Source organism: Pseudopodoces humilis, chromosome 17, assembly GCF_049639895.1.
Source record: "Pseudopodoces humilis isolate 2021_Gansu_Grassland_sample_001 chromosome 17, ASM4963989v1, whole genome shotgun sequence".
NCBI classification, from domain to species: Eukaryota; Metazoa; Chordata; class Aves; order Passeriformes; family Paridae; genus Pseudopodoces; species Pseudopodoces humilis.
In genome coordinates, this window is record NC_142216.1 from 7637018 (window position 1) to 7895334 (window position 258317).

Below are 258317 nucleotides of genomic sequence, written 5' to 3' on the forward strand. Positions count from 1 at the left end.
GATTGTAGGTCATCATAGCCACCTCCTTGCCTTGGATGTTGGTGATGATGACATTGTTTCTGCTTGGCATGACAGAAAATGTAACAGTCTGTGCCATGCAGGTCAACTTGGGAGAGCTGAGTGGGACTAGAGTAAATTCCTTCTTCCCACAGTACTTACCATCCCACAGCTTCAGAGGCAAAGCAAAGACGTGGCTGAGTGTATCAGCTAAGCAATGCAAATCAAAGGCAGATGGGGGGAGAAAATTTTATATGCTGCTATAACAATAAAACTGTAACCATAAAACGGTTCTATCGAAATTAGGGAAAGATGGTGTGCTCTTACTTACAGAGTGCTCTTAGCTGTTGATGTAGGTACTGAATTTTTTTGTGCTTGGTAAAGGAGATACAGCTTAGCTGTGTTATAAAGCCATGTTTAAATTGACTTTCCTTCCTGTAAATTTAAAAGCACTATCAGAAATAGTGTGGCACCTGCAGCAAGGTGCCAAGTGCTTTTGCAGGCCTTGCAGCATCTGCAGCAGTGTTGGTTTGCAGGCACAGCAGGCCAAGGCCCCTGGATTCCCCAGGGAAGCTGGGTAGGGCTCCAAGCAGCACCCCAGCACAGGGGCTGGGGCTGTGGGGTTGCCCTCGGTGCTTTAGTCTTTAGTAGGGTTTGGATTTTTATGTGTACACACCACCACCCCCATTGTCATATTCATACTTGAAGTTTGTAATTTTGGCATCTTTGGGTCAAGCTCTAGCTGTTAAATAATTAGAAGAGCATTCACATCTATTTCTGCATTTCAGATTTCCAGCTATTGTCCCTTCAAAATATGGCCTGTGTCTGGATCAGCCAGGCAGACCGGACTAACAGTGTGCATTTCCATTATGAACCACTCTTTTTACTAAACGTGGAAGACAAGACAGAATAAGCTATCTTTTAAGGGAACAGCCCAGGCTTTGTCACTCAAGTGCAGAGTGTGATCTAGGGCTCCAGAAGCTGATCCAAGTGAGGGAAGAGTTGAGCTCAGGGCCAAACTACAGCAGAAAGGGGCTTGGATTTCTGCGGCAGGGAGTGATCAGTCCTGCCTGTTCCTTCAGTGTCTGGATATCAGGGCTGCCTGGAGGGCTCAGGTCACACAGGACGAGATGCTTTGCACCCAAGCATCTCTCCACAAATGATGGCACTGTGCTTCTACCACTCTCATGGAGCTTGTAAGAAAAGTCTTGGCAAGCTCATACAAAGGAGAGTGGGAAAAGGAGGTAAGAAATAGGGTCTCACAGAAACCTGGAGTTTTTATCTTCAGGATATGTAAGAGAGCAGGAACTGCTTGTCAGCAAATGGTATGGATTTTCCTTGTTTAACGGCTTTGGAAATAGCTACAAGAAGCCTGATAGCTACACTGTCCCTGTGTGCGTGTGTGTGTTTTATTAACAAACTTAATTAGAAGCTGACATTGATAACCTTACTGACACGGTAGCATTTCCTTACTCTGTCCTAGGCTTCAATCACCTATCCTAGAAATAAGAATTGCACCTCTAAGGGTGTCTTTGTCTAGAGGGAAAAGAGTATGCTGGGATTTGTATACCATGTGCTTAGAATCTTGACAATCATTAAGTTGCAGGAGGATGTTTTATAGGTAAGTTGAGAGTTTTAATGCTCTGTGTAACAGCAAGGAAAACGCACGACAATATGTGGATGCTCAGTGCTTATCTGTGAGCAGTTTTCTCTCGTTCAAAGGCTGCCGACAGTGGATGGAGCACTCCACTGAAGTAACAGCGAGTTACAGCGCGTAGTGGGGTTCCGGGTACGGTCTCTTCATTAGAACAGATCGCGGCGCAGACGGGCTGTAGGGCAGAAGGTACAAAGCTCCCGGCCGGGTGACACCTCTCGGAGGTCGCGGGCTCCAGGGGAACCGGGCCGAGGCCGCTCTACCGGCGGGGGGAGCCCGCTGGAGGGCGCCCGGCCCGCGCCCGCCGCCGCCCCCGCCGCGGGCAGCGCAGCTACCGGCACCGGGGCGGGGCCGCCCGGCCGGCACCCTGCGCTCCGGAGTGGATATCGTGCAGCACGGGCGGGACACCGAGGGCCGCGGGCGGGCGGGGACGGGGCCGTGGGGAGCGGTCCCCGCGGAGGGCCGGGCAGCGGGGGTGGGATCTGCTCCGCGTAATGCCCCATGGGGGGCGGCGGACCGCGCTCGGAGCATCCCCCCTTCCCCAGCGCGGGGGGAGGCGGCGGGGGAGCCGCCACCCCCCTCTTCCTCCGTTTAAGACCCGGGCTGGCGGGGCGAGCGCAGGAGAGCGGCCGCTCCGCAGCTCCGGCCCCACGCCCGCGGCGCGCACGGGGCGGCGCTGGATGCGCCGGCGGCGGGAGGCGGGCGGCAGCCGAGCGGGACCCCGCGCAGCGGCGCGGAGCGCGGCGCGATGAGCGCGGGCAGCGGCAGCGGAGCCGCCGGCGCGGCGGGCACCGCCACCTCCGCGCTGTGCCTGCTGCTCTCGCTCACCGCCGTGGCCGTGTGCCTGCTGCTGGGCGCCAAGACGGCGGAGCTGCAGGGCCGGCTGGCCGCGCTGGAGGAGCGGGGCGCCGCCGGCCACGGGCCGCTGCTGGACGCGCTGCAGCCCCGCGTGGAGCAACTTTTCCGCGAGGTGAGTGAGAGGCGGCGCGGGCGGGCGCGCACGATCGGGGAAGGCGCTCCGGCCCCGCTCCGCCGTGGGGTTCACTCCGTGTTTCACCCGCTTCTCCTCCTCTCTGAAAAACTTCTTCCCTTTTACCAAACTTTACTCTTTTTGTTGCCGTTTCCATGAATCAGGCGTAGGGCGAGGCGTGGCAGAGCCCACCTTTTTTAGAAGAGAAAGCGCCCCAGGTGAAGGGCCGGTAGTCGAAGGTTAGAGGACATGCGACTTTCCCCCCTATTCTATTCACTGACATAGGTAACCCGAGTACTTTAACTATGTATCTTGGGATTTAATGGACCATAATTTCCTTGTTAGAAATTATGAACGTGATCCCCGCTATCTGGACTGTCTGTCACAGAGTATTGTGGTCTGGCAGTGCAGAACTGATTTATGGCAGGCAGAGGATACCGCCACTAGTTACTTCACTTTCAGTCCTGGGGTTTTCTGAAATTATTCAATAAATATTTCTGTGCTGAACAATTTCCCCTACTTGGAGAACTATTATCCACACTGATGCCCTTCTCGGTGCCTAACTAAACCAAATCTTTTGGAGAAGTTACACTTTATCCCAGGGTTATCTTTTTCCTGATTCTGGTGTTTAGGTTTGGGGCTTTTTACAGGCAAGGGGGACGTGAAGGGCTCCATCACTCATAGGAAATACTTGAAGATCCCACAGTTGGTTTGCTGGATTTGTATAAACAGTAGTTCATAAAGTTCAGCATGATTCAACACGGCTTGTGGGGCTGCTGAAGGGCACCCCTGAGTGATCAGTTCTGACATCTGGGGAAGGTTTTACACTGGGATTTTATTAATGGCCTGACTGGGATGCAAAACATGCATTAAAATCATGACAACCACGAAGCCTAAATCATGCAAAAATGTATTTCTGTGTGGAGCTCTGTGAAAGCTCTGGGGCTGTGAGCAGGGATGGAGGCAGTGCTGGGGGCATGGAGAGACAATTCCTCGTGCCGTGTGTTGCTGTTGGAGCTAGGGTGAGGGTATTGCTGGCACCACCACGGCATGTCCTTTTGCCTGGAAACTTGGTTGCATTGATGTGCCTCGATAAAAGTGAAATGTTAAAATATTTTTGTGAAAACCCTGAATACCAGACCAGGGGGGGTGCCTGTGAGGCGTAATCACAGCCTCTAGTTAACGTCTTTTCTCCAGGCAGGAATTAGCCTGCCAGTTGTGGCAGTGGTTCTGTTCCAATTACTCCAATAAATGTGCTTAGCAATGGGAATGGTTTCTGTGGCACTTCCTAAGATCATGTGCAACCTCTTGCTGAGATTTAGTTAAGTGTGGAAAGCTTGTTTTGTACTGGGAATGCTCAGATGGAGCTTGTACAGGGGAAAATAAAGCAAAACCACATAATTGGGTTTCTAATGGAAGAGTGAGCTTGTTGAAACATTTAGTATGACCAAACTTTTGTCAATACTAAAGAAAATTCTGAATCGGGGAACAAATTCGAGGAATTCATAGTAGTAATTGCACTATCTATTAATGGTCATTTTAAATGAACCTCTTAATTTATGGTAAAGTTTCAGAAAGTGTTTCTTGCCCAAACTGTTACATAAGACCGCTCGCTTGTCAAGCAGCTCCTGCCCTTTCTGTGCTTGAGAGTTTCTGGAGAGCCAGAGACTATTTCCATCATCATGAATATCAACTGATGCCTGGGGTCAGTTTTTTTGTTAAATTCTGAGTTCATCCTCTTTTGAAGTTTACCACAGTATTTCAGAAGTGAAACCAAAGCTCCATATGCTCTCTGTGCATGACCCAGCATCCTTTGTTCTCTGCCACGACCCAAAAAGCTTTACTCCATGTACCAATCAAGGGCTTTGCTGGCATAATTTACGGCAGAGCTGTGCACAGAGAGCAGCAAATACAACACCAACACACTGGCTCTGTTCCTTTTAGCGCTGTTTAAATGTTTGGCAAGTTAAAGAGGATAGGAAATAATAAAGGAAGGATAAGTGTGTAGTTAGGGTAATGAAAGCCAATTTGGACAGCTAGGATTTAGTTTCTGGCTCTGTGACAGGCATCCGTGTAGCTCAGGAGAAATTGCTGATTTGACTGTGGCAGGACCTTGCCCTTCCCTTGGCTCGTCCCGTTAGTGGGACACGCTGCAGGCTCCTGCCTTCATGCCCTCTGAAACACTGCCAACAGCACGGTCCAGACGTGGCAGCATCTCCACTTGCTCTGTGTCAAAAACCCCAGCTCCAAGTGTGTAGTTTTCACACTGGAGGGAAAATATTAACGGGAGGACTATAGTAACATCCAGTTGTTGTAAACAAAGCTGGACCGTTTTGTTCACAAAGGATTTATTGTCTGCAGTGTCCAGATTAATCAGTTTCACGACAAGAACAATTCAATGGGAGAACAGAGGATTTGCTCCAGGATTCAGATCTCCTCTGCTGTTCCCAGTGATGCCTGCTGAACTAAAAATATGGGAGAGCTTATTTACATTTCCCCGAGCATCTTCATCATCCAAATTACTTTAAGAGTAATATATAAGTAAACAGATAAAACTTGATCAACTCTGTAACCTTTAGACTTCAGGTGGATGTTAGAAAAATCTCCTTAGGTGTTTTTTTTGCCACATTTTCTCAAGGAAAGTGTATGTTTTGCAGAAGGCAGCTGGATTGTTCTGGTATTTATACTTCCCTTTAAGACAACTTCTCTGACAGGTGATATGAAACCATTTTGATACTTTCAAGACCTCTTAGCATCTCAGCCAAGCAGATAGAGGAAGCATAGGATTTCAACAACAGATAAAACTATTTAATCCTCAGAACAGAAAGAAAATAACCTAATTCACAGGCAGCCTAATTCCTGAATAGTCCAAAGTGTTCAAATATTTGAAAAGGGACTGGGTCGTCAGTTGTACAATGTCAAGTCTTAACACCCTGAGCTATTCACTAAACTGAATAAGTACTTTGAGTTTTTTCTCTTTGAAATGTAGGGACTCCAGTTATCAGATCATTGGTTTGTCTTTTGGCAAGTACTTTAGGTAGGACAGGGCATTCCTGGAGGACCTGGAGAGTGAAGATTGTGGGTGAAGATGAGCTGTTCCCACCCTTGCTGGGCTGTCCCAGGCAGGGAGTGTGCCTGATCTAATATAATGTACCTGTCATCAGGCTCATTAACTTGGGCTTGGCGGTGGGCTAAATGCAGGCACGAACAGTCTCGTTGGCTTAGGCAGAGTGTGCACACATCTGCCTGCAATATGCCACGTAGACACTGCTCTAGTTTTGTGAATCTTCATGTGTTCTAGTTGTCCCATTGATGAGTTTTTGACTTTGGGGATGGAAACACTGGCTTTGGGTAGGCCTGAGAGTGGGTGAGCACTCCAGTCTTGACTGTCCTCCACCTCATCCCCCTGCTAAAGGAACTTCTAATACTCCACAGAGCATGAATTTTAAGTACAAAATCAGTCAAATCAGGTCATGCCTGGACATGGGACTTGTAAAGGAGCTCAGGATGAATCCTGCCAATGGAGCTTAGCACAAGGGACTTTGGGATGTGCAGGAGGAGTGTGCCTGCTCCACGTGAGGGCTGTAGGCTGCCCCTGCTCCGAAACGTTTAATATTTATGTACTACCATAGCATTGGGTATTACCTAAGGAGGCTGAACGCCACAGGATGAAACCATTACCCCTCCCTGGAAGGCAGCTGGATGGTTTGGATGTCGGCATGCGTGCACAGTCCGTGTTTAGGTATAATGCACTCTCTAAAGGCTGTTTTCATTCCCCCTCCAAACAGAAACTTGGCGAAGGACTTGCGAAGCTGCGGGCGGCGCGAGAGGCCCCGTCAGACTGCGTGTGCCCCCCAGGTAGGTACCGAGGTTCCAGCACAGCCACACCACCCAGGGCCACCTGCCTGCCCACTGCACCCACTGAGCTCCCCCTCTCCTGGTTTATATGCTCCTTTCCAGGGAGGAAAACGTGGTAAGAAGTGTTTTTCCCGAGCTGAAGCACTCTTGTGCTTGAGACTGTTAACATCTCCCAGTGCCTTGCTTTGGCCTGTTAACAGATCAAGGAGTTTGAGGTTTGGACAAAAGCGACGTTTGGCTGTAAGAATAGAAGAGTGAAGAACTTGACTGGGTTGTTGAGCGCTGGGTGTTGGGCCAAAACAATTTAGAAGTAGTAACAAAATCACTGGGGCTTAATGCAAGTGTGATAATTAAAAGCTGCAGCCTCTCTGCCTTTTCAGAGGGCAGCGACTTCTTTTGCTGTAGGAAAGCTGTCACCGATTGTTTAAATTTCCTCCCAGAGTTTAATGAACTTCTAAAACTGTCAAAACTTCCTGTTCTGCCGTGGAAGTGCATGCTCCTTGGAAACAATAAACAGCTTAGATTAGTTTGTAAAGGAACCTCCTTTATAGAAATGTTCTATGAAGTGCTCTGCTGTCACACTGAAGGCTGAGAGTGCCTTTGAGCTTAGGGCACCTTGGAGCTTTTCTATTCTTTTTTTCTTTTCACAAAAATAGCAAAAGATGGGTGAAAGATGTGCAGCACTTTGATGGGGGAGAATTCACAGGCGTGTTAGAAGGACTTCCAAGCAGCAGAGAGTTCCACTCTAGTTTTAAAGAAAATACACAAACAGTAAATGCTACATGAGGATGGCAGACTAGGGAAAGGGGCAGGGTCAATTTTTCCTGCCACCCTGGATACGAATTGTACCAAAACACAGTGTTAGTCCATATTCACAGCACACACAAAAGAAAAAAAAAAAAAAAAAGCTTTTTTCCTCCATAAGATTATGTTTAATCTCAGAAACATTTTACTAATGATGCTCTCAAACGTACTGCTTTTCTGGTGGAAAGCTCCCTGTGTGCCTCACTGCCTGGTAACAAAGCCCATCAACTGAGAAACAAATCCTGCTTATTTTCAGCTCTTTTCAAGGTGGTCAAATCAGATTTCCCTCTTATGATGCACAGACCCATCAAGTCCACCAACCTTATGGGACTCTGGGGCTGTGCCTTTCTCTGGTCTGGGCAAACAGGGTGCGCTACTGGTGTGCTTAAGTGGTCAAGAGGCTTTTCCTTTGCTCTACAGAAAGCAATTGGGATTGAAGAGGCTTCTTTTGTCCAGGAAAGTCCCAACTCTGTTCTGGGTCACTGGGTTGCTGGTTGCTGTGTTTGGGAGATGGGGGAAGAGAGGAAGGAGAAGGTTTTCCCACGTGCTGCTGAAATGCTCGTTACAGTCATTAGTAACAAACGTCAAAGAAATTTGTGTGCAGAGGGAAGGAGAAGTGATTTCCTGGTGGGTAGGAAATGTCCCATCGGTGGCTGCTCCTGGCCACCACTGCGGGGAGCTCAGGTAAGGATGTGCTGCTGGACTGTCCTGAAGCCTTTTGGCTGTTTTTGTGCAAATCAAAGACATCTTTAGCTGTGTTTCATTTTTTTCCTCTTTCTCCTGAAAAAGGCTGAATTGCCTTCTGATCTGTAGTTAAAGAGCTTGGTCTGGAAACATCTGAGAGCTTGTGGCCCTCACTGGCATTCGCTGCTGAGCTATGCCAGGTTGCAAACCGACAGCTAAGCTTCAATTTGCACTGGAAAAGCAGCCCCTGGAGAAAGGAAAATTTCCTTGTGGAGGGGATGGGGAGATGCTGCCAGCCCCACTCCTGCTTCCCATGGGCAGCTGGTGGGTATCCTGAGCATCAGGGCTGGGGAGCTTTCCTCTGCCGATAACGCTGCTGAGCTTAAGGATTCCTTATTACGACTGGATTTAAAGGAAGCTGGGGAGGGAGAGCCGGGGATGAGGATTGTGTCTGTGCTGCCATGCAGGCGTGGGCCCTCCCTTGGTGCCTCTCTGGAAACTCGGGACCGGCTGCACCGCAGACCCACCCCTGGGCAGTGCAGGAGCAAACGTGCTCAGAGCTGGCCTTGCCAGCTGGGCTCCTTTTAAACAAGTCCCCATTTTTCCTAGAAGTGAGTTTGGGGTTTTCTAAAAGCTAGTCAATTTGGGGTTTGTTTGGATTTGAGGGGGTGGGGGTTGTTTTCAGGGCGCTGTTTTGATACAATTGACTTGCTACATATCCAAAGCAGTTTTGAACAAGATGACAACGATCCACTTAAAAGTTAAATGAGGGTCAAGTTATTCCGACTACAGAGAAATCATATATCACTACTTGTAAAACACACACGAAAGACAAACACCCTTCCCTCCCAGAAAAACCCCCAAACTGACCCATTTTGTGCTTTGTGGTCCGTAGGAAGTCACCTATTTGGCCGCAGGGCACAGCTGGGTTGGTTTCTAGAGTGGGACCCTCGGGTTTTTTGCGGCTCCGAGGGGCCGGCGGCCGGCAGAGGGGGCCCGGCGGTTTCGGTAGGGCCACGGAGAGATCGCGATCGGCAGAAGAAATCAAAGAAGGATTCTTCTCAAATCATCTAGTCCAACTGCCCTGCAGCAATCAGGGACATCTCCAGCTAGGTCAGGTTTCTCGGAGCCCTATGCAACCTGACTTTGGAAGTAATAACAATTTGAAAAAAAAAAGATAATTAAAAGAATATATTTTTAAAAGTTTGGAAAATAACATTTCTGTCTCTAATGCTGAGCATGCTTCAAAAAGTTGCTTCTGCAGTTGCTCTGAGCATCTGTGCACTGCTTTGAGTTTTGCTTTATTCATTCAACCAAGGCGATGCGGGGGAGGATGACAACAACTTTGTGTCACTTTGAGTCCTTTGTGGTTCGGGCATTTTTGTGGCTGAGGGAGAGGAGAGCATCCTTGGGGAGTTGAGGCAGCTGGACTGAGTGTGGGTCAGGCTCGGGGACGCTGTGACAGCCTGGTGACCCCACTCTGGGGACGAACATGGCCTTCGAGTCCCCTCAGCTATTTGGGACGGGGTGGCAGCGGTTGGACGCTGCGGGTGCCAGGACAGGCTGTCCCCATATGTTGTCTCACAGGGAAACAGCAGCTTAATACTTGTGCTATTGTCATTCCCAGGCTTGTAATATTTTGCAGAGAGGCCCCTCGTCCCCTTGTGTTCAGCCTTTCTCTGGTGGGATCCTCACAAAGCCTTTGCTGCAGGATGAAGCGCAGCAGGTGCGGGGACGCTGGCATTTGGGACAGCCTTCAGCTGATGAGCACTGGGAGGTGGCTGGAAGGCAAGACTAAAACTTCACACTGGTAAACAATTTGTTTATCAGTCGTGTGGGATCTGGCAGCCTTCTCGTATATATGTTTTTTTGAGGATTATTTTTTATTTTTCCCACTTTGTAATTTTAACAGTCTTTTAAAGCCTCAGGTGCAAAAGGCTCTTGTTAAAGGTGGTATTTGCTGTGCCCAAAGTCTTCAAGCTCTGTGAGAACAGGTCCCTTGAGGTTCAAGGTACTGGATGTACCTCACTAGAGCCTGAGAGCAAATGTTTCCTTAAATCCAGTAAAAAAAGGCTTAAACCAGCCCCAGTCCACAGAGCATGCCTTGCCCAGCAGCTGGTCCTTGCTGAATTGTGGACTGAGGGTGTGAAAAGCTCCAGCTCCATTGGCTGCTCTTGCACTGCGTATTTCTACGTATGCATTGTGTTTCCTTGTGCCTTTTTTATTTAACAGTACCTCTGGAGCCTTAACTCCAAATTTCCTGGCCGCTGGATGATGCATATCCCTGTTTTCATCTTGAATTCATGCTGAGATGGTGTCATATGCTTTTGAACGTATGGATATATTACAAAACAGCGTTAAATGTTCAGTGTAGTAATCTGATGTTCCAGCTAATATGTGACAAATATTTCCCAATAATGGCTTGGCAGCAGCAGGAGTGCAGTGGTGCTGCAGCCGGCAGGACGGCGGATTGCTCCATTTCTCAGCAATTCAAACCATGTGTACTGGGGGAAGCTGAGCATGGCAAACCCTCTCTACCTCTGCAGACTCAGCAGCTCCAGAAGCTGTCTTGCTTAGATTATTTATAGAATTTAATTTTTTTTATTATTACTTTTAAAATATTTACCCTAAATTTATACCCAGGGATCAGTGTTCTCCAGCTTGTCCTGGTAGGCAGGTTGTGGCACTTTTTGTGATTTCCAGTAACTTGAAATATCTGCCTGGTTTTTACTGGTGTAAATGTTGCCTTCAAGTGTCACTCGCTATCTGCCTTCTCCCTGTGTTGTCTCCCCAGGTAATTAGCACAACAGAATTTCCCTAATTGCTGGAGATCAAGGGGGAGAGGCTTTGTAGTCCTGACAAATGGCAGATGTTTTCCAGGAGGCCAAATGGGATGCACCCAGCTCTGCTAATTCTGGCTCTTTGTTTTGTGCTCTGCCGCGACAGCAGCTCTGTTATTACATATTCAGGGTCTGGGCCTGTAGTGCCACATTTCTGAGTCCTTCAGGGTAGTTCAATAGATACTGAAAAATATAAAATATAAGCAAGTATTAATTTTTTTACCTTTAATTATCAGTGTTCTCTGCTTTTCTGAGTTGCTTTGTGTCTACTGACCTTAAACCTCTGAGGTATTCCTTACACTCACCTCAAGATACCCTTTTCTGCCTACTGAAGACATGAAAACTCAGTATTTTTCTGTAATTTCTATGATATAAAGTGAGACAAAGAGGTTTACAAAATCTTTAAGTTCTAAAATGTCTTCTGAATCCCCCTTTGCCTCTGTTTTCTGTCCCCTGCCAGTCACTTTGCTTCAGCAGGGTTTGCTTTCTCCATCTGCCTTTGCCCACAGGAGGCCGGGACATTGGAATTAATGATTAGTATAAAGAGATTTTTTTTGGGTTTATTTTTTGTTTTTTTTACAAATGCAATCAGAATTCTCTCCTGCACAGAAAAGACTGTGCCAGGATTTTAAAAAACGAGCCAGAAGCCAAGTGTTAAAGCATCTAAATAACAAAGAACAACTGGCTGGGATGGACTTTTGACAAATGGTGCCATTTAAATGCAGGCACTTTCTTTCTGTTTCACGTGTTTTCAAATCTTACTCCTTCAAAAATCCAATCTGCAGACCTTAGCAACTTTTGGAAAAATGCTCTTTGAGCACAGAAATGACTGCTGGCTACCTTCCATCAGCTCCTTCCTGGCGACCATTCCCCAGTCCCTTTTGGATATTTGTGGAAGGCCCCAAGGACATCTGGAGCCGTGTCTGCACGCCACATGTGCAGGAGCTGCCCACTCCTTCTCCCAGGAGCTACCTGGGATGGGCCCTGACACCCTCCATCATCTTACTGGAAGGTTCTGGGAAGCAGCTGCCACAGAGTGATGGGTCCCCACCTCATTCTTGGGACCTCAAAGCTTTGGCTTCAGGGTTCTTTATTGATGGAAACCTTTAGGTCAGGGGGTTGTTTTCTCGAGTGGTTGCAATAGATGGAAATAAATGGAGGAGAGAGAGTCTTGCTTGGTTTGGCATCTCCTCCCAGCCATGGGGATGCCAGCCAGCAACGGGGAAAGGAGCCCAAAGTCCCTCGGGAAAGAGGAATGACTTTCTGGTGGTCCTCTGGGTTGCTGTGTGTCCTGGGGGGGTTGTTGGGGTGGTAGCAGCAGCCAGGTGTGTCATGGGAGTGTCAGGGGGGCTCTGCTCACTATTTTGGCACTGCTCCACACCCCTGCAAGGAGCTCGTGGTGGTGGGAGCAGGAGGCAACAGCCAGGTGTAGCAAAGGGAAGGTTTGAGTCTGCGAATTTGGGGACACTCTCAAGCTGAGCTCCCCCCGTGTGCTGGAGTGTGAGGGAGGGCACGTCCTCTGTTCCACACCCATCCACACAGCACCTCCCAGATCAGCTGCTGTGTCAGCCAGCAGTGACATTTAATGTCCTACCGAGGTGACTTTAAATGCTGGATGTGGTCAGGACTTTCTGAGGCAGGAAATAGCACAGAACCAGTGTTATTCCCAGAGCTGACGGCGCCTCTAACACCGAGGCAGAGCATGAGCTAAAAGGCAGTCTGGCCTCAAAACCACTGTCGCAGGGAAATGGGCTGGAGGCATCTTCCAGTGAGGCTGAGGCAGGATTTATCCTGGTGGTGTTTGGTGCAGCCCCAGCATTTGAACACAGAGGCCTGGAGCAGTACACCAGGAACCAGCCCATCCCAGCAGCATTTGCCTTTAGACCACTTCAGCAAAAAATAATTAAAACTGGTGACATCAATAGGAGAAGGCTTTGAAAATTTATTTTTTCTAAGTCTGCCAAAGTTATTTTGAGTGTAATGAAAACTACAAAAATAAACCTGATGACCACGTCCTCTGCAAGAGGCTCTGTGTAACTTTATCTTTGTCTCGACATATGAAGTCATTTATCCAGGCACATATTTTTTGCTGCCAACCCCTTCAGTGCTGCCTTTTCAGAGATGAGCAGGTTCAGTGTTCATGGACTGACTCACCTGGGAAGTTCCCATTAGTTTCCAGTTGTTTTCTTCCTCTTTCTTGTTCAAATGATGGATCAATGTCCCCAAAGTGAGCAGTGACTTGGCTGTGCAGAGCTGATTACTGAAAACAGACAGTGCTGGCGTGGTACCTCCTGTACCTCCATCCCTCCTCAGCAGTGCTGTCATCTTCTGTCTACCCTGGGTGTAACAGGGTGAGAATGTATCTCACCCCAGCAGGCCTTAGGTTGAATTTTTTCAGTCATGCAGTGTTGATAGAAGCAGGTTCTAGCACAGAAATTATTTTGGGACAGTGAGCTACCACTGATGTACTCCTGAAGCCACCTTATTTCTTTGGGACAAGAAGCTCCAGGCTGACATTTCATGACTGACATAGCACAAATACTCTCTGCACAGGAAGTACCATCACCTGTGCCTGTGGCTGGGGGTGTGTAGGTGACAGCAACCAAAACCTCGAGCAGAGGAGCTGTTAAGAAAGTTTTTAATCTGCTCTTGCTGCCCTGGGTGGGTGCCACATCATCCATCAACAGGTAACATTAATTAACCTTCCCTCTGGCCTCTTTCAGGGAGTGCCAGCTCAGACAAAGACTGCACAAATAGCCCCATTTGCCTCACCAGCTTCTTCCCTTGGATTCCCACCTGAGATATCCTAAACTATCCATAAAACTGGTGACTCCTGATTGCCATGACCAGAAACACTTCACTTCCCCAATGCTGTTTGTTTGCTCCTGTTTCATTGCTCCAAGACATGGTCATTTGTTTGACTTATGTTGACTGCAGGGGCTGTAGGTGTAGTGCCCTTTAAAGGATCCAAATATAATTCTGTCACTCCTGACACTCTAATAAAGGCTGGAGCAGCAAAGAGCTCAGTGGTACTTAGTTGCCAGCTGGGGTCAAAACGTGAGCAAATCTATCAGTAGCTTTTTTTTGTTATTTTACAGATTTCTGGGTTAGACAGTCCCTTTCAGCACTTGTTAAATAGAGTTTTCTTGAAGAAAAGTGTTCTGAGCTCCAGTCCCTGAACAGTGGTGTCTTCACATTGCAAATTTCCTCATGCTTTGACCACCACATTTTCAGGAGGGTGAACTGGAGAGTGATACCCATAGTTGGCTGTAGCTGAGAGTCCTAACAGGATTTTAACCAAGTAATTATGTTGCAACAGTTGTTCACTGAGAAGTGTGGCTTGCCTGGATTACAGAGACCAGGGTGTGAATCCAAATACCAGCCACAAGCGTGGATCCCTTTCCCTTCCACTACCACCCAACCCAACACAAGCCAAGAGCTGATCATACCAGTTGTGATCACACTTAAGAATCCAGGTGTTATTTCAGACAGAAAACAGAGATCAGGAAACTGTTGTCTGTAATTTTCTGTTACCTTTATTGCAGTAGCTGTCTGTCTAGATCGTCTGATACACAGAGCACCCAGACCTTGCTCCATGGGAAGGTGCTGTGACACCAGCAGGTTTGTCCCCACATGTGCTAAGGGAGAGGCAGTTCTGACATTGTGTGATGGGATACTCCTGCACCTCGCTTTTCACAAAGCCAGTTTTTCATGAAGCCAAGCTGCCTGTAGAAAATCAATGAATAGCTATTTTCAAAGCAGCCAGAGTGAAGAATTTGGTCACAGGCTGTGAAGAATTTGTCCATCCATGGTTGTGAGGAATCTGGAAACAACATTGCTGCAGTGGTGTCCCTGGGTCCCTTGGCCAAGTGGGGCTGGGTAGGGTGGCAGGGATGCACGTGGTGGCATCCTGGCTGGAGCAGGTGCAGGAACCAGCAAATGAGCTCAAGGTGCACCAGTGTGAATGGCAGGTCCTTGTGGAGATGCACTGCAAGGAGAAGCAGCACGAGGACACAGATTCAGTTGCTGATCTTTTTTGCATTGCACCTGTCCTACCATGATAAACTAGACTGTAAAAAGGCTGGATTGCTTTCTGCTTTTCTAAATTGGACCCAGAAGGCAACAATTCTTGTCACTTCCCAGCATGAGCCCAGGGTAATCCCACTCAGCACCCAGCCTGGGGGGAGCAATGGTCTCTGCAGGCTGTGCCTTCCCACCCCAGCATGGGCTGGTGGGTATGAGCACTTGGCTTAATGCAGTTTACAGGATGCACTCACGTGGTTAACGACCTAATCAAGCCTCCACCTGTTCCTTGTTGTCAGCATCAGTCTGTTTCATCATGTGGCAGAAGAGGTGCTGGTGCCAAGATGCCCCTGAACACCCGGCTTTGGCAGCCTGTGCAGCACAATGTGCTTCTTGGGTTTCATCCCTGTGGCAGATGGAGCAAGCTCACGGCCTTGTGTAGGAACGAGGCACAGAGCTGCTGGAACTGCAGGAATGACAGATCCCCAATGCCCCCCTGCATGTGCTTGTTTGCTTTTTAAAATGTGACCATTTGGGGCAAGAAGGAGAAAAAGCTGCATGTGCTGGAGGAATTGAGTGTAGCCAGAGGACTGACAGAAGAGGGCTCTGGAGAGCCCCACCACTGCCTTGAATGCTGATTTGGTGTCAGGAATTCACTTTTTTTCCCACAAATTTGAGGTAGGGATGTGTTTGTGAAAGACCTTACATTCATGTTGTATGCCATACAGAATCTTGGTTGGGGTAGGGTTGTGGGGCTGTGTTGGTTGAAGTTGAAGCTGTTGTTCATGTTTCTGGCTCACTTTTAAATTGGGTCTATTTATATAATTACATATTGAAGGCATTAAAAGAACTTGGCTTCTGCTGAATGGGAGCTGCCCTTGATGGTTTATTTTTTCACAATGATTGCAATCATGGCAAGACATGAAGGCCAAGAAAAGCCAGTCTTTACCTGAGGCTGGTTGTGTGACACAAATTGCTTTTTAACCCACTTGAGCAACCCTATGGCAAGAGCCACTGACTTTGGGACTTTGTTTATCTGAAGGTTCCCTTCAGTGCAAGTTTACTGGGACCATTTATGTCAAGGTAACTCCAGTGGTGGACTGGGCTCCAGCCCATGTGTGATGTTTCCTGTACATTGCAAGAAATTCCACATTTCTGCCTTTGTTTCTGGCTCTCAGTGGCACAACTGTGGATGTTGGCTGTACAAGCAACAGAGAGAGGCCATGAGCCCCTGAGTGGACATACAAAATTTTGTGCACCACATAAAAATTTTACCCCTCATGTCGCAGGCTCTTGGGTGGCTTCTCAGCAAGGGTGACATGTTGGAGAGAGAAGTATTCACAAAATAAAATTAAATAGGTTCGATGATGTTCCCGACCATCTGTGTGTTTGTGGTCAGACTTCGAAAAAAATACTAGTAGAGATGAGATCTGTCAGAGCAGTACATCTGGAAATGTTTCTTTCTGGCTCGCCTTTGTCTGGGTTTTCTCCCCATTTTGTGCAGTCTCTGAGCTGTCCCCGTTCGTGCTATTCCAGCGCACTTGGTGCAGGAGGATCGAGCAGGTTTGTGCTGCTTCACTGCTCAGAGACACTGAAGAACTTGGAGGAGATGTTGAACAGATTTTTCTTTTTTTTTTTTTTTTCTTTTCCCCCAGCAGATCTGTCTGGAGGATGAGAACAGTTGGTATTGATATGATCTGCTTCATATTTTGGGAAGTCTTGGCAGTAACTAGTACCAAATAATGATGCTTCTGGGGCCCTATTGTGCAAACATTTAAATATGTTCAACCGTGTTGCGCAGAAGCCCTGTCAAGAGACTGACACGCCATCCCAGAGGGACTCGAGGGCATGGCTGATGGCAAAAATGGGCCTTGATAGGGAATTGGGAATGTATGTTCCCATTTCTTAGAAGAAATCCTGGCTTTTTGGCTACTGGCAGCTGCTGGTAGCTTGCCTGAAAGCTGCTGGTTATTTACTGGATTAGATGGGAAGCACGCTGTTGCTGGAGGATTGGGTTCTGTTGGTGTGGACAGTGTTGCTTATCTGTGCCATGGTGCAGGGATTCCTTGTGTTCATTTGCTTCTTTCAACTTTTCTCCTAAACTTTGCATTCTAAACCAGAGCTTGTCCAGCTTGTCCACCTCATTACTGGGGTGATCACTGCATGTGAGTCTGCCCCATCCCTCATCCTGGGCAGGGGGTGCTGGGGGAGTGCAGTGGTGCTCTGAACCTTCCACATGCTTTCCTTTTCTTTTTTCTTCCTTCTTTTTTTTTTTTTTTTTTTTTTTTTAATATATATATATTTTGAATCTATCAATTTTGTAGATCAGGACTGTATAAAAGCAGGTTTTTAAAATTCCAAAGATATGGTTAAATTCCCCAAGAAGTGCTATTCGACTCCACTTGGGAGCTTATGCAAACCAGTTGACTTTAAGGATGAAAGCACTGTATTTGAGCTCTTCAAGGGTTGCTTTAATGTGAATTAAGCCAGACTTCAAGGAGCTGTGCTTCATTTTCAGAGTGACAAGGTTCCCAGTCTTTAAACAATTTCTTCACACAGGAGTGAGGTCAGAGTGCATCGGTGCCTCGCAGCATCCCCGGTGCCGGGGACAGGCGGCTGTGCTGGAGATGATCAGACACACGAGGTCTGCTCTGTGTGGAGCAGCAGCAGCACAGCCACCCCCCTGGTTTGGTTCCCTTTGGTTGTAGTGACACAAAGACACATTAAGGCCCTTTGATAAAAGCCAGGCTTGGCTGCTTTTACAAACACAAAACAAAACAGAAAAACAGCAGAGGAGAGGAGGCTGGGTTTTGTTAAAGTGGGGACTTGGGATTTAGCAAGAAAAGAAAACCCAAACCTCCACTACTTTCTGAATTAACAAGGGAGTCTGAAGTTGGAAGCGCCCTTCTCCATTTCTCCCACCCTGTCAGGTCAAAGGACATTTCCATCCCATTTTTCTGGGAACATCTTTTTCCTCTTCAGCCCCATGGTGGTGTTTATAAGGAAGAAGGAGTTTTATAGAAATACATCTCTCTCTGTCTCTCTCTCTCTCTCTCTCTCTCTCTCTCTCTCTCTCTCTCTCTCTATATATATATTCCTTCCCATATATAATTCCATAAATATTTATATTTACTGCTTGTTAAGTGGCAAAGCAAAATGAAGTGAAAACCAGCAAGTGACAAACACATTCCTTCTCTGTGGTAACTAAATGCCCACCCTCTTTTACTGGGGTTTATTCTGGGCTTTGCTGATTGCAGGTTTTAGCTCCTCTTTGCTCCAGACTGGCCCTGGCTGCCAGCTCAGTGCTGAGAGCTATCCCCAGGGGATCCCACTGGTGGCAGTGGGTGAAATTGGGTGGCTTCATCCTGGTTTGGTTTAAGGTGGTAATTATGTGTTGGTTGAACCCAACAGTTTGTTGAGCTGTTTTGCTTTAAAGTTATTTAATACCTTATTTTGGAAGTTTTTCTTGCTGTAGGTGTGGATTCCTTACAGCTATTCCACTGCTGTGTGTCTATATTCCATTACTAGCCTGAATTCCAGCTCCTCTGCAGAGGTGGAATTCACTGCCAGCAGGAACTCCCCTGTGTGGAGCCACCCTAATGAACTGGTGATGTCAAACCTTGCACTGATGCCCTGAGGAGATTGGCCTTTGCCACCAAATGCTGAAAATGTTTCCTTTTTCCTGGCTATAAAACTGTGCATTGTGGGCAGAGGGAACACACACACTGAAGTTGTGTCACTTGTGACAGCTCATCTGAGAGGGTGCTGAGGCCCTGGCAGAGGGTGTCCAGAGGAGCTGTGGCTGCCCCATCCCTGGAAATGTCCAAGGCCAGGTTGGACAGGGCTTGGAGCAACCTGGGGGAGTGGAAGGTGTCCCTGCCCATGGCAGGGGGTTGGAACGAGATGAGATTTAAGTGAGATGAGTTTTAAGCTCCCTTCCAACTCAAACTGTTCTGTGACTCTACAGAAACTCTTGTTTCCTGGGTTCCCTGAGGTAATTTGTTCAGGCACTGCAACTGTGAGAGGCTGAAACCCTAACAGCGAAGCTGTATTGGCAGATTCTTCCCTCAGTCACATCCCCTCTGCCCCCAGGAATGACCCCAAAACTGGCCTCTGCCTCGCTGCTGAGGAGCCAGGAAGGATATCAGGAATATCTCTCCCTGTTCTGAGTATCTTAGGGAGGGGACAGAAAAGGCAATAGGACTGTTCCCCTGTTTTAGCCGAGGGGAGCATTCTTTGGTTCACACTCTCTGTCTGTACAGAGCCTGGGAAGAACCAGAGCTGCCGGGTGCCTTTGCAGGTGAGTGGGGGCAGCTGCTGCTCCTGGCACACACACAGGGGTGTCTGGGGGGGCTTCTGTCCATAAAGCCTGGCTCAGGGGTGGGCTGGGGCTGTCCACTGAGCCTTGTGGGGTGTCTTGGCAGCATGTGTGGGGCTCCAGGCTGGGGCATGCAGCTCTGTGCTCTCTGAGGCTGAGGGGAGTCTTGTGCCCTTCACTCCTTCTCAATGAGCTGGGATTGCTGGTTAGCTGGGTGATGAGAGCAATGTGCAGGTGACTTGAAAATATCAGAATCCCCTTGCCTTTTCAGCTGCAGGGCAGGGATTGATACGTACTGGAGTGAAGCAGACAAGCAGAAGGGTGTACGTATTTATGCACATGTGTGTGGGAGAGCTTGTGTCAGGTCTGTCAGGCGAGGCAGCCTGGCTGCCCACTTGAGAAGCCCTTTATGATTTTGTTGTTGGAGATGTGGGGCTGTAGCAGAAATCTCTGTGCAGTCTTTGTTGCAGGAGGTGTTGTAATGGCTTTTGGTCTGATCAGGGGCACAATATTGTGTGATTTTGAAGTTGGTTTTAACTCATCTGCCCTGGAAATGAATGTCTGCTTGACCATGCTGTAACTGGTGAACATGGGAAATGTCTAAAAAATGTGGACCTTAAGGAGAAATCCTGTGTAGAAGGGTGAAGTGGCCCAGCTTCAGTGTGTTAAATCACAGGATGCCTTTGAGGGGTCATCATTCTTTTGGCTGTTATTTTTAGTGCCTTTCTTGTGTAAAGTACTGCTTTTACACACAGGCTGTGCAGCTATTCCAGTGCAGTTGAGGCGTGGTGGGGAGCAGGGGCTGAGCCTGGTTGCTGGCCCTGGTGAGACACCAGTATGGGGTTGTGTGAGAATGGTAGGTGACATACTGGGATGCAATCACAAAAAGGTGATTCCTAGAGGTGAAAAGATTCATCAGGTAGTGGGGGCAAGATTAGTAATGACACTAATTGGCTTCTGTCTGTAAGAGTCTTTCCAGCTCAGTTCCGTGACTGCACTATTGTCTTTAGTGCCTTTTTTTCCCTGTGGTGTTTGTTTGTTTGTTTGCTTTTATGGAATGCCTCTGTTGGGGCTGGGAGGAGGCAGACCTTTATGGATGAAGGAAACATTGTCTTGCCTAGGTCTTACAGAATGTGAAAGGAGAGGAGCCCCAAAATTCCTACAAGCAAGCCCTGATTTGAAGAGGCATCTCCCTGTTCTGGGCAGTGACTGCTGATGGTTCTGCTGCTCAGCCACGCTGAGAAGCACGAGCTGGTGGCTCTTGGTGGAGCTGGGGGATGCTGAGGTCGCTGCTGATGGGCCCCAGCTTTTGTGGGGTTGGTGCCAAATTCTGCCTTTAGATCTCAGTGCTTGGTAGAATTTAGCAATAGCCTGGCCTAATGTGAAATGGGGCCCTGGGTTTGAGCCATTTATGTCTCCTGCTTGGGGCTGTGCCCTTGCCAAGGAGCCACCAACAGCCTGAGGAGCGGGGGCAGCTGAGATACGACCTTCAGCTGGGGGATGGAGAGGGATCCCTCTCATCCAGACCACTGACTGAGGCTGTTTCCACTCTTAGGACATTCCTGATAGCACCTGGGATGCTGAATAACAACGCCTGTTACAGGCAATTTGTCCTTATCTGATAACCTGAAGTGTAAAAGCTGAAAGAGGGAAGATGAAGGGACAGAGGCTCAGCCCAGGACCAGAGGGTTTGATTTCCCTCTCCCAGCTGCCAGCATTTTGATGGGGAGCCAGGAATGCTGTGGGCTGTGAAATGTTTTTGTTTCGCTTCATCGGGTTTGTGCAGCCAAGTCCTAATCGAGGTTGTCATTTCCAGAGAGGGGAAAGGGGAGGTCTGTGTTTGGAACAGCTCTGTGGGACTGTAGTAGGGGAAGGGTCCTTCCTGGCAGCTTTAAGAGCTAAATTTTACTTGATGTTTGAGGAGGTTGTTGTTTTTGTTTGGTTTGGCTTTGTTTTCCTTGTTTAAAAAGTTTTTTTTAAGCAACACTGAATTGCTGTTTAGAGTCTGAGTGGTATAAAATGGGACTGAACTGAAGCTTTCCAGTGCCAAGCATCAAGCACAGCTCTGATCAGCTGGAGAGCTGCAGCCACAACTTGCTCCTTTCAGCTCAGTCAGGTAAAAAGACATCAGTGATTACCACGATCCCCCATCTGCATCTTTCTTAGGGACCAGCCTAGAATATCAACATCACTAATGTGTTATCATTTAAGTCTCTTAATTCCTGTTCACATGCAACTCTTCAGCTCTCATCTGTGAATAATTCATCTGAAATTCAGAATAGCAAACTGACTTTGTTTGCAGATATTCTTGGAGGAGCCCTCCTTGGTTTGCTTGTCTTCCTTACCAGTTTATGTATCTTGACATGTCATTTCCTTCATGATCTTCCTCCCTCCTAAAATGATTTGCATATGAATAATTAAAAACAAAAGGAAGCAAATCCCCATCATAAATGTCTTTCACATTGAGTTAGACACGATTTTTGGGGAAAGAATGGCTGATGTAGCCTGTAATTCAAACATCACAAACAATGTACCTGTGCATGGAAGGGAACCTGCCCCTCTCAGCTCCTGCCTTGCTTCCATCTCATCCTCTCTTGCTCAGTGCTCTGCTGCCCTTTCTTGAATCCTCCCTCAAAAGAGCAGGAGGGAACCATAATAATTGAATTAGACAGGAATACATATTTTTGCAGCAGGCTCCTTGAGGACATGAATTTAGACATCAAGCCCATCCTTCTCCCACAGCCTTCAGTGCAGCCCCTGCTTGCTGAGGCCTTACCCTACACTGCCGAGTGAATCCCTGGTGTCTCTGCTGTATGCAACAAGACAATTGTAATTTTAAATTAAATATCCTCCTACACCAGCTCTTAAAGGGAATGTAACTTTAAATCCTTGGGTTGCAGTCAGTCCTGGTTCTAGTTTTTGTTGGTCAGTATTATTTTGGTTATTGTTAACAGATTTCTTTTTTCTTTATTATGATTGAAAGGTTTTTATTAGGACATAGAGATTTTTATTAGGCTCATGTATGCATTGATTTGCCCAATGTTCCCGACAGATCATCCAGAAGATGATCATATTTCCTGCAGGTGGTTTAACTGTAGATTTTGTAGTGTTGTGGTACCTCTCCTGAAATAGATTGACCTTTCAGTTTCAGTTCTGCTCAATTCTGCCAAAATTATTTCCTCCTTACTCTGGTTCACATTATCGAATTGCAAAGCCATTAGTTCTAGTTCTTGGTAAGGATGCTGCTGTCCAAATCTGGCCTTCACTTAGGCTGAGTGAAACTCGTGATTATTTACTCAGCCCGAGGCAAAGTACCGGGAAAATGAGATACAGCATTGGCTTGAACAAGTCCCATCAGTAAGAAATTAGTGTGTTTTAAAAATTATTTTGATTATATTTGAACTACAGCAACGTGTCCTGGAGAGCTTGGGATGTGGTGCCCATAGAGACAAGGCAGCCTGTGAACCCGCTGTAAGAGCTGCAGTGGTGCTGGCTGTCACTGGTTGTCCCTGTCCAGTGTGGGGACAGCAGTGATTTGATTTTCAGGAGGAGATAAATTGATTGCATTTGGTAGAAATTCAGGTGTGTGAAATAGATGTTTGTTTTGGGTTTCCCCCCCGCAGAGTTACTGGATAAAAATTCAACTTAAAAAGGTAGAAGTTTTATTTCAAACATCGACGCAAGGGAAGTTTTCTCGAGCTAGAGTTCATCGCTCCCCTTCTCTAGCTTCATACAAACACAGCCAGAATGAACAAGTGGTCCTGCAGGAACCCAGGCTGCTCTTGTGCTCTGCGTTCTTCTGGCCCTGCAGGTCACTGAGTCACATCACTGGAGCAGAGGTGCTGCTGCCGTGACCTAACTTTGCACCTCCTCTGTAGCTCATAGGACACCCTGTGGAAACCATGAGCCTGTTGGGATCTAAGGTGTCCCTGACTGATTTATTTATTTTAAAAAACCCAAATATACTACCCACAAAACAACCCTCTCCCCCCATCCCATAGTTGAGTATTTACTTTATTTGGCTTTGAGTGCATTATTCTGCTGCAAGTCTGCAGGCTGCAGTGCAGGGCTGCAAAGTGTGGGTGGGAACCTCCTGCACTGAACAGCTGAACGTGTTTTTTTTTGCATGGCAATAGCTCTGATCTAAAATTGTTACTGAGAGTTCAAGAAACACGGTCCCTGTGACCCAAGTGTGAGTAACGCAGATGCACTTCTCCAGCTGATGTCAGACCATCAGACACCAGACTTTCTGCAGGTAAATTCACCTCCTGAATCCAGATTTCTCACCCAGCAAAGCCCAAGGTGTGTGCTGGTGGCCTGTTGGAAGGCACTGTGTGTTGTGCGTTGCTGCAGGTGGGGCAGAGGAAGAAATCTGGGGTGGGAAGGGGGTGAAGTGGCTAAAAGATTTTAAAAACTGGCTAGATCCTGGTAATAGCTGTAACAGTACGTGAAATATTGGCTCACACTGAATGAGGAGATAGTCTTGGCATAATTCAGCAAAAAATTACTCTTAAAATTGCGTGGCTTTTCTTTAGATTTACTCTTAATATCCTAACTAATCTCCAGCTTTGACATTTTAATTGTACAGCACAGATGTGAAAACTTTCCACCAGGTCCTGGCAGAAATCCCAGCAAACTTCTTCAACTAGGAAAGTTTAAAAGGGGGAAAAAATTGTTTCTTGCACTTGTAAACCCTATTGTTTCAGAATTTATGAGGTAATATTGACCTCTCCAGGCTTTATAAAAGGCAGGATAAAAATATTGCAAGTGATGGTGTGAAGGAGATGTGATGGAAGGACTTTGTGAGCATCAAGTAGTGTATTTGATGCTGAGGAAATAGGAAGCTTTTGACATTTGTTTGGTTTCTGTAAGATCAGAGGGAGGCAGAGATCCAGTCATTGGTGCTCAATACTGGCCTAGATGTTACAGGTTTAGCACTGCTGCTTTGAATTTTATTCAGTGATACTTTCTTGCAGGGGACAGACTTTTCCCATCTGTTTAGCAAGTAATCCTGGACCTGATTCCTTTTGTATCCACTCTGCTGCCAGGAAATATAGGAAATATGCATAAAATCTACTGAATATGCATAAAATCAATTATGTAGGGTTTGGTGATTCTTTTGAGTCTGCTGTAATGGACAAGCTCCTTGAGAGGGGCCAGTACAGCCCCAGAGCTCTCCTTGTGTCTGGAACATGTCTGGGGAGGCAGACCAAGCTCCTGCAGCTACTTCTTCCCTTAAAGCACTGTCCTGGCTCTGTGTGTGCATGGTGAGGCCTTCCCTTGCCAGAGGCCTCTCTGGGAGATGAAAATGGAGTTTTAATTGGTTTTGCCAGTTTCTGTGCTGGATCCTTTTGGCACTGAAGACTTTGAGACAGTGGCTCCTGTCCCAGGTGGGATGGAGGGGCAGATGTTCACGTCTGAGAGCCAAGTAGAGGCTGATCTGTGCCCCCTTTGGGGTCAGTGGTCAATCACTTGGTGTGCAGAGCAGGGAAGGGCTGTGGTACTGGAGGAAGTGGCTCTGTCAACCCAGCATCCATAACCTGCATCTCCCACTCTGCTCTTGTGGCTCAGGCTCAGCCCTGTCCCTTTGCAGCTCTTGCTGCCCCTCCTGGGTGCTGGGGTGACCTGCTCCAGAGCCTGCCTCCATCCCCAAAATGCTCTTTAATGTCAGCTCAGCTCTGATTACAGGAGTGTGGGGATGGCCTTCCCTGTCTCTTGAGGGGGAGCTTGTGTTGGGCTGAGCCAAGCAAGCCTTTGCCTGGAGCGTGATGCCTTTTAAGTGCTGGGTCAAGTCAGTTCAGCAGCTCCTGGGGGAATCATAGGCGGCCACAGGCTGAGCCTTTGTTGTCCAAGTATCTCCCCTGTCCCAGTGGAAAACCATTACAGAAAGACAGAGAACATGGAACCCTTGCAATTGGGCTTAAAGAGGATCCAGACCTCACCCAGGCGTCTTCCTCTTATCGCACGGAGTTTGAACTGATGAATTAATTGAGTCTGCAGAAGAGGGATGGGTGAGCACAGAGGGGCTGTAAATTAAATTCCCATGTGGGAATGTTAATGCTGGAATAAACTGGCAGGGAGGATTGGTGCACACATGGCCACTGCTGTAGGTGAGGGGAGCTTGTGAGGGCTCATTTATGGAAGCAAAGAAACATTGCTGGGAGTTCAGTGCTGCTGTTGCAGGAAAAAGAGAACAGGGATAAGTTTGAGTTGTCAGATCTCCGGTGGTGCTGCCAGCCCACTCATGATGGTTCTCCACTGACATTCTGGCACACTGGAGCTCATCACATCCCTTGGAGGGTATTTGGACCAGCAGCACTATTTATGGAGGCAGAAGCACCAGCAGAGCCCTTTGGCTTGTCTGTCTCTGCTCTATACCATGTGGTTTGCCTTTGATGCCAGTAAAGTATTTTTCTAAAATTTGGTGGGTTTTTTGTGGCTGCTGGGCTCTTCCACAAAGGTCCAACATCTGAAATTACAGCAAGGCATCTCTGGAGCTTTGCTGATGTCTCAGAATTTCATTAGCTTGGAATTGCTGTTAGTGCACTAATTGTATTTCCCCCCACTCTTTATTTTTTTTTTTTTTCTTTTTGCCTGCAGGAGAATGTATGGTTTTTACCAACACTGTTTGTTATTTAGCTCTGGCTTCACAGAATGCCTGTGAAGATTAGTCTCCATGAGAATCAATTGCAGATAATTTTCATTGCAAACAAGATCCTGCAGCACATACATGTGCAGCTGGGTTGGCTTCTCCTTGGAGCATATGTAATGGTTTCTAGATGGAAAGGAAAGTCTGAGATGAAATAGATCATGACATGACATTTTGAAAGTTTATGAAACAATAAAACACAATAATCATGGTTAAAATTTGATAAATGTGTGGTGCTGTTTTTCTAGCACAGAATACAGTTCTGCAATAAACTCTTAATTAATACAGTCTGTGGTAAACAGATTAATTCCTGTTAAAATCAAACTTTCCATGCCCTGAACTGAGACAAGCATGCATTTTAGCAGCCAGTGTCTAAACCAGGGAGTAAAAATATTTCTGTTGTTTTATTTTTTTTAATTGTTGTTATATTCATTGTGTGCCTTGAGCAAGGCAAAAAAAAAATAAAAAAGTTCTGAAACTGCCCTGGGTGACATCGGGCCCTGGCTGTGTGTGCACAAACCCATCTCCCTTGCTGTGAAATTCTTACAACTTCATGTCTGCCTGTGCTGGATTGTGTGGGTTTATTTTCTCAGGGAAAGGGTGATTCCTTTACCAGTTTGGATACATTTTCCCCAGCAGGAATTTCCCTTTTTCCCGGGGCTGAAGTGAGTGGGAAGGGGACACAAATGTCCTCAGAAAGCACCACCTTGAGAGGAGATGTGCTGGGGTACTTTGAACTGAATTTAATGTTGGCTTCAGCTGTGAAGATGCATGCTTGCTTTAGTTAGAATTAATTAACTTGGAGAGTCATCCCCTGGTAAATCAGGCTCTGGGAATCTGAGATGCACTGAGTGTCATTGTGTGGTGGTTTCTGTATGAGTTTTGGGACCAGGAGAACATTTGCCTTCCCAGGTCTGAATTTCCAGGGCTACTTGTGAATCAATAAAATGATTCCTTGATGACTAAATCTAAAATTGTTGTATCAAGTTTTTTAATTTTTGAAAAGTAGAAGATGGCCTAAGTTTTTTCCATTTTGATAAAACATACTTCGTCCTTAATGCAGTGGATCTGCACTGAAAATGCACTTTTTCACCTCTGTCCAGCTGTGGTTTTCTTAATGTGTTTCTGAAATAGACTTGACTGCCAAGGAAAACATCAACTATTACACTTGCTGGGAGAAGAGGATTAAATTCTGCTTCCTGGTGGCTGGATTTCACACAGGTAGTTTAGGCCTAATAAAATTCCATTCTGGTTTTTACAAAAAAGGAGAGATTTTTGTATTGACACTGAGTTGTGGCTTGAAGAATGTGTACTTTGGCTCTGATCATATGGGTTCTGTTTTGCTGGAGCAGGGATGCCCAACCTCCTACACCACAAGAAGGAAGCACAAGAAACTTCTCAAAGGCTCTCATGCAGCTCCTGCTCTGGTCTCCAGAGAGGATGCTCTGCTGAGAAATTCATCAGCAGTGTTGGTATGTAAATTTAAAAAGAAAAAAAGATTAAAATCACTGAGGTGAATGAAAACTTGACAGAATTAGGGCATATTTATCGAAGCTCCCACAGTTTTATTGTGATTATTGAAAGCAGCAATAGCAAACTCTGGTGCATCTTCCATGTGGCAGCAGTGCCTGGAGTGCAACTCTTGGTAAAATCCGGACTGGACAGCAGAGTTGGGTGTGATGGGGTCTTTCCCCACTTCAGCAAGTTCAGTGGAGCTGAATGATGCCCTGGCTCGTGGGGCTGCGGGCACAGCAGCAGTGGCTGCTCACCCACAGCCAGGAGCCCCAGCAGCTGACGCCTGCTGCAGAGAGCCAAAGGCAGGATTCCTGCTGGGACCAGGGATTGGAAATAACGATTTAAATGAATGTTCCTGTGAAGTTCAGCTTACTGAGCTGGCTCTGGGCTGTCTCTGCTCCACAGGCTTAATTATTAAGTTGTCCCAAGAGCATGGGATTTGCTGCAGAGGAGTTCCAGGCAGCTGTGGGGTTAAAGAGGAGGGTGTGAATCTTTACATGCAAAAACATCTTTGTTTGTTAATGTAGGATATGTGACTCAAAACCTGATAACGTGCCTCTGAAGGTTTTCTAACTGACTATATCAGTGACTTGTTTACTGAACTAATTGAGTTTATCATGTCAACAGTGTTTATGGCTGTCCCTGGGATCTTTCTGGCAGACATATTAATGTGTTTCCACATACCTAAAATTTGTAAAGCCAATTGTTTATTGTCCACTTAAACATAAACAATTGTGCCAGACTGAGTTTTCACACTGATGTTTGTAGACACCATGAGCATTTCTGCTGTAAATACCTTCTCTGTTACAGCATTTCTTAGCCTGGACTGATTTCTCTGCCTTTAAAATAGCAGTTACTTCCTCTCATGACTCCTTGCATAGAATTGCCTTTGAATGGGGTGTGTATAATGTGCAATGCACATGTGTGAACATATATGTGTGTGTAGTCATATTAAAAAAATAAGAAATATGTGCTTTTCTCTCTCGAGAGGGTGTGCTTCAGTTGGGCTATTTCAAAAATGGTAGCGAATCCACACCTGGGAGGGTGAATAAGAAGTGTATTTCAATAGTGAGATAAACTCAGCAAGAAGGTCTTGTTTCTATACTGCCCTTTTTTCTTTTTACTGTAATACTCTGTAAATGCAGTGGGTAGGCATCCAGGTATACTGTGTCTTATTATGAAATAGTCCCAAATATTTCAGACTGGACTGTATTAGGAACTGAAATATATAGGTATTTGTGGGGGGAAAGAGACCAAATGGTGTTAAATATCTGCATAATCAAGTCCCAAGCCCTGGGTGAGCTGTGTGCATGCTGAGCTTTGGGAGGGCACTGCCAGGTCTGTGGCCAGGAGGAGTTTGCTGGGTTAGGATCTCTGTGCTTATGACAATCTCCTGAACCACCGAGGCTGAAGGAAACAGGAGTCACCTGGCCTGTTTTGGGGACTGACTGCAGAATTGAGCCAAAACGTGTAAGGCTCAGACTGTTTCTGAGCAGTTATCCCCAGGAAGCAACAGGTAGCAAGAAATCCAATGACTGAATAATTCCTCTGCTTAGGATGGTTTCCAGTTTTCTTTCTCCTCTGAGCACCAGAAGGCCTTCAACTAATTCTGACCCGAGTTAAATGAGTGCTTTAATTAATGTGTGTGTCTGTTGCTTAACCATGGGGAAAATCAGGTTGAAAAAGGTTTGGGGTTGTTTGGAAAGCTCTAAATGTCCTGAATAGTTTCAGCCTGAAAACACCCCTGTTCACATTATCACAGCTCTTATTTCCCCAGCCCCCTGCTCCTTTTCCTTAGGAAGTGCAGAACTAGAGAGGGACTTTGGAAATTAAATGGGCAACAGTGCAGGCCTGTTCCTGTTGGGACAAAACACAGCCCTGAATTCCGTGATGAAAGGGACGGTGGTGTGGGATTTTACCCGAAGGTCAGACCGCATCTCCCTGTCCCTGCACAGTGAGCAGAGCAGGGGCTCCTGGAGACCCGAGTGTGGCACTGAAAACTGCTCAACACAGCAAAACTCCAGTCAGGAGCTTCACACCTCGCTCCCGGGGTCCCTTCAGAGGCTTTCATACCTTCAGCTGCAGAGCAGGTGGAGGTGTTTTAAATGCCTGAACGCTCCTGTGATCACCGGGGAGGTTTCACTGCGGTAAATGTTCCTCCCGTCCTGCAGCGGTCACTGCAAATTTGAAAAGGAAGCGATTTATAGAGCCTTCAAATGCCTCCTTCTCCTCCTCCCTGGGGGAATTGGAAAAGGAGCTGGGGAAGTCTCACCATGGCACCCTCGAATGCCTTGAACGTGCCTACCTGAACTGAAATTTTCCAAGTGTTAAATGATGGTTCTTCTACTTAAGGGACTTTGCCCTGATTGTATTGATGGCACCAGCATAATTCTCCAACCAAAGTCCTTTTTCTCCCTATATTTCTGTAATTGAGATGAATGACAAAATTATTTTATGCATGAAAAGGGATTACTCCTTTTGAGTAATTTTTACTGAAGAGCAGATTGTTTAAGTAACTGTTTATGGTGATTAGTTGTGAGTTTTCAGACTGAATAAATAGCAGATGTTACTTTAGAATGACCTTTATGAAATGTGGATGTGTTTTCATGCTAAGTTGACTCTTCAAGGTACCCTTGAAGTAAATCAGATGTCTTAAAAACCCCTAGCCTGTGCTGTGCCAGAATGCCATGCACTTAGGAAATAAATGACAGACAACTCTGCAGGCCAGAGCACCTTGGGATCTGCATAAGTGATTTTATGCTCTTGCAGCCAACAAACATCAGGATGTGGTTTTCATACAGGTTTCCATGCTAATTGAGTTATACATGGAAAAACCAACATGATAAAAAAATCAGCTTCTTTTTTTTTTAATAACCTCTGGCCAGGTTTGGTTTTTGTTGTTTTTTTTTTTTTAATGCAGTTATCTCTGTGGTTTGTTTTAGAAGCTATGAATTTAGAAAATAGGAAGGCTTTATTTCTAATATGTGTAGCTGGCTGCTCATTAGTAGGTTTATAGATTTTTTTTGGCAGTGCAATTAGCAGATATCCACATGAATGGAAAGATCAGATCTTTATTTAGATTAATATTTAAAAATCTGTTCTTTGTCAAAAGTATTTTATTTTGATTTGTGTGGTTATTCTTCAGGGTTTTTTTCATGGCCTTGACAAGTGATGCCGATTCGGCTGCTCTGAAACCCGGCATCCTCATCATCTACACCAGAAATGTGATGCTTGAGCTGGGTTAGCCTGCCTTGCAAAAACATGTTTGAAGTGGATAATCAGTGAATATGCATCTCAAAATTCTCCCACTCAAGTGTGTGAAAACCTCGTGTGCTGGGGACTGGGGTAAGAAAAAGCACTTTGGGAGTCTTTGTTTTGCCTGCAAGCAGCAGACCCCACACTGGGGTCTTCATTTAGAGGTGAGGCTTCTTGGTATGCTGCACTCAATCAGCAGTAACCTGAGTTTCTGGTGGACTACAGTGACTTTTATCTCTGTGTGTCCCAGCTCCACCCCCCACTGGAGTTCTGTCTCAAACCAGACAAGAAATTACATTTTTTTAAATCAATAATGATTTTTCTGAATCAATTGCTTTGTTTTGACTTGATTGCAAGATTGGCTTCCAGCTTCAGGTATTTAGTGATATCTTTTGAATATCTTTTAGTAGTATCTTTTGGTTGTATCTTTGTTTATGGCTTTCTTTTCCTCCTGTCTCTGTTGTTGAACAAAAACCATTCATAATCTTTAGCAAGGGAAGATGTTTCCTGACCAGTACACTTTTGTTGGTAGGAAAATATCCAGATCAGCTGTAAAACATGGATGAAATCACAGGTTCATTTCCTCTGGAATGACCCTCTTTTATAATGAACACTGAACATATTTGCAGTATGGCACCAACTGGCTCTCATTTGCAGAGCACATCCATGCCTGTGCCTGGTTCACTTCCAGTGAGAAATTTTCCAGACACGTTTTTTCCTTGGATATGTAATACACTAATATGGGAGTGCTCAGCAAAACTGTCCATGGTATTTGAAGTTAGAGATCTCAGGGGCTATCCCAAGATCTCTCATTAGGTACTTAAATCTCAGCTGTGGAGGGGTAGTGGGAAGGAATAAAGGGAAAACACCAATAAGTCCCATAGAATGATTTCTCTGTAAACTTCTTTGTCCCGGTTTGATGGGTTGGGCTGCTCTGAATGTAGAAGTGCAGAAGCACTCAGAGCTCACCGGGGTGCTTCTGAACCTGAAGAAAAAGGCAATAGAGTAATTTTAACTGTTGCTGAAGCTTTCAGTGAGATAAGTGATTGAAGTGAAACATCTTGAAGCTCTGGAATTTTTCTGTGGAGTGGGGGTGTGTGTTTTGGGAGAGAAATAACAATGCATTGTTATTTCTTTGGTAGCAGTTCTTGCACATTTAGTAATATGTATGTAGCACCCAGAAACCTCAGTTAAGGACCATTATTATCCACAGCCTGGAAGTGAAGTGCCCTGAGGGCATGTAACTCACCTGTTACTGAGGCAGGTAAAAAAAAAGTGTGACACAGCAGTATAGAAAGCACTTGACAAATTCATTTCTGCCATAAACGGTGGAAGAGGATAATGAGATCTGTCAGAGGCACGTGTGGGTGTTTCACTCCTGTCTGTCCTGAGCATGCACATTGTAGTTCACAGTGTAATTGTGTGTAGGAACAAGATGTTTAAGTGTATTTGTTCTCTGACAGTCTGGCCCATCCTCTCAGCCTGGGTGGACAGCAGGGAAGGAAATCCATCTGGGTCTCATTTGGAAGGTGTGTGCTGCAGTGCTGGGCTGCCTGCCCCCAGCACAGGCTGCTGGGCACCTCCTGCTGCCCTGGCCCTTCTCCTGGCTGGCTTCTCCTTTGTTTCCCACCATGTATATCAAATTTGTCATGTTAAAATCCATTTCCAAAAACTCAGTTCAGGTCCAATGTCTAGAAATAAATAATGGCGCTACAAGTGAAAAATGGATTTTTAAAGCACAGTGAATTCTGGTGGTGTCTCAGGCCCTCTCTGTTCTAACTGTGAAAAGTTATGAAGCATGGAGGAAGTTGTGCTGTTGTGATTGCAAGATTTAGAAATCAATGAGATGCACAAAATACATGCTTTTAACTCTGTCTCTTATGGTTTTATATCCTATTTTATATGTATTTTTGAAAAAATTGTTTTTGCCTCACATTTTTCTTTGAGGAAACGTAGCAATGTGACTTTCATATATACTTGGGGTAACTTGCTGAATCCTGCCCTGTGATGCAACACCTACTTCACAAAATTTAGTGAAAGCAGGTGTAATTGAATAATTTGTATTTTTTAAATAAGTATTTTCTTAAGAATGGGTGAAATTAGTTAAGTGGAAGATGGATTTTTAAAAATTATTTTTCTTTTTCTTGGGCTCATGTACCATTAGAAGGGTTTTCCCACCATGTAGGAAGGACCTAATTTGGCTTCTCGATTTTGAGGGACTGGGAGCTGAACTTCTTTTTCTTGATATCTATAACTCTGAATTTGAGTCAAAACCCCCCAAAAAGATAAGCTTTAAGCATCTCCTCTTCATGCACTTCAGTGAAACTGAGCGATAATGGAGAAGCTTCTAAAGCCTTGCTGATATGAATAACTCAGTGGGTTATTCATAATCAAAACATACAGATGAAGAAATCATCCCATTCTGACTTGGGAAAGTCAACATTTAGAATAAGCTCTCCCAAAGGAGCCACAAAGGCCATCCTGAATGAGATTGCAGCAGTGTGAAGTGTTGTGGCAACAGCTGCACCATCCAGATTGTCATGCTTGGGCAGAGCGATGAACATCCCCAAAGTGCTGTTAAATGTTCTTTTATTGGTTTGGTTAAAGCCCTGGTAGTTGTAATTAGAGTGACAAAAAACACTTCAAAAATGAACAATCACTTTATGGCAATAAAATCCTGGAGCAGGCCCGCCCCTCCGCAAGGGCACAGGCCGCACGCTGGCTACAGGGCAGACACCTTTGAAGAGCCTGACATGAGTCTGGTAAGAAAATTGCAGAATAGTTTGTCAGTCCAGGAAAAACCTTGGTTTACTTTTTGAACTGCTGTTGTTTCTTCCTAGGAGAACATTGAATCGTAGGAGCACTGGTGGGAAGAGGTTGATGAAGGGCTCTTGTCTGGGCTCCAGCGCAGAAGGGTTTGATCAACATCCCCCTTGATCTGAGGGCCCAGAGCTGGGTCCAGCTCTCATCTACAGCTGTGCCAGCCTCAGCAGAGGGAGGATAGTGCTGTTTTCAATCCACTACCCTCTCAGCACTATTGAGCAATGCAAACCAATAAATCCACAGTGGCTGTGGCTCCTCCAGCCAGCCCCACCCTGTGCCTCCCTGGGTTGGGATGTTGGTTTGTCGGGCTAAGCCTTGCTGTCGAAGGATGTGACATTTAGCAGTCTGCCTTGTAAAATCCATCATTTGTGTTTGGACATCCTCAAATGCCTGTGAGAGAACACAAGGTCAGCCATTAGGTTCACAGTTGTGCTTGCACATGTCCAGCTGTTCAGCCCCCCATGCTGGAGGAGCTTTTTTTCCTTTCTTGTCTGCATATCACAAACTGTTGCAGGTCTGTGGACCCCCATCAGAGATACTGGGTTTTACATTGTGATAAGCCACAACAGTTTAATTCTCTTGTGAAAACCATTAAGTGTGTTTAGGCTGAAGGACCATTTATAATTGTTTCATGTGGTCTGATTATTAATTTAATGTGTTGAAAACATAGACTACTTTTTTTCCTTTTAAACACACAGCACGTGGTGTGGAAGGTGGAAAGCTTTTGTCTTCTATGATCTCACCCCAGTATATAGGGGAAAAACTTAGTCTGGTGCTTGTGATGACTCTGAGGTTCACTTTAGGTAGCTGTTCAGAGGTTTCCTTCTTGCTGGCTTATTTTTAAAAGAGCCTTCAGGGAAAAACTGGATGCTGCTTCATGAAACTGCACGCATGAATCATTAAAACAAAACAAATGGGAAAAGGAGTACCAGCCATTCTACTAAATTTGGGCTTTGAAGTGGATACTTGCTGTATGGAAGTCTCTGTTTTTGTCAAATGCCCTGTTCTGTGTCTCTGCCCATTTTCCCCACAGCACCATCTCGGTTTCCTGGTCAGTTTGTAGAGAGAAGGTTAGTGCCTTATGTTGCTGGGGTAGGGCAGCGTGTAATGGTCACCACTTTCTACAAATTATGAACTTAATTATTCAGAAGTTTGCATTTCTGCAAGAGATGAGGATGAGGGAATAAGCAGGGAGGGAGAAATATCTCCAGGTGTTCAGCTTGTGGAAAGATGGCAACTGATGCAGGTGGGCTGGAGCACCTTGGCAGAGGTGGGACAGGACATTGATCCTGGAGGCTGCTGGGGTTTGGTTTAATGCAATATTGTTGTGATTTACAGGAGAATAAACCAACATGACTCCTTCAAGACCTGTGAATTTTTTGTAGATTAGGCTGCACCTTAAATCCTGTGTTCATTTTTGGGCCCCTCACTGTAAAAACCACATTGAGGTGCTGGGGAAAGATGAGAGGAAACAGCCTCAAGGTGTTCCAGGGGAGGTTCACACTGGACACTAGCAAACATTTCTTCACTGAAAGGGCTGTCATGCCCAAGGAGTGGTGGAGTTCCCCTCTCTGGAGCTGTTCAAATGACACAGAAATGGCACAGGGGGACGTGGTTTAGTGGTGGGTCTGGTAATGCTGGGTTAATGGTTGGACTCTGTGCTCTTAGAGGACATTTCCAACCTCGATAATAATGATTCTAGGTATAATTCTGAACAAAGTTGGATCTGCTCTGCTGAATCTCTAACCTGAAGACTAGGACAATAGTCCTGGGAAGCTTTGGTACTGCAAAGCTAGTTTTGGTTAGGATATTTTTATCACTTAAAAATAGTCTTTTTTATAAGAAGTTTTTGTTTATAAGAAGGAAAGATTTCTACAAAAACCTACACATCTGCAAAGTCCATGGAAGAATTGATAGGTAATTCAAAACCCCGGCCTTGCTTTTAGTTGTTGAAGCTATTCTAATTGTATAAAAACATTTTGATTAACACAATCTCTGTTTTTCAGATGGTTTTGGAAAGGAACAAGCTTCTGTGGGAAGTGAGTTCTTCTGTGATGCTTGAGTAGACCAAAGAACAGGGGAAATGGGGATTCTCTGGAAAAATACTCTTATGATTCACTCAGATTCTGTAAACTAATATGGGAAGGGCTTATTCTTCCTAAAATCCGGTGGTAACACCTGGTTTTAGTTTTTAAAGGAGCTTGTTGCCTGTGCTGCTCTATCAGCAGAGCATGACATTTTCCATTACTTTAAGCAAGAGTTTTGACATGTTTCTTTAGCAGATGTACTACTGTGAGTTTTTTCCAGTTTCTAAAAATTCAAATATTCTGTTTTCCAGTAGGAGAGGACCAATTGCACTCTACTGTTTTACCTTGTAGCTCGATAATGTGTATACATTCTTTTTCCAAGGAAAACTCAGAGCCAAAATATCAAGGAAAGAAGCACAAGTACAAATCGTTGCAAGTACAAATTACTGCTGCTTTGTTGAATATTCTCACTCTGCACACATGGAGAGACTTATGCCCACTTTTGTAATTATGATCTGGTCCTTAGAATCTGCCTTAACCTATATATTACACTTAATAATATCCTTTTTTAAAACTTATAAACATCTGAAATAACTCACCATTAGACTTTGCATGTGATTTGAGGGGACTCATCAAATCCAGAGACTGAATGCTGACAGCAGGAATCAATTATGAAACCTAATATGAGATTAAAAGGTTCCTGAGTGTATCTGTAATTGAATTGTACAAAATGCCTGATTTGTGCACTGGACACAGTGCACAAGAGACCACAAACCTAAATGAAGCAAATTATAATTCAATTATATAAATGCTTCCAGAGCATTTCAAATCCCATCTTTAAGACCACTAAATGTGGAGAAAATGCTTTTGCTTTTTTTCTGTTAGGGTATAAAAAATAAGCTGTTATCTGAAGGGTATCCTCTGTACCACTTCTGGCAGCAAACTGGAGTGTATAACCACACTGGCTACAGTGATGATGTCGGTCTGTAAAAGAGGAAGAAAATAGATATTTTGTAGAGAAATTGGAGAAAATTATGATAATTTGTAGTGGTGAAAAACAGTCCACTGGAGCTATCTTGCAAGCTCGGCTCAGATTTTCCCATTTTCATGAGGCACTTATGAATTCAGTCCCCTTGCAGAGCTTGTCACCAAGTAAGTCCAGCCTGACTTAAATTTAATTCAATCCAACTTGTGCTTATCTTGGGATATCTGTTTGTGTCTTCCCTTACAATCAATGCATGTTGGCAGTTTGAGTGCTGTAATGTTTAACTAACCCTCTCAGTTGCTCTGTTTAATTGCAGGGGAAATTTAGTCCTCACTGGATGCCCATGTCTACAGCTCACCATTGCAAAGCAAAAAACCCCTAATTTTTAGCAGAAATAAGAACCTAAAATGTCAGAAATTTATAAAATATGAAGGTTTCTAGTCACTGCTGCCTCTTTTATTTCTTATTTTTCCAGAGGATGATATTGGAGTCAAATATTACCACCTTAGCCAACAAGCAAGGGTTTGGCTGTATCCAAAATTTGCAGAGAAATGATGGATAAGGTGTGAAGTAAGTTGGGATGGTGATTGCAGGAGTCTAGAAAGCTTAGTTGGGATTGATACACTTGGAAAATAATAGGAGAAATGGGAGCTTGTTTGCTTGACATAAGCCTGACACTCATTCTCACTGTTTTCTAGCAGATTACTTTTCTTGAGGATTTAAAAAAAATTTTTTTTTTTTACTTTTTTATTTCCTCCTAGTGGGGCAGATGAGTGTAACATTCCATTAAACTTTTGCAGAGCCAGCAGCAGGAATAACTCTGGCAGCAGTCAGGTTGTGCTTTCCTGTCCAGACTTCTCAGCTGTCTGGGCATCACTGTTAGTCACTAAAATAATAATAATAATAATAATAATAGTAATAATAGTAATAATAATAGTAATAATAGTAATAATAATAATAATAATAATAATAATAATGCACCTTTAAAAACTTGTGGGGCTGGGAGGGGTCTGACTACCAGGCATGCTGGCAGACTGTAGCCACTCAGTAAATACCACAGGAAATTGCTTAATGAGAGCAGATATAAGAATATCTCTTCCTCTAAAAAATTTTTGGCTTGGCTGCTCCTGGATAATGTGAATTAGGCTGTGTGCTTTGTGAGGCCCAGAGGGCAAAATTGGCATGACTTCCCTGCCCGTATTAGGGAATAATTGCTGCCTAGACGAGGGAGGCCAAGGTTGCCTATTAATTTTAAGTGGAAGCAGTGAATGGGCTTGCTGGTTAATTCAGTGTATCCTATAGAAAAACCTCTGTTCCTCCATCAGTGGTAGCATAAAACAGATTTATGCAATGGTTTGCTACATTTTATCTTGTCTGGAGGATCTCTTGCTTAGGGTGCTCCTGGTGTTCTCCAGGTCCAGGGGATACTTGTCCAGGATGACCCCAACTATTCCAGGTGAAAATCACTGATCTGAAACCTCTGTTTCTATACAACAAATTGCTGTGTAAGCAAAAGCAGGCTCAGAAATATGTCCTATGTGTAGATATTTGCCACAAATCCTCTGTGATATCCAACAAAGGGGTGCTGAACACAGCAGTCACATTAACTCTTATGCGAGTTTTGGGTAGCTGAGACCTATCCAACAAGTTTAAATTGTTCAGTCACCTGCAATCTTTAAGAATTTCATTAAAAATCCTCCTCTGTATAAATTTATTTGTTTTAGGATGTGATGATATAAGTACTATTCCATGGATTTGTTCAGAACAGCAGGCCAGATTTGTCTGTCTCAAAGCTGGGAGAGTTGTGCCAGAGATGAGTTGAGTTTGGTGCATTTAAGGCAAATTTCCTTATGTTTTATAGTTCTGGTGTTTGTGACAGGCACTTCTCAATGTTAAACATCTTGCTCATTTTAGTTTCTTCTTTGAAAATTCTTTAGTCTGAAAGACTGTGTGATGAATTGCCAAAGTTCACGTTTCAAATTACATTCCTTCTGGGCTATATAAAAGAATAAATGAGCATCATGCTGCTTGTGTATTTCTTGTTCACTTTATTATTTTCTGGTTTCAAAAGAAGTGTTTTTGTTTTGTTTTTTTTAACTTGTGAAGTGAAATGAAATGTGCTCTTTTGCCAAATTAATGCATGTTCAGATTTACTGGAGAGTGAAACTCAGCTCTGGGTTTCCAGTACATCTATTTGGAGAGGTCAGTGGAGGTATTAAAAGAATGACCCATCCTTCCCTGACTTCAGCTCAAGGTACCATCCATGGAAGCTATTTTAAAGAGTAAATTAAGATCCATCCAAAGGCTTCTATGCTTCTTTTTTTTCTGTCTGGATTCTGTTCCTTCAAGCAGTTCAAGAGTGTTTCTTTCTCAACCTGTAACCCCAGCTCTCTGCTGGTCTTTTCTCTGGCAACAGCTGTGTGAATTAGTGAAGTTCTTTGATTCTCCTCTGACTTGTCATGGCCCATCCACCTTTCTCTCATTCCCCAAGGTGAGCTGCAGCAGGGCAGATGCCCTGGGAACTCAGGGGGTTTATTTTATGATTTATTTTTATTATGTTATTGGTCCCTTGTGTTTCCTCCTAACACACACTTGTGGGTGGATGGTGGGAAGATCTGTGGGATTTGACTTTATTTTGGCGTCCTGCACCAATATGGGCAGCACCAGTGTGTTTGAAGTGCCTTGAAAGTACAATTACTAGACATTAATTTTTGTGGTCAGGCTGAAGGAGTCACATTGTTCTTGAGTGTACTTTAACACCAAATCCCCCAGTTTGCTGAATCTACCAGCAGCACATCTGCAGAGAGCAGGAGCTGCCCTGTGTGCTGGGGTCTCTAAAAGGCTGGTGGGCAGCTTCCTGCAAAACCTCCTTTCTGGAGTTCTTAAGATCTGCCACGAGCTAAGAGTTCAACCCTACACATAAATTTTTCATGGTCCAGCAGGAAAAAACTATAATCTCCTTCTGGTCTGAAAAAGACTTGCTTCTAAACTGCTCTTCTATTACTCTTGGCCCACTCTTTCAGGGAAATGATTCCATAATAAAAACAAGATCTTTATTTCTTAGAACTCTGTTTCTTTCTGCTTTGCTGAATTTCTCATCTTCCCCTTCTGATATGGCCCAATCAGGCAAGCGACTCGGTGTAAATCCACTAAAAATTAAGATTTCTTGTTTCCTTGAAAAAAAACTCTTCTCCACTTCCTATGCTCAGACTACCTCAGTTAAACTATTTATGACAATAGGTGCAAATTCATAGGCTTTGTTTTCTTAGCTTGGATCTGTTTTCTTTTATGAATATTGTGTTTCCTTAGCTCTGCTGAACTGAACATCCTCTTAAACCATCAGTAAAACTCGTAGTGCAAAACACAGTGAATGCCTCTTTTGAACTTATTGCTATAGGAACTTCAGTTATTGCTTGGGAGTTTTTTAGACTAAAATTAAGGTTTTTACAAGCCCCATTTCTTGAACAGTTAATTAAAAAACAAAACAACCTCAAACTCAAAAGCCAAAAGAAACAACAAAACTATGAATGAGCAAATTTAGGAAATGGCCCTAAAATACCTTTTGGCAGATTTCCTGAATGGGCATCTTGCCATGCTTGTCTTTGAAGATGCAGGAAGTTTAATCCTTCAGAGCTGATCAAATTTGCAGAACTTTGAGCTTTTAACAGCTTGTTTTTTGTGGTAAATAACTGGGTTGAATCAAATTGTGTGTCTCCTTGGCCCTTTTTTGGGCTAAAAAGAAGCAAATTTATCCGACACAGAGTGAATGCTACTGATCTTGGCTGCCCCAGCTCTGTGTTGTAGGGTTGCTCTGGGGTGGTTGTACATCTGTTTCTTGAAATTTTGACTTGTAACATGTAAGGGTGTTTGGTTTATTGTGATATTGCAGGCAGGGGAGTTGAGCTGGGTGATGATGGAAGTGATGGAAAAGTCAAGGCACAGGACACAGCTGTGCCCTGCATCAGGATCAGCCCTTGTGAGAGGGGCTTGAGGTCTGGGAAGGGGATGGTGGATGGGTTTGGTTATTTTTCAGCCCTGTGCAGGCTGAGCTCATACAGAGCTGGGGGCTTTGGGGAGGTGAAGGCTGGGATAAGGCATCAAGGTTTAGCTCAGGGCAGCATGGTGGGGCTGCACTCTGGATTTGCTTATGTGTGCAGGAGTGGTGGCTTTCATCTAAATAAAAATGCCTGAGTAATTCAAAATATATATATTTGTTCGTAGAGCAGATCACCTATTCCCTTTGCTGGCTCTCTAAAATCTTTCCCTCTGCACCTTCTGTCATGTCAGAGCAGGGAAAGCACCACATGCAGTACTTTGTCTTTTTTTAGAGCATGTGAGAAAGGCAGAAGGGGACAGGAAGATCATCACTACCTGTGGTATGAACTTCTTGGTGGAAGAGCATCCCTGCCTCTCCCTGCCTCTCCCTGCCTCTCCCTGCCTCTCCCTGCCTCTCCCTGCCTCTCCCTGCCTCTCCCTGCCTCTCCCTGCCTCTCCCTGCCTCTCCCTGCCTCTCCCTGCCTCTCCCTGCCTCTCCCTGCCTCTCCCTGCCTCTCCCTGCCTCTCCCTGCCTCTCCCTGCCTCTCCCTGCCTCTCCCTGCCTCTCCCTGCCTCTCCCTGCCTCTCCCTGCCTCTCCCTGCCTCTCCCTGCCTCTCCCTGCCTCTCCCTGCCTCTCCCTGCCTCTCCCTGCCTCTCCCTGCCTCTCCCTGCCTCTCCCTGCCTCTCCCTGCCTCTCCCTGCCTCTCCCTGCCTCTCCCTGCCTCTCCCTCCTTCAATCTCTTTTCCAAGCAAAAAGCAAGCTATAAAATGGGTGCTGTTGAATGCTGACTTCAGCTGTAAATTTATTCTAGAAGGGAATTATTTTATTTTTAAAAAATGGTAGTTCTGTGTAAGTGAGGAATAATTCCTCTCAGAGGCCTGTGTGTAGCAGGATAAGAGGATGTGTAAGAAAATGAGGCAAACCAGACCCTGACCTGCTTCTTTTTATCTGGTTGCTGTCAACTCAACAGATCTTGATTGTCGACTTCTGCGTTCCTGTAGTTTACTTGTTTATCTGAGCAGAGGCCAAATCAAACAGCCACAAAATGTGCCTTTAATCTGCAGCGATAAAGAATACCTTGGAGAGGAAATTACATTGTAATGTTGGGAGAAGAGGAATAACTGGAGAGAAATGCATGTGAAAGCATTGCTCTGCTTTCCCTAGAAACAGTTTTTTCCCATCACATTTTTTTCCCAAAAGAAGAAAAATGAGGGAGGGAAGGGGAGCTGTGGGGAATGGCAGGTTCCTGCTTGCTGTTTCAGAAGGAAATTGCAAAATATTAATTACAAAGATAAAATTTGAGGGGGGATTAAGAATTGTTATTTTGAGACATTAGTTTCCATTTAAATGCTTTGATGACATTGCTGCCTTTCTTTAATAAGAATCTTTAACTTTGTCTTTACTTAATGTAATAAGTGTTAATTATCTTAATTTTTTCTCTTCTTTCTCTAATTTTCAAAATCTTGGCTGGGAGTGAATTATTTTGAGTTTTTCTGGCCTGCCTGGCTCTCTGGGTTTAGCCCTGATTGTCAGGCCTTTGAGGAAGAGATTGTATTTCATTATGTGTGGACTATCTAGCCCAGAGCTTCCCTTCTCCCAGTCAGAATTGCAGATGCCCATATGTGCAGAAGTATTCTGCTTTTTAAGTAAAAATAATTCTGAACAAATTTTGCCATGAGTTTGTTTCCCCTCTTTCAACTAATGGGTTCTCTAAAACCTGGTTTGTGTTTCTGGTGCTCATAATTCTGACTTAACATCACCTAAAGTTTTACAAGGAAAGCTGCCTTTGGGGCTTTGACAGGAAAACTTTAGTCCTTTGCAAAATTTGTTTAGTAAACCTATTTGCAACTGAAAAAGGGGATTAAATTGGAAATGCTATCTAGTCCTAATGCCCTCTGCTGTAACCTATGTCTGCAGATATGTAATACCTCATATCCTTACCATAACCTCCTGCCTTACTGAGTGGCTTATCTCTGTGTGAAATTCCTGCTTAAATATTTTCGGTGAACAAGTTTAAATAAACTGATGGATAATTGCTTTCTCTCATTCCTTACAGCTTTTGGCACTTCTAGACTTTGCAGCGTTTTTATGAAGCGTTTTAGCCTCATGCATTAAATTGGGAACCTGAGAAGAAAGCTGATGTATACTTCATTTAAGTGAAATCAGAGCATTTTAATTAAGCCATTTCTTGGGCTGTGGTGGGGACTGACAGAGATGCAGAGCACAGCCAGCCATTGGTAAAGCCAATTATGCAGATTTTTGCTTTGCCTGTCTCTCCCTGCACTGCACATCAGCCCAGTGTTGATGTGGTAGTGTACCCCCTAATTCTGATTTATTTCTGGTTTTAGTTTCAGGGGGTTTTTTTCAGTGTTTTTGTACAAACAAATTGATGTGTTAATCTGGTCTTTCAGGTTCATATGCAGCCTAGAAGTCTGAGGAAAGTAGCTGTCCCCTAAAGAAAACCCTCATATTATGTTACCAAGTGCTCTGAACCGAAGCTGGTCTTGGAAAACAGACCATAAAACACAGCCCTGGTGGCTCTAATCCCTGGTTTAGGATGGGGTGGAAACTGGTTTCCTGTGGCATACTGGGCAGTGCTTTCACTGGGGAGCTTATTTGATGGCTAAGAAAATAATTTGGTATTTCAAGCCTGCTCAGCTGATTTTGGTTGATATTTCACTCTCCCTGGGAGTTTAGTACATGGAGCCAGGGCTGTATCACAACCCCAAACTTCTGTGGGGCTCTGAGAGGAAAACCTTATCCCTGCCCTTGTTGCTTTTGAATAATAAATTCCCATAGTGACTTATGCATTTCATCTCCTCTGACTCCTCAAACAGAATCAGTTACATGTTTAGTGGTATTTTGTAGCCAGGAAAGGGAAGGAGACACACAGATTCCCTAATTTCTTGCCTTTGGTGTATTTCTGTTGAGTTTTTGGAGGATTGGAAATGAATATGCAGTTGTCCTCTTTAATCTAGGTCTTGTGACACATTGCAGATTAAATACCATAAGTCAGAGTTTAACATTGCCTGAACATGACAGTTTCAGCCATAAGAAATCAATCATCTTGCAATACAGCCTTGCAGCACATAAAATGCCCCAGCAATTACATTCACATGCATTGCTTGGACTCACATATTTTAAAAAGCTGCTATTTCTGGACTCTGTTGGAAATGGAGGCATCAGAAAGGAGGAACTGGTTGCACCAGTACTTTGTGTTAACACAGAAAATGTATTTGTACTTGATTAAGTACCAAGTCCCTCATGTCTGGCCTCGAGATGTGTGTTTGACTGATCAGTATATGTTCCTTTTTTGACACTGAAGCTGGGAGTGACACACGTAACTAAATCTAGGGAAATGTACAAGGAAACTCATTTAGTGAAAATAGTGAAAAGTCTTGCAAAATTACCATGATAAGTAAGGGTATCAAATTATGGTATTAAAGGTACTTGTGCTCTGAATGGACTGCCCATACTGCACTTTTTAAATGGCCTTTTTATTTAATCCAGAGTTGTCTGTAAACAAGCAGGGAAATAGAAAAAATTCTCTTCTTATACAGAAGTTATTACTGAATTACAGAAGTTATACAATGAGTAGTTGAAGACTGAGGACAAAGCCGTGTGAGAAGCTGGTTCTCTCAGTGCTGTAGCTCTTATTTTGGGATTGATTTGGTCAGTAAAAAGACCTCAACTGCACTATTGGTAGCTCAGAGTGAACATGGAAGAGTGGATACTGTTCTCCAAACTGGCACCATCACTGAAGTTTCTGTGATGTCTTCTGAGGCAGAGGGAGGGTTGCAATAAAAACCTGTGGCTGGGCTCTCATTTTACACACTGAGAAAGAGAGGAACCACATCTACAACTTGAAAAAAAGAAATATAGAAAAGATTTTTGTGTTCTAGTTAATGAATAAGTACAGGATTGAGTTTAATAACTTAAGATCTGTTTGGATTCATGTCTCCCGCCCTGTTGATTTAAAAAAAAATTAAAGTATATGGGTTCAGATGGTGCTACTGCTGCTGTGCTTTACTAAAGAAATTTCTCTTGTTGAGGTACTTAAATTTTAACAGGTTGATCAAGTAAAAAATTTTGAACTAGACAGTTGTGGTTTTGTCCAAATCTGAAATGACAATTTACAACTTGATAAGCACAAGTGCTGCAGAGCTGAAGTCTTTGTGAACCCCAACACAAACACTTTTTTCTGCCAAAGTCACTTTGACCCAACCTTTTCTTTTATTTTGGGAATTAGTCATTGCATCCTTCTGTTTTTAATCAACCTAATTGATAGAAAAAGAAAATTAAAGAAAAGCTGAGACTTGTACCATTCAGTCTGCTGATCACAATTGTGGTGTATGGTTTGATGTAGGTACTTAGCAGCTGTTGCTGGTTGTCTCTGCAGTAGTTCTTCTAATGTTAAGCAAGAGGGGTTTTTATTTGATTGTAAGCACTTTCCAAACCAACTAAAAATGGCATTACACCCCAATATCTCTGCCTAGTGGTGATTGGGACTGAATTAGACTTCATGGCAGGCTGAAACCCTGGCATTTGGCAGAACTTAAAAGGGGGGCAAAGCCTTGGGCTCTATCCAGGACCATGAAACACTTCCTTTACTTAGCTGGGTGATTGCCATTAAAAATATTTTGGTGTAATACGTGTAATTCTGATGTGGGCAGTGGCATTGGTGCCATCAGCCACAGAGACTCTGGGTTGCTTGGGAGCCACAAGCAGTGGTGTCAGGCTGCACTTACATCTCTAACCAGATCAGGTGGTCTAAAATCATTTTGGGCAACCAAAAGAGCTCAAGTTCCCAAGAGGGTCCCTGAGGGGGTTCTTCCTGGCCAGCTCAGCTTAGGTACACTGCATTATGTGCTTGTCATTACCAGGACAGCCTAATTACTGCATTGGTGACAGCCAAAATATGCTGAAAGAAACAGCAGATGCCAAACCCAGCCTGAGCTGCTGAGCTGAGCGTGGCTGCCTCACCAATGTGGCTTGGCCAGAAAGGATAAAACCATGTGCTAAAAACCCTACAGGTCTGTGTTTAGAGACCACATTTGAGGCAGTGCACGGCCCATCCCTGGAAATACTCAAGGCCAGGTTGGACTGGGCTCTGAACAACTTGATCTAGTGGAAGATGTCCCTACCCACGGCAGGGGGTTGGACTGGATGACCTTTAGTGGTCCCTTCCAACCCAAACCACTTTGTGATTCCATGTCCAGCTTGTGCCTTGGCAACACTGCTCAGGGATTTTGATAACAGCAGACTTCCACAGAGATAATGAGCACTGTGCTCTCACGGGCTTTGTTGAATGGACAATTTCTTGTCCTGTGGTCATGGGGACAAATGTGGTCTCTGTGTGACTCATGAGACACAGGTGGTGTTCATGGTACACCAGAAACGTGTTTGCAGGGCACAATTATCTTTCCATTGCTTTGTCAGGGGTGCTTATGAAAGACAGACCTCCTTTTGAACAGTTTCCATCCTGCAGAGACCTTCCCTCCACAGTCAGACAGGCACTGCTCTATCCATGCTGCTGCTTGTACCACCAGCTCTTCACTGGAGTGGCTGAATATCCTGAATCCAAAGTGGTTTTTCCTTGCAGCCTCAATGTTTTTGGTGTAGAACAGTGGATGTGATGCTGAATGATCGGTGCTGTGGGTGGCCAAAAAGTGCTGTTTCTGTTCTGTCAGAGCAGTGCAATAACACATCCTGTAAGGCATGGAAAAAAGAAGGTGTGAGAAATGCAGCTCTGCCAGCTGTAATGCTGAATGAAAGGCTGGAGGTTAGCAAATAACTGGTAAGGCAGTAGAGCTGATGCTTTTTTTGCTTCTGGAAATTCCCCTGGAACATGATGGAATTGCTGGAAATAGTATCAGGGATGAGCAAATTTCCCAGGTGATGTGGGGGGATAGTAAGGAAATGCTTGAAGAGAAGGAAGGTCTTGGCAAGGGGTGATTCCACAAAATTTTGTGGGTTTGTTTGTGTTTTTAAAGAACATAAAGCAAAACAAAAAAGCATGTGGATTTGTAGATGTTACAATCTGTGCAATACAATGTTTTGAGCTATGATAAAGGTTTGTGCTGCAATAGCAGATGTAATTTCAAGCAAAGAGATTCCTCTGGAACACACAAGGTGGGCTTTAGTACACATTTACCAGAAGAGTGGCTGAGCTCTGCAGAGTGAGATGGAGAGAGGAGAGCAAATGGCTTGGGGGAGAATTAATGGCAGTTGTTTACAGCTCACATTTGAGCTCTCAAGCTGAAAGATCAGCTTTCCTTGGAGGATGATGCTTGTTGCTGGCAAACCTTTTCAAGCCTGAGGACAAGTCAGAGGCCTGATAAGATATTTGGACTTTTTTTGTTATTACTATTATTTTTAACTCAGTGGAGGGGAGTGACAGGAGGCAATTGGTGTGCCTAGTGTCTCTGTCCCTTGTGGCACTCTGCCAGCTGCATGGCTCAGGATGGCTACCAGCAGACTTCGTGATTTAGAGTAAGCCATCCAAAAATTTAAAGGGTAAATCCAATGGCACACAGTGTTCTCAAAGTGTAACTTAAAACATTTCTGAGAAGAGTATCTCTTAGTCTTGGACTACAAGAGTTGTCTTGGAATATGGAGGGCTCATAAAAATCAGGAAAACCCCTGGATTTCCAGGACCATGGAAATGTGTTCCTGATAAAAATCTGGCCTTGTGCTGCCTGGTATCTGTGTGGAAGCTCCTCTTGTATTTCATAGATTCCTAATGATAACATCTTTCATGGTGTCTTTGCTGTTGTTTAAAATATGACAATTAGAGCCATTGAAGACAGAATGCAATGTGTCATTTCCAAATTCACTGTCAGTGGGCTGGGACAATTGTGAGGCTACCCATCTTATGCAGAAGTGATTCCCAGTGTCCCTTTTCCACTTTCTGCAGGAGAATAAGTGTTATTAAATTACCAAAGTATTTTAATGAAAAGAATAAATATCACTGATGTGATGGCTGGGTGCAGCTCACAAGGAGGGCACAGACCCACCTTTTTCTTTATGCCTGGCTGTGCTACAAAGCTGGGTTAGCCCAAGACATTTTCAGACCCTTTTTCAGGTGTTCTTGGCCCTTGGAGAGCTTGGTGTCCTGAGCAGTACAGAGACATGGGGAAGATGTCTGCTATTCCCATGTCATGGGAGGACAAAATGTGGTCAGAAAAAGCTTCCCTTGTGCACTTAGAGTGATTGCAAAAATACTCCAAGTGACAGGAGTCGTAAAATGATCCATTCTTGCCCTTTCCTAAAAGGAGTGGAAAAAAGATGAGAGCAGATGCTGAGCAGTGAGCAAGAAGGATTAAGGTGTGTGGGGGTGTTTGGTGTTTATTGTCTTTCCTTCAGCAGCTGCTGGTTCTTCAGGCTGTTTTATATCCATGTGTGAGATTTGGTTTACTAGTGCTTTTAATTAGGAGATACTTCTAAGCTGAGTTGCCTCTTTTAGTTTACAGGGGATTTCAGAAGTGCATCCAGTTATGTAAACTGAAAATGTCCTTGTTCTCATGAAACGTTGTGACTTTTCTGGAAGTTTGCAGTTCTCATTGATCAATTTTGTATGGGATGTTGAAGTAGTAGGAGCCTCTGGTGTCCTTTAAGCCTTTACTTAGAGCTTGTTCAGTCTGGGGACAAACCAGATGCCTCAGCAAACGCTGTTCCCCAGCTTTGGGCAGGCGCAGCCCTGACTGTTTCCAGGCATGTGGATTGTGAGGTCTCTGCTCTCATCTTGGCTACAGCTAAAAAAATGCCTTACTTTAAAGCACACCTTGCTTCTTAGGGCCTTGTGTGTTCCGGATCTTTGTGGGGAGGAAAGACAAGGAGGAGTGTCCTGCAGAGATCTGGTGTGTGAGAAGCCTTCCAAGGAGACCATCTCGGAGGCTTCTGCCAGATTCAAGTTCTATCTGTTTATTTTTCTGTAGATGTGTTTACACATGCAAATGCTTGTGTACAGATGTATGGGGTCATGCATGAAGCCACCTCAGCCCTGAGTGCAAGGGAGAGCCTCCAGTCTGGGTTCACACTGCAGTAATGAACATAAGCTGCCACCAAAAGGTCCCTCTGTCCATGGTGGTGTGCTTGGTGTTGTGATTCTCTGGACTGATCTCTGCCCAGGTCCCATGACAGGGAAAAAGGGCTATTGTTGGAGAAATCTGCTCCTAGATCTATTTAGACACATCATAAAATCTCTGTGTAACACGTTTCCCCAGGCAACATCAACCACATCTACTCACATTGCAAACAGAGTTTTTGACCCTGTGCTACCTCTTGTCCCTCTACCATCTCTTCCCTTTTGTTGGCATGAACTCTTAGGGATTCAGCCCCACTTTATTCTCTCAATTTGTCCACAGGAATCTCTCCTGTGGCTCTATTCTGGCTCACCCTGCAGCCTCATTGGCAATGGGCCAGCACAGGGTTGGATGGGGCTGGAGCTGGGAGCGAGCAGCAGAGCCTCTTCCAAGGACAGTGCTGGTTTAAACACCTCTCACGATGGTGGCAGTAGGTTAAATAATGTGTTGAAACATCCATGGGGGAAGAAGCTGAAACTAATGCATGTCCAAGGACTTGTGCCTGGCATTAAACATCATTCCTGAGGAGCTGTACGCAGTTTTTTTGTTCACATTTTGTTGCTGCAGAAATTGTAAATATTTATAACCTACAACTTGGGAAATCATGTTTTCTAGCTCAGTGTGCAACTTAAAACTGCATTAAACTGATTGGGATGGGCTTAATCCAAAGCAGTATTACTGGGGTTTTTTCCTCCTCAAGTTTGTGTACATTAGTGCAAAATTCTGGGAAAAGCCTCTCTATACAACGGGGGCGAGAGGCTGCTAGAACTTTACTGGCAACTCACATCTGGTTTTGACCTCATCCCCTGCCTGTCAAATTGGAAGATCTTGCAATTACTTGTAAATCTTATCTCCTTAAGTTGCTTTTCCTCTGGTCTTTAAATTTTTGGTTCTCTGCCAAACCCAGCTAGGGCAAGCACAGGACACATCCCACTTCTCCTTTGCCACTGAAGGATGATGTGTGGGTTGAGGTTACAGAAGCTGCAGAGTCAAAGACCTCAGCCCTTTCGGGGGGACCATGTGCTGGGTACCCCCTTTCCTCCCCTCTTCTATTTCTTATAAGGGAAGTGCCTTCTCCTGTCCTTATTGATTTGTGTGTGAAACAAGAGGGTCATTTCATTGTTGGATGCTGCAAGAGTCAGGGTGGAACAGGGGAGCAGCAGGGATGAAATGGGTGTTCTCCAAGTTCTGACAAATCTGAGCTCTTGGCTGAGCTCTGGGCCATGGCTTGGCGGTCCTTGTGCCCTCACACTGGTGCTGGTGTAGGGGAGTGGGGGTCCTGCTGCAGCCCATGGAGAGCAGCAGCACTGCTGGGCACTGGTGTGCCCAGGTGTGTGTTGGTGTCTCCCCATCCAGCCCCTCCTTGGCAGTAGTTTTCCAAGATGAAATGCAGAGTGGTCGCTGTGCTGGTGAGCAGGCAGGACTTTGGTGTGGATAACACTAGAGCCAAACACAGATTGGCTTGTATCTTGTGGTGCTGCTGTGCTGCCATCCCATGTCTCTGGCTGGAGGGGAGCTTGTCCTCCCTTGCAGCTCTGTACTAGATGATCTGAGCCTTAAGGCTTTTCTGTTTAGTTCTGGTTTTTTTCTTCCACACTTCTACAAGCATCAGTCTTTCTTATTCATATTCAGATGAAAACAAACCAGAAAATTCCCATATGCTAAATACACTTTCAGCCACCTCTGGCTTTGCTAAGGAAGCCTGTGCTTGGGCAAAGTTTTGCAGAGGCCAGCAACAGCTTTGTTTTATGAAATCTGCATTTAGGGGCTACATGTGCCATTTGGTCACCAGCTGACTTAGCTTGAAAACCAAAAACCAAAACCTCCTTTGACTTCATAAGCTTTCAACTCATGTGTGGCACCTACAGAGACTGACTTAGCAAAGAGGAGTTTTCCAGTAATAATAACTTCATTGTAAGAATATGGGTATGAATCACATAGGATTAAACACATGGGGAGAATGTCAGCTTTTCAACTACATGGAATATTTGGAAGCTGATGGATGATTCTTCATAACGTGCTCATATTCTTCTGTAGGTAAAAGAAGTGGAAAGCCATTGCCCCATTGATTAAAATGGCATCTACTGTATGGAACTTGAAACTAATTCATTTTTATTAAATTGCCTTTCCTTTAACAAGTCATGAGAAAAACATGGTTCTTCTGAAGACATCCAAAATCATACTTGAGATATGAGAAAAAAATTAAGGTTATATCTGCAGGAGAGGAATCACCTGGGCTCACACTTTGTTTTGTCATTTCTTACTTCTATCAAGTCAAACTTGCAATTGTCCCGAACACTTGCAAAGCAAGTTATGATAATGCTGTCCCAGGGATAAGAGGGAATCCACGATTCACTCCTTTGAGTGAGTGGTGATTGCTTGTATCAGGGGAGTTATGCAGAAGTGAGGCAGCATCTGCCTGCCCTGTACAGTAGTTGTGGCTGGGGGAGGCGTGAGAGCGTGGGGCTCTGGTTTCTTTTTGCTGAACACTGATACCTGTTGTTCATGTGAATGAATTCCTACCTTCTAGTTGATATTTTTTAATGCCTATTTCTTATGTATTTTTGTCAACTGGGAGACATCAAAGCTGTTCTACCCAGGAAAAACAAGAGAGATAGGGAATAGCAATTGTTTCAAATTAGGTCTTAATGAGGTGCAGATGTTGAGCTGTGCTTGCTAGAATTTCTTTGAAACTACAGATGGTCTGGTAGTTCAGGGGTAAGAGAGGGGCTGGGAGGCTTTTTGGTTTCATTTTCCCTCCTGTGCCATTTGCATGACATGTTAGATTAGGGCTGAATGTAAATGAAGAGCTAATACCCTGCTAGGGTCTCTGGCCTTGCAAAAGCAGTGTGTGTCTAATTTTGTTAGTGAAGCAGATTTTTTAAAGCAGCCTGGGCTTATGTATAATACATCTTTCTGCTTTCCCTTGGTATTTTGTATTGCTGAGGGTTGTCGGTGAATGGTGAAGAGCAGAGGGGCTCTGAAATATGCAGAGATATCCCACCTGTCTAGAAGTACTTTGGACCTTTTCTGCTCTAAAATGTACTATTGTATTTTAACAGAACCAGTGTAAAGGATGTTTAAAATGCATATGGCTCTTTCTGCTCTGTTTAACTTGGTAAAAATGTAATATCTGCCTTCCCCTACTAGTTCTTGCATTTTACTGCTCTCTGGGGTGAATCTCAATAAATAACTGGGAACCAGATCAAAGGCCCATCTTTAAGACTGTTTATAAACGCTTGTGTTCTCTAGAAGAGATGATTGTGCACGTTGGAGGACAGGGTTTGGTCTGAACAGTGTGCTACGTCTAAGGCCTGCTTTAAAATACATCATGTTTTGGTGTTTTTTTTTCTCATCCCAAAGGTGCTGAACCTCAGAGCTTGGCTGAACTCAATGGGCTTTTCAGGCTTTTAGCACATTTGGAAGCCACACTTATCCATGATTATTGAGCTATGTAGGAAGCCATGAGGAGTGTTTTGAAGCTGCTTCAACCCTTGATGAATAGAGGGATGAGGTTGCTGGTGTCTGTCTCCTGCCCTGCTGTGTGCTCCCAGCAGATTTGTCTCCTCTGGTTACACTGCTGAGCCCCAAAGCTCCCATTGCCTGCTGTGAAAGAGGGATTTCACCCCAAAAGAGGGCAATGTTCATGGTGTTTGTGCTGCAACACCTTGTGCGGCCTGTATCTCCACAGTGAATTTCTCTGGTGTTGTTTGCATGTTTGGCATTAGACCTCCTGCTAATTAATGTGAAACAAAGCCCTTGCAGTCCCTTTGATGTGGTCTTCTGCCTTTCTTCCTCCTCCATGTAATGCTAAGCCTTTTAAATCTAGATGGATAAATGCACTATCTATGGCTGTAAAAGCACTAACATAATTAAACCTCCAGTAACAGGGGCTACACTTTGTTAGCTCAAATTCAGAGCTGGGAAATAACAAGTAAGCTTCAGCATCTCTGAGCCTTCTCCCTGTTCAGGAGGGGTCAGGGAAGGCATGATGTGGCTCATCTGCTGCCCAGAGCCTCCCTGCAATGCAAAATTACATTTCTGGTAGTGGGTTAAAGCTGTTGGACTTGGGCTGGCAATGGGTGCAATTGCATGAACAAAATGGTTGGAGGGAAGAAAAGAGATTTTGTGTTGTTGTCGATATTGAGGCACCGAATGTCATCCCACATCGGACAATCAGATTCAGCTCACACACTGGAAGATCTCTAACCAGATAAGGAAGGAGGTTCTGCATCATCATGCAGGCTTTACTGAGTCTGGCTGGCTCCAAGAGGAGCTTTTTGATGTAGTTTGTTGAACAACAGAATAGTTTGGGTTGGGAGGAACCTCAAAGACCATCTTGTTCCACCCCCTCCATGGGCAGGGACACCTTCCACTATCCCAGGTTGCTCCAAGCCCCATCCAACCTTTTCTTGAACACTTCCAGGGATGGGGCAGCCACAGCTTCTCTATGGCTACAGCAACCTGTGCCAGGGCCTCACCACCCTCAGAGCAAAGAATTTCTTTCTCTTGTCCAATCTACCCCTGCCCCGTGTCAGTGGGAAGCCATTCCCCCTTGCTCCATGCTCTTGTCAGAAATCTCTCTCCAGCTCTCTTGTTGCACCATTATGTTGGTGCAAAGATGACTTTAGGGAAATACAAGTCCAGGCAGTCATGTGTACTCTTAATGTTTTTTAATTTGTCTTTAGCTGGTGTTAGTAACTTTTCACTAGATAAAGCTCCTGTGAGCTGCAGGCTTGCAGAGCTCCTCTTTTAAGGTAAAGCAGTAGGGAATATCTGACCTCTGAAAGTGATGTTATCTTCAAAGGAAGGTCAGAGTGTCCTTGGGATGTTGGGTAGGAGTGTGCATTGCCCCAAATTGTATAGAGGAAGAGGTGTAAGTGACCACCAGTGGGTGCTCGGGGTGGAGCTGTGGGGCCACCCGAGACACTGGGCACATGATGCAGATATCTGGTGGCTGCTTTAGTCAAGGTTTGTCTGGATTTCTGGAAAAACAGAGCTCCAGATGCACTATAGTTTGGAGTAGCCATCTGTTGACCAGCTAGCCAGTAGTTATTAAGCATTTAAAATTTATCACCTCTTTTCCAGTGTGAGATTTTTATGTAGGCTTATGTGACTGCGAAGGAGCAGCGTGGTTGTAATCTCAGCCCTGGATAACAGATGCCAAACACTCCCAGATTACAGATTAGATTTATTTTTTTAAGGCCAGAAAGAATTATTAGGGTTGTTAAATCTGTGTTTGATACCTCCCAGTGCAGGATTTCTTCCAGAAAGCAGATTAAAACCTCTCATTTTCGAGAGGTATCTAATCTCCTCTGTAAGGCTCCAAGCACTGGCAAGTCATCCATCACAGACCAAAATCGTCAAGCAGTGATGGGCCAGCAGTAGGGACTTCAGATTTGGGTTTGGAGCAGCACCCAAGCTTCACATTCTTGCTCAGAGCTTATCTGGCAAACCCAGACCTCTGGAGCCTGTGGATTCAGTGTGTGAGCTGGAGTGAACAGCCTTCTTCCTTGCATGGCTGCACAGAAGCTGCTTTGTCATTTTCACTGTGTATTTGAGTAGAGAATAGAGCAACAGACCTGGATTTTGGGAAGGATTGAGTGCAGGTGCTGATGTTTTACACTATATGTCAAAGCTCTGTTTGATCCATTGCTGCACATCCCAAAGAATGGTGAAAGCATGACCATGAACAAAGTGTAATTGGAAGCATCTTTGTCCTTTCTTTTGGATTTAATCTATGCCAGAGGTATGTAGGTTCAAATTTTCCCACTTCTTCCATTAATCCATTTGTTACTCTTGAGGAGCTGTGATAAAGAAGCAGCTTGTACTGAACTGAGTGAGTGTACAAGTGTCCCAGCTCATGTCAGCAGCTGCTTTTGAATTTTCTGAGTGAGGAGAAGCTGCAGTGACAGAACAACCTGTCACCACCAGAGAATGTCATAGTGCCTATGCGGGAGAGTGGTTTGGTAAGGAAGGGAAAGAGATCTAAAATGGGAAGAGAGAGCATAAATTCAACAAGCTTGACTTAATGTTTTCACTGAAAGTTCAATTTACCCATGGAGAAATCAAGCAGTTCAAAGGGGAAGGGCTGCTTTGTTCATTGACAGATAAACTGCATCTGTGCTGTCTTCTATTTTTTAACTATTAGGTATTTTATAGGGATTTGAAATATACCTGATTGCAAATGGTAAACTTTAGCTTTAAGTGGGATATGAGTGGCTGTCATTTGAGAACAAGGAGGGCTTAGATGGTCCTGAGCTGGATTTGAAAGGTGGGACTATTGACAGGTTATATAGACAGTGCAGTGATGGAAGTTGCAGTGTCTACTGACAAGGCTGGACAAGATTAGAAAAATCAGGTGCTGGTAAAATACAATGATTATGTAGACATTAACTGTTAATGAGGTGTTTTCTAATTGGTGAAAAGCTGCAGAAAGAGGTTTAGTGGCACAGGAATCCTTCTCTGCTCTTTGCACAAAGAACTTTTCTTCATAGGAATTTCTGTCATTAGGAGCTGACTTTGGGTTGTTTCCCTTTTGTATAAAGTTCTCTGAACCTTTTGTAAGTGACTACTAATGATTTCTTTTTCTTTCTTTTTTTTTTTTTTTTTTTTTGGCTTTGCTATTGTTTCAAATAAGTCTTTGCTGTAGTAGCCTTTAGAGCCTTTTCTTGGTCTTGTTGGCTGACAGCAGACCTGTGTCTCATTCTCTTGTTTAGGTTTCTGCTTACTTTGTTCCAGGCACTGACATGCTGGCATGGAAAATGGCCAAATTTTCAAAAATGCTGACTATCCTGACTAAAATCCTGACTATCTAATATTGTGACAAGAGAAACATTCAAGTCATGAGTGGCTGCTTCATTCCCTTGCCGTCCTGGGAAAAAAGAGAGTCTTGGCTCCAGAAAGGATGTCCTGAGATGCAGGTCAGTGCTGGGCTTTGGAGAGGCCAGCTCAGATGGTGCAGTGGTGGCGTGAGCCTGGGCAGTTCATTGTGAAAGAGCCTCATGCTGGTGGCTGCTGGGGCCCTGTCTGAGCCTCACAGATTGCAGGACTCGGCTGGGGACCGACTCCTTGTCGTGTTTGCTTTCAAATGCTGTTGGGAAGGGTTGTGCTGGCTGCCCACAGACATTCCTGGAGCAGGAGTGCCAGCCGGACACACAGCTGTTTTCTCTCCATCACTGCTCAGCTCTGAGAAGGAACCTTGGCAGAATGAAGGTGGTGTTTGGTTCAGTCCCGGTGATCTGAGCTTGTGCATAGCCTAGGCTTGGAGTTAGACAGGGAAGATGTGCTGTTCTCAAAACACAGCAGCAAGTAAGGATTCTGCAGAGGGACAGCAGAGGGGTTTCTTAAAAAGTCAGTGTGGATGGCACGGATTTCTCTGGTCATGTCACTGCTGGAGTGGCAGCAAACTCAGTAAAACTTGGAGAAGCCACACACAAGGTAAAGATCTCAGCGTTATCAGCTCTGGTGGATTGACAGACTTGTCCTGGCTGACTCTGATCTCTTAAGGGGCTAATCTCAAAATCAATTGCAGAGTGAAAACAAGCAGTTAACTTGGAAAGGACAAGACAAGAGTCTCATCGAAGTCCCACAGGGTGTCAGAACTGGAAGTGCCTCGTTTCATGTCAGCAGCACCAGCCAGGCACTGTTTCTTGGCCTGTTGCTGGTTATTAAGCTGACTACAACCTATGTGGTGGCTGGTTGGCAGCCTGGGGCTTGCATGACACCCCAGAATTCTTTCTAGCAATTCAGATAATTAACATTTCATTGCAAAATAAACAAACAAACAAAACTCTAAACCATAATGGCAGGAGTTTTAAGGATTTCATCTTTTTTATGTTTTTTTGTAAGACTTACACACTAGAAACTTAATCAGCTTGGAGCTTTACCCTTGTTTTGCATACTGAATATGATCTGTTGGCATTTTCTTCTGAAGCTCTGCAACCCCAATCTGTGGTGAGGATGAGTTGTAAGCTTTAAATTAAATAAATGTCTTGTCTGGGACGACCCAATGACCAGGAAGTTTATATGCTGCTTAATGCTTCAGTGTCTGCAGTGGGTCTGTCTCTGCTGCTGGAAGAGGTTCTGTGTCCCCAAGGATGGCACTGTCCATGCATGTGGCACCGTGCCATTGTTCCCTGTGACTCTGCTGTCCTTTTCCATCATGGTCCTTTTCCATGTCACTTCTCTCTGTTCCCACAGTGCTGGAGGAAGCCACCCCTCTGCTCCCCAGCCCTCTCTGCCTCCAGGGTGCAGCCCTGTGGTCACCAGCCCGTTTCTCCCTTGGGCTCAGCCCTGCTTTGAAGGCTCACCAGCATGGGATAAGTCAGCATTCCATGTGGGGAATTTGGGCAGGTCAGGTGCTGCAGGGCAGAGAAACAACAACAAGCAATTCTTGTCCTAGTTTTTATCTCCGTGCCAAGGATGGGAAAATTATGTTTCCTTTTGCCTTCAAGTAAAGATTCCTGTCTCTTCTTCAGCTAGGGTGAGTTTGGTGGTTGTGTGGCATTTTCTGTCCTTGCCTGTGTTTTGGGTTAAAGGATGGAAACTGTTACGATTTTGATGTGAGCTAGAGAAAAATGGTCTGATCAGTGCTGGGTATGTGAGTGTTCTTCTGCAAAGGAAGCTCTTTATAGCCTTTTGTGTTGATTGCCCACCTTCATCTGAGGGAGGCTGGTGGTTTAGGACACTTATGGATGTTCAGGCTCTATCTCTCAAAGGGAATTGTTAACCTTGATGCTGCAGCAGCTCTGTTCCATAATTCAGTAACAGCTCTGTATAAAGTGATGTTCTGATCAAGTCTTGCATTTCATGGTGCTGCATTGCTAAGGAAATGTCCTTTATATGCTTTTTGCCTGGAGATAATGTTTAAAGGAATAGAAAAGAAAAAAAATCTAATTTTTCTACTGAATAGAAATAAGGAAATGATGGAATGGGTGGTATTGTTCCTAGTGCCTCCTGTTCAACACAGCTGTCTTTTCTGCTATCCTGTGACACTTTCCCTCCTTTCCCCTGGTAATCCCATATACTCCCAAACCATACCTCTTTGCACCAGTACCTGGAGAGTGACAGTCATGGCTGTGACTGATTTCCCAAGCTCAGTCACTTCTCATGACAGTAATTGGTGGATGATCTCTCCCTGTCCTTATCTCGACCCAGAGCATTTAGCTGTATCTTGTCCAGCTGAGGAGGGGAGTAATGGAGCAGCTTTGGTTGGCACCCAGAGACCAGCCAGGGTCAACCCACGACACAGAGACATGATGCACAAGGGTTGCAGGACAGAATTCGTATTTATTATGTATTAAATGGGGATTTATATACTTGTATTTGAATTTTAACTCATCAAAGAAGGACTTTGATTTTCAGCCATGGAATTGCGGTAATCACAGAATCTTAAATTCCTGGGCTTTCACCATAGTTCAAGTGTATCTTTGAAGTGTTTTCAAGTTGTTCAGCCCCTGTTGCGTTCAGGTCCTCCTTTTCCCAGCCTTGGCCATGAGAATGAGAATCTTCTCTGGTGGAAAGTAGGATTTTTATGCAATGCCCTACTTCCAGGAACTGCTGTCTGCAGGGAAAATGCCTGTTCTAGAATAAGATTTTGAAAAGCAACTGTGATTGCTAATGTTGATAAAACTAAAGCACTGCTAGTGTTTGGCTGGGACTGCACAGCTTCTTGTTAGCGGTGACGCCTCTGAGTTGGTTCCCTGGTGCTGCCAGTGCTGAGCAGACAGGACATCAGTGGTGGTGGTGGTGTGGCATCAGATGGGACAAGCACAAGGGATGACTTTCCCCATGCTTTGTGCTTATGGAAAAAAACCATAAAACTCCTTTACAGCTTGTTTTGACAGTGTTTAAAGAGCTGGGGCTGGGGTGCTTTGTAGCACCGCAAATACCAGAGATAATGGGGATGTGTGTTTGCCTTTCTGAACTGTAACGTGCTTGTGCCTTTCCAGGACAGCAGGAATCCCTGTAAAGCTACCTCATGTGCTTATGGGGCTTTCACTTGCAGTGGTACATGTCAGCTGGAAGGGAGGATCTTTGCATGGTCTCCTAATGAACAGGAGAGAGGAAAAAATGTGCACAGCCATCCCATTTTGATGGGGACAGGGAGTGGGACAAGGGTTTTACACATTGCTACATGCCCTTTGTTAGTGCGTGGCTGATGCTGCCTCTGGGAGTTCTGTTGTTTCCCTGTTCAGTTTTGCACAAGAGTTGTCAGACACCAGCTCAAAGACCCTCAGCACTTTTTTTATTTTTATTTTTTTTTGCTCTGTGAAGCTGCTTCCCAGGGAGCCTGAGCCATGTGCTGGGGGTTCCCAGGGAGCATGGAGAGGGAGGCCCAGTTTTGGGAATCTTATTGTATTTATTTTTCCCCTGTCCTGCTGCTTTCTCAAGCCAGCTATCTCTGAAGTCAGGGCAGGAAATGAAAGGGCTGAGAGGTCAGGGGTGCCTGGGGAGTGCTAAGGACCTGCTTGCCGAAAGCCTGCAGTGACTCTCCAGGCTTGGACACAAAAGCAGGAGGCTGCATATACTTAGAAGCATTTCTAGCTTGATTCATTAATAGCCAAGCCAAAAAAAATTAACGTGCAGCCCTTCCAAAAGGGAAATATAACCTTGTGTTGAGCTGGATGCTGTATTTGGAGTGCAGAGCTGTGTTTTGGGTAGGAACAGTGTGGCTACTGCAGGAAATTCCATGCGATGGTGTTAGAGATCTATAGGGATTACCTTTGGAGCTGTGTCCTTGTTGCTGTCTTTAATTTGCCCATCAGCTCTCATCAAAAACTGCAAGATGCTGTAGAGAATCTCAAACTACAGGTGTCCTCTTGTAGTTTCCTGGTGACATTCAGTGTATGAGAGGATATTTTTAAGCATTCTCTATATAAATACTCAGGAGTTGGGCAAGAGAGCTGGCAGCATCAGTAGAGAGGGCTTCTGAAAGGACTTCTGGTTCTTCAGGGCATGGCTGGAAATGGAGGAGGCCTTACTCAATTTGAGCCTTGCTTTAAGCTAAGATTTATTCAGGCACTGTGATGTGCCAGTGTGATATCCTGTCCAAGCTAAAACCGGTTAAATGAGGTGGTGAACAAGGCAAAGGATGCGCAGTGCCAAGGAGCAGGGTGCATGGCTGTGAAGGGGGGATTGGAATACAGGAAAGGCTGTTTTTCTATAGCACCCTGCTCCTGGCTGGGCCCATCCAAGAGCCTTTCTGCATCCTCTGTGCTGCACACAGGATCTGCAGCCACGACTTGCAGGTGTTTGTCCTCTGCATGCATGCCCAACCCCTTCTGGGCTGGCAAGAGAGCCTTTTCAGGTTAAACACCTCTGCCTCTTTAGAAGATGGGCTGTTATTTGCCTCTGACATCTGCACACGTTCAGTTTAGGGGTGGACTGAGAAGTGATGAGCTGGCATGGCCAGGTGGCCTTGCTGATGTACTGCAGCTGTTTTGCCCCCGGAGGGAACTGAGGCTGCCCAGTCATCCCCACCTTGCAGGGATGAAAGTTTAACAAAATGCTCTGAAGAATGGTCCTCAAGGTTTTTGGGGGTTTTTTTAGCATAAATATTTTCAAATAGTAATTTCTTATTTTGCACTGCTGCTTCCAAGCTGTGGTGGGTGCACCCACCCTGTAGGGGCTGACACATTGAAACTTGGAGAGTTTTACCTTACAAGGATGTTTTCCCTAGTGCTAATGAAGCTTTTTTGGTGTATACTTAGTGATCTTGTGAGAACTCCAGTTTTTTTCTACCAGGAAAAAAATTTGGAAATTAATATTTCCATTTTTTGCATTGCCTTGTCATGGTTTGAAATAATAGGGGAAGTGGGCTTTTCAATTAGAATTTTAGTTAGTTCTCCTTTATGAGTAATAAATTACATATCTGCTGTGCAGATTTCTCTCTTGAATTGAATTATTTAACTTAGTTCCACATATTTTTTTTGCCTGAAATATCTCAGGCTTCTTTATTTCACAAGGAATTTTTTCCTTTCCTTTTCCTTCTGTTATGATTTTTGTATTGTATGACTAAAAAAAAGAAAGCTGCATGTAGTGTGCTTTTTTGGGCACTGCAAATGAGTAGACATTTGTAAACCATTAGCTTAAGAATTAGTAAGAACAGATAAAAACAGTTTTGGTGATTTTGTCAAAATAGACATTTGCTTTATCTTAGTAAAAGACTTTCCAAGTCATAAGCAGATCAGCTGCCAAACTACCATTGACTTTTTGGAGGAGTAAGATCCATTTCTGCCTAACACAGCATCCTCTTAAATGGGACGCACCTTCTTGACCTTCTATGTTTATGTAGATACAATTATAATTGTATGGGATTTTTATTATTTGATTATGATGTTCCAAAGCAGGGGTTAGTAATTACTGGTATTCCTCCAATATCCCTGAAGGTGAGCTCTCCTGTGGCCTTGTACTGAATGCTTTTTAAAGAAGATTGTGTGTAAAGCACTCTGCAGTCTTAAAAGTTTGGGTTTTTTTTATTCTGTTGGTTTCTTAACACAAAATCCCACATGAGGTTACAACTGATTGTCAGCATTTGTAAAAGCTTATTTCTACTTGTATTTAGAAAGAAATTTAAGTTTTCAGATGTGGAGTTCCAAAATCATCTCATAGAGCAAACATACATTTAGCATTACCTCAGTTTGTGTTGCAACTCCATAGAAAAACAAATGATCTTCATCAAAAATAACACAGAGCTGGTGCCAGTGCTTCTATTGCTCAATTCTCACATTTATTTCAAACAAGCACCTTCATGCTTGGGAGCAGCTGCTTGTAGACATCTGCAAAATCATCTCATCATTCCCATCCTGAGTCCCACTCATAAATCTCTCAAGGTTTTTAAAAAAATAAAGGAAAAGGCCTGGCTGGTAGGAAGGACACTTTTACTGCATTGATCATTAGGAGTTTTGGGCTTCTGTCTTGGTTGAGCTGTTGCTTTATGAATTGAGAGCTTTTTGGGTAAGGGGTTACTTTTGTCACTGTGTTTGTGCAGTACTTGCCATAGTTTTTGTATGTGTCAGGGGCAGGGTAACACTGGAGTACAGAAAAATACAAATGCTTGTAATAAGGATAGAATTTGCCTGTCAGGGCTATAAGCTCCCAGCAGATCTTGCAGACCTCCTTGCTGCTGCCACCACTCTCTGCTGAGGACACTCATAGCTAAGGAGTGAGCTGTCATTCCTCAAGGGTTGGAGAGGAAACAATTTGTCTCCTATGAGTCCAGTGATACTTCCTTTTCATTAAAGGATCTCCTGGTGCTGAACATCAGAATGAGTTTTTAAGAATGAAATGAGTGGTCACAACTGTTCTTTGCTTTAGAATATATTTTAAGTGTTTGTAATATAATCCATGGTTCGTGGTCTTAGCAGTAGTTTTCCAGAGTAGCAAAGAGTCAATGGAGGGGTCAATTACACATGCATGGAGAGGAGGACTTGGGAGAATAAACACAGGAGAAAAATATTGTGTGTTGCAATAAAAATAAGCTAAGTTCTTCTCATGGGCTCTTGAACTCTGTGCTGGGTTTGACAGGCAGCATGAGGTTTGCAGCTGTCATTCTCCTGCCTCTTCATGGGGACAGCTTCATAACCTGGGAGGTCTTTAAATACAAGCAGCAGATCAAAAGCAAGAGGAAGAATTCAGGCTCTGGGCTCAACTCTGCCCATTAGGTTATGTTACTTGTTTAAACCCACTTTTTTTTTGGAAGCATGTGAGGGAACTGTGTGCTGCTAGCACCACAACAGTTTCTGTGGTTTGCAGATGTAAATGCAGTGCTAACAACACTAACTAAAAGGCTCTGGCTGTGATTTATGGCTGGTGCATATGGCAGTGAAACAATATCCCCCCGTGAGCGTGCTGGTATGAGCGGGATGCGCGATGATTCTGCCCAAGGAACAGGTGGTCACGTATTATTTGGGGGCTCCAAATCTGTGCTGTATGCTTTGTGTAGGGTGAAGTTTAATGTTCAGCTGCTGGCTGCCTTTGATGGCCCTGCTGGTTTGCACGGGAGAAGTGGCTGGTGCTGTGAAGGCACAAGGATTCTGCTTCTGCAGCTGTACTGGCAGTTTTCCTCTCCATAGTCCAAACCAATTTTCTCATGCAGCTTGTCAGCAGTAGCTGTTTTCCCCTGCAGACAAGACAGAGAGATCAATGACTGCTCTAATAGTTATCCTTAGTCTATGTACAGCCTTCTTTACTGAAAGGGTTAGTGGATTTTATTACCAATGTGCAGCAGAAACTTTTTGACTAGTACCATCAAACACCAAAATGTTTCTATTCTGCAGCGAACTTCAAAGGGGGAGAAGCAGAACAAAGCTAGGAAGAAGATAAAAACAAACTTTCCAACCATCCAGGATGCTGTAAAGCATTTATTGATTCTGCTTGGGAAGAGATCTTCATAACTCTACCAGACCTGGACTCAAAGTAATAAAAATTTTAAAGGAATCTGTCCAATCATATGTTCTCTCTATCCTTGAATTTCATAAGCAGTGTAAACATGGAATTTTACCAGGCTCTAGTCCCAGGAGGAGGCTTTTACATACACAAATAAGAGCAAGAATATGACTGTTTTTCCCATTTTCATTCTTTTTCTCCTTTGCATGTTGTTTACTATTTAGACTTCATGGATTTGTATATTTTCCTGATTATTATCCAAAAGGAAACCACAGTAATTAGGGAGGTTTTGGTATATACAACATCCTATCATGTGTCCATAAAAGAGAAAATTATGACAACTTGACTTAGGGTCAAATAATTGTAAACCTCCATCTGACAGTCCTTCCCTTGGAGCTGTGCTCTTCATGGCAGCACTGTAGGAGCACCCTGCTAGTGGGGAAGCTCTCAGGCTTCTCTCGGTGATGAATATCACCAGGACATCAGGGTAGTGTTAATTATTTCAAGATTTGGGAGTCTGGAAAATTGTTTTGTAGGGGTTTAGGGGGCATGTTTTGTTTTAGGTTTTTTTTTAAAGAAAAAAGTAGAAACACTTTGAGATGTGTGTTTATTTACTCAGGAGTCTGTTTCCTACTGAGAACATGATCCAGCTGTGTGGTTTTAAGTCTCCTGCAAATATTCTTGTGCATAGAATATGCAGGTTTTGGAGCACAGGTTTTGGAGCAGGAATGTTGTTGCTCTGAAGTGCACTTTCATGTCCACATTGAGAAATGAGGTGGTCTGTGGGCTTGCATAGAAAGCAAGCTGCTTTTAGATCTTGTCATGATAAACTGAAAAATGGAAGTTATAAAACTCTCTATGGTATAAACCACTGTAATCCTGCGGTGTAAAGGGGAGAAGTGGTGTGGTATGAGTGAAAGATGACCGTGCTTTTCTTGGAAACAAGAAAGGGAAAGGGACTCAGATTTCTTGGAGAATGAATTGGTTGGTTGTAATCTAGTTGTGGACTTAAAAGAAAGTGAGATGCTGAATTTTTGTGGTGTTTGTGCATCCAGGAATTAACTTCTGTGTAGACAACTTTTAGCATCCCAGATAATAATCTCATGTGGTTTTTGCAAAGTATCTCTCTAAAATGCATGGGTCTGGTCAATCTTGGCCCTTTGTCTCCTCCTAACCAGCCTTCCTCCAACTCCTTAAGATACAGCCGTCAAAGTGACTTGAAAGGTGTGGTGGGATGTTTGACTAAGCAGTTTCTATAAAAACAGGACAAGCCTGCAGGACACATCTGTTCAGAGCTCTCCAGGGAGCTTTTGCTGAAGATAAAGCTGAACATGTGTTGTGAAGAGCTTGGGTGTGGTTGGGTTGGGGTTTTCCTCCACTCTGTGGGGTTTTTGGGGGTTGTTTTCTAATGACAAGATACATGTGCTGTGTCCATGTTGTAATTACCCAACAGCTGCTGCGTGCCAGGCGATAAAATGACAGACAAAATGTGGTGCAGATAAATAAAATAGTCTTGTGTGTGGGAGATGGATGAGTAATGACTGGGAATGACGAGAGACATCTCGGGCTCACCTACATCTTGAGGCAGTATGTGTGTCTCCTCCTTTCTCCCAAAGGAGACAGAGGACCTTTGAAGTGCAGAGGAGGGTGAAAAAGGCGGTGAAATTTAAGGGACAGCAAAGAACCATTGAGTAGACAGTTCTTGCATGTTTTCAAGTACTTGGCCAAGAGCAGGAAGAGTCCCCTGGTTATTTTGGTTGGCATGATTTGGGTTTTTAGCCAGGAAAAGAGTGCAAATGCAGTTCCCCCCCAGCACAGCTCCTAGAGTTGTTTCCTGCCCCCAGGGTAATCAAGCACAAGAGTTGGTGCAAGTGCTCAAGATACAATCTTCTCAACCTGCTAAAAGCATTCTCCCTGTTCCCCACTGTTGGACATGGGTTAATAATAAAGAGGAGAGTCATCCCACACATGTTCATGTTTCAACTTCTTGCTAATGCTGTCATGTGCGTCAGCAGAACTGCCAACAGCAGAGCCGTGTAACACCCTCTTCCCCCAGCCCTGCACTCCCTCGTGCAGCACAGAATCCTGCTCATAGCCATGGCATGTGGTATTAACCACCATGCAGAAAGCTGGGTTTGTGGGTTTGGCAGCCCATCTGCTGTGGTGGCATGTGAACATTTGCCCAGGCAAATCACTGCACAGCTGGGCAACAGCTTAAAGCAGCACCTTGCTCCCACCAGGTAGCCCACGCAGGTAGGCAGCACTCAAATAGTAGCTGTTCTCTAGTGAAAGCCTCTTACCAGCAAATTTTGTGATTGCTTTGGGTATTCACTGGATTTTATTTTCACTAAAATAATCCAGTAGTGATTTTCTTATTAGAATTAAGCTTGCTTTTTTTTTTTCTTTCTTTTTTCCTCTCTTCTCTGGAACAAGTCTATAAGCTGAGTTTCATTGAAGTTTTTTTTTGGGTGACTGTGCTGCCCAAACCAAGTAAATATTAAAGTCTTCCAATTGATTTCACTGGAACTCTAATGGGGTCTAAAGTTTATGAGGACTTTTTCAGTTGGCCAATTTTTTTAAATTGTGATTTTCTCCTATAGAATGAAAAGATACCATTTCAAATTCAGTCAGTTGCAGGTGTAATTTCCTGGTTTTAATTAAAAATCACGTAGCAGCACAAATGGTTGTCTCTTATGTTGACCCAGGATCTGATCTTGTCTGCTTGTGAAGGAAAAAATTTCCAAATGTTAGGACCACTGATGTAAGATATCTGGACACATGTAAGTCACTTCAGGTTTCTGAGCTTCTAAAATCTTGTTTGTATCTTGGGATCAAAGAACCCCTTGTTTGTAAGTAGTCTATGTCAATGATTGGCTCTGAATAATTTGCAGTGCCTGTTTTACTGGTCCTGTTCAGTAACAACAAAATGCCTTTGGTCCTTTTATGTGCTACATTCATCATTCCAGTTAAAGCTGTCCAATTAAATGGGCCAGAGATGGGCAGACACAGCTGAATTCATCTGTCTTAAATGTCCCTCTTCCCTGGGTCTGAGTCCACAAGCTAGAGCTGGTTAGAAGTCCTTGGGGAGAAGCAGCTCTCCTGGTACAGGGGACCTCTCCAGAGGTTGTCATCAGCCTTTTCTTTGGACTCTGTAAAGGCTTGTGATGAACAACTCTGATGGAAAACCCTCCTTCTAAGGCATGCCAAGGCAGGTGAGAGGAATTCTGCTCTCAAATCCTTATCAAACATGCTGGAATAATTTTGCTGTGCTTTGAGGCTTTCTCTCATAAAGCAGTGCCAAAAATAGTGAACTATCTTCAATTTACTCAAGAATTTAGTTTCTATAACTCCTTTCAGACAGAAACATGCGAACACATTTCATAATTTCCTCTACAATTGTGTGCATCCATCTATGCAAATAAACAGGCTGCTGGAATTATTTAATATTGTAGTGCTTTGAAAATGTAATGTGCTGCGTAAATGCAAAGTATCAACGATAGAGTCCTACGATTAATAAGGGCCTTTTATTAAATAAATGTCAGTTCTTGCCAAAATTCCAGAGAGACTTGTGGTAGAGCATGTGTACTTAACAGGTCAGAATGTGAAAGTAATAACACACATTCTCAAATAGAAAACACATGTATTTGTTTTTAAACTTGGATATATTATTTTAAATTCTTAATACCCTCACCCTTCTTTGATTAAAGGGCCATAGACTAAGTGGGGTTTTGTAAGAGATTTTCTAACAGATGTTCACTGCTGAGAACATTTCAAACTGAAGACAGAACAGATGAAAATCTGTAGAGGAAAATACAATATAAAATTGATCTTTAAACTTGGAAGTCTGTGAAAAATAAGCACAGCTTTCCTTCTCTTAGCAGTTGGTGCTTTGCACTGACTGCAGTTTCTGCAGTTGCAGAAATCTACATACAGCAGTAGCAAGAGGAAAAAATGAGAAAGCTGGTCTGTATTAAATAATACTCTGATCATACAAAGAAATTAGGCTGTTTGTGTTAATCCCCATGAATGCCACTTAAGTGAGCAGGTATATAAAATTATACTAAGGCTTAGGTCTGCCTCCTATCTCAGCTGCATCATCTTAAGTGGAAACATTGCTCAGATTGATGGCACTTTTGTTATCAAGTGCTCCTTTATTAGTGTTAGGCTCAATTCTTGTTTCTGTTCAATTTATTATCTCTTACTACAAACAGATTAGAAGCAATAGAAGCTTTATCTGACCTGAAAGCCTCGAGACTCAGCCATGAATGATACTGTTTTGTTACACAGACCACTGGGAAAAAATTGAACTAATCAAGGAAATAAATTGCGTGGACATTTAGAAGTTTGGGCTTTTGAAGAGAGATTACCTTTGCTATTCAGCAGGATGTGTTGTGGTAAATTGCTCTGTAGTGCTTTGTGGGGAGGGAGGTGGAGATGTGAGCTGGCTTCAGCTCCAGGGCTTCAGTGTCCTGAGGTATTTGTTAAGATTCCAAGCATGATGTGAAGGTGCCAAACAGCCTCCCTTGCTGCCTGTTTCAAAGTGGGTGTTTTGACAATCGCAAAGGAATCTGAGATCAAAATCTGTTGAAGCACAGCTTCAACATAATGTCAGTAAGCAAATAGAAAAATCACACTAAAAAAAATAAAAATAAAAACCCCAAACAACAACAAAACTAAACAAAAGATGAATCAAACCAATCTAAAAAGCCCTAAAACTAGAGAATCTGTGAACTTCAGTGTTCCAGGCTCCCTTCTCTCTCTTTATACTCAAAAAACCAAACTGAAATGAGGCAATGAGATGAGGAAGGTGGAAAGCCACTTGGCGGGAGAACTTCCTGTGTTTCACTGGTTCAGAAGTGTGGGATTCTAGCTCGCTCCTTGTCAGGGAGGCAGGGTCACCAAAAGGGATGGGGCTGGCACAGCTGGCTGCTCTATGTCCCCAGGGGCACTGCTGGGAGCACTGTGATTGCAATGTAGCCTGGAGCAGCATATTGATTTGGAAATCTACTGCAGATGAGCGTTTAGGGGACAAATGCGCACCACTATTGATGGGATATGCCAGATAATAGGTTCTGCCCATCTTGAACTCTAGTTTTCTGCATTGCTATGTGAGAACGTTGCCAAAGCAGCCGATCTTTAACCATGATAGAGCGCAAGGACCTTGATGTTTTGTGGCAACTCAAATTTTCTCTTTTTTCAAGTTCAGTTTGCATATTAAACTGCTTAGCAGCTGCTAAAAATGGTTAGGACAGGATATGGACATTCTCATTGTACAGTGTATCTCTTAATTAGTTTCTACTTCTAGCTGCTTTTATTCTTCCTTTTGTTTATCATACGATTATGTTTATCTATGGATTTAAATACTGAAACAAGCAGGTTAGATGAGTTTGATCTCTGCCAACCTCCTATACTTTTGCAGTTGTCTTTAAACTTAGATTTTACTTTAGAGCCTAGTGCAAATATAAAACTGGGTTCTCATTCTGGACAACTTTGATATCTTCTTTAAAGAAAAATTTGCTCTGCTTATCTTGATGCTGTGATTCAGCTATGTCTCTTGTCTCTTTATGTTCTTTTTCCTTTTCCTACTTTTGTTGCTATTAAATACTGATAGGCAATATGGTTGGGGGAAGCTTTTTCTTGTGTTGAATTTTTGCATCAGCAGTGCTGGCACTCTGTGGTGCAGGTCTGGAAACAGCCCCTCTGCCCATTTTGATATGGGGAGAGTCTGGCTTTGGTTTCCATACAAAAATTTGTTAAAAGCAGGAGGATCGTCTTTCATCTCATTTACTGAGGGAAGCATGTTTCACCACAAGCCAAGTCTGGAAATAGGAGAATGTAGTTTGTGAAGGAAAATTATCAGGTTTGGGATAGTAAGGGCTTTCTGCTTGGGAGGCAGTGGCCCCTCGCTGCTGAAAAATGGTGACATCTATCAATCCATCAAAGGGCAGAGCAGTAAGGTAAACAACAGCCCTAAACAGGGACATCTGGCTCTCATAAATTAATTGGCCATTTACACAGTGAGGGCTGTTTGCATGTAAAAGAAGGCCTTCCTGCTAACACTGTCATACGCTTTTCATTCTCCTGGTTCATCCATGAATTAGGATGGCTTGTTTTAGTCAGCTGGGTTTAATTTATTTTACTTTGTCACTCTTGAAATGAAGAGGAACTGGGCGGTCATGAATCATCTGACACTGACACTTTGTCTTTTGATCGTCTGGGATCTTGCTTATATTTTCCTCTTATAATAAGAAACCCAAGAAAAGGGAATGATGAGTCTGTCTGCACGAACGTGAGTTCAGACTCCTCTTCCCCTGAGAAATCTTTTTTTTTTTCCCTCCTCTGCCACTGCTGTTGAGTGTAATTGATAGTGTCATGGGCTGAGGAGATTTCCTCCTTGCTAAGAATGTTCAGAACAGTCCCCATATGTGAGAGCAGCCCAGGTTCCCTGGACTGCTGTTGGCCTCATGAGTTACTAACTGGGCATGACAAGCTCTGAGGCCTGCACTTGCTCTGGAGCAATCAAGAAGTTGTATTTGACTGGACTCTTGAAAAACCTGGGGATGGATGGAGGGGTGTGGAGATGCTGCTGTTGGGATGGACAGGGCTTTGGAATGTATCCAGTGGAAAGACTGAAACAAACTCAATCCAGTGTAAGGAATGGATTTATGTTCCTGGGCCTGCAGCCAGGACATGCTGAATGCATCCCAGAAGTGTTGTACTACTTATTTAACATGCCTTTTCCATGGTTAAGAGAAGTTTGCCCTTCAGGGCTGCTCTCCTTGATTCATCCATTAAGTAATGTTGCAGTGGGGGGAAAAAAAAAATCTCCTAACATGTTGTTTTAGCTTGAATGAAGTAACCCTTGCTGCCACATGTGGCACTGTGGATTGTCATCCAAATATTTGAGTCTGTTAAATAGCTGAGGCTTCTTCTCTTCTTCACCCTGAGGTGAAGAACACATGGTCTGGCTTTTCCAGTTGTTGAACTGAAATGTTGGGGTTTTTGGTCTGGGTTGGTTGGTTTGTTTTTTTTTCAGGCATCTGTCAGCAGTGCTGTGGAGTGGGTGGCTGACCCTTTCTGAAGTTCTCAAGGAGGAGATAATTGATTTTTATCACTTTGGCATAATTGCTAGAGTGTGTTATCTAGAGAAAAAAAGAAAACAAAAAGATATTATAAAGGGGGAAAAAGGCCATTTAAAACTCTCTTTCAATGTTTAAAATACACCATGGAGGGGAAGAATTGCTGCTGGCATATGAAACAAGCTGGTCTAGAACTGAGAGGCCTGAGGGGATGTGTTTTGCTGCTGCTTTTTCCTTTTGACACTATGCAAAGATGAATTTTTTTTTCTTCTCTTTGGCAATCTCTGCCCCAAGGTACCAGGATTTTGAATGCTCAACTGAGTGGTGGTTTAGCTGGATGGATGGACCCTTTGCAAACCTGTGAGTCTGGTAGATGTTGGTTTCAGGATCAGGACCATCTGGAGTGCAATGGAAAGAAATCTGCCATTGCATCCAACCAGTGTATCCAGCTTTTCTTGAACAAGCACTATGGGAATTTGTTTTTTGAGCCAGTCTGTAAGCCACTTGAGAGAATACTAAGTAAATATGTACAGTTGGATCAGGCAGGCTTTGTACTAAAGAGGGAATTTATTAGAAAGTATTCATTGAATAATAAACATCACTGAGAATTCCTGGGTCCCTGCCCATGGATTTATGAGTTTATACTTTAGCTGGATAAATCTCTGCGCCTTAGTTTTCTCATTAGGATGCAGTGTCATCCCCAGCCTTCTTTCCCTGCTCGTATCATGGAACTAAAAAATGACATAACCATTGTTCCTGTTAGCTTTACACTAATTTTTCTATGTTGCTTCATGGGCTTGTCTAACTCCTACTGAAAGTGGTGTTGATTGGTTAAGTGGCTGTTACCATCAGGGTGAAGATTTAGGGAGATCCCTGCAAGGTTTAGGATCTGTGAGGAGTTGTTCCCCATGCAGTGAATATTTTGCCTTCTGTCTGGATTTGTTTCCCTGAGTCGTAGGTTCCTGTGGTTGTTTTTGGGCACCCACAGCTCTGAGATGAGGAGGCATATTTTCAGTGCAGGCATGTAAAAAGGAATGAGTCCAAAAGCACTGGCACTGTTTGAATGCCATCAGAGAAACAAAAAGCATGTTCTTCAGCTTTGTGAATTACCCTGGTTTTAAATGCTAGTACTGGCACCTTGGTTTCAAAATTAGCTGGTTTTTAATATGACTAATTGAGGTCTTAAGCACTGACCCTGGCTACCTCCCAGGAGCATCTCCTCTCCACTGAGGGCTCCCTGCAGGATGAAAATCCACCAACCCTTTTGTACCAAATACAAGCCTCTTTTAGGGGATGTTTTTTGAGAAAAGATGTTCTTTCTTCCTGGCAAATATAGCTGAGGAGATAGTCTGTGGCTTCCTGAGCAGTGAGTGTTTGAAGGTATGGGGATGTTCCAACCTTGGGAAAGTAAGAGCTGGCTTAGCACACTTTACTAGGTGAGTCTTGGAGGGAGCCAACAACAAAAAAAAAAAAAGCAGGATGCGAGGCCTGGGTTTGTTTTGTTTTGTTGTTTTTAAGTAAAGATGAAGTGGAAATAGGAACTCTTCTCCCTACTTCCCAGTAAGCAGCAAAGTTTGTCAGTGTCTGAGCCCACCAGACTTCACAGTGTACTTGTGATTTCTGCAGCCAGTGGTGATGAAAAGTCAAGGGTGAGTTCTCTGCTCTTTTTGTCTGGTTTAGGTAAAGCTTTCCATGGTGAGAATCACCAGGATCCAACCCAGAAACAGCTGATGGAACTCCAGGCATGAGATCTCCAGGATCTGCTTCTTCCCTTCCTCCCTCTCCAGCTCCAGGAATAAACTGCCCTAAAAACTGCTGCCTTTCTGAGGTTATTTGCTTTGCTGAGGCCTCTTGTTGCAGGGCCACCATGTTGGTAAATGGAGCAGCGTGTGATTCAGGCACTGGTGTTGAGGGAGGCTTTCCTCTTGTTTTCTTCTCAAGGGGTCCAGGTTGAACCCACTTATCTCCTTTCCTGTGGATTATCAGGAGCTTGTTTTTGTGCTCCCAAGCCCTGTCTCTTGGGCTTCATCTGCTTTCCCTAAAATCCAGCAGGCTTTTGAAAGCTGTGAGGCATTGATGACAAAGCACAGGAGCTGTATTTGGGTTTTGATGGGAAAGATACAAGCATCAGGATATTTTTTATATGTGGGTTACTTCTGAAGCTCAGAGCAGTGAAGAGTTTTCATTTATGCTTTCAGAAGTTACTTCCAGGAGGAACAATGTAGGTCTTTGTGTGTCTATGTATCAATTCCCTTAGTGTGTTTCTACTCATATTTCATTAATAAAAGAAATATATTCTAATAATATTTTTCTAGTGACATTAAATAACGCACTCTCTTCTGAAAAAGTTGAAATCTATCCATAAATTTTAAGTAGGCTCTTTGTTGCTCAGGGTTGGCTTGAATATTTCAATCTCTATCCAGCACTGTAAAATGTAACAAGCATTTTGAATAAGCAATTTGGGGCTATTTTTTAATTCAGTGTGGATGTTTTTTTCCTGCCTCTAATTTAAGGAATCAAATTAATACTCCTTGCATTTCCTAAGCAGAAACGTAGTTTTGATGGATGGCATGCTTTCATAGGAAGAGATTAAAGTATCAAATGCTTACTTTAATGATGTAATGAGATGCAGTTTGCAGATATTCCTTATAATTTTAGGATTTGATGAAAGTCCCTCTAGGTTTATACTGCATCCTTATAGTCTCATTTCCCATTATCTTGTTTTGGTAGAGGAACTATAACTTATTAAATGAGGAGCTGGAGTTTAATTTATTATGGGTAACTCTCCTAAAATCTACTTTCATGTACAGATGGGCTGCAGCACTTTTAAGTGACTGTTGGGCAGAATGATCTATTTATTTTTGTTGCTGGTTGATAGAGAAGAATTTTTCCCCAGGGATGTAGTACTGCACAACTGACCTATTGCATTAAATAAATTCTCTGCTTTCCTTTGGAGTAAGCAAACCAGTCTATTCCCAGAGCAATTACGGATGTGTGCCCCTTCCCCTTGCTGTGATTCATACCACATTGGTACAAAGTCTGTAAATAAACAGAGCTGAATTCTTACCTAACTGTTTTACATGGGAACGGTGCTGTTGGGCTGGCTGGGGGTGATATGATCCTTTTGAACTGTTGCAACTGTGCCTGAGAATTGCCTTGACACATTGGCCTCATGGAAAAGATTTGGAGATGAGCATTGCAGGGGCTGGAGAGGTGGTCGCAGCCTTGAGGGGTTGTAAAAAACAATCAAGCAATAAGCATGGCATGATGGCTTTGAGGAAGAGACAAGTACCATATCAGTCAGTGTGGAGCTGTCATCACTGGGAAGCTGAGGACAGAAATAAAACACAGCTCCATCTCCATGCTGGTGCTGAGCTGTCATAGCATGATGGCAGAGGAATGAGCGAAAATAGAGCAGGATTCACTCTGTAGCTCAGATGATTAAAGAAGCTCTAATGCTAATTCTAAGCCCTGTTCCAGATTTCCTTTCTAGATTTTATAAACTGCTTTTTGCGGGAAAGCCCAGTTTGTCTTGATATCATCTGAGTGTTTGACATGAGCACAGATGTTGTCGACAGAAACTCCCTAAGAATTGGCACCACATCTGCTGCTTTGCCTCTTTATTGTGCCTCCATCTCCCTAAGGAGCAGCCCCGGGGCCAAAAGGAGCAGCCTGTCCTTCTGTCTCCAGCACACCTGACACATCTGCTGCCATGTTCCTTTAGGAATGGTTATTCCCAAGCACACTTTTGTTCTCATCACTGGATTTTTGTTCTCATCGCTGTTTTAATTCCCTTTGATTTCCCACCTTCTGAGAAGTATTTAAAGCAAAGAATTACACAATAGGGACATGGACAACCTAAGCGCTGTTCCCAACATGCTTTAATGAAGAACAGAAAATGAGAAGGAAGTTAGGCTACTGCCAAACTCTAATGTATGACATAAGTTCCAGAGAACATCACAAACTTGTACATGTAGTCTGAGTCCTTGCACTCAGGCTTAGGGTTTTACAGGAAATTCTACCTCTGCATCAGCGTTTTAAACACATGATGTCAGAGAGCTGTCTAAAGTAGTCATGTAATTGTCCTCCTTTAGCTTTAGTTAGTGACAAAATTACTCCTGAAGTGAAAGCTTTTTAAGCTTGGATCTGAAATTTGGTATGGTTACATGTTCAGGCTATTAAGCCTTGCCTACAGTCACTGGGACTATATGTGGAAAAACTCCGGAAAAAAATTAGGTGCACCTTAGTTTTAATTACAAAAAACCACCCTCTTTTCTTATAGCTTTAAGTCTTGCTTATATTGCATAATAGTTACACTTCATAACAACTTTATAATATACAAAATTGACTTGGCACAAGTACTTTGCTCATAAAAAGAACATTTCAGCCTGCAAGTGCTGGTTCCCGAGGCTCAGGGATATTGGTTATTCCAAAACATGCAATGATTTGTCACTCAGTTTTAAACTTATGTATAGAGAGAAAATCCTTTCCTAAATATATTTTCATGTCTGTCCTGTGAAATAGAAGTGTTGTTCCTTGTTACTGAAAGGGGATTCTCTGAAAATATTTTTGTATGCTTAAACCTGGGTTTTGAGGGAAATCCTCCACTTTGCATTATGGTTATGAAGTTGGAGATAAAAAAAACCACTGTGCATTTTCATCTGATGGATCACTGCTGTACACAAGCCTAAAATCTTCAATGAAATATAAAAGTATAAATGTGGAGCTTTTGTTGTTGAAAAGCAAGCTTTAATTCCAGAATATTTACCCCATTTTCCTGTCCCATAGAGGCCATAGAAATCCCATCAGAATCACACTGAAGTGTCCATTGCCAAGACCTGCTGTACTGTTTGGCTCCTATGGGCAGGAAAGCAGAATATTGTGTGGAATATAAACAGCTCTCAATCCCAGCTGTGTGTTTTTACTAGTTTTATCTATTTTCTGTATCAAAATCTGGTATTGTCAGAGTTCTCTGTTTCTCTATCTGTGACAAGACAAGATCCACACCTTTGGAGTATTGCAAGGACATGGAGTAATTAGTTGTAATTATTTTCCAAAATAATTGTTTGCTGGTTTTATAGTAAAACATGACAGCTTGAAAGAAATTTGTGTCCTGTCCAAGGATAGCTGGGTCTTTTTCAGTTACTTGTATATAGCCTTGACTTTTCTGCAATTACTAAAAGCAGCTATTGAGCAACTGAGGAGTAAATTAAGTCCATTCCTTGTGCTTATACCCTTTCATTAGAAGCAGCAGCATTTAATTAAGGACTGCAAAGCCTGAGATAGTAACCTAAACTACAGTAACGTATGCCTTGTCCCAAACAAATTATTATTTACCAATTTCAAAATGCTTCTAAGAAGTGTAGGCACAAAAAGAAATATCTTGCTGAAGGCTACAGCATTGTAACCTTGAGCAAGTTGCTACTGAAGGGCAGGAGTGGGCAAACCCAAACCTTCTGGGACATGGTCAGGTCTTCTGCCCCATGGATTAGGCTCATGGAATCTTAGAATATCCTGAGTTGGAAAGGGACCCATAAGGATCATCAAGTCCAGTTCCTGGCTCACCACAGGATGACCCCAAAAAACCATACCATGTGTTTCACTGTGTTGTCCACAAGGTTCTTGAACTCTGTCAAGTGATTACTCTTTGTTTCAGACCCTTCCCAATGGCTTTCTTCTCTTCTGTCTCTTTGGAGTTCTGGTTTTACTGACTTTCTCTTCATGTGTGTTGCTTTAAACTGGTAACTGCTGTGTTGAAACATTTCTGAACTGTGCAGGAATTGATTAATCTGAGCACTGGAATGGTGCCATTGACAGAAGAATATGTGTGCATGTCTGTTTTCATCAGTACAGAAAAAAATAGTAGTCATTAGTCATTGGGTTTCTTTCAATAAAGATCTTATTTTAAGACATGTCAAATATCTCTTGGAGCCAAGGAGAGGTTTGTTCTGAGTCAGCTGAAAACTAAGATCCTAAATACCAGTAGGAAATTTTTCTAATCAGATTTTCTGATCATATATGATTGTAGCACGCTAAAATGGAGTTCTTTGAAACATAGGCTGTTTCTTGGATTATGGCGATTACAGAGCAGAGAAAAACTTAAGCTAGTGGAAAAATAAATTTATACTTGACAATTTACATACTGATGTCCAGAAACAATAAAATGTACTTGATGTGCAAATAAACAGATTCTCCCCTCTGATGAATTTGAGTGGCATAGCTCCAAGCACAATAGCTTTCCACTGAGGACATTTTCATGAAAAAAAAAAATAAAAGCCTGGGTGTACTATTTGTTTTCCTTTTCATCCATAGAGAATGTACAATTTGGGGAATTACAAGGGTCTTTCTAGGAACTGTGCCAATAAATGGACCTTGGTGGTGGTGTTGTCTTTGGCAGCTCACCAGGGAATAATTCTGAATTAGGTCTGAAGGCCCTGTTTCTAAGAAGTCCAGCAGTCCGAGGTCAGGGTTGAAACAACCCAATAAGGCAGGGTAGAAAGGACATTTTGTATCTGAAATGGTGCCTGTTTTAGCATTTTAATCTTATTTTGTATGGAGTCCTGCTGGCTGTGCCCAGGCACCTGTGTGAGCAAGATAGTGCTTGTGTGGGCTGGTGGAAAAGGATGCAGCAGGAGTCCTTGGCACAACTACTTTAAAAGGAAAAGTGATAGTTCGTGCAGTATTTTTGAAAGATTGTTGGGGAACACTAAATCTTTTGTGACTTGAATGTCTTGGATATAATACCCTGATTTAAAAAAGAAAAGGTCTGGTTGAAGAATTAATCAACAGGAAATGTTGGTTGGTGTAAACAGCGTTTATTTCTTCTTTGACCATGTAACACAAAGGCACAAAACCACTCCAGAAATGCTCTGCTCCCAACTGTCCAACAAGAGAACAGGAGCTGGACCAGCAGCCTTGGCTGCTCAGCAGCAGCAGAGCATCAGGGAGAGAGGGATGGGTGCCTGGAGATTTAGCACCTTCCTTCTTTTCCCTCTGTTCACCCAGGGTCTAATCCTGCAAATGCCAGTGGGGAGCAGAGAGCAGGAAGCTGTGGAAGGGAAGGAACCCTGGAGTGGGCTTTTGGGCTCACCAGGAACAGGAAGAGCTTCTGCTGGGAAACCACACAAGCTTCAAATTCTTCATCACAGGGGTTCATGGTGGTTGTATTTTCCCTCACTTTCCATGAAAGGGAAGGAACGAATAACACAGGTTGTAGTTTTGAATTCATGGCTGAACAATTAAATTACCATGTTTTCAGTTCACTACCATCCTCCACTCTGAGTAGATCTGGATTATTTTGCAAAATGTTTTTTTTGCACATGCATATGTGACTTTTTTAATATAGAATAGAGTGGATGCAGTTTATCTGTGTATGTGTGTGCAGATGAGATGCTTCCTTATATTAAAAATATGAGCACCTTTCCAGAAACTAAACCCACTATATTCCTGCTTTTTTGCTGCTTCTTTAGTGCAAAAGAGGTGAGAAGGGTGGAGTGCAGGTGCGTGTAGGGGAGTGCTGGCCACAGCCCCAGCTCCACATGCTCCATCATGCGAGGAAGCTCCGTTGTCCTCGTGACCCTGCCTGCAGCTGGGGATGCTCCGTGCACATCCCGGGGCTCCAGATCCGCTTGCGTGATCCCAGCCCACGTTTCATGTTTGGGACGACTGTAAATTCTGCAGTGTGACAGCCTCTTCCATGGAATACTGTTGCTGCTTAAATGCTGAAGTCATTTTGATTTACTACATCATGAAGTTATACGTGGCTTTGAAATACTACGTGCGTAGTTTACCAAGAGCTCCTTCCAGGCTTTTTTTTTTAATCTTGCCACAAAGTGTCACGACTGCGGAATGGCTTGTGTTTGGTCTGTGGTTTTGCAAATGGGCTCTGAGACCAGGATTTGAAAGGCAACAACAACGAAAACCTCAGAACTTCGAAACATATCCCTAGCTCTATTTTGGGATCCAGCGCTACAAAGGAGCGGCAAGAAGCAGGAGCCAAGGTCTGCTCTTGGTTACCCTGCTGAAGCAGGGTGTTATTTCAAGCTGTCATCCAACCAAAGCGTCTCTCAGCAGCAATACCAGCACAAGTAGCGTCTGCAGCTCTGTGTGGTGAAATGGGCTGGGAACTGACTTGGTTACTGAAAATAGTACATGGAAATGGCTCTTCTGAGCCTGGGCCAGGTCCTGGTTGGGTACCACAGGCGCTGTCACCCAAGGAAATGCTTCTTGTCTTGCACACTGCAGTAATTGCAGCAGCCCTTTTACCACATAGTAACCAAGGCTGTATGTGGCCAAATGTTTGTTTTCTAGACAAAAACCAGAAGCTCAAGCCTGCTGCTGTGAGAAAAAGGGCAAGGGTATACATTTTGCAACACAGAGGACTTGCTGGGGTGGGCTTTTGGTTCGGTTCTGCTCACAGATGCAAGTGTTCATTGCTGGGCTGATGCTCAGCTGTGCCAATGGGACTGAGGTTCTTGCACTTGATTTATCCAGGAGAGGTCAGTTCAGAAGCAGCATCTAGTTTTCAGCTGAACTTTACTTGGGTTTTTAAGCTGAGAAAGGCACAGGGAAGCTCACCACAATCTGCCCTGGGCTGTGTGGTGAATAAATGGCTTGTTTTCATAATCACAGGTCCTTCTAGGTTAGTAGTCATTGCTAGAGCTGTATTAACTTTGTTGAAATACACAGATGTTCTTCACCTTAATAACTCAGTAATTCCCATATTGTTTGGAAATGCAGAGAAGAATCCAGCTGAATTTCAATGTTGTTGGAGTATTGCATTTATTATTACTCAGTATGACCTCCTTAAAGCACAGTGTGTTCATATTTCATGTAGTACACAAAATATTGCCTGGACTGTGAAACCAAACGACCCAAGGGATGAACTTTTCCTTACCTGCTGTACCTAAGGCAAGTTTATATCAGAAACACCATCTGAATGCAGAGCTGACTCTTGCATGGGGGATTTGGAAGCTGTTTTGTTGGTTCTTTTAATTGATAGAAGCTTATTGTTAGCACTGGGGTATCCTGTGTTAAGAGGCACGCTTTTTGTGGTTTTCCTTTTGGAAAGGTTCCTATGTTGACTTAAAGCACAGACATGCTGCTGTGTATTTGGGCCTTTTGAGCTCAGGGAGCAGGAGGCTGTGCCATGGTGCTGCAGCTCTGGGAAAAGGATCCGAAGACCCCAGATATGCGCATAGAATCCCAGAATGGTTTGGGTTGGAAGGGACAGTAAAGATCATCCAGTTTCATCTGCCCCTACCATGGGCAGGGACACCTTCTGCTAGACCAGGTTGCTCCAAGACCCATCCAACTTGACCTTGTACACTTGCAGGGGTGGGACAGCCACAGCCCCTCTGGGCAACCTGTGCCTGTGTCTCACCACCCTCACAGTAAAAAAATTCTATTAACCCACCTAACTTTGCCCTCTCTGTTTGAAGCCCTTTCCTCTTGCCCTGTCACTCCAGCTCCCTGTCCAAAGTCCCTCACTCTTGGAGTCCCTTTAGGCACTGGAAGTGTCTCTAGAGTCTCCCTGCAGCCTCCTCTTCCCCAGGCTAAACAGCCCCAGGTGTCTCAGCCTTTCCCATAGTAGAGCTGCTCCAACCCTCTGAGCATCTTCATGACCTACTGTGGTCTCTCTCCAACATGTCCATGTCCTTTTTATGTTGGTGGCCCCAGCTCTGGACGCAGTGCTCCACACTTCGCTTTAGTGTGACATGGCAAGCTGAGGTGTCTGTGCTCTGTCAGATCTTAGAGGGAAAAGGAGTTTTGCAAAGACAAGTTCTGTATCCACCCCCAGCTGGACTGGGACTCTCAGCTGACCAAAGTGTGCCACTCAAGTCATGTCCAGAAATGGAGTGAGCAGTAGCAGGGGGAGAATCTACCCAAGCAATGGTGTTATGGCAGGGATGGTCTGGGTGCAGGGATGTGCCTGTCTCTGAGGGAGGCTGTGGGTGCTGCCACGTGGCCAAGCCAGACCTGAGCCGTGCTGTGCATCTCCCCCAACTCACAGAATTCTCATCAGCCACACATGGGTGTTTAGGTTGTTCTGTAGTTGGTTTATTGCTTTCACATGCTGCTTTCATTATACCTTGCAGCCTTATTAGTTTTGGGTGGTTTTTTCTGGTTTTGTTTTTTTTGTTTGTTTTTTAGGGGAGGGAAAAAGTAGAGGAACAAATCCAAAACTAAAATTAGTCATTTGAGAGTCCAAGTTTGGTTTTCATTTGTTTGCAGATAGGATGAATTTGTGTTGAGGGAGGTTTCTTGAGGGGAGGGGACTGCAAAGATGAGCTGTGGGGCTGAGGCATTGCTGCCTCTTCTCCCTCAGTGTCAGCATAGCCCTTCTGCAGTCACACACTAATGTAACACCAAGGTCTTGATGTTTTATTAAGAATCTTCCTCCACTGGCTCTTCTCTCTTGTGGTGTTTATGTAGTGGAGATGAGTTATGGCCAAGCCACCCTCATCAGCACTCACAAGCACCTTGGTGCTGGGGTTACTGATCATCTCCTGGGTTCCTGCTGCTCCATCATTGCTTCATGCTGGAGCAACTGGTGGGACAGGCTCCAAAAAAATCAGAACAAGTCAGATGTGACCCAGCTGTCATCTCCCATTGCCTTCCTGGTGCTGGTGTGTTTTGGTGGGTATTTCTGCTCTTTAGTTCACGGCACGTCTGTCATCGCTGTCCTGCTGGCACTCAAATCACACGCTCTCCAGTCTCCTGGGACTGACATGGGAATGCTGCTGGTCTTGGGTGAGACAGTGATGGTTTGGTGCATGCCAGGGTAGCTGCTGTGTGTTCCAGCTTGAGCTGCAGCCATCTCTTTGATGGGGTTCCCACTCCCAGGCACCCTTTCATGCCTCCTTGCCACAAACCCTCATCCTGACTCTAAACCAAAGGTTTTTCTGCAATTATGAAACTGGCTTTTCCCCAGAGCCTGGCTTCTACATCTCTGCTACCGCTGGGCATGCTGGCCAGACTGATTGACACCTCCCTGGCAGCGAGCTCAGGGCCAGGCACTCATTAACAAGTACTTCAATCTCTATTGAACAGTAAAACATATAGTTGTTTCCAACACGTTCTGGGCTCCCATCAATCACCTGGAGGTAATGGGTGCCTATTGCTGTTCTTTAATTCTGTGCTTCCCCCACCATTCCTCTCACAGTCTGTGTGAGGATGGGCTCCATCCAGAGTCCCAGTGCTGTTCTGTGCTGCACAAGGGAGGCACAGGGCACCCTGCCCATGTTTCCTGCTGCAGGGATATCTCTGCTTGAGAGATTGTTGGGGCTTGGTCCTGCCATGGCCTAAGCAAACCTGCTGGTGGTGCATAATGATAAATCTCCTTGATCACCCTAATCTTGCCTCAATTCTGGTTTCTCCTGTGCAGGATCATGCCCTCCCACAAATACCTTTGGGTGATTTTAAAAGTAGTAAGAAACTACTGTTTCTCCCCATGGGAGCTTACATAGTGGTCTCATATATCTTCCTGATGGGATGTTTCTCCTGGCTGCCAGCCTGAACTTCTATCTTTTCCATTTTCCTAGGGCTCAGGTAGCAGCATGCACTGGAACATAGCTGTCCTCTTTGTGCCTCTTCTTGGTCAATTTATTACCAGTCCTTTTTAAGGTTTCATTTAACTACCTCTTCATCTTTTTATTTTTTTCTTTTTTTTCTGCATGAAGATATTTTGGTTGCAGAAGAACTGAAGAGTGTCCTATTGCCATGCTGGTTTCTGGTGGGAGCACACCAAAATGAGAGAGCTTTCATCATTTGCAGCCTTGTTACACTTCAACCTTTGTCTGTATATAGAAGTTTGTATTCACATTTTCCTTGTGGAGTTACTGCCTCTCTGATTTCCTTCTCCCTTTGAAGAAGTTGCTGGGAGTGCTGGTGCTGGTCCTACCTGGCAATAGCCATAGCACAGGGCAGTGATGTGTTAACTCTTGCATCCTGTCTGTGATAAAAACGCATCCTGCTGTGCTTTTATGGTGTATCAATTCAAGCATCAGCTATGTTCATATTTTCTTTTAAACCTTGATAAATCTCCTTGTATAAAATCTAATTTGAGATTTATAAGGAGAGATTTAAAACAGGAAAAACATCTGAGTGTAAGCTGAACAAAAATCCTATTAATGATGTGTTATTGAATTTGACGTCAGTCAAGTGGTTGTAAAACACGTTAGAAGTGCGCTGAGAACAAAATTGCTAACTACTTTTTGGCTCTGGTCATTTAGTTCTTCATTGTGAACATAACTTTATAATATTGGGTTTGTACATATTTTTATCCATTTTTTTCTTTTTAAGTGCCATAGAGCATCTTATAGCATCCTTACTTTTAACCCTTTCAGTAATGGTCCTAATAGAAATTTCAGGAGAACAGACTGTTGTGTTTGTTGTCTGTTGTTTCTGATGATGTTTTGTTGAAACATAGAACACATGTCTAAGAGCTGCATGAGTGCCCTTTGGGTGGAAACAGGCTCCACTGTGAGTTTACAAAAATTGATCGTGCCTGGGCAGAGAGAGGAGGAAGAAAACGCACTACATATCCTCCTTCCTCCCACCCCCTTTTCCTCTTTGGCATCAAATAAAACAATGTCTCATATGGTAGAGCACACTGTTACTGATGAGTTTACTGTCTTCATACCACCCAGGATGAGTCTGGTTCTTATTGTGTGTACTTGCACACACAGCATGGAAAAACAGACTCCTTTGCTGAAAAACAAAGATTTCAAAGCTTACTTGATTGGCAATTATTCACCTATTACCTTAGGATAGGAACCTGCAGGTTGGATGTAATTTTCTTCAAGTTGGGTTTATGCAGCTTGGGAAGGAAAAAGAGACAGTGAACTCCTTCCTCCTTCAGTGAAGAGTCCACATGTGGATAAGGGCTGAGAGCACTTGTGTTGGGTTTCTCCTCCAAGCTTAGTGTGAACAAAGCTTGACAAATAGTTGTTTCTTTGTCTGCTATCTATAAAGTGCAGAAATTGTTTGGCAGCCTCAGGGTAACTACTGAAATGTGTGGTGTTAGTTCATGGCTGTGGTCTCACTTTGGTACAAAAGCAGGGGAAGGACCTTTGGGTGAAATGTCTTCATAGAAAAAAGTTGCTTCACCCTCAGCCCCACTGATTTTATGTAAGTGGCAAAGCCACGGCAGAGAAGTCAGGCATTTTACCTCTAGCAAGTTGGAAACTGTCATTTGTTAGTGTTTCCTCCAGGCTCAGAAGCCCAACAATAACAGCTCTAGGTTGGCTCTGGTTCAGCCTGAAAGCACTGGCCAAGTTGTGACAGCATATTGCCTCCTCAAAGGCAAGGAAGATAGATGTGTGTGGAAAACGTCCCAGCTGTGGGATTGCTTGGCACCGTTCACCAGAAATCACCTAAAAGTAAATTCTCTGTTTAAAAAAGCATAACTTTTTTTTTCTCTCATGCACTTCTGCATGACAGCTTTGTGACTCAGGAGATGCAAAGCAGGTCTGTGATGGACAGCTTGGTAGGGCTTTTATCTACCTTTGAATCCAAGATGTTGTAACACTGAAGAGTCAAAGTGTGCTGTAAATAACTGGGATGAGGGAATGAGCAGGATCTAAGTATTTTTCCCTCTGAAAAACCTTTTACTTAGAGCAACTGATACAGGAATACAATCATGTCTGTGCAAAATATTACAGCATTGTAATATTCACTTTCAGGCAATTTATTGTCCAGAAACCCTATTCCAGAAAATGCTAAATTTGTTTGAAGATGAAAGTAACCCATCTATCTGAGATTCACTGTCGTACTTGTGAGAACATGAGCCACAGCAGGTATTTGTGGGATTTTTAGGGATCTTTTACAATGGGCTTTAGTAAGGGGTTTATTACTGGTTCTGAATTTGTGTTTGGCACCAAACTGTTAGGAGAGTCTCACCATGAAACTTGCAACATTCAGATAAAACACTAAGCCTGTTTTAAGTGGTTTTTCCAGCTAAATTAAAGATTGTTGTGGCATACTTTCAAAGGACAGGGAAGCACCTCTCCATCCTGTTTTCACGTTGGGAGGCTCCCCCCAGCACGCTGCGAGCTCCAAGGCTGGAGAGGAGCCCTTGCAAAGCACATAATAGCAGCTCTGTCTGCCCACGCCGCCAGGGAGAGCCGGCACTGGCACCGCTCGCGTGCGAGGGGAAGCACAACTATGCAGAACAAAACAGCTGAACAGCCCACACAAACCTTGTAGACGCCAATATACTTCATCAGCCAATGTTTTCATGAGGATTAAGCCAGGTTGTTTGATAAAGCACATACAAGAACCATTGTGTCTTATCGCCTGGCACAGCCGGGCCGGTGCACAGAAACACTGATGTGCTAATGTGCAATGAAAGGCAGCTGCAGTGACTCTTCAGATGCCCGAGGATCTGATGACAAGTGTGCTCACTCAGACCCCTCCAATAAAGTCACTCGTGGGTTGTGGTATTCCCTCTGTGGGCAGTGCAGTTGGATGGGGCCACGGCTGGCAGATGGACTGGCCGCAGCTGATGGGAAACCCTACAGGGGCTCCAGCGTGAAGAAGAAATGAGAGACATGGGCAGAAATCTTTAAATAAACAGGGATTATGCTTAAGATATTTTTCTTTCATTTTGATTTATGGGAGCTGCACAGCTAAATCTACATAAATTAATCTTGCCTAATGCAAACAGAGTCATTTATCCCGTGAGAGAAAGTGGTGCTGGGGGAGGGATGGGGTGCGACAGCACGGGGACTCCAGGCTGGGAATGTTTCTTACTTTTCATGAACATGGGGTGTTTGCTCCACTCTTGAGGATGGTGGTGTAAAAAGTTTGCTGTTCAAAGCATGGAAGCCCAGATCTGTGAGTGCTGTCTTGGAAAGGATGAGAGAGGAAAGGGCTTGATGTGAGCAACATGTTCCCTGCTGTGCAGCTGCTTGTGTTGGCTGCACCCAAGGGTGTTAGTGGCTTTCCATATCGGCCTGGTCAGACCTTTTATGTGGCCTTTAACACCAATTCCTGGTTAGATATGAGGATTTGTAGACATGTACTAAAAGGAAAAAATAAAAAATACTTTCCCCAATTGCAGACTAAACCAAAAAAACTTTGGTTTGTGTTTTGATCAGAGCACAATCAGAGCTTCATCTGTACATCTCTCATACATGTCATGTGCTGAGCTCCTTTCTCCTTGGCTGAGCAGAGTAAATCCAGGCTGACATCTACAAGCAGGTCTCCCAGGGTTGTCCTTTCCCAGCCAGGTGTTTTTGGTGTAGCAGAAATGAGGAGCTGGAGTGTTGGGAAGCAGCTGTAGGAATTAGCTCTCTGAAGCAGTAAATTCAGAGCCCTGCTACTTAAGAGTACTGCAGGGAGGATTTTCACTATGTTTTGAGCCACTGGCTTTGCTAGTAAGGGAAATAAAGCTTAGCAGCTCTCGTCAGCTGTGGTTTGAATTCTCAAATGAAAAAACAGCTTATTAGATTTCTTTTTTTTTTAATACTGCTCTTAACATACCCTTTCCAAGAACAAAAATCTGCCTCCTTTGAAAATGACACTGGGGTATTGCATCTGCTGCACAAACACAGTAATAAATTCCATATTTAGGTCTCAGCACAAACCCATGGGCTGTTGTGTTTTCTTTCCTGTGTTTCAAATATCTGTGTGCTCCACCATGGTGCGTCTAGTCCCACTTAAAAGCTTTAATGGTGTCTCTGGAAGAAATGCGTAATGATTTTTGCTTTGTAATGAGGCTTAAACCCATATACACAAATTATTTAGTGTTAAATATTGGAGAGGAAAATAATACTACATGAAGAATGACCAAAGCTTGTGCTACAGGGGAAAAAGGAAGGTGTTACTGGTTAAAAAGAAAAGGGTGAAACTTTGATCTTTCCAAACAGTTCTTGACGGTGCAAATCATCAGGGCTACCGAGTTACACACACATTCCCTAACCCGAGTTATGGGGAGCGTGATGGCCGATGTGTGCAGGCAGCTGAGCGGCACAGCTTGTGAAATGAGACCCGAGCTCTGAGAAGCATCTGGAGACTTGAAAAATCAGATGGGTGAAACTGGACCCCCTGACAGTGCTGCACTGAGGCTGCAGGGGGCTGGGCAGCCCTGCCTGTGCAGCCTCTTGCCTCACTACTAAACACCAAAGCAGCCTCTGAAGGGAAAACACTCAAGGGATGCTCATATTGATTTTTAAAGTATTAGTAATTTTAATAAAGAGAGCAACTTCCACCTTGAGATAAATGCTATGCAGACGGGAAGTTCTGTGTTGACAGCAGATAAAATTATCTCTTCAGATTACTTTCTAGCTGACTCTTTCAATCACTGCAGTGCTCTTTTAAACTGAGCAGTTACAAACTCCAAATTATTGCTCCTTTATAGGATTCTTCACTCGAATGTGCCGCCTTCTTGGGCTTGGAGAGTTTTTCTTCTTTAAACTCAGCAGTAGGAGGCAATAAGGATTTCTGAGAAAAAAGGACTGTGGTGGATCCCCTGATAATAAGGATTTGCTGTCAGTAACTTGCTGCTTCTGAACTCTGGCTTGGGACAGAAGTTCATTTCTGGTCTGGCTGGGAAACCAGGCAGGTCATTCCCACACATGAGTACACTCTGCTACACTTTCCAGGCATGATGTCTGTCACTGACATGACCAATGGGGGAGTTTTCTATATTTCCTGTTAACAGAAAATAGAATTCTCCTCCCATTCCTTTGGAAGTGGATTTGGGGAGCACATGGCAGCATGGTGGGCTGGGGCAATGGCAGCTCCCTGGCTGGGGCATGGAGCTGGGGGTTTGAAGAGTTGGGTTCGTGTCTCACTGTGAGAGACCTCACTGTGATCAGGCACAGAGTGTAGGTTGTAATATCTCTGTTGATCCATTGCTGTCTGAGGGGAGGGGGAAAAAAGATCACATAAAATACTTAATTGTGAGAGTTGAACTTCCACAAGGGCATGTGAAGATCCTCTTTAGTGTTACAAGTGGTAATTAGTGCTTAAATTCACCACTCACCTGGAGTCGCAATTACCTACTAATGTTGCAAGTGACCTTTCCCTGCTTTAGAGCAGCCTGTGCCATAAAGCCTAAACTAGAATATGTGAATGCAGGCATCATTCACAATCTGTTCTTAATCCCAACCCAGAGCACAAGAACCTCTGCTGGAAATGGGTCTTCAAGTAATCATGGCAGTTTGGCAAAAGAGGGAGAATGTGTTAAATCTCACATTACACAACCTACCATTCTGCTTACTGAATCATCTACTACTTTAGTCACTTCTTGGAAGGGAAGCTGCTATTTTTCTTTTCTGGGTGCTTAGCAGAGGTTCAAATACTTGCAATATTATGGAAACGTTTTTTCCTGTGTGACTTCTTGTATTTCACAAGCAGTACCAGTTTGCTCATGAAACTACTCTTATTAGGGCTGTTACCTTGGATAATAATGAATGTTTTGGGTTCCTTGGGTTGTAACTGGATGTTAGTGAAGCTACATGACTCAATTCCTCATTTGTTTTTATGCAGAAACAATTGAATCTGTTAAACTTCACTGTTTCAAAAGTACGTGGTTAGTACCTAGGTTAAGTACAATATCTTGTGAAGAAAATTTGGTTTTATGATATCATTTAAAACTTGTAAGAGACCAAAATACTCTTCAAAACTTATAGTTGAAAACCCAAAAGAAATCATAATTCTACAGTGATTTATTCCCATTGGCACTGAGATATTTTATGTCTGACCTGTGCACTCTATTTTTTTTTATAGGCAGCAGGGTATCAAGCACAATAGATATGTAAGGCTGCAATAGCAGTAAAAGTCTGATGGATTAGTGCTTCCCTTCCCCTTTGGAAGCCTTAAAGACTGGAATATTGCAGTAAAAGCCCAGAAAATAGTATCTTGTTAGACAGTGTTGGGAGTTGGAAAGTCTTCCTAGGGATGAAAGGTCAAAAGCTGGTGTTCAGAGGCAGGGCATCGGGGTAAGTGTCATACAGACATTCTTAAGAAGTCTCCACCACTTCAAAGCCCAGACAACTGGGTGCTTGTGCCAGAGGGTCACTTCCTCTATGAATTGCTAAGATGCACTAAGAAACTCTTTGGAGAAATTCATGGTACAGTGCCAGAAGTTTAATACTCATAGGGTCATCTTTGTTGTTTGGTTTGGTTTTTTTTTTGCTCCTTATAAAAATATTTTGGGAAGAGAAATACTGCTTTTCAGGATCTTGTTTTTACTTGAGTTTTTGCAACCCCTGGTAATACCTTGCAAGTCTTTATTCTTTCATGCAGAGATAGTGTTAGATTTGTTTATTTTATAACCACATCTCATTGGAATGTTTTATTTCTGATTTGTAATTAAATCTTACATTTGTTTCTTAGCTCACTGCTTACCCTGGTGTCTGTGCATAGGTGTGTGTAGTTGGGAACAGCATAGTGGGAGAAGGGAAGGAAGGGCAGAGAGTGGGGAATTTTCTCTATTGGCCTCTGCTGTGGTCCTGGAGGGCAGCTGGGGAAGGGGTCTGGGAGGATCCTAGCCTTGGATGTACCAATATCACAGATATTTGTGTTAAAGACCAGGTTTTTCTCCAACTTTGCCTTGTGCTTTCTGTGTCGGGGACAGTCCAGCCAGTGTCACTACAGAAGATATTCCCTTTTTTATTATCGCTTGAACAGCAGCAGCTATTTGAATTCCCAGCCTAGCAGTGAAGAGAACAGAACCAGTTCTTATTTCTCAGTAAGTGGGAGTTGGGAGCAATAAAACCAGGCCTGTTGTTTAAGAGCTTGGCTTAGCCCAGCTGGCATTTATGACTGCAGACAACAGGATCGCCTGTTGAGGGTGCTTATTTTAGACTAACATTTTTGTGGGGATAAATTGTCTTTGTCCCTTCTGCCCCCACTTAGATGCTTGCTGATAATGTGATTTCAATAGCTGGGATGCCGCAGCATGGCTTGTGAGCATGAGCAAGTGCAGGAGCTTATCTTGCACTGCTTTGGGCAGCTCTGTGAAAAGCACCCACACCTGCTGTTCCCATGGTACCTGTAATTCTGGAGTGTGGAAAAGCAACTTGAAAATAAATTGTTACTGAGGAGGAAGCCCAATGCCTCCCATCCTATTCTAACCTTGAAAGTTTGCTGCATTTGCCAGCTACTGGGCTTGTTTTATGAGCAGTACGTAGATCTGATGGAATTCATTTGAGAAATCTCACATTCATCTGCAGTTGTGAAGCTTTCCAAGAACTGTCATGTTGGCAGATTCTCTGAGAGTTGCTCAGATTTAAGCTAGACCAAGCTTGCAGGAGGATGTTATTTCCTACAAGAGCTGCGCAAGCAGAAATGAAATTACTTTTTTTTTGTTTTTTTTTTAAGTTAAAGAAATCCACCTGTCCCTGGAAAAGGGAGAAATATAAACCCCTTTGCCAGTAGCCTCCTTATTTGGTGTTTTGCACTTCCCTGCGGTCCAATTTGGACCAGCAAATGCTTTCTTTATAGGGCAAACATTTCCTGATGTGATTTTGGTTGTGTCTCGCAGCTCACCAGGGTGCAGCCACTGAAGCACATCAAAGAGCTGCCAGGAGTTTCTGTGAGGGGAAGATTGGCTGTCTTCTCCTTTCCCCATTGCAGTGGGTCGGTGTGTCCTGCCTCACAGGGCCCATCAGCAGCGCTCCCATGGGATCAGTTCTCCGGCCTTTTCCTTCAGGGGGTGCTGGGATGGCTGTAACCCTGATTACTGAAATGTTTGCTCTGTGTCCTCCAGCTGAGTCCACCCAGATACTCTTTCAGCACTGCTCAGGTTTGTGTAAGAGCAGAAAACCAGCTCCCTGTGTGGCCTGAAGCTGCCATGCAGCCTGGGACAGGATCTGCCCTGCACTGCTCTCTTTAAACTGGAACTTCATTGAATTATGTGGTTTTTTGAACCTCTTTCTAAATTTAAGAGCAGTTCTAGAGTGCACAGTGTTTCAGTAGCTTCATGAGAGAGAAATCAACTTTTTGGCAAATAAGTCAAAATCTTTTGTGGGTGGTGTGGATTCTGTTCTATCTTAAATGGGCCATTTTAAGTCTGTTGGTGTGACAGAAATCATTTCAAGATTGATGGTAAATCTTGTCCCTGCAGGGAGTATCAGAAACAGCATTTTACGTACAGTGTAAACAAAAGGATGATCATTAGCCATAATTAGATTTTTATGGGTTTGTAAGATGACTCATGCCCCCTGGAACTTTTGCACAGCGAACTAAAGACATGCCAAGGCTTAGAAAAGCGTGATTGCTCTTTGGCTTGTAAAAACACCAAGCCTGGATGTACAGCTGTTGTGTGTCCCTAATAATGCTAAGACAACTATGTTGTAACCTTTAGTCATCCCTTCTTCCATCAAACTTTCCATGGGATGGAGTAAGAGCTGCAGGATATAATTGTGGACCCTGGCTGTTAATGTTAGATTGGAAAGCCAGTGGCAAAAACAGCCAAACTCTGATGTTTCCTCAATTTTCGGGGATGCCAAAGATAGCAGGCTTCTGAGAGGCCACCAGATCTCAGTCCAAGCTTTGAAGTGATGAAAAATATCAACTGTAACAGTAAGTCTTGGCCTTTTGGAAGACCTAAACCATGTGCTATGTTGAGGAGCAAGACATTCTGTAGGACACTCTCACAGAAAGAGCTGTGGAGAAGTTCCCTCTGAAATTCAATAGGTGGCTGACTCCTGAGTGTGCCTCTTGTGTCTGTGTCATCTACCTGTAAGGCTTTTACAGCTTCTCACACTGTCTGTTGACACAGAGCATGCTGCATTAGATAACTCTTCTGATCCACAGGTCTGTTGACATGAGTTTCTACCTTAAATACCAATCACAAAAGATACCTTCTTGAGATGCATCTTGCCCTTGAGGTGGTCCCTGAGGCCACTGGCTGTCGCTGAGCCCTTCTGGCTCCTTTGGGATCAGAAGTTCAGTCTGGCACCCGAAGTTTCCCAGGCTGAATGTTCTGTGCAGGATTCAGGGACTGGCCCAGTGTCCCTTCTTCCTGTGCTGCCTTCTGTCATCACTCTCCCTCTGTCATCACAGCTGTGCCTGGGTGAGGCACATGCTTGACCCTGGATTGTTAATGCTGTGTGGGGCTGTTTTCCCTTGTATTGCATGTTACCTGGCTCAGCTTCTCACGTGTCTATCCAATATATTAACTTGCATATGTAAGAGACAGGAAAAGTCTCTTAATGGTTGACAAAATTATTGTGTATTTTTTCTGAAGAAACCCAGAAGTATCAATATACACCAGCCTTCAAAATTACTGCTTCCTCTGGTGGTTTTTTTAGCATATGGGAACTGTCTCCCGCATAGTCATGGAATATTGAGATTTAAATGAAGATGTGCATGGGTGTGCATGTCCTCAAAGGACTGGGCACATGGATATGTGTAAATAGGGAAATAAGCAGACTGGTTTCACAGTGCTTATTACAAGGTGCAGAGGCTGCAAAGCACAGAGCTGTGACAAAATGCACAAACTGGCCTAAAATGCTGAAGTACTGAGTCTGTTCATGCTGAAATCATATAGATACTTTGGGATAGGTGCTGCTCACTCAAAATAAGGGATCTGGTTTACCCCTCTTTAAAAGCATATTAATAACACAGCAGCATAAAGCATGTTTTATTTAACCCTGTTGGTAATGCTTCCTGTAACTTTAAACTTGGCAAAGCACCTCCTAAGAGAGAGCATGGGAAGAAAATGGTCCTGTGTCATTTGGGGGAAAAAAACGGACAAGAAAATTGACTAGCATTTGCACACTTCTAAAACATGTCATTCTGGAAACCCTGAACCAGAAACAGGAGCTTTGAGGTATACAGGGTCTGAATTTTGGGTCGTTTTCTTGCCTCTCCTCACCCTCTTGCCCAGGGGCTGCCAGGCAGTGCTGAAGGTTGGGAGCCAGATGCCTGTGAGGGCTTGTGGCTGTTTGCAAGTTTGCTGCTGACTCCAGGAGTGGCTGCTGTGCTACCTTGATGGAGACTTTTTTTTATTATTTTCTTAACATCTGTTGTGCATTTGTCTATGGCAAGAATTACAATCCCTGAAGGAATTGTTGGCTGATGTATAGATGATGCCAGATGAGGAAAAGCACCGTTTGGCACATTCCAAAAGAAGCAGCTCTCCGTGTATGACACTGTCATTTGGAGATGATTTACACAGCCGCGTTTGCCATCAGGATGTCATCTGCCCTCTCTGCACTGCTGAGCTTTAAGGCTTGGATGCAGCCTCACTACTTAAACACACTGCTGTGATTGGAAACACACTGAGGGAAACACATGCATGCGCTTGCCTTTTGTTGCAAACTGTTTTATTTCAATGGAAAGCAGAAAGAGTGGAGTCATTTTCCCCCCCTCTCTGATGTTGTTGTCAGGATTTCAAGCCTGACTGCCTGGATGACGAGAGCCGTGGTATTTCCACAGGACAGAGCCATTGTCAGGTTTCAGTGTGTTCCCGCTAATGTGGAGGGAGAAAACTTCGGACTCCTTCCCATCTTGCCCAGATGTTTCCACACACTAGCGTGGGTATCATGCGTGTTCTTCCAGCTGCGTTTTGTCCTCAGGAGATTTTGTTTTCCATCCTTTCATCTTCGTTTTGCTTGATGTAAAAATAACCATGGACAGGTTGTGATGATTAGTCCAGATCCTGTGCTGGTGTAAATCAGCAAAGCTGTGACTTCTACAAGATGGCCAAGTCCATCTCCTCACTGGTTTTTGGCCATGTGTGCTGTAGAGAGGGGTTGTGGATGGATGTGGTGGTGGCTGGACCAGCCCTCAGCTGAGCAGCTCACGAAGATGTTACTCAAGTTCAGTTAAAATGGGCTTGGACTGTTTTAGAAGCAACAGAATCCCTGATGCGTACTTAATGTTGTGGAAACAACAAAAGAATATCCAAAAGTTCATATCTTTTGTCCACAGCTTGGGGCTGAATTGAAGTCTGTATAGTGATACAGCTGCCCTCTGTAGGAGTTGGCTTTACCATTGAACTCTCTCTGGGGACAGTTTCTTTACTTTCAACTGTGTATTTAGTGTGTTTAAAATTGTGTGTGTCCAGAAGACAAACATTTCATTCTGTACTTAACTCTAATGGTCTTTCCAAGACCATGAAGTTACTTAGTCAGTAATCCTTGCCTACAAATGCTGTATTTCCACACCAAAACCTTCCAACTCGAGATAAATTCAGTTCTGCAGTTTTTTCAGTAAAATCCCATTCCTCCAGTATATGTCTATCCTTGCTGGCTTAATGAAATGTTTGCTGGAGTGAAGCCTATGGCTCTGAGGGTGGGTGATTTTTCCCTTCTGTATGACAAGAAAATACAGGCAAATGTTACCCAAACTTAAAGCCAGAGTTTTCTTTGTCTCTTAGGTAGTGTAGTGATTTTAAGCTGAAAGTAGGACAACTTAGAATGTTGAAAACTTTCTGTGTTTAGTCTGTGGAAGCTAAAATCACTACTTTGAAATGGATAAAGCAAGAATTGCATTCTATTCTGCTCTTGGCACTGTATCAACATTTATGTAGCAATGTAAAAGTTTTAAACTGTGAAAGAAATAATCGGCTGCTCTAATCAGCATTTTCAGGGGAAGGCTTATTAAAGGACTGATACATTATCTTAAACTTTTGAGTACTGTTCCTTCTATTTACAAGAACTTGAACTTTCCATAGCTGCATCGATAAACTTTTCAACAGGGTTCAAAAAACTAACAAACGATCTCATTACACCATACGTTAAAAATCTATTCATCTTATACTAATGAGTTAGTGGACATGCATAAAATAAAAATATCTGTTCCTTTTACTTTGTTTAAATCGCTACTGTCATGTACTTCAGCTCCAAATGATAACACGTGCTTAAAAAAACAAATACATTACTGTTTCATGTTATTTTAAAATGTCTCTGACTTTTTTCAAGTGATTTATATTGTGTTTGTGATTCAAGCATGAAAGTATGCTAAGAGGCCTGGGGAGAGAAAAGTTTCTCTAGAATCAGAGTATTTTGCATACTCTTACCCCAAGCCAGTGAAGTGATGGAATACCATAAAGAAATTGGTTTGCTGGTTTTATCTTTAACAAGTTTATTAAGAAGACAATATTTTATAAAATGACAAATCAATTTAGTGACGAGACCTAGAACATGGGATGCCTGAGTAATCCTTCTGTATTGCACCTCATTTGCTTCCCCTTGTGGTTTGTTTTCAAGACGTGCAGTTGTAATCTCTTGGAAAAATCAGCCGTGTGTTGTTGTAAGCACATCTTTCCAATGGAGGCAAATCCGCTGTTTGACAGGCATCTCTGACATTAAACTGCAGTGCAGAAAGAGCACTGACCTTTAAGAAGTTCTTCATGGGCACATGCACTGAATGGAAAGGGCTTTAGGTACAAAAAACCCTTTTGGCTTGATTTGTAAGGGAGAGAACAAGAAGTTCCTACAGAGAGATCTGTGTGTACTGGGAAATGTGCTTTGGGTGATGCCTGTCCCATAGAGCTCCTGCTCCACCTGGGCTGTGTGGTTTTGCTGTCAGCATCCTCCTGCTGCAGTAGCTGATGTATTCTGGTTGCCTTCAATGGTCTGAAGGGAGCAGGTTTGGAGCCCACTCGAATAGCTGATGTCAGCTAACACTTAAGTAAGATATCCAGCAAAAGCTGTGGCTGAGCAGGCAGCCAGTTTCCATGCTGAAACAGGAACACATGTGAAGGGAAACCACCTTGGGAGCAGGGGCTCGGATACAGTTCACAGCTGGTGACTGTAGATTGTCAAGTTTGTCCCAAGGGATTCCCTGCAGGCAACTTGATGATTTAGCTCCCTCTGTGTCATTCAGAGATGCTCTAGGAAAGTGGAAACTGCACAGGGATGATTGAAGTCCTGAGAACAATTCCCAGCAAGCAATCACATTTGTTTAATCCTTGGTTTAAATCAGTGAATCTGTTTTAAAAGTGCTGGTTTTTTTCTTTTTTTTTTCTTTCATCTGGACTCAGCTGTCCAAAAACTACTCCATATCTTCTGTTGCTTGGAAAACTCCTAATTTTTAACATAATCTTATTCCTGGTCAGTTTAATACTTTCAAGCCAACACTGCTTCATAGTTTAAACAACTTTTTGGAAACAGAACTGGGCGTACCTCCCTCATGCTGTGTTTGCAGATGGCAATCTGTCCCATCTGTCTTGGGACCTCCTGGTCCCTTGGGCAAGGCTGAACCCCCAGTGTCCTGCTCCTCTCTGGCTCCCACTGGCTAAGGAATAAAACCAGGAATACAAGTTTCATCTGAAAGCCACCTTCAGAAGGCAACACCAGGCCAGACTTCTCTCTGGACCTTAATTGGCTTAGTTTTATTTTTTCCTGATAACAATTTAAAAAGACACATGTGAGAAATGTCAGAGAGCAGTTGTGGATCCAAAGGTCTCTCCTGGAAACAAAGCTGCTCTGTGTGTGCTGTGTCCAGGCTGGTGAAGATGCTGTGGTGTTCCCATGCCCCTCAGGCAGAGATTGTGCTGATGTTAATTTGTAGTGAACAAAAGCAAAGTCATATGTGAGTTTATTTCTTTCAGCTCTTTGTGTTTTCGGTGTTAACTCACATTTGAATAACCCAGGAATTCTGAATTATTTTAATATCTTCACAGTTACCAAATCATACCGATTTTTTTTTTAAAAGGAATATATATATATATATATATATATATGTATATATATGTATATATATATATATTTAATTTGGTTGGTTTCTTGAGGGGGATATGCAAAAATAATTTGAAGCAACCTGTAGAAATACCCTTTCCAGAAAATACCTGCAAACATTAGGTTGGTGATTGTGTCATGTTTTCCTGAAGACACCTGTGTTTGAAACAGGGCAAGCAAAGTCACATATGGATGCAGAGGTTTTACTGAGCTGATTTCTGTCACAGCAGTGGAAACACTGCTTACGGATTAAGACTACTTTTTTAGCTGTGTGGCTGAAAAACAGCCCATCTTAAGAGCACTGTCTTGAAAAACCAGCTGTGTAAATACTTCAGTACATTTTTCCCTCCTGATTTGTTATTCTTCCCCCACCCCCAGCCCCCTTTGCGATACCAGATTATTCACTTTTCCTTCAGAAAAAGATCTTTGGAGTTTGAAGTTTCCCGGCATCAAACTCCACAGGGAGCCTTCACTCTCCTTTGCAGCAGAGTTGAGCCCTTGCCGTCACATTGGTCAGAATTAAAACTAAATTATGATCCCTGGTATTTCCTTACCAGATGTCACATGCAGCAACCAGGGCATGGCAGGCAAGGCCAGCACCTGACCACCCAAATCTCTGGGGCATCATTCCCATTTTCAATAATGAACCTGGGAATTGTATTGTCGACCTTGCAGATGGAGTCGTCTGAACCCGGGTGTTTGTTTTACTTTCTATTTTGTTATTAGCTATAGTGTAATCTACTTTTCAATCTGCTGGAATAATTTGCAGGAAATCAGTGTGACTTTCTCTAGACCAAGATAAGCAGGAACACTTTGCTTTCCTGTTTTCCAAGGGCTTTCGTTCTGCAGCTTGAGGAGTCCAGTGGGTGTTTATAAGCTTGCAAAAAACTCTTGTCAGTAAAGATTTATTCCACTTCAGTTACAATCTTAATGTAAAGTGTCCATCTAAAAGTATTCTCCAAAACTGGAGCTGCTCTTCCAGAATGGACCAAATGATCTTGGTTGACTGCTCCAGCTGTGGCCTGTGACTGATGTTCCTGAGGAATTATTCTGGAGACAAGTCTGGCCACTAACAGGTGATTTATTCATGTCCTTTGGTGGGGTTTTTTTGGTTTTCTTTGGTTGGTTAGTTAGTCTTTGGTTCTGTTTTGTTTTGTTTTTTATATGGACCAGACTGGACTTAAAACCATGTGTAAACTTCAGAGTTGGAAAAAGTGCTAGGAGCAGCCCTCCTCCCTTACTGGCTCTGGGACATCCTTATAACTCCAGCTCAGATTTTTCCTTATTTAATACCTGATGCATGCTAATAAGATTTGGTTTTGTGGCTTTTGTTGTTTTCCATTGCAATTTTGTATTCCATTTTCTATTCAGAGATGCCATCAGAGCTGTGTTAATAATAAGCCCTGTGGACTATGTGGTTTGCTCTCAATTTCTATTAAATTTTGAATTACAAAGCCTCCAGGAGCTGGACAGTGATAGCCTCATAACAGTGTGGATTCGTATAATTATATCCTAAATGGAAATTCCCTACCCAAACAGCACCTTCCTACATAGTGCCCTAAAGAATGTGTAATCTCTCTGATGTACAGGTTAATGCTCTGAAATTAAACATAGAAATTCTTGTAGAAGGTGGACCAAAGCATTATTTTCACAACTCTCTGCAAGTATTAGCCACTCAGTTTACCTGCCAGACCTTGAAAGCAGAATCTTTGTTTGGGAAACCCTGATTCCAGGCTGGGCAAATGCCAGCTGCATGCATCTGGCTCAGGGGTTTTTTGTGCAAACAGGGCAGCTACTGCTTAGAAAGCATAGGGGTGTGAGGGGATAGAGTGGATCTAATGTGAGTTGTAGATGTTCTAGTTCAACATGTGCTGGTTTTAAACCTCAGTGGATGTAGGAACTTGAGAAAGGTGGTCTGTGGGGTCAACCACTGTTGTGCTCCCTGCAGCACTGCTGAGCAGCATGGAACTCATTGGGTTGCTACTGAAATGCAACTTGGGACTATTTAAGTCTGTGTTGACTTAGAATAGAAAATAAATGCTTAAACAGTGTCCAGTTGAAGTTTCAGGGGACTCTTTAAATGGGCTGGAGGAAATTCCTCTGGCCGGAATCTAGCGCAGCTCTTCCCAAGCACACACGTGAGTTTTCCCATCTGCCTCTTGTAGAAGGTGCATCATCCCATGTCTCCCTTGCACATACATTATTCTGATCAAGATAGCTAACTAAAAAACTAAAAAACTTTTTAGAAAGTAAGAAAAGCAAATTACTAGGGCAGGAAGATGGGACTGAGCCCTATGGCATGGCTTGCCAAAGGCTGGAGAAGAGCAGAGCTGAATGGGGGCAGATTGTGATCATTTGGAAGGATCCTAGTGAAGGGTTTAGACTCCCTCTGTTTTAACTTTGGCTTCTTTCTTCCTTTTCACTAATTTTTCATAACCATCCTGAAGTCAGGAGGGAAGTGAACCTCCAGGCTTGTGTCCAAAGGCAGGATTTGTGTAAGTGCTGCTCTGGAGGAGACTCAGGATGTGTTTTTCCTCCTTCTAGGGAAGAAGCTGAGTGGCCTGGCCCATGCTGAGCCCCTCATCCCTGCAGCTTTGCAGGATCTGATTTACCCTCTGCATCTGCATGGCACAAATTGCTGTGGGTGCCACATCTGCAGCCAAACAAAAAGATATTATTTGGGATTAGGCTGATACTCTTCCATCAATAGTGATCTGGCACACCACTTTTGCATTATTACACTTGGACCTTTCTTGTATTTATTTTAGTAATCATCAGGCATCTTAGAAGCTTTTCCTCAATTGTTGTATCCAAAGGAGATGCGAGGCAAAAATATTCACATGTTGTTCAGCTTCTACCTATAAGTAAGCAGTGGACATATTCATTCTTGCCAAAAAAGCCCCAGACTACTCTGTTTTGGACATAGATGTCAAGCCTGTATTTAAACTGACACTCTGCACACTCTGGGTCCATTATCCCATTGAGGGACAAGCTGCCATCTGATTTATTTTTTTTTTAAATTAGTAGAATTTAATTAAGTGGATCTTTTTTTTTCAGAAAGGCACTGACTTTTACAATCACAAATGAAATAATAGCCTGTAACCACTATCATTCCCTAAGCATAATTTGCAAAAAATACTTACATCAACTAAGTAAATGTGATCTGAATCAGAAAATTATTCCGCAAGACTGTTTTAGCTTAGCTTTGACCAAATTAATGTCAGTCTGGTTAGTGGCTTGATAATAAACATGCTTCTGCTTTCTGAAGCCACTACTGTATAATCTGATTACAGCTGATGTGGCTGGCAGGGAGCCAGCCCCAGCTTGCAGCAGCCTCCTTCCTCACTGGAATGTTCCAATAAAAAACACAGAATTTGCTTTGAAAGCCACTGGCCAAGGCAGCAGTGCAGGATTTCACCCAACCAGTGGCTTTGCTCCTTGCCCTCACTCCTGCGAGGTGATGTCTCTGCTTTAAAGGCTTTTTCTGTCTGCAGGGGCAGAGCACAAGGGTGGCAGTGACTTGGGACTGTTCTGGAGGTTGTCTGAAGCCAGGGAGCTCAGGTTAGAGGGTCCTGTCCTGGGTCTGCATCTCCTGCCCCTGTGGGAAGGGCTGTTCCATCCATCTGCTGCAGAGGCTGCTGTGGGAATAAAAGACGGTCATTGCAGTGGAGAATCCTGCATCATAAGTAGAATGTGAATTTTTCTTGTGATAAGCTCCTTTTGAAGCTTAAAAATAAAGTTTTCCGGGGATTTTTTTAATGCTTTACTCTTCCTCTGTGAGGTTCTGCAAAGTGAGTTGGATACCACGAGAGTGGTTTCCTGGGCAAAGCATCATCTCTTCCAGATAAGAAATATTTTGCTTCTTGCCAGCTGGATTGTTTTTAGTGCCTAAACATCTTCAAAGACTATAAAAAGGGAGACTTGTTATTGTTATTTCAGTGACTTTGTCCAAGATGTTTCTCCCTGGATGCTATATATATATATATATATATATATACACATGGTCTGTATTTTATATTTTCAAAGCTGCTGGCATGAAGGAAATCAGAAATAATATCTTCTGAAATAGAAGGAACTAGAAATACCTTCACCTGAAGGTAGCCAGTGATGAATAAAAGAGTTGAAAAACAAAAAGCCCTTAAATTTATTCCATACCACTAATAAATTAGAGAGTTATTTTGGTACTTCAGTGACTGTGAGATTTCTTCCACTGATGTTTTCCTCAACCCTTCTGGAAAAAGTTCATGAGAGGTACAGGGTTAAGCTCACATGTAGTTAAATACCCCTGGGGTAGGGCTCAAGAGCTAGATCAAGACTTAAAAATTGGCATGGGTATGATTGTATGATGGGTGGTTGTTGGGGTTTTTTTAGGGGGCAGGTTTTGTTTGGGGTTTGTTTGGGATTTTTTTTCTGTGGATAATATGGACACAGATATTTGATGTTGGTCCAGGCTCAAAATTCTTTGAAACTTTTTGTCAAAATCTCAAAAGTGGAGGTAGCTGTGGGTGAAAAAGAGCCTGTGGCTCTGCTTGTTCACTGCCCTGCACAGTGTAAAAAGTGGCACCTCTTTTAATCCAGACAGTCATTTGTATGTGTGTGCAGGGGGGTGAACCCTATCCCTCTATTATATATTATGTTGGCTAATAGAAAACAACTGTGCTCTGCTCACACCCATTGCACTAAAATAAATTAACTTTTCATATTCCATCTGAAAGGAATTATGCATAGATGATTGACATGCAAAATGCGTGATGATTGGGATGAAAAAGAAAATAATGTTGACTTTAAAAAGAACTAATTCTAAAATTGCATTTAATTTTGTTTAATGGATTGCTAAGAAAAGCACCTGAAACAATAATTTCACATAAACTGTGAATCATTACTGGGTTTTTAATAATGGAGAAAGAACAGAAACCTGAAAGAATTTCAGGAAAGATAAATTGACTCGTAAATGGGATATAAAATAAGGTACCTCGTTGTTTAACAGGATTCATCTCAAAATTTTTCAAATGTTTTAAGTGTTCTCTGAAATGCTGCAGAAACTGAAATCTGGGAGTATGCTGGTGTTCTGATAAGTTGAAACTAAATGAGAAGTCTTTCTGCAGCTTCAGAGAGGCACTTTAAGTTTATTTTGTATGATACAGAATATGGCCTGCACCAAAGAGGTCTGGATTGTGAAGATATTAAAAGTTTCTTTGTCAGGATGATGCAATCTGTCACAAAATTTAGTGGAAAGTCTGTTTTGCCATTCTGTTCTCTGCTTCACGTGAGATACAGGAATTGAAAGCAACGTCTGTCCCAGGCTTTTCAATTCACAGAGTGATTTGTTGAGGTTTCCAGGACTCAACTGCTGAATGGGGGAGACATTGGAAATACGGACTTTTGGGTAATTTGTATCTTTTTGCCAAGAGGACATCAAATGTTTCAGTAAATTCTTTCAGTAGGAATGTTTGCTTAGCTAAGAAGAAAGTGGGTCACTAGAAAACTTTTCCTCCTGCAGTTGTCTTCTTTTTATTTTAAATGTTTCTGCAAAGCATTTACAAATTTTTTTTTTTTTAACTGGAACCTTTATGGGACCATAAATCACAGTTTCATTGTGTTTCTTTTTTTTTGTTTTTATAAATACATATCACTAGCAAAGCAGACAATCAGCTTCACGGTTGGTAAAGGCAGAGGGGATGCAGGTTGTTCCAGAGCCATGAATGTTCTTAGTTTATTTGTTACTATTGAATTTGAACTTACTTTGCAATAAAACTGGAAAGGAAATGCTATTATTTCCCCCCAAAATGGTGCCAGGAAATGGATCTGCTGTGATTCTGTTTTATCTCTGGAGTCTTCCTGGAGCTTGGACTCCAAGTCCTGAAATGTGCCACTGTCCTGAGCATCATTTCTACCTCCAGGCCTCATGTCTGTGCTTTCCTGTCCCGCCTAAAGGCAGTTCTGGGGCTCATTTACTTCTCAGGGGGTGTTATGGCATGGATGACTACAGAAAAAGGCACAGCCTGGCACATCTGCTTAGTCTAGACATTAATTTTCCAGGTGTGATGTGTAAGGCCCTATGTATGCAGGAGAGCAAGCACCACTTTCATGTGCAAGTGCTTGTGTAACAGCTCTGCAGCGCCCAAACCTATGAGGATTTAGTGTGTGATGAGTTTCTGCTCATCATCTAGGCAGTGCTGTGCCTCCACAGTAATTTCTGTGTGCATAATAGATTGAAAATGGTGATATGGATGTTTTTGTCCTGCAGATTAAACTACTCTAGCCACAAACTCTGTCTGGATAAAGCACAAGTAACTTCTTGTAACAAAAATGTGCACGTGTGTGGTGTGTTCTCCTCTTTTCTGTTTTTTCTTTTTCCATTTCACTTAAATAAAAGCACAATCTGGTTTTTTGGGTTTTCTTTCATTTCCTCCCCAGCACGCCAGGTCTCTGCAGCGCTCCTGCCTGCACCTCAGCTGTGCTGGATCCGTACAGGAGACTGTGGGGGAGCTATCAGACTTTTTTCTGTGAAACCAACACTGAAGAACATATTGTAATGCAACTGGAGACACAGGCTCCCCTTGCTTTTCTAAAATACATTTGGCAACTGCAAAGCCAGAGGGTTTTCAGATCAAACAGAGGGTGGGTGTCCTTGCTCAGGAGGTTCACCTGCCTGCCACCAGACTTCATACTTTTCTTTTGGGGTATCTCCACTCAACTTGCAAGAAGCAGAACTGAGGCTTTAAGCAATGAAAACAACTTAATGAGCACCTGGTCTTGACCCTCTTGTCCATCCTGCTCGCTTTCTCCCTGCTCCCTTACAGGATGAAGTTCCAGGCACTTTGGCTGCTGAATGGCCCTGTGTCTGGGGAGGGATTTCTCTGCATGGAGACTGTGCAAAACCAAAATGCTTGGCCCTGGTTGCCTTTCTGCTCCACCCCAGCATGGCTGAGCTCTGATTTTGCAAGTACTTGGCTGTAACGATTTGAGAAATCACAGCAATCCAGTTAACTTTATCTTCCCTGCTTGGAAGAGGGACCTCCCTGCTGCAGAGGATGAGACCACCCTTCCTCTTTTGTTTAAAATATACAAGCTGGGAGATGAATGCAGTGGTATCTTCAGCTTCTGACTCCCTGGCCATGCTCCCCCAGGGAGTCATGTAAGTCAGGACCTGTGGCATAAACTGCATCAGAAATCACAGTGGAGCTGCTGGAAAAGCTCTTCCCCGTGATAGGAGTGCCAAGGCACTGCCAGTTCTCTGTTTAATAATCCACTCTCTTGGTTCTAATGAGAATTTGGGTTTGTATGTGTTTTAAAATAGAAGAGGAAGGGTTGTTTTCCTCTCTTTTTGCATGGATCTGTGAAACAAAGAGCTGTAGGACTTTGGGGGTGAAGCTGGAGTTTTGGTTCTGGGTTCCTGTAGCACCAGGTGTCCCAATGCCCAGAGGTGTGGTTGTTACACTTAGGATACAACTACCAAAAAGAACCCAGAAAAGGGCCATTCTTCTGAGGGCAGAGCTGAGAGTTTTTGTCCTTTTGTGCCTCTTTCTGCCGTTGGAGGTGGCTGTGGACATCCCTGTTCACTGGGGCCTGTGGCCACACATCGGTTGCACGTCAGCGCAGAGGGGTGTGAGGCTGTGCTGGTGGTATTGACTGGAGGATTTTCACCACTGAGATTTGCCTTTTTTTTAAAACCAGCTGTTGCTGGGGGGGCTTTGCGTGCGTGTCTGCATGTTGTGGAATTGCAGAGAATTTGGGTTCTGTTTTTTAGCAGACTCGTAAAATTCTAGCAGGGTCTTTAACGTGATGTGTACTCGTAGCACTGCTGCTCCACAGCTGTACGGTTATTGAAATGTTTTATTATTTCAATAACATTTTGAAAGGGATGTTTCCCTCCCAGCTTGAGGGAAGAAAATTTAATCCCCTTTCTGTTGCCTCATGGCTATGGGACTAAAACTGATGTGCTCAAACCTCATCTGAAAAGGGTTCATCACCTGTGCCTGGTGACTTGGCAAAGGGCAGGACGTGTGTCTCAGCAGATATCCTTTGCAAAGGCCAGTTTCATGGGTCTATTTTGCTCAGTGTGAGATGATTCTTGTGAATATAAATGCTTTCTTCCAATAATTTTTCAGATATTTGTGCTGCCTAGTTCTGTGCTGTTATGTATTCTAGCAGGAAGCAGCAGCAGGTAATGTATTTATACTATGCAATCTGCTTAAGAATAGTTTTTTCCTAGAGATCTTATGGCTTATGAAATTATAAATTAGAGATGAATTTGTACCAGCAGATAAAAAAAGGGCTGAGCATCTCTGCTTCCTATTGATCACGAGCTTATGCACAAAATCCTCTTTTTGGTTTTTCTTGTCATCCTGTGGTGCTGCCAGTCTTGTTTCTAGCCTCCCTGCTCTTCCCTGGGCAGCCTCAGAGCACTGGGATGGTGTCACTCGGGATTTTCTGAGTCATCACAACGTTGGTTGGGCTCTGTGGATGTTGTGCAAGGAGGGTTTTGCTTTGAAGTCCCTCCTGGCTTATGTTCTGTTGAGCAAACTTGTAGCAGGACCTTGCTTTGTTGCCATCCTTCTGTGTTAGATTAGTTTATTCCTGGCTTTGTGTGTCAGAGTGGTGGTTGATGGCTGACATTAAGACCAGGTTTTTCTGTGTGCAGCATTCCCTGGTTGATGGGAATGGGCACTGAGGCAAAAGCAAGATCAGTTTTCAGTGGTTTATCCACTGAAAGGAGGAGTTCCCACAGATGTTAGGAGAGCTTGTACCCTCTCTGAGGTTAGGTTGAGAACTTTCTTCAATCCTGTGCTAAAGCTGGATGTTCTGCTTAAATTTGCTTCCAAAGGCAACACATCCTTCTGGTTTAATACTTGGTGTGGTGAGGGGTAAGAGGTTTGAGCCAGCAGCTACAGCAAAACAGCTTTGGAGCTGCCCAGTCTACAGCCCAGTCCAGCTCTTCAGGTCTGTCCTTGGGGCTTGAGGTACCAAAAGAAACCAGAAGTTAAACGCATGTATTGAATTTTGTACTCTTTGTGACTGGAAATGAATTATCTTAAAGCAATAATAGAGAGGTGACTCCACCATGCAGATGTCCAGCAAGATGATCAGAGTGGACGGGGCTGGTGAATTTGGCAGGGAGGGATAGCTGTGTTGCTGCCCAGGAGAGAAAGACAAGGACAGGGTGTGTTCCTTGAGGATGAATGGTCCACTTTATTTGATTTGAAAGTTTTGAGTTAACTTAAATATAAAACCTCTGGAACAGCAGAGGGATGCTGTTTACAAAATCCAGTTGAGTGGAAAATCCCCAAATGATGATGTCTGAGGTGGTGTGAGCCTCAGAGCCTTCTCAGTGCCAGTGCTGCAGCTCCTGCCCAGTGTGGACATCAGGAGAGGGACTGCTCCCTTTTGTAAGGCTCGGTTGTATCACGAGCACGTGTCCACGTGAACGTCTCTCACTGTGGGTAATATGAACATATTTATCACTATTTAATATCAAGCAGTTGTCATTTGCATTACTCTCATGCCTCTGAGTTTCAGCCACAAGCTGTGTCCTGTTTTGCCCCTGGCTCAGCAGAAGGAGCTGCCAAGGAGCCCATCCCCACTGCCATCGTGGGTGCCCTTGCACTGAGCCCTTCCCAAACCACACCAAATAAACCCAGAGCAGAGGTTTATCCTATGCTGATAGCATAGGAACGTGCAGTTCTGCAATTATGGAGTGCAGATCATGGAATAAACCGTTTGAGAGGGCTCCAGAAATGTTTCCTTATCTTTTAGTAACAGATTACAGCTTTGTTTTTTGAAATAGATTCTGAGACAGATGGTTAAAGAATAGGGTGAATTTAAAAGCATATGTGTTATTCCCTTCCCCCTTCCTCCCCACAAAACCATCAAATCCACTCAGAAAACAAGCCAAAAAACCCCACATAAAAACTCCAAACCAAATGAACAAAATCTCATCCCTCATTTGGTTATTAACGAGGCAGAGCACAAAGGAAGGAGAGGTTGAAGACCTGCTTCAGGTTGACTTTTAGGTCTTCCTTTGCTTGAATTCTTCCTTCACCCCACAATCCCCAGCAACACTTGAGGGAAAAAATGCCCAAGGTGTGGACTTGCTGACAGAATGTGGGTCCTTTTGTTTGGTGCTGAGCATGGGGTTTTGTGAGTGAGCCAAAGGATTAATGAAATAAGTTCTTATAGACACAATGAAAAATTACTTGATTGCCAAGAAACTGTCGTCTTAATGAACTTGGGTAGTCTGTTGGAGACACCAGAAAATGGAAATGGGCTTGCATAGCTTTATTATATTCTAAAATAGACTTTAACTAGATCATCCTGTATTCTTTCCTGTTTGAGTAAAAACAGGGGCTGATAGAAGTTGAAAGCAGCAGATAAACTGATGTGGAGACACATATGGCTTGAAGCTAGTGTTTGAAAAGCAGGGAAACCATAATCAGTTGAAGGTAAAAAGAAAAATGTTCTTAGTAAAGAGCCCTGTTCTCAAGGCTTCGCTTCATGTTGGTATGAAGACAAGTTTCGATTAAGTCCAGATAAATTCTTTTTTTTTTAATGTGTACCTCATGCAGAATGGATGTTTGTCACTGTCCATCTTTGTTACTAGGGAGGAAGGAATGTGGAAGCATGTTGCTGCTCAGGCTTTTGGGGCCTTAATGCCAGAAATCAATTCAATGTGGTCATCTTATGAAAATGCTCTAAACAGCCCATGTGCTGCTTGGATTTCCTAGTCAAAATGGATATATTTCCTTCAGAATCAGAACTGTAAGACGGGAGAGAAAGTTCAGTTTTCTCTCTGCTTTTTCTAGGGGTGTTCAGTTGATGTAGGAAAGAGCTCAGTGAAGTATCTTAGATTTGCAGGAGGAGGGAAGACCCAAAGTGATGGGTAAATATGCATTGCATCTTCTCTGGTGTTTCCTCTTCTGGCAAATCTAAATCAAATCTAAGTCATCCAGCACAAAGTCTTGGCTGGATCCCTGCTGGTGGGATGTTGAACCATGGTCATTTGTGGCTCATCTCTCTCCTGGAATATTGTTGATATTTGCTTAGGTCTTGCACATCCACATAGTGAAGAGCAGGATGTCTTGATAAATATGTTGTCTGCCTTGGATACTTTTTATTTTAAAAGAGAGAAAACATCTTCCACAAAACTGAAAACACTTCCAGCTTTAATACTGTTTTTGACTGGAAAATGCAAATGCTTGTGTTGAATTCTTGACTATTTACTTTTTAAGTAAAAAAATTTACTGAGAAATACCCCTACTTTCTGTCTGGTACTTGGGCCTCTGTGCTTTGGACCAAGTAGTGGTTGTGGTCTCAGTTTCCCGTGACAGAAGTGCCACCTAAAACAATGTTGGCCTTTTATGAATGTTTTGAAAGTCAGAAGCAATGTCATGATACTGATAAATCAGCAGAATGATACAGTTATTTCATATACAGGATTGAAAAATAAAAATACTGTGTAGTTTTGGTGGTTTTTCATAAGTCTTTGCTCTTAGTTTTCAGCAATCAGATCACAGTATAAAAAACAAAGGTACTTGCAGAAGACTGACTGCAAATGAGTAATTTGCTTCTTTTCAAGGTTTTTGTATCTAGAATTTAGTTGGCAAGGAACAGATTAGTTAATAAATATATATATAAATATAAAAATTACAATATTTACTATAATATATAATTATTATATATTTTATTATACATTACTGTATTATATATACTACATATTTATCATATATATAGTATAATAAATATAGATATATAATCAATATAAATAATATAATAAATAAATAATAGAAAATAAATATAATTTTTAAAAATTACTATTAAAGTTACCCAGCAACAGAACATGTAGATGGGTGAACAGAGCAGTGCAAATATTTCAGCTGGTCCCCAGGATAGGAGTTGTCTTTTGAAGTGAAAATCAAATAATTTGTCATTATTCCTGACCATAACTGCTAATATTGGGTAAACATCTCACGTGTTCAGGAGTTGCATTCCCTACATGTAAAATATGAATACAAATATTGTATAAATGTTCTTTGATCTATACTCATGAAAAGCTCTACGGAAATTCCAAGAATTTGATATTAAATGCTAGATTTAACCTTTGCAAATTGAGCCTAAGTTATTTATAAGTATCTTTGTTTTTTTAAGTAAAACATTCCTTTGGCACAGTTAATGCTTTCTACTGTGGTCAAATATGAGTGGCTAAGAATAAATTAAATTCTATATGTAGCAGTGATCAGGCGGTAATTTAATCTCTGCATTCCTACAGTATGTTCAGAGGCAGATTAAAAATGCTATGATCCAAGGAATAATGCAGTAATATGGTCTTGGTGAATGTTAAGGAGTAACTCTGAGGCAGGACTTGTGGCTGTTACTGTACAGCACTGGAAGAGAGAGCTGTCCCAACACTAGAAAGGAATTGAAATGGTAATTCTCCAAGTCAAACAAAGAATTGATTGGTTATTGCTGGTCTAACCATCATAAAATGTAAGTCAGGAAGGATACTGCAATTCAGGCTTTGGCACCTAATCTGGTCTCATTTGAACTCATGTGCTCCTTGATTCTCTGCCATCAATCTCTTTAGGAACTGCAAGCTGAAGTTAATGGCTTTCATCATAACAGCAATGAAAATACCATTTACCTATTTAAAATGCTCAGCAGGGAAATACTCAAGAATGATGCCTTGTGCTCCAGGCTTTTCATCCAGTTTGATGAAATCTCAATTTTTCGTTATGCCTGTGTGTATGCAGACACTGCAAGGCTTAGAGCTGACCATTTTGGGGTGTGATTCATTTGTGTCCACACCAGACAGCTTGTTGTGCATTAAGCCCTGCCAGCCAACAGATAATTTTTCTAGCATTTAAACCAATTTATGGTCTGGCTGACATGCTCATTGTTTCCCTAAACCTGGCCCGTCAGCACCATCTCCACCACAGAGCAGGAAATTAATCTTTGCAGTTATTTGACTCCATCAGCTTTACCTGCTGCATACAATTGTGGAGGAATCTGGCAAACTTTAAGAGCTACATCCTCAAATTGTGTTTGTTATAGCTGCCAGTATTCCTCCCTTCCTTTTCCTGGACCATGCCCTGAGGCATCATCTGTTCTCCCACCCGGCCGGGTGGAACCACAACACACAGCGCCCACAGGAGAGGGTTTGGCTGTCATTTGTGCAACCCAGGAGGGGGCACTGGAGGTTGCTGAGACTCATTCCTGGAGGAGACAGCAAATGTGTGATCTGAAGACTCATCTTCAATCTTCTACTGTTGACTTTATAAGCTTGGGGCTATTAAATATAAGAAAGACTTGGAAGGTACCAGCTTAGCTCCTTGGTTATGTTTCTGGTTTAAGACATGGGCATGGATGTAATTAGGTTCAAACTTCATCAGACTGAAGAGAAAAATTGCAAATTATCCAAAATGTGTCCTTTTACCTGCCTATTCATATGAACATTTTACAAAAAGATGGATCTGAAGCTCCTGTGTTGACTGTGGTGTGCTGTTGCAGTTGATGCTCATAAGGGATGAAAAAACAAATTGAGAAGAAATTGGGAAGGAAATTCAGTTCAAATTTTCCTCGACAAAAAGCACAGTAAGACTGGCACAAAACCAGCTCTGTGCCCAAGCCCCTGTAAGTTAAACCTCCATTTGTACAGGGAAGGTGGAGCAGAGCCTTGTATTTAGCCCTACAGAGCTGAGAGGTGCTGCTCTGCCAAAGCCTCCCTGGGACTCTCATTTTGGTATTCCAAATATCTACCTGTGTCCTTGCCTTGGAAAGAGTCCTGGAGCTGATACATGGTTTGAGCTAGTGATTATTTTATGACAGCTCTTTGCTTAAAATGAAAGCTTGGAATTCAAGTTATTTGGCTTATACTTTGCATGACTGAAAAGGCAGTTTGATTTGTTTTTTTAATTTTCAGGGATTGTGGAGACAGAGCTATCATGTGGAGAAATTCTCAGCAGAAAATTGGACGCATCAAAAAGATGCAGAGAGATAAATTTCAAGCAATCTAAAATTAATTCTGAGATCCCAAGGATTTCTCACTAAGTGACCAGTATTTTGCTGAAATGCCAGCATCATTTTTCTTTCCAATTTTGTTTTCTCTCTGAGCCATATCTATTGCCTTTGAAGTAGCTACAGCTGTGGCCAGAATTTGTGAATGCTGGGAAACCAGCAGTTCTAAGCAAGGAAGAACCTTTGTAGTCTGCTCACAGGCAGAGCAACAGAGTAGGAATTTTTTTTTTTTTAATTAATATTTTATTTCCAAGCCTCCAGCATTTGCTCCTGAGCTTCAGTCTTGTTGCATTAAAATGCATGGTGCAATATTAAAAGTCAATTTGCCAAGGGACAAAGACTTTGCTGGTCAAGGAGACCTGGCAAGGAGAGTGTCCTCCATGCTCCTGTACTGTCAAATTATTTAGGTTAAGTCATGGATTAGGTCTTGACTGGCTTTAAAATGCAATGTATTGTCTCTTCCAGGAGTTGTGCTGGTTAATTTGAACTGTGCTTATTGTCAGGAAATCAAGCCTTGGTTAAAACATGTGCAGCACTTCCATGGACTGATTTAGAGGGCTAAAATTAGGAATTGTGAGCATTGAGACTATATTCAGTACAATATCTGCTTCTTGGGATTGCCATTGGTGTGTTGTAGCCTCTCCATGTTCCCAGTTCTTAACTTCATCACCACAACTGCTAAACTGGAAAAACCTTTGGCTATGCCTGATACAATTCCTATTACCATATGACTTCCAGCCCTGGCATAGGAAGAGATAGTGAGTATTGTGAGCCATGTTGAAAAACAGAGATAATTAAATCTCGTATAACAGAAGTTGGTATTACGTAGCACAGATCCTGCCATGAGAGCGCTGCTGTTGCAAGCAGAAGATGAAAATCCAGGGATTTAAAGATCATTGCATTTTACTGTGGTTTTTACATGTTTCTTTCCATGAATTTCAAAAGAAAAGACAAAAAAATTAAAATACAGAAGAGTCTGGATGTCATCTGGAATTTATTTGACCTCTTACATTGGCTCTAAAAGAAATCATAAACAAATAAACAAATAAAACTTTTTTTCTAAGATAAAAAAAACACTTAATTTAATAACTAGATTAAAAGACAGTTTGAAACTTAGTGGGGGAGCTTGCATGTGGCACAAAAAAGGGAAGGAGAACATTTCATTTTAATGGAGATGCTGCCAGTTCTTTTGGCATGATCCCTTTGTCCAGGACATGAAGAAATTCCTGTTGTGGTGAGCACTCCACAGCTGCAGCGACATGTGCCCCTCAAGTTAGTGAAGTTGGGATCTTTATGTGGAGGATTGGGATGTTTGAATTTAAAAACAGTCATTTTATTGTGCAGGGAGTGAAATTTTAAAGACAGTATTTGGAAAGGACATCTTTCTTTACTAGGCAGCCCCAGTGGTCCCCTGGTGGTTTAAATCTATGTGATGATTATTGGGGTTTGTTTGTTTTTTAATTAATAACTAGTCTTCTCCACCTTTAAAAAGGTAAATTTTATTTGGAGCCAAAAGCACAATTTGAGACACACAGGAGCTGCTGCTTTTCTCACTAGGAGATTGTCCCAGCTCTTTCCCCATCACCCTGAACGTGACTTCTCCCTCCCAGAAGTTGCCACTGTAGATCTCTTGGATAAAACGTGCTGCTAGACATAAAACAAGAAAAATATTTGTTTATTCTATGGCAGACAGCTGTTTAGGATGCTGTGGAGGTCTAAGTCTTATGGTTTTGCAGATGTTGTTTGTACGTGACTTTTTCTTGGAAACCATCTGTGTTAGGAAGCACAGAGGGATTCTGTGCATCCCTTGGCAAAAAGAGTTGGGCTCTTTTCCTTCAGCATCTTTGTCCAAGGAATTTGAAGGAGGAGAGAGAGAGACAGAGGAGTGTTACCAATATTTGGTCCGAGTGAGGACCCATTTGGACTTGGGCTGTGAAAAGGTTTTTCTGGGATATTCAGTGTGTCCAAAGTCCAGTGGGGCAGAGAAAAAATCTTCCCTTCTTTCTAGAAACATGTAGAGCAAACTCCAAGTGATCTGTATGGAAGTGGTGGATAATGTCTAGAAACAGGTCTTGATTTTTGTGCAGAAAAGTTGTTTTGAACGGTCTGTGCTGCTGAGTTCAAAAGAGCTGGTTTGGTGAGATTAGTCTGCAAATCTCCAGGGCAATGTAAGGAAAAGGGGCTCCCTAGGGTGTGATGGCTGTAGGGAAGGGCAGGTTTCTCTCCAGAGGTGGGGATAAACATACACTCACATTTGAGTACTTACATATTTATATTAAGATAATTCAGCCAACAAAGCATATAGCCAAGGGTGATAGAAATTGAGGAATGTGGACTTTTTCTTGGCAGTTTGAATCTGGCTTGGAAGCATTTCAGGGGAGGATTAAATCTCGCTGCTCGGCAGGTCAGGGTTGGGGTAATTGGCAAAGACAGAGGTTGGGGACGGCTGAACTGGGGATTAGTGCGGCATGACTGCAAGTCTGGGGCTGCTGTAAATGAGGATGCAGATGAAAATATGTCAAGCATCTTTCATACTGGACATTTTCAAATGGGCTGTGGTATTTGCAGGAATTTTGACCTGGTGGAGTGGAGAGGGAAGGATGACAGAGCTGCTACCTGTGCTCAGCACAGTTTTCTATCAGGGATTAGCTGGCAAGTGATGGTGCCCTAGGCTTGTTTGATCCTGTTTTGTTTGCTTTCTGGGTACTCAAATACCTGAAGTATTATGATGAAAAATGGACTTTTGTGCCCTGACATTGTTTTCTTTGTGAAATCATCCACTTTGTCATTAGTTCACCCAATTTTGTGCAAGACCTGCATTGTATGCAAATTAATACGGTTAAACCAATGTCAAATACGCTTACATTTGAGAAAAGTTAATATTTCTCTTGACAGTCCTGATATTCTTTGTTCCTTATGCTGAAATTATGCTGAATTAATTTCTTCTGCTGGCTCTTGCTCTGTGCACATGGCCATGATGTCAGAGGGACTTGCTGAAAGAGCTCTGCCTTTCACTGGACAAGGTGGAAATTCCTATGTTTTGCAAAGTGCCTATCTGAGACACAACAGCTTCTGCAAAGTTCCAGGACAAGACAGCAGACCAAAAACATGGAGTAAAATGAAGCAGTTTGTGGTATGAAGCTCCCACAATCAAAACAAAGCCAGTGTTTTGAGTATTACTGAATTGCCGGCCGGACTGTGCTGGAGGCTCAGAGCGGGGATGTGGGATGAGTCCGGAGTGGTGGCTCAGTGCTTGTGTCCCCTTTGCCATGCTGCCATACTTTCCACTAGCAGGGTAATCAGCCAGGTTCCAAATGCAAATTGCAATTTCTGGATGCACAGCTCCAAATCTGGAGTTCATCCACTGTCAGAAGAGCTAAAACCAGAGACAATGCTGGTCGGGCCGTGCTCAGCATGAGCGTTTGTCATCTCCTGAACTCTGGGCAGGAGCGGCTGCCATGGTGCAACAGCACTTCAGGAATAAAGTGCCTCAGCCTTTCTCAGGTTGTCAGAGTGATTCTGTTTAAACACCCATTAAAAGAAGTTCAGTTTTGTTTTTTGGGTGCAAATGAAGCCTCAGGGTTTGTGTGATTCAGGGATAGTAGGAGCTGCGGGTCTTTGTGGCCCCATACAATGCATGATTTCAGTGTATATAAGCATAAATATATGTAAGTATCTGAAAGGAGAGTGTCAGGAGGATGGAGCAAGGCTCTTTCTGGTGGTACCAAGTAATAGAATGAGGTAATGGACAGAAACTGATGCACAGGAAGATCCACCTGAACATGAGGAGCAACTTCTGCAGTGGCCAGTGACGAGCACCAGCACAGATTGTCCAGAGAGAGTGTAGAGTCTCCCTCACTGGGGATATTTAAGAACTGTCCAAACATAATCCTGTGCCACGTGCTCTGGGATGACCCTGCTTGGGCAGGGGTTTGGATCAGATGACCCACTGAGGACCCTTCTGACCTGACCCATTCTGTGATTCTCCAGCACCATCAGTGCACCCATATGGAAACAACAAAGCAGCACTGGGTTTTCAGTCACTCCAAACTGAGAATTTTATGGACTTAAGAATGCTTCTAATTTCCATAGTGTTCAGGGGAGCCAGCTCCTACAGTGTCCCTGTGAGCTGCTTCTCTCTCCTGGACTTCATCACCTCTTGAAATGAAAAAATGCTTTAGAATCATGGAATCACAGAACTGTTATGATTAGGAAAGACCTCTGAGACTGAGTCCAACCATTAACCCAGCACTAAACCATGTTCCCAGGTGCCCCATCCATATACCTTTTCAACACTTCTAGGAATGGCAATTCCACTGCTTCCCTGGGCAGCTGTTTCAATGCCTGACCACCCTTTCAGTGAAGTTTTTCTCAGTATATAGTCTAAACTTCCCATGGGCCAACTTGGGGCCAAACTTTGAGGTTTACAATGGCTTAAATGAAGGCACTCACAGATCCCAGTAGTGTGAGACCCCACTGTAGAGGAGTCTGTTGGGTAGGACCAGCGAGATGGAGATGCAGGAGCAGCACTGGAGGAGAAGGGACTGCTCCACATATGTGCATGAAGGTTTTGGGCTGAACCCATCCATTATTCTTGTGTTTATTTCTCATTCCGTCAACTTAAGTTGTGTTTCTGGCATTTGTTTGTTTCCTTTGGGCAGTTATAGTTATATTAGTGTAAATATTTTCTAGTGATTGTCAAGTGTCCAGTTTACATTAGTTGCTTGCAATTTCCTGCTGTAGTTTAAATTTTTTATTTTTATTTTTTTGTAAAAGCATAAAATTACCCTTCCCATAAGCATCAAACTCTGCTTTTTCAGGCAAAACCCATACCCCTGAAATTTCAAAGGCACCTTTTCATAATTTGAGAACTGAAAAAAGAGGTGACATCTACACAGTTGGGTGAATTCTCCTTCATGGTTGTAAAATGGTTCAATAAAATCTGAGTGAGTCACTACCTCCAGAGTTAAGTGACCACGGGAAATTTATAGTCACACTCGAGTTGTTTATCCTTTTTTTCTTACGCCCCATTTCCTATTGAAACTCATTTTTGTTGTCGTGTGGGTATATCCGATAGCAGGGTCTTTAAAACAGGAGCCTTGTATGCCTGTCATCTGCAAAACTGATAAAAGTCTCCTGGTTGCTGTAACAGTAATAGCACAATAAATGCTCAGAGTGAACTGTGCTGAATATCTCTAATCTGGGACTATATTTTTCTTTTTTTCCCCCTGTTGTAAAGGTTCTCTTTCATAATTGCTTTCTACAGTTTCCCATTAAGTTTGTGCACAAGTGAGAGCTGGCTCCTGCCTTGGGCTGCTCAACTTCTGCAAAATTAATTTTTCTTGCAGCAATATGATGAAGGGCTGGATCTTATTTATTTTACCAAAGTAAATTTTTCAATATGAGAACAATTAATAAATGATTATGGAAAAGAAATTCAGCATTTGCTCCCCAGCCTCTATAAATAAGATAATTACCTTCTCCAGAGGGAATGGTGTTGGCAGTAGTTTCACAGGGAACTGTTGAACTGTTTGACACGTTATAAATGGTTTACCAAGCAAAATCAGTTTTAAAAGGAACGGGGCTTGTCAATCAGTCAGCTTGTGTTGGGTTGTTGATGTCCCCCTGTCAGTCAGAGCAGTAACAGCTTTCAGAGGTGGCTGAGGAGTTGCTGGAAGGGGGGGAGAAGCAGCTGTGATAATTTGGGGAGGGGGGGATGGTTTAAACATTCCTATTTAATACAAGTGACACGTAGTTTCTTGGAAGATCTGATTTATTATTATATGGATTCAGGCAGAGTGTTTGCAAAATTTACTCGACTTTATGGTACTGCAGCAAATGTAAACACATATAATTCAACAGTGCCAGAAGAAAATGAAGGTGGAAAAGAATCTCTGTCAGCAGCAGGAGGGGTTTAGAGAGAGCTGGGAAAAGGAGAGAAGTGGCAGAATTGTGACTGAGAATAAGTTGGGGTTTTTTTTTCATCTCCAAGAGGAAGACTATGGGCTATTTTTGAGGAAAATCGAGATGAAGCAAAGCCAGGGGTTAAGGGAGACTTGTGCCACACTGCATGGTGCCCAGCACTGGAGTGGCCATGGGGAAGTGTCCTGGTGAGCTCCCTGCCGGGGACCCAGGGTGCAGAGGGGCCGTGGGGGCTGACCCCTGCAGCAGCCAGTTCCTTCACTCAGCTGGAGCTTATTTGAGCTCCAAACACAAGTGAGAAGATAAGAAACAGAAACATCAGCAAGAGAGGTTTGACAGCCAAGCTGTGCAGAAACCAGATGTCATTCTTCAGAGCTTGCTTTCTCCCGGGAAACTTGGGTAATTGCACCTTTGCCTCGGGGTGAGCGAACATCTCCCTCCCAGAAAAAAGCCTGGCTTAGGACAAGTTTTAGCCATGGTTTCAGTGGGATTCCTGGTTATGGGCCTATGCAACCACTCACATGTATAAGGCAGTGATGTGCAACACAACCTAAGACTCCCAAGAGGTTCCTTTGTGGCAGGAGATGCCTCCTGGGGACACAGGGCTCCCCAGGAATTCCCTGCTGTGAACAGGATTTCTTGCTCACCAGTTCAGTAGATGTCGTTGCTCTGCATCAGATTAATCTAGGGTCATTTTTTCCCAAAGGCTGAGGACTATGTGGTGTGAAATACCTGTTCTTGCTGCATGGCAGCATTGCTCCACAGGCTGCTGGTCAGGGATTTGCAGGGGATGCTCAGCTGTGGATAGAGCTGACTGGGAGTAGCGCTAAGATAATGTGGATACCTGGTTGCAAAGAAAAATGTACTTTGGGAATTTACTCTGGCTCTGTGGTCTTTCTAATCATCTGGAGAATCCAAACCCAGAGTAGATTCTGAGACTGTTGAACAGTTTGGGAGGGGGGAAGAGGAAATGGGAAATGTCATTTTGTTGTTATTCTAAGTTCATACCTTAGTTCTACAGAACCATACTGAGTTTCTATAAAACCCTGTTAGATCTATAAGTATTTCTGTTCTTAGGGTGGGAATTTTTTGAATGTTTTCTGAAGCCTACAATGTGTGGAAACACTGGGATTTGGTTTTACCATCAGACTGAGCTTCATTGCCCAGTACTCCCTAAATGTCTCAAAGTCCTGGCCTGCAACACAAATGGCCTCTGCGTTATTCAGCTATGGATGCAGTAAATGCTGAAAGGCTGATTATGGATATTGATGAATAATCACATTACACCAACACAATTCTTAGAGGAATCTGCCAGATGTCCTAGAAAATTTTCATCTGTTGGGAGAAAAAAAAACCCATCTGAAGCCGTGGTTTTGAAAGCACTGTAATCCTGTGACCCCTACCAGCATGTTTTTTCTTTTTTTTTTCTTTTTTTTTTCCTGCTTTCAGTGTTAATTTCCATCTGCTATACTTCAATACGTGGTTAACTACCCTTTCAAAGGCTTCATTTAACTCCATTTCAGAATTCAGTGGCAATATATTTATATTCGTGCAAGACTCTCAAGATTTCTTCTTGAAATACTTTTAGATCCTCAGGTGAAATTACATCCAGGATATCAATAGTGTAAAAGTGTATTCTGGAATCCAGAAGGCAAAATTGAAAGCAGGACTTGACTTATTGTGTTGCATTTAAAATCCAGGTCTGATTTCAGTTAAAATCTTAGAAAGATCCAGCCATAGGTACCGTATATTAATCAATGGAAGATGAAGGCCAGCCCTGCTGCTTCACTTTGAGGAGAAACTTGCCATTTTTCATTGTGTTTCAAGAAAAGGTAAACTTGGAGGGTTGGCAAAAGTCTTTGTATAGTACCTAGAGCACATGACTAAGAAAATAGTGGTCTATGGGAAAAAAATGCTCATAAAATGATATAATGCTTCAATCAAGTCTCAAACTGACATATTTGGGAAGTGAAATCTTACTCATTGGTTCTCTTTGGTCCCTTACTGTGCCAAAAGGTTGTTCTGTCTCTCCTGGGTCCATATGATCTCACCACTACCCTTGTCCTTAACACCAAACCAAAAGAAAGTCAGATGCTTCTTGTCTTTCCCTTTCATATTTTTCTGGCTTGGTTTCCTTCTTTCACCGTGTTTTGTGCTGTTTTTCCCAAACTTGGACTCTTTAAAATACAAGTGGAAACTGATGGTCTTATCCAAACTTAGTAACATATTGGATAGCTTTGCTCAGAATAATTGCCTCTTTCTTTTCATCTCATCTCAGTGTTTAAAGAGCAACAATACCTCATCTCTGCTAAACCTTTGAACCTTTCCTGGATATCGTTTGGTAAGTTGAATTGGCAATCCAGCATTTGTTCAGCTGAGCTCTAAAAAGCACAGATGACACAATTCAAGTATCCGCAGGTAAAAATTTGCACCTTGGTATTGTCAGAAATAATTTAAGTTTTCCATGCGATCTTCAAGATGCTTTTTATTATTAAAAAATAAAAATGCTGCACACCTCCCACACTGCTGCATTTCTATCCTATTGAGTCTGCTTTTTTTACTTTAAAATGGGAAAGAATCGGTTTAGCTGCCATGTAAAAATATTTATAGACCTATTGCTTTATAGACAACTGAAACTCTGAAGCTGAAAATGATCTAGGTACCTCTGAAAGATGCATTTGGTTAATTGGTAATGAGCTAAGCATCTGGAAGAAGCAGCTGAGCAAAGTCAGTCACTTCATTATGGCTTTTTGAGCTGTTTGCCAGACTGGTGAGCTCAGATAAACCAGACTGGTCATGAAATAAGATGCACTGAGTAGGCAAATTACCTGATTAAGCAAATTACAGTGTTCCTTTTGGTAATCTGTGGGTTTAATGTTCACTCACAGAGCTCCACACTGTACCTGTGTCTTGGAAAGGCATCGGCGCAGGCACGTGCTTGGAAGCAACTTGTGGTGCAACACATTGGCCCAGAAGACTTTGGTCTAAAATGAACTTGTTACTGAAACATTTCCCAGATGTGTGAGCAATAAATCATCTCCTCTTTGCACTTCAATAGAAACAACCATTGCCACTGAATTCTGGGCCAGAGCAGGCCCAGAACACAGCAGAAAGGGGCTGTAACAGAGTTTGCCTTTGCAAATTCATGAGTGTTGGCTCATTGTGTTTCACTAATTGCACCTGCTCCCCACCTCGAGCCAACCACCTCCAAGGCATGGCATGTGCCAGAGAAGTGTCAGCAGGCTCTCTGGTATCTTAATTCTGCTTTAATATGTGCTAATACACCTCTTTTTTAATTCTGAGTTTCCTACAGCTGTTTTGTAGTCAACTTCATTTCTAACCATATCCTTTAGCATCCACACTCCCAGCCTGGAGTGAGCACTCCCTCACCCTGGCACTGATCTCTGCAGCCTGGTCACGTAGGCTTGGGCATGGCCAAAGGGAGCTTTCATGTCTCTGTGGCAGGTATCTTAGGCTGGAGCTGTCTTTCCTACCAATGGAAGTTGTGATTAAATTCTGGAACACTTTTATACTTCATGGGGTTGCCCAGAGGCTTGTGCAATTATTGCCTGTACCCAGCCTGAAAGTGCACTCTGATTTTATTCTGTTTTTTTCTTTTTTTTCTAATCAGTTCCTTTGTATTAGCTATCATGCTCCTGCTTGTTAATTGAATTCAGACTTGACATGGATTAGCATTATGGCTGGAAGCCTAATTCTTTAAAAGGATATACAAATGCTGCTCTTAAGGTAGTCATTAATTACTTTTATTTATTAGAGCTCATAAGTGTGGGCGTTTAGGCCTCATCTGGCAATTTTAACTGTGACTTCCTCAGCTTATTTCTGCTGGAAGCTGTGCAATGTAGGTCAGGTACACGGCAGTAAAAGGGATTATATTGTTTTGATCATTCACACTTGCTACAGGAAACACCATATTATTTCTGGGGAGTGAATATGGCTGTAGCATGTGCTGGTTCTGCCTATAGAATAGAAACTGTATTTTTCATTAGAGTTCATGTATTCCTTTGTTAGAAGGATCTCAGATGGGTGGGAAAGCAAACTGTTTGCACAAAGTCAATCTGGTGTTTGCCCAAGTTCAGCAGGGAGAGAAGACACTTGTACTTTTAATTATATTCTCAGTTGAAATAAGAAGTTAATTTTAGCAAACGACTAAATACTTCTAGAGAAATACTTGTTTTTTTCTCTGCATCTCTTCTGTAAAAATTTTTCATCACTGATTTCATTGCATTATCAGGACTCAAATGAGAAACACTGCTTACAAGCAAATACAGCATCCAAATGTGGGCCAGGAATTTCTTTTACAACATAAGCTTTTGTGTGAAATAAAAGCCAAACAGCTGCTCACAACTTAAGTCTGAGTAAGTGATCTAATACTATTGCTCTGGTCTCAAATTTGAGGCTAAGTTGTTTCTTTGCCAAAGACCTTGTGCCAACCTACCTGGTCCCAATTTGTGAGAACAAAGTATATTGTTTCTGCTGCTCTGGGACTGGAATCACTTCATTTGCTGTTTTTTAGCCACTACAGTTTCAGGCCTGACATGGGAAGCTTCCAGAAGGCTGAGAGTTGATTTCTCACCTCCAGTCCTCCAGGAGGTATCTCAAGTAGGAAGGTGCAAGGCTGGTCCGATGTGATGTGTAGGGATATTTTATTACACTTGAAGACTCTTTCTGGCTTTTGGTTTTACTCTTTTACTCTTCAGATCGTCTGTTCTCAATCTTTTTATTCTACTTTTGCCGTGCTCTTCATCAGCAGCAGGCTTTCCCTGCCTGGAAATACTGCAAAGAAGAGAACTTTTCTAGTTATAAAAAAGACAATTTCCCACAGTGTCAGGCAGAGACTGTATCCCTCAAATATATGGTTATGCACTTGCCCTTTCACAAAAGGTTATGATTTCCAAAGAATTTGAGTTGTGCTCTAAATGTACAGCTAGAGCTTAAGTTCCTGTGCAATTTATTACAAACATATTAGCAGAAGGAAGAGGAAAAATGCAGAGGCCAAGAAATGTCACGTCCTATCCCATGGTGGTGACACCCTTATCTGTACCCAGAGAAATCACAGGGTGACCCCAGCCTTATTCTTCTCATGGCAAAACTGAGATTTACATGTTTGTTCTAAAAATTGCTTATTTTAATGGAAACTGAAAATGGGGATATTTGAGGCATGTATATGTTGTATGTACAAGTTCACATTGTTATTGAATTTTTTTTCTTCTTAAAAGAGAGAAGACCTTTTTTTTTTTGTCCTCCTTGGGTCAGCAAGTCTGCTTGCAGATGGTCTGCTCTCTTTTTGTAGCATTTAGAGACTTAGCAGTGCTAGGTTAATGGTTAGATTTAATGATCTTAGATGTCTTTTCCAAATTAAATGAGTCTGATTCTTAGATTAACTGCTTGTTGGATAATTGAGGGCAGAATGAATTCACACATCAGTTTAATTTTGTCTGGGAGGAGGATCACCTGTGTCTAAGTTCCATCACTTAACTCTGTTGAAGACAGTGTGGGAGTTTCACTGGATGTTTTATATTGGGTAAAATTATTTTCAAACAGAAAACCTTGTTAGAATCTGTAATTTACAGCTGCTTATTTGTGTGACACTGCTGTCATTGGGATAAAATGGTGTGATTTTTTTAGTTTTGCTTTGTACAGCTTTTACTTGTGTTTTACAAGGCTTCATCCACATGGAGGGGATTTGGCTGTTTGCAGTTTGCTTGGTTCTGTTTCACTAGGATGTGCTTTTCCCCTGTCTTTTGAAGCATATGGCATCATGTAGCCCTGGCCAAGGGTTAATGCAGATAATGGAAGTAGAAACAGCTCCAGAAGCTGACTTCATATTTGCTTGACAGAATGTTCCTGATCTTCTCTCTTTATAGAGATGATGATGCTTGTGGAATAAGGTGTAGAAAACAAGATAGTTCTTACAAAGGTGGAGGAAATGCCTTCTGCATACAGGAGATTTGGGGTGGAGAGAGGGTTACACAGGAGAAAAATGTTTCTTTTGAAGACCACAGCAGGAAAAATTTAACAGTTTTTTTAGAGATGCTGAAATAGTCACATGTAAGTGCAGTGTTGGATGAGTCTGAAAACAGGAAAACTTTGATTTTTATGTTGAATTTGATTTGTAACATAGAAGCAAATTCTCTTGATATTACTGTGATGGTTGCAGGCATGTTCTTAGGATGTGCTTGGCCCCATCCCTTGGATGCTTTATGGTTTGCACATGGCAGCTTGGGCTCCCCTTCATAGGAAACTGGGAAACAATGAGGGTGGAAAATCCTGCCAGAAGGGGCATTATCCACAGACTGTGTCTGCAGCTGTGGGAATAACATTTAAATACAAAGGATGTGATTTTTTTGCCTAAAGTCTCCAATATATACACTTCTCTATAGTTACTGGGATCTGCCCTAGTAACTGTGTTATTCATCTGCTCTCCAAATCTTTATTTGCTGGTTCCTCATTTTTCACATATTGAAAATGAGAAAGAGTATTTTTTATTTTATTTTAATTTTTTTTTCCTCTGTGGGATCTTGGCTCTAGAATGGCTAATTCTGATTGTAGATAAGACGCATTAGCTTTGAGTACTTCCGTGCTCTAAAGATGCAATTCATCAAAACCCAAGTACTTTGTGTCAGATCTGAATGTTTCACAAGAGATTTTGTAATCCAACATGTCAAACTTGTTTAAATGTGAGATTGCAACTGAAAGCTGAAGGAAGAAATAAGTGCTTCATTATCTTCCTTACCTTACAGAAGTGTCTTGCAGTTCTTAGAAAAAAATATAATTGTCTTATTCCTGTAAGAAATCTACAGCTACCTCATGTTGTAGAGGAGTTCCTGAGATGTGCATGTGCTCCTTGTGTTGGTAAACAGGCTGGTGTTTCATCAGGCAGATTTAGTGATTCGAGTAGAGCAATCATCATCTTCATCTGCTGAATAAATCTATTGCTGGTGAGTTCTTTATTCTTCCCAGAGGTGAGTTTGTGTTAGAAATTACTTGAACAAAACCTCAAAGGGTGTCTGTTTGCTCATCTCTTGTTCTGGGCAGTGCTGCTTTCAGTTACCTAGTACTGGAGATAATATCAGGATCATGAATTTCAGTCAAATGTGGTGTGAGTTTGGCATAATTTCTGTTCCCCAGTTCTATCACTACATGGATTTTTAGCTTGTATCCATTGAAGAAAAATGAGTCTGTGTTCATTTTCCAGATTCACGTTGATACAGCTATGTCTGACTTGCCTAACCAGTAAGTTTCTGAAGAGATTGTGACCTGAATGTTTTTTCTAATCTTTCCAAGTGTTTTAAGTGTGCAGGAGCATATGGGGACAATGAACAGAGCTGGTCACTGCTCTCATAGAGAAACATGAAACCAAATATGTGTGCATGTTTGTGCATAGACACTTTCTGAAAGATGTTCAAAGTTCCCATCTCAGTCCAGGGCTTGGACTGAAGCAGCTGTCTCAGTGCAGATGTGGAAAACTGAAATCTGCTGTGAAAACTTTTTTACCTTGCATATAGCAGCCCCCACAGCTGCCAAAATATTCATCCTCTTGTTTTAAAAATAGAGGGGGGGGATGCTGAAAACATCTGCTCCTGCCCTGCACTGCATCTGTGCCAGTGTATTTTCTGGAAATGGCCTGAGTAAGACCGACCATAACAAGAGAAGAAAAATCCCATGTTTGATGTAAGTGCAATTGTGGCTTTATTCCAGTCACTTCTTAATTTATATCTCAAATTTAGTTTATCTTCGTGCCTTGATGACTAAACAAAAGAGCTGTATACACTTGACTGTTTGAAGAAACTGTCTCTGGTTGTGGGAAAAAAAGAAAAAAATTATTTAGGAGTGGAGGGTGGGGAATCCAGAGTATGGAGTGAGTGGCACCTCCTTGGTTGTTTTAAATGGAGCAAAATTAGAGCTTTGGTTTCAGTGGGTGTCCATGTATCATTTCAAATTTTGAATGAGCTTGAATTTTATTTTTATTTCTTTTGCAACAAGCATCACCCAGGGTAAGAGGGGATTTTTCTGGCTACAGGTAAAAAAAACACTTAAACACCCCAAATTTTGCCCTGGTCTTGAAACATCTCGAGCTACTACACCTTGTGTGCAGGTTTTATTTGTGCTGCTGAATGTTAGATTTAGGGCTTAGATTTGCTCTGCTGCATCTGGTTGGAACAATTTAAATTTGCACCCTATCCACTCCTGGATATCCCTCATTTTGGGGGTACCCACATTTTAGCTTAGCTCTAGGTAAAGAAGAGTTTGAGGCTGTAAAGCTTTAGTGATGAGGTCCTGAGGTGCTTTAGTCAAAACAAATTTTGAATACTGCTCTTTATAATCCCAGTAGTAGCAGCAATATTCCAGTTTGGCTCCTGGAGCGGATGTTTCGTTCCCTGAGGTTGAGCACAGCTCCCTGATGCATCGTGAGGAAGACACTTTTGAAGGTACAAGAAGTAAAACAACTTCTTGCTTTTTTTGTACCTTGAAAGCAACTGGATCAGGTGTGGAAGTGCGAGGAGCTCTCCCCAGCTAACAACTAGAGGTTGTTTTCTGGGTGGTTTTTGCTAACACATGATGTAGCCCAGGATTTCAGAGAGCTTTTGGGGCACTTGGGCCAAATTTGAAATGAATCTAGATATTACTTCTTTTTTGTTTTATTTGGAAAACTCCAGCAGACCATAGGTGCTGCGTGTTTCCAGTCTGCATCTGCTATTTGCTTTGAATCTTAGGATCTGTTGGAATCCAAAGCCAGAAAGGTTCATGCAAAGTGTTGTGACCCAAAACTGTTTAATCTCAGATCTGTGGTCTCGGAGCCACAGCCTGACTTGAATACCTGATGAGTATCAGCTGAGCAAGCATCGCAGCATCTGACTTCTGCCCATGAACCATAAACTTTTCCTCAGGGAACAAGAAAGTAAATTGGCCTTTGTGCAGGAGCAGCCAGCTAGGCCGGGGCCGCGGTTTCCTCGTGCTCGATACCAGACCCCACGGTGCTCTGCTGCAAAGTTCTCCTTCCTTCTAAGTGAAGCCATATGAAAAAAAAAAAAAAGAAAAGAAAAAAAAACAAAACAAAACAAGAAAAAGAAGAAGAAAAAAAATTCCACTTTTTGAGAGTGGCTGAACCAACCAATTTGTTCAGGCCATTCTTCTGGTTGATTCATTTTTAACGGAAAAAAATGCTGATATATTGAAAGCAACTTGAAAAATGCCAAAAGGGAAGAAGGGGAAACAAGTTAAACCATTTGAAGCTCATAAAAGAAAGAAAAAACCAATTTAAGTGCAACCACATGAGTGGTATAAAAATTTCTGTAATATTTAATCCCATGTTAGAGCACAGTGTGTTGGGTATGAGTTCCTCTAGAAAATAAGACCCTAAAATAACCTTAATATTTATGATTGAGTGTTCACAACATGATCAGCTCATGATCACTGTGTCATGCTTGCAAGGGAAAAAACCCTCTGGTTTCAAAATCCACTAAGATAGGTCTTCACTTCACTTGGCCAAGGTTTTTACTTGAATGCTCTTCCCAACTACTTCTTTGGATTAACATAACAAAAACAAGTCCCTGAGAGCCTCAGCAGCACATGGCTTGAAGGAAGAGAAGGACCCAGATTTATGGGAACACTGTGTAAGTGCTCTCAGTGGAAAAGGGTGATGCGTAGGAGAAGTGTAAGGGAAGGGCACAAGTTGGTGCCACAAGTTCTTGGCTGAAATGTGCTTCACTGGCATAACATTTAACAAAGCATTGGTATTCAGTGAGGTTTTGCTGGACTCCCTTTCTTGCTAACACTCACTTTATCCTTGACAACACTGATTTTACCTTATGCCAAGCAGTAATACCCCCAGGCAGAAATTCATCCATCCAGCTGAAGGGATGGGAGGCAGCCATACAGCCTCCCAGCCATGGGAACATGGGTCAAGGACTAGATTTGGTTTAATTATAAGGGGTAAAAAGATATTAAAACACAGGTAGTTCCTGTTCTCCTGGTGTTGATGGATTATGGTGTTCATTGAGCAGCCCAATTTGCAATGGGTAAATTACTTCAAACAAAGGTTGTTTACTGTACTGTAGACAAGTACCTGGGTTTGGCTTTTGACAATATTTTATGTGAATAATAAAGTGATGTTGATTTTTAATATTTCATTTACTTGCCCACAGTAGATGACATAAGTGGCTGCTACCCAGCAGTTGTGAGTGTTTACTGTGAACTTTTTGCCTTGTTTCTGAGGAGCTATTCTTTAGATACATCCATCATCTCTTCCTCATAATATTTTCAAATAGCAATGTATTTCATTCTCTTTCTTTGTATTTGGGTTACTAAATCTATCATCTTTCTGGGAAGCTTATGGTACTGTCAAAAATTGCATATTATGCCCTGGATTAAGGCTGTTTAGCTTGAACGTGACAAGTTGTTTAAAAATAGACTGTTATGCTTTGTATTCACTCTCCACTCCAAAACTCTCTTTCATAACAATGTAAATAAAGAACTCCCAGAGCTGATACAGTGGGGCTGGCACAGTTAGAAGAAAAGAGTCGGCTATTGCCCAATTTACTTTAATGCAACATAAATCTTAATTATATTGAACAAGCATAAGGCTGCGAGGTCCTGGGAGATGGAATCATTAGGTAACAGTTTACAGGGAACATTTATCTTCAAGCAAATTCCCAGGCCTCCCTAATTTCTTTTGTAGTTTCTTAAAAGGGTTGAAAACAAGAGGTGTAATATGAATTCACTTTATGCTCGGTTCATTAAGCATTATCTAAAGCTGAGCCTCCAGAATAAGCTAGAAATTGCTAAAATAATAATTTCCAATTGTGCAAAGCATAGACATTGTCACATCTGCAGAGCTTGTGTTTGCAGGTGGCATTAAGGACTCCTGGGCTGCTCCTTTGTGCTGCCCTCTCCTGTGGGAGCTGGGAGGTCTTTGTCCTGCTCATCTGCACCACAGAACTGACACTTGCAACTCTTGCCCAAACTACTGGGTTTGATATTTTTCCTTTTAATTCCCACCAACATTTTTTCTCCTTGAAAACATTCCTTAACCCAGCTACTGAATGGCAGCAGGATCCTAAATGTGGTTTCCAAAACGCTGCCCTTTTTTAAACCAAATTGCTTTCAGATAAAAACAGCAAGTAAAACAAATGAGAATGGATTTTTAATTTCTTCCTCTCTCAATTTTGGTTTAGTTCACACTTGCCACAAGCAATATCTCTAAAATCTATTTGTATTTCAATATGCTGCATCCACTTTACAGATTTCCTGGAAGACTGTAGGCCAAGAATTATAAGATCACAAAATGGTTTGGGTTGGAAGGGACCTTTGAGGGTTATCTGTTCCAATCCCTGCAATGAGCAAGGACATCTTCATTTAGATCAGGTCTGTAAAATCTCCATCCATATGACTTTGAATGTATCCAGGATGGGGTATCTTCCATCTCTCTGAAAAATCTATGTTGGTGTAGACAAGAGTCAATTTTTCCCATGTAGTGTGAAGTACTAAGAAATTCCTTAAACTTGAAAAAAAGCCCAACCTAGTATCAATGTCCCTTTTCATACAGAATCTTTGGTTTCTTGCAGGTTTCTCACATTATCAGTTGAATGGCTCCAACCTAAGCGTTATGTGGGAGCTCTGTGCATCCACCCTTTGATATCAACTGTCCTTTAAGCTGCCTAAAAGCATCAATACCAACTCATTACTCACTTTAGATACTTGGCCTCCCTCTCCTGCACCTCCATTAGGACATTTCCTCCTCCCTAAGGAGCACCCTGTGCTTTCTGCCTGCTGCCAGCAGGAGGGAAAGCAGAATGGTTTCTGAGTGAGCCACTTTAGATTAAATAGATCCAGGAGGAGTCCTTGGAAAGGCAGGGAAGGATTAAGGAAGGCTGGTGTTTAAAGCACCCCCTGCACTCCAAGGGAGACTGGAAGCTGCTGAGGCTCAGGCTCTGCTTGAAGGTCAGGCCCCCAAAATTAGCCTAGAGGGTGGTGCAGGTACAGAGGCTTTAATTGCTCAGTCACCACTGGGCTCCAAGGTTGAAAAAGGTGCTTCGTCAGAGCTGTGGTTCCTCTCCAAAGCAGCTTGACTTGGGGATGGAGGAAGTAAACCTTTCTCCTGGCTGTAATGTGTTGCAAGGAGGCTACAAATATATTTTGGGGTTTTTGTCTGTGAGCAAGTTATTTGAGGAGTAGTGATAGATGTTTTACCAATCATTTGTGACTACCCAGGGCTTCTGTCTGCAGGTTGCCAATCCATAGTGAGGAGGCAAGTGGGATTTGGGGCTCCCACTGGAGCCCCTGTGAGGACAGGGGGAGTGCTGGAGAGTGTATCCAGACTTCAAAGAGGAGAACTCCAGGCCATGGCTGAAATTCTGGAGATGCAGTTGTACATGTGTGCACAGAAATGTTTATGCAACAGGGGAAATTCTGATAGGAGTGCAAAAATATTTAATGGTCTTTGTTTATCATCCTTTTCCAGCAGAAAGGAGAGGGAGCAGTGTTGTTTTACAGATAAAAAAAAAGCAAGTTCTTGCTTTTTGTTAATGTTGCTGTCTCTCAGCAAATACTCCACCAGAGCTGGCTGACCTGCTGCAGAAGGCTGCAAAAAGAGGCTCTTTCTTCCAGTCTGGTAATGCATGTGTCGTGGGAGAAGTGATGCTGCCAGGTGCCAGGCAGGGAATGCTGGCTGCTCCAGAGGGACAGCAACACCCTGCCATGAAGGACTTGGTGTTATGGCTTTGCCAGGGACTTGGATGCTCTATGTGTGCTGGAGCAGTATTCTGTGTCAGAGTTTATTGTTTGAGTGGGTTTTTTTCCTAAATTAAGGGTATTTTGTCACTTATGGCACTTTATTGATCCCTTAGCCATTGCTGCCCAGTCAGGTAAGAATACAAGCAAGCTTTATATCTGAAATTAGAAATTTATGACCAGATCTACGCTGTGTCAGCAGTCTGCACAAAGAAGCTCTGACTCAGATAATGATTAGTACCAAGAGGTTCATGTTCATTGCTTTAATACTTTAAATATTGTGATTTGCAAGCCTGTAACAGCCATTTGCAGCACACAGGGACTGCACAGCAATGCTGCTTGCTCAGCAAAGGATTTTCTCCAGAATTTTGGATGTTAGATCTGGGGCTCTCTACTATGTAGGCAATACTGATAACTTCAAGACCTGCTTCCCAGCTTGCCTTGCTTTTTTCACCAGAATTATGTTTTTTGGGAAAAAAATGGTATTTAAGTTGTGGAGCATACTAATGTTTTTGTATTTGGGAAAGGGGAAAGACATGAGATGGGTCCAAAGGGATGGACATGTGGTAGACACCCTCCTGAACTCCCTGTCCATGGGTCATCACTAAGCCTGTGCTCTCTGCTTCCCACAGGGCCCCCAGGGAGGCGAGGGAAGCCCGGCCGGCGCGGAGAACCCGGTAAGCATCACCTGCCCAATGGCACTGGGGGCCCTTGGGTGGTGCTGGGTGCTGTGGGAGCTTTTGGGACAACTATCACCTCTATCAGGCTGTGGGACAGGGGCTTCCCTCACCCCTGTGTGCTGGGCATGAAGGGTTTCATTAAAAAAAACTTCTAAAAGAAACCAAAACCAACTCCCAAAACCCTAAAAATAAAAAAAAACAAATTTAAAAAAAATAAAGGAAAAAGTTAACCAATCAAAACAAAAAAAACAAGTAAATTCGACTCATAACACCCACAGCTGTTGCATCTTTTATCCATCCTTCCACTTCTCTTTGCAGCATTCAGCCTCATCACTGCCCCACCTGACACTGGAGAGGGACAGTGAATGAGCATGGAAATAGGGAATTTCCCAGCCATGTTAGACAGGAGGTGTGCACTGGCTGGTTCTCTGCATGTGGACATGTCCAGATGTTGCCTGCCATCCATGGGGTGGTGGTGTCAGCATCTGGGAGTCGGGGATAACCAAACCTTGGCCACCAGCCTTGGGCACGCCCCCTGAGCATCAGTGTGCCCTCAGCTTGGCTGAAACCACAGAGCAACCTTGCTGGGGGTTTTCATTTCAGCTGACTGTGATTCTGGCTCTGTCACTTCTGTGTATCTGGTGAGGTTTGGAGTTTTGTCCCTGTCTTTGTAATGGGAAAGGATTGACCCTGTTTCAGCTGGGGAAAAGCGTACAGCGTATGTTCACAGCCTACGTTGTGCTCTTGGGTCTGAGTGATGCTGGAGAAGGGAGACATGCAGCTGGCATTGCTCTTTCTGAGGAAAACAGAGAGGGATGTGCCCAGACAGCCAGGCAGTTTTTGGGATTGCCTCAGTGTGCCATAAAGCAGCCCATGAAATTACATGTCCTAGCTCTTAGGTTCTTGAACACTGTTAGAATGAATGGGAGCCAGTGGATTTTCATTTAGTGAGGAGGCTGAATTCTGTTCTCTACTGCCTCTTGGTATAGAAAATTCACAGCTGGGATTTCTAAAAGGGCAGCATAACTTTCTGGTCATCAATATTATAAACATTTCTTTTAATTCTGAGGAAAAGAAATTGAGCCAATATATGCTGCACACCAGCAGCAGCACATGAACTCATGGACTGATGGACAAGAAAGACAGGCAGGCACTTCCCTTCTCTTCCACTGATGGTATTCCAGAGTGCATTAGGGGTTTTCTGAGATATTTTTGTTCCTGATGCATCAGGAATTTACTGCTGGCCAAGGCAGAGGTGCTGATGGGGTGGTGGTGAATCCCAGCCAGCTTTGTTAATTTGTTTCATTTTCTCAGCAGCTGGGCTGTAGGAATAGCCACTACACAACTTTGATTATTTTTTGTTTGTTTTTTAAATATCACCTAAGGGCTTTAAGGAGCACAGTGGAATACAGCATTCAACCAAGGGCAGTTGGACAGGTCAGAGCCAATGGATCTGATTTTTTATGCAGGCATTTATGTAAACACTGTGCAAGATGTGTTTCTGGTCCATACAAAAATCTGGGAACGTAGCGCTAAGCTCACACATGCCCTTAAATCTCTTCTCCCTGCTTCATGCAAAACTTTGGAAAAGCAGCATTTTCCCTCGTGCTGTGACACATCTGCAAATTTACTTGAGCACCCCTCTGATGAAGCAGAAAGCTGCCAGGGTATCAATGCAGAACCAGCAAGAAAACAAGCATTATAAGGGGAATAAATAAATAAATAAATAAGAATAAATTAATTATTGATGATAAAAAAATTTCAAACCTTAGTAACAACTTTTTTGAAACTTCTGCAATTGTGGAGGAAAATAGAGAAGAGTGCAGCTGGCACCCACTGCACACAGCCACACTCAGGCTCAAAGGGGCACCCCAGTGAAATCCAAGGAATGCTGTGCAGAGCCTGTGGATTGCCCCACTGCAGATACACAGGGAGCAGGCATCCCACCGTGTATTGCTTTTGGCTGAGCTGCCAGATGTTTGTTTCTCCAGATAACTTGAATATATATGTCTATATTTGTTTGAGAACCTGACCACACATAAACTGGGTCCTTGTTCCTTCACTGCAGCTGATAATGTGAATAAAACTTTGTTTGTGTAGCACCCTGCTGTCCATCCCCAGGGACCCTGCCTGGTTAGGGCTTCACAACCTCCAGACAAAGGCTGTTGGAGAGCCAGAAGGCTCAGCCCTGCTAAGGAAAGGTTTTGCTCTGGCATTTGTTGAAATGGTCATGTTGAAAAACCTTTTCATATTCATATTGAAACTTTCAATGTATATCTCTAAGAAACAAGCAGAGAAACTGTTAGGAGATACTCCTGTCCTTTTAATCACATCCTCCTGTTGATTTAAACCAAGACTGAATTTTGCTTTTTTCTTCTGCCATGATGGATTCAGATAAAATAAATTAATCCAACAGTTCTGTTTTTCTAAACTAAGAATTTATCATCAGGAAAATGCATTGGGACAACTGCTCTCTTCCACAGATATGTGCCATACCATAAAAGATTAATTTTTAAACCATTTCCAGCAAAACAAAAAATTTAACTATTTAGACTGTTTGGACTTGGGACAAGCCTGGCTGCACATGCTTTAAAAAACACTTGTTAAACCACAGGGGTGAGCCCCCATTTCCCCCAGAACCCACCAAGGGCAGGCAGTGGGTTTTCCTGGGGCCTTGCCTCTGGACTTGAGAGTTTATTTTGCTGTAGAGAAGCATAAAGGCAACAAGTTTCCCTCTGGGGAGCCCTGGAGGGCAGAGTGGGCTGCACTAAACCCCAACCTCCCTTTGGACTTCACATCTCTGGTGGCAGCTTGAGCTCCCCGTGGGGGCACGCTCATCCCTGCTGTCATCCCTTCCCTGACCTCAGACACAAGGATCAAGTACCTGGGGGAGTGTTTCTGCCACCATCAGCCCAGCTGAACAAACCAGGGACTAATTGAGTCAAATGGCTCCATCCAGCCCATTTTATTTATTCTCTCCATCATCTGGCCCTGTGGGAATCACTGCTGCAGCAGGGGAGCAGTCCTGGAGCTGGGCACAACCGCTGCAAGAGAGGCTACTTTTAAAAACCAATTTATACAATTCTTGTTACCACAAGGCCAGAAAATTCACACCAGCAGCTTCCCTGGGGAGATGTCACTTTGGCTGTTTGGTGTTGTCTAGCATGTCCTGAGCTCCATCCCATCCTGCCAGGACAGACACAAGGGTCCCAGCACCCTTATTCCTGCACGTGATCATCAGCAGTTTCTTTTCCAGCTGGAAAGCAAGCACAGACTTGAAGAGTCACGTGCACCTACCCATGGAAGAGGTGTTTAAAAAGAAAAACACATTTTAATACAATTTTATGTGGGATTTTCAGCCTTCCCTGACTGTGAGGTGGAAGAAAGGTTTTGCAGCACTTGCTGTCATGGTTGGTCCTGACAGCCAGCCTGCTCATCTCAGATGCAGTTCCTTTCCCTTGCCAAAGGCAAAATCAGGTTTAATGTCATGTCAGCTTATTTTTCCAATGTGATATGTCCCAGTGAGGACACAGTTCAACTCTTGGAGTGAGCGTTTGTGAAATATCACGGATTTCTGCCAGGGACCTGGGAGGTTTTGCTTCCCCTCTTGCTGCCAGCTGGTGCTGTGTGAGTGGGATGGGGTATGGATGCACAGCCCTCACGGGCCTTTCTGTTTATTTCTTTTAAAGATTGAGCCATGCAGGGGTGTTCCTGAAGAAAAGATGAATAGGATCCAGGATTTGGGAGCTTAGTTGAAGTATTGGTTCAAGGGCTTTGCACAACTAGATTGTGGGAGGTGATGTTCTCTCTCTGTAATATCACTCTGCTTTCTTCCCCTGGCTTGATGATTGATCCAGAAACTGATCTGAAGCTCAAAAGCTCTCAAGATAAACCTGGAAACAATCCCCATGAAATGTTCAGCTTGGGAAGTCTCTGAGTAAGGCTCTGCTCTTCTCACAAGAGCTGCCCCAGGACACAAACACCCAAAGCTGGTGGCTGGAGTGTTGTGGGGCACCTGTTTGCATCAGCTGTGCACAGCTACAGCCTGGGGAGGATAAATGTTGGTTAGTTTAGGCACAAAATTTACAGGTGGGCCTTGGAGGGTGTTTTTTTGATGAAGTGTTATTTCATTGGAAAATCCTGACATGGCATCATTTCGGTTTTTGGCAGAAAATGTTTTGTATACAAAATGTTTTCATTTCAAAAGCAGTTTTTGGGAAAATGTGTTGAAATTGTTGCTATGGGATAGAAGTCTTCTGCCCACCACCCATGATTTATTCTTTTTCTTTACACTGCAGATGTTGCCTTCATTTGAACTTCTAACAAAGATTTAATTCAAAGAGGGTTTTTGTTTGTTTGGGTGGGCTTTTTTCTTATAGCTATTCTGTTTGTGGAAATATGCTGATTGCAACAAGAAAGCTTTTTTAAAAGGAAAAAAACCAATGTGATTTCTATGCAGGGAAGGCTTATTTCTCTTCCCTATATGTATTTAAAATCCCATATTTTACATACCAAGATTTACACTTTCAAACCCATTACATGTGATTGAATGGACAAGTGTAAATACACATCTGTTGTTATTCAGTAAGCCACACATGTGGCTGCCTGTGGGTAAATCACACAGAAAATTGCATTTATTTGGGGATTTCTACTGCTCCCCCTATTTCTCACTATGAACTGCCTGTGACAACCTCATACCCAAGGACTTCGTTTTCTGCTGAACTTCAGGAAAAATGTAATCTGTCCCACATGTGCTGTCAGTAATGAGCCTCTGCTAGGAGAGCATATTCCCTGTGTGCCCCAGCACCAAGGCATAGATAGGAGTCAGAAGTCAACACACAGTGACAAATAGTTGTTTCTCCCAGACTCTGTGACTTCTTATGGCTATAGCAGTTGTCCTCTGCTGTAACCCATTACTCCCCTTACAGCATCCTGAATTAATAGCTCTGTGTGTATGCATATACACAGTGTATGTGTTTAAATACACACAGCAATGTATTCATATAGATTTTTTTAATTATAATTTTTATACATCTTCAGGTGGCCACAGATGCATTCTTGCTACCTTGAGGATGGGCTATTTGCGCTTTGGAGCTGCAGCAAAGTCCCCTCTAACTCTTCCTGAGCTGTTGGAAATGTCTGGCTGCGGTTTTGTTTCCCCTGCCTGGCTCTCTCCTCTCGTAGTGGGAGAGCTTGCATGATCAATGATTTGCAGATTTAACAGAAATATCATCTTCTCCCAAAATTTCCAAGCTGAAAAAATACTTGGAAATAAATGACTGTGACCTGTCATTTCCCATCTGTTTGTGTACTGCTGGGGATGATGCCTCTGTGACCCACTCAGGCTTTGGATATACAAAATAACATTAATGTTGGTCAATCAGGAAATCTGGGTCATTAATTTTTAATGAGTTTTGATTTTCACCTCCCACTAGCACAGCTGTGCATGTTCTTAAGGAATCTTTTTGTGTTTCCAAATATCTCCATGCCTTTGCATGCTTGAGCACAAGGGTTTCATTCCTGGTTAGTGAACAGGGAGCAGCATCCTCCCTGTTCAGGTAAATCAAACACAGACAAAAATCTGTGCATTTGCAGGTTATTTTTGTCTTCCTCCTCTTCCTTCTGAAATCACCACCCAAGTTAATTTGTCACATAGTTTTGAATACACAAAGGCTGTTTCCAACTTTTATTTGTTGTAAGAATTTCCAAATTGTTTCATTCTTCCTTTCAACCTCTCAAACTGATCCTTGCCAGTCAAAATTATTAGCAATAAATTCTGGCAAATTTCTTTGAAAAGAGCATAAATCTTGTGCAATGTGTCCACAATGATGAGATGGCTGGATGAGGGGCAGCCCCTGAGTACAGGATCTGCTTATTTATTTATTGTTGAATTGCAAAATATTTGACTTTTTTCCATAGGAAACAAGTGTCTTGTGGCTGGGCTGTTGAAAAACACATTCAGCAAAACAGAAAGTGATATTGTTCTTAGGAGATTAAAAGATCAGTTCAATAGTTTTAACTTTATGCCTTAATGCCTTATTTAGCCTCAGTTGGCCAACAGCACAGTGAGGGATTGGTGTAGCTCCACTGATGAGGCTGGAGAATTCAAAGGTGCATATACAGACACCCACATTGACTGTGATTCCTGGATTTGGGAGGAGGTAGCACTTTAAAAGAGCCACTTGCCTGCACATGTTGGGGAGAAAAAAAACAGTAGCTGAGAAAAGTAAGCAACAAATTCCAAAGATATTAATAATTGGTACATGATTGAAATCCCATATTAAAATAATTTCCTGCTCACTTCTTTGAGACTTAGTCTTGACTTTTCCACAAAAGGGCTTTTGTGGGTAGCCTGGTGTAAGTGAGTTAATAAATCAGGTTTATGATTCCCAGTTAATAAACTGGCATAGAGCCATTGGCTTCTGTATTCAGAAGAAATTAAACCAAGGAGAGCAAGTTAAGCCCCTGTGCTCCTGGCCTGGAGTGGGAGGTGGGGGATGTCCCTTCCCCAGGTGTGGCTCTGTGGCACTGACCCCCACAGGTGACAGACACAGCTCAGTGGGATGCTTCTTGGTGCACTGCCTGTCATTACTTGCTGCCACTCCTCATTCTTAGGCTTGTTTGGGTTTTTATTTTAATTCAACTCAGCAATGCTTTTAATTTTAAAACAAATTTTAAGATCCTTGAAAGGGCATTGACTTGAAATATGCTTCTTCAATAATATTGTTGAATAACATAAGATGAACAAAGCTTTTTTTTAATTTTTTTTTTTTGCCTCCATTTTAAGCTTTCCCACTTTTTTTTTTTTTTTTTTTTCTTAATTGTGCCTAGTTTCTGGTTTTGATCAGGCAAGAATCAGAGCATGAAGAAATCCCAAACAGAGCTATAGGTTGCCTCATGAGCAGGAGTGTGACGTGGATGGCTTTGGATTAGGGCTCAGCGTTCACCTCAGTGCAGCAGCAGCTTGGGCAAGCAGTGGGAAAAGTGCAGCAATTGGTGTGGCTGGTGGGGAGCACCCTGCACTGCTGGGGGATACTGGGGGATGTTTCTCTGCTGCTGCTGTTAAAGCCAGCCTCAGACCCAAAGCCTAACGTGGGTGAGAAGGGAATTTCCCTGGAGCTGAGGCACTGAACACGAGCAGGGGCCACATGGGGGTGGCACAGGGCTGTGGGACATGTTTGGAGGTCAGGGAGGGATGGGCACCATCCTCAGCAGCATCTGCATTCTGTGGAAGCAGCAGCAGCACTTCCTTGCCAGTTCTCTACTACACTGCTCCTCTGGCTTTTGTGAGCCTGTATCTTGCTTCTCCTGCATTACCCGAAGGATAAATAAGGTCTATGGTGAAAATATAGATTTTATTCATAAAAATTTGCACATTTTTCTGGCCATGTCTATCTCCTTTTAGCCAGCCACAAGTGGTGCCCAAGGCCCTGATGCCCTGCACATGGGCCCTGCCTTGTGACGTGCCCAGGGTCTTGTGGGGGAAGGAGAAATAGAGTTGTACTGTGAAAAAGACAGGAAAAGAGTGGTTTTACACCCCTGTCAGTACTGCTGTGCCCCCAGCATGGGTGAGATGGTCCTGTAACAGGAGGATGTGGATGGTGCTGAGTGGATCTGGAAAGTCATCGCATGGGAACTGGACTGAAAAGTCCCAAATCATTCTGGTGTTTGTTCCTGCTTTGTGTTGCTTTATCAGATTATACTTTTTCTTTGTAATTGATTCTTTTTTTTCTTTTGTTTTTCTTTTGTTTTCCAGGACCGGCAGTAAGTATCGTGGATTTTGCTGTTGGATCAACAAAGTTAAGGCCTCCCCTTCCCCTGCCTTCCCCTTCCCCTATCCTTGCAAAAGCACAGCATTTCTTGGTAGAGGTGTGTCTGGAAGCAAAATTGGTACCAGATGCTGCTGCATTTTTTATTTTTTTTTTTCATGATTGTAGACAAATTGTGGGGGGAATTTTAAAATGTTTTACTTGCTGCCCCAAGGGACTTCCAGTAATTTTAAACTCAGAAGATATTCAGTAAAAAGGAGTTTTCCCTTAAAAGAGTTCTTTAGTCTGCCTCTATTTAACAGAAAGAGTGCTGTACTAATATTTAACATGTTACTGGGTTTATTGGTTCTAAAGCTCTGTCTTGCTTTTCTTATCTGTTGTGTTTCCAGCATTTAATATGGGTTTGGTTGCCTCACAGAGGGGGCTAGAGGGAAAGCCATAGCTTGCTTGCTTCTTTCTTTGAAGTCTTGGGTAGAATAATGGGCATTCCTACCAATGCAACCAGAAAATTTATGGGGAAATAGTTGTTTGAAGGGGTAATAGTTGAAAATGTGTCAACTCCTCCTTTTAAATGTCCAGACGTGCCTTTGGCTGTGCCACCACATCCAAATCTGTTGTTTTCCTGCTGGTTTTGGAGTGAGAATTTATGTTTTCTTTGTGCCCTCCAAGTTGCAGAGGGTTACTTTAAAAAATAAATAATGGGTTTTAGGTGCTTCTGATTTTCTACCTTTCTCCCCCCAAAGGAGGAGGAAGAGGAGGAGAGGTGAAGGCTGTTTGCAGCCACATTTCCTTGTCTGTCATTGCACTAACAGAGGCATTTCTTCATGTTGTTCTCTTCATATAGAGCCTCACTGGGTTGAAAAGGACTAATTTTAGGGAAAATAAATTTGGTAACTATTCCTGGGCTAATAAATTTCCAGTACTGTTTTGGTGACAAGGAGGTGGGAGCTGTTCCAGCACCGAGGCTTTGGTTCTCCTGGGACTAGCAGCACTGCCTGGGGGTTTGGTTGAGGGTTTTCAACCCTTTGAATTTTTACTTCAAGTTCATTTTTTAACCTAAATACTTAAGAAGGGGTTGAGCAAAACCATTATTTGGGATCACAAATAAAGAGGATACTGGGACACTGCCTATTTAAAACTCCATATATACACCTTTAAGGGACATTCCCCCTTGGCTGAAGTACTTTGGCTAGCTTGAGATGGATTTGTGTAGCTGTTTGGTTGTGCTCAGAGGCTGTTATCAGCCCACACGCAGCCGGGTGCATTGCTGCCTCACGTGTGCTGTCTGGTCACGTTTATTATGGCGATCCAACACAGGCAACATATGGTGCACTATTAATTTTTCTTTGTCTCTAGTTGGTTTCATTTCCTGGTTCCCACGGCACTATTGAATTGCAAACGGAGCACAGGGGAGATTTAACACAAGCAAGACCTTTTTTTCCTTTCCTCTCCCCTTGCCCTTCTTTGAAAGACAACTCGTGGTTTAGTTAATTTTTGGGTTGGGTGGAGATTCTTGGTTGGTTGGTTTTGGGTTTTTTTAATCCTGCTTTTTAGCATAAGTAGCCTTTGCCAGAGACTTCTTTAAGCATAATATAAAATAAGTCCTAGAACCCACAGAACCACAATATTATTTTATTTCAACAGTACTGCATTTATTAGTTTCTTCTGTTTCTTGATTTAGGCCAGAAGGAATTGATTACTTCTTACATGTACAGCATTACACTGCTCTAGCTGTATCCCCAATTCTGTTGCTCCCTAGTAGCAGTTGTTCTGGTATTTTATTCTTTTGGCTGTCATAAGTTAGTTATGCATATAAAATTATTAGAATTTGTGGTACAGGATTTGTGGCTGATGGATGATTGATTATCCTGTCTATGAGTAAGGGGTATTCTGCTCAGATATGCTATAAAACATCTGCTTTGGAGAGTATTAAAATCACATGCTGGGTAGGAAATTTCTACAATTGAAATATAGACTTAACACAGACTGTAATTAAACATTTGCAGTCACAGATATTAGCAAACACATTATGTGTTAGTGTGCTGGCTGGGGAGCTCACCAGCAAGCGAGGGCAGGGCATTCCAAGTGTTTCCTTTTTATCTGTGTGTGCTCCATTGCCATACATCTCCATAAAAACCTCCCTGTACACTTTATCCCAAGACTGTAATTGGTTAAATAAGCAGTTGTTGAAGTCAGTGTTGTTTCTGGATTAATCAGGAGTGCTGCATGAGGCATTAAAGCTGCAGGGGTGCTTAGGAGAAGGGAGAACCCCTGGGATTGGTGTGAAGGGGCTGCCAGAGCTGTTCCATGCCATGAGAAAAGCCTGACTCACACTCTGTACCACCAGAACACTGACACAACCTGTGTTTATGGCAGCAGATGACACTGCTGCTCCAGACACTCACCTCACTGCTATTTGTGTTCCAGCTGACACTCAACAGCTCTTTCTGGGAATCTGCCCTTGGGCTGGCTTGCAGCAGGCTCTGCTGCAGCTCACGGCATGGTGAACAGCCCCTCGGGCTGTAAACACCTCTGGGAACCCCCCAGGAGAGCACAAAAGGTGAAATACCCTGAATGGGTTGTGTTTTATTCTGCTGATCCTGCAGCTGCTACTAGGAACTTCAGTAGGGTGGTTCTCCACAGCATCAGCTGTGCTTTCTGCTTGATTGCAAAGTAAAGCAAAGACGAGAGCTGGGAGAGCTGCGTCCTGCAAGGAAGCTAATGGATCTTGGAGGGGTGAACCTTCACACAATCAAGTGCTGGAACTGGAGTTCGAAGCTCAGTGATTGCTGTCCTGGCTGCTGGCTCAGCAGCCACAGCCTTCATGACCTCTCCCCAACACGGAGATACCCCTCTTGGTATCCCCATCCCAGGGCAGGTTTATGGCCAGGACCCAGGGTGTGCCATACATGTCTGTGGCTTCAGGGGCAGCAGGGGCTGGGCACAGGCAGCAGGGATGGGTGCAAGTTGGCAAAACACGCGGTAAGTAGCCAAAGGGGAGCAGGAGATAAAAATCCAGGGAAAATACGCTGTAGGTGTACACCTACACCTACACCTCTGATAGGAAAGTTCCCTGAGAGGTTTCTCCAAAGTTTAGTGCCAGGGCTGTCTGGAGAGCCGATGGCCCCGTGTCCTGCCTGCTGCTATGTGATGTCAAGCTGCTACAGGTGCATTGACTGACTTATCTCCCTTGTTCCCCCCCACAGGGGCAGTCAGGACGCGATGGTTACCCGGTAACTCCACTACTCCTTTTATTTTTATTCCTTTCTAATCTGTGCTCTGTGGTCCTCTCCAGCTTTTTCCATGACACTTGATTTTCCTTGCTTGTTTAAAGCTTCTTTTCACTTCTTCCCTCCTCTCTTTCTTCATTAGCAGTAGCTTTTGAAGGATTCAGCCCTAAAACTTAAAAGCCTGAGCAATAATCTCTCTTAATGTTTATAGGGATGAAATACTTGAGCCCTTTCATGGTTGTATTTATGCTCTTCCTTAAGAGTTCACTGGACTGTAAAGTGAGTGAAGGCTTTGGGGTTTGTCCCACTTAAGAGGGGATACTGTTGAAAGAGCCTCGGGTGTTGAGATAGATCCTCATTTGCTCATATCCAGAAATTTTTACATGGGTGTGGAGTTGCTGGATGTGCAGGAGGAGGGAGCCCTTGTTCTGGCCTGATCCCAAACCTCAGCCTCCTGACTGGCTCCCCTCATCCTCATCAGTGCCCTTGGATGGCCACAGTGCTCCAGCTCCGAGGGGCTCCACAGCTCTTCATGGAATCACTCCCAGGCACGCACTTGGTGTAAGGAGCTGGTAAAAAACACTGTGTAAATTCTTCATGTACCTGACATGGAGAGTGTCCATCTCTGCTCCTGCTTTTTGAATTGATGCGGTGAGTTCTGCACTGCCTCTTGCTCTGGAAGGAGTGTGTTGGCTATTCTTAGCCCTTCTCCTTCTTGTGGTTGATGCCCTTTTTTCCTTTTTTTTTTCTTTTTTTTTCCTTCTTTTTCTTTTTTCCTGGATGAGGGTGTTAGGAAAACTCCCTGCTTGTATCAGCCACCATGTGCCCTGGCCTGGTTCCCTTTGAGTGCTCAGAAACCATAGAAACATCTATTGAGTTTTGTGTGTGCCAGGGAGCTCAAGAGAGGAGGATTGGAAGGGAATTCCAGGGCTATTTGCAATTTTCACTTGCCCTGGACCCCTGTGATCCTCCCTGTGGAGGACAGCAGCATCCTGAGGTGGGAGATGGGGTTAATTTTGCACAACCAGCCTGCATCCCTGACATGAAAGTACTTGGGACTCCAGCAAATGACTAAGTTTAAGTAGATTTAAGTTGTGAGGGGAGGCTGTGGGCGAGCAGGGCTCTGTGTCCAGGGAAGGGGTTTGTCTCCCTCAGGTGGCACCTGCCCGCAGCAACCCCAGAGATGCTGGAGCCAGGAGGTTGCACAGATGCCTCAGGGGTCCATTGGAAATGAAGAGTTGAATTTATTGGAAGATGTGAAATTTCACTCTAATGGGCTGTTTGTTGTCATTTTTAGGGTGGCTTTTTGCCCTTGTAGGGTGTGGCAAACACTGCTGGATTAGCAGTGCCCTAGGCAGGTTTGTCCTTTCTGCTGTCCCAGTCATGATTTAGTTGCAGAACTCTGAAAAACCAGAAACTCTGGGAGGAAACGGGGACTATTCCCTAGGAGAGAGCATCACCACTGTCCCCATGGGCAGCCTGGCACCTTGCCTGTCCCAGCTCCTGGAGAGGGATTTTGATGATGCTCCAGCACTCCTGGATGCTGTCAGGGACCCAGAATGACCCCAAATCTGCTGCCACATCTGCACTGGGAAAATGGCATTCACATCATCTTACCCCCAGGACCTGCACTCCAGGTGAGCTGTGGGGCTGGTCTTATCCTGACTTTGAAATCATCAAACACTGAATTACTACATCCACTAATTAACTTTATCTAATAAGAAGGTGAGGATAGTTGTACTTCCAAACCAAGATATACCCCTGAAGAAGGAGGAAACTAAGCTTAAAGCAGGCTTGTAAGTATTATTCAGCAGAAGCATATAGGCAGGTTTTATTAAATCCAGCTGCATATTCAAATGAATTTACTTATTTAGTTCCCTTCAGGGTAATCAAATAAACTCTGAGCTGTTTCAGGGGGTGGATGTGGTGAAAATGCAGAGGTAGAAGATGAATATTAAGTTGTGTGTGGTGACACATGCATCCCTCAGCCAGCAGTGCTTTGAGTTGCTAGTTTATAACTGAGCTGCAAGCAAAGGAGGCCTTAAAGAGATGAAGTGATCCAGAGCTCTGGAAATGGGGCTGAGAGAGAAAACAGCTTCTATAAGATGATTTAAATATCTTTAACATCTTAAGAGGAGAGGTTTGGGCCTTACAGTAAAACTGTACAGCAGTTTTGTTATTTATGAAGTTCTGTAGGTTTATTGTTATTTTTGAAATCCCATAGAGGATTTAGTTTTCTTTTTTAACCCTATGTTATATTCTACTATTATTGTTGTAATAGCTATGAAGGATGTTGGGATTTGTTGCTCTCCTGCACTTGTTTGATTTGGTTTTGACGTTCCACTGATCATGGATCACAGACCTCAGCCTGAATTTCAGTGTAAGGGCTGGATGGGTCTGTCTTCTCTTTCCCCAGTAACATTTGAACTTGGCCCATTTCAGCCAGATTTGACAGAAGGACAAAGACTGTAGAGAATAGTTTAACTTCTGATACTGGGGGCAGGTTAAGGGGAAAAGCCTTTCTGATACCCATGGTGAGGCAGGAGCCATGCTGCCATACAGCTGCCTTGAGCTCAGGTTTGCACAGGGGCAGCAGAGAAGAGCAGATGTGCAGCCACCATGATGATGGAAATGTGTTTCTTGTTGGGCAGGACCAGGCCCTGGGACTGGGATCCCCTGGGACATGTCCCAAGCTGTGCTTCCTGAGGCGAGGGGCATCCATTCTGCAGAGTGCTTCCCCTCCTCTTGATGAGCTGTCAGCAGGTTGGGGTGTCCTGGTGAAGCTGGGAGGGGAGGGAGGGGTTGGCTGTGCACAGGGCTGGCACAGTGGGGCTGTGGTGCTTTCGTGAGCAGCTGCATCTGGGCAGGAGGAAAAGGAGAAAATGAGGAGCAGATGGGAGAGCTGAACAGTGAGTAGGCTTTGAGCTGACCTTTCAGAGCAGGAGGATCTCTGCATTACACAGCTTTTTAATTGCATATTAGGAAACATTTCTTCACTAAAAGGGTTGTGAAGCATCGGGCCGGACTGCCCAGGGAAGTGGTGGAGTCCCTGGAGGGATTTAAAAGATGTGGCCCCTGATTTAATGGTGGGCTTGGCAGTGCTGGATTAATGATTGGGCTTGATCTTAGAGGTCATTTCCAACCTGAATGATTCTGTGGTTCTAACCAATGATTGTGGAGTGCTCTTAGCAGTCTTGTCCCCATCTCTTTCTCTGCCTCATGCAGCAATGGATCTATACTTGCCTTCAAACTACTCAGTTGCTCTCCTACAACTCCTACAACTCCAATTTCTCCTCTTTCCCAGTGAGATGCTGCTTTTGTGGTTCACCAGAACCCATTCCCTTCTCTTCTCCATTTACTGGAGAGGCCTTTTGAAGCCAAAGTCTGTTTCTTGAGAGTTTAATCTACCACTGCTACTCATCCCTAAAATCATTCTCAACTACACCATGATGTGACATCCCAAATGCAAGATTGTCACTTCAAGTAGGAAAAAACCAAAAGAATGAAGTTGATTAATGAGGGGAGTTACTTCATGTGCATGTCTTCATTAATAGAAAGCAGAACAGGGAAGAGGTTTTGCAGAAGAAAAGTATGATATGAAACAGGGTTGTCTCCTATTTTATACATTTCCCTCAGAATACTAGGATTTATTTTTAGTTAAGCGGAGTGTTACTCATTTTGTCCCTCTGGTGTGTAATGTTTGCATTGTGAATTTTTAACTTGTGTGTTGCCTGGAAGACCACAGGCATCATCCTGCCCATCTTTTGCAGCAGGAGAACCTTTTGAGGAGGCAGGAAGAAAAGGCATCATGCTCTGCCTGCCTAGAATTAATGAAGCTTGTTACTGACAATAATTCAGCATTGAGTATCCAGCTCTGTGGTCCCCAGCACAGAAAGGATATTGATCTGCTGGAATGAATCTAGAGGAGGCCACCAGGATAAATAGAGGAGTGGAGAAGCTCTGCTGTGAGAAAAGGCTGAGAGAATTGTGACTTTTCAGCCTGGAAAAGAGAAAGCTTTGGGACATCCTCATTGCAGCTATGCAGTACCTGAAGGAGCTACAAGAGAGCTGGAGAGGGGCTGTTTACAACGGCCTGGAGTGACAGCACAAGGGGAATGGCTTCACACTGACAGAGGGCAGGGTTGGATGGGATATTGGGAAGAAATTCTCTGTTGTGAGGGTGGTGAGGCCGTGGCACAGGTTGCCCAGAGAAGCTGTGGCTATCCCATCCCTGGAGGTGTTCAAAGGCAGGTTGGATGGAGCTTGGAGCAACCTGGGATAGTGGAAGGCGTCCCAGCCCATGGCAGAGGAGCTGGGTTTAGGCAGCCTTTAAGGTTCCTTCCCACCCAGACCATTCCATGATTCTGTGACTAATAGTGTCCTTTTCTAATGACAGGTAACTGCACCAATATAATCAATGAATGGACTTAAGGTAAAAAAGAATCACAACACAGACACTGCTCAATGCTGGCTTTTCATTTTGGGGAATAAATGCTCTGTCACAATTGAAATACTCCAATACAGGCCATTCTCACGTATTTATTGTCCAACTCACACTGAGGAGCTATTGGAGCTAAGCAGGTCAGCATCTTCAGAAGGTTTTATTTTGGGAGCCTTGGACAGTGAGCTAATATCTTCCTTTGGCTGCAGCATTGTAAATCCAGATCTATCCACTGAAGTCAGCTGTAATGTATAAGCCAGAAATCAACTGGTAAGGATGGTAAAACTCTGGTTTTGATTAATTTTCAAGACATAAAGTAAAGCCAAATGTGTTTTTCTAGGCTGATGTCTGTTAGAGGAGTTGAAGAAGCATGTGTAGAAGATGGTTCCCTGGCATAAAAACCAGCACAGTGAAGCACTGGAACAGTGACTTTGGTTACAGTTCTAGACCTTGACTATAAACAGTGGAGTCTGGGGTTTTCTCCTCTCAGCAATTAAGAATTTCAGTTAGTAGACAGACATCTTAGGGAAAGTCTGTGCAAGCTTTTCGTGTGTGACCCATAAATATAATATGAATGTAGACAGAATGATGTGTGAGAAATGAGGAACACATGCTTTAGCCTCTTCCTGGTGGCAGCTCCTCCGTGCCACTGTGATTCCTTTTTTACCAGAAAGCTCCAAGGCATGCACTTAACCAGGCATTTTGGAAATGGCAACACCAGGAAACCACATATGGCATTAATAACAAGCTACTTTTACAAGAGAACTGTAGGAGTAACTTAAAATTGAACTGCCTGATGTCTTGATGAGTTTCCTCCACCTATGCAATTATCTCAAAGTGCTGATTGGATGTGCTTGAGTTGCAGCCTGGGAGAGTGGCTGGAGGAGCCCTGTGTAGCTCTGGGATTGCTCTGTGTGCAAACCAGAGCAGCAGGCAGCATTTTAACTCTCCAGCAGGTCTACCAGAAATCCCATGTAAGGTATGAGAGGCCACACTGTGGCCAGTCCTCATGGGCTGTGTGGACCCCAAATTTTCCTGGTTTTTTTGCAATAGGCAGTTGCTTTCCAGACCTTGGGTGGTAGCTCATGCATGGACACAGTTGCCTGTGGTGTCCAAAACACATTGCATGGGTGTTTTGGCTGGTTGTGCATTGCTAGACTTGATACTTTTAAACACTGTGTGGTGTGATGAAGGCTTCTGTTGGTGAGGTATTTCATTTTCTTAGCCAGGCTAATCAAGGCTATAACTGTAATTTAGGTTTCAGTCCTGTGTTTGTTCTATGTTTTACTCATAAATATTCAGACTGCAAGGAGTGTCTCCTGTGTGTGAAGTCATTTGCACACATACCTCTCCCAGTAAGAGCCCAAAAGACAGAAGTAACAAACATTCATTTTACAAGGCAAACTTTGTAGTTCCAGTCTTTTTCATTTTATTTTAATATCAGTTTTGTGGCCAATTCATGTAATTATTTGCCTAGAGGGAAAATCCTCTTTAAATAGGGAAAGCAGATCCAGTGTGTTTTCCTACTACATCCATTTGCTGCCTCTCTGATGTGGAAGCAACAATGATTTTTTGAAGCCCAGTTCTTCATGGCAGCAGTTTATTTTCCTTTTGATTTAGAGGTAATTCTTCCACAGGGATAATAAAAAGTTGTCTTATATCCCACCCAGCAGAGGAATTGCAGATGCATTTGTTTATCCTCTGTGATTCCAGTGGTTCTGGAGAGGGAGAGGAGAGGGCCTGGTGAAGGTGCTGACAGCAATGGCAAGGAGAACAGTGCAGCCCAAATTGCACTGGCAGAGGTTTGGTTTCTGGCTTCTCACGCAGCTTTTCCTCTGGTTTTGTGCTTTGAGTGTTGAGTGCAGCGGGTGGATCTGCATCTCTGTTTCCAGTGCATTTGGGTCCAGCCCTGTGGTACAGAGGCTTGGTGTCTAGGCAGAGCAAAACTGAGAAAACCAAGAAGTTTTCTCATTAACCACCAGAGAGAAGTAATCCAAACAGAAGCTGTCAATGACACTGGTGTGGAAAGACTATAAAGGCAGGAAGCTGAAGAAGTGTTTGCTTGTAACGCCAACATTCTTCCAAAATTACTTTCCTAGTTAAAAATTGCATTCCCAGCTCAGAGGCCATCACCTCTCTCATAGATGGATATTAAGAAAATATATCTAAAGCCCAACTGGACATCAAATGCTTGAAGAAAGCAGTTACACAGAACACACGGAACTCATTTAAGCCTCAGAAATTTGGGGGAAGTTGGGGGATTCTTACTTCCATAAGAGTACTTTGCTGTTTTCGAAGAAAACTGGTGCACTGTGATGGACAGATGAGTGAGTTCTTGCCTCTGAAATGGTGATCTGGCATATCTGCCCAAGAGCCACAGCAGTCTGTGCTGGAGAAGTGAACAAACTGGCTCTATTTTGGCATCTCCAAGTGACCTTCCTCAAAAACCCTAGCAGTGCCCTGTGCAGCCCCAGCCCAGTGTTTGTTTTCCACTCCTTTGGACCAGTCAGCGTTAAATTTGATTCCAGACATTTCTCTTGAGCATCTTTGAGAAGACATCCAAAACAAAGAGGAAGCTCTGTGCACAGACAGAAGGCGGCACATCTTGTGGTTAAAGAAGAGGCAGCTCCTACAGGGGAAAAGGTCCCTTATCTCATTTGAAACCCTGCAGAATGTGGTTGACATGTCTGGAAGACAGCTGGGAATTGAAGCACTCTGGCGAGCTCAGGCTAGCGATGCAAAGGAGGGGCTGAACAGTGGGCAGAGCCCAGTGCTGCCCCAAAAGCTTTCTGAGGATAGAGCTTGGATTTTTTTCTTTTTTTCTGGTTTTGTCTGTTCGTTTCTTTCTTTCCCAAGGCTTTCAGAAGTGCTGGGAGCGTTGGTGCCCTGTGGAAGGGAGATGGGCTCTCCCTGCAGAGGCTGGCTCTGTGAGGTCACCGGATGCCCGGCGGGGCCAGCCTGGCCTCCGATGTGGCTGCTCCCTTGCAGAGCCGTCTGGTTTGCATTATGGGTGAAGTTTTTAGCAAATTACTGCTCCTTTCTGCTCCATTTCCATCAAAGAATGGGCAGAGGCCTCCCAGCAGTCAGTGGACAGATTTTTTGGAACAGAGCACAGATCTGGGGGAGTTTTTTGTTAACACACGCTTGGCTCTTATCAGGCTGCTCTGCATCCTTTACCTGACACCTCTGTTGGGGGATTTTTTGCTGGCAGCCTGGGCTGTGGGACATGGGGTCCCCCTGCAGAATTATTTCAGAGCCTTTGAGGGTTTGGTGATGCTGAGCCCTGCCAGATTGTGTGGGCAATGCCCAGGCTGTGCTCAGGTGGCATTTTTGGAAAGAAACGTGGGAGAGGGGTGAGAGCTGGGTGGTCTCTGTGGGTGAGGAGGACTCGGCTCATCCCACTGCCCAGAGCAGCCCCATCTTTTGGGATCTCCCACAAGACTGGGATTGGATGTTACATGCAGGGAGGTGAGATTTTGGGGAACCCCTAAATGCCCTTCCTCATAAAAAGAAGTGGGGTTTTCTAGCTGGACAAGGACAGCCTGGCTCCGAGGCCGTGCAGGATGCGGCCTGCATGTGTAAATTGTTTCCAAATGGAAACAATTATTCTTTCAAGAATTAAAAAATAATCACATCTCATCAGTGTTGCTGTTTAGTGCTTGTAAGAAAATTGTAGAAGCTGTTTGGTTTTGGATTTTTTTTTTTAAATGGTGCAAAAAACTATCATCTAGAAAAGTGGGCATCAGGGAAAAGTGGGTTTTCAGTTTGCATGTAGTCATGGAGCAAACAGGAATTTGTGTTAGACAATACTGAAATAGCTTTTTTCAAACAAAAAGAAAATCGTTAGCAAAGGTTTGTCGATAATCATGTTCATTGCTTAAAAAATAGTATTTTAACTATTGTGATATAAATGGTCTTAATGCTTAAACATGACAGCTCTTGGTAGGAATGTTTCCAATGTTTTGTCATGCTGCTGGCTGATATGATTTTGGGGTCTCTCACCAGGGACCCAGAAGTCAGGGCTGCTGAAGGAGCAACCTCCTGCCCAGGATTCCTCCAGGCTCACAGCAGTGAGCGGTGTGTGCTTGGGGTAGTTCCTCATATGACCATAAATTAAATAATGTATTTAAACACAATAATTGAAATGCATTAGAAAGGACAAATGATTAGTACAGCAGCAGTGGTATTGTATGGAGTAGAAACATGTTATTTTTTAAGGGCTTCTGATTCTTCTGCACTGAGGACTTCAGGGAGGGAAAAGGAGTAGCAGTAACGGGGGATGAGGTGACGTCTCAGAGCAAATCTCTTGCACTCAGTCTATTCACAGTTAGTGCCAGTGATTCCCAGCTGCTATTTAGAGGACTCACAGTTGATTTCTTGTTTCTCATTCCCTTTTCTCCCCTTTCCCTTCAGCTGGGAAGCTGGGAGCAGCCACAGCAACCTGGCTGCCTTCCTCCACTTTCCTTGTGACGGGCCTGGCAGGGTGTGCTTGGCCATAGCTTTTGCCAGAGCTTTCTTCTCACACAAAAATGTGCTGAGGAACCACATGGCCAGCAGACATTGTCCTGCCTGTGAGGATTTACAGCGTGGCCTATAGGAAAGGATGGTCCCTGTTCCCAGCCTGTGCTGCAGATGACCCAGGGCCTTTTGCAGGGATACTAAAATATTGTCATGTTCTTTTGTTCCTTGAAATATAATATTCTACCCTTTTTTGAAACCACAGAGACAGAGACGGAAAGGCAGCCCTTTGAATTTGTCAAAATTTGACTGCAGGGTTCCTTCCGACCCCTGTGCTAATTTTTATCAGAGCAGGAAACATTAAAAATAACCATAAGAGAAGATTTCCCAACTCAGAAGGATTGTCCTCTTAATAATCTCTGGCTTTGTTTTTACTAGATATTTCCCCCCCTTAAAATTCCTGTAATGCTTTAAGAGCAGGTCCATCCCTGCCAGCAGCAGTGAGGACACTGGAGGGGGATGGCAGAGGGCCAAGCTGGCACCTCGGCTTGCTCTGAGCCAGAGGTGAGTGATGTACGTGGGAAATGCTTGTTATTTATTGGAAGAGCTTTTGCATGTGAACCAGAGCTTGCAAGCTCCACATCTTCCCTTTTGGGTGAGCTCAAAACTGTTCTCAAGCCTTCAGCTGACCTCAGCAATGGGTGGATCTCCTTTTTGCAATGAGAGGTGATATTTTGGTGCTCTATCTCAAGACTTCTGATCTTCTACTGTGAAGCAAAATAAAAAATACATCAGAATTTGTTTTAAAATGCATCTGAATGTGGTCCCTTACTCTGAAATTGAAATGCTGTGTGGCAAAACCAAGGCATGCATTAAGACTACATGATATAGTAACAAGCCCTGCTCAAGCTCCACCATCTTATCTGACCCATGTCTGCATTCTCAGGGTCAAGGTATAATTGGTATCATTAAATAATAGATCATCAATGTATACCATAAAGTATATTAAATTTATAAATAATGTCCAGCTGATGGCAAAGGGAGAGTACCATTAGATCACTGTGGATCATTATTCCTACAGGAACACCTGTGCCTATGTTACTCTTCCTGAGGGGTGAAACCAAGACACGTAATTCCAATTATCCCTCACCTCTGCTCCGTCACCAGCTGTCCCCACTAACCCAGCTCCTCCTGCTCCAGCTGCCTGACAGTTCCAGACACATGTTGCAGATGTATTCTCTTTGCAAAACTGGCAGCAACAATTTTTCTTTTCAAATGGGGAAGGGTGTCCCACAGAGCTGGTTTGGCCAGGCTGGTCCTGGAACACAGCTGGTCCTCAGTGCGGTCAGAAAATGAGATGTAAGTGGGTTACCAGCTGGGAAGGGCCTCTAGGGTGATCTGGGACCCCAACAGTGTGGGTCCTTGAAGCACCCATGGTTGACAGGTTTTGTCCCACTTAGGCAGTGCAGTGATGGTTTTGGTCAGAACTGTGTTTTGGGGGAAATTGATTGACTTTTCCCTCTATATTTTTTTAAAACATTGGGTTTGTCCTAGGCACAAAGTTCGTCCCCTCTTGATGTAGTGAGTAATGAGTTGTCTGAATTGTGATCACTGTGTGTGATTTAGAGCAAAGGACTGTGATCAAGAGTGAGTGAAGGCACAAGTTAAATTGCTCCCTGGGCAAAAAGTAGAGCCTAAAGCCACTGAGATGCTTTCTATTGCTTGGGATGTCCAAGCAGAAAACTTCTTTTTCATACACTTTTCCTGGTTGTTTAAGCTGCAGTAATTTTTGTCCCCTCAAAGTAAAAACTTCTATAGAGATTGGTTTGAAGTGGGGAAATAGAGGGTTACTTGTTGTTTTCCTGTTCCTTGTTTATCAAATTTATTAGAGATTGCTTCATCTTTAATTAAAATGACATGGAGGAGGATTCAAATAAAAGACAATAGCAGTCTCAACACATGAGCACTCCTGAGATTTGTAGGCAGTCAAGTCAGGCAGCCCAGATTTCAGATGTTCTCTCTGCTATACCCATGAAATCTCCTGGCTGCTCTTGGGAACCCTGCCTTGCTCACACAGACATTTGGCTGGGCAGGTAGAGCAGAGTCAATTAAATCTCCATCCCAGACTAGCAAGGCATTTAAAAGTCTGTGTTAGTCTTGTCCATTCAGTGCTGTGGCTGGCCAAGAGCCCCTTTGGAACCCTGATGGATATTGTTTCTCACAGGCATTACATGCTTTCCCTCAAATATCTGAATAGGCCATTGTTTTTTGCTTCTGGATGTCTCTTTGTGGACTGATACAAGAATAGCTAAAAGCTGAAGATCTGGCATTTTATATTTACAAAAATAATAATTCTGGGACTTCTACTCCTCTGAGAAGTTGAATGTGCTGCCAGTTCTCTGCTCAGATCCCATGTCTGATCCTCTGGAAGTCAGGGAGTTGCATCAGGAGCTTCAGATGAATCATCTCAAACTTAGTTTCAGGAAAGAATCCTTATGAACCTGATGCCATTCCCAGAATCTAAATCCTTTTAGAATCTAAAGAATTGAGGTGAGATAAAGTATATAGGAGGTGTAGTTTGGTTGTGACCTGCAAGCCTTTGTATTAACAGACACAACTGCTTTATGTGTATTTTTCATTACCACTATGTACCTGTTGAGTACTGAGGTTTCCTTATAAGAAAAAATGCACATCTCATGAGGAATATAACCTATGCTTCTGATCACTTCAGAAACCTCATGTGTAAAGAAATCCTCATTTGTTTTCAAGTGAACTTCTCTTGTACAGGTCCCCCAGCCCCTGTAAGCCAGTGACTGATGATTTGCCCAGCTCATCTGGATTTACTTCTTTTTCCTAACAGAACTCTGTTCCCCAGGGTTTCAGGCCACATCAGCATAGCCATTGCAGATTGATTTATTCCTTATCAGTGGCTGTGAGCTGCAAGGATGCTCTTTTTAATGCAGCCAGTTTGCCTCCTCTTACCCACCTTTGCCTCTTTTGCTCAATTTCCCTATCACATACGAGATAAACTAAAAAAGACTCACCCCAATCAGTTCCCTAAGAAATACAGATATCTTTGGTGCTTTAGCACTGTACCACAGTTGCTTTGGTAGATCCTCATTGTTCACAAGGCTGTAACGTGGGAGATGTTTCATCCCAGCATGTTGGGAGGAGGATGTGCACATTCCACACGTGTGGCTGTGCAGGGCAGGTGTAGGAGGGAGCAGGAGCTGATCCCAAGGCACAGCTTTGCAGGTGGAACCCTTGCATTTGCCACAGGCAATGGATTTACAATAACTTGTGTGTGTCACTTTGTCCCCAAAAGTGCCAGCTCCAGCTGATGACAGGGGCAGCTTTAGCCTTAGAGCACCTGTGCTTCCTCCCTCCCCACATCCTTATCAAAAGCAATGTTTCCTGTGGCCCAACACATTTAGTGGTTTGGTGTTAATTAAGAGCTTAAGTGCCAGAAATGCAGGGGAATTCACCATTTTCCATATTGATCCAGCAATTCTAGAAACAGGAGGTCTGAGGAAGATCTGGGATGACTGAGTTAACTGCTTTAGCAATAATAAATGGTTCAGATCCAAAGTTGATGTGAATCACTCATGGATCTGCTCAGTTTAACCAAATCAGGCATGTTTTACTGCTGCTGTTTTTGACTTTCAAAACTTCAGGGAGTCCCAGGCAAAGTGCCAGAGCAGGGTCATCTTATCCCTGTCACTAATCCTGTCGCTTCCTTTCACGCTCCTTCACACTCTGCAAATTGTTTGATGCCTTTTACTGTACCTCTGTGAAACCTTCCTGCTGGATTGTATGGATGGAGGATTAGGTAAATCATAGAATCATAGCCAAAGATTGTACTATACGTAAGTAGAGTCTCTTTCAGAGCATGCCTGATAATGTTATGTTTGAAAATAAATTTTTTTTTTTTTTTAATAATACTCTCTTTTCCATCCTTTTTCAGGGGCCTCTTGGCTTGGATGGCAAACCAGTAAGTAGCACTAAGTGCCAAATATAACATGTCTTTGTTCATGCTGCTCCACAATAAATAGGCAGTATCTCAACTATTACTCATTTATTGCTACATATAGAACTGTTTAGGAGGGACAGTTGTACTTGGGAAAATTATTCCATGCAAGTTTGAATTCTGAGCCAGGGCTGGCCAGCAGAGCTGGAGGTGAACTTTTCTTTACCTGTCAGCTCATCTCAGCTGCTTCGTCGTGTCCTGCACCAGCTGGGCCAGCACAGACTGCAGATGGGCATCAGGCCAAATTTGGGGAATAAACTCCAGTAGCACATTCGAAGAGCAAAGTGATCTTGGTTGTGTGCTTCTGGCACTACAGAGTGATACCATAAAAATAATTGATCCCAAAGGCAGGTTCCATTTTCCTCCAAAGAACCTGAGCTGGGAACTGCTTGAGGGTGCCCAGTGTCCATGAAATACTTTTTGGAACAGACTGGATTAATTTATGAGCTGTTTTCTTGACTTCATTTTTGCTTGGAAGCCCTTTGGATATCCAGGTGCTTCATTCTTTTCTTACTTATTTTACAGAAACACAGACTTCTTTATTTTTATACTAATTGAACCCTAGCCAGCTCTGATTCCTTCCACTGAATGGTTCCTACAGAAGGTCACAGCTCTGTATTTTGTTTCCAAACCCCATTCTCTTCCACCACCTTCACTAGAGGGCCCCATATGAAATCTTTTTAAATTCTGGTCCTAAACCAAGTGGGATTTCAAAGTGGATAAAAGTAATTCAGTCTTTGCAATTGAAAAGCTACTCCAGACACTTATTTCAATCCAGTTAGGGAGCGTGTTGTTATAGCTGTACATTGCTGTGGTTGGTTTTTATCCTAACCCTGAGGATAAAAAATGTGAATAAAATCTAGAAATAAAGCATTAGGCAAGAAAAGAGGAAGGGTCAGCTCCCAGCCTGGTGCACAGGACTTGGCTTTCAGTAGCAAAGCTTCATGCTGGGAGTGCAGTCAGACCACAGAGCACAGCCTGAGGGCTGGGGTGCCACTGCCAGGCAGGAGTGAGACCCCGAGTGAGAGGCAGGGGAAATCTGTGACAAAGCAAATTTATCATGCATTCAGACTCAAAACAGGCTGTTCATGCTCTCTTCCATGACAGTAAGGGGCCAGCAGCCTTGCTTAGAGAAAAACTGTGGGAAGGAGGCTGCATGGGAATGCAGATGCTGCTATCGCTGGCCTCTCTGCTGACCTTCCCCCACTGCATCCCACCGGGTCCCACTTGAGCACACGCTGCACTGGTACCAAGATTTTTTACTTTTCTGTGCTGGAAGGCAAATGCAGAGCAGACACATCAGAGTGTTGCTCTCGGGTTCTCTGGGGCTGCAGTGTCTCTGCCTGTCCTACAGGCAGCTGCTCAGAGGGAAGATGAATGATGCCTTCAGCAAACAGGCCAAAGAAAGCAGCCCGTCCTCCTTGTTTATTTCAAACAGATGTATAATTGTTGTAATGATATACTGAGCATGTGTTTTTTCTAGAAGTGATTTAGTACCTCAAGGTATCTTTTGCATCTATTTAGAGTCATGTGTTGGCGAGCTGCTGTCACACTGCCTGCCCTGCTCTAGTCCTTCTCCATACTCTGTCCTGGCAGGAGCAGGCAGGACCTCGTGGGTGCTTTTCGGTAAAGTGTTGCTCATGTCAAGCACTGCACAACTTAAAATAGTGGCATGTATTCCTTAAAATAATAGAGAATGTGGCTCAGGTTTGTGAATTGATGAATGTGATTTCCTTGGTTTTAATGTCACATGCATTGGTGATTCTGCTGTTCCTTAACTTGTATTCTTCTTATGTGTTTCCAGGGACCTCCAGGACCAAAAGGGGAAAAGGTAAAGGGTGCATTAACATGTGGATTTTGTGGGAGCAGTTCCAGATTATCCTCCTGCTGCTGTAATTCTTTCAAGTTCAGGTTGTCCCAGTAATCCAGCTGGGTTTTGTTGGGATGTGGAGCTGTGACAGTGGGTTCTCACATTGCTCTTGGAAAAGCTCCAGGAGGCTGGAAGAATTTGCAGAAAAGTGGGGGGAACAAGTGTGGTCTTAAAGCTCACCCATGCTACAGGGTTCTGGTAAGCCACTGTGGGTGATGAGAGTGGCATAAAACTCTCTTCATTCTTCCAAGAGATCTGGGCTCCATCGCTCTGTTTGCATGACACCCGTGCAATCAGAGGAGCCAAAGAAGGTCATTACTGAAAGTGAAGTTAATTTTCACATGTGAAGGACATAAGCAGTTGCTAGGAGAGCCTTAGAGTTGGAAACAAACTGCTCTTTCTGATTTATTATCTGTTTCATTGCCTGCCAGGGCAGAATCTTTCCCTATTGTGTTGTCTCAAAACGTTCTCCTCCCTCATTTTAAATATATTAAGCAATAGGACTCTTGCCACTTCCCTTGTGTGCTGTGCTCGTGTCCAGCTGACCCTGTGCTCACTCCTTCAGGGTTGAGATTTGAACCCTGACCCTTTGCTGTTTTTCCTGATTTGCAGGGGGAAGCAGGAGACATTGGCCCAAGGGTAAGTAGTGACACTGCACATTGATTTATTCCAAAATCTGGTTTAGTCACTGCACAAAATAAAGCTTTGTGCAGCCTTGCTGCAAACGGTATGGTAACAGTTGTGGAAACATTTCATTTTGCCTCTGGAGCTGTTTGTGGTGGTGGTTTTCCTAACTTTGGCCATGAGGAAAAAAGAGTTGAAGATCTTTGGGTACCTCATGAAGGGTTTTGCTTCTACTGAGCTTTCTCATCCCTGATTTCCTCTTCCAGTCCAGTGTCAGAGACAGACTTCGTGTTTCTCTTGAAGTTTCTCCTGAGGCTGTGCTCCTTGTTTGTTGGCATTAGAGCACCAGTATATGGGGGTAGGATCTGGTGTCCCAGGGAGAGGTCCAGCACAGAGTTGTGCAGGATGGAATGTTCCTCCTCTCTTGCTGAGCTCCCCACCTGGTAGCAGGATGACATCCAGGTGATATCCTGGCTGCCTTTGAAAATAAAGGGTTTAAAGTAACTGTACGATGAGGGAAAACTCTTTTAGCTATAGCATACAGAAATTATTGGAATTTCATGAAATTTCCTCTCATGGAGCTGCATGAAGTTGAGATCTACTGAAGGAAATCAGGACAGGTCTCCATGAGACACAAGGGGGATGTGGCCCATGTTGGGGATGAGATAGGAGGTTTCACCACAAGGTGAAGAGGTATTTCTGAGGTATGGTTGTCTGTGGGTTATGGGCATCTGCTGGAAACCCCATTGTGTGGATGTCTTGGAATCCTGGTGTACCAGTCACTGTAGGAGGCCCAATTTGGAGCTGGCACTCAAGAGTTGGCTGACCTGGGTTAGATGTCACTGCTGGAAACATAACCAGGACCTCAGTGGTTAATGTTGAGTGGAGATGCCTCAGAGACATTTTTCTTCTTTCCCCTGGAGGTTGTAAAATCACTTTATGAAGCTGGTGTCATATTCTGAAGCAGCTCCTCACTGTCTTGGATGTGTTTGGAAATGTCACCCTGGGGCTCAGAGAGCCCCTAAAATTTCTCAGATAGATTTACAGCCTGTGTGGTGAAGGAGGGGCTCAGTGTAAGGTCTCACTTTGTCTAAGTGCCCACCCACGTTCTCAGAACAGGCTTTAAGAGGTGATTCAGTAGCACAGGGACATGAGTTTTCACTTCTTGGCCAGGGCTGTGGGTGACTTTGGGGCTGGTGACTCAGGAATGCCGGAGGAGGTGCTGCTCAGGCTCCAAAGGCTCTGTGCTGCCAGGTGCTGTGGAACTCACCTCCTGCTGCAGGAGATGCTCTGGGACAGGTTCTGTCTGGACTTGCAGGGCAGGTACCAGCTCTCAAGGTAACACTTGTCCTTTGTTTTCATCTACTAAGAAAAATTTGCTGGGTTTTGGGGGCATATTTTTGCATTTCCTGTTCTGCATTTGTCCAGATTTTGCTTCAGTTTTTTATTTATTTATTACTTTTTGCAGAACAGTGAGAAAAAGGCTCAAAAACAATTTGGGAGAAAGAGGGAGAGAAAAGCCTGGCAGAACCATGTACAAGTAGACCTAGAAACAGGTGCCTGACTTTGAAAATAGCTCCCTTTATGTCTCCAGACACTCAGGGTTGTGAACAGGAGGCAAAACTTCTTAATACCATCTGGTCTAGATTACTTTTTATTTCTGAATTTAATCTATCTTATTCCTCAAGTTTCAGTGGTTGCTTTGTTCAGCTGACTTTGAAAGATGTGTCAATGCAGTTCACTGCATCAATGGGAAGATAAATAACTAGGACTATATCCAGTGCCCTCTTCCTTGTAAATGGTCATGTCCACGGGTGGTGGAATGAGGTTAGAGTGTGTCAGTGAACACTGAAACACTACCATTAGGAATGATGGATTAAAAGAGAATAATCCTTGGGGTGGCATTGGAGGGACCGTCTGTGGTGGGAGTGAGGTGATGGCAATTAGGGATTAGCTACCAAATATGTTCATGTCTGCATTGCTTCTCTTCCTGTAATAAACACCTGCCACCAGGGTGGACAAACACAGAGATTATTACACATGGGAGTGTGCCCGGTGGCAGATGCTGGAGGGTGATTTTGGAAAGCTGAGGAAGGAGATCACCTTAGGTTGTCTTCATCACTGAATGCTCCTTGTTGTAAGCAGCATGAGGGAGGATGCTGTGCAGCCTCACCTGCTCAGGATGGGGAATAAATGTGCCCAAATGTACTGATAGAATGCATGGAAGTGTATTTATAGGGAGAAATCAAAGGCAGGTCCCCTCTGCTCTTGGGAAGCTAGAGGGAGTTGAAGCAGGGTGCTGCTAAGGTTGGGACAGATGTGCCCTGATATTTGTGCCTGTGCTTCTCTCTCACAGTCAAATACATTGCTGCACCCCTGGAAAGGACTGGTTTTATAAGCCTGACTTGCTCCCTGAGCTGGCACTGGGCCAACTGCTCTGGATTTATGAACTTAGCTGGGTGATCTTGTTCGTACTGACAGATGAGATGTTTAGACAAATGATGGGGTTGAGGAATCTCTGCACATCTGGGCTGGTGGATGCACAGTGCCTGTGGCAGCAGCAGCACCAGCTTTGCTCTTCAGAGGGAGAAAATGAGCTTCAGCTGGTGAGAGAAATGCTCTGTCTGCAGTGGCCCACATGGCACACGCCTGCCCATGGCCAGTGCTGATGGAGATGGCTCCAGCATCTCCTGGATCCGGAGCTGCTGGGGGCCAAACACTGGCGTGGCTGAACCAGTTCTGCAGCTCAGTGCAGACACCAAAGGAGCTTTTTCTCCCTTGTTTTCTGCAAAATTGTAACTGCTTGCCAAGCTCACACTGCAGATAAAAACTCAGCACAGGAAGCATCCTGCAGAGCTCTCTGTGGCAGTCAACAGACACCTATGGATACCTTTATTTTATTATTTGCTTACTTTGAAGTGTTATGTTGAAATGGCTACATCAAGGACTCTAAAGCTGGAAATTAGCAGTGTTCAAGGTTTCTGTGCTCCAGTATTCCAGTGCTATACGGGGTCAGACCCAACAGCCTGTTAGCCCTGTGCCTTGAAACCAGATGCTTTGGACATTGTGGAGCAGGAATATGTTATTCCATCACACTTAACCCCTCTCCTAGAGCCTGGCTCTCTACAGCCTGGATGTTTCTTGAACCAGGGATGGTGTCTCTCTATTTAATATCCCTCAGGGCTGTTCACCTCTCATGGGCCCATCTGTAACAGGGGCTGCTTAAAATTAAATGTGTGATGGCTGGATTTGGTGGGATATGGTGTGTTTGGCCTTGGAGCAAATACAAATTGTTATTTTCCATTAAAACAGATAGGGCTGGGCTTGGAACGTGCTTATTTGGATGATGTTCACCAGTCTGAGAGACAAGAAAAAAATTCAGTTCCTGTTTTGCTCTGTGGGCTTTTATGAAAATCCCACTTTATGCTCTTGTGTACTTTATGCACATAATGAGCCACAGAACTGTGTCCCCTCTGTCTACCACAAAGCCCTTTGTTCTCAGTAGAGTCTTTTTGGTGGTTTCTGTAGTATTTGGAGGACCTGGCCACGTGTAATTAATGTGTTGTCATTAATTTCAATTTCTCAGTATTTCAGTGCTCTTCTTCCCAAAAGTAACTGTGTTTAACTGAGTTTTGAGCTCAAAGCCCCTCTCCACATCTTGAAAAAAATTCTTAGTAGGGGCTTCTTTTCTGGGGTTGATTATTTTTTTCTATCTGACTACTTTTCTCCTGCCTTCTTGACATGATGGTGTTTAAAACATCTGCACTGGGAGGCTGAGCAGGAGGTGGCCTTGCCAGTGCACTGTTCTCCCCAAAACTGGGGTTTGGGGTTATCTGTTATTGGTGTGCAAGGTTTAAAAGCTCTTTGGCAATTTTGAAAAGAGGTTTGTTGCCCAGAACCCTCCAAAAATCCTCATGGAGGCTTTGCTGTGTGCTCCCACGGGGCTTCTTGTGGCTTCACTCCACCCTCTTGATTCTCCTATGGATGTGTACAGGGATGGGTGGATGGGGGAAAAGGGAGATGCACGTGGTGTCCTGAGAAAGGAAATGTCTTACTGCTTCTCCCTAGATAGATGAGTGGAAAGGCTAAAACACAATAGCAATGACTACTGACACAGTCTAAATACATTGTTTTTGCATCATATAAATCTGGGAAATTTATCTGCAATTTGCAGGCTGGGAATACATCAATATTCATTTGAGCCTCTGAAAACAAATACAATATTAGGTCTCAGGGAAATGCTGGGATATATCATCCCCTACGGGGTTTACTGGAATAATACTCTTTATTCTGCAGTAGGGGAATCCTTGTCCCAGCTGCTTTGAATGTCCTATTGTGCAGTAAACTAGTAAAAAAATACTTGTTTCCCTCAGTCTGTGTCCTGTTACAAAGCTCCAGTGTACCCAGAACATTAAATCCCAGTGTTGGCTACCTAGGCTATTACTTTCAAATGTATCAACTAGTTATTAAAAAAAAAATATTATATATTGCTGCAGCCTTTAAAACTCACTCTTCTGCTGTGTTTTCCTCTTAAACTGCTGCTCTTTCTTCTTCTGCTTCCCACTTTCTCTGGATGTAGATGGTTTTTCCCCACCTCAATCATGGATTTCTGGCTAATGATCAGCTTGTCTTTAGCCGGCGAGTGCTCAAGGTAGACACCAAATCTGCTGCCATTGGTTTGCTGTGGTCGTTTGAGCTGCATTTGCTTTTTTCCTGGCTGACAGTGCACTGCTGCTATTTTAAATTGCCACAACCATGGCTGTGTTTAGAGATGCTTGTTGGGAGCACGTTTGACTGAAGTCCCATTGGAATTTAGGGAGCAGGCATTGTCGAAGTAGAGGAACATGACGGGTTTAAGCATTTGGTTCTTTGTGAGATTTGGGAATCAAGCAGCAAAGTCCTATAAATTTGATATAAACACTGTAGGTATTGTAAAATAAAAATGCATTAAAAGTAATCTAAATCCTTGAACTCTAAATGGGACATTGTAATTAGGAAAAGTTCAGTGGGAAACTCAACATAATTGGTTGCAGTGTTCAGCATTTGCAATTGGGTTTTTTAAAAAAGGATACGAGTGATTTAGGAGCCCAGATCTTGTTGAAAGGCCATGGAACTTGTGCTGCTAAGTCACTTAAGGACTTCTGAAAAATCCCACACTTGTCCCTGATTTGAGGGTGGACCACATATTAAACACAGCCCTCTGACTGCCTCGCTGCTGTCTTTCCCAGATGTTGCTAAAAGATTTACGAGGCCGCCTTTCCATGAGGTTTTCCCATTGTGCAGCCTCATGGATGGGCTGGGCCACGGCCCCAGGGCTGGGCTGTGCTGGCTGGTGGGGGACCAGGAGCTGATTCCCAGGCTGGAGCCCCCCGGGATGCTCCGCTTGGGAATGGCACCCACCAAACCGGCACAGCCACAGGGACACAGCGTGTTCTCTGCACCCAAAACCCGCAGGTGTGAGCGGCTCGGGATGTTCACGTGTGACCTTGGCTGGCTGTAAAGGATGAGATCAAGCACTGCCACTTTTTTGTGTGGTTTTGTGGTGTGGTGCACCGAGCCATGGCAGTGTGTGCATGCTTCCTGCCAGCATGTTGTGAGCCTGGGTTGCTCTGGGTGCTGTTGGGTCGGTAGATTCCATGCAGGCTTAAGCAGATTAAATCTCATTGGAAGGCATTAAGTACAATCCTGGTTGAGGAACCAGACCCAAATAGCATAAAAGTGAGTTCACTTTAAGCTTTCCCAACTGGAAGTTGTAGTTAAATTCCTCTGGGATAGCAGAGGGCATGGTACTGGCCCAGGGATGCAGTGCATGTGTTGTGGACAGCCTGAGACCACCCCTTGCCAACACTGCTTCATCTCACCATGTCTGTGTGAACTTCTTCCAGGGTGATCAAGGTCGAGATGGAGCCACAGGCCCCCCTGGTCCGCCAGGACCCCCAGGTGCCCGGGGGCCTCCTGGGGACACGGGAAAGGATGGCCCACGAGGACCTCCAGGCCCCCCTGTAAGGACGGGAGATGCACAGCAAGCACATATCAGGCAGTTCCCACCCCACGAGGGACAGGAGGGTGAAGGGTGTCCCCTTCCCCGGTGCTGCCACCACAACCACTGAGTCCCCAGCCTGAGCCACAGCTGGGCTCCAAAGGTGGCTCATAGAGCCAAGCCCTGGGGTGTGGGGCAAGGGAGCAGGAGGGGACCTTCCATCTCAAGTTTTGGAGCAAAGAGCTGGACCTGGGGCATGTATTTGCAGGTGCTGGTGCTGTCACAGAGCCAGGAGATCTCTTCCCCAATCCATACCCTTTGCAAATCTGAAATTGATACCTGTTGCAAATCTGAAGACCACTGGCAATACATTTAATAAAAAAATAGACTAAAACATAATGCAGTGGAACATTCTAATTATTGCTGAGAATTATTTTGGAGAATGGGAGGTAATAGTTTCAATGTCGGTCTTTTTATTTTTTGCAGGGTTTCAAAGGCGAGCCGGGAGAGGATGGAGTGATGGTCAGTAATGCCCAGAAGCATCTGTGTCTGTGCCCCTTACCCCCATTGTACATCACCCTTCAGCTCACTGCAGCAAGTGGGTTTGTGTCATTGCTTATGGAGGACAAAAAAAACCCCATGGAATTACAAGTGGCCTAAAATGGATGTTTGTCCAGGAGACAAAATACTCTGGTTTTTGTGTCCCCTTGGCTCTTCTGGAGGGATGTGGTGCTCCTGTATCCTTACACCTGCCCCTCTGAAGCCACCTGGCATTGTAACTCCAAATTGCTGAGGTTTATGTTGGATAAAAACAGTGTTTATTATACATAAAATAACTGAACCATGAAAGGATATTATTCACTGGGAGCACAGAGAACAAATACAGCTCTATTTGTATGGGAAGATGAGAAGTTGACATCTCTGACATTTTTTTTCTTGGAATTAAAATACTCTTAGAAATGCTTTTATCCCATTTTTCTCTGTTGTCAAACAAGTAAACTAATCACTCTTATATTCAACAGGGTGCCAGAGGACCTCCAGGATCAAAGGTGGGTAATAATCTGCCTAATTTTAACGTGAATTCTTGAAATAATGCTGCATAAGAGGGGTGGGTATGAAAATAAGCATTTTGCAGTGGACTTAAACTCATCAGTATATATCAGATACAAAATTCCAAGGCATTGACAGGGGGTGTAAATGTCTGAGTGTGTCACTTCCTCAATATCACATCCACTGCCCATGCTCAAACCTGGAAATGGGGGTGGAGGGAGCCACAGGGGGCTGGAATCTGCTGTGCTGTGGGAACATGCTTTCTTGCATTTGGGGAGGCTAAATATCATCAGCAGAAGCCAAGTATTTTAATTTTACAATTAATTTTGATTATCCACACCATTTTTTTCTGTTATTTATTTTTTTCTGTAATTATTTTCTGTTATGGCCCTAAAATTCTTTCTCTTCTGTTGATGTTGCTGTTGAAGGGTGAACCTGGTGTCCAAGGGAAAAAGGTAACATGGTGCTTTTTTTTTTTTAAATTATTAGTTTTTGTTCTTTTTTCTTTGCTTTGCTCTCTGCTTGGCTAGGGAAACAACTGCAAGAGACTGGTGTAGAAGCCATGTCCTTCCCTCTGTTCCCTCGGCTTCCCTCCCACACGATCCTGGAGCTGGGCATGGCTGTGCCTGCAGCCTGGCTTTCATTTCCACAAGCAAGCCAGAAGCTGCAGCCACATCTGCCCAATAGACAAAGAATGAAACAGCAAATGCCAAGCAAAGCAGTGATCTTGGGCCCTTTCTCTCCAGTAATTCAATGAACCAAGAGGTGCCTGGAGGATGTTCTCTGCCCAGGGGCCCTGGGATGGGTTTGGAATTCCTGGGATGGCCATCACCATGCAGCGCTGCAGTCCTATGGGAAATGTCCACTTGAGGGCCAGGAATGCTGCTTGGGTGTGGCATTGATGATTGTGAGACATTCACATGTCCAGGCTCTCAGTTCTCTCCCAGTGGTGCCATCAAGAAGTGGATAAATCACTGCCTTTAGGTGAAATCAAAGCACTGACAGGGCCCACCCTTTCCTGCTTACTGATTTGGCCCAAAACAGGGGTGGCCATGGGTGTTCTGCAGGCCAGAATTTGGCTTAAATATTTCATAACTGGCTGGTGAAACTAATCTCTTCAGTACCCATGAAGTGGTGTTACTCCAGGAGAACAACAAAGCACAAGCAAAACCAGAAAACCTCCTGTCAGAGGATGTTGGTGACTTGTGATGCAGTCCATGAGGATGGGTGGCAGCTTACAGGAGGTCTTTGGGACACAAAAGGCCTTAGGGAATTTAATATTTAGTTTCTGTTCAAGGTGGGAGAAGACCTTTGCCAGGGTCTGCTGTAAGCAAATTCTGGAAGATGCCTGTCCACCTTCCCAGGAGCAGGGGAGGCAGAGGCAGGGCTGGGTGGGAAGAGGGGACCATGCTGGAGCATCCTGTGCTCCTTGCTGCTACTCTCCCCTGGTTGCCTTCAAACCTGAGTGGGTTTCAGGTCTGTGTGACACTCAGGTCAAATGATGTGTTGGAACCTACTTAGTATGTACAAGGTCTGTGTATTTCACTTTTTATATTTTATTCCATCAGGGTGATGATGGGATCCCTGGGGAACCAGGACTTGTGGGCCCTAAGGTATGTCCTGCTCTGTGTCCATCTAATGCATGTGTTGGGCACATCTGCTGCTGTCTGGTTTTTGGCACCATATCACAGGTGGGGCAGGATGAGAAACATTTCTCCTCTGGTGTGGAAAAAGATCAAGAAACTCTGAGGGTGCTGAGGCCCTGGCACAGGGTGCCCAGAGAAGCTGTGGCTGCCCCATCCCAGGAAGTGTCCAAGGTCAGGCTGGACAGGGCTTGGAGCAACCTGAGGTAGTGGAAGGTGTCCCTGCCCATGGCAGGGATGGGTACTGGGTGATCTTCAAGACCCCTTCCAACACAAAACATTGTGAATTTATTATTCTATGCTGTGGTTTTGGGACCAGCTTCATGGCTGAACACACCACCCGCAGCCAAACTGCTGAATCTGAAAGCTTCATTTTCATCTCAAAACCTCCCTGGTTGCACCTGGGCAAGGTGATGTGTTTTACAGCTGAAAGCAGAGCTCTGCTCCCTTGTGTATGTAAAATGAAGCTAAATCAAGAAAATGATAACCTGAGGAAATCTTTTCTCCATCCTCCCTGTATAGTATTTGTTTAAATGGGTTTGTTTTCAGGGAGAAAAAGGAAGCGTGGGTCCCAAGGGAGAGAATGGCACAGATGGCTTCCCAGGACTAAAGGTGAGAAAAGCTGGAACTGTGGGCACAGCATTGCTGATGCAGAGGCTTCCAGCTGAGGAGATGTTTTGGGCCTTTGCCTTCTAAAACCTCATAAAGTGCCAAAACTGACACAAAAGGAGTGATATGAAGAGTGTTTTAACTTTTCCTGGTGATTTGATGAAAGCTGGGTTCAAGCAGAGATCAGTATAAGAGTTCATAAGTCATCTACTTGCACATATTCCACTAAATTGCCTTTTTTCCTCAAAAAAGGGAGAATTCTGGTCACATTTTGATCCCATGTTATTGATGGCTGTGGAATTGCTTCTGAGCCCCAAGCACTTGTGAGCTGTTCTTTCCTCCTGACCTCCAAAAGAGATACAATTAGTCTGGGTTTGTTAAGTGGTGGTGAGGAGACCTGGACAGCATCCGTGGGCTGTTATTTACCCCCTCAGCTGCTTTGTATTCAGCAGGATCTGGATGCACTGATATTTTCTATATCAAAGAGTCGTGATTCCTTATTGGGGAAGAAAGTGTGTGTGAGGAAGAAAGTGGGCTCTGGTGAAATTTAGTAAACTTTTTCTAGAACCATAGGAGCGGTGCTGATTGAATTTAGGTTTTTTCCTATATATTTGTACCATTTTTTACTTTTTGGAGATCTTTAATTTGGTCAGCAAGGGGATTAATACAGGTGTGGCAAATGGGACATCTTAATCCTGAACAGAATTTCAGATCATTGCTGTAGGAGTACTGTGACATTTTAAAACTCTCCAATTAAAAAAAAAAAAAATTATGAAAAGGAGGGGAGGGGGGAAAATAAAAAAGACAAAGAAAAAAAGAACAATTTGGCACAGACCTTTTCCTTAAACTCACCCTTGAAAATGGGTTAAACATCTCAGCTGAAAGTTTCCACATGCAAAACTCAGCCTGAAGCAAAGGGAGCCATGTGGAACCAGCACAAAGAGGTGGAGCTCAGCACACTTGGAGCAGGGAGAGGAGCTGGAGAGCAGCACAGCCCATACAGGGAGCTCAGCCCTGAGCTGGCCACTCCACTCCCCCTGCAATGCAACCTCCTCTTACTTCCCTTGTTGTTACACCAACATTGTTTTTTTGCAAAATATATTCACTCTCAAGTCAAATTTATTTTCTGCTAGGAGAAGCAGTCCCTTGTTGGTGTCATAATTTTTCTGAATCTAAAGCATATCTTTATGGGTCGGTACAGTACTTTTAGGATAAATATTTTGTATTTTTCTTGGTCTCCTTGAAATAAACGTGATTTTTGATTTTCAGGGTGAACCTGGTGAGAAGGGAGGAATTGGCTCCATTGGACCCCGGGTATGGATGCTCAGGATTTCAATTTAGAGCTGTGTATTTGTCTCAACCTTAGCTTGTCTCAACCTCCCCACCTTATTTGTCTCAACCTTATTTACAACCTTATTTGTCTCAACCTTGAGCTTGTCTCAACCTCCCCACCACCTCTTGCTGCTTAGTATGTGGATGAATTGCTTCAGGATCAGTTCAGTGTCTGAAAATAGAGATGGTGCATATTTAAACAAGTGATTGCACAGGTACTGAATGCTGACATGGGAAATCAGTCAAGTCCAGTTTTCTTATCCTCGTGACCATCCTCTGACCCTTTTTTCTGCAAGAGGGAAGCCAGGAATAGGGGTAATCCAGTGAGGATTTTTATGCACTCCTCCGTTACACAAATTGATGGCCTTTTGAGGTTTGGCAGTTCCAGCTGTCAGACTAAGCACTGGTTAAATCCATGGTGTTTGTAAGGTGATAACCCCCAAATGCTGCGTGTCAGGTCTTTGCTTTCATACCAGCCACCTCTCAGAGCTGTAACATTAAGCAGGATTCATCCCTGCCTGCAGGGTCCCCCTGGGCTGAAAGGTGAGCAGGGAGACACCGTCGTGATCGACTACGACGGCCGAGTCCAGGATGCACTCAAGGTAAGCCCTGCGCCAAGCTGGGTCCTGCTCTTCGTGGGAAAGGACAGAAATCTGCCAAGCTCTGCCACAGTGACATTGTGGCAATGTGTCCACCCTTGTCCTATGTCTCCTCCTGAGATTTCTGTCTTGGCACAGAGCTGGTTGGGAGGGAAGAAAGAGCTGATTGAATCTGGGGGCTGAGGATATTTAGGGTGTAGCAGCAAAAGCGTTGATGGAGCTCGATGGCAGCAGTGGGGATGTGGGAGGAGGGGGAACGACACCCGAGCCTTAACCTGCCCCACTGAACAGTGCCCTGACCTTTTCATTAGGATGAAATAAGCTGAATAGAATAAATACTTGATTACAGACATATTTGAGAACCATCCTAATTGTTTTATAACAGGCTGCAGGGATACACAAAGTGCTGGTAATTTCTGTTTGCCAGGTGTCTGCATGGCACGCAGCTTTGGGAGGGGAGTTTGTGGAGTGCAGTGGTTGGAGAGGCTCCATCAAATGTCTGGAGGCTTCATGTGCTGGACCCAGACCCTGTCTCATGTTCTGCATGCAGAGACTGCTGAGGGGCACGTTGCTGAGCCTCACTAACTTTGCTGTTTTCCTGCTTATTCGCTGTTTGCAGTCTTTGTGCACTGGCCTGTCTGATGGACAAGGCTCTGGAAAGGCTTCCAGTGTGACTAAGTGTAACAGCATTTGAGTGTGCAGCCATGGAGAATATGCTCCATGGATATAATACTGGTTTGGCTTTCATCTGAGTGAGACTACAAATTTTGCTGCTTGAAATAATTTGCAAGTTGGAAAATATTTGTTCATCTCAAGGTGGTTTGTGGTCTTTGCGTCCAGCAGTGCCCAGGAAAAATAGCTTCTTTAAGTGAGCAAGGTTTTCCTGCTGTTTGTGTTCACACAAACTCCTTTTTCCCCCTCTTTAACTGCACCTCCCTGGCTGGCTGACACTGTTTTCAGCACGATGCTGCTTCCAGGGTTGGCTGGCTGGAGCAGGCAGGATGCAAAAAGAGACCATCAGATTTTGGGTCCCACCTCCAGCTAAAGGCATTTTTCCTCTTAACCCATGTCTTTGCAGCTGTATGCCTGCCTTGCTCCCATTGTGTTCTGTTTTGCATGAAGAACCCCGTGGCAGAGGAGCCCCGGTCACTCTGTGTCAGTTGAGCTCCCCTCGCTGTCCAAGCAATTCTGCTCACCTGAGTGTCTCTGGCAGATCCTGGCTGGGAGCTGCTGATCCCCACAGCACAAGGACAGCATGTTGTGTTCATGTTAGTCATGATAAGCCTGTTTTGTTTGCTGTGTTTCAGGGTCCACCAGGTCCCCCAGGGCCACCGGGCCCCCAAGGCACTCCAGGTCCCAAGGTGAGCCTGACCTCTGCCAAGCAACATGGTTGTTAGTAGCTCTCCATGAAGAGTCTCCCAAGCCAAAATAAGGCAGTTGTAGCAGCCTGCAGAGGAGTTTGAGGTTATGTGTACTATTTAGCCCATTCTCTGGCGAAAAAAAAGGTGGCTTTCACACAAAAGCCAGGATTTTGTTGACCTGTCTCTGGCCTTCAGCCTCTTCCAGAGGATGCTGTCCCCCAAACCTGCCCAGTCCCAGTCCCACACCTGACAGGTGATATCCCAGCCCCTCTAGTAGGAGAAGCAGTTGTGAGAGGGGCTGGCAGCCCCATGGCTGTGCTGAGCCACCTCCCTGTGTGCTGTTTACTGTCCCAGCACTGTGTCCCAGGAGCTGCTGTCCGCCTGCTTCACAAGCAGTAGTCTGTAACCTGCAGCCAGCTGTAGCCAGCTTAAAAAGAAGGATGTAATTTGTAGAAAAGTATCTCTTGAAAGAATGGGATAGGACAGGATTTTAGTGCCTTTTGAGGTCTCTGAGTCAATATTCAGATCAGCTGGTGATGCTGGTGCCTCACTGACGCCTCCTTGGTCCTGAGCCTGACAGTGGCAAATCCATAACAACAGTTGTGTGTGAATAATTCATTTCCTTGCACAATGCTTTCCCAAGATGAATTCTTAATTTAATTTACCATGGGTTCCCCTTTCCTTGTGTCCCTTCAGGGAGAGCTGGGCTTGCCAGGTCCACCTGGAATGGATGGTGAAAAGGTGAGTGAGGCACGGCTGGATTGAGCGAGACCTTGCCAGGAGCCAAATGAAAAGGAAGTTTCCTGTGTGTCTGTGAAAAGCAAATCCAGCCTGCCAGGAGTGAGCTGTGCTGTGCAGTATCAGCTGTGTCTCCCTGAATTGATGGCCCTTTGCCTGCATCCCCTGCTCTGCTCTGAGCGTGTCGATGCTGCTCGTGGCCACGTCTGCCGAGCTAAAGGGGCTCCTTTCATGAGCAGTTCATCAGATGCTGTCTCAAATCTTTTTGTAAACCTTCCCAACCCTAAACGGCTGCAATCCCTCCTGCAGTCCAGCCAAATTCTGTTGCACCCTCAGAATTGGCATCTGTGAGGTTGAATGTTAAAACATTTTCTCATGAGCATGCGGAGGGAAACAGCTGAAAGGCAAAAGTGGCTGTTGGGGGTTTAAGAGCTTTCTCCTATACCTGTTGTTTTCTCTCAACTTGCAGGGTCCAAAAGGAGCAAAGGGTGACCAGGGCAGCATGGGGATCATGGGGCAGAAAGGAGAGACAGGAGAAATGGGCTCAGCAGGTCCCCCGGTACGTCCCTTTGTCTGTCCCTGTCCCTCTGCTCTTGGTTCTTTAATGCTCTGATTTCTGCAAATGCTCAGAATGGGGCTGGCTTGGCTGATTTAAGCAATGACCTCTCCACACCAGCTTACTGTGGAGCTGGTGGATGTGGAAGCTTTGAATTTCCATTTCTAATCAGCTTATTCAGAATGTATCAAGGAGGAGAAAACAGTTGTTCAAAGTCTCCTGGAGATGACCATGAGCTTTGCCTGAGCCAAGGCTTGTTTTTACAGGGAGACAAACTTATTCTTCTCTCATTTTTGCTTTCCTGGAAGATGCACCTTGTGAGTGACACATTTTTATCTTTCAGGGAGCAGAAGGGCCAAAAGGAGACAAAGGAGAAAAAGGAGACACTGGGTCACCATGTCTGCAGAATAATCACGTAAGATCTTGGCAACATAAAGTCTCTTTCATGACACAGGATCAGGCAAAGTTGGGGTGCAGGATAGACCCACCAGTCCCATATCTATCAGCAAAGCCCAACTGCTTTCTACAAGTGTCTAAATGGGGTTTATTCATTAGGGAAGACCAGTTCAGACACTCAGCACTACAAAGTTACTTTAGATTTTGTATTGGTGGTTGAGATATTGGATGCCGCTGTTGTAATTAATTGTGTTAATTTTAATAATTAATTTAAATAATGATTTTGAGCTTTGTGAGGTTTCCACTCCTGAACCATCTTCTCTCTTGCCCAGCCTTGTTAACCTGCTGTTTAATTCCCTTCTGCAGATCATACCTGAGCCTGGACCCCCCGGATTACCTGGCCCTATGGTAGGACTCTGGAAGCGATTCCTGCAGATTTGTTATTGAATATGATAGATAAGGACAAGGGTGGTTTGTTCTCTTTAATCATTGTAGGCTGTTTTGAATCTGGGAAAAAAAATCAGGGAAGTGCTACAGTCTGATTTCTTGGAGAAATTAAAGCACCTGATTTAAGAGAGTACATCAGAGCTTATGGCTCATTTTGCAAAAATCCACGTTGTTCATTGGGAGAAAAGATAAAATCTTGTGGGATGGAAAATCTGTTCTGAACCATGACAGTGTCTATATTTCCCTAAATTCACACAAGTCATTTAGTGTTCTGCCATCAGCTGCACTGGGAGAGGATTCAGGTGGTGATGAACACACAGAGCATTTTTGATGGAGATATCAAAGGGGTTTGGTGCCTACAGTGCTCCAAAAGGAGCTGTCAAGGACATTGGGAAGGCTTGGGTGTCTTGCTGGGTCCAAGATTCACCTTTAGAGACCATGCTTCAAAAGCAGGTGGCACTCAGATCCTGGGAGTTATCCCAGCCCTGCCCAGGTGTGGAGGGCTGTGGTGGCACAATGCCACCCCCAGAGCTTCCTCTCACTTTCTTCAGCAAAGCATTTGGGGGCTTGTGTTGCAGAGCTTTATTGTCCCATGTTACACAGAGTGCTCCTTTTCAGTTCCCCTGCCCTCTGATTTGATATTGGAGAAAAAAATAAACTGCCACCTGTCTTGAAAAGAAGTATTTGACCATTGTCAGCCTGTAATTTGAGCAATAAATGGTTTGGGAAACAAAGTTTGGGGTATGTTTTTAAATTTGGGGTTTTTTTCAAATATACCACTGTCTTTCCCACAGGGTCCTCCAGGAATCCAGGGACCTAAAGTAAGTCAATAAATTAAATGTCACCCAGTTTCCCAGCTGCCAGTGCATTATTTACAGGCTCACAAAGGCCTGTCAGCTCTGGAGACTGAGTTTTTTGTCACTGTTGTCGCAACACATCCCTTGGTTACACTGTTCAGCAGTCGGCATTTTAGAAAACAAGCCATTTTTCCTTCCAAGCATTTACAATCCAAACTGCTCCTCCAGGACAGAGTTCTGAGGGCTGGTGAGAGTCAGGGTTTCCAAATCAAAAGGCTTATAACCTGTATTTTCAGCTATTTTCTTATATGATGTGGTCAAGAGCAAGACATCAACAGCAGTGTGGGTGTCAGCACCCCAGAGCAGGGGTGGGAGCTACTGGGTGCAGGAGGGGCTGCCCTGGCCAGAGCTGCCAGGTCTCCTTTGCTCATTTATTTCATTTCTGCAGGGTTTGGATGGTGCAAAGGGAGAAAAAGGTGACAGTGGTGAGAAGGGGGACCAAGGTGACACCGGACCTGCTGTGAGTTGTTTTCCCAAATCTCATTTCTGGCTGTTGACAGAAACCTGTCTCACAGGAAACAATCCTAATGCTTTGTTTCTTTTTCATTTAAGGGTCTCCCGGGTGCTCCAGGGCTCATTGGTTTACCTGGTACCAAAGGAGAAAAGGTAATCATGGGTGTGGGAGAGGAGCAATTGGGGTGCAATCCTAAAATAGGGGCTGTAAAATCCTGCTGTGGGGAGTCCAGCCAGAACTGCAGAGCTGCAGCACTACCCTGGTGCATGACAAAGGAGCAGCCTCCAATCCCAGGGGCTCCTGGATGAGCCCATGCTCTCATTACCATGTTAAACCAACTGGATCTAAGTTTGTTTGCAACACCAAAATCAATACAGCACATCTTAATTTTTATTTTTACATCCGCAGGGAAAGCCAGGGGAGCCAGGATTGGATGTGAGTATGGAAACCATGAATTATTCATGGTAGAAACACAAGTAACACACACATAACTTGAGATTGTTGGGAAAATATGTAGCTAACACTGTAGAGATTGCTCCCCCTTAAACACAATGCCTGTGGAATGATGGCTGTAAGAGATGGCTGAATTTAGGCCCATTGCTGGGCTACTTCCACTGCACAATGGAAGTGCTCACTTGAAGGTGCTGCCAGTGCTTCTCTTTCCAGCTGAGAATCTTTGTATTGGATTCAGTGACGTGAACATTTCTAGTAGCTGTAATGTTACTGGGGTGTGGTGAAGCACTCCAGCTTTTCCAAGAAATTGCTGACATACCAAGTCAGCAGGAAGAAAATGTCATTCTTCACTGGGGCAAGACAGGCTGATGGCTGGAGTTGGCTCATGTTGAACTGAGCCATTCACACACTAAACTTACAAAATCTTTTTTGTTTTTCCTTTTTTCCATCTAAAAATTGTGGTGACAGGGTTTCCCTGGTCTCAGAGGAGAGAAAGGAGAGAGAAGTGAAAGAGGCGAGAAGGTGAGTGGGGTATAGCTGTCCTGATGCTCATGGCAGGACAGGCTGCTTTTTGGCAGGCAGTGCTGCTTGCCCTGGGAGCCACTGCTGAAAGGCCTTCTGTCAGCCCAAGGATTTGCACATTCCCAGCACAGGGCAGGACAGGCAGTTAATTTCTACCCACTTGGAAGGGTTTCTGCAAGCCTGCCCCCAGCCCAGCCACTGTGGGGAAATGGAGCAGCCTGACAGCTCCAGGTTGCAAAGAATCACTGGTCTTGGTTTACAGACCTTGAAAATGGATCCAAATCAAAGGTTTTGTTACAGGGACCTTTAAACAAAGGGGATACCCAGGTGGAGCCAGGAGCCCAACTGAGCACAGGGCAGTAGCTGGAAGCTGCTGCTCCCACTTGCTGTCAGATACCAACCTGGGTTCCAGCAGAAACTGCTCATTTAGTCAATCTACTATAAAATTATCTATTAGAATATTTCCACCCAGCTTTAACTGAAGATTTTCACAGAGATTTCACTACTCAGCTGGGGTCATGTTAGTGCAAGTGTCCTTACTCTGGGTGGGGTCTGGGACTCTGTGAGTGCTGTGAGACATGAAGTACTTCTTCTCCTTGCTCCTGTTATCTTCCTGTTGTGCTGACAGGGTGAACGAGGAATACCAGGGAGAAAAGGGGCCAAAGGACAGAAGGGGGAGCCAGGCCCTCCTGGACTGGATCAGCCTTGTCCCGTGGTACGTCTTTCATTTCATTTCACTCATCCTAAGCATGGGCTGCCAGGGCTGAAAAGGAGACACAGCTTTGCAGGCACAGCTTTGCAGCCAGGGAAAAGCAGGGAGGATTTGTGAGTTCTTTCTTTTGCAGTAAATCAGAGCAGATGGTTATTGTTTTCTCACTTTTTGTAATGGTTTATCTCCACTGCTGGAAGTTCACTGCTTACTGTAAGGGCTCCTCACTGGCCAGATGGGAGCAAGCCACAGCAGTAAAAATAAAGCATCTTTGTGTAAAGACCTTCTTATTGTAGTCAGGAACAATGGACCTCAGTAGAGCTCTTCAGGAGATAGCGTGATGCTTGCTTTTGAGCATATTTGAAATCAGGGAGCAACTGGGTGCAGGGGATGGGAGGAAATACAAAAACGAGGCCAGCCCCATCCCTTCATCCCTGCAAACCAAGCGAGGGATGAGCAGGGGGAGCATGTTGGGGTTGATAGATCACAGTTCTGCCAAGCATAAGTGAAATAGGAGCTGGAGCTCCCCAGGCTGCCAAGAAGTGCCCCTGGGAGAAGAGACCTCCCCTGGTTTCTGTGCCAGCGGCTCAGAGCTGTCCCTTCTCAGACACACCCCAGGCCACCGCTGTGCAGCACGTACCCACTGGGCTTTCCAGGAAACCTCCTGGGTGGAAGCTGCATCTCCCAAATCCACTTCCAGAACCTCTCATTCGTTAGATAGAGCCCACAAAAAGAAAATAACCTAGAGTGGTTTATAAGCAGTTATTTGATGTGGTAGAATTTACCTTCTTTTCACTACTGTTTTTCATATAATGGCTAAAACTAGAGAGATCCTTTCCCAGAAGTGCTTTGAAGCTGTGGGATGAGAAGTATCGAATATTGAACTGAAACTGCTTAAATGTAGCAGTTTAGAACTTAGTTCAGAGGCACCTAATTAAGAGTGCCAGCTGCTTGCTCCACAGTTCTAAAACCCATTTGTTCTCTGAACCTGTGACTTTTCCTCGTTCTCTGAGCACAGCTAGGGCTGCCAAGGCTGTTGTGTAGATCCACTATACCAGCAGTAAGCTCCTTTAGTCAATATGCTTTATTTTGCCTGAAGATCAAATGTGAACTGCAATTAATTTTTTCCCCTCTTGAAATGTTGGGTGATTTACCCTTTATCTCTTTAACTGCACTTTTACAAATGTGAATCTGTGGTTTGTGTACAGATCTTTCCCAGATGACAGACTCTACATGTCATGTGAATTCCCTTCCATTAAACCACTCTGCTGACTCGCTGTGTCATCAGAAATGGAGCTGTGAAGCTCCAGACCCATCCTCCTCCCCCTGTGCTGAACCATGGGTGTCTATCTCTGCAACTCCGTGTCCTTTATCATTCTCAACAAGCAGTTATTTTTCCAAACAGGGAGATCCTAGCATTGCAGGCAGCAAAAGGTACCCAGGCTTGCCAGGCCTGGATGGGGTGAGCCTGCCCTGCCCTTTGGTACAATATCTGCTCTTTCTTGCATGGCTTGTGTGTGTTCCTGCTGTGGCTAAGCCCTGTCCTGAGGAGCAGACCCCTCCAGGGAGAGGAAAGACACAAGGCAGCAGAGCTGGAACAAGATGTTTCACTTCAGCATTTGGGGAAGAATGCCAATGTGTTGTGCCTTCTTCCCAGTCAAAATTACTTTAGATAAGGAGTGTAAATCATAGGAGATCACACAGGGGATGTCAGTCCCTTTATGGTAACAGATGCTCAAAATTAGTTATGGTTTCTCTCACTACCTATGGCCCAGTTTGGTTCCCCTTGTGCCTGTGCTGCTGCAGCCCTGTGAGTCCCATTCACAGCTGGGATTTGAAAAGCTTTCCTCAAAGAACAGCCAGTCCTGCAGAGCAGGGCCACTGGCACTCTGTATCAGAAGGGTTTTGCTGTGTTAGCACAGAGCTCTGCCCAGAGCTTAGGCTGAGTCCAGTGGTTATGCAGGAAGGTTCATGGTCTGCTCCCCAAAAGGGCACCACTAGCTAAGAGAGGTCATTGTTTTATTTTCATTTTTTTAACCATAGAAAATGCTGCCTGTTAGATGATTTGCAGTTGTTCTCAGAGAAACAAATGGGCAGTAAGCTGTTACTCTTTCAAAAAGTTAAATTACTTTCAGATGTGTCCAAGAAACCAATTCCTAACAGCAGGCCTGCTCTAATTTAATATTTACTTCCCAGAGATGTTCTATTTCCCAAGCATCTCCCATCTTAACTATACAGAAAACACAAGATCTATCTCTGTTGAAGGCATTGTAAAGTGCAGTAGGTGATTCCTCCAATTAACTACAACATGACCAGTCAGTAAAGCACTTGTGCATCTTCCTGGTTAGCTGCAGGTTGGTTGGAATGTTGACTTTGTTCTGCAGCCCAGGGTGCAGTGGAGGCTTTCAGTCCAGGAGCATCAGCATGAGCCCCACACACAGCCATGAAGAGTCATTTTGGAGTCACTGAAGTGAAACATGGTAGAAAGGTGTGGAGTTTTATGATGGCCAAAATAAGTATTCTGAGTGCGCAAGGAGAAATAGCCCAGGGCAGAAATCAACCCCCTGACCATCAGTATTAGGCTGCACTTTAACACAGGTCAGGACATTTTAGGTCAAACAACCACTCTGCACCTTGTCCCCCATACCCATCACCCCCAGACAACTCTGGCAAATGTATGCATTTTACCTTTTTTTTTAATAGTTATGGACCAAAATATTGACTGTGTCTGCAGAAAAAAAGTGTGTTTTCTAACTAAGGTTAAAGGAAAGCATGACTTCTTACACTATGAGTAGCTGGAGAGGGTTACCTTACTTCACTGCATCTGTTTTATTGGGCATAGGCTATTTTACATATAAAATCAATACAGAATACAAAATATGTGATGACTAACATTTACAGTAAAAAATGTAAAATTGCATTTTGACCTGTATTTGCACTAGCAGTTCTCTCTGCTGCATCCACATCTTCCCACCCCTCATGAGTCTGGAGGTGGCTCTGAGGGAAGGGTCAGTGCTTGTGTGCTCTCTGTGGCTCTACATGCAGAAATTAATGTAATTGGAGATCCAAGAGCCTTAAAAAAATCCAGCATCAGGAAAGGCAGCTGAAGTCAGCTATTTCTTCTGAAATGTCTTGAGATAGCTGGTCATACATAGCTCATTCCTCTTCTAAGGGGCTCCTTCCTTTCCAGTGTTCTTCTCCTGGTCAGTGAGAGCTCTTCTGGCTTTCTGATTTTTGTATGTTTCTTGTATCTCCAGTGGAACATGACAGATATTTTCACACCCTTTGCATTGTCCACAACTCATCCTATTCTTAGTTCAGCAACTCAAGATTTCTTAAAGAAACTAAGTACAGCAGGATCAAATTTAACACAATTAGGATACCATCTAGGAAAAAAATACCTATATCACCTCCCCCAAACAGAAAAGCACATTTTAACAAAAAATACATTCCCACATCATGCTTTCCATATATATGTCTGATTGCAAAAAACACTACCTTATAAAGCAGATTATGAAGTTAATGAACTGTGATTTCAAATCTTTGTACATGTTTTCTTTGTTTAAAGGAAAAAAAGTGTAATTTCCAATTTTTTTTTCTTTTTTTTTACCCTGAGGTGTATTTAATTTTGTGTTGTGCATGACACATGGATGACATTGCCTGCATATTTCATTTTTGTGCATATACAGTAAATGGGTTTTGCATGGTAATTAACAGTGCTGCTAAGCCTTTCATTGTTGTGACAAATGAGCTTCAGGTTTTTGCGTCTGACATTTAAGTCACTGTCAGGAAAGCTGAATCTGTAAATTCAATTTTGCAGGGACCAGACGGACTGCCAGTAGCAGGATGTTGGCATAAGGTACAGTAACCTTAATAATATCCTTGAACAGTCCTGAGTAATTTTGCTTCCTGCATGGTTCCTGCATTGCACTGCTGCACATGCTTTAAGCAACAGCTCACAGGCCTGGCGGACATGACATTATGCCTTGGGAGAGCAGGATTCCAGCAGCTTCAGGTCTTGTTCCCCCCAGCTCTACACTGGTGCTGGGAACACCAAAAACTTTCTAAGCATGACAAATCATTGTTAACACTGTCAGCAAAATGCTTTTTTACAGGCTTGCTCAAGCTTTTATTATAGCCAGGGAAGCTTAGGAACCACCCATGGGAAGGCTGCACCATTTGCTAGTGGGACTTGCTCAGTCTATACCCTCCCAGCTGAGAAGTTACCAGCGGGTTGTTTCTTTGTTACAGAGTTCCACTCCTCTGCCACTGTAGTTATAACTCACAACCATTGCACTGCCTCAGTGCTCGGATCAGCACCCTGGGTGCAGGTGGCCAGGTATTTTGTAGCATCTCCTGCAGGCGGAGCAGCTGGCTGGAAGCGCTCCTGGCAGCCTGGGAGAATGAGGAGAGAGATGTGGCCTCCTGTAAGATGAGGATGTGATCCAGACTTGTAGGAGAACCCTCATTCTCCAACAAGAGTATAACACTGAAGCTGAGTGGAATTACTAACCCAGCTGTAAGCATGTGCTGTGTGCACACAGCTGGAGTTACCAGCATGTCACTAACAGGTTGCAAACCCTCAGTTAGAATGCGAGCACACCCTTAGTATATTAAAGATTTTCATTCTGTGAGATTTGTTTGGCTGTACCATTAATATTAAAATAAATCTGAATGCCAATCCTTACAGTATTAACAATAAGGTTAGTGTGTAATGAATGGAGCATTTCTCTGATTAAAATGTTTGTTTGTGTGTTCTTTTTCAGTGATCTCTAAGCATGAAGCACAATATGTAAATAATGTGATATATTTTGATCTTTTAATTTTTGTATAAAAAAAGGAAAAAAAACACTTTTGACAGTAATATATTGACCTTTTTTTATACTGGATTCTGACATTTATGGACTTGGAAAATAATGTAAAGCTCCCAAACCCATATCATTGCATGGTAACACCAGGATTTGCTAAAGGTACCAATGACAGTAGCTGGGGACAAACAGTGCTCACTGCTCATGCTGCAATGTGAACTAACAGTACTGAGCCAGCCTTGTGTGCCTTACTGCATGAAGGAGGGCAAAATCCCTGTCCTAATCTGGCTCTCAACTTCGTATTTGCATTGCACATGCACATTAAAAGGGTGAAAAAACCTGGCTGAAAACAAAGAAAAGAAGGATGCAGCCCTAAAAATGAAAGAAGCTGCTGCCTACTGTCTGGTCAAACAGGAGAAGGATTTGCAACCTGCAGAGGAAACAAAGCCAAGCTCCATCCATCGCTACCTGCTGTGTGTGTGATGGAAACAGCAACTCTGGGGCTAAACAGAACAAACTTCACTGACTCTGGTTATTTCCTCTACAATCCTCAAGAGAAAGCACCTCTGGGTCCTGTTCTGGGGTCTGTGCCTGAAGATGTGCAAGCACTTTTTTACTGTGGAACACAAATTCCTCAGGAAGCCTCTACTGCAGAATTTCAAAACAGAAAAACCTGGTAATACTTTCAGTGCAGGGAGGTGCAGGACAGGGAAGGCTCTGTTTAAGTTCTTTTTTAAACAACAGAGCACATAAATTTGCTCTTGGGGTTCCCAAAAATTGGGAGTTTGAAGTATTCGTCTTGGTTTGTGGGGTTCATTTGCTTTTTATTTCTTCTTGGTTTACATGATTTTAACTGTAAACTAACTCTGCACTCTCGTCTTATTTCTCTTCACCTTTTCAGTCCCTTTTGTTAAATTTTCTCTTCTCAGGCACATCCCATGCAGAGCAGAGTAATGAACAGAATCATTATTATTTTGATATCTGCATATGCCACTGTGGGATCAATTAAAAATTGCAAACTATTCCACAGTTCACATTTTTTAAGATGTTGAAAAAATATCAATTGTGCAGCAGAGAGCCATTAAAAAATATTTCAAAGAGGAAGAAGATGGCTTACAGCTGAATCTGTTCAGCTTACAATGAAGATCAAGAGGCAACCAGATTCCTTTACAGGGAGGAGGTACTTTGTATTAACAAGTTTTAAAACTGGACAGGAAAAGATATACAAATATTCATTCAATGGGTAGAAGTTGAAGCCACACAAACTCAAAAAATAAGCTGTGGATTTTTATTGGTAAAACTGGTTAATCCTAACCAGACCAGTGATATAATTGCCATCACCTTAATGTCATTTTGATTTAACAGATCATGTCTGGAGGAAATACTTAGCTCAATACAAGTTGCTGGGTTCTGCATAGGAGTTTTAGGTGAAATTAAGAGCCTGACCATAGTATCAATCATGGTATTATGGCTCTTTGTGGCCTTGATCTTAGAGAATACAGAAGGGGGGCAGTTTTGGTGCACTGAGTAGATCCAAAACCTCTGTTAAGATCATTGCTTCATTGCCACTCTTACTGCAGCTATTGCCAGAGAAGGATTGAGAGAGGGATGTGACCATCCAGGTGCAACCTGCCCTGTACAGGCTGACCTAGTGCTGAAGGTCTTGCTCTGATATTCTGAAGAACAGTGGGAATGTGCTTTGTGCTCCACACAGGCAGGGTGATATCTGGTGTCTGTGAGTTCTCATCTGTGACCAGGCTTTGGGTGTCCTTGAGCTTATCCCCAGAGTAAGGGGGAGCCTGTGCTCTGTGCTGGTCAGTGCTGAAATGGCCACCAAGCTCGGGAGAGGTGACACAGCCTCAGGGCTGTAGGCAGTGGATTTGTTACCTGTTGTTGGCTGCTCAGGGGCTACTCCTACACATCACTGGCTTTGTGGCTGTACTTGGCATCTCTGCCAGTTACTCACCATTTCCTTGGTCACCATACAGATTAAATCCATGTTAAATTCAGATCAACTAACAAATCAAGAAACAACAATTATGTAACTCAAAACAGCAATGAAAATGCATTTTATTTACTTCCATTTCAGGTTCTCAGCTATCACTTTTGGTGTAGGGGTTTTTAAAGGCATAAGGAGCAGCTTACAAGCTTCCACTGGCCTTTAGTGCTTTTGAAAAACCCCTTTAATATCCCAAATTAAAGCTAAAAAATTTTCTGTGAAAGGTTGAAGGCAAATCTCTCATTGATGTTACCAGGAAGATCTGTAATTGTTCCCTTAATGTACAGTTGCTCTTCCCATCTCCCCCAGTCATCTCCAAACTAAAATCAGTTCACTATTCCAAACCATGCTGTGGGCTTCTACACTCAAATTCCTGCACATGTCGTGTTCATGGAACTTCTTTCAATATCAATGAGAGTTCAGTCCCCAGAATGACTGCAGAAAGCACAAGAATCTGGAAGTGTCCACAAACAATCTACAATGCAGATAGAAAAGTCTTGTTTTACATATGCTGGCAAAAACTAAACAGCTTTCTATCTAGCTCCTACTTGAAGAAGTTTGATATCACTGAAGCTACAAGACAAGCTAACCTCCAAAGCTTATGAAATTATATTAAAATTTATATTTTCTCTGAGGAAATACCCCGAAGTCCTATTATCTTCAGGTAAACAAGTCAGTATTCCGTCTTCAACTTGTGGAATATCCAGTGCTTGTAGGCATCAACTGTGACCACTGCCAGGCCTGCAAAACATTGACACAGAATACCAGAATAGTGCTTTACCCTCTTACCGCTCTGCAAGGCTGCCATCCCCCTCCCAGCACAGAGCCTCTGCTGCCACAGCACCCAAGACATTTCTTTGTAATGGAGGAAGGCTGGAATGACCACTCGAGCACAGGAGTACAGCTGTATCCACCCCCAGCAGTGCTACACCTCAGCTACCAAATCTTTTTGTGATCCTCTTTGGAAATTCTCTGGCAAATGCCCTTGGTTCTGCATGTACAAAGATCATCTGTGCATGATGATTCCAGTCAGGAATGTTCAGGACACTGGACTCACTGCTCACGTGCAGTAGCTTCTCTGGACTCCTGCTGCTGCCACTCCCATCAGGAATGCTGGCAGGTACAGATCCTGCTGCACACTTGCCACTTTGGCTATGAGCAGTAGGTCTCCAAGGCCTGGGGATGGTACATCCACTCTACCAGCTCCTCATCATCAAAGGAGCAGAGACCTGTGGAGAACAGAGCTCCCGGGAGCAGATCTGGGAATGGATCCCCCAGCAGGGCTGGCACTGGCACTGCTGAGATTGGTGCATTTGGCCTTTAGATTCTGAACAGAGTGTACCTGGTTCCCTGCCCATGGCAGAGTTGGACCTAGGTGACCTTTAAAGACCGTTCCAAGCCCAGCCATTCTGTGATTATCAATCATATTATTCAGATCAACAGACTTTATGAGAGGACCTGTTGGGTTTTGTACTGATTACACAGAAATCTGTTTAGACTTCCACATGCCTTACACACAAATATATTTATAAGAATAGTTAAGTACAGAGCAGTCATGATCTTACTGCTTTGAGTTATAAAGATGTGCTTTGCTCTGCAAATTCATGACAGATCATGATTATTTTCTCCTTCCATATGAAAATATTTATCTGGGTCTTTATGAGTATTTTGACTTTGCGAATAGCTCATGAAGACAAATTCTACTTCTAGGTAGTACTGGCAGTCTTGCTCAAAACTCAATCATTATCTCAGCCTTACACAAAGTTTAGGGCGTTTTTCCCCCCCCCAAAGAAATCTCTCTTCTTTTGTTTTCCCCTCTGGTTTGAAAGAATCTGACACTGCTTTACAGCAATTCCAAAAAGCAGCTGAATGTTACCACTCTATGTCAGGAGCAATGAAGATGATTGGCAGAGAGGCTGCTAATGCTTACGAAATGTGGGTCAGTCTGTGACTGAGCCACTGATTTTTCTTGATCACTGAAATACCTGGTGTAACTTCATGGATTCATCAATAGACATTTTGAGTAACACAATGAAGTTAGTGATATTGGGAGAATCTGAAACTCAGGCAAATATATTTTTTGGTTTTTAGTTGACAAAACAAAATTCCTTCCTCTAATTTACCTTCTTATGAAAGCACAATACTTTCCCTGAGGTTAAGCCAACCATGACTGCTGCAGGAATAGAAGACACACAGCCTTCTTTAAGGCTTCTTCCATTTCAAACTGTAGCTAAAGACCATCACCACCAACATCCTCTCTCTTAACACACTGTAGCCCAGTTGGTTTTGGAAGCAAAGTTCCCAAACTGAATCATAAGGGTACAAGAACTCACTTGAGACCCCTAAAAGGTTTTTCAGCAAAAAAAAAGAAAAAGGCAGGCCTGCCATGCCATGAGACACAGCAAGTGCATTCCGTGACTGAGGCTGGAGCTGCTGCTGGCTGTGGTTGTGTCAGTGCTGGTGATGCTGCACCCAACTCTTATGGGGAGCGTTCCCCTAAAGCTTCTGGGTAGCATGGATTTGGGGAAGAAGAGAATAAGGAAAAAAAACCCATGTGGGAAACTCCATACCTTGACAGCTTGAAAGAAAACTTGCCAGAGCGTGAACCTGATAATTTGGCCTGTTCTGATGGGGATAAATGAGATTAATTAAGAGTTTTGCAGCTCAGTCATGGCTTGGCCAGTGAGTTCAGGAATATTTCTTTGGATTACAAAACAGGTGGCAGAGAAATCCTGATCTGACCCCAAACCAAACCTATTCCCAAGTGTCAATTCATCAGTATTTTAGTTTAAAAACATCATAATCAAGATATGGGGAGCCACCTCTCCTGTGTGCACTGCTTCTGACACTTCCTGTATATATAATGGTGATGAATTTATTTCTGTATGGATTTTTTTGTGTGTATTTAAAAATAAGAACATTTCTTTTAATGGTAAGCTACTTTCTGATGTGTTTTCTTTTTAGGAAACCAATAGATAAAATATTTAGATGAGCTTTTGTCTTCTGTAATTTCATAAATTCAGAATTTGAAATCCTTAAGCAAACCAGCAAAACACATAGGAGGTTTCAGCAGTTTAAGATATTCCATGCAGTGATGCAAATACATGGAAAATGACACCTGTGGCTGAGATTGTTATAGTAACCACTACCCTGGGTAAAATTTCGTTTTTGCACTCAGACAAATACAGCAGGCTCTTGGGTAAGAATGCAAGAACTCACACGTTGTAATGCACAATTGATTAAAATAAGTAATAAAAATTAATTAAACTATTAAGATGCCAGAAAGTTTCCAGCTTTATAATAATGGTAAATAACTCCCCTGGCCCGTCCATGTAATATGTGCACTGTAGGGGTGTTCCCCGGTCAGTGATTGCTGGTTCAATTCTGCCCTCTAGAGGAGATTTTTTTTTTAAGAGAAGCAGATATTATGCAAGTTTTATGCTGTGACAGTGTCTCTTAATTTACAGCAGACGTGATTTTTGTGTAACTTTATGGTTTGAATAGATATTTGTAAACCCAGGAGTGCATGGATAGAAACTTCATTTTATTTTCAAACCTGTTATTTCTTTCTTGGGAAATACCATTGTATTCTCATGTTTTTTCAGTCCCACTGTTGCCCAGATAATTTACAGTGTTACACAAATAAAATCTACCTATAGTAGGCCTTCTGACACATTTCTATTTTTAAAATGTTGAGCATGGAAGCTCTGAATTATTTCCTTTGTAGGCAACAGATTTCTCCTTAATATATGCAAAATATTAATAACTACAAATGATTATAAGGTATAAAAATTTAAATGTCCCCAAACCACTCATCCTGGAGATATAGTGCATGTATGTGGCTGAAATCAGATAAGTGAGTTTGGTTCAAATGTGCTCTAACAGAGGAAGGAGTTCCCTGCCCTCAGCAGTGTCCAGGGGTGGAAAGAACCTCAGTATTGCTTTGTTTGCCTTGAAACACCTGGTTTGTACCTGTTTAGGACAGCCTAACATGCTGAGCAGCACACTCAGCCTTGCAGAGGTTTAACCAGAAGATTTTTCAAGAGAGAAGTTACATATATGAATAATTTCCAAAGGCCTGTGACACTTTAACTTGCCAAGGCAATCACTGTGGCACACAATGAACCTGGCAACTTTACAGGACACTGTTTATGTAAGCATATTTCTTGACTCTTTTGCAATGTTTAATTTATTTTTTTTTTAACAAAAAGGAGGGGGCAGAGAGAAACATCTGGTCACTCTAGTTAGTCCAGTCTCAGTGTCATTTACTGGAGTCACCTGCCTTTTAACCGTGTCCCTGGCACTGCACTGGACCTGGCCATAATTGGTTCAGTTTGAAATACTCCAGAGCCCAACTTGGAAATTGAAATCTATTGCAGACTGAAGCAAACCAGTGAGTAAAAAATCCATTTCCTGAACTTTATTTTCCCTGGTGGTCATTTATATTTGTAAGCTAAAAATTATTTTTAGTACTTTCACATCCCCAGGTGAACTACTGCAACTTTGCCATGTGCTTGTGTCCCATTAGATGGCACAACACAAAGAATGTGTGACTATTGTGTAACCTGCAGCAAAAATAAGTGCTGAAAATCTGTTAGATATGATAAGACAAAGGACTTAATAGATTACATTATTGTATACAACTGTGGAGCCTGGGGGAAACCACAGGAAGGCTGGGAAACACAAGTTTTCCATACATAAAAAGTTGAATTATTGATAAGAGAGCGGCATAAGAAGTACATTAGTAACATTTGTGGTATTCCTATGTCTTAGGACAAACAATTCCTGTTTTGTTAAATTCTGCTAGAAGTTGCCTTAAGTGTGGTTTCATGGAACAGTCAGCTCACTTCTGTGTCAGCTCACTTGTGTGGTTACTTACGTAACTTAGATATTAATGAACAGAAACCTAAAACAGAGGTGACCCAACTATGTGTAAATGACACTGATCCCATCTGCTGCTTTTTATTATAATGTCAAACACTGTATTTGAAAAGGTCATTTTACAGGAATTTATTAGGTGTAGGTGAGTGTTTATCAAACTTGTATTCTTGCACTTACATTAAAAAATAGAATCTGGTTTTGCAAAGCAAAAGCACCCATGATATCCACTGAGTTTTTGAATTTAGCAGGAAAGGTCATAAGCTGCCATCAGTGGCAAATGAGATCTGGAGCCTGTTGTGTTCGCTGGTTTGTTTCACAGAGTGCAGTTTTGTAAACAATTTCATAACAGCTTTTTGTGTTTCAATTTGAGTTTCCTTTTCTGCTATCTTAAAATAATAAAAAATACTGAATATGAAGAATGTTCAGCACAAATACCACAGACAAAACTGAAAGCCCCCTGCTTTGTTGCATTATGTGACTTTGGACATAGAAATAATACAAAACTGGTGTATAGATTAGCATTTGAGAAACTGCACTTGCTGGTATCTCAAATCTGTATACAGTTTAGAAAAATACATGCAACATGTGCCTCATCTGTCCGTATTTGTTTTGAAATTATGCCAATGGAGCTTAATCCTCTACCACATTAAGCAAGTGTCCCTTATTTATGTGAGCAGTTGCATCACTCCAGGGAGGCTGTTCAAAGGAGTAAGGATTGTTTGTGTGTTTGCAGTTTGCCAAAAATAAGTTTTGAATGTATTTACATGATATTTTATACAAAGCTGACTAAATCTCTGCGTATCACCTTTGAGAAGAAATATATAGATATTAAAATTATAGAAAATGTACTTAGCATCTCCATTTGCAAACTGTTTGTGGTTTTTGATCATGTATGTGCCACGAAAAATATTCTATTTACTCTTCTTTGGGGAACAACTACTTTAAAAATGAAGGCAATAACAGTATTTCTTATCCATTGTTTTAACATGTTAAAATTGTATTAATTAGTACTGCATCATGTATTTCTAGTTTAAAGCTGTAATGGACAATACATTACCTTGAGACCTAAAAAACCTTTTTTTTCTTGTGCTTTTTTTAATAAAAGCAAAGACTAGATTTTTTAGAATGGTCTCTCTGTACAGGTTTACTTTTACAATTGTGTGAATATGTATAATGAACTCTGCATTTGTAACCAAGAGTAAACTTTACAAATTGTAAATGTTCAGGTTGTTATTATAAATAGCTAGTAAATATCTTAACCAGACAAGAGTTCAAATAAAGATTAACAGCCATTATTAAATTTTTCTCCACTGTCTTTTGTTACTTAAAGCCTGACCTGTATGAAACAATGGAGTTAGACTAAATACAATCTAAGTACATAGCAATTTAGTTTTGCATTCTCCATATTGCACAAAATTTAAATTCCTGTCTTTATCAAGTAATTGCAGCTAGAGATAATTATTGGTTGCTATATCTAGTCAGCTAAGTCTGCCAAGTGTAGTTTTAAATTTATCTGTTCCGTTTTTCTAGAGTTTTAAGAGCAGTTTGTCATTTTAAACCAAAAGAATGTGAATGTGTAGTATTTGGAAGGAAAAAAAATACATCATTTTCTGGAATCAAGTTGGGCAAGTCGATGAACCCAACTGGTTATGGGATACAACACCTGCGGTAGCAGAACTCAATCCATCACACAACCTCCCTTCTGGTTATCTTCCTATTTTTCTTTAGGTAATTCCAGTCAACCAGGAATAGAAGATCATTCTAATCTGATTGACAGCATTTCCTCTTTTAATCCTAACTATTACCTACTTGGCTCTGAAGGAGTCAGTCAGGTGTCTGCTTTTATCTGCCACCAACCAAACACACGGGTACAACATGTGAAAGTCTGGGTTTACTTCTGCTTAAACAATGAAGTATATGGAAGAGTTATTCCAGTTGTACCACCTTGGCTACCCGGTGAAATTATTTTCTACTGTAAATGAGACTTCCTTGATGTGTATTTCAAACGAAGAGTGCTATAGCTGTACTAATGATCCTGAAGAGCCTGTTCCTCCCTCCGAGGTGAGTGGGGCGTGGGGCTGGAAGCACCCGAGCAGTGTGAACCCCCGGGGTGTCTATTTTAAGGCTGAGCTGCCAGCAGCCCCGCAGGGCCCCAGGCCCGCAGCCTGTCCCGATGTGTCCCCACTGCTGCCTGCGGGGAAGCGCCGTCGTCCCGCCGAGTCCTCGGCCGAGCTCCTGCCCCTGCGCTGCCGCCCCTCCCCTCCCGGCCCGGCCCCCGCGGGAGGCGGCCGCTCCCTTCCTCCCTCCCTCCTTTCGTTCCTTCCTCCCTTCCTTCCCCCTCGCTCGGCCCGCTGGGGCCCGGGGGCGGCTCCGCGGCCATGCGGGCGGCACAGCCGCGCTCCCGGCAGCAGACGCTGGCCCTGCGGCGGCAGCTCGTAGGGTGAGTGCTGCGGGCGGGCGGCGCGGGGCCGGGGCCGGGGCCGGGGCCGGGGCCGGGGCCGGGGCCGGGGCCGGGGCCGGGGCCGGGCGGGCAATGCCGCCTGACGTGGCGGGAGCGGGGCCGAGCCCGCGGGCCCCGCCCGGCGGCACCGCCATCGCGCCCGGGCTGAAACCAGCGCCGGAGCGCCGCGCTCGCACAACACGGTGCGCTGCTGTAATTAACAGGAATTAGCTTTTCTTAAGGAGGGGGATTACGGAACCGCACTATAAAACCCGTATGATACCGAGGCTGGCTGTTTACAGAGTCTGAACTGCTAAGAAAGCGTTTTCTGTGAGCCCGGCGCAGGCATGGCTGGGGCTGGAGGCAGTGCTGGCCAGGCGAGGTTCAGGCTCACCTACCATTATAGCCCGTCTTTCAGGAAACTAATTGTATCAAAACCGTGATGGAATTAACAACAAATGTCTGTTCTCTTTGACAGAATGAGGGACAAGACTCAGTTCTAAACTTCCAATTACTAGTAGTGTTTCAACCAACCTAAAAAAAGTTTTAATTCTGTAGACCACTACCAAGAATGGCAACACAACTCTTTTATTCAACGGTGGGAATTTTTTCATATAATTTATAGTCAAAGCCAAGGCTACCTTTACGTGTTGTGTAAATACAAAAGTTGGACTGAAAGTAAATGCTGAAACAGAATTATGCCAGTTACACACACCTGAAAAAATACTAAACTGGATATTAAGTATTTTTGTAACTGATTTGCCCTACCACTGGCAACAAAGACCCAGCCTCTGCAAGCACATTTTTAGCATCTTTTGAAAGTTAGGAGAAGCTTACAGAAACCCCCAACTGTTTTGCCAGCTCACACAGAAAGTATCAAGATTCCTGTTGGGGAGGGATAGTGAAGGACTTTCTTACTTCACTATTGTCCTTTGTCATCCATTTGACAATGGCTTTGTATTTATCATCAAATTATTTCTGTATAAGCCATCTTTTACTAAATGAAGTATTGAGGTTTGGCACTGCCCTTCAGAGTCAAATCTCTGCAACTCCTACTAAGGCAGATGTGTTTCCATTTTACTTGTTTGGCAATTAATTTAAAAAGAGACAAAACATATGCACTAAAGTAAACCCAGCCTTATAAAAATCACTCAAGTGTTCTAGCTATGGTTAGTGAAGCTGTAACAATGACCTGCAGCAAATATCTGGAAAATCAGGACGTTGGCAGGAATAGCAAGAACATGGTAAGAATAATAAAAAGAACATAGCACAAGGTAAGAGACACAAAACAAGAAAAAGGGTAGACAGCACAGACAGTAAGGAACTGCAGTTAAGACAGGATTAAACTATAGAGGCAAGTCCTACTGCTGTGGCTAGATCCTAGAGTAGGATTTTCAGGTTTGGAGTGTGCCTTTTCCTGTAAATCTAAGAAAATTTGAATACAAGGCCTTTAGGGGCCAAAAGCAGGATGACTCTGCCAGCAAACAGGAGAAATGTATTTTACCAGCAGGATAAACTAAATGCACTAAGATTTATTTTGCTTTCTGATGTTTGTCATAGCTCTTCTTGCAAGCTGTTTTTTTCTAATGATCCACTGAAGATTGTGAAGGCAAAAGGCCAGTATATGTATGATGAGAATGGGAGACAATACCTTGACTGCATAAACAATGTTGCTCACGGTAAGTTAAAGTCATGGTATGGGATGTTATTTGATGCTGTGGTTTTTTAAGCAGAACAAAGAACAATCAGTACTTTTACTACAGTTGCACTGTGCTGGGGGAAAGGATGTTCAATTAGAAAAGTGGAAGGAAACTTTCTTGAGTGTGTAGTTTGGGAAATTACAGTTTTTTTGAACTTTTCCTTTCCACACTTCCTTCCTGTCCTGTCTTCCTAGAAATGTGTCTAAAACGTAGTTTTTTTCCATGGAAACTCAAGCACCTCAGTGTAAAACTAACAAATGGCATTTTAATGCTTTTGTAAAAGTTACTGTTAAGTGTACAGTCATAGAACCACTGCTCAGCACAGTGCCTTAATTGTTTATAACTGACTGCTGCTTTCTTACAGATCTGAAATCTCTCTAACCTAATCTTACCAGAGCTAGTAATTCTTTGATACTAAAGCTTATCTGCACCTTCCCAAATTCCTGAACTATATAAATGCCTAAATCCAAGCATCAAATCAGACATTTGTTTTAGCGTATCAATTTCCAGTACTACAAACCTTAAATACAGTAGAAGGCAACTTCAAACTTTCTGAGGAGCACAAAAATGTTTTTACAAGATGTACCATTATTAAGACCCTACTGATAATGATCTGTGTACTATTAGAGAAATAGAAGTGTTAAGCTGTTGTGCGAATGAATAATATGAAGTAATATGAAGAACTCTCAAACCACTCTCCACATTCTCTTGCAGTTGGGCACTGTCACCCTGATGTAGTAAAGGCAGCCTATGAACAGAATCAGTTGTTAAATACAAATTCTCGTTACCTTCATGACAACTTGGTTGATTATGCAGATAGACTTTCAAAAACCCTGCCTGAGAAATTATGCATCTTCTATTTTTTGAATTCTGGGTAAGTTGTGTATGTTAGAATTGATACTGGGGCTTTACTAGGTATATGCAGACAAGTACACGCTTTCTGTTGGCAGACCAATTTCTGTCTGGTGTGGATGACTAGATACTGACAAAAACATGGGTTTGGTTCTGCAAGCTCTCTACCTAAACTTGTGCTTTATTTAAGAATGGTTTTACTCTATTTTTAAGACCTTGGACCACAAAATATTAATGTAAATATCTGCTGTATTAGTTTCCTGACTGATTTATCTTCTGACTTGACAGTTATTCACAAAATTAAATATACCAGTGCATTACTTCTGCTGGGGGTGTGTGTATGTATGTGTATAACTCCTAAGCTTCATCTGGAAGAAGAGAAAAAAAAAGCCAAACTGTTCCTGAAGTAGTCCCTGTACTCTATGTATTTTTAAGATTCTGTTCTGGTGAACAGTCCTACCGAGTGAGTGCCGATTATTAAGGAATTTGTGCATAACATGCATTGAGTTCTGTCTGTTCTCTGCAGACACAAGGAGCAGTGCAAGGGAGGTTAGATTTCAAAACTCAAGATATCCACAATGAAACAATTATTGAATTTTTCCATTGTAGATCTGAAGCCAACGACCTTGCCCTGAGATTGGCACGGCAGTACACAAAACATGAGGATGTTATTGTTTTAGACCAGTGAGTATATTGGCAATTTGGGGGTACAAGGCTCAATTTTGATCAGAGCATTTTTGAAATCCTCCTGCAGTAGCAAGACTGTAACCAGGAAGCTGAGGGAAGTAATTTTTCCCTCGGTTCAATATTTGCCAGCCCAACCCCGAGAGCTGTGGTTGGGTTCTCCAGTACTTGACAGCTGTTGGAAGGAGGCCAGCAGTGGCCTGCCACAATGGGAAGGGAGCCACGGTAGTGAGAGGTACTGGATTTGTTCAGCTGCAGGAGACAGATCTCACTGCAACTACAACTGTCTCATGGGAAGGAGCAAAAAAGATGGGATGCAGGTGTGAAGATGTATGGTGACAGGAAAAAAAGACCTCAGTTCGAACTTGAGGAATTTTGATGAGACATAGAAAAAAAGTCTTTTGCCATGAAGGGAGTCAGATATTAGAACAGTATGCCTACAGTCACTGGAAACTCCATTGTTGGAGGGTATTTAGAAATAGGCCCTTCCCATTGTTCTGCAATCTTGTGATACTGCCCAGGTGTTCCCTGCTGTGATTCCAATCATTGGTGCAGGCAAACCAGTGGTAAGTCCTGTCCCTCTGCATCCCTAACATTTTAAAAAAAAAAAAAAATCCAAATAGTACTAAGCTTACTGATAAGAAAAGAAATCGCAGAGCTGTTCTCAGCTTAAGTTACTGAATTTCCTACCAGGTGATAGCAACTGGCTACTCTTTACTATTCGGAATGCTAATATACTAAAGAACACTTGATACTGAGAAAATTACTGTTTAGTTCTGCCAATTGTTTTTTAAGTGCTTACCATGGACATCTGACATCTTTGATTGACATAAGCCCATATAAATTCAGAAATCTAGAAGGACAAAAGGAATGGGTCCACGTGGTATGTACTTCAGCCTATACCTATTACTTGTCAATTGAGTGAAGATGTTTGTATGATGTATTGAGTATAGGATACTGTTCCTTTGCATAGGCTCCTGTTCCAGACACATACAGGGGACTTTACAGAGAAGACCATGAAGATTCAGTAACAGCCTATGCTGATGAAGTAAAAAATATTATTGAGCATGCACATAAGAGAGGCAGAAAGGTAAAACATCATTTCCTTGAGTGTTTGTCTTGTCTTAGAAAAGAATGTACCTTTCAGTGCAATTTAGTTACTAAGCTAAGTGGTATGGACTTGTCAAAAAGAAAAGATCACATTAATAATCAAAAACCATCTGAGGTCAAAGAGCTTGCTCCACAACTCTGTATTGTGTTCAAACATTATATGCTGTGTTTCAGATTGCTGCATTTTTCATTGAATCTCTACCAAGTGTGGGTGGTCAAATCATTCCCCCAGCAGGTTATTTTCAGAAGGTTGCAGGGTAAGTGGTCATTCATTGTCTTTAACTTAACGTATTTGGTAAATAGATAATTTCTCTGCCTGCTGTAGCATAGAGCTTGAGAGGCTGGAAATTACCCATGCCTTCATGTTAGAATGTGAACCTTATATATGGCAAAGACCTGCTTATAAACACACAGCATACAATATAGGCTTGTACATGTTTGTTTCCTCAAAGTTTGCAACGTAACACTTTCTGCACGTTCCTAAACAGTAAATGCTGTGTTCTTTTTCCTTTTTAGAGACAATCAAATCTGTTATGTTACAGGCATGTGCACAAGGCAGGAGGCGTATTTATTGCTGATGAAATTCAAGTTGGCTTTGGCAGGGTTGGCAAGCACTTTTGGGCATTCCAGCTTCAGGGAGAAGATTTTATACCTGATATTGTCACTATGGGGAAACCGATAGGAAACGGGCATCCGCTTGCTTGTGTAGCAACAACAAAGGAAATTGCAGCAGCATTTGCAGCCACAGGAGTGGAGTATTTTAATACAGTAAGTAAACAGTTGCCCACTTCTGTAAGAGTCTAAGGATTAAAATTAGATACTCATGCTGTGTTTTTATTAGTATTTACTACACAGTAACTAAAGAGGAACTGTATTTACTGTACTATTTCTATGTTTCTAGTGCGTGACTCCATATATTGGCTCTGATAAGTGATAGTATGCTCCTTGTATCACTCAAGCTACACTTTCAGTGACATGATTACATCTTTCTTCCCTTTCTATGGCTCTGTGTCTTCCTTTCCTGGGCTCAGTTTGGTGGGAACCCCGTTTCATGTGCCACTGGATTAGCTGTGTTAGATGTGATTGAGAAGGAACACCTTCAGGCTCATGCCACAGAGGTAGGCAATTTCTTGATGAAGCTACTCAAGGACCAGCAAATCAAGCATCCCATCATTGGTGATGTCAGGTATCAGTACCTTATTTACATTTTTTGTTTTCTGTTTGGTTCCGTCAGTCCAACAGTTCAATCCAACAAATTTTGATAAATTTTTTGATAAATTAAATTTTGTTTTCAGCAAAAATAAAGAGCCTCCTGTACAATTAAGAAAGACAAACTTGAGCTTATGTGAAGTCTCATATACTTTGCCACTCTGCACCAGTACTATTTTATCAATTTATTAGCTGCTAAAGGAATTCACTTTCCTGTTTGAACTCAAAAGTTTAAAATGCACAGGGTACAGAAGTGATGAGCTAGATGGAAAGCATGCTTAAAGATCCTGTCCTGTGCTGCCAGTGTGAGCAGACGGAAGCCTACATTACTACATTTCTTCAGCAAAACCTCTTTTCTAGCAGTAGCCAAACATCAGGCAATTCTCATGCAGTAAAGGTCTGGCCTTAAAAAAAACTCAATTTTTTAGTTCATTTGTGAGTCCTTCCTCTGACGCAGACTGTTTTTATTTCTTTTACAGGGGTTGTGGCTTATTCATTGGAGTGGACTTAATCAAGGACCAGGCAGAAAGGACTCCAGCCACAGCAGAAGCAGAAGATTTAATAAAAAGGTACATGGCACAGTTTTGTGAGTTCCTCAACATGGGAGGCAAGCACACAATGACAGACTACCCTTGCCACTCAGGAGTTGCTAAAATACAACCAAACTGGCCAAAACTGAAACCAGTCAATGTAGAAAGGCACTCACTGTGTGACAGCCTGTGGGCTGGTGCTTGGAAGTTTTTCTGAACTACATGCAGATGTGAACAATTCTTTATTATTGCTCTTTCCAGACTTAAGGAAAAATATATTTTACTGAGTACAGATGGGCCAGGAAGAAATGTGCTGAAATTCAAACCCCCGATGTGTTTTAACATGGAAGATGCGAAATTTCTTGTGGAGACAATTGACAAAATACTAACAGGTAAAAGAATTATCAAAACCTTCAAAAATAGAGGGTGGTTTCTGAACTTTCTTGAAGACAATGCCGAGTTACTGAGCCTGATTTTCAGAAATGCTAGAGTGGAGCCAAGATGGTAAATGCTGAGCACACAACACAGCCTTCCCTTCTCAATTATTTTGTGCTGAAGTCTTCTAACAAAACTACATCCTCTACAGATGCATGTACCTTTTAAAATAGCTTTTCTCTCACCCAGGTTTGAATGTTTAGCTTATCTGAACAAGCATAATTTGTAAAAGATGTCTGCATGTTCCTGAAAGCCATAACATACGTACTTTTGCCACTTAGCTTTTTATACAACTTCTACACACATAGCATTAAGAAAGTTAGTATAAAAAATGTCACAAAGTCATGGGTTTTCTAAGTTGTTGCTTATTCTCTCTCCAGATATGGAAAAAGAATGTTTGAACCATTAGAAAACACCAGTTTGTTCTACCTGAGCAGGTATTTACCTATAGTCACCCAGTACTACTTAAAAGCCAAGGTTCCTAAACAGAACTTCACAAGCTCTGTCAGAATAAAGCTTCCTCAGAGATGCTTGTACTCAAAATTTGCAGGAATTTCTGGGAATCTACAAGCACGGACAGTTATGTACATCCAGCATTCACAACTACCTCCCATCTGACACAGCAACACTGTGTGCATCACTTGTTTGTGAGGGCCAACATGTCCCAGACATGACTGTCTCTAGAGCATGCAAATGACTGCGCAACCACACAAACAGAGCTTTTCTGCTTGCTGCTCAGTGCCTTCAGGCTCCAGCCAGAAGCTGGTCCAGCTGCTCAACCACTTCTCAGCAGATCTCCCCTCAAGAGTCATTTCAGGTTCACAGTTGGTATCTCATTTTTCAGAATCCATTCACCCCTAGACTCAAAAGTTTGTGGGTATCAGAGAAAGACTGGTCCTGTTAAGTCTTCAAAGTCTTGTTATGTCTTCATCTGTTGAGGTCCCTCAATATGTTGCCAAGAAAACATCTAGCTGCAACTCAAGTTTGCTGCACACTCATGAGCACAGTGTACACAACACCCTTTGGTACACTTAGTACATCTTCAAACTAGTCTAAAAGACAACCACATGTTTAGTAGAACTCAGGATAGCTGGGCAGGAAATGGACCTAAGGTGATCACTGTGAGCAGTGTAATCATTTAGTGGCCTCAACCACCATGAGATTCACAGTGCTGTGGCCCTGAGCTAAGGAGAAACAGGTTTTTTAGTTCAGTGTAATATTAGTATAGCAGGCACAAGAAAAATGTGTTAATATTTTATTTAGCAAGTTAATGGAAAGACATACAGCTGTTTATATTACTTACTTTTAGGAACAGAAAGAATACTTAACAGTGCCAGTGCAAATTAGTGGCCTAATGATTTAATGTGCTTGTCTGTAATCTAAAACTAAGCAAGAAAAATGCCTTTATTTTCTACAGGAAACCAAGAATGCAAAGCCTCTTACTTAGTACAGTACTAGTAAGACACTTACATATAATGTAAGCGAAAATGAGGCAATGAAGTAATTTCTTTTAATGATACTTTTACAAAAACCCCGTAACATTTATTTTCTTTCCATAGGTTTCAAACAATGTTCAAGGTCTACTACTAAGAAACATTATTCTACTATAATAATGCACATTTAATCTTCATCTAGTATGTCTTAGACCAGATAAGTCACCTTTGATTTTTCTGTTTTTGCTTATCTTGTTTTTAGTAAAAGCTCTAGGAGAAATAAATTTTACAAGAGCTTGTCTCAACTCTGGAAGTGTGGAATTGGCTTTTATTTAAAACATCATATCTAAACCAATTATAAAGGAGGATCTTTCTAGTGGCCACTACAAAATACATTTTCTAAATTGATGCACTTTCAGGTTATGACTTTTTCAAATTAGGATGAGCTGATGGGTGTTCTGATATTTTTAAGTCTTCAGCTACCTACGCAAATACCATTCCAGGTGCCAGTACACCCAGTCCTTCCCAGGCTCCTCTAGCCAGTTTCAGCAGCCAATGGCAGAACAAGGTCCCTAAGATGCACTATACTCAACAGACACACTCAGCCACCAGGTTAAGTCAAAACTTCAGTTCCGAATTCCTAACATCAAACACATGAGGGACAGACAGCTGAGGGATATGGCTCCCAAACCACTTCTTACAAACACAGTCTGTCCTTGAGAAATACCCAAGTAGGATTAGTAAATTAAGAGTAGATTACAGCTATAAGCAACAACCTTGTATACAAGCCTTTACTTTCACCAGGCGGTTCTTTGTATTACAAACTTTTCATGCAAAGAAGAAAGTGAAAAGCCAGCTCTGCATTTAAGTACCAGTATCCTCAGTTTCTGCCTAAGGCCACATCACCTGGTAAGGAAGAATTACCTGACCACCTACTTACAAAAACCACCACAATAACACCAGCTGACAAACTCTTGCTAGGACACACTACTAGCCAGAAGGACTGCAGCACAACGGTCCTGGTACCATGCAATTTTCCCACTGGAGGGCCAAGTGTTTGCTAGAAAAATATTCTGCTACCCCTTATTTCACAGAAAAAAAATACTTTAAGTATGTATTAAAGTATTTAAATCTTGAGACATTAATACTTTTAAATACTGTACTCATTTGTTTCAGTGATCTGCTGGTTTTTTATGTGCAAGTAAGTTGGGCTGGAGGTTACATAGTCCAGCTGAAAAGATACAAAATCTGATTATTTTATTTTTTTTTAATACTCAAGACTTCCACTTAACACTAGAAGCATCTTACAGACTTGTAAATTTACAAGCAAGTTTTTCAAGAACAGCCAGCAGGGAGCAGCAGATTTTAGTCCACGCAGAAATACCTGCATACCTTGTTAAAAAAAAAAAAACAAACTGGAAAGGTCACTAGAGTAACATGTGTTTGTTTCGTTTCTTAGTTACTTGGTTTGGTTCCACTTCTGGGTGTTACTTGTTCAAAGAGAATTTGTTACAAGAAAAAAAAATTGCCATATTTTAGCTTTAAAAGGAGATTAGAAATTAAATTGATCACTGCAACAAAGATTAGAAGTTTACTTTGTGCAGTAGAGCTTGCTGCTTATATTCTGCAACAAGACAGGCAAATCACATGACAGTTATTGCCTTAAAATAGCAGTAAACTAACAGTACAGTCAAAAACAGAGTATTTCTAGCTGGTCACTCATCTCTAGAGAAAGAGATGTTTTTTTTCCACCCACAACTGCAGTGGAAGTTCTTAGCCTTTTCTGTTATACAAAAAAGACTGCAAAAATTCAGACTTTGCATTGGTAATTTAATGTCTGTCCAACCTGCTTTTCAAGGCAGGTATATACATCCTATTAACCTGCAGACAAGTCTCAGACTCAAGACAGTGAAATATGAAGGAAGTGCAGCCAGCTTCTTGCACACCTCTTGGCTCCCTCCTGCAATGCTGTCCAGACTCCCAAGCCCTACCTAAAACCTACAGCTCTGGCTCCCCCAAGCAGAGCCCAAAGCAGACACCACTACAGTTAGCTCTGAGCCTCTGTGCTTGCCTAGAGCATGAGCCACCACCACACCAGCACAGCCCCACCACAGCTGGGGCTTTTCACCTGAGCTCTCCTCCACAACCTCCAGGCAGAAGTGACAGCAGGTTTTAACTGCCACTTAACTGCAAGTGAGCACAACTACCAACACAGCCTTCTAGTTTTAAGATTAAAAACATTTAAGCACAATTCTTAATCTATCAAGGTACTGCCATGAACTAAGTTCTGGGAACAGGATACTGGTGTTTTACTAACACATGAGCTGAAGAATGGCACAAGACACTAGATTACGCCTTTTTTATTTCAAAAGCTAGGATAGCTTCAATATCCATGTCATGGTGAATCAGAACACATGTAAAATACCTTACAATACATTAGATTCCAAAAAGGTACCAAAAAGTACAGTAAAATTAACACTTCCTTACAGGAAATGTATGACACAAAAACAATACAAAATAAAAAGGTGGAAAGTGACACTGGTTCCCTAAGATGCATCTCATTCTGTACAACTGGAGTAATGCAGAGTCCATAGTTAACTCCAAGAGGCAGTCCCTAGATGCAGAGCTGCAGCTTTAAGCAGACCCTCAAAATCAGTTTCAGTTTAACCTATTAATAAAATCATTAATTAATATCTTCAGCAACGCTGAAATTTACACACCACACTGTCTAGACAACTAGTTATTGGTAAGTATTAAACATGTAAAACATTTCCAGGGAGCTCTTCCAAGTAAGATGCACATTTAACAGGCCATAGAAATTTATTGTAAAGTTAAATTTGGTACAGAACTGAAGTATCCATCTACAGCATTGTATACAAAACCTATGCAGTCATTTTCCAAAAGAGACCATGCCACTGCATACCTGAATAAGTTTGATCAATATGGCTTGTAGTTATTCTGATGACCACCACGTCTTGGTGTCTTCCCATAATTTGCACTGCCTTGACCTATGAACAAGAGAACAAATGCATTAAACTGCTAATTAGTTATGCTTGCTTATACCCAATACAGTTCTCTTTACTTACTGTAATCATAGCCTGGTCCATATCCATAATACCCATATCCTGAATAATCATAGCCTCCATAGCCACCATAACCTTGCTGATAGCCGTATCCTTGATTCCCATAACCCTGGTTCCAGTAATTGCCATAACCTTGATTCCAATTTTGACTTTGAGCTATAGAAGGGAAAACCATCCACAAAATCCCATTTTAGTACACACAACTTATTTAGAATGTGTCCATACTAAAGTAGTGTGTGTGGTACTTACCGCCGCCTCTTCCACCTCTGCCTCTTCCTCCATAGCTACCTCTTCCTCCACCACTACTGAACTGTTGCTGCTGGTACACTTCTTTCGGCTGTGCTACCTTAATCTCACACTGCAAATAAAAACAAGGAAGAGTATGTAAAGTGTCTCAAAGCAGTGTTGCCCAACCTGAGTACCTGGAGAAGCCAGAGGTTACTCTGGAGGCAAAGGAGGTGTACTTGCTGTGCTTCTGGTCAGGTGAGCAGCACTAATTCATATCCAGGGGCATCTAATTTATTGTGCCACCTGGGCAAAGGTAATTCACTGTCAGCTTTTCCAAGAGGCCACTGCTTTCAGGGCATTTTATCTTGCCTATTCCCTACCATCAATTTCACCATGGAAAGAGGTGCTGAGGCCACCTCTCCTATAGGAGCCACAAGGCTGCCCTCTCACCTGGCACAACCTCAAAGACACAAGGCTGTTGCTATCAGACTGCTTCACCTGACCGGCACTGAATGAACAAGGTTCTGAGAAATGCCAAAAACCAGAACGAGTTTTCCTGACAGCCACTGTACACCCCTATACAGTGTCTGTGGACAGACTGTACCATACATCCCTACCAATGCCTGGAATCACCATGTATCAAATACTAACTGGTAAAACCAACCAGAACTGACATTTCCAAGACAGGTTCCCAGGCTACAGTTCAAGCTGTCAGCCAACCACCAAGTTCCTGGATCTGTGCACAGTCCAAGATTAAAGCTACTTCTGCTGCAAAAGGAACAAGAGCACCTGAACAAGTCTGGCTTGGAGTTCTTCACCACAGGAACTTTTAAGGTAATCTGCTTTAATTATCTATGGCTATAACACAAAAACATGTCATAAATATGACACAGAAATTTCTCTGCTGTCTTGGCATTTAGGCATTCATCGCTCTTGAAAACGAACTTCACTGCTAACCAGTGACTTTCCACTGCATTAAGTTTGCCAAAATTTGGTCTGTATTGTGTCAAGACCAGTCTTAAACCAAATGCAATCCAAGTCAGTATCAGACAGTACAACCCAGTGTATTAGGGCTCTGAAGTTATGTGGCCAGCACTGGCATCAGAGCAAGGAAACAGGGACACCTCCAGCCAGCAAACGTCATTTGCCTCCAGTCTCTCTACATTTGTTGATCCATGAGCCTCCCTCCTCATGGATCCCATCCTCAGATGAGCAGTCAGCTGCTCAGAGCATCTCACACCATCCTTACAGTAGTTCCCATAACCAACTGGCCAGGCACAAGCTTCCGTAAGTGTACATTCACTCCCTGGATCCTTGTAGTGGGTTTACACGACAAGGTTTCAGTAGCAGGGAGGCTTCAGAGAGAAGAAAGCTGAAGCTGCCCCCCAGCAGAGAGGCAGTTTCAGCCAGATGCTTGCAAAGTTAAGCATCTGCAAGGCTTTCATTTATGCAAGTGATCTATGCTGAAAATAGGCATCTACCTGTTGGAAAGGCTTACACTGCTACATAAGCAAATTTCTCCACATATATTTAATGAATGCAATTACATACTTTACATACAAAAGAGCCTTGTTAGCCTCTGTGACAGAACTCAGCAGCAAAACACCGCTACGGTAAACCTCAAGCTGTCCTTATTGTAAATTTGGTACTCTGACACAAGAGGTCTACAAAAGCCTTTTCAGGTTATAGATGTAGAGGTATTATCTTTGAACAGAGTTACAAGTCAGAGTTTCTACCTTGCTTCCACTGACGTTATGGAATTTCTTCTCCAAAACCTTCTTCACTGGATCCTCTTCCTTGAAAGTGATGAACACAAACCCCCTCCTTTTGTTGGTCTTTGGATCCATTGGCAGTTCAATTGCTTCAATCTGAAGATATGAAATACTATTTTCAGACTCATGTTTAGATGAACAGAAATGCACAGAAATTGGGACAGCAAACCTGTAAATTTTCTCTCTATGCATATTATGCAACACCAAAGTTGCAAGCCTTTCTATGCTAACACTAGCTTTCAAATCAGAGATTTCCATTTTGCAACTCTTCAAACTGATTTTAACATCAGCTAAAATGAATTAAAGACGGGTATCTAAATAGCAATGGAAGCATCTAGTGCAGTAAGTGCACCTTTGCTCTCAAGTTGGGAAACTTCTGGATTTTACAGAAGGCTTGATACATCTAAACTTAATTTACTTTGAAACTTGCAAATTATTAATAAACTAAATAGCAACAAAAGACTATACTTTCAGAGTTTACTAAGATACCATTACACACCTCTCCAAACTCTCCAAAGTATTCCCTGATTTTCTCTTCTGTGGCTTCTGGGTTTAGTCCACCAACAAATATTTTCTTCACTGGATCCTTTTTCATTGCCATGGCCTTCTTGGGATCAATTAGTCGTCCATCTAGTCTGTGTTCTTTCTGTTCCAGAACCTAAAAGACAGTTTGGCATGATTAACTAAAGCTTTCCCCTAGAAGTTAAAGATCTAAAATATGAAGCTTAAATTCACCTTTTCAACACTCCCAGGTTCTTTGAAGAGAATAAATCCAAAGCCTCTGGATCTTCCTGTGTTAGGGTCCATCTTTATCGTACAGTCAGTTACCTCACCAAATTTGGTGAAGTAATCTTTCAAGTCTTTTTTGCTTGTATCCCAACTGAGGCCACCAACAAACATCTTCCTGAAATTTCAAGGAGAGAAGAGCTATTCAGATTCAGGAAGCACTAGAGAAAAGCACATGCAGTAAGATGCTCAGTGGTACACACCTCAGCAGCATTGTCAGAACAGGACCAACTGTTCTGAGTGCAACACCTGTATCTTACCAAAAGGTGCTGGTATTACAGGAGTGCACAAAGGTGGGCTTCTCCTCCCTCTTGTTGAATAAATGCCACAATGAACCCTGGCATTTATTATAGGATATAAGAAATAGTAAGAATAGCCTGAAATATTCTTTGCCAGTAACTTATGTTCTTAATGGAAGTATTCTGTAATTTGCAAGAAAGCAGTATTCATCACCAAGTATTGCCAACTCAGCTTCTGCAAAGAACTTAGGATCATTCCTACTGCTCTGATAGCATTCAGCAAAGAATAAGGTATCAAAAACAAAGTATTTGAGCTCTCTTAGGTTTCAGTTAAATAGCTGTAAAAATTTTAGTCCAGGTATCTGTGACCTCCAACAACAGTCACCTACAACAGATGGGACTTTGGACTGGCCTCAACTACTATGTTGTGCACTCCTTCCTGCTTAGTTATTGACTCTTGTTCTGTCTTCATCAGTACTACAGGAGTCTCTCCATTCTTAATCCTTAATTCCAAATAAGCGGATACAGTTCTTCCCTGCCCACTTTCCCATGCAAAATACCCTCTGAAGGAGGGTATCTAGCTCAAAGAACTAAATTTAAGGCACAATACAGAAGTGAAGGTAACAAAAAAACCCCAGTGATAGTAGGCAATAAGGCATTTTTCAAATGCTTCACTTAAAATGAAAACATTAATAACATGGCTGCATTTTCTATTTTCATAGTTTCCAAGGTAACAAACTAAGCTTTTAAAAGCAGTCGAGCCTTTTTATCTAACTATAGACTGAAGCAGTTTAAATTGTCATTACTCTTGTTTGGAGGCAACCTCGATTGGCACTAGCAGGTAGCAGCACTTCAGAAATTAAACTATGCTTCAATAAAATTGGCTTTCGATGTTTATGTGTAACTTTGCAATAATCAGCATCTGTTTATGTACACGAGGCAAAGGGGGGAACCTTACGGGGATTTTGCCCTTTTCTCTTAAACTTTTCATACCCTTTATCAGCTGAAGTCAAGTTTTTTTCAGAGGACCAAGCTGTGCGCTCTTGAGAGCAGCAGGAAGCAGCGGGTCCAAGTAAAGCGTGTGCTTCCTGCAGCCATTACAGCACAGCCTTGGAGGAATGGCCTTAGCAAGTTCATTAAGCCTTTCAATACGAGGTCAAAGAAAGGGGCTTGGGGGATTCCTTCCCATCCCAACAGCTGACTGTGGCTGCTTTAACCTGTATGGACTGACAGTGACCTTCCACAGCACACCCTGTCATCACTGACTACACTTACAGAACAATCAAGAGATTGGGGGATGACAGGAATTTGTCTGGAGGCAGCTTTGGCTGCTTTATTGCATTGAGTTGGAGCTGTGGCATTACCACATGCTAAACTCACCTCTTACCACAGCAGTCTGTGTTACACTTTGCAATCTGCAGTGCTCTCTTTTGTAACTGGAAAAACTAACACCTAACTAAAATAACAGAATATTTAAAACTTTTGAACCTTTGAAACTAAGACAAAAATATCGGTATTTGGCTTTGCCTTCACAGGCCACATAAACTGGACAAGTGCACCCTTAACATGCAGTCATTTTTCCCTCTTGAGTGTATCAGTGCAGTTAAATTGAAACTTATTTTAGCTCTTAACAAAACACTGTAAAATCAGTGCCTTGGACGGCACTACATTTTTCACATAGGTCAATCCCTCTGAATGAATTCTTTTCTACGAAGATACGTTTCATACCGATTTGGGGCTGAAGCTTGCCATCTCCTGTTCATGAAAGAAAAAGACTATCACCCTTTTTTCAGCACAAAATACTAGAAACAGTAAAGAAAAAAACATACATAGCTAAAAGGCCTGGTTCTCAATCCTTCTAGTGTCTGTAAAAAGTACATCCGGCCCTTGTTCGTGGGAAGCTTGTGCAAGTGTTACTCATTCCTTTATAGTCAATAATCTATTACACTGGCTTCAGCTCTCTGTTTAACCTGAGGGATCTGACCCTCTGGTGCAGAGCTCAGCGGTAACAAAGGGAATTCCAATTAAATACATAGGGTAGCCTGAATAACAAAGACCTGCTTGAGAAACAGCCAGGTAACGTTCATGTCAAGTACGTGTATTTATGAACAGACCAAATATGATATGGAAGAAATTCTTCTTGCACACACACGGATTCCACTACCAAAGCACGGCGAAACTACACTGACTCCTCCAGAAATCCCTTCCAAGACTTAAGGCATTTTCTGACAATGCTGCGAAGTAGCACACCAAAATTGCTCTTACCGATTTAAACACCCCACGCATCGTCTCAATCGTGCCGATTTTCCCTTTGCTTCCGTTAAAAAATACTTAGCTTACCCCCGCTACCTTCCAAGGCGAGGATTATTTTTTATGTGCTTTACATAAAACACACATTTACACTGACGCCGGTGGCGATGGGCCATGCGATCCCCACAAAGTTTCAACCAGCCCCCCTCCCCCAACAGAAAGCAACTCCTTTCATCCGCCCCTTTCGCTAAAGAGGAAAAGGATGAAGAAAACGCGGGAGAGGTAAATCCCCTTCCATTTTACAGCGTGAGACGGCAACAGCCCCGCTCGGCGCCCCTCCCCCAGCCGCCACATGGCGCCAACAAAAGGCAGCGCCAGAACAAAGGAAGCGCTGGTGCTGCAGGGCCCCGGCTCGGCGGGGCCGCTCCCGCCGCCCTCCCCGCCAGGATGAGCGGGGCCGGGGCGCTGCCGCCGCAGGGCCGCGACGGGCCCGGCTCCGCACATGGCGCCCGCGCTTACCCCGCGTCCTCCTCGTTCTTGCTGGCGTTGATCTGGTCGCCCTCGGCCCCATTCTGGCTGGCGGCCGTGCCCGCTGTTCCCGCTGCTGGGCCGGCTCCCGCCGCCGCCGCTGCTCCCGCCGCTCCTGACGCCGCCGCCGCTGCCGGAGCCCCGCCGGTCTCGGCCTGCTGCTCCCCAGCGCTCTCGGCAGCTTCGTGCCCGTTCTGGGTGGCGCCGGCCGCCAGCTGCTGCTCTGTTTCCGACATGGTGCCCCGTCCGCAGAGGGAGAGGGACGAGAGGCGCCTGCGAGAGACGAGCGCGGGTCAGAGCGGCGGCTCCTCCCCGGCCGGGCCGGTCTGATCCGGTCCGCTCACACCCCTCCCCCTTCCCGCCGCCGCCATCCCGCTCGTGCTCACTTTTAAAATCCGCTCCCGATAAAACCCGGGCCGACCGAAGTCTAATTAAAACCGCTCCGGTGTTGGTGCTGGAGCCGATCCCGCTCCCCGCGGCTACTCCGCACCGGCCCCGCCGCCACCGCCGCCTCCCCCTCAGACACGTACTCGGGCCCGCGCCCGCGACGCGTGGCCGCTTTTATAGCGCCGGAGCCTGCGCCACACCGCAACAAGATGAGTTCTGGTTGGGCGTCACTGCCTGTCGCTCAGGGGGTTCTGCTCTCGCTGCTGGCTGCCCTGACGGGGTGGGCAGGGCCGCGCTGGGAGAGGCGGGCGAGGCGGGATCGGGAGTCGCCGGCGGGGTCCGGACGGCCCCGGGCGGGATCGGGATCCGGATCGGAGCCGGGAGTCCGCTCCCAACACGCTCCACAGTTCGGCCGCGGCGGACCCGGGCCCGCGGGTTCCGCACGGGAACATCTGCCTGCGGCTTGAGCGCTGTATTTACTTAAGAGTGCCGCCCTGGTTTAGCTCGAGGTGTGTTACGGGCGCTGAGTCAGTTACTCCAGGACGAGAGGTTTGCTTAATGTTTCCAGCTCTGCTGGTTTTGCAACCGAGAGGGGCCAGAGTTTGTTGTTTTTAAACTTAGATTTGGATATTACATAACTCGGGGAGCTGGAGCGCTGAGCACGTGCCCGGGCCTTAATTCCTTTTGCCCAAGGATATGTCAACCTTGTTGGCAAAGTTGTGGGTGAGAAGTCCAGACGTTGTACGGATACAGCTCCTAATGTCTTATTTATCCATAGCAAAGGGGCAGATTTTGCCTTCTACATATATAGGTAAAGCGTACACATCTTTAAAAAAACCTAAAAGTTAAGCCCTTTGCTTGTGGGCAAAAAGTAACAATTATTACCTAACTTACTCCAGTAATGAGTGCACACGTTATTGCTCCACCCTCTGTCAAATAAGGCTCGTGGCTCAACTTTCATCTGCTGTTAAAACGCAGAAGTGCCCACAGTCACCTGTGAATAGAAATAGTGATGAAACATTTTGTTAAGTGATCTGGTCTGGGATCTTGTCTGGATCATGAACTGTCCTTCAGTTGAGCTGCTTTTAGAACACTTCTTATCATAAATACAGTAGGTCAGAATTAATCTTTAGCTATGCCAGTCTCACATTAGGCTACTGACGGGGTAGGGTATGCTATGCATAAACTCTTAACCAGAACTTTAGGTTGAATTTTGTAAAAAAATGTTCTATAAAGTCAGGGCAGTAAAAACTGTAGAAAGAGCAGGGCCAGTACACTTGAAAGTTGTAATGTTCTCAGGACAGGTTGCAGATGTTGGCTGATAGAGATGCTCATCTTTATGAGAATATATTTTTATTGTTTTCTTGTATTGAACTTTAAATAAAATATTAGAAGCAAAGATTTTTTTATAAGATATCATAATTTATACCGTATCAGAGGAGCTTACCCCACATCCAGCAGGAGGGCTTGTGATTTTTCAAGAAGCTTTGGGCTTAGATTTTAAACCTCTCAGGTCTGTACCAAAAAGATGTGGTTTGTGATTACAACCATCTAAGCCACTGCCTGTCAGCTAAGTGCATTCACTTACCCTGTGCTAATAGCCTGCCTAATGGGAAAATACTACACATTTGTTTAAGTCACAGGGAGCCAAGGCCACACTGAGGCTTGCAGGTTGCACAGCTGAAGTGGTGAATGCCATTGCCCTAGTTCCCTGCCCACCTTCTTTTTGCTGGCTTTTGTGTATGCAGCTGTGGCAGAAATGTAGAAATACATCTGTGCTGAAGTTAGAAGTTTGCAGACCAGCACCTGATAGTAAACTGAAACTTGCAGCTCTTCGCACATGTCTGTCAGGCTCAGCTGATGGACATAACCTGAGTGCTTTGGATTATGTAGTCATAACTTCATTTTCTTGCAGGATTCACTGCCCTTAACATCTGTTTTGTATTTCATCAAGTCTTCCTAAGAATGTGAATGATGGTCATCTCATCAGGACTTCTACATACATTTCCCTTTACTTTCTCTTCTCTTTTTATTTCTCCGCTTCTCTGTTTTGCTTTGCTGAACCTGTCTCATCCTGCCCTAGCACTTTGTCAAGTGTTTTCCTGTTTCTGCTTAACAGTGCTTTCTTTAAGCCCGTTCTCATTTCCAGCTGCCCATTTCTCCTGGTCAGGTCCCTCTCCATCTCCCATCCTGGGAATTTCGAACAGCAGGCCCCAGCTGGCAGGGCTCTCTGTGATTCCCAGTTGCCCCATGTTAATGGCTGTTTGAGTAAACCTTTTGTGTTCCATATCCAAGAGCAGGATAACAATGCAGCTGAAGACTGGCTAAGCAGCCTGGTTTGAGAGCTGTGACTGGCCCAACTAACAAAGTCATTCTTTATCCATCTAGACATCAAGGACTGAGAAATTTGAGAATATGGGTAGTTGTGGTTATTTTTTGTCTCACCAGGCCCCATCATGCCACAGGAAATTTTAAAGAATTCCTCTGGGTTTTGGTCTTGCTTTTCACTCCCCACTCAAAGCCTGTGATTAATCAAAGAAAAGTACACACATACCTTCTTCTTATATGGTATGTGTAAGGTAATTCTCCTTATATGACACATTTACTGCTGAGAAAAAGAAAACCTATCATTTGTTGCCATTCTTTAATCTGTAATTGCTATGTTTACTCATGGTGCTGACCGAAATTCCACTGAATTTTACTTTCTTATGGGCTTTCTGATCTTGGGTCTAATTCTGCTATTCTATCAAACTTGCAGTTTATGCCAAGCCCTACCCCTTGGTGTCTGTCCATATGAGTTTTGTGCCATACCTCTCTTCATTACCTCCTTTTTCCTTTTCTGGATAGGTCATCCTCTCCTTTTCCTCATTATTTCACTTCTGTTGATTTTTCTAGCTTCTTTTCTAAAAAAGAAAAAAAAAAGAGAGAAACAACATATCATCCACTGCCTTGAAACTTGGTGTAATTTTTCTTTTTCCCACATCCTATGCCTGTCTTGTCTAAGATGATTGTAAACATCTCAGGTCAGACTGCCTGCTCTGCACTGGACACCACACTATAGGAAGCTTCTGTCCAAGCTAGTCTATGTACAGCATACATAAATACATTTTATTAATAATAACTATGCAAGTAATCCCATAGATTTTCATGATGAGACTGAATGTAATGACTCAAAATAAGTATAGCAAAAAGGATTCCTTATGCTACATGGAATTAAGATGAATAGAAGATGTCTTTAAGTAGGCATTGCTAATATTTCTTAAAAAAAGCCTTATTTAACCAACTACCTCTTTTAGTTTTGTAGATAAAAGATTTTTATTGGTTTATTCATACATTCATTTCTTCATTGTGACTTCATTGTGATCACAGTGACTACTTATCTCTGAGCTTGGTGGCCTCAGGGATAATCCAAGCCAGTAATAGGTTAAACATTGTGTAGAACAATCAAGCAGCAAACACATGCAAGTGTTTCTTCTCTAAAGTTTAGGTGATAGCTTGAGAGCAATATGCAGTATTTATATAGAATGTCTGTATATAGATGAGGACACCTTTATAAGAAGTTGTCAGCCCCAACCTCTACAGGTGTTCAAAAGGTGCTCATCCTGAGCAACAGTGGGATAAAGCAGGAAGGTGTTTATTTGAAAGGGCAATAGTGGAATTCAGTTGTAGGGCTGACAGGAAACAGGGGATGTCTTTACAGGGTGAAACAAAAGGTACATTGGGGTGTTGAGGTGGGAAGGGAGGAGAGTCAAGGACAGTGCTCATCAGTGTTCCTGCAGAAAAAGGAAACAGGCACAAGGGAAGAAGGGACTAACCAAGCTGAAGCAGTGACTGGAGAAGTGAAAAGTGAGAATAACTGCAAAAACTAAGCTAAGACATGAGCTAGATATGCTAAATGTGACTGAAGGGCAAACAAGAGATTGATTTAAGATGGACTGAGAAGCTTTCAGATGATGAGAGGAAGCAAAACCAAGTTTGAAGGGGATTTAGGGTAGAACCTAGCAAGAGATGAATATACGTGACTGGAGGAACCTGTGAGGTGACTAGAGGCACTTCCACCAAAATCTTTTTTTTTTCTTTTTTTTTTTCCAATGGTAAAAGAGACAAGCCTATCTCTGTGGGTGCTAGGAATCAGAGCAGACTGAATGACTAAAGCTGTGAACAAATGAAGGAGTGAGGGTTGGGGAAGATCAGGAAATGAAATGGGGTGAAGTTATCAGGGCAAGTGATGGAGTTACAGAAGACATGTTGATAAGCTTTTTGTTATTGCCACTTAGAGACTTGTAGACAGAGGAAGCATGAAGAGAATATTTTATCACTTTTATCTTTACAGAAAATGGTGAGATAACAAGTAGAGGAAAACAGACAGGAAGGCTTGACAAGGGTTAAGCACCAGCAATGAAAAGCTCACTGGGATTACAAGCGTGCAGATGAGCTGCAGAAGGAGAATTGTGTAGTTGTGAGAAGGCAGAAATGGAGGAGAGAGCAGGCGTGTGGGAGAGGAAGTTGCCTTGATCAGTGGATTTCCGTCACATACTCTGCCCTGCAAGAGCAAGCATGGGTGGAGCAAGCAGGAAAGGTAAGCTGGTGCTGTGGGTAGGTAAGAAAGTTCATGAAAAGAAGTAAAGGAAAGAGAGCTTATGGTGGATGAAAGTTGTATATTTGGTTAGTGTGTAGTTAGAACATTGCCACTGTAGCAAACACATTTTTCTCTACTTAACCATCAAAATGCAAACAAAGCTAAAAAAGATGTGCAAGCTTCCTTTTTAATCAATTTTACTAGTTGGTATTATTTCTTTTGCTTTTCTTTGTTTATTTTCATCATTCTGTTTTTCTTTACTTCCTTTTTAACAGTCTACAAGACATTAGTTTTTGCACTTTCTTGCACTATCAGAGGACAAAGCTCTGAAATAATATTTTTCCTTAAAATGTTACTTATCTGGTGTTGCTAGGATGTAAATGCACCTGCAGCCACAATCTTTTGGTGTTATATTCCATGCCAGCTAAAAATAAGTGAGACACCTAAGGCTTGTTAAACCGCTTAACAGATAAGATACAGCAGACAGGCTATGCCCTGAGAAGTGTTCAGAACCACAATGGTTTATTGCATTGTAATTATAATTTTCCTTTTTGTTTGTTTTGGTTTGGATTTTTGTTTTGCTTTGGTTTTTCTCTTTTGTTTTAGTTTAATTTTTTTGTTCTTGTTTTTGTTTCTTTTCCTAAAAGCACATCCCTGGCCTACAGAAGTTAGGGAAGATGCTTCAGACCAGCCTTTTAGTTATCAGAAATATTATTTCAAACACTATGAAGAAAATAAACACACTGATATTAACACATTATTTTAAAGTCAGGTTTATGGAATCCTAGGCTTTAGAGGAAACCTTTGAGATTCTACTACTGTAGAACAGCTTTGTTAAGGAGCACATAATGTTATTTTCTCTTAACATGTGGGGCCACTTTAAATTTGTGCTTCTGCATTATTAAACCATCGTGGGAAGTGCAGCAGGAGGAAACCCGGGTAATTGGCTGCAGCTCCAGATGCAGCTGCTCGCTCATTGGAGAGAGGAGGATTCTCCCAGTACTAAAATTAGACCATCTCCGCCCTCCAGAAATGCTTCTGGAAACAGCGAGCAGGAGAAATTGTGACACAGCCCGAGGAGCTGTGCTGGGCAGGGAGCTGCACAGGACCCTGCTCCCAGCCAAACTGCAGCCTCAGGGTGCACAGGAAGATGCTTTGGGATTTATGTCCCGGGTGGCTGGGAAAAAATCCACACAATAAAGGAACTGCAAGAGATTCACATTAACAGTGAAACACGGATATTAAATTCAACATTTCTTATGTAATAATAATTCTGAAGTGTTCATGCTGGCAGAGGAAGCCTTTGAACTGCTAAATTTAAGCAAGGGCTGTCAGACTTGTGCTCATTGACTTTGAAAAGAAATTACTTGCTGAATTAACTCTGAACTAAACTAAAAAACTGGTGAACTCTTTCTATCAGCATTTCTTAAAAAATAAAACATGTTTATCCATTATCTCTGTGAAGTTGCAGTGTTTACTGTGTCTTCCAATGAAATATTGGATAAGGTATGTCTGTTAAAGAAACAATGCCACGTGCCTATGTTGGTGAAGGAAAGCCTATATCCAAATTTGTCTTGTGCACTTGGAACCTGTACTTTTTAAGGTATATGAATAACAACGTCAGTTGTTTGGTTGCAAGGGAATTGGCTGCAAGGAAATAAGTGCATAGTTTTATTTCTTGTTTCTGTATTTATATTATTCACATTACTCATGAAAAAGATGAAGGCAAAATGGGTTTCTCTTACAGCTTTTGCTGTAAATTTGCTATTTCCTCACCTAACCAGTGCACACAGTGTCAGCACCTCTGGCTCCAAATCCTCGGGGTTTTTTTGTCTTTTCTCCTTTGCCTCTACTTTCAGTCTGATACCATTAAAATTTAAAGCCTGCAAACCTGTGTTTTCGCTCTGCCCCTTTGTCAGTGTCACCTCAAGGGTTTGAGTGCCATGTCCAGTTTTGGCTGAAGTCAGCCGCACGCCCCAGGTCTTCCAGCACTTCAAATCCCAGAGTTTTATGAGAACACGGTGAGGAGAGGGTACGAGGCATAGGGTGAGAGAGGAGCAGGGCGGCGGAGTTATCGGGGCCGTTCAGCAGCCCACACCCCGATAGCGCGGGGCCAGCTGGCCCGCCTCCATCCCGGGAGCTCCGGTAAACAAGGACGGGAGGTGACACCGGGCCACCCCAGGCCACTATGGGTCATTTTGGATGGACAGTGGATACTGGGCAGCCAATTCCTACAAGCTGACTGCCCCCAGAGAGCCGGGGAAGTAAGGGATGTGCAGGGAGCAAACGCACTGTCACCACGGGGGTAAAATTTGGGGAAAATCGCCAGAGAATGCGGCTCCCCAGCTCTGCTTCATGCCCAGGTCATCATGGTTTAATGCACAAAATGGTGAAGGTTTTGCTTCATCGCCGCATCTGCATCATTGTCTCCACATATTTTTCTCATAAACGTGAAATGGCACCGGGTAGCCGCTGTGATTCTCTCGCAGTGCTGAGAACCACCATTAGAGAGCTGTGGTTCGGGTCAGTGCTGTGGGTGTGCCGGGAGCTGCCGCGCCGCCGCCGCTGCTCAGGCGCGTCCCCAGGAAACCTCCCCGCAAACACTTATAAATGACCTGGAAGGGCTGCTGTCTTTTCCTTTATTTTTTTTTTTTTCATCCCGCCAGTAAATCGCGCTACGTCGCTTCATGAGCTTTTGCTGTGAGCGCATGGCTCCCTCAGCAGTTCTGAGCGTGAGGTGAAACCGACACAAAGCTTTTATTGGGTGGGAGAAATGAGATTTTTGAATAAGCCCCGGAGATCACGTCACTCCCCCCTTTGCTCCCGCACCACACGCAGAGCCCATCCCAGGGCAGCCACGGTCGCCCCTTGAGTGCGCGGAGCCCACGGCGCTCCCGGTCCGTGAGGCGCCCTCCGCCTCCGTCGCCATCACGGCGCCGCTCGCGGCCGCCATCTTTAACCCGCCCCGCCGAGGCCCGCGGGCGCCATCTTGTGCCCGGGGCTGGCCCCGCCATCGCGCGGCAACCGCGGCGGGTCCGGCAGAGTCCCGGAGGCCGGGATAGCAAAGCCTGGCCGGGCCCCAAGGCAGGTGGATTTGGGGGGTTACGAGCGGACCTTGCAGCAGGGAGCAGGTTTTTGCAGCTACGCCGGCTGTGCGTGTCTGCGTTTGGTCCAGAGCAGATGGAGAGAGCCAGGGCTGGGAGCCTGGGGACACGGCGGGCGGTGGGCGAGGGGAGGGCTACAGGCGCCATTGTGTGCAGCTCTCTGAGGCTCTGTCAGGAACCCAGCGGAGCATCCTGGGCTCGCAATTCTCTCTAAAAGGTTGAGAGAGCTGAGGGTGTTCAGCCTGGAAAAGAGAAGGTTCCATGGAGACCTTCGACCCCCTTCCTAGTGCCTAAAGGGGCTCCAAAAGAGCTGGAGGGGGACTTGGGACAAGGACAGGGGAATGGCTTCCCACTGACAGAGGGCAGGATTAGATGGGATACTGGGAAGTCATTCTTGGTTTTGAGGATGGTGAGGCCTTGGCACAGGTTGTCCAGTGAGGCTGTAGCTGCTGCATCCCTGTGAGTGTTCAAGGCCAGGCCAGGTTGGACAGGGCTTGGAGCAACCTGGGATAGTGGAAGGTGTCCCTGCCCATAGCAGGGTGGAACTGGATGGTCTTTAGGGTCCCTCCCAACGCAAATCATTCTGTGATGAAAAGAAGGTTACAAATGGACACAGGTCCGTAGGAAACCTCCTCACTGGTTTCACAACTCACAACACACGCTCTCAGCTTGCCAGTGCATCTGCTCAGTCAGAAAACCAGCACTTTGTCTGGAGCCCATAAATACTGGAATTAAATAACCGTTGAGGCTTACGGTGGACCAGCTCCACATCATTAGTCCCACACCACAGTCCTCATGTGTGAGGATACAGATTTGGTGTTTGAAGGAGCCCGTGGTGGATGGAGGGTGTGGGAGCACAGGAAGCCCACATCAAGGTGTGTGATAATGCCTGTCTTTCCTCATACATTGTCCAACTCAGTGAATAACAACATTAAATTTTGGCCTTATTTTCCACAAAATGCCACTGCACTGAAAATGGGAATGTGAACTACAGGGTGCTACCAAGTGCAGAGAGCATCTCACATGGATGGGTGTGGTCCTCTCTGTCCCTGGAGTACATGGTGAGTGTCACAGCAGGTGACTGTGCAGTAGACAAACTCCAAATGTCACATACTGATGTCATTGCAGTATAAAAAGTGCAAGTGAATTCTAATTTAGAAGCCAAAATGGAGGTCTTAATGCCTGAACCTCAGATTTATGTGGAAAGAACTCTGGCTATCATCAAACCAGACATCATTGATAAAGAAGAAGAAATAGAGGATCTCATTCTCCGATCAGGATTCCATATCATTCAGGTAACAGACTGTGTTCCAGAGAAAATAGCTGTAGTTAATAAGTCAGGAAAATATTTAACTTCTAGCAGTCAAGCCAGTAACTAAAAACTTGTGTGTCCAAAAATCATGTTCTTCATGTCATCAAACATTTCTGTCAGATTCTGTAAAGAGATGCTTTTTGATGCATGGGGTGGAACAGAGCAGATCAACTATTTTTGTGTCCACAGGAAAACACTTCGTTAATAAACTCAGATTTAGCAAATGTATGGAGCAGATGTGTGAACTTTCCAAGGCAACTCTTTGGAGAGTGTGTCATTCAGATCTCACAAGATTTTGTGCAGTGTGCAGGTGGATAATAGAGAATTAATTGAATTCGATAGCTGGCCAGTTGCAGCCTAATTTTATTTTCCCATTGTTTCTACAGTAAATAGACTTTATAAATATTGAAATAAGCTTATGAATATTTAAATGTAACCGGCTGGTTGGCCGCTGGGGGGCGCTGCGCCCTCGCGCCTGTGGGCGGCAGGGGCCCCTCCCGCTGCTCCCCGTAATATCTTGGTTTTTTCACTTCCTCCTTAGCCTTTCTGGTTGTTTTATTTATTTGTATTTATTATTTGTGTTTGTTTATTTATTTATGGATCTCTTGGAGCTACTCCAGAAGAGGTCACGAAGCTGCTCCATGGGCTGGAGCCCCTCTGCTCTGAAGGGAGGCTGGGAGAGCTGGGGGTGTTCATGTGATAGAGCAAAAGGCACCAGGGAGACCTGAGAGCCCCTTACAGTGCCCAAAGGGGCTCCAGAGAACTAGAGAGGGACTTCGGAAAAGGACTTGGAGGACAAGGGAGAATGGCTTCCTACTGCCAGAGGGCAGGGTTAGATGGGATATTGGGAAAAAAATCTTCACCATGAGGGTGAGGCCGTGGCACAGGTTGCCCAGAGAAGCTGTAGTCTCCCCATCCCTGAAAGCGTTCAAGGCCAGGTTTGGGGTTTGAGCAACCTAGTCCAGTGGAAAGTGTCCCAGTTTCTGGTAGAGTGTTTGAAACAAGATGATTTTTAAGACACCTTTCAACCAAAACCATTCCATGTTTCTATTGATTCAATAGGTATCAGTAGATGAGACAAAATATATTATTTATTTATTTAATTGTAATATATTAGTAGAGTTTTCTGATATCTGCAGTGACTTTTGGCACTGAAATTATTAGGACTCTTGAGTATATAGAACTCTTGTGTTGTATAAGTTTGAGCTCGAAGAATGCACTTCAGAAACTTTTTCTTGACTGCCCTATGGTTACTGATAACTTCCCAAAGTTGTCCTGATCCTGGCCACCTGCAGGCTAGGCAGCTATTGGGAGACTCAAAAAGCCCTGAATGAAAAATAGAACAATTGCATAATTAACAGTGTGGGCTGGAGAGAAACTTGTTTAAAAGTAGAACATTATGATGTAGCAGCTGAGTAATAAAACCCTGCCCCTATAATGCTCTTCACTTTTTCTGTATAGTGCTTTGTCACCTGGCAGTTAGAAAATGATGTAGTTTGCCTGGGCTAAAATCACATCTTGCTCAAATGGGCTGTTTCCCTAATTAACTTGGAAAACTTTTGCTGTTTGTTACTCTGTATCTCAAGGAGGATCATATCTGGTGAATCAGAAGAGTTTCAGAAGTTACTCTGTGTTCTGCACTTGAGGATATGACTTTAGTAGAGGACTCTATCCTGCCTTTTAATGCTCTAAGCTGTTTCAATATAGCAACAATTTTAATTCTTTTTTTTGTCTTTACACATTATAGAAACGGAAGCTCCAATTAAGCCCTGAGCAATGTAGCAACTTCTACGCAGAACAATTTGGAAAAGTGTTTTTTCCTAATTTAACAGCCTATATGAGTTCTGGTCCTATAGTTGCTATGGTACTTGCTAGAAATTGTGCAGTCTCATACTGGAAGGAATTGCTTGGACCAACCAACAGCCTAAGAGCTAGGATAACTCACCCTCACAGGTAACTCACTGACTGGCCCTGGGCAAGTCAGTAGGATTTTATCATTCTTTTGATTGAGACCAGTTTTGTGATTTTTTTGTACAGACATAGACTTCTTATCTCTTCAGTTTTGTGCAACAGCTTTTCACTGTTGTTTTTTAGTATGCAAAGTTCACCTATTTTAAGGGGAATGCTGAGTGTATGAACATTAAGTTTTATGTAGCTACTTCATATGTTTAAAACAAAAGCCAATGTCTTGTTAATTTGTCCATATCTATTGCTTTTCTGTGCTCTCAGGCTGCAGAGACTTGGAAGGGATTCGCAGTTGCCCTTCAAATAGTTATTTCCCTTGTTTTCAGCTTAAGAGCACTCTATGGGACTGATGAGCTGAGGAATGGACTCCACGGCAGTCTCAACATCTCCTCAGCAGAGAAAGAAATTCGATTCATATTTCCAGAAGGTAAAATGGTACAGTTGGTTCACTGCCAGTCCTGGGGAGGATGAAGTTCTTCCCTGTCCTGCTCTGATTCCAGATACAATTGATTTATGAGGTTTGTTTGCTTTACAGGATTGTGGGTCTCTTTATGTATAAGCTGATATTTTCTGCTATGAAAGGCTTACCAAAAATCTATCTGAAGAGCCAGTGTAGTTATAGAGATTGCTTCCACTTTTCAAACTCTGCTCTGGGAACTGGAGCAGTCAAAGCCGGTAAATGAGAAGAAATAGGAAGCTATTACACTCCAGCAAGTGTTTCTGGCACTGTCAGCCTTGAAGACTCCTGTTGACTTGAGAAGACTGACTCTTTTCTTGGATTCAGGCTGAGTAATTACTATTCAAAAGCAGCTGGATGCTCACATGATAGTGTAATTCCAAAGTTAAGTGCCAGAGAAAGGGGCCTTAGAACCTGGGAAGTTTGCAAGAGGATGTCTGTTTTGTAATGTAACAGTATTTTGCTCTTTGACAGAAAGGTGCAAGTGAAACTGCTAGACAGTGGTGTCTAGTGATACTTTTTGTCAGCTGTATCAATGAGTTTAATAAAAGATGTTGCAGTTCCTTACAGACCTTACCTATTGTGTAAACCATGTCTCTTCTCCCCACCCTGACAAACAGCAAGACTAAAGGTGAGATTTTAGCATCCTCAGAAACCAGCTTCACACTGGAAGAAGAAAGTGCTAAACATGGGATACACTTGTTTCTCTTCTACCACAAATGCTTCTTCAAGGATTGAGGTTTTCCCCAGATGATCTGATTTCCTCCCCTTTCATAATAGACTATAATTAGTAAAATTAGCTTGGGAACATTGTAAAGAAGTTTAGAGAGTTTCTTTGCCTTTATGGGAGAAGCTATAAAACCATGGTGTATCATTAACTTACTAAGGAAAACAGCAGCTCACATATAAACAGCCTTTGAAAGAAGGCTGGGTTTAATCACTCTAGAGGCTGCTTTCTAACACCTTTGGTTCCTCCCTGCAGCAATCTTGGAGCCAGTTCCCACTGGACAAAGAGCTCGGGATTACCTGAACCTGTATGTGAAGCCCACGCTGCTGGCAGGACTCACTGCCCTGTGCAAAGAGAAGCCAGCAGACCCCATGGTATGTGCAGTGTCCCAGTGCTGCTGGCAGCTTTGGGATGCAGTTACTTGCCGTTAGTAAAGTCCATGTTTATAGGAGAACGATGCTGTTGGTGAAGAGCTGTACTGTTTTAGCTGTCAGCTAATGTTTCAAGAAGTTGATTTGTTTGTTAGAGATGAAACAAGGGTGTGTTTTAAGTCCTTAAACAAAATCAGTTTTCTTACATCTGGAAAAACATGGTAAATGTATCTTTGTGTTCTTAAAGTTTCAGTACTTATTTAAGCATGCAGATAATTAATTTGTGTGACAATTTTCCAGCAGTTGTGGTGGATTTTACATCATTATCACATTTATAATCAACATTGCATTCTTCTAAAGGATATTTTTCAGAAAAAAAACCCCTTAAAAATCACTTGTGGTGTTCCTGTGAACTATGTGATATACATGAGGCCACATTTAATGTACTTTGATTGTTCCAGCTGTATAACCTGTTTACTTTATCTGTATGTATGGCACTATTACCATAGAAATCTAGAAAACAGAGATGAAGTCCATTCCTTTGCCCAAAAGCCAAACCAGTTGTATCTATTCCTAACAAATGTGTGTCTGGCCTGTGGTTTAGCACTCTAAATGATGGAGAATCTACAGTCTCCCCAGGCAATCTGTTTCACTGCTTAATTATACTTGTTAAAAGCTTTCACTAAAAGATAGCCTAAATCTCCTGGCTCCAATTTTAAGCCCATTACCTTTCTTTTCCCCTTCTACAATCCTCAGAAGACATTGGAGACAATGTAATATATCACTCTTTTTTTTTTTTTTTCAGCAACGTATTGCATATTTGAAGAGTATTTCCCTTCAGTCTTCTCTTTATTAAATACTGATTTATTTTTTTTTTGTTGTTGCAAGTCCCATCTTTCTAACTCATTGTTTTGGCTTCCACTTAATCTGCATTCTTAGCACAGTTTTCTAGTCAATTATGAGGAATCTAACAGTAACTTCATTGAGACAATGCTTTCCTTCCTTTCTTGTAAAAAAGCTGTATGAAGCGGCATCAGTAGCTTTGCTAAAAACATTCTGTTGCACCTTCTTTATTGTCCATAGTCTCTGTGACCTTGTAACAGAAGGAAAATAATGTTGATTTGATACTGCTTCAGAAATAGATATTGCCTATTGCTTTTCAGTTTTGTTATCTGCTAGGTGCTTACAGGGAGACTATTGGAATGTTTTATTTTTTCCAGTATCCTTTTTTTCTTTCCTTTCCTTTTGGAGATGTCATCAGAAAGTGTCTGTGCACTCAGAAATACTTGCTGTCAGCACAGAGGTTGTCTCAGCCAGTTCCTTAAGTAATACAGGATAAATTTATTTGGTTCAAATTATTTGAGGATTTCTTTCTTTCCAAAGTAGTTTTCCTAAGGGGTTTTGTGTTTTGGGATATTTTGTTTGTTTGTTTTCCTTTTCTGTCTTGGGTTCTTACCTGTCCTAGTGCTCTGCTTGGCTCTTCCTTTGCAAACCACCCTTTATATATCTGGTAGTTAAAGCAGAGTGTTGCTTACCTTCCTTGTCTGCTGTTCTGTCAGCTCTTCACAGTGTGGTATGAAATTCGTTGTTCTCAGCATTCCAGAAACCAGTTGTCAACAGCTTTGTGAAGTAAATAAGGATGTGTTAAAAACTTTGCTTTACAAGTGGAGAAATCGAGGCAAAAGGTTAATTTGCCTAAGGCCAGGCCCAGACTGGCAGATGGAATTAGGATTCAAGGCATTCCTGCCCCCCACATTCTCATTTAAGTACATCGTGCTGGAAAACATACAAGATGAATTTCAAAAAGTAACCATGTTTTGGTTTTAAGTTTTAGGTATTGTAAGGTGATTTCAGTGCAGAAAGCAGGCATTCTTAGTGAATGATTCCTTGATGAGGTATCTCTAAATGTTATTAGCAGTAATATTTCATTAAGCAATTTCATGCATATTGTACAGCTGCATTCCAAAACAGAGCTGGCTGAATTATTTGAAGTATGGCTCTAATGGTCTTACACTTTCACAAAGATAATGCCAGGACAAGTTGTCTTCTAAAGGTCATTGTGTATTGTTCAAAAGCAATATAAGCAGTGAAGATTTAAAAGAATATTTTTAAAAAACAGGTCATTTGCATGTTCATTTTTTTCTGAAAGGTCTTAATTTTGCAGCACAGTAGAAGAATATCTGGAGCAGAGGTTTCAAATAATGTTTTTAATATTCTCCTATGCACGTAATTGAAAGCAACAGAAAGCTGAAAACATTTGGGTTTTGGGTTTTTTGTTCACAGATTTGGCTTGCTGACTGGCTGGTTGAACACAATCCTAATAAACCTAAACTACAATATCGCATCTCTCAGTAAGAGCATCGGCAGTGAGAGCTTGGTGGAAACCATCTCACACATTCCAAGTTACAGCTGTGTATTGTCATTTTTGGTGTGTCCTTTGACAATATAACCAATACTATCTAAAGTAAATGCATTTGTCTTAACTACTTGTGTCCTCATAGGATAAATAACCTTATACTTAACCAGGATGTAGTGGTTCTAGTACTTCCTCTACTGACAAAGTGAATGTACAATTACATAATAAATTTTTGGCATTGGGTGATAAGAAAAAAAAAGAATATTCTGAGTGGGTGTGACTTATTGCTCTTGTCCATGTTTTTCTTGGTTTGGCTCTGTAAACAAAATCATTTACAGCAGTGTGGATTATCAAATTAAATCCCCCTGGCCTGTGCTTTGCGAAGCCAAGGGTTGTGTTCCAATTTTTTAGCATAAACTCTAAATGAAGGGAGGTACTTGGATATAATGTAGAAAACAATTACTGGAGGCATATTAGCAACTTTGGAATTTTAATTGCTAATTAAATCACCCAGCTAAGGTTGTTCTTGAAGATGATTCACTTAAGTCTGATGTATTTTGTCAGAATATAATTTGAAGGACTCATTTGAAGGTACATTCAATGCACCTTTCCCATCTTGGTGGCAAAAAGCTCAGTGACTATAAATAACATGAAGATGTATTTTAGTCAAGGACTAAGGTTGTCTTCCAACATATGTTTGCAATAAAGGTGCTTAGTTGGAACAGCTCACCTTAAGAGTGTTTCTCTGTTCTTCTGCTCTTAAAGGTATGCAAATTTCTGTCATTTTCCTCAAACTTTCATGTGTTCTGTTGAAGAATTTCACAAGAGTGCTCTTCCACAGGCAATGGGTTAATCCTACGCTATTGCCTTTTATGAAGTAACTAAATTATTTTTGGGGATGTGGGGCTTTTTAATTTTCTTCAAAGAGCTGTACTTGTTAACTTCAAGCTTTGTATCTTATGGATTGACTAGCTATAATGAAGAAAACAGAGTAATTTTCATAATTCTAAAATAAGAGTATGCTTGACTAATGCTAAACAAACAAGCAATTTCATAATTCGTTTCATGAAAAAACTTGCTTCCCCAATTTGAGTAATTATGAGAAACAGAAGTAATTTGTCTGTAACATCAAACTTTAAGTGAATTGTTTATCCTCTCAGTGGAACACTATTGCCAGTGCAGATAATAAACATTTGGAAACGGGTCCCTATAGTACCAAGACCTAAAAATCTTGTGACTGCTAGGATAAGGAAAAAAAATAGAGCCCAAACCCTCAAATAATGAAGAATAAAAGTATGAAATGCTTAGAAATACGGATCTGTTTACAACCAGTTTTTTTGCCTATATTGTCCCCGTATGTGTCTGTCTGATTGCTCCAGTTATAGGAGAGTTGTGCTTTGTGGTTTCCTGTCAGCCAAATAAAAAAATCCCTTTCTGAAGATGCCAGAAACTGAAATCTGTTGAATTCACAAGGTATTCCCCTGTATTTCGTTGGTTACTATGACACTTGCCTGCTTATTTTGATGCTCTACTGTTTGACATCCTTTATGTTCCTACTGGAGTTCTCAGTTTTGCTTTTGTGCCAGAGCTGTGTTATGTTGGATGAGAGTAGGTGGGTCCTTACCCAGGGGGTGGGAGAAAGGACAAAGGCAGCTGAAGTTGCAAATGTCACCTTTATCATGCACACATTATAGATTCTCAGTCATGCAGCTGTTCATCTATCATGGAATTATTCTCTAATGTTGGAGCTAACACCTTCAGTTGCTGACTGGTGTTTGCTTCCATTTTCCTCAGAAAAAGGTAGAAAGAGAGAAATTGCCTTTATCCCATGGGCACCATCCTGACTCATTCTATCCCTACACATAGGACAAGTATTGATCCAGCAGATGTCACAGCTGAGATCCTGAGGAACCTGCATTAATAAGTAGGATTTGGGAAGAGTTTCAGTCCTGGGAATGTGAAGTGGCCGAGCAGCCTGCTCCTGTGGGGGGAGCTGTGACACCACGGGAGAGGCTGTTGGGGCATGTGCTACTACATTTCTTGTGGTTAAGTTTTTTATTGTGCCCAGAGTGGTACAGGCTTGGCCAGCGTTACCAATCTGTAGCACAGAAAATGTAGCTTTGGGAAAAAACCCAGATTAACTGAAAGATGTCTTTCCATTCAATGTCAGCAAGGTGAGATATTCTCTGTAGGGATGAATAACCCATCCTCTCCCTCTGTTGAGTCAAAATAATTACCTTGCCTATTGAGTTTTACTGAGCTTTTTTAACTTTGAGGGAGTTCATTTTAGTTTTACTGCCTGAGTGCTGGAATAGAGCTATGTCCATAAAATGAGCAGTTCAGTCTGTTTCCCATAATTCTGGTTTTTCAACAGAGTTCCTCCTGGAACTTCGCTTATCATGTGCTTGCTATCACCTGCGCTGGAAGTTGTTTTTGGAACTAAACAGATTGAGATAGTGTTGAAGTATGTGATTGTTCAGCCTTCCTGTCTCACAAGGGATTTATTATCTTCAGGAGCAGTTAAACTGCCAGGAATCTTGTCCATACTTTAAAGATGGCAGAAGCTCCAATCAAAGGCAATTTCCCATTGCCTGCATCTGTCAGAGCATTCCAGTGTGCCGAGCTTCAGAAATGAGTCACTGGTCAGAGCTTGGGACTGTCATTCAGGAGATTTTAGATTGTTTCATGGAGATTTGCAAATCCCTGCTTTTCTATTGTACGAAAAGAAGATTTGTGTTTCTTCCTTCATTTAAGCTATTGATCTTGACCATCCTTTAAACAACAGTTGATGAGGGTCAGTGTTCAGTCATTCAGTCAGAGTAGTCAGATCAGGATAATTTGTGTTTTTCTGCACAGTAAGTGTTGGCTATTTTTGGTGGTATCCAACAATAGCTCATCCTCTGAAAATATTGCAGTTCTTTAATTTCCTTTAAAACAACAAAATCAGAGGAGAAATTAATTCTATTTTGTTGGAAAGACTTTTTTGCACATCATAAAAAGATCATTATAAAAAGATAACTTGTAATTGTTTTTGCAGTGCTGTTTCCTTTTAGTAGATTTGTCCTTGGACTAGAAGTAGGACTTCAGTCCTCTCCACTCGTTACCTGCTGCTTTGCTTTACTCAAGCAGACTTGGCACAAACCAGCATGGCAGTATCACCAGCACCATCACAGGAAGTAGGTGCTTCGTGGTTCTGCTGTTAGTGAAACAGGAAAACCTGCTGCTTTAGGATGGTCACTTAAGAGCAGCTGCCTGCACCTAGAAACCTCCCCTGGTGTGGATGAGCTCCTCCGAGTGTGGAGCGTGTCAGCAGTGTGACTGATGTGTGGAGTCTCCTTGGGGGGATGCCTGTCAAATCATTGTCATGCTGCCTCCTGCCAAGTGATCATGGGGACACTGCCAAAGCTCAGGAGAGAGCTTTTTGTTGGTCTTCTGAGCCAGAAATGAGGTATTGTTGTGAGATGGAGCAGTTGGTGGGAGAAGAAGGCAGTTTGCAGACAAGTGGGTGAATGATACTCTAATAATGGTAACACTGAAGGATTGAGAATTCAGTTCAGTGTTTGTGAGTGTTTTAGGGCTGAGGGAGATGATGCTTTTGCACAAAGATCTTCATGCAGTGCCTTGCTGGGTGTGCTTATATTTGTCTAGTGTGGTATCAAGTTTTGTGTCTTGAGAACCCCTGACTGGCTGATCTTGCTTAGCTGTGGCACTATTCTGAAGCATGATTATTAAAAAAATAAACTGAAAATACAGCTCTAGTACCATGTCTGCAACTTCGTTATCATCAGCTTTAATTTACTGAAAAGTCTTTTCACCTAGGATCTGAATCAACCTGGATGAATCCTGTTTCGCCAGAGAGAAAGGGCAGTTGGGTGCAGTCTGTCAGCTGCAGACTGCCCAAGCAAGTAATCATGTGTGAACTCATCCTAAGTTCCAGGGAATTTTTATGTGCAAGAATCTAATTTGACTCTAAATACTCTTGGCTTTAGTAAACTACTCTACAAACCACCCATGCTTCTTTATCATCTCTTTATAATTAATGCCTAAGCTCTCATTTCCTTGCAAGGAGGCAGCTGTGCTTTTGTCATACTTCCAGAATCTGCACGGATTGTCAGGTTAGGAAATTCTGCTTTTCCAAAAGCAACACTTTATTCCTATGCTGGCTGGTGGTTCTTATCTCTCTTAGGTGTTGTAAAGTGTTTTCTTACTGGGTGGCATTCCTGGTGCCATGTGAATGAGGCAGTGTTTTGTCCATGTTTAGTTTTGTGTCAGGCCTCATCTCTGTGTGAGAAAATTCCCAGGAGTGTTTAACAGACGCGTGCGGACAAATCTCCTGCACGCCCCATAAAGCACTTTGCTATGGGCCACTATAAAGCAGTCATTACAGAGCAGTGTTTAAACTTCTGAGATTAACACAGTCTCTCAATTGCACTTACTTATTTTTATAATGTGTAATTTAGCAACTGAACTGTGAAAAGTTATGGCATCGCAAGGTCTTCTTAAAAACAGTGGTTCCAACTGTGCTTTTATTTTCACTCGTTGTAAATCCAGAGCAATTCCATTCTGTTAATTAAAAGAAAAAGGGAAAATGGGGTCATTTCTGGGAGCTTCTCAGATGGTGTATATGCATCTGCAGTGTATTGTCAGGTGTTGGCGTGGCACATATTCCAGATTTATGGAAAGCAAAGAGCTTGTGTGTTGGATTTAAAGCAAGATAAGCACCCTGACCAGCTCCAGCACAGCGGCTATCCCAGCCGCTTGGTCCATATCTCACAGCATCAATGTGATGGATGACGAATATGGCGATTTATTGCAGGGAAACTTAACATTTTATAGCCTGGGGTCACTGTGTTACTCCCATCTGCTTACGTCACACCTGGGTGCTATTGGCTAATTGCAGGAGGTTTTACTATCCTAACAGACAGGGGTTCTTGCTAACTTTCCGTTGCATCCCCAAATCTTCCGCATCGCCAGGCCTTAAACTACAACACTTGTGCCTGATTTCTCAGGGACCGGACTTGTACAATACTGTTCCCTGCACACAGAACACTTTGGCAGTTGCCATTTTGCTCAGGGAGTTGTGCAATGGTATTTTGCCTGGATGAAGAAAGTTTGATCAAGCCTCTGGAAACCGGATGCTTTTTCTGTGGCCACCACATATCTAGATAGCCATGAGATCCTTCCCTGCTAAAAACCACTTCCAACTGAACTATCCCATGAGGCTATTTCAGAATACTTGTGTTTTTCCCAGCTCTTCCATGTAAATATACTGAATTGACCAGCAAAGTTTTGACCATGACTTGTCTTCGTTTTGCAGTTCTCTTGTAAACAGGCTCTGTGGGGCTTCCCCAAATAACCCCATCAGTGCAACTGAATAGGAGCAGCAAAGGCATAGGAAATGAAATGTCCATTCCTTTTCTTATTCATGTAAATGATAGTTTATCATACTGTTTATTAGCTTTATGTAGTCAGGATCTGTGATGGTTCTCAAGCCTTTTATTACTTTTTTTTTTCCCTTTAATGAGCTGCAATAAAACATTGCCTTACCTGAGTGCTGACTCAGTGCTGAGGCATTCTCCAAACTTAGCATTATTATTGATATTAATTAGTCATTACCCATAGCAAAGGCTGTCATCACAGCACAAAGCAGCCATGATATATCTTTACCAGTTGTTCTGTCTCTGCAAAACGTTTCTTTTTAAAGCTATGTGGTATCCCTGGAATGAACAATTTCAAGTCATCCATAAACATGGTTTTAATAATGATACCTAATTTCTTTATAATATCTCTCCTCAGTGGATGGACAATGATGTACAAAGGAACAGGCACTACACAGGCAGTAAAAGTGTGAAGGTAAGGAACGGAGATGTGAGAAGACTCCTCGGGTCCTCCCTTGGAGCAGCAGGAGGATCTAGAATGACACAGTCATGGGAAATAGGGGCAAATGCACATGCTCTGTGAAAGTGCCTACTTGGAAGTAGGAATTGGGAGTTTAACACCTGTGTTCTCAAGTCTGCCAGTGGTTTGGTGCTTGGATCACTTGGCATCTTACGTGTTGAATCATTTCTTTGGAGGCTTTTCTACCTGAATATGTGCAGAGGATTTCTCTCTGTGGTACTAGGTTTTAATGAAGATAGCTGCTATCACTGTAGTAATGCTGTTGCAAGTATGTTAATCATTTCTGGACTTCCTAAAGTAGTGATCAAAAATTAGCGGCCAGTTTTCTTTCATTTCTGGAAGTGGAAACAAGCAGAGATGGCACAGCTCTGAAGCTGTGTATGGATTAGTAGGTTAGAGCACAACTCCTAGGTGGGATTAATTCTTCTCCAGGGTACAGATGAGTCTGTGGCTGGGAGGATCCATGCTTCTGTGCCCCAGCAGCACCTACAAATGTTTTGTTTTCTGTTCTGTATTGTTGTCTACAGCCACCAAAGGTCTTGATCCAAGGGGGAATCACACAGTGTTCACTGGCACCATGTTTAGAACAGGTAGAGAGAAGGCCAAATGAGGACGTGTGATCCTCTGTTCTGTCTTCCTCTGTTCCAACAGCACAGAAATGAAATGTTTCCCTAGCCCTAAACCAACACGTCCACTTTTCAGATTCTCTGACTGAGCTCCTCTCAGCTCAGCCATGATCACAGGTGTGTGCAGGAGGACTGGCCTGGGCACAGAGAACAAAGGCCAACACATGAAATTTGTAGCTATTTTTATTCTGCTCCAGCTGTTGGATTTCTTTCTAGATACAAACAGTTGATGTGACTTTCACCAGCTGACATGAAGGAAAAGGTGTAAGGTAAAGTATATTTTTAAGTTGAACTATTTTATGTGTGCTTTTAGAGATCTGCTGCAGAAAATTATGTTTGCCCATGTCCTTGGGTGCTATAATCTGGTATAATTCTACTGAGCTGAATTCTGACAGATTATATTAAGTTTGGTATGACCTGAGATTGTAACATCCTGACAGTATAAACTGGCAGCTTTTGTTTTTCATTCCCTTGTACTGACAAGAAATTGGATCTTTATTTATCTATCTATCCAGTTCCAATGAAAATTATTCGTTTCATTGACAACTAGTATTAATTTACAATTTTGCTACAGGTTTTCTTTTAAGGTTGAGAAAGTTTAAATACAGAATAATTTTCACCATTTATGTGTGCCAACCCACCTGTAGATGTGAAATAGCTGTATCTGGTGCCAGGGGAGTTTTCCAAAAATACAGCATGTCTTTTATGTGCCCACATGTGTAACATTAAACTTCTTCTGCTCATGAAGGCTGTAGGATTTCCACACTGGTCCAGAGGTGACACATTACTGATGGAATTTGTTATTTTTTATAGAAAAAAATCGTCTTCTAAAAGTTTTGTCTTCCCTTAGTCAATAGTGCCAGGGGAATATGTTGGGGCATACCCTTTTCTGTTTGCTTTCAACAACAATGGGAATTCTTCAGTTAAGTATAAAAAAATGGAAATTTCCTTTCTTTTTTCCCCTCTCAAGTATGTTTAGCTAACTGAAGCACATTCACACTCAGAAAGATGGGGGTGTTTTGCAAAGGAAAACCAAAACATTCCAGTGCAGCTAATATTGCAGCTCCTCTGGTGTCTTAAGTTCAGGCCACAGCAGGAGGTGCAGATATCCAGGGGGAATGCAGTAACTTTTAGGATCTTTTCTTTGGAAGAAATAATAAGATGAGTCACAGTTAACCCATACAACTAAGTTAGTAAGGCTCTGGGGGATGAGAGAAGACATAGGACATTCTTAGTTCTAATGGTTTGCTCTACAGAAAATAAACCTTTTCTCTTACATCCCTTCAGGTCCAATCAATGCATTTGAATTCATCACTGCAGGAGGCATAAATTTGCTTCTTTTCCTAAAAACCTTCTCTTATACGTCCCTCCTTGAGATGTCCAAGCCTGATGTGATGATTGTGCTTTGATTATCTTGCTCTGGCAAACCAATGGGCTCCACTTTCCAGGAGAAAAGGGCTCTCCAGATCAAGTGTCAGAATGTTGGCACAAAGTATTTTGTTCTTCTTACATGATTAGTGTGGAAGAAGTGTTTTTAAGTAATTTGTAATTTGTCATAGTGAGACTTGCAATGGAAAACATGCCATAGCAGAGGGAGCCGGGGCCATAAAGTGCTGTTGTTGAGAAGTGAGGACTATTCTAACACAGGTGATGTCTCCAGGGGGTGTATTCCTCAGGGACTGGTGGGTGGGTTAGCAGTCAAACCTTTGACGAGCAGGGTGAAAGTCAATATGTCCATGGTGACAGGGACACAGCTGGAATTAAGAAGGATGACTAGCACATCCAAACTTTTTTTAAAGGATTTTGATTGTTTTTTCTCTAATGATCTTTTCTGGTTTCATTTATTTAACTGTCTCGAGAGTTCATGTCAGAGAAGTGTCTGCCCTGGTGCCTCAGAAAATGAAGCTTTGTCTTTGGTCCCTCACAAAGGGAGCTGTGCATTGGTGCCATGGGTGAGCAGGAGATGGAGTGTCCCATTGCTCTTTGACTGTCTCTGGCATTCGAGTGCTTGTGGAGCTCATCTCAGCAGAGCTTTGCTGCTTTCTGCTTTCATTTTTCCAGCCTCCTGGCCTTGATGTCACCATGTGGCTTTGAAAAGAAATGTCTTGAAGTTGAAGGGGCCTGTTTAAAAAGTCATCCATCCTTCAAAATGCATGTCAGGGGGTGTTTGTTCAAGGAGTTCCACCTGAAGGTCAATTCTGTTATTCCATGACTCCTTAGTTGATAAGTTTTCCCAAAAGCCAGTAATCTCCAAGGAAGAAATGTCCTGTCTGGGAAAATAAAGCAAGACATGTAAATTACTTTAATGGGGTGCTCTAGTACATTTATATCTTCTTAAAAGGAAACTAAACCACATGCATGAGATGATAGATGAGTTTATTTTCACATGTGGATTTAATAACCTACCAAGATGTAGCTGCATATTTAGTGCCCAAAGTCATCTCCAGGAAAACAGTTCCCTGGGGTGAGGTCAGTGTCTGCTTTCAGCCAAGAGAGTGAGCTGAAGGGGTTTGTCAGCGGTTAGCTTGGTTAGGAGGGAGGATAGTTTATATGATACTGAACTAATCAGGGTGATGTGGAAATCAATTTTGTTTTCTGCACAGAACAGAGAGAGGGGAAGTGGCCCTGAGAGTGTCTGTGGTTTAAAACTCTGAGGAGTTGGAAGGAGCTGACTGCCACTCTGTTCTCTTTGTAGTGTTGTTTCCAAATATTTATTGGATCATAGTTATAATTAAATTTGTGCTGAAAATGTAAAGAGCACCCTGTACTTAGTGTCATATGAAACCAGAGATCCTCTACACTGAAGCAGTACAGTGGCAGGTCCTTGGCCACAACAGCCCCCTTTGGAATGGGAGATAATCCAAAAAAGACTTCCCTGTTGACATGGCACTTGCTTAGTTAAAGCACAGGAAATTGTGAATTTTGGCTCCATCCTGTTTGACCATTTACACTATCTCCTTATCAATGTACCTGGCCTGGTCCTGGGAGATTGGATGGTGTCTGGATACAAGAGGTACAATTTAGTGCTCCCAACTGCTTGAAAGGGGCTGGATCGTGATTTGTGAGCTCTCTGGTGATGAGTGAGATAAAGCTCTGCAGTGGGGATGTTCTCTGCCCTGCCTCCACCCTGGCCAGAGCTGGGCCAGGCTCCCCATGCACACGTTGGAGCTGGAGCTGAGGCAGGCTGTGACCCCTGAATCAAGGGCTGTCTCAAATCCAGATTCAAGTCTCATGGCCTGTAGTAAGTGAGAGAAAGAAATCAATGTGCTGCAGTCAAAAGCATATAGAGGTTTCTCAAGGAATTCAAATAGCAGGTTGTTTGGTAAAACACAGGCTGAGACCTGAGATGACAGCACTCACACACACCCTGTGGGGGAAAGCCTATAAGACAAGCAAGAAACAGGAGAGTGAAGTAGGCAGACTGGGAAGCACAACTGTGCTTGCCCTGGGATAAATCTTATTAACTTAAGCACATCAAAGCATAAACGTACTGTCTTACTCCTGGACTCAAGCTGGCTTGAGCAAAGCCATCCTGAGAATCTCTTCCCAGTGCTCCTGTCCAGGACTGACTAGTGCTGGTGCTCCTGTGCCAACAGAGATGTTCCCGGGAGCCACATTTGCAGCCTGCCCCTGACTGGAATTACCTGCTTGCCAGACACCTGTGGTGTAGCTGTAATGCTGGGAATGCTTGGCACCTCGGGAGGTATTCGGGACTGAGTTAATTTAATTATTCTCCTGCTCATTGGTTTCAAAACCTACTTAGAGATAGGGAGGAGGTGCCTTGTCCCTATCACAACTGATGGCAGCTGGCCAGCAGAAGTCTGCCTGGGAGGAGTGGGAATGAAGAGCTGGTCCAGAGTAGGTTTAGCTTTGAGGTACTTGGCAAAATGGAGAGAAATAGAAATTATTGCTTTTAAAACTGCTGACTCTTGTCTTGATGGATGATCCCCTAGAAGTGTCAGACCAAGAGCCACAGCTCTGTGAGTTAGAAAAGCCTGTGGAATTGAAAAGAAATGAGAGAAGTACTTCTCACCCTTGCTTGTGTCCAGGCTTGATCTGAGTCAATAAAGAGAATCCCACTGACATCACAACCCAACATTTCAGACTAGATACCTCATCACAGCCCAGTTTGAGTGCTGGCAGCCAGGCTAGATGGGACAGGGAGTACAGCTATGGTCCCAAGCAGAGCTCACAATCAGCAAACTCAGCCCATGCATGGCCTGAGTTTGAGCCCAAGTGAGGTAACCCTTGTGCCTCTCCCCACTGTTTTACAGTCTTTCTACTGACCTCGTCATTATCATCTTTTATGGCATCCCATGTGCTGTTGAAAGCATCAGAGGAGGAAATGGAGGGCCCTTTACTGTCCAGGCTCTGTGTTCACATGTCCCCTGACGAGCTATTCTCTCCTGGCCGTGCCCACAAGGGGCTTCAATTAATGTAGCATGGGACACTGAAGAAAGAATAGAGAAGGAAAGGAAAAGAATAGCTAAACTACTGTTAGAGATCTCCCTATTTCCTATCATGTCCCACTGCTTGTACAGCTCTACTATCCCATTCTATGACAGATTTAGATTTAGTCTCTTTCATTATCTGGCTCTGACTCACTGTCCCACATGATTGCAACTCATCTTTGCACCTTGATTGCATTTGGTGAGCATGTCTTAGCTGTGGCCATCAATCTCTGCTTCTTACTTCACTTAGAGTTACCATCAACTCCCTCTCCTTTCCTCTCTGCAATTTGGACCCTCTGGGAGGGATGAGCGTGGGTCAAAGACCTGGTCCACACATTAAAAGGGTCTTTTCTAATCTCCAGAAGCAGTTTTGGACTGCTTGGTTTGGACCAAGTCGACTTTGGGAGAGCTCTTGTGTGAAGCTGTCCAAGCAGCCATCTCTACAGATAAATAATAGTTTAATTCAGGAGCACCTCATCCTTCTTGTTCATAAAATATGAGTCACTCTGTATGTTTGGTAAAGGGGAAATGGGATAGGAGAGCAAATGAGAAGGACAGAAGGAAGGAATTAATTTTGAAAGTACATTGCAAGTTACATTTATCTGTTTTTCTCCAACCCAACAATCTTCTGTTATATGGCTCAGCTCCTTGGGCCTTGTTTGAAAAGGGGGAATTTACTGCACTGTAAGGCAGGGCAGTGATTTGCAAAGTGGGGGGCATGGATTGTATCCTAGGAGAGAGCAGGGAACCAGAAAAAGAGGTGGGGGAGCTTGTGAATCTCTCTGCAAATGTTAAATATGCCGTACATTATCAACTCTCTCCCAGCTACCCCTGGGGGCAGTTTTGGAGAGGACCAACCTTCTCTGTGTCCACCTGTTGTACCATGTGGCCATACCAGAAATATGGACCAGCAAGTGAGCAATAAATTGATGCCCTGGCTCCCTGTACATATTTCTCCTTGGAGTAACCTTTGGAACCTTTCCCAGCAGACTTGTGCTCGATCAGGACTCCTGGCTGGAAGTGCAGTATAAATTCATATTGAATATGCAGCATTCCCTGGGAAGCATGGACTCTCCAGCCAGGGAAAGCAGATGCAGCACATCCCAGCAGACAGTTATTCTAGGTGTCCTCCCCAACTGAGAAATGTTTGGGAAACATTTGTAACTCTTTTTCTCAGGTGTTGCAAAGAGGATTTGTTTTGTAAATAGTGAAGCTGTTAATTACCCTGACTTTATTAAGGGGGAGCCGAAAAGGTGTTAACAAGTTTTTGTTGCTCTGTGCTGGCAGTGAGCCAGCAGCAGTTCCTCTGTAGGGGGAAGGTGGCAAAGTTGCTCCAAAAGTCCCTTTGCGCTAAAGAGAAGAAAGAAATTAGGCACCCCTTTAGTCAAAGCCTTGGGGTAACGTGTGAATTTTGTAGGAGGGATTTAACTTGAGTCACCACACAGTTCAGCTCTAGGGGATTCAATTTCTGTTGAGAACATGGACTAGAGTGTCCCTAGGGCAGCACAGCTGGGAAGTCAGAGCTTGGAAAGAGCTTTAAAGGTTGTTTTTTCCCTCCCTAGACAAGGTAAGGAAGCACAGGGAGGAAAGCTCCTGCACACAACTGTGGGAAGCCCAGGAGTTCAGCAGCTTTGAAAATCAGGCTGGTGGGGTTTAGGGATCTAACTTTAAAGCACCTCACTTAAAAATGTTTAAAATTAGAGTTGAGGTTTCCAAGTCACTGAAGTCACTAATTGGTCACAAAAATCTTTCCTATATACTCCAACAAGCCAGACATTCAAATCCCCCGATCTTTCCCTGAAAATACCTGTTGATAAATCCTGCAGAAGGCATGGAACGGATGATTTTTCCATCCTCCTCTCTAGGACTGGCACTAGCAGCAGGTAACCAGGGGCTGATTCAGGCCTTTAACATTTTCCTGCTAAGAGTTGGTTGTGCAAGTGGAAAAGGACCTGTGACTTGTTTTTTAAGACTTTAGGGAATTGCTGGCACTCACTGGTTTCCCTGGACCAGATGCAGCGTGACTGGGAACCTACGCTGCATATGAAAAGGTCACTTACCCTGTTCAAGAGAGGAGATTCTAACACTTGTCAGCTTGAGTGATGGAGGCTCTGCATGGAGAGCCATAATATTCATGTCAGAGAATTGCCAAGCCCTTGCGGAAGTGTTGAAGATGGATGGCCTGGGGATATAGTCCTGACACTTTAATACCGGGGGAGGATACAGCACAAACATCTCACACAGAATTATAATCCATGAAAGGGCACTGGGGGCATAAATTAAAGGTAATCCAGCAGGCAAGGAGTTTAACAGCTGAAGGGAAGCAGGCTGGGGAAAAGGAGGGATGGTGGTGGGATTCAGTGGGGGCTTTGGTGGGGCTTTGGGGAAGGGAACAGCCTGCAGCTAGGTGGGACCAGGGCAGGAGGGAGCAGAAGCAGACCAAAAGCCATCCACCTCCAAACTGCTTTGCAAAATCATCTGCAGGACCTGCACTTTGTGTATTAAATAAATTTGATTTTCTGCTTGCTGATGGTCATTCTGCAATAGTGTGACATATTGAGGAGAGAGCCTGAGGAAGGTACCTCAATCTCCAAGCAGAAATGTCTCTGCCAGTCTGCTGGGAGAGGCTGCGGGGGCACACGGTGGCAATGATGGTGTGAATTCCCTGCCAGAGCCATCCTTGCACCCTTTTCTATGAGAGGCAGCAAAGGAAACAGCACAGATCCAGTTCCTGTGCCAGGTGACATCCTCAGTCCCCACACAAACACAGCCCCAGCCTGCCTCCATGTGCTGGGCAGCCCTGAGAATGTGCTGTCCATCTCTATTGATACAGGCTGACACCTGGACCCCAAACTTCACCTTCCACCACACACTGATGGAGACGACCTCAGCCAAGGCCACCTGAGTCGTGCCCATGATCCTGCCTGAAGGGGAATGAGGCTGTGGGGGCATTTCCACCTGCTGGGAAGGAGACACCAGACGAAAACTGGGGGTTACTGTCCCCTAGTGAGGGTGCTGGGGTGGTCACCTGGACAGCAAAACTGATAATCACTGATCTTCTGATCCTCTGTTAGTTGAGCAGGCACCTCTGACATAAACCTGCCCTGGTCTCTGGTAATGCTATAGCTGTCCTATATTATTTAATCATTTGGAGTGTGTTTCCCTTTCTCACAAAAATGAAATGTAAACCAAGTCTCCCACAATAAAGGCTGGTGGGACACTGCTGTTAACCTTCCACAAAGGCAGTGGTGATTCAGAGCTGATTCCACTGCTGTTCCACAGATTTCTTATCACAGAGGATGCTCTATCCATTTAAATGGCTGGTCAAACTTGAAGATGCTGCTCCAGAACTGTCCAAGTTGCTCCACAACCCTGCCTGAAGGGCCCCTGCTTCAAAGAAGAAGCAGTGCTGACAGCTCTTGGGGGACAGGCAGCAAGATTTTGGGTTGAGTACATGCAGCACCTGGCCCAGATTAAGATTTTCGGCTTTTCATTGTTACTAGGATTAACACTATGACAATACTATGACTGTGGGACAGTGGTCAGCGTCCTCCTCAAGGCTTTAGAGAGCAAGCCCATTCCTTCCTCCAGGTGTGCAGTGGGTTACAGGTTTTTGAGATCAGTGCCCCAGATTGGAGCTGACTTTGGGTGATCATGATCATGACCAAACACGTGCAGGTTTGAAGGCATCACCAGTCCTTACAAAAACTCTTTGGCTGTGGGGGGAGAAGGAGCCTTTACAAAGCAGCCAGTAACAGGATTGTGTTCTGCTGTGTGTGCTCCTGTTTTCTTTGAAACGTTTTGTTTTACTCCTGCTCTGCAGAAGTAAAAAAGCTGCCCAGGTAAAATCATAGCTGAAATGATGAGCTCAGTCCTGTGGCATCCTCGGAGTTTGTTACCCTCTGCCCCATGGCATTTGTGAGAGTTATTACAGAAACCAAAGCAGCAGGCAGGGGTGTCAGGGTTCCCTGACAGTGCTGTGATGGATTAAGATGATCCTGAATTTCTATTGTTTTGTAGTGAATGTAGTGAGAATTGATGACTGTTGTATCCAAGCAACAAGAGGAAGGATGAGGAAGCTTCAGCTTCGCCAGGACTTAATATCTCTGGCAAGATGCCACTCTAAGCCATAGAGTTGATTTTTGTATTTGTTTAGTCTTGGTATTGTCGCTGCAAGGTATAAAAAGAGAATGGAAATCTCTGTCATGGGATGGTGTGTAACTTTCTCTTGAGTTTGCTTCAATTTGCATTTGGTCTCTGGCTTTTGGGTGTGATTTGCTCATTGCCTTAGAGAGTCTGGCTACCAGAAATATAAATTACTTTGATGACAAATTTAAGGAAGAACAGTTCATTTCCAGCATTTAAATACAATGGGGTGGATATGAATGCTGAGTTGGTGGGAATGGGAGGGCTCAGTGAGAAAAGGATTGATCTTGGCAGTGGTATCTCTACGTACCTCTCCAGCCCTATTTCCCTGGGATGGAGCCTTTGTGAGACAGAAGTTTGGTGCTGTTGCCACCTACAAACCTGTTCCTTCTTATTTTCTGCATTAATGTTAGTTTCAAAAGATGCTGCAGAGAAAGGGGTGAGATGACACACAGCATGTCCCACCCATTCCTGCTTACTGGGGCCCTCATCTTCCAGGATTTACCTGTGTGGTTTATTAACCTGCTGCTGGCATACAGCAGGAAGGTTTTTATGTGTGCTTGGGAGTTATCATGGTGAAATAATTTCCCTCCTCTGACATCACATCAACAGAGACTGTCCTGTGCTCTGTATAACCTCATTTTGTGGGATTTTGGTGGTACCCTGTGCCTGCAGCTGCTGGGGCTCTGGAGCACAGTACAAACAAATACATAAAGAGACACTGGGGGTCTCTTTATTTGTGCAGACAAGATAACCAATGCTCAAGAAAGCAGCGCTGCTTGTCTGTTTGTATCATTCTCAGTTCAGCCTAAATTTTGGGGGGTTGCAACTGCTGTTGTGACAACACTGTGCAAAAATCTTGGGGTATTTTGTTTTGGTAGGGTAACTTACTAGAAATGGCTACCTTGAAGGCAGCAAAGCCCCCCTAACTGATGGTGTCACCCTTCCAGCTTTAATAAAACACACTTTGCATAAAATAAATGCATGGAAGTCAGCTGTGCTTCCCAAATGTGTTTTGCAAGCTGATCTCCCTGATCTGGCTCTCGTATGTGTTGAAGCTGTGTTTACACAGGGAGCCATAGGGAGACCTGGATAAAATAGCATTGAAGCATTTGCAGTGTGGGTGCAATGTGCTGGCAGAACAGTAGGGTGGTTTTTACACTTGTCTCTCCTCCTCTTTCCCTGGCTGGAGAGCAAACTTGTCGAGCATCCTTGCCCAGCATCGTGGGTGTGGGTGATGGCACAGCCCTGGCTCCCCCCGCAGCAGCTCTGACTCCAAGGAGCAGGAGCTGCCCTGGGACAGCAGCAGCCAGCGCTGTCCCCTCCTGCCCTCCCCGACCTCGTCCGGGCTTCTGGCACCCGGAGCAGCAGGGAACCAGCAGACACATTCACAACTGTCCCCAAGTTTTCTCTCCTGCTCCAGTTCAAAGGGTTCCTCTCGTGCCTCCAAGAAATTTTCAGCGAGTGCCGATGGTGACGCTTTCCACATCAAAGCGGGGCAGCCTCGCATTGTCTGGGAGATGTCGGGTAGAGCAAATTAAAGAGACTTTGGGAGCTTCAAAATCGGCTTTAGCCAGGCTGTGTCTGCATACTCAGCACTTGGAAAGGGCGAGATTATGGTGATAGGTACTAAAGCCAACCCTCTGGGGACTGGAGGCTGGAGCCAACTTACTGAGATCCAGGAGAACAAACTCATTGCCCTTGGTGGCTTTTGGATTAATGATGAGGAAATTCGTGGAATTGCTGGGTTTTACACAGAAAAGGACAAGTTTGCACCTAAAATCATACTGCTAGGAAGCCAGAAAGGAAAAAACCAATTCTTTTCATTGTGGTTTATTGCAAAAAACAGTCCAGAATCTAACTCTTCAGGGATACCTTCAAAATATATAGTGAAAACAGATTGTGCTAAGCAATAATACAACTTATTAATAAACGTCATTAGGCATAAAGAATTCTGAATTCTTATCTGCTATTTTAAAACAAAGGAAGTATAGGAACTGTAAACTGCTTAATTTTATCCAGTACAAATACATGAAGCTATTGTCTATTTGGGGCAAGGCTTCTTGTGCCAAAATACAAAATTCAAAAAGGAGGAGAAAAAAAGTGGGGGGGTTGAGGGAAATACGTAAACACTGGCTGTAAACTTTTCAAAGCTGCAGTTGTGGTAATACATACCACAACACTGTCAAACCTCCTCTCACATCACAAAGTGCATAAGTTTTCCTCCAGAAATGCTGCCAAGCAGCTGCTGTGCATGAACGGCTGGGACCTGAAGCTGCACAGATGGGATCACCTGGCTGGACCTGCTTTTGGCCACAGCACCTGTTCCCACCTCTGGCTGCGGGGCTGGAGCCCCACTTCTGGCATTGGCAAACCCACTGGCAAGGACATAAGGGGTTGAGCCCACCAAAGCCATGACATTCCTCCCCTCTGTCCAATACACAGATAAAGTGACTCCCAAGAAGAAAGAAGCTACTGGTAAATGTTGAGGAAAAAACATGGAAGCAAGATGGACCATGGTCCCTCAGCGCCCGCGCCTTGTGCTTCCTAATCCCACTGCATCCATCCACAGGAGACCCCATCACCTCACACGGTGCACACTCAACCCTCTGGACCCCAGGACGCTCCTTCCCCTTGTGTGAGGACACCAAAGTGTCCCCTATCTCCTGTGCCCCCTGTTCCTCTGCCTGATGTGGTTGGGGGCAGCGGAGTCACGGCGGGTGCAGAAGTGCTTGGCCACCAGCATCCGGCACTGCTCGCAGCGCACCGTGCAGCACCAGTGGAACTTGCAGTTGCAGCTGGCCACCACCTCCGTCCTCCGCTCCTCCACTCGCAGGCCGCACTCGGTGCAGAGCCGCCGGCAGCTCCTCTTCTCCCACTGTGAGAGGTTCTTGCCAGTCTGTAGGCACTCGCGGCCCTCGGTGCCGTGGTGGCCCAGGCTGGCGTTCCTCGTGCAGTAGTCAGGGGAGTCCTCCAGGAAGACGAGCTCCCTGGCGTGGATGTGGTGGAAGGTCTCTGCTGTGGCGCCGCGGCTGTCGGCGCTGTTGCCAGCTCTCACACGCCTCTTGTCCATCTCCAGCTTGTGGGCTTGGTCGTATTTGATCTTCAGGTAGTTGCCAATCTCGCGGAACTCAGTGAGCTGCAGCCAGCAGGTCTGGATGCTGCAGCTGCCTGACACCCCGTGGCACTTGCAAGCTCTCTTCATTGTGTCTTTCACTGCCTTGGGATGAGGTGAGGAAATTAGGAAATCTCAAAATCAGGCTCTACAGCACTTGTAATATGGGGACACTGCATCTAAAGTGGCTCATGCTTGGCGTGACTTCAGGTCCTTCCAAGAGCTAATGCTCTTAGTTCCTGGAAAACATCTGTCCCAGACGTAAGTGAGCACAAACTATTGTACCCAGCCCTTCCAGAAGAATCCAGGCAAGGAAAAAAGTGCCTTTGTCAGGTCATTCCCTTCTCACGCCACTCACCAGCATCAACCCATGTCCCTTTCAGAGGTTTCATTCAAAATGTGTGAAACTGCTTTGGAATAATCATACCCAATCTCCTCCAGGCCAAGCACTTCACAGCACTTCACATTATCTGCCTATCTCCCTCTGGTATTTATAAGGTTCCAAATCGCTAGTATCTATGTGAGATTAAGCCTTGACACACCCTATGAGATAGGTATGTTAAGTGTTGTCATCCTTGTTTTTACAGACAAGGAGGTTTGGCAAGATGCTGAGAGCCTCCATGGCCCAGGTGGGAGTGGGGGGCGAGTCTGGCTGGCTTGTGAGCAGGGCTAGCTCACACCTGGCTTCCTGGCTGAAGAGCCTGGAAATGCATATTGCAAGAAAGTAGGGAAGGTGGTTCTGGCTTTGTTTTACAGACTAGACAAGCCTAGAGGTGAGTACAAACCCCATGCATTTCTGAGTAAGTGGTGTGTGCCAGCAGTTAACTGCATTACACAGCTGCAGAACCTGGAAGTGGGAACAACTCTTACTGTGATTCCCTGTGTTGAGGTTCAAGGCCAGATTCTGGCTGTGTTTTCCCCCCCATGCAACCACTACCAGGCCTGGGTTGTCACAGGGGCCTGGAAATGGGAACCTAAACAACCTAGATTTTGTTTTCAGTATAGACATTATTATTATTACTTACAAGTCTCCCCACTTCGTTGTTGTGCAGGTTAATCAGCGCACGGGTATCATGCCCTGTTTCCAAGGCATCCACGAAGAGCTTGGAAACCTTCTCCCCGAACTCCACATTGTCACTGCATCCTCCCCAGACCCAGCCTCGGCCACCTGCAAGACAGACACAGGCTTAAGCACAGACCTGCCCCAAATTCTGCCCTGAAGTCTGTGGGGCTGTGTGTGAGCACAGAGGGACAGGGTCAGTCTGTCCTGGGACAGTCACTCACCGACGCGGCCGTTCCTGGAGTCATCACAGCCGCAGCTCTCGAAGTCTCCCAGGCTGCAGTTCCTGGTGAGGGTGTACATGACCCCGGCTGAGCTGATGGCATGCACGAAGGAGGTTTCCCGGGTAGCTGGGGGAGAAGGGAGAAAAATGCTGTCACATGCAAATACAGACATCAATTCCGGATTCTCAGGAATGAGAATCTCCTGTGCTGCAAAGGTGCAAGGGGAAAATATCCACATACTCTGTGCAAAAGGTAAGGTGCTACAGAAATTAAATGCTCATGACTGGATCTTTTCAGGCTTCAGCATCGCAGGGTACATCAATTTGATATCATATTATGCAGGTGTCCATACTGGGGATGGAACTTCTTGCCAGGGGAGGATTTTAAGGAAATGCCAGAGCCCTGCCCTAGCTAAGGTGAGTTATTTCTCCTTTCACCTGGCACTCCGCTCATCTCTGTCCTTCCCTGCCTGGGGGTATGTTGTGCTTTGATCTTGCCTGCTGGAGAAAATGGTCATTGATCCTTTGAACCTGTGCTAACAGCTGTCTACACCTACACTCTTAGTGTAGTCCTTTTTGGCTTCTGAAAAGATTCAAATAGAGATGCTACTCTGGGTAAAAGGAGACTTCTGCCCATTGAAATAGATAATAATGAAATATATCCACAGCTTTCTTATGGAGGCAGTTTCTTACTGCACATCTCCCTTTGCCTCTGGTTTCTCCCTTTGCCTCTCCTGCACTCCTCGGGTGTATCTAGCACTACACTCCCCGAGATGCTGCACACAAAGGGGTAGGAGCAGACCCATGGAGCAGCAGTGCAGGAAAGACTGAGCCTGGGAGCCCTAGGAAAATGTTATTGCTATTTGTGACATCAATTAATACAGATAAAGGAAAACGAACTGTGATTTTTGGGACAGGAAGGCCCTTTTCCATCAGTCCGTTAAATCAAGCAGTACCAGCTCTCTCCAGAGCACATCCCAGCTGGCACCTAGAGCATCCCGGGGCAAGGAGACGTGCCGCAGGTGAACGTGCACTCACCGCTGCGGAGCCGGTTGTGGGTGGAGAGCTGCAGGGCGCTCTCGGGGCAGTTCCAGCGCTCCCACCCAAACTGGAACTTGCACTCCTCCATCCCACTGTGTGCCCCGGCCGCCACACTGCTGGAGTACGTCAGGTAAGCCTGGCATGGGAAACAGCAGGGTTAAAATCCACCCTGTTTTAGCAGTTATCAGTGAAAATATAAGCAGGTTGCAAGTCCTTCCCCTCTGTACTTGGTAGGACTTGGAGCTGATATGCTCTGGGAAGTCTGGTTCCTTGGAAAGTACTATTTCCCATTTGCAAAACAAAATCACTCCATTCAAATTCCTCACAGTCCATATGTTAATTACCTTAGGTCCTGTCATCAGAAAGTTATTCACAGACCTGAAACAAAGAAAATAAAATAAATCACCTTACCACAGGCTGAAGAGCATCTCTAAAAAAATGTCCTTTCCACCGAGTTGGACCCTACCATGCTGCTGTGTGGAGAATGGCACTGTAGACCCCTGTGATGGAAAGGATGACGAGGGTGCTTCTCTTCATGGCTGTCACAAGGAGTGGGGTTGGATCCCTTTGGCTGCTCTGTAGGTCTCCGCACAACCAGGGCTGCCTCCCTCCACTCCTTCCCAAGGTGAGCTATGGGGATGGAGCAAAGCTGCAGGAACCTCCAACCCTGATATTTATAAGGTGAAGTTGTGAATAGTCAAAACCCCCCATTCATTTGCTACCCAATGACTTAATGTGGTAAAAAAGCTCTCGCTCCAATGGGTGACAAGGAACCGCCTAAGGTTGCACTTCAAAAGGCGGCGGGTGTCCCTGGGAGCGGGATGGTCTGAAGGAGAGCAAACTTCCCTAACAATGGGACACTTTTAACTCTCTTCCCTGCCACCAGCCATCCCTTTCTGCTGGCCCCAAGTCCTCTTGCCTTCTCCTTTTCATCCTCTGCTTGCCAGCAGAGGCTCCAACCCCATGTCCCTCCAAAATAACAAGCATATGCATTTCTATAGTTCCCCTGCTATCTGCCTGCTCCCTCCTATGAGAATTCCCTGAGGAGTTTTAACAACCCTTCTGTAAAGATCTATAGGGGATAGACCTCCCAGATCTCCTTGGTTTGCAGAGATGCATTTAACGGCAGGTTTTTTCCTTCTCGCCTCTTTATGAAAGTTTCTGCATTTCCATCCAGATAACAGCGAGTGTGGCTCGGTAGCATTTGGAAATCTCTCTAATTTACGCGGCTGCAGCTTGGGAACACTGTGTGAATCATTTATGTGGTTTTCTCCATGCTCCAGTGCTGTAATTAGGGGAAGAGTTTTCTGGAGTTGGCAATCTCCTTACAGTGAGGGCTGTTGCACCAAAGGCATGGCTGCTGCTACTCCAGGCAGGATCTGCCCATAGCCTGAGTGGAATAAGCTGCAGCTGAGCCATCATCTGTGCTTGGGAAAGGAAAATCCTTATCAGAAGAAATCCAAAAAGACTTTTGGTAGTTACAGCCAGTATCATTAATGGTTTTGAGGAGCTGCTATGCAGCTGATGGAGGAATGGGAAGATGGTGTTCATAGAAGCTTCTTAGTCTGTTTTCCTGTGGGCGAATGGTCCCACCAAGGCTGGCTCACCCTGAGCAGGGATCCTGGCTGCTCCATGGGGTAGTGTGGGTTCTTGGCCCCAAAGCAGTGTGCTGTGCCAGCAGTGCCAAACAGCCCACTGGCTCTGCCTTTCACTGTCCCATGGCACACAGACACAGCATCTGCCCATGGTAACTCTGGCTCTATGACAGGCAGAAGTGCTGCCTTTTTCCTTCTCCTCTCAATTCTCTGACTGACCCTGGGGTACACCCATCTCCCTGAGTTAATCACTGCTGCTTCAAGGTGATGAAAGAGTGGCAAAAGGGAACAGGACTGCACTGGACATGGCACTTGGGGAGCTGCCCCACAAGCAGAAGGGGACACAGGGACAAACCCATCATAACATGCAGGCAAGTGGCCACAGCCAGCAGAGCAATGGCAAGGCAGGGGGATGCACTTCAATACCTTTGAGAAGTAGTTTTCTGTCCTGCTGTGAAATGCTCAAGGGCATTGCAGAGCCAGCAACCTGCCCGGGGGTTTGACACCTCACCTCAGCTGGTGTCTGAAGTGCAGGCCTGTGGGCTCAGCTCCTGCTGCTGGAGACCTGTCACTCCTCTCTCTTCTGCCCAGAGCACACAGACCAGCTCCTCAGTACTCCTGGCTGTACAAAGCACAGGGATTTTCCCTGCCCTGCTGCCCCTCAGCGAGTGAAGGGAGAGCCCTCTCTCTCCAGACTCTGTAGAAGGGAAACCTGGAGTCATCTGGGCAAAGCCGCAAACAACCCGTTTGTAACCAGAGGATTAAAATTGCAGATTGGTTGAAAAGCAGGGATACAAAATACCTTCCAAGTGAGCACAAAGCTGGTGCAGCCCCACCAGCATGGAAAGCCCTCTGTGAGTCAGCATTTTAATCATTACCATCCCGAACAGATCCTACTTGTTAGAGCTGTCAAAGGACAATTACTGGGAATGAAGTGTCTCCCATGTATCAGGGAAGCTCATTGATTAAAACCCATGCATATGGCTTGGAAATCTGCATGCATTTTTTATGTGCACACAGGTAATTTTGGAGGGTTGTGTCTGGCTGCCCCTGAGGCCATATAGATGGGTTTTTTTCTTGTCTGAGACAGCTTGTGCAGCTAAAAAAATGTTGGCATGTCTGCTCTGTCAGTTCACACATGATATTGCTATCACATGCCAGAGGAATAACAGCATCCCTGGGCGTGAGCTGTGCCGCGAGCAGCCGCTGGCAGGACCACACAGCTCTTTGCCCAGGCTATTAAAAATGTCCTTTCTAATTAAAGTCACAGAGATCTTAAAAGTCACTCATAACATTGTCACTTGCACTAGTTGTCAGCAAACAAAGCAGTGTGCTGGGACAAGCCTTCCCACATTGCTCCAGGTTTTTTCCACATTAACTGCTCAGGCCTGGCAAGTGGGAGCCAGCACTTCTGCAGGTCACCCAGCAATGAGTGCAGTGATCCCAATTGTATTGCTGCTTGATTTTCCACCTCAGGCAAAAGCAGACTTGGGTCTTGCTTGTTAATAAATTTGCACTTATAGACCACTTTGTGCAATGTCCTTGCAGTAGAAGAGATTGGATGTACACATCTCTGTTTGCAGCTGGGTAAACTGAGGCACAGAAATGGGTGGTCTGGAGATCTCGGGGTGGATCAGTGTCAGAGCTGAATTGGACAGAGCTGTTTAGAAGCTGATTTTGGTGCTTTGCTCCATAAGTCACTGGGCACACGTGGGCCAAGCCCGGTTGGGCTCTGGAGGCCACAGGGCTGGGTGCTCCCCCATCACCCATGGGAACAGCCTGCTGGTCACTCCACGGGTCATCTGAGAACAATGCTGAAGGTGGTTTCCCTTTGATTTTTCCACTGCCTAGAGACCTGTTTTTGGTTTGGTTTTGGATAGGGAAAAAAAAAGTCTGGAAGGCAAATTCTGTTGATTTGTTGATTTTACCCGGTTATGAAGAATATGTACTGTCAGTAGTGCTGGGCAGACTGGAGCTCATGAGCCATCAGCTGCCCAGCATGGAAGCAGCACCAGAGCCTGCACTGTATGATGCTGAGGGACAGTCTGCTTGCAAAGCACTGTCCTGAGTGTCAGCCAGACCCTCTCGACTAAACTGATAAAATGTTGATGCTTTGTTTCTTCTTTTCCTGCTATGTAACCAAACAGGAAGTTTGGGCAGTTGTTCATGGGATGGTTGAAATCCTAAAGCATTTTGATATCTGCCCTAATTAAAGACACAATAATAGTATATATAGCCCCATGCACCCACAAAACCCTTTCCACACCGCAATGTGGGTTTTAAGAGAAGGCAGACATGAGGTAAAGCAGTTTATCAGGGTGGCAGGTCCCAGAGGGGTGGGGTCTTGGCTTGTGCTGGCCCTTGGCTGTGGACAACAGGAAAATAAAGCACAGGCCACTTGCTAAATTGCCCTTGGCAGGTGACACATTCAGAGCCCTGGCGTCAAATCCTGCATTGCTGCTCTCCTTACAATAGAAACCCACCTGGGTAATTAGAAAGCCACCCCCTCCCTGGTGAGGTGGAGGATGTTTTATGGTGCTCTCCCACACTGCTTGCCCTAGGGAGTCCCCCAGGCCCCCTGGTCTGTACACAGCAAAGGGGATATGTCCCTGTGCTGTACAATACATCCCAGAGCACTGCAGGCATGGGATAACCCTCCTGCACACCCACCTCTTCCAGGAATTATTTTTAGCTTTCTCAGCTTTCCTGTATTGGGGAAAACACGTTCCCACTGCTCTGCCTGCTGCACAGTCCCTGCGTGCTGCTGCAGTTCCTAGCAGGAGCAAACAGAGGCAGGACCCAAGCCCTGGACCTGGCAATGCTGGGGGGAGTTTTGCCTGTATAATGAATCTGTGTTGATTAATGAATAGTAATTGGGGATGGAGATGTAACTGGAATCAGATATTGTGCCACACCTACCCCACAGGCTTGGTCCCCTTCATGCCTGTTTTGGCACACTGAAGTAGTCCAGTATTCACTGAAAACAAGGTTAGACCACCCAACAGAGCCAGCTTAGGGTGTGCTTTCCCAGTGACAAAACTCTCCCAAGGAGCTCCTGTCTCTTGGCAGCACTTTGTGCCCTCAGCTGTACAAATGCACCCAGTTTTTCCATCTTATTTAACCCTGATTCCCAGCACAGCCTTGTGCAGCGTGATGGGGTAAGCAGTGAACTTCATCAGTGAGGCCACAAAAATTCAAGAGGTAAGAGCCTCTTCTACTGAAGGAAACATATCTTGGGATAGAAGCCAGCACCACAGGAAACTCCAGGCTGTACCTTTTGGTTCCAGGAAGGAAAAAAATAGAGGTTTGGAACCAAATTCTGATCTTTCTAGACACAAGCTGGCCACAGACATAGATGCTTCCCAACAACGGCTGTCAAGGTGATTTGGGAATGTCCTGATCGGGGTTGTAGAAAAGGCCTTAGAGCATTGCAGAGCTCTTGGATCTGTGTGCACAGGATAATGTGTTTAGGCTAGAAATAAGAAAATAGGGTGGGGTGGGGAAACTTTTATTTCATCAACATGAGGCAAAGCAAGAGGCTCAAGATGTACATTTAACTTGCTGTGGGCTCACCATGTGTCAGGAGTGAGGTAGATGAGCATGGTGGGGAGCATGGGCTGGGAGATGGGTCAGGAGCCCTCTAGCCCAATTGACTGGGGACAGTGGCTGGAGGGGGATTTCACCCTGTCAGCAGCAGTGCCCACAGCTCTGGGGAGAGCTCTGGAGAGCACTTGGCTGCTCACTCAGCCCTGGAGAGGCAGCTCCATGACCTGATCAGCCTCACCTCACCTGTCTCCTTTAGGTGTGTCCCCCAAAACCTAGAGGACTGTTTACACAGCAGCCTTAAAAAGCAGGGACAAGTGTTTTGTTTTTCTCTCCCTCTTTAAAGGAAGTGTCATGCAAACAGTGTCAGTGCAGCTGATAGGTTACTGCCTGTGCATCTGCATGCAGGGACCAGATCTCTGTCCTGGCAAGGTGTCACTTCCCAGGTGAAAGCCTGTCCAGGAAGAGATTGGGCACTTGATACAGAGGAAAATTATCACCTCCTTCTTAATTATTCCCAGCCAAACTCAAGTTAAATTAACTGATTGCAACCTGGCTCATGCAATGCTCCCCATCCTTTCTCAGCATGGGTCCTTGTATTACCCCTTTGTCTCTGAGGCTCTGTCATCCCTCCTGCCCCACATCCATTTCATGTCACAGATCAAGCCCAAAGATTTTAAATTCTGAGTTGGATGATATGGGTGTTGCTGCTGGCTCTGTCTGGCACACTCAGTGTGGGAGGTTTTGAAACTCACAGAAGAAAATGGTGATTTGAGCCATGAATATTTTCTTTAAACTTGTCTTTGTTTCTTTGGACAGAGGTGATTCCAAGTGCAGAAAGCTGTGGATTCCTCTGAAGAAATATGTGCTCACAGTAAGTTTAAAATTTTGAGTTTTGCTGGTAAAAACAAAGTGAGGAGAAAAGTTGCTTCTGGCACGCGCTTTGCCCATGAAGGCAGAGGAGGCTGCGCTTCTGTGGGGTTTGTTCTCCCCATGCTGCCAACCTGGGCTCTGGCACTTTGCTGTGGTTTCCCCTAAGGAAACCCCTCTTGCCTTGCCTGTCCTCTCACGGGGTCCAGCTCTGTATTTCCATTTCACAGTGCAGCTGGGCATTGATGCCATGTCCATACCTCGCTTCCATCAGTCTGGTAGTGCCATGTATTTATTCATCTTTGAAGTGGGACAAGACAACTCCAGTGTTGCCTGAGGTCAGAGTGGGATAACAGCTCTTTGCAAGGTCTCTGGTTTACTAAACCAGTTTTAGGCCTTTACTGTTCAGTTTAAAGCTGATCCAATGGGAATGTGGGGATCTGGGTTGGGGGTTCAGCTCATCAGTATCTTCCAGGCACAGAGAACTGTTGGGACACTCTACGGGGTGATTTTTTCCCAGTGACACCCTTTAGAAAGAGATTTCCTTGATCATATTAGCTTGGTAAATCCCAGATCAGCTCTGAACACCTTGAGCTCTGGTGGTTCTGGAGGGATCTCTGCCCGGCCCCGTGAGGATGAACGCAGTTCGCTCTGCATTTGTTAACTCTGAGGGGGTGGGAATGGAGCCCCCAGGGCCGGGTCAAGCCCCCAGGCCCAGCGCCGGGAGCGGGGGGTGCCTGTGCTGGGGGTGTCCCGGCAGTGTCCCGGCAGTGTCCCGGCAGTGTCCCCGCAGGCTGGTGACAAGGCTCCCCCCTGTGGGATGTCCCCGCACCGCAGCCCCGCTCGCAGGCGGTGGCGGTGGCCGGGCGGGCAGCCGCGGGTGGCACAGGCTGCAGAGTGCCCCCAGCCGAGCTCCTCAAGTGACAGCTGCCATGAAAGCTGGGCAGCAAGCCTCTGCGGAGTCTTCCGTGCTCATTGCTCGGGTTGGCTGGCCAAGGCCTGGGATTTTCAAGATGTATTGAGGAAAGGAAAAAAAAAAATAAAATAAAAAGGATGACCTCTGTTGTGGGTCTGTGGTTCGTCTGGCCATGCTGGAGCTGGGTGGGCAAGAGCAGCACCCACAGCCTTCCTGACCCCCCGGGTCACGTCGTTGTAGCTTCCCCCATCTCCCTTTGGATTCATGCCACTAAAGCCATCAGTGTTACTGGGGATGTCTGCCAGTGTGAGGGACTGCAGCTGGCACAAGCTGTGTGACCCCTATTCCCTGCCAGTGCTCCTCGCCCCCCGTGCTGGCACCAGGTGAGGTCCCTGCTGCAGTCCACGCACATGGCCAGGAGCAGCACTGTGGGCTTGGGTCGCCCAGATCCCACTGAAACAAGAGCCTGGACAGGACAGAATTAAAGTGGTGAATCTGGGGAGCAGTGAAGAGGCTGGAGCTATTGTAAAGCCATTATGGAGCTACTGCAATACTATCAGCAGTTGCTACTCCTGCTCCCTGGAGAGAAGGGTCTTGGCAGTGGGAGCAATGCTGCTGCCCCAGGGCATCCCTGCTGCCTCCATCCCTGCCCTTGGGCTCAGCCCCAAAAGCACATGCCTTCAGCCAAGGCTCCTCATGCCCGATTTCTTCACTGCTAAATGAAATGTGTGATTTTGGACCTGCACACATGTTTCTTTAACACTTTGTGGTGGTGACTCCTCCCAGTGCTAGCAAGGATGGGGGGGACCAGCTGTGGTCAGGCATGACCTGAGGTAGCTCCTGTGATTAGACAGAAAAATAAAACCCCAGTTCTTCTCTCTGAGGGGAATTATTTCCAGCATCACAAGAAAACAAAGCAGACCAAGAGGGATTATTTTCAAAACAAGATGCTGTTTGAAAACACCCACTTGCAATCACACACAATTTTTTTCATCCCTTGTTGTTGCAACTTCGCCAAGTCAAAAATTTTGATACTGAGTTGGCTACTGAATTTATGAGACCTGCTTAAAATTCCTGAATTTTTTTTTTTTTAATTTTGGAAATTCTCATTCTTTTTGTTCAGTGCCTGCTGCTGGAGCCTTAAGAGACCTCATTTTCACATGTCCCTTTGACCAGAGCAGCTAGAAACCCCTTTCTGCTCCCCCCTCCTCTTCCTTTCTTCCTGATTCCCCGTGGATTGAATGAATTTTGGACCCGGGCCTTGAAGCAAACACGAAGCACTGGAAGATTTGCAGTTGATGGTAGGAGTTGTCAAGAGCTGTTGTCAGCACAGCTTACAAGATGTGCACAAACCATCACCAGCAACTGTTCCTTCCCAAGCCAGCTCTCCTGACAAGACAACGAGCACACGGAGCTGCGTCTCCCGGCACAGGAGATGGAAGCAGAGCTTACCCTGCTGTCAGTTTGAGCGGCGTTGTGTTGGAGCTGGAGAAGCAGCCCTGCACACGCACACACCTGCTCCCACACAGCCTGGCTCATCCCCAGCCAGCCCCATGTTCCAGCCTGAGCGGGTTGTGCTGCCAGGACGCACCACGGTGCTCTGGACCAGGCTGGGACAGCCAGAGCTCCCCGGGGACTCACAGACTCACTGGGTGGGAACAGGTGGAGAGGCCAGGGCTGGCTGCCCATGCCAGGGCTCCAGGAGCACACAGTGGCTTTGTTTGCCCATGCACAGTGTGGGAGGCTCCCCCAGCTTGGCACCAGAAGGTTGGTGCTTTTCAAAAGACTATTGTTTTCACCCTGTGTTTTTGGAAAAACAAGGGGCAAGCCAGGCAGAGGCATGAGAACCACCCTGACTTCTTCTGCCTTGAGTTTCTGCTGCTGTGGGCACCTCCCTGGCTGCACTCCCAGCTCCTGACCTGCTTCCCACGTGGTGCAGTTCAGACCCCTGATCCCACTGAGCTTTTGCAGATCTTTATTTGCTCACATCTCCCCCTTGTTTCTTTCTCTGATCCTCTCTTAGCAGGAGAGGTCTCTGCTGCATCAGGACCAGAGCTTACAGCAGAACAAACACACTAAGGTGTTTTCCAGACTTCTCCAGCCTTGGCCTTGCATGGGCATCCCAGTTTTTGTTGTGGTGGCCAAGCCACTGGCCAAAATGCATAGCCCTCATCACCATAGAGCTGTGGCATGTCTCACCAGTCACTGGGCTAATGACCCAAATAAGAGAGAACACCCAAATATATTTGAAAAAACCTCCACATGTGCTTTGAGACTCAGCTGTGGTATCTGAGCTGGGGCTGGCAAGACCCACAGGGCCTTTTAGCTGGTCCCCAGCTGAGGTGGAACACATGTGCCCTTTGCCTAGGAGAACTAGGCTCGGGGCTTGTTCTCCCTGGCTTTCACTGCTATCAAATGCCTGCCTAATGAGATTTATTAAATCAACTCACTTTGGTATAACAATGACAGGAATGCAGATCTCCTCTGCCCAGCCAGGGCTTGCTGTGACTGTGCACAGCAATTAGAGGTGACTCACAGGGGCAGGTGGACTTGGCCAAGATCCCAAGAGGGCTGGCCCTATCCCCGGGATCCAGGGGGCAAAACTGGCTTCATGGTGATGCCAAGAAAGTGGGTGTTGATCTGCATGTAATGTTCATCTGCATATAAAGTTTTGTTTTTTTTTTTTAGCCGTAACTGCATTAGCATGGAAGGCGTTTTTCCTTTGGAGGAGTTGCAAGGTAACACCTCGTTTATGTTCCTTTACATAACAGCAAGGGGCTGCTGCTAATTGGCAGAAATATTTACATTTCCCATCTGGAGCTGGTTCTGCTTACTGATGAGCTTGTCTCCAGCTCAGCTGCCCAACACCATGGAGGCTGGGAAAAGGCCTCAGCTCCTGGTGTTGGTGGCTGTTGGGGAACCTTGGAGCTGGAGGATGCTCTCCCAGGGAGTGAAGGTCAGGTTAACACCCAGAAGGTGTTTCCTAGGTGTGGGTAGGGTGTTAGCTTTGGCTTAGCTCGACCTGGCTCTGCTTGTAGCTCTCTCTCAATGGTGGCAACAAATATTTCCTTGTGTAATGCCTGGAAGGATGAAAATTCCCTGTCTCAGCCTGAAGTAATGAGCAGTTTCCTGGTTGGTGTCCCCAGCATGCCCCACAGATAAGGTCTGTAATGCTCTTTGGTTAAGATAACAGGGAGCCAAACCTGTCCCTACTCTTGACAAAATTTAATCTCCCAATGCAGTTCCTGAGTTGAAATGGTCTCCCCCAGCAGCAGAGAGGGATGTTCCTCAAATCAGCGTATTGCAGCTGTGTTTTTAACCTTGACCCTCTCTGAACTGCTAATTGTGAAAGAAGCACTCCCCAAGCCCTGCCATAAAGCCATGCTCCACCTGGGGCAGGCAGGGGAAAGCTGGGAAGATCTGGCCTTTAACCTCGAGGAGCTTTTCCAGGTGTGCAGGTGTTTGTAGCCTTTGTCAGATATAGGGGTGGAGAATGTGACTAAAGTTCTCCTCAGCCTATTTAGCGGGGTGAGCTGTGTGCATAAAAGCACTGAGATGTTTGGTTTACTGTTTCAGGCTTTAAATTCAAATAGCTAAATTGGGAGCAGGCTTCATGGGGGACACTGAGCCCTGCAGCAGCACCAGGAGCAGCCCTAAGCCAAGAGCTGTGCTGCCAATCCTTTGCAAACATAAATATCTCTGTTGTTTTCTTGCTTTGGTCAGACCTCCCTTCCCTTCTGTCCCAAAAGTGCAGGCTGAGGACATGGCCCAGACCTTTGGTTTTTGGGAAAAGTTGTGGGCAGAGACCAGCCCCTGTTTCAGTGATGCCAAAGAAGTTCTTGGTGATTTACAGTGTATTTGCTGAGTTGGCAGATGCTCTCAACTGTCAGAGATGGAGGGAGATCATTACATGGGACAAAATCAAGGAGAAAGTCTCATCTGTGGCCTTACTGCTGAGTGCAGGACAGAGCTTAAAAACCATCCTGGGGAAAGTAATGGGTTGAACGAATCTGTTGAACAGTAAGAACTATACAGATTTCCATAGATGGTGTTGCTCTAAGTGCTATCTCTAAATACTTCCTCCATGAAGGAACCATCATCAAAGCAGATATTTAAATAATGTCACAGGCTCCTTGACCACACCTGAAGAAGTGTGCAGGGGTGAGGGGGAAGAGCATGAGTCACAAAGAAAGAACATTTTTTTCTTTGTTGCTCAACCTCTCACATTCCTTAACTTTTATATAAAAATCAGTATTAATAAATCCAGCTGACCTTAAAATAAACACCCCTTTGAGTCAGGTGCCAAGGGGTCCTCAAATGAGAATGTGAAAAAAAACCTTGGTCATGAAAAGAAAACATCAGCAGTGTTGAACTGAGGAATGTGGATTGAAACAGCAGTCTCAGCCCTTTGGACACTACCACATTAACAAAGCTCTGACAGAAATCAATGGTCCTCTTGCTCTGTTTTCCTTTGGTCTCCTGATCACCTCTGGTTACTTTCTGTTGCCACCAAAGGTCACAGTCTTGTGGATCCACTGCTACTTTTAATTGCAGTTCTGACTATTCAGATTCAATGTCTAGTGTCAAACAGCTCTTAAGTAAACAAGAGCTTTCTGGACATCACCCCAACCATTCTTTTCTGCTTTCTGAAGCCTGTAGGCTGCGTTCTGCCTCACCTTATGCAGGTACAAGCCCAGACTATCCCTGATGAAGTACACAGAGCTACTTTAATTTCACAGCACAAGTAGGATCAAACTGAAGCTCCAGGGACAGCAGCTTATCTGCCCAGAGTAAGCACTTGTTTTTCTAATATGATTGCAAATTAATTCCAGAGATAATGTGATACCATGTAATTGAGAGTCCCCTGAGCTGGTACCAGAGTCTATTTTTGCCAAGTTCTCTGCAGACCAGTGAGGATCCACTGGTAATGAAGATGTAGCGAGTCCTTTCTTGCTTTGAAGGTTTGTGTCTTACACCCCTGTACTGCTAAAGGTCTTTCTCTCATCTCTAAAAATCAATGTGATACTTAATTTTTTCTTCCTTCCACCTTCCCTTGTTCTTGTATTGCTTGTTATGAAATGGGCCAAAGGCTGTGTTTGTACTGCAGTTATCCCAAGGCTGACTGCATCTTTGCAAGTCAGAGAGACAAAAAAGCTGTGAAGAGGGTTCTGCAGCCCTTTTCTTCATTTGGAATGTTAATTTGAGTATGTCCTCAGCCCAGCCATGAATTTGGCATGGAATCTGTAAGTGAGTACTTGTCTCCGGAACCTTTAACCTGCTCCTGGACAAGACCGAAGCAGGCCAGTGGCTTCCCCTCTTACTCATGCCTGCTTCCAGGCTGGGGGTTTCAAAGAGCAGGAGCTCCCGGCACACACAGCCTGTCCCTCAGGGCTGCCATGAAACACCCTTGGGTTATACAAGGGATGGGAGTGAATTCTCCAGGCTGCCGTGGCTGTGAAAGCAGTCAGGGGGGTTCCTGTGGATTGGTGCCCTCTGGAGCTCTGGGATTCTGCAGGATACAGATGATGGAGAGGGCCTGTGTTCCAGCCAAGGGACCTGTGAGTATCTGGGGTAATCCTTCCCAACCTGCCCAAATCCCCGAGCTGCTGTGGAAATGCAAAGGGGGAAGGAGTAGGAGTTGCAGTGTAAACTCGATTTCTGCAAAGCTCAAAGACAGTTGGTCAGAAGAAACCTGTTTATTGTGAGGTTTAGGAATGCAATTTCTATGCAAATTGCCTTTTTTTTTTTTTTTTTTGCCAAGTAATGGGGTTGATAGAGAACTTGGAATTATAATTTTAAGAATACAAATACATAGTATCTTCTTCAAAAACACAAAATAAACTTCTCCAGGGAACATTAAATGAACAAATGTTTCTAAAATAAACAGGCAACAAAAATGGTGTGGGAGGGACAAAATAAAACAACAACCCAACTCAGAAGCCAAAACCCCACTGAAGAAGCAGCAGTCACATCTTGAATTTATACTCAGGCTGTACTTTCACTTTGCTTTTCCTGTTCGATAGCTGGTAGAAAAACAGGAAACAAAAACACCATCAGTAAATATTACTGTTTATGAACAATAAAGTTTGCCTCCCTATGGAGACAGACTGAGGGAGTGTTGGGGGTGTACATCCTGAAGAAGAAAAGGCTCTGGGGAGATTTTAGAACCCCTTCTAGCACTTAAAGAAGCTACAAAAGAGCTGGAGAGGACTTTGGACAAGGGCCTGGAGTGACAGAAAAAGAGGGAATGGCTTCACACTGACAGAGGGCAGGGTTAGATTAGATGTGAGAAAGAAATTCTCCCCTGTGAGGGTGCTGGGGCCCTGGTACAGGTTTCCCAGAGAAGCTGGGGCTGCCCCATTCCTGGAAGTGTTCTAGGTCAGGTTGGATGGGGCTTGGAGCAACCTGGGATAGTGGGAGGTGTCCTTGCCCATGGCAGGGAGTTGAAACAAGATGATCTTTAAAGTCCTTTCTAACCCAAACCATTCTGTGATTTAATGATAATGGTTCTGCAGGATACAGATTTCTATGATCATACTTCAAGCCAGAGAATGGTTAAATGGTTAAATAATTGGTTGTTTTGATCACCCTGAAAATGACAACTCATTCCTACACCTGCATAGCAAGAAGGGAGCAGTTCACGGCGTGCAAAGCTCCTCTTGTATTTACAGCTTTAGCATTGACAAGGACAATAAAATGGGAAAAAAACCAGGTATCTAATGTTGAGGGATTGTGTGTGCATGGCTATCAGCACACACATCCACAGCGATTAGCAATGTTCTTCTGAAGGAAACTGCTCACAAAATTTGCTCCAAATGCTCTTTTCATATCTGAAGCTGAACATGAATCCCAGCCTTATGTGGCTGCCTGTGCACAGTGTGTATGGGAGAAGACCCTGCAGGAGAAAAGCTCAGGGGTGCTTTTCTGAGGGAGATTGGCTGTTAGACGAAGATGATGTTGGGTTTGCTTGCAGAGAAGGTGCCTGGAGGTCTCCTACCCAGGGCTGACAGCAGGTACCAGTGGGGGGCAGCAGCTCATCTGCCTGATAACATTAAACCCAGAGCCCGGGCACCCTCTGGGGATGCTGCCTTGGCCTGCCAGGGATGGGCAGAGGTTCCTCTGTGCCTCCAGAGGGGCTGGTAACAAGGTAATTACAAAGGGATTGATCCTGTTACCAGCACCCAGTGGGAACACTGGTCCTGCTTTTAGCAGAAGCAAGAGCAATCCCATCAGAAAGGGTTTTTCAGACAAAATGCACTGCTGGTTATAATTACTGATATCCTTGGAAGCCCAGAATAGAGTCTAAGTATTATCCCCACTTAAAGTCAGGGATGAGTTTGAGCCTGTAATCCTGTGATTAGTATTCATTTTGCATATGAACTGCAATACGGATTATGCCCTTGCTACTCGTACTTCAAATAGCCTCATAAGCACTTACTTTCTTTAGTGGGCAGTGGATTTTTCTCTCTGGTTTCTGTCTTCTTCAGCTTGGCCTTGTCAAATGTTTCAATTTCTGCAAAATCTGGTTTGTCGGACATGATGGGTCCTGACAAAGAAAGGGAAAACACACCCATGGCTTCATTAGCTAGTGCTGTGATATCAGCCATCTGCAAAGCATTTTCTCCTCAAGAGAAAAAATATGAAAATACCATAAAAATGTTTATTCAAAAACCCCCACAAACCTAACACTCAATCTGGGACCTTTCCCTGAGGCTTGGCTCTTTCGGAGCGAAAGAGGAAATGCATAAATAGAATTTTCTCTAGATTTCTCAGATGAAATTTCTAAAAATCATATTTTGCACATGGCAACAAGAATAATCAGCAATAAAGAGACAATGATTAATTGCCAGTAATCCATGATGCCCCCTGAAAAAAAAATAAACCTGTATTTTAAGAAATGCTGCCAAGTGGAAAATCTACAATAAACCTCAAATCCAATAGGAACAAAGAGCTTCAATTATGATTTTCTTTTAATTAATAGGATTTATCTTTCATTCTGAGCCTTCTGTACTGAGTCCATCCATCCCCATAGCTGCTGTGGACACTTGAGCGTAACAATAGAGGACTGGTTCCCCCAGCCCTTTGTTTGCTCTTGCTCCATATCCCAGTCACAGCTCAATGGCTTTGATTACACTCCTATAATAAAGAGAAACCCACAAAGCATACTAGCATTTCACCTGTCAAAACTTCCCTAATCCAATTTTCTTTTTATTAAGAAATTCAAGTTAAAATCCAGCCTGGGCGTTATTTCCCTTATTTCAGTGGAGCTTCCCATCAAGGCAAGGCTTGGCCCGGAGATGGCTGATATAATTATATTTTTTCCTTCCTGCAGAAAATCAGATTTCATTGCTATCTGCACTGAAACAACAGAGTAAATATTCACAAGGAAAATTTTTTTTTAAAAAATGAAAAGCTACTAAAACCACATGGCATTACCGTCTGGCTGCTCTCTCTTCAGCTGCTTGGTGGCTGTCTGAGGCAGTGTGAGTTGAAAAAGGTCAGGGTAATCCCTCCTCTCCTCTCCCCTCCTCCCTCCTCCCAAACCCATCGCTATTAATATTGATTAGTTTAGTGCTGTGATTGTTCAGCGTTTAGGGAAAGGACAGATTGCTCCTGTAGAAAGTGCATGAGGGAGAGAAATGGGAAAACTGACATGGAAAACTGCCAAATTACATCTTGATTTTTCTTTTTTTCTGTTCTCTTAATTTACCATGACAATCATACTGAAGTTTCCTTTCCCATCATTTTCCAGTGCTGAGGTTTGGAGTAAAGGTGAAGTCAGAGGGTTCCTGCTGCGAGATTGTTTTTTTTGAGGGGGACTGTAGGTGCTTTCAGCAGCATACCTGGGGATCATCCCCACCTCCCCAGGCAGAAGAATGAACTTGAGGCTCTGGAGGGCTCTCAGCACAGCCATGGTGTGATTGCCATAAGCAAGGGCCAAGTCTGAGATTAGCACAGCCCAGGCACCACAGTAACATCCAGGAAGGTGTCCTAAAGAGATGTGCTGTGAATTTCTGCTTGTCCCTGATTTGGTAGCTGTTAATGCACTTGCAGGTGCCTCCCTCAGCCCATGGCTCTGGAAGCAGGGAGAGAAGGGCTGTGTGCATCCTCCTGGATACTGGTGTGGGTTTCCTCTCATGTACTTTCAGTGCCTCCATCTGAAATTCCAAACAGAAGCGTGGGGCAATGAAGTTGGGATAAAACTAATTGTGCCCTAAGAGTAGCTGGTTTTCTCTATTGACTGTAAGGCCACTTGAACAATGAGCTCAGAGGGACAGAGATGTCTCCCAGCTGATTGAGACCCCTGGAGGGTCTGTGGATCTTTCTGCTGGCACTACAGGCTTAGGTAGAGTGGGTTTGAGTCTGATAATGTGTGCATGGTTTTAATGTGCTTAAATGTGTCTTAAGGACCTCTTCTTACAATGTTTGTTTAAACTAAAACAATGAACATGTTTGTGGTTGGACTTGATCTTAAAGGTTTTTCCCAGCCTAAGGGATTTGTGCAGGTTGGCTCCGTTATCTCTGCATCTTCACTGACCACACCAGCTCACTGTGTGTGCACACCATGTTAAATGTCAGGACTCGGTTCCTTTGCTTCCATCCCACATATTCAACCAGTTGTCACAAATAGAAAGCTGTGTTCCTGACTGAAATCTCCTGGGAAAAAGCAGGAAGGCAGCCACTGGGTGAATATTTGGTGTAAGCTGTAGCTGAGATTTGGCACTGAAGAGTCTTTGTGTCTGTTTAGAGAGAGAGCGTTAACCTCTTGTTTGACTGGACACAAGATTTAGAAGATCAGAAAATACTTTAAAACATAATCTGAGAGATTCATGAATCACTCAGGCAGTTAATGAGTTTCAGTTTTTAAAATATTTGTCCATTTAAAAAAATAACAACTATAATTCTGTTTATGAAGCGAGACTAAAAGGACAAAACCTCTTAAACTTCAAGAGTAGCAGAAGTTCTCTCAGTCATAGAGAGCGAACAAAGTGTTCAGAACAGCAAAACAGAGGAACCTCACTTTTTGTTTTCTGTGTCCAGTCACAGGCTCTGCCCCCAGGATCCACAGCAGAGCTCAGGCTCTTCTAAACATGCTAAGACAGGGTGAGCACACTTGTTTTCACCACCATCACCACTTTAATTGCCCGATTTATTGGCAAACCTAATACTAAAACAGTTTGGGATATGTTGTTTGGGTTTTAAGGCTGAAGTGACTAAGTTTTTAATTGATATTGGGTTGGGTTTGTGAGGAAGGTGCAACAGTGTTGAGCCAAATAACATAATGATGAGAAATGACACCTCATTCTGCAGTAATCAGGAGATACTCATCTCCATAACAAACATCTTGACTATTGCATAAAGTGCCTGTCAAGTTTCTGTAGCTTGTAAATTCAGTGCTGTGGTCAAACACAGCTCGTGTGGGATTCAAACCTCATGTTTATATACTCCATGCAGCACACAGCTGGATGCAGTTTACACATGGAAAGTTTGGAATTTGGCCTGAGGGCATTGCATACTTTGAGGTAAAGATGGGTAGGTAATATCTTACTCAGATGCCTTTTCCTTTCACTAGTAATGGAAATATTTTTGCTATATAAGCAGCAAAGCTGTTCTTTGTCAGGTTTTTAATTGCAGGATTTCAGAGTCATCATATTCAGTAAGGGTAACATAGCATTTACCTGGCCTTGGGATGACTGTGGCTGCAATGAACTTCAACTTCCTTTGTGTTGCACAGAGACAGCAGAATGATCCAGTGTATAGAAATGTGCAAAACCAGGAAGCCAGTGGAGCATGCAGACTATAGAATCTTTACAGATCCTCTACACATAAAGCACATAAAGTTACACTAGTATGGCTGTGCCTGAAAAGCTGCCTCATACAATGGAAACTACTTTATTTCAATTTGTTGCCAAAAGATGAAGGGCTGAGTCAAACCTGCCAGGACTGACACTTCTGATACCAGTGAGTCACCTGCCATTGACAGCATTAAACCATGCCTGGCAGCACAAGCCACTGAGTCTGTCAGACACCCACAGAGCAGCAGGGAAAAACAAGCACTTGCTCCCAGGATTCAGTAATAGGTGAGAGGAAACGTTTAGAGGGAGTTCAAGTAAAAAGTCTGAAAGGTAAGGCTGGGAGGTTTGGACCCTGCTGCCACTTGACCTTTTCTCTTGGCTGCTGTCATTTGGAAGCAGTGTGCCCAGCCTGTGCATATATATGTATATATGGGCTGTAGCCTTAATTGGGCTGGGGGATGTTGTGCTCATGTTTGGCACAAGAGGTGCTCTGGAAATGCCAAGTTTCATAGAGACGAGGTGGGCAACTGCCAGAAGAAGAGGTTTCTTTCTTTTTGGTGCAGCAGTGGGAATCAAATGGTCTCTATTTCCACGGGGAGCTGAGGGGGGACAAAGCACCCTAACGCGAACAGCCGGGTAGAGGAACAGACGCTCGAGCAGATCAGTGACTGTAGCTGAGCCAATAAGCT

General features: G+C 43.8%; 6 protein-coding genes across 15 annotated transcripts; 3 read left to right on the forward strand and 3 right to left on the reverse strand.

The window, feature by feature from the left end:
• The first annotated feature begins 2399 nt into the window (after positions 1 to 2399).
• Positions 2400 to 176991, forward strand: COL23A1 (collagen type XXIII alpha 1 chain). The gene is made up of 26 exons (XM_088063740.1): positions 2400 to 2621; positions 6410 to 6479; positions 8863 to 8975; positions 152861 to 152887; positions 154728 to 154754; positions 155406 to 155432; positions 161884 to 161919; positions 162420 to 162446; positions 162876 to 162902; positions 164016 to 164060; positions 164640 to 164702; positions 165969 to 166013; positions 166556 to 166633; positions 167016 to 167039; positions 167938 to 167991; positions 168688 to 168732; positions 169199 to 169288; positions 169629 to 169700; positions 170048 to 170089; positions 170923 to 170949; positions 171374 to 171445; positions 171538 to 171591; positions 171848 to 171874; positions 172361 to 172414; positions 173043 to 173129; positions 176944 to 176991. The coding sequence occupies exons 1-26, from the start codon at positions 2400 to 2402 to the stop codon at positions 176989 to 176991; spliced, it is 1503 nt and encodes a 500-aa protein (XP_087919866.1).
• On the reverse strand, positions 175916 to 204635 carry HNRNPAB (heterogeneous nuclear ribonucleoprotein A/B). 4 transcript variants are annotated; one of them, XM_005523537.3, is made up of 9 exons: positions 204477 to 204635; positions 204082 to 204363; positions 201023 to 201191; positions 200787 to 200945; positions 200252 to 200383; positions 198537 to 198645; positions 198291 to 198443; positions 198128 to 198212; positions 175916 to 180671 (listed from the first exon to the last, which is right to left on the reverse strand). In XM_005523537.3, the coding sequence occupies exons 2-8, from the start codon at positions 204324 to 204326 to the stop codon at positions 198142 to 198144; spliced, it is 1038 nt and encodes a 345-aa protein (XP_005523594.1). In that variant the 5' UTR covers positions 204327 to 204363; positions 204477 to 204635; the 3' UTR covers positions 175916 to 180671; positions 198128 to 198141. The 4 variants fall into 4 exon arrangements, with proteins under 4 accessions (XP_005523594.1, XP_014108555.1, XP_014108554.1 ...); XM_014253079.2 differs by lacking the exon at positions 175916 to 180671 and adding an exon at positions 197549 to 197872; XM_014253080.2 differs by lacking the exon at positions 198291 to 198443.
• PHYKPL (5-phosphohydroxy-L-lysine phospho-lyase) lies at positions 180680 to 195517 on the forward strand. Of its 6 annotated transcripts, none has more exons than XM_088063522.1 (13): positions 180680 to 184323; positions 186540 to 186872; positions 188812 to 188930; positions 189666 to 189825; positions 190413 to 190487; positions 191262 to 191370; positions 191461 to 191577; positions 191772 to 191854; positions 192140 to 192365; positions 192629 to 192783; positions 193286 to 193375; positions 193598 to 193728; positions 194152 to 195517. In XM_088063522.1, exons 2-13 carry the CDS (start codon positions 186841 to 186843, stop codon positions 194178 to 194180), a joined length of 1326 nt encoding a protein of 441 aa, XP_087919648.1. In that variant the 5' UTR covers positions 180680 to 184323; positions 186540 to 186840; the 3' UTR covers positions 194181 to 195517. The 6 variants fall into 6 exon arrangements, with proteins under 6 accessions (XP_087919648.1, XP_087919649.1, XP_087919646.1 ...); XM_088063520.1 differs by lacking the exons at positions 180680 to 184323; positions 186540 to 186872 and adding an exon at positions 187146 to 187251 and having other exon boundaries at positions 194152 to 194208; positions 194322 to 195517; XM_014253075.2 differs by lacking the exons at positions 180680 to 184323; positions 186540 to 186872 and adding an exon at positions 187146 to 187251 and having other exon boundaries at positions 194152 to 194208; positions 195331 to 195517.
• Positions 204636 to 212055: 7420 nt separating the features above from the next.
• NME5 (NME/NM23 family member 5) lies at positions 212056 to 219943 on the forward strand. The gene is made up of 6 exons (XM_005523536.3): positions 212056 to 212140; positions 213289 to 213455; positions 215220 to 215425; positions 215764 to 215864; positions 216877 to 216995; positions 219276 to 219943. The coding sequence occupies exons 2-6, from the start codon at positions 213327 to 213329 to the stop codon at positions 219345 to 219347; spliced, it is 627 nt and encodes a 208-aa protein (XP_005523593.1). The 5' UTR covers positions 212056 to 212140; positions 213289 to 213326; the 3' UTR covers positions 219348 to 219943.
• A 17185-nt stretch (positions 219944 to 237128) lies between these two features.
• On the reverse strand, positions 237129 to 240445 carry WNT8A (Wnt family member 8A). Its single transcript, XM_005523535.2, has 6 exons — positions 240375 to 240445; positions 240253 to 240286; positions 239906 to 240044; positions 238869 to 238994; positions 238610 to 238752; positions 237129 to 237689 (listed from the first exon to the last, which is right to left on the reverse strand). Exons 1-6 carry the CDS (start codon positions 240443 to 240445, stop codon positions 237129 to 237131), a joined length of 1074 nt encoding a protein of 357 aa, XP_005523592.2.
• Positions 240446 to 252605: 12160 nt separating this feature from the next.
• LOC102105621 (thymosin beta-4-like) lies at positions 252606 to 255333 on the reverse strand. 2 transcript variants are annotated; one of them, XM_005523534.2, is made up of 3 exons: positions 255269 to 255333; positions 254271 to 254378; positions 252606 to 252855 (listed from the first exon to the last, which is right to left on the reverse strand). In XM_005523534.2, the coding sequence occupies exons 2-3, from the start codon at positions 254368 to 254370 to the stop codon at positions 252818 to 252820; spliced, it is 138 nt and encodes a 45-aa protein (XP_005523591.1). In that variant the 5' UTR covers positions 254371 to 254378; positions 255269 to 255333; the 3' UTR covers positions 252606 to 252817. The 2 variants fall into 2 exon arrangements, with proteins under 2 accessions (XP_005523591.1, XP_087919735.1); XM_088063609.1 differs by lacking the exon at positions 255269 to 255333 and having other exon boundaries at positions 254271 to 254439.
• Positions 255334 to 258317: the final 2984 nt, after the last annotated feature.

Excerpts from the sequence above, each read along its gene's own strand:
- COL23A1 (XM_088063740.1), top strand. The coding sequence starts at position 2,400 with ATGAGCGCGGGCAGCGGCAGCGGAGCCGCCGGCGCGGCGGGCACCGCC. Across the intron at positions 2,622-6,409 it reads TGGAGCAACTTTTCCGCGAG|AAACTTGGCGAAGGACTTGC; the intron begins GTGAGTGAGAGG and ends CCCTCCAAACAG. Across the intron at positions 168,733-169,198 it reads CTGGAATGGATGGTGAAAAG|GGTCCAAAAGGAGCAAAGGG; the intron begins GTGAGTGAGGCA and ends CTCAACTTGCAG.
- WNT8A (XM_005523535.2), bottom strand. The coding sequence starts at position 240,445 with ATGAAGAGAAGCACCCTCGTCATCCTTTCCATCACAGGGGTCTACAGT. Across the intron at positions 240,287-240,374 it reads ATTCTCCACACAGCAGCATG|GTCTGTGAATAACTTTCTGA; the intron begins GTAGGGTCCAAC and ends TCTTTGTTTCAG. Across the intron at positions 238,753-238,868 it reads CTCCAGGAACGGCCGCGTCG|GTGGCCGAGGCTGGGTCTGG; the intron begins GTGAGTGACTGT and ends TCTGTCTTGCAG.
- PHYKPL (XM_088063519.1), top strand. The coding sequence starts at position 187,190 with ATGCGGGCGGCACAGCCGCGCTCCCGGCAGCAGACGCTGGCCCTGCGG. Across the intron at positions 189,826-190,412 it reads TTCTATTTTTTGAATTCTGG|ATCTGAAGCCAACGACCTTG; the intron begins GTAAGTTGTGTA and ends TTTCCATTGTAG. Across the intron at positions 191,855-192,139 it reads TATTTTCAGAAGGTTGCAGG|GCATGTGCACAAGGCAGGAG; the intron begins GTAAGTGGTCAT and ends GTTATGTTACAG.
- HNRNPAB (XM_005523537.3), bottom strand. The coding sequence starts at position 204,326 with ATGTCGGAAACAGAGCAGCAGCTGGCGGCCGGCGCCACCCAGAACGGG. Across the intron at positions 201,192-204,081 it reads AAGAACGAGGAGGACGCGGG|GAAGATGTTTGTTGGTGGCC; the intron begins GTAAGCGCGGGC and ends TTGAAATTTCAG. Across the intron at positions 198,444-198,536 it reads CAGAGGTGGAAGAGGCGGCG|CTCAAAGTCAAAATTGGAAT; the intron begins GTAAGTACCACA and ends TCCCTTCTATAG.
- NME5 (XM_005523536.3), top strand. The coding sequence starts at position 213,327 with ATGGAGGTCTTAATGCCTGAACCTCAGATTTATGTGGAAAGAACTCTG. Across the intron at positions 213,456-215,219 it reads CAGGATTCCATATCATTCAG|AAACGGAAGCTCCAATTAAG; the intron begins GTAACAGACTGT and ends TACACATTATAG. Across the intron at positions 215,426-215,763 it reads AGGATAACTCACCCTCACAG|CTTAAGAGCACTCTATGGGA; the intron begins GTAACTCACTGA and ends CCTTGTTTTCAG.
- LOC102105621 (XM_088063609.1), bottom strand. The coding sequence starts at position 254,439 with ATGGCTGATATCACAGCACTAGCTAATGAAGCCATGGGTGTGTTTTCC. Across the intron at positions 252,856-254,270 it reads TCCACTGCCCACTAAAGAAA|CTATCGAACAGGAAAAGCAA; the intron begins GTAAGTGCTTAT and ends TTTTTCTACCAG.